Source organism: Mastigoproctus giganteus, chromosome 12 (assembly GCF_048544385.1).
Source record: "Mastigoproctus giganteus isolate SK-2022 chromosome 12, ASM4854438v1, whole genome shotgun sequence".
Taxonomy (NCBI): Eukaryota; Metazoa; Arthropoda; class Arachnida; order Uropygi; family Thelyphonidae; genus Mastigoproctus; species Mastigoproctus giganteus.
The window spans coordinates 135,295,279-135,574,522 of NC_143586.1; the positions used below are offsets into that span (position 1 = coordinate 135,295,279).

Below are 279,244 nucleotides of genomic sequence, written 5' to 3' on the forward strand. Positions count from 1 at the left end.
TTCTAAACTTAATAGGAAGGATTCGCGATGTAATAAAACCCTTTTGCCAACCCCTAACTTTAGTAAAGTTAGTAAGCCAGAAGTCAGAGACATCAGAACACAACATGGCATTTACATTCTGGAGGATAATACTAAACTACCTGTGGTATTGGGTTCTGTACAAAACATTAAAACTAGATTTCTTTTAGACACAGGTGCTGGCGTTTCTTTAATGAGTGCAGATTTATTTAATAAAATTAAAAATGATACATCGTTAGATTTCAGACCTCCAGAATTAACTGTAACCGGAGTTTTGGGAAATATTGTGCCAATACACACTACAGTAACTGCTAATATTAAATTAGATAAGGCAACTTTTAGGGAGAAAATTCTGGTTACTTCAAAAAATTTTAGTGGCAAATATGATATCATCCTCGGCTTGAACATATTAAGGAAGTTTTCATTCAGCCTAGACTTAGGTAAAGGGATCATACGATCAGTTCCATTAGGGATTTGCCTGAGGGAAGAGGATATTCGGCAACAATTGGTGGATTCCACACCCACAGTTGCTAAGCTTACATGTAAACATGTGCTCCCAGCAAGCACAGAACAGGTGGTAACAGTATCTTGTGACCAGCTTGCTGCTCCTCCCAAACAACTAGTATTAGCAGGGCCAAATTCAAACTTAAGCCGGGATGATTTAGCAGTGAAATATTCGGTAGACCAGGTAGACGAAAGTGGGAAAATATCTGTGCTCGTCGCCAGTTTAACAGCGGAACCGCTGCATCTTCCAAAAGGCATGGGTATTGCGTGTCTGGAGAACCTGAATCCTCAATCAATTAACCCTAAGAGCCAGGAAAGAGGCAAAAGGGAAGTTTCTCCAGTGACCATAGAGGACTTTAAGCTTGATCACCTGACTGCCGATCAAAGACACCAATTATCAGACCTGTTACGCAAATACTGGGATGTGTTTGCCAAATCACCAGCCCAACTAGGCAACTCAAAAGTTATCCAACACAGAATTAAATTGACAGACAACATTCCTGTTAGACAGAATGCTTACAGAACCCCCTTTTTACTAAAGGATGAGATTCGCAACCAGGTCCAAGAACTCCTAGATTCAAACATCATTGAACCCAGCTGTTCTCCGTATGCCGCGCCCATTGTTCTGGTGAAGAAGCGAGGTGGGGGATACAGGTTATGTATTGATTTTAGGAAACTTAACGCCAAGACGATCTCCGACGCATACCCGATCCCTTCCATGAGTGAGATACTTGAACTTCTGGGAGGCGCGCGCTACTTCAGCTCTTTGGACCTCGAAGCCGGATTCCACCAGATTGAAGTGCACCCCGCGGACCGCCACAAGACAGCTTTTACTACAGGGGAATCGCTGCTACAATACCGGCGCATGCCTTTTGGGTTAAAAAACGCGCCATCTAGTTTTGTGAGAGCAATGGGGCTTGTCTTGGATAATTTACAACGAGATTCCATTTTCGCTTACTTAGATGACATAATCATAGTGTCGAAATCTTGGTCCTCACACCTTTCGAAGCTTGAGAAAGTTTTCCAGCGCCTGAGAAAGTACGATCTGAAGCTGAAACCAAAGAAGTGTGAGTTCCTAAAAGAGCAAATAAAATACTTAGATCATCTCATTGATAAGGACGGTGTCCGTCCCGATCCAGCGAACGTGAAGGCCGTTCGAGAGTGTCGAGAGCCAAGAACAATGAAGCAAGTGCGATCGTTTCTTGGGATGACAGGATTTTACAGAAAGTTTGTCCCAGAATACGCAGAGATAGTCAGGCCGCTAACCCAACTTACAAAAAAGAACACCCCCTTTTTATGGAACAGTGCCGCCCAAGAGGCATTCGACAAGCTGAAGGTCGCTTTGACCACACCACCCCTATTGATTTACCCTGACTTTTCTAAACCATTTTTTGTGTCCTCTGACGCATCTAATTATGCAATCTCGGCTGTGCTAGAGCAACAAGTTGACGAAAATCAAAGACAGCCAATCGCTTACGCCTCCAGACTACTAAAGAAAGCAGAGACTATGTATAGTACCACAGAAAAGGAAACTTTGGCAATAGTCTTTGCGGTATCACAGTTCAGACCATTCTTAATAGCCTCCAGTTTCACACTAATAACAGACCACCAACCATTAAGCTATCTTCTTCACTTAAAGAATCCATCCCCCAGATTAGCTCGCTGGAGTATGCTTCTACAAGAATACAATTTCAAAATCATATACAGGCCGGGTCGACTTCACTCAAATGCCGATTTCCTTTCAAGGCCAGTGTTAGAGGAAGAGGAAAGACAAAAGGGGCTTAAGAAATCCAAAACTGCTGAATTAGTTGCTCCTATAGCAGCAAATCCCACCAGAGAGTCACTGATCATGCCGCAACAACAAACCAGAACTTTGATTAGGAATCTCCAAAGGGAGGACCCTAATTTGCAGGAGTTAATTGAGCAATTAGAAGGAACACTACAGGCAACAAGCAAAGTCCCAGATTCCTTCTATCTGAGTGAGGACAGGATACTGTATCACTACACTTTACCTGACCATGGAGCTACTCGCTCAGAGCCCTGTGAACAGTTAGTAGTTCCAACCAGCTTGAAAGCAGAAGTGTTGAAGTCCTGTCACGACGGTTTTCTCAGCGGGGGCCACCTGGCCCTACACAAGACGTTAGAGAAGGTTAGAAAACACTTTTTCTGGCTAGGCCTTTTTGGCGACGTCAAGAATTATGTGGAGACTTGTCCATCGTGTTTGGAGCGTAGAGGGTATAACCCTAAGGCAAAAGCAGCCCTGATGAGAGTTCCTAATGAGAACTCACCTTGGGTCCGAGTGTCCTTGGACATTTTGGGACCCCTTCCAATGACTTTGAAAGGGCACAAATATTTACTGATGGCAATAGACAATTTTACCCGTTACGCAGAAGTAAGCCCGCTTTATACCCAGAAGGCTGAGGAAGTGGCCACAGCTTTCATAAACAATGTGATCTCGAGACATGGGATTCCTAAATACATCCTAACAGATCAGGGCACTAACTTCATGTCATCACTGTTACGACAGGTGTGTAAAAAGCTAGATATTCATCAGCTTCATACGAGTTCCTTCCACCCCCAAGCCAATGCAAAGGTCGAACGTCTAAACCGCACCTTGGCAAACATCCTGTCTCATGTAGTGAACGAGTCTCAAACGGACTGGGATGTCATGGCCCCACTAGCAATCGCTGCGTACCACGCGGCAACTCATAGTTCCACACAGGAATCGCCAAACTTTTTAATGTATGGCAGAGATTTGGTGTTGCCATCTGACTTATGGCATTCCAAAGAGAGACATTCATATGCGTCTTTGGAAAACTATGCAGAACTATTGTGTGCACGCCTTCGCAGATCCTATGAAATCGTCTCCCAACACTTGGAAGAGGCAGTGCAGAGGCAAGAGGATCGTAGAGCATCTGTTGCAGTAGACAAAAACATCCGTGTAGGAAGCCTTGTTTATCTTTTTACCCCTAAAATAAAACCGGGCCCTACAAAGAAATTGGCTCGTTTGAGCACAGGTCCCTACCGTGTGATCAGTCAGCCATCATTAGTGAATTATGAAATACAGCACCTGTATAACCTTAAAGATAAACAAATTGTGCACGTGGACAGATTGACAAAGGTTATTGACAGGAAAGTGTTTCCCGAATTGAGAGTAGAGGAATCAGAGGAATCAGAAGATAGCAATTCACCAGACCAAACAAGCACTGCATCAGTGCCCAAAGAGACATGGATCTTTGATGAACCTTTAGTGGAGGATTGTGATCTTATCCCACCTATAATTCCCCGACCAACAAGGATCAATCCGACAAGCTTACCCATATCAATCCCATTGTCATCCCTCCCACAAAGAAATCAGGAGGGCCAACCAAGGACAGAGCATTCAGTGAGACCTGAGGGAGCTGAGCAAGTACCTACTCAGACCCATGGATATAATTTACGTAGTCGCGACCGAGTAATTCATGCCCCACCAAAGGAAATTGTGGTGTCCCAGTCACAAACTGAGGAATTAGTACCAGAGACAGCTTCAGTGGAAAGAGCAGATACAGTGGTTGACACTCCCAGCAATGTAGCTGAAGCAGAAAGAGGTGTCACCCCAGATCAGAGTAACAACACTCAAGCAAACACAAGCCAAAGCGAGCCACCAGATAGGATAGAAAGAGCAGTTCAGTGGATATTGGGTCCACATCTTGCTGAGAGATACCTTCGACCAAGCGATGGCAGTAGTTCTGATCTGGCAGGTATTCTGAGAGATGCCTGGAGAGACTAAAGTGAGGATAGTGATGTGTATCGATTTCAAGGAGAAACAAGCCATAATTACAGTTACTAGCAAAGTGAATGCTTTGGCAAGACAGTTGTGTACACCGAACGACCAGTTTCAGAACCAGCACCAGTAAAATTTAAAAAATAATAATAAATAATAAGATTGGTGACAGAAAGTGGAAGCGGGAAAAAGGATTGAGAAGTATAAATGGCACAGGTGGAAACACAGAAGAGAGAAGAGATGAAAAAAAAAGGAGAGAAAAAAAAAAAAAAAATCTTTTTAGCATTCTTGTAAGGCATTCAATGTACAAAAGGTTCGATTCCGAATCTGTATCTAATAGCTAAATCGGGGAAGGAGGAAGGGATATACACCTGTATACACATCCCCTGCATAATAATGCATGAGATGAAAGGGACAGAGAATACTGAGAACTATAGGAGCAGATGTGAAGAGCAAGTACAAGTCTTTTTTTTTTTAAGGAGAGAATGAGGAATGATTGGGAATTTAATTTGCATTTCTGCTTAAACTGTGGTAGGACCATTGAGAAAAGGTTTCTTTTTAATTTACATATCACTTTACCAGTACAAAAAAAAAAAAAATTTTATGACATCAGGAGATCAAGATTTTAGATAAGTAGATCATCTTCCTGTACTAATGTGAAAAAAAAACACTTGTGTTATTTCAAGAGAAAGAGAGAGGGGATAAGCGAAGTTATGATAAGAAAAGGATCAAAGTACATAACTGACCACAGAGGTGAAGAAATTGATCAGTTTTGTTGGATTCTGGCAGTGTGTTTTATCAGCAGCCAGATAAATGGATGGCAAATTGAATGACATGGCACAAGTAGGAAAATAGAATTAATTTATCTTTATAAATCTCACGCAGAAGCACGAACCACTCCAATGAACCTTGAAAAAAAAAAAACCAGAGATTTTGTATCCGAATTCTATTCAAATATGACCATTGGGCTAATACTATTAAAGCAAACACCTTTCTCCACCAAATATATCTAGACTTTATGAAATTATGCGGTATAAAAATGGAGAGAGGAAGGATACAGGTGGCTGAGGGAATGTCCGGAAATCCCCTAGTCACTTTTTGTTTTCCCTCTCTCTCATTGCACATCGAAATCCAAAAGTCAAGAGAGAGGATCCTAAGGAGATAATATTTGGTTTCTTTTGGAGAGAGGATAGGGCAATTGGCCTGGGGACGGCTGGTTCCTCCCAGTCACTAGTTGTTTTTATCACTTTCCAGAGAAAAAAAAAATTTAAGTGAATAGGAGGTAACTTCTGAACTTCAAGATCTAGACTTGGGATCCATCTTCTTGTACTACATATATATAAATAATATATATTAAAAAAAAAAAAAAAAAAACTTTACTGTGGAAAGAAATCCTCAAAACAATATTAATCAGAATTCTAATTCCGTCAATAATTTCTTTTTGAATAAAGTTTACCTACTAATGAGAACTTCATCATGTATGACAGTAGGGAGTAAGTGATAGTGCATTAATGTAAGAAGGTCAATATAGAACAAAACATATAGGTAATATTGACTATAAAAAAAAAAAAAAAAAAAAAAAACAGAAACAAGATTGCTGAAGTAGTGTACTCATGTTTGTGCCTTCAAAAATCCAGACTGCTGATAAACAAAACTTTGTGCTAATTAGGAGAATCAAGGGCTATTTTAAAATAAGAGAATGATTTCTAAAGTTTTTGTTTTCTGATGGGGATATTATTTTTTTTTTCCATGCATGGCATGTTTGATTTCGCAAATGAATTGAGTAATTCGTCTTCGGAGAGGTATGCAAGGAAATCAAGAAAGTGACATTTGAGGTTGTGAGTGAGAGCAGGAAGAATGAATGAAAGGTAAATGTGGAGTATGTATGGTACCAAATACTCCCTCACCCGGGATTCGAAAGTATAAGGAGGAAAAGATGTGTAAGTGGGGCAAATCTTTAGTATGGAAGAGAGGATGGATGGAATGCATAAACAGAAGTATTTTCTTCACTAACTAGTCGTGTTTATCCGTCCTTGTTTAGTCGCGATGGTGGAGTTTCACAGGTCTGTACGATGCCTCATCGCTAGAATGCTGACCTTCCTCCTAGCACCTTTACGTTGGATACAGAGGGTGACCACCACAGAAAGGGAGATCCCAGCGCCTAATCAATCCATAAGCCTTGTCAGGAGTCTTCTGGAGCTGAGCTGATTCTAACCCCGCAGCAGCTTTCCCAGCAAGAGCGGAAACAAAAGGAAGTAAGGCGGTCTCAACCCATGAGGAGGAAACTTAAGGCAGCCCTGGAAATGCGTTTTCCCTGCCACTATGAGAACCATGGCACGAGAAGTTTCCTAAATTGGAAAGGTGAGGTGCAGGTTTCAAAACATAGACTTGGGATGGTGAATCGCTTTGTCCGCCCAACCTGGTGCACACCTGCCCTTCCCCGGTCACCAACGACACACCCCCTTGGATCACTTCCTCCTTTCTCGAAGTGGATCGTCATTGATTTTCTATTTGCCAGTAACCAAGAAAGTGCACTCAAAGTAGAGGAGATTGCCCTAGTAAGTTGGGACCATCAGTATATTGCATCAACCCCAAAGGCAGGAGCGTTTGCATCTCAGCATTTCGGATCATGGTTAAGCATCCTTACGAAGCCATACCAAACGATCATAGCTATAGGAGAAAGAAAGGCACGAAGCCTGGAAAAAGTCCTTCCCTTCCGGACTGTGATGGATGCTAAAGTCTTCTCCTGTCCCGATCCAGAATTCTTGCCTGATGCAAGAAACAATCCCTTTCATTGTCCCTGGAACCACCCGGCGGACCACTGTGCAGTCCGCACAGTGAACCTTTGCACCCAGTGGCTGGAATTCATCGGTCTAGTGAAGGCAAGAAAAGCTCTTCCTGAGAACTGAATAGTGAAAGTGGTTTACCACAAGGCCATGTGTTAACAGCCAAGAAAGACAAGGCCAAACGTGGAGACAGAAGAGATTGTAATTCCATTCATTTCTGTGTAAGGAGATTGCTAAGGTCTACAATATTCAAAAGAAAAATTATATATATACATATATATATTTTATAGACCTAACTTTAATATTTTTATCAGCTTTACATATATGATATTTCTTTTATGTATGTTGCAGTGTTCCATTTTAGTTATTAGTTCATGTCTATGTTATTGTGATGTTTAGTTACATGTATACAATTATAATGTACTTGCTTAATTAACTTCAGATGCTTTGTGTCCATGACCTAAGGACAGTTACTAATTGTGTGATTGTTTATGTTTTATGTCGTGCCTGAGAGCCAAGTAAGGACTATGAACAAAAGCAGTGCCCAGAACATTCCTTGGAGGGATAAGCTCCTTTTGTGTGTCTCCAGCCTGCTGAAGAATAACCTCACCGAATCATGGACTACAGAAGAACTTTTCTTTTACTGCCTGACAACCTCAGCCTGGAAGTCCAGATCTGTTTTCTGTTGTGCTTCAAAATGCTCACTTATTTAAACCAGGGAAACTGTTAACTGAAGCACGGACTTTAGTGGTGAGAAAAAAAAAAAAAAAAAAAAACAATTTCTCAACAGATGGGTGCAGACAATGGCCTCCATGTGGAGAGCGAACAGCATTGAGAAGTGTGAATACATTAAGTCCACACAGTGAACTAAGTGCTATACGCTTTGTTTTGTTTGTCTTGTATTTTATTTGATTATATCCATATAATATGTTAGTAATTAAGTTTCTTTTACATACTGTAAGAGGAGGAATGTTTATGTTGTCCCCCCCTGACAAAAGTCAAAGCCCCAGTAGGGACGTCGAGAATTTCAGTCTTAGTTGTGTACCCCGACTGAAATCCTCAGCGGTAGTGGCGAGGAGTGTAAAATGCCCACATTTTTCATATTAATTTACAGATATTTCCCATGCATTTACCTCCCCCCCCTTTGCTGTGCCCCTTCTTGCTAAAGAGTTATTTTGGCTGTTTCAGCAGAAAATATAAATACTAGTCTACCATGACTAACCGCTATCAGTTTCTTGTCAAATATAGGATGGTTAAATTCGCTAGTGAGACTCTATCCGACCCAGTTGCTTTCTCAGTTATAAATTCCCTTTGCCATTATTTTCTTAACTCAAGATAACAGTCGCTACACGCAGAAGTAAGTTCACAAGTCCAGGAAAATACGAACTTTCGCTCTCTGACAAACACTGTTCAGCTGTCCGATGTCAACCGCGTGAGTAAAGTGTCCCACCCGTGACCAAGCTCTGAGGAGGAGGAGGTGAAAGTTCACGCGATAAGCAGGATATACCCGGCGGACGACAGAGCGAGAGAGACGACAGTGGTTTTGTGGTGGCTTTTGGTAGAAGCAGTCGGTTAGTTAGTCTGTATGAGAGAGAGTGAAAAAATACAGTAAGTTTTTGGAAACGGGAATTACGTTACAGAATGACTGTACAGAGAAAAGCTTGAAGAACAGCGCAAGAAGATACAGAATGAGCGAGCGAAGATAGCAGAACCCGAAGGAAGGCTGCGAAAGCACGGAATCCCCTCACCGAGTTCCGCCCCCCGTAGAATGAGTCATCCTTACTTAGGTAAGTTATCCCACAGCTATGCATAAACCTTACTCCTCAATAATATAATTAATTATGTTAGCATTGATAAATTGTAAAATGTCTTAATACTGCTATCTTAAATAGCGCATCACTTAGATTGTCAGTTTCACAAATTAACAATAGGTAAATGATGTATTTTAAGCATGCTATCCTAAATAGTGCAGTATTTTTAGTATTGACCCCATCATGTTTGTACAACCATTATGTCATATGCTAGTCCTTGCCTGAGATGAAGTATCCACACGAAGAACACCTATGTGAAGAACCCATTAATTTCCAAAACATCAATAAATGCTAAGAACTCTTAAATACTTCCATAAAGTCAGTTTATATTATTGTAACCAAATGATTTAGGATTTGCTTGTCACTGCCGCTAGGGCAGTAGTTTTCATACATGTATCAATTCTATAGTGGAGTATATTAAACTATATTTTGTTTTAAACATATGCCTCAGGCCTATCCTCTATTCACACGAATGAGTAAGCAAAGAATTATATAATAGAACTGATACCGCGGGTACTCGAATTTCTACCTATAACTGGACAGAGTTTGAGTATTTTCACAACGCCTGATCGAAGCTGCAGTTCCTATTCCCTTGAATAGTTTACCGAGGGCCGAGATCATTGTCCTAATATGAAAAACCACTAGACAATCACATGAGTATACTGGGGTTATCATTGAACAAATGATTAAGGAAGGAAAGTGTCCCGCCATACAGATGTGTTGTCCAGAGAAGTCCGAACGAACGAAAGTAAGTAATTAATAAGCAAGCAAGAAGCATAATAAATAGTAAGAAGTATATAACCCCCCCCCCCCAGTATAACATGAAAAAGGGTGGTAACTTTTTCAATGTTGACGTATTTAGGATTGTACACTCTCCTGTTTGTAGCTTGTACTGGCGAATGTTCCTCCTTAGGTGCCTGCAGTGATATTCTTCCTCCCTTCTGATCACGATCAGACGGGAGGAAGTTATCAATTATAGTCAGGGTTACTTTTACGGAACAGTGAGAAGATGCGCTGAAGGGTGGCATCGCCATGTGAGGGAGGAATATCAATAAGACCGATGCCAATTTCCGACATGTTCAATGACAGTGTATCTAGAAGCTTTGTGGATGGCAGTGGTAGGTTAAAGTCTCCGAGGATGATGAGCTTTTGACAATGATTGATTGTGGACAACAGTCATATGGTCAGATTGAGGAAACAATCCTCAGAAAAAATGGAAATTCCAGACACACTGTAAATTCCCAGAACTTCTACGTCTCCTCCTGGGTAATTGCATGCCTTATTTAGAGGGAGTGTGCTCCTTTGACAAATTGCTACACCGCCACCTTGTCTCTCTATTCTGTTAGCAGCCAGAGTGTGATAACCAAGGTTTGATGTGAAGGCAGCAATTTCCATCTCATCTCTGAGCCAAGTTTCGATCAGAATTATGAAATCGTACGCCGTGCAGGAAAGTAAATAGAGTAGGCCACCTAGTTTATTTTTGACACTCCTTATGTTTGTAGGAAGAATCTGATATTTACCTCTGCAGAGGGTTGTACCAGGATGACATTTCTATCTGAACAGTATCTGCTGGTCCTATAATGATCTGAAGTGTCGTCTGGGTGGTGTCGCATTCGATTGGCCCTGTTGCGGGATATTCTTGTTGGAATTAGATCAATTAGACCAGTGTGATGTTCGGTTGTAATCACCCTGTCAGACGTCCATGAATTGCATCCATTCCCAGATAAATTTTGAGAGACTGCTAGAGAAGTCAGGTAGCTATGCTGTTGCAATTGTGCATTGTTGTGGAATGGGGTTCGGGCTTGCTGAGTTCTGAGCTTTTAGTCTTCCATAGTATGGCATCACCAACAGGCCTTTGGGCCAGTAATCTGCATTGAAATATTGTTGGTAATTGGGCCCATCCATTTGAATCCTGGAGGCATATGAAGGATGCTTGGTATTGATTTTAAAAGGCTTACCACTTATGTTTAGTTCCTTCAATAGTGCCTCAATTTGCTCAACTTTTGTCAACGGATCCAGCCTGCTAATGAAAATATTCAAGCGAGTATTGCTGGATACTTGCCAATTTTTCATTCTGAGGCTCGTTAACACGGACCTCAGAATGCTCGTTAACATGAGAGTGCTAATTAGCATTAGCATTAGCATTAGCATTAGTAGAGGCATTTGATGCAAGAAAGCAAGCTTATGCAGCATCAGCCAAAAAAAAAAAAAAAAAAAAAAAAAAAAGTAACATAAATAAATAAAAATAACCACTTCCACTTCACCCCTCTGTTCGTTCGAAATACCTGTCCAGCTGAGCCTTAAACTTATTTAGGCTATCAACTTCCACGACAAGGGATGGAAGTCTGTTCCACCCACCAACCACCCGCTGGCTAAAGGCAAATTTCCGCACATCTATCCTACATCTGTCTTTCCTCAATTTGAATTTATGCCCTCTCAGGTGATTTTTCTGAGCTAGAGGAAGAATCCCATCAGCATTGAGCATGCTCAAACCATTCAAGGCTTTGTACACCTCTATCAGATCACCCCGCTGGTGCCTAGTTTCCAGACACTGTAATTTGCAAAACTTAAGCCTTTCTTCGTAAGAGAACCCCTTTGTCCCATTCACCAATCTAGTTGCCCTTCTCTGTACTCGTTCCAGCAGCTCTACATCCTTCCTGAAATGAGGCCTCCAGGCCTGTATACAGTACTCTAGGTGTGGCCTGACCATTGCCTTATACAAGGGAATAATCACCTCCTTATCCCTGCTAGAAAAATTTCTATATATCATTGACAATACACCATGAGCTACTCTTGCAGCTCGTCTGCACTGCTCAGAGAACTTCATATCTGCCTGCACCACCACCCCCAGGTCCCTTTCATTCTCTACCACTGTCAGTGTAGTACCACAGAGTTGATACGTTGCTCTGGGGTTGCTGTTTCCCATATGTAGTACTTTACATTTGTCAATGTTAAACTTCATTTGCCACCTCGAAGCCCATCTGCTCAACCTTTCCAAATCCTGTTGCAGCAGCATAGTGTCAGTAGTGTCCTTGACAACCCTGCCAACCTTTGTATCGTCTGCAAACTTGGACATTAAGCCTGATATACCATCATCAATATCATTTATAAATACAGAAAACAATAAAGGCCCCAATACTGAACCCTGAGGGACTCCACTAATAACATTAGTCCACGATGAGCAGTGTCCATTGATTACCACTCTCTGTCTTCTCCCCCTCAACCACCCCTTTATCCATAGCAGCAACTTGCCTCCAATGCCACACTGCTCCAATTTGTGCAGCAGTCTTCCATGTGCAACAGTATCAAAAGCCTTTCTAAGATCCAAGTATATAATATCAAAGTTATTCCCTGCATCCAGTTCTTTTGTGACTGCATCATAGTATCCAATCAAATTGGTCAGGCAAGACTTCCCCTTAACAAAACCATGCTGTGTCCTAGCTATAACTGAAGTCTTGTCTAGATGATCCTGCAGTGCTTCTTTCACCAGTGCCTCCATTAATTTTCCGGGAACAGAAGTTAAACTCACAGGTCTATAATTACTTGTGTCAGCCTTTGATCCCCCTTTGTGAATTGGGGTCACATTTGCACATCTCCAGTCAATGGGTACCTCCCCTGAGTCCAAGGAAGCTCTCATAATTATGGCTAAGGGTTTGCTTACCTCCTTTGCTGCCTCCTTTAATATAACTGGATAGATCCCATCCACCCCAGGTGCCTTTCTTGTGTTTATCTTCAACAATTTCTCCTCCACTTTGCTCTCAGTTATTACAAGATTCTCTAGCTTACTGCTAGAGTTGAATACACCTCTGGCATTCCCCTCGCTGAATAACTCCTCATGTGTGAATGTCGATGCAAAATATTCATTTAGTTTGTTAGCTACCCGAGCAGGGTCATCAACAGTTGACCCATCGATCTCAAGTGGACCAATCTGATTCATCCCCTTCCTTCTAGAGTTTACATAAGTAAAGAACTCTTTGCTGTTTTTCTTCGCATCCCTTGCCAAGGATCTCTCGTAATCTGCCTTCGCCTGCCTAACCTCCTTTGTAACTTGGTTACAGATCAACTTGTATCTATCATAGGCATCCGTGTCACGTGTTAATTTGTATGTATCCCATGCATTTTTCTTCTCTGCCATATGCCTCATTAGTTCATCTGACAACCATTTAGGCCTAAACCTTGAACAATATTTCTTAGTTGGTATGTAAAGCCTAGTAGCTTCCACGATAAGTTCTTTGAATGCTTCCCATTTTGAATTTGCTGTTGGCAATATCATCAGTTGATCCCACTGTATAGAATTTAAATACTGTCTCAGTCCATTGTAGTCGCCTTTACGAAAGCAATACCCCTTCCCTTTACCCCTAATGGTAGTTACCTCTTTGAGTAACTCCCACTTCAGCACACTGTGATCACTGCCACCAAGTGGTTCATTTATCTGCAGATTCTGAATGCATGAAGAATCACTACTGATAATCAAATCAAGAGTATTACTCCCTCTAGTTGCCTCCCGAACATGCTGATGTAGAAAACAATCATCCAATAAATCCACAAAAGCCTTGCTACTGTGTGAGTGACCAGCCCCCAAATTCCAGTCAATATCTGGGAAATTAAAATCCCCCATTATAAGACTCTCTGATTTACTGGCCCACTCTATTTCTCCGAACAGTTTCTTATTATACTCATCAGAGTCATTAGGCCTATAGCACACTCCTACTCTCAATTTTGATCTCCCAATGCTTATGTCACACCAAACTGACTCGACACTGCACTGTCCAGCGATGTCGACTGGCTTCACTTCCTTGGATTTTATGTGTTTCTTAATTAATAGCATAACCCCTCCTCCCTTCCTATCCTGTCTATCCTTTCTGTACACATTGTACTCCCCAAATTCCAGTTCTGCATTTCTTATATCTGTGTGACACCACGTCTCTGAAATCCCCACAATATCTGCCTTTGATGTTTTGAGCAATACCTCAAATTCATCAAATTTATTTACTAAACTCCTAGCATTGGTGTACACACAAGTATACATGCACCTGTTCTTTTTCTTAGCTACCCTAACACAACCCATGCTAGGGTTGTGTTAGGGTAGCTAAGAAAAATGGATGGAGGACTAAGAAAGTCTAATTTTTGGAGGAAGGGCTGATAAAATTTAAAATGCAATAGCAGAGATTAATTGCACGAGAGACCGATCAAGCACAAGAGTGCTTGATCGGTCTCTCGTGCCGATCAAGGTAGTCTTGCTGTTTCTGTAATGCAGTTGACGTGAGGATGCTTGCATCGGAGCAGGTCCTGGAGTCTGGTGTGGCTGGGCTTCATTCGTGTCAGCAGTCTTTGATCCCCGTTTTGCTAATATCAGCCTGTCGCTATAGGTGTTGTCTAAAGAGTTGCACCGCTGGTTGCACTTATGGGCGTAGGGATGACTCAGGTACCAAGGATTGACGTTCTTATGAGACATGACTCGGGGGACTGATGTTCAAGGGTAAGAGACCTTGTAGTAGGCTCCAGGATCTTCAGTGGTAATCTTCAAGCTGGCTCACATGTTCTCTTAGAGAGCTATTTTCCAAGTACAGCTTTCTTAGAATTTCTTCAATGGTTTCCAGTTTGTTACAACCGCAAAAAGAGCAGGTGGCTGGAGCTTGTGATTCCATTTGAGTACGGTTATCGGTAACCTGAGGCAAAAGCTTGCTGTTCTTAGCCGGTTCACTAAGAGTGAAATCATTATGTGCGTTGCCATTTACCTCTTTCAGAATGCCAGGGAGAGAGAGGTTGTGGGGGAGGGAGGAAAATTAGACAATATATCTGACGAATCACTTTTGCTTGTAGCAAAGTGCACATTTCCATTTTGATTTCCTAATTTGTGCAGCCCGTTTTAAAATCTATGCCACTACAAAAATTGTAAAAAAGAAGCTGGCATGATGCTGTACATTTAATCAGGCAGTCGGAAAGTTTTTCACAGGTCCAGCAGGATTGCATATTTTTCGACAGCATTGTATCAAAACTGCACTATACAACCATGATAGAATTCTGGCAAGTTGAGGGCAAAGCAAAAACAAAAGAGTATTTACTCACCAAGGAAAGATCCTACAGGCTAGGATTGAGTCAGGTGCCTAGAGGCTGACCATGCACTTAACACAGTAGATGGGCTTCAACTACTAGAAGAGTGTGGCTGTAGTCTAATACTGTGCTCACAATGGCGAACTACTGTTATATAAATATTTCACTATTCTGCCTCTTTCATAGTGTCTTTTTTGTACAGAAATAATTAATTATGAATATCCCATACTAATAATCGGTGAATCGATATAGTATCCATCACAACTACAAAACTAGAAAATTCTCCAGGAACTCTTCTGGCCTGTTTCCATGTTCATACAATGATGGCTCCACTTTCTATGTGTTTTAACATGTAAAAGGAATTAACATTATCTCCTATAAGTGTGTCCACTCTTACTACTCTGTGCCTCCGGAGTAGGGTGGAAAATTTTTAGATCGGAGGGAGGATTCCAAATCCTCCTAAAAATATATTAATGAAAAATAGATTCATTACACTAATTTATCCACGCCTCTACCTGACAAGGGAGAGGGAAGAATTTTGAGCAATGGATTCATTGCATATAATGGCTTTCCATCTACTTTTTGGATGGAGGACTAAGAAAGTCTAATTTTTGGAGGAAGGGCTGATAAAATTTAAAATGCAATAGCAGAGATTAATTGCACGGATGAAATATTTCAAGTCATTGCTACGAAACATGCAATCCAACTTCATTCAAAAACAAAGTTCCGCTCTGACTTGCCAGATTTTCTTGTGATTACAAGGCGAAAAAAAAATGCAATTAGTTCACCAGTACCAAGTGTATGTAGATTTTGTGGCAATCGTCAACTTTCTTCCGGACTTGGAAGCAGAAATAAATTGCAAAAACTATTTTTGCAGTTTGTTTAATGTCATTCTTAAGCCCAGTAAGAAATTGTAACAATAGGGTGTTCTAAGTGTCAATGCAATTAGTGTTCAGACTTAGAACGACTCTATCTGCAATAGGGCCTCTAAGGTTGGGATTATTCATACCATAAATTTAAACAGATACACCAACCGTTTAAAACTGATTTAATAGTTAAATAAAATAAAATGATACAAAAGACTGTAAAATAATATTTATAAATTTGATTATTTACAAAAAACTAGTTTACAACAAAAATAAGTAAATAAGTTAAAATGCATTAAAATATAAATTTAAAAGCGATAAAAACACTATTGAAGCTTTAGGAGGTGTCTGAAAGCTTCAATAGTGTTTTTATCGCTTTTAAGTTTATATTTTAATGCATTTCAACTTATTTACTTTATTTTTGTTGTAAACTAGTTTTTTGTAAATAATCAAATTTTTGTAAATATTATTTTAGTCTTTTGTATCATTTTATTTTTCTATTAAACCAGTTTTAAACAGTTGGTGTATCTGTTTAAATTTGTGGTTAGAACGACTCGATTTGATTTTATAGTGAGCTCAGTGAACACAACTTGTTCCAACAACCTTGGTTCACTGAGCTGGCTGCAACTTAAAGCGAGTAAAAGGTAACGGCGTCAGCTTTTTACTTCCAGACAGCTGGTTGGTTTAGTGGAAGACTGGCAGTGAATGCTCCTTGCCCACATACACTGGTGTTCAAAGAAAGTGCATCACCCCTTAAAATTGTTGTCCGAATAACATAGGTATAGGGAAACATTTCTTACAGATTGCATCAGATAAGATTGACATGCATAGGTGATGACGTTATATTGCATCAGCTGTTATGTTACTTTCAGCCCTATAAGCATGTTCTGCAAAAGTCATTCCTTGCTTGTGTCAGGATGGAGAGTTACATGCAGTTGATGCCACGAAGAGAGCTTTACGTGATGAAGGATGTTCTTCCTGTCATATTGCTTATAGTGTCCAGTATATCCAATAATAAATTTAATAAATCCAGTCAGTCATTAAATTTATTACTGGATATATACAGTATCATTTATCTCCTTACACAATGGAATCCAGTACAACAGGCCCATTTGTATTTAGTGTGATAGTAGTTTCGACAAGATTCAGTTCCAAAGTCAGCTCTGGGAACTAGTTCCAGGAATGCACTGGGAACTAGTTCCAGGAAAGTAATCACGTTTACGTTTGTAAACGTGATTACTTTGTCTTTTGCCTCACAACAGATTAAAATTTGAGTTTGAAGATTGTTTGGAACACCAAATAAATTTTTCTGTATTGTATTGTTCACGAGGTTTATGTGCAAAAGGCAAGCAGATGATAATGTACATTTGAAAATAGACACACGTGCTGTACTTTTTTCCCGTGACAATGATATGGTTTTAATTCGGGCTTTGAAAATACAGACAGCGATGTGGATTTTTAGATTTTCAAAAAAAAAAAAAAAAGACTACAGATACAAAAGAAAAAAAATTTGTCTATAGTTTTTCCAGTGGGAAAATAGCTATTTAATATCCATATATCCATTAAATTCCAAAAGAAGCACGTTTTATCGCTTTCACATGTATGTCCATGTTAATGCAATGCAGTTATAAGGCGCCACTAATAATAAGTTTTTTCCACTAATATCTGCTTGTGTGTGTTGAACCCATACGATGAACCCTTCGAAATCACAAAGCTATCCCTTGGATAGCTTTGTGATTTCGAATTTAACCTGTCAAAATAAATAGAAGAAAAAAATATCATTGTAAATTCAAAATAAACACAACACATGCATCTGTTTTCCCCGTGCAAATAACAAGAGCAAAGCTAACTGATGATATTAGATTTTCAAAAAGGTAGCTACAGACAATGGGGAAAAAAATATACATATAAATTTCATTCCGAAGAAGGGAAATAAATATCAGGTTATATTTTCAACCAATCAGAAATCATTTGCAGGTACAGTGGAATCAGACATTAAAATGTTTTCACACACATACACAAAGGCTTTGTACTTTTAAAGCTTTTACCCAATTTGGATCCATCATTAATCGTATTCACGTCTTGAACATAAAATGTGTTTATGTTCACTTCAAACAGGAAATGTCCCCTCGCCGAATGGATTGGTACCTCCCAAAACCGATGTTCAGTACTTCTTTTTCCAAGCAGAAATGATCAGCTTAGTTAACTGAGTTAGTCGGCTGTTAGTTGGCATGTTTTGTGAAATTTAAACCTGATATTCAAAAATAACCAGTGAAAATTAACAAGAAAAAGGAATTTGTATTATATCATTTCAATATGTAAACAGCTTGCTTCACAAAAATTTTCTGCTCTGCTAACTGCAATTATTTCTTGTGATCTAAATTCATATTCTGTTAAAATGAAAATAATTTTTTGTGTGGTTCTTTCTGGAAAAAGTGCAAAACCCACTTTCATTACACCTGAGTTCATTTCCACTCAACAATGAGAATAGGACAAAAATCTTGGAATGTTGTTGCTGTTCTTTTCAACTCAGTTTGAATCAAAAGGGGGCCAATTCGTACTTGTCGGCTGAAGTTTTTGAACACAAGCAAAAGTGTATCTCCAGGCAGATTGAATTTGTTCTGCTGTTAATATGTAAGTAAACTCATTTACATTCAATCAACTGAAAAGGGACTAAAATCTAGCCATTAAGGAGAATAATTCGCCATGTGATTTTCGTGTGTGGTTAGGGTCGAGAATTTCGACTGTATTTTTCAAATTTCCCCATCAGGTAAGCGCAAAAAAAAGGGCTGAATGTGGTAAAGTTAACTTTGCTTTTGAAATTTTATCAATCCTTGTGATTCCTAAACATAATTACTGTTTTACACCTATATATAGATGTAAAAATAAACTATTGACGACAGAAATATATCTGTATATATTTCAAGGGGAAAATATCCATTTTAATTCCAAAGAGCAATATAGCCAGAATAAAATCGAATTGTGTAGTTCTTGATACTTGCAAATTACAGTTTTTGAGAAAATAACATAATTATTGCAGATAAACTCCAAGGAAACACATAGGTTTAATTTTTCAGCTTTTCAAGAACAGGTGGAACTTTGGAAGAAAAACTAAGAATACAGATAATTTTATTTTCAGGTCTCAACAACAGACGAAAACACCAAGGAATTTTTTATCTTTCAAGAAAAAAGTATTTCATCCTGCACACAAACAAGGTTCTGCATTTGCAATGCGGCAGTCCACAACATAACCACCCCCAAAATAAACTTCCCAGAAGACTACCCTCCCCCACAGCATAAATGGCGCCTCCGTAGCCAGGTGGGAAGGAGCAGCAGTGCGTAGAACATGCTTCTTGATTAGACTGGGGTTTGAGCCCGTCACCACCAAATATGGAGGACGCAAAAAGGTCAGGGAATGACCACCGCATATTCCCGGAGCAATACGGCCTTAGTTGCTAATGCTCCTAAAAACCAAATAACAATAACCACCACAGCATAACCATCCAGAAAATAGACCTTCCCAATTAAGACCCACAATTCAAAGCGCAAACCTTACACATTCACAAGCTTTTTGATGTCACCTTCAACTACCACCTTTATTCTCAATCTCCCAACAAGCAACACAGACAGATGCCCCAAAAAATAAATTGAAAATTAAATTCTGAAATTACAACTAACACCATCTACCGAGAGAAAAACAAGACTATTTCCAAACACCAGTTCCTGCCAAATTGGGACCAGCCTCCATCCCCACAAAATCGGTTCACATTGTCAGGACCCACCTCCTTCTGGGACGTCCCCGCAAAATCGGTTACTTTACTATACTCCTCCAATACTACTAGCCTTCTATCAGTAAAATCATGGCAAGTGTTTTGGGACAAAGATGGAGTCTTCCTTGGTATTTCCATCTGTTGTTGGAGTGAGGCACCACAATCAACTCAGATCGATGTGGAAACATTGAAAAAGTTTAAAGCCCACATTCATAGTTTAATTGGGCCAAAACCTTAAAGAGCTTCTCCATGACAATGCATGACCCCACACCAGCCTGGGCATGATGCAAAACTGGGGTGCACCATTCTTCCTCACCCCTCTCATAGTTCAGACCTTGCACCTTCTATCCTCTTTGGCCTACTGAAAGATGCACTCCATGGAACCCATTTTGTGGATGATGACCAGCTCAAACAGTGTTTGCAAACCCATCAGGAGCAAGAGTAAGCACCTTTACAGGATTGGAATACAGCGTCTGACCCAGAGATGGCAGAAGTGCAAAGAAAATGGTGCCTTGAAAAATAAGTGTTTAATTAATGATTGAGGATTAATTTATGTAAAAGGCATTGTTGTAGGAAAAATAGGAGGAATCACTTTTTTTAATGCTCATCAGGCCTGACGAGAGTGGGGAAGCCTGGACAAATCCCTGGGGCCCGTGTCTGGATTCTTTTTTTACAAATCACTGTCCAATTTTATTATTTGTGATTTTGTTGCATAATTTCCTTAATCTCTTTGTTGGTAATCATAATACACAGTAATACTTGTAATAACAGTGTTTATAGGTCTGGGCCCCAAACCCAATTTGACTGTGCATTTTGTTTATATATTTTAAGTCAGTCTTGTCTTATATATCTCACAAAAAGGATTCTTCTGCTATGCTTATCTTTAGTAACACTCCGATTTCTAGGCAAAATGATATATCTCTTTTGGGGATTATCTTGACTTCTAATCTCTCTTGGCACAAGCACATTACAAATATTGCTTCCTCTGCATCTAAAAAACTTGGTTTTCTCTTTCGCTCTCGGCATTACTTTTCTTCCAAACAGCTGCTCACTCTGTGTAAATCTGAAATCCGCCCAGCCATAGAATATTGTTTCTACATCTGGGGTGGTGTCCTCAAAACCTCTCTCTCAGGCTTCTTGATTCCACTCAGAAGAGGGCAGTTAGGTTAATTAATGATTCATCTCTAACAGTCTCTCCACTCGCTGTCTCATAGACGTACTGTTTCTGCTGCATGCCTCTTCTACAGATACTTCCACGGGCACTGTTCTTCTGAATTGGCTCTCTCTCAAAACAGTCTGAACATGTGTAGCCAACATCCATTTACTGTCCAACTTCAAACTCACAGAACCAACTTTTCATGTTCCTCATTTATTCATTCAACTGCCGTTTTCTGGAACAACCTTCCTTCATACGTATTTCCTGAAAATTACAGTCTACAGAAGTTCAAGTCCAATGTCAACAAATATCTCCTTTTGTCTGCTCAACTCCCAACCCAAGCACGGTACTAAGTACGATAGGTTTTAATACCTCTCATGTTTAGGGTTTCCATAAAAAAATTTTTTTAGCCGTTATCAGTATTTTCGGTCCCTTTGTGGTGTTTGTTGGTATCTTGCGCATGGACAGCGGGCACGTCATGTGGACATATCATACTCTTTGCTGCATACACAGATTGCACAAGCCAACCATTACGTTGAATTTGTGCGTGTTAGTTGAGTCAGTTACTTAACTAACAACTAATGAATCATTAGTTGTTATGCAATTTTAGCAGTGCAATTTTGTTTTATTTTATGTCAGTGAATGCATATCCTTGTTACTCTTGTTGTGAAGTTGAAAGTATATTTTCTTTCTCTGATTTTCATATTTTTGTAAAAGGTAAACTTATAAATATGTGATATTATAATTATTATTAAAATAAATTTCATAATGTGTTTTAAACCTTCGGTTGTGTTTGTTGTCGTTCAACCCTTCATTATGAATTACCTTCATAAATCCGAAGCACAAAAAAGAAGAGAATGAGATGCAAAAGAGAAAGCTGTTAAAGGTTGAAGAACTCTTCAAAGCCTTGGGGTTACTATTTCTTGTTTGCCTGAAAATATGTCAATCGAAGAAGAAAACAATAATAATGTAAGTGGGTCTTGTGCATCAATTAAATTTGAGTATGAAATTGAACAATCTGCTGAATCTAAATCACCAAGACCAAGCTCATCTGCAGCTGCAGGAGGAAGTAAATCTGATGCAACTGAACTGTGTTCTGCTTCTTGCTTAACAGAAATAACATTGCTGACATCCAAAAATAAACAAAATAACGAGAAATTTTGATATCAGTCTTCTAAAATCATATTTCACCACCAACAAAATAGAATACTCTGTTTGACGGGGACCAGAACCATACCCAACAAATTTTCCTCCTGACCACGATGGAAATAAAATTTCCGTGTATGTGCTGAATTGTCGTTTAAGGAATAATGAAGTAGTTCCTCGAGACTGGCTAGCCTGGAGTAAAACCAAACAAGCTTTATTCTGCTTTCCGTGTCTATTTAGCAAATTACCTGAACTACAGTGATCTATTTTTATAACAGAAATTGGCTGGGGACCTTCCAAAAGCTATAAAAAGCTCTATGATAGAATACCTGATCATGAAAACAGTAACAATCACAGAGCGTGTTATGTAGAGTGGCAAAATTTACAAAAAAATCTGAATAAAAACACAACAGTGAATTGTTTGTTATTGCACAAAATAAAATGTTAAATGCAAGTATGGAAAGACTTACTACGGCGATATCTGGATGTAGTTTTGTTTCTTTCCAAATGTGGATTAGCTTTTAGGAGGAGCAGCAACTTGATTGGTGATTCAAGAAATGGAAATTTCTTAGGAATGCTAGAGTTGTTATGATCCTCTCCTTGAAGAGCATTTGAAAAAAGTGAAAGAATAACAAATTGAAAAGAAAAGATTGAAGGTTCATTATTCGTCAGTTGAAATTCAAAACAAATTTATTCTGTGCTGTGCTGTGCTGAAAATGTTCTTAGCTGCATTTTAAAGGAAAGAGAAGTTGCAAAATACTTTTCTATAATTGTAGATGCAACACCAGATTCTGCCTATAAGGATATTCATTTTGCATTATGTTCTTGCAAACAAAGAAACAAATGAATATGAAATCTTTGAAAGATTCATGGAATTTGTAGATTGCAGTAAGAAAACAGGAGACAGCATTACAAATTTAATTCTTGAAACACTTAAAAAATGTAATATCCCAAAAAGTGAGTGCCACGCACAAGGATACAATGATGGCTCTAATATGAGTGGAGCATACAAGGGCATTCAAGCTCAAATTTTGGAAATTAATCCCATGACCATTTTTTCTCCTTGTGCTTGTCACAGTTTGAATCTCTGTGGCGTTCATGTGACAGAATGTTGTCCTGAAGTAATAACGTTTTTTGGTGTTGTACAGAAGCTGTATAATATATTTAGTGGTAGTCCTCAGAGGTGGTTAATTTTGGGGAAAAAAAAAAAAAAAAATGCCAACCAGGAAAATTTGAAAACAATGAATGAAGGAAGCATATTTTTACTTTTTCACTGGTAAGGGAGAAAGACAGACCGAGGATGGTGGGATATAAACATGTATATAAATTTACTTATTTAAGCAGGAAAGATATTTTTTAATTTAAAAACAAACATTATTTATTGTGTAAACATCACAAAGATTGTACTTCAAAAGAAGCAACAATTGCATTTAATTTGTCAGTGGTTGCACCCCCAAAAAGTTTCAATGGGGTCATGTGATACCTAACAGGTGCCCAATTTTGTTTATTATTTATGGAGAAAAGTTTTTAATTTTTTTTGAATTCTGCTTGCTGCATACCAATATTTCATCTTTTCTTCATTATACACTACAGAACTTTTGTACACTACTATTTTACCTGTTTATACACTAGTGTAACTTTTTAATTTTTAATTAAAACTTTAAATATTTAAAAAGTGCTGTCTTCTTTACATTTTAAAAAAACCAAAAAAAAAAAAAAAATGTTTAGAAAAAAAAAAGAAGTCATTTTAAAAATAAAACCATGAAACATACTCTTCCCTTTTTAAGTTTAGAAAACTATTAAGTGTGAAATTTTAAAACTACATTTGTGTATATATTTCTGAGCATATATTATGTAAGCCGAAATTTGCAGCCAATTTTGTTAACTGGAGGATTATGAATAATGAAGTTGTAAAAAGTTCATGGAATGATTATGAAAGAGATTGGGGGAAAGAAATCACAAGGAAAGTCATAAAATATTCCTCCTAAAGCCAAGACGATGCTATATTTAGCAAGTGAGAGGATGGAACTAGTGCATAATGCTGAACTTAATGACATTCATTCGACCTAATTGAAATACCTGAGCAGGATCTGTGAGGTATTATGCACCTCAGGCCAAAAAAAGTTACATAAAGGGTCACAAAGGTGCTTTCACCTAATTAATCTGTGAAAATCATGAAATATCACCTACAAAAACAACTCAAATAAAACAAAGTCTAAATTTAGGAAGGTAGAAAAAGTTTGTCATTAAGCTTGAATCAAAAAAAAAAAAAAAAAAATGTTTTGGACATGACAGGTCCCCAATGACCACTGCCAGGTTAAATATAACAAACCTCTGGAGATCCATTGTGCGGTAAAGTTGACCATTAAAATCCTTGTAGGGAAAAAACTACAGTTTGACTTTTCATGCATTAAAAAATATCAGCAATGAAACTGTGATTGTCCTTCCTTGTCTATTTTTCCCAAAATTAAAAAGGCAAACAGTCTTCCTTGATGAAGGAACAGTTACTGAATGACCACAGTATTGATATTGACACCTGGCTCAATGATGCAATAAGATTTTATCTTTAATTTTGTTTGTTTATCTATTTGTAAATCCTCTAGTACTGTGGGGTGGTAATGCCTATTGTTACTTATCGATTTTATTGCAATAAATGAGTGTGTGTGTGTGTGTGTAAATGGATATCATTAGGGAAGTTTCTTCATTACTTTCCACTGGTTTCCATTTATCTTTATATGTATAATTAAATAAATTGCAATTGTAAAGGTAAAATGAACTACAAACGTATTAAAAAAAAAAAAAAAAAACACAAGACTTTTGCCAGTATTTATTTACAACTGCAATATTTCAAGTTAAACACAATACAAGACAATGGGAGAATGGCGACTATTCCATCACCAATATCTGTATGGAAAAAAAAATTATATATATATATATATATATATACATATATATATATATATATATACACACACATATATATACACACACACACACACACACACATACATACATTGATATATATATATATATATATATATATATATCAATCAGTATCCACACTTGGCATTTGTCACTCAATAAACAGAGATACAGCTCCAGAAATTAATGAAAAACAAAATGTACAAGTTTATAAAAAAATACAGCAAGACTGCCTTTATATATATATATATATATACAGACAAGAGATGTGGCTAATCTGACATGACATTTTAACAAATTTCGCTGAGTGACAAATCCTGTTTTATTTATTTATTTTTTTTTATCAAAGCTAAATTTTTAAATATTCAGAGGGAAGAATACAGTTTAGACAACAATGTAAAAATCTAGTAAAAAGCAATCCATTATTTTCATGTAACAATAATTTGGGATGCTGAACTATCAGTCAACACAGATGCAACTGCAAGGAATGTTTATTACAGGTGAATATATTTTCCTTCATATTAATTAACTTTATTTCAGACAAACAGAAATTTTAACAACCACTACAACATATGCAAATATATTTAAAAAAAATAAACCTTATGCACAGATTTCAAAAGTAAAATAATGGAATGAAATTTAGGTATTACTGAGTTAATCAAGTTGGTATACAACTTCTTAAAACACATAAAATTTTTTTTTTTGTTGTTTTTTTAAGAAGTTATCTGAAGTGGAAAGGAAATCTGCTTTCAACAAGGGAAGCTTTTTGAAATTTTATGAAATATAACACCAATATTGTTTAACAACCAGTGCACTCTCATTATAACATGCATGTTATGCATTAAGCCTCTAGTGAATTACATTTATTTTGTTTTTATATCTAATGAAATGGCTCAAAAACAACACTTCCTAAGAGTTTGTAGATTCAAATTTCAAGTAATATCAAAATATACATTACAATGCCAATAAGAGATTAAAATCAACCAGTATTTATTTATAATACAATAACTGCCACTATTTGTTGAGCCTGTCAAGATTATTTATCAAATAAACTTTTAAATTTTAATAAAAATATAAACATTTTTGAATAGTTTTTCACTTAAGCCAGACCTATTATTTACAAAACTGTTGTGTCTCCACTTTAATAGTGCTATTAGTTTAAAGAACATTGATTCAGAAGTAATAACACCCACAGTACTATAGTAGTGCAGACATTAAGGCTTTTTCTATACTTTTTTTAAAAAAATATAGAAAAAACCTAATCGGGTCAGATTTGACTGCAGCAGTAATTTTATTTTATTTGTCTAGCATTAAATTTATATTCCTTTTTCCTCACATAGTTAGAAAAAGAATTAATTAAAATTAATCTTGATATGCTTTTTTGCGCATTTAATCCCATGCTTTGAAACTGTATATGACAGGCATAACTATCAAACTTTGAAAAGAAACTAAAAGAAACTAACTAAAAGTAAAATATGAAACTCTAAAAATTTAAAAACGCTGACTCTCAAGGATGCAAAACATTCTAAATAAATGTCAGAAGGAACGAGGTTCCGAAGTAAAGTTTGAAAAACGATAGATGTGAAAAAACAATAAACATAAAGGGGAAACCTTGTTTAACTAATTTGATTAGCTATTTTGAGTTATTCATGAGGTGGATGTTGGAAATAACTTTTTAGATTGTTTATTTTAACTTTAGCTAACAAGAAATTTGACTTTTTGCATACAGGAGGTTGCTTTACATACATACATATATATATATATTTTTTATATTTTGTATACATATTGTGTATTATGGTTATAAGTCATTGTCTGGCTCTCCTAATGGGAGGCAGTGGTGGAAAGTAATTAGGATATAAATAGGCAATCCTGCCCTCGTATTACACTAATAACTCAGAGTGTGGAAAATTGTAGGAAAGTAAACAGTATATGATTGAAGAATATAAAGTTGATGCTCGGGTTATCCAGGAGTGCAATTTCCCATCCATGTTAGTGTCCATGTCCAGGGCCATTACTAACACAGACAGGAAATTGTGCTCCTAGATAACCCGAGCACCAGGGGCAGATTTAGGCATGGTCTTCATGGGCTGCAACCCAGGGCCCCGTTCAATCAAAGGGCCCCCTTCACGGTCAAAAAAATAAAAATAAAAACAATTTAAATTAAAATTTAAGAAAAAATAAATTATACAAAATTTTTTCGTACCTAGATAAAGTTTAAATCGTTGGTTTGCAACACTATTGGATTTGAATAAAAATCAAATATCAATGTTTTAAATGACAGTAAATAGTAAACACGGCTCTGTCTTCTATCGCCTCTGTTGGTAGTCGGTAAAATCAAAATATACTTTGTCATTCGTCAATTATGCAAATAATGTGGCAATGTTGGAATGGGAGTGCAAGTCTAGCCCCTCTAAAGCGTGTTAGCTTAGTGTAGCTCTCACCGTCTGACATTTGAGGTTATGTATAGTACAGTATAGCTGAATATTAAATAGTCATTTGTTCGGTGAAGTGTTCAGGTGCTTCGTTTCTTAACTGGTAAGTATCGGCAAAGTTTACTAAATACTAAATAAATATAAGTTAAATCATTCTATGGAAATCTTTTGTCGGCACGTAAATTCAATCGTTTTTTGCATTTCCTCGAAATGAGCCATAATAAAAATAACTGGACACCATTTATTTGAAGTAAGCGGTAGGCACTAGTAAGCAGCGTAAGCTATAAGCTTGCCTACTTGACAATGACAACTAACCTAATATGGTGGGGGATTGTTTTTTTTTTAGGTTTTTTTTTATTTCTTTTCAGATTAAATAAATACCTAAAAAAATGTCTGGTAGGAAATATAAAAGAGGAGCTGAAAAACGAAAAATACAATTAAATAGAGAAAAAGAAAGAAGCAAATGTTCCAAAATTTCAAATATTTTTGTATTGGAAAATAAAAATGAGAATCTAAACGATATAGGTGCAGTAATAAGCGAAAGAGAGAATAACTTAACCGAAGAGAAAGAGAAAAAACAATAAAATGTATATAACAATAACGAAGAATTACTAGAACTAGAATCACATCCGAGAACCTCTAAAAACAATGTTGACATTGACGGATATTCAGTACCAGACAAAAATATACAAGACCTAGACGACGACCAGTTCTCTGAAGTCTCTGTTGCTGTTTTGCAAGAAGATAGTGATAAAATGGCAGAAGAGGCTTTAGAAAATGCAGAGTTGCTTGCTAAATATGTTGACGTAGGTTTGTGGCCTACACAGTTAAATGATAGTTTTATTAATCACTAAATATGTCTCTCACATGAAATGACTTATTTCCAAAATAAAGATCCAAAAAATATATATCCAGTTTCAATAAGAAGTTACAAAGAACAAAACAGATCGTTTTCAAATAAGTACTTTATGAAAAAAATTAAAAATGGTCAATTACTGGAAAGATCTTGGTTGTGCTATTCTACCAGTATGGGAAGTGTTTTTTGTCTAGTCTGCAAACTTTTCTCTAAAATCCCTTCTCAATACACAACTGGATTCTCTGACTGGAAACATATAGGACCTTGTTTAGAAAGTCACGAAAATTCTAATGAACATAAGAAATCATTGTTAGTATGGTTAACATGTAAAGAAAATAAGTCTATTATTGACAAGCAGTTGCAGGAGCAACTAAGAAAAGATATGGAATATTACCACAATGTCCTAAAACGTGTTATTGCAGTGGTGAAATATTTAAGTGTAAGGGGCTTAGCATTCAGAGGTCACGATGAAATATTTGGCTCTCTGCACAATGGTAATTTTATGGGGGCTTTGGAATTACTAGCAGAGTTCAATCCATTCATGCGCGAACATATCCAACAACGAGAACTGCAACAAAAAGCCTTTCACTTCATACTTATCAAAAACAGTTTATGAACAAATAATAGAGATTATGGGAAAACAAGTAATAAAAAGAATTACAGCTGAAATAAACAGTGACGATGCAAAGTACTACTAAATTGTGATGGACTCGACACCAGATTTGTCCCACAATGACCAACTAGCTATTATAGTATGATATTGTTTTGAGGGAAAAGTGTATGAAAAGATGTGTATCTTTCATCAAAATTAGTAGTCACAGTGGCTTATCTTTATTCAATTCCTTACAAGAATTTCTAGAAAAAAATGGACTGCCACTGGATAATTGTAGAGGACAGTCTTTTGACAACGCTGCAAATATGTCTGGCCGATACAATGGCTTACAAGCACATCTCAAACAAAAAAATAAATGCGCTGATGCCGTATGCTGCACATTCCCTAAATCTAGTTGGTGGGAAAGCAGTTAAAGTTGCAACTCAAATTGTGAACTTTTTTGGAGTAGTGCAACAAATACAAGTTTTCTTTTCTGCAACTACCCATAGGTGGGAGCTTCTAAATCGTGAAACAAAACTAAAATTTTCAATAAAAAGTTTAAGCCAGACTAGATGGTTTTGTCACTATGATGCTGTTAGAGCTTTAAAAAATAGTTACGTGATATCATTAACATATTAAAAACATTTAGTGGCAATACGGGCGAGAGGCACAGAATTTATATAATAATTTGGCGAAACTTGAAACTGCAATTTTAACTGTTTTTGGGAAGAAATTTTAGAGATTCAATTTAGTTAACAAAACAGTGCAGACCCCAGGCTTAGTATGTGAAGGTGAGAAATTAATTACATCATTAGAAGTGTTTGTGAGCAACACACGAGAACAATCAGATCAGAAACTAAACGAATATGAGGAGACAGCCAAAAAATTAAGTACTAGTGTGGAAAAAGAATACAGTGATTTAAAAAAAGAGACGTATTACTTCAAAATCTACACAGAAAGTTTCACTAAATGGAGCAGAAAAATTTAAATGGGATACGCTAAACGTTGCATTAGATAAGTTGATTATGGATTTATACAGAAGAGGCCATGTCTATGGGGAATTTAGCAAAAGATTCAAATTTTTAATGGATTTGCAAGACATTAATATCGAAAATATTGACTTGGAAAGTGCACGTAATGTTGTTGTTTATTATTCGGATGACATAGACGAACATTTAGTCAATGAATGCATTCAGTTAAAATCCTATTTACAGACTAAGTTAAATCACATAAACTGTGATTTAACCAAAGAATTACAATGTGATGATCAAATAAAAGAATTTGCAGCGCAAAAATGCAGAAGAGTTACTCTTTAAATGTCTTTAATGTATTAAAAATACTTACATTATATAACTCCTAGAATGTTTTATTTAATTTATTTTTAAGAATAAGTATTATTTTTGTTTTTTTTTTTCTTAGTCTTTATTCTTGACCTGAGAATTTGTTTCGTCTTTTTGTTTGTTATTAAAAGTAATATTTAATACATTTTATTTTTTATTTATTTGATGTTTGTTATGTATACAAAACCTTTTTTCATTATAACTGTATATAAAATTTATATATCCAAGTGCATCAAATAGAATAAAAAAGTTCTTCAATGTCTGTTGCCTATAATTTTTCCTATTTAAAAAAGGGTAAAAAAAAAAAGTTTTCGACAAAATGGCGAATGAGTCGCCACAACTAACCCAAACTTGGGTTAATTGGGTAGACCCCCAAACAGTGTTAGTCCAGGACCTCCAAAGTTAACGGTCCACCCCTGCCGAGCACCAACTTTATATTCTTCAATCATACACTGTTTACTTTCCTACAACTAAAATTTTCCACACTCTGGGCTGTTAGTGTAACATGAGGGCAGGAGTATATTTCTATCCTAATTTTGCCTCCCATTATGAAACATAATTATAACTTTCAATATGTATACAAAATACAAAAAGTATATATATATTCTTATTAGCTTCTCTATTTATGCAGCCAAGATGAATTAACATCCCCCCCCCCCACACACACAGGCAGTTCTCACTTTTTTTCCAAGTATCAACAAAATCAAAAATATGAACATTAATTGCAAAACATGAATGTTAAACATTCATAAATACCATATTCCAAACCACGTGCGTAGCAGCTATACAATACAGTGTACCCCACTTTACGATATTAATCAGTTCCAGAGACACCATCGTATGATTAAAATATCGTAATGTGAACCCAATAACACATTGTTTTTTGGCAATTCGTTTCAAGATCTCAGAAATTGAAATTTTCGCTGTATAACTAAGCTATTTATCTCTCTAAAATGTCATTTTTAAGGTCATGAGTGTGGCCTTAAGGCCATATAAAAGGTTGTGAGCATAGTTTGTAAATTGTATTAGTTACCAATTCAAATCATTAAAATGCACTACGCTTTCATCTTTATCATTATGTTCCGTTATAAGAACCAATTTTAAACGCCTTTGTGATATTTTTCTAAAGCACATTTCTGGAGGTCGCAACCATAAAACAATTTGCACTTTCTGGTTTATTGGGCTTTTCTGTTACTGCAGTGAATTATAAACTGGTAGTAAACTCGATCTTCTTGCATTTGCAAAAATACCGATTGCTGGAATTGTGTGGTTTTTTATGTTATTATGGCGAAATGTTTCCCCTTTACTGAAATCTTCGATCATATAAAAAACATAAATAAATTTTCAGAATCTTCTCTTCATTCCTTTTTTTTAAAGCTTTGTAAACTTGTTACTCCACGCAAATCATGTTAGTTGTAATTTGTGTGTGCCGTTAAAAAATGCTTATGCATGCAATCGTGAAATTTATAATTAAAAGAGAAGATTATCTTGGAAACAAACACCTCTTGAAACATTTCTGAAGATGACGACTCCTTGTGCAACAAACCAACGAGTGATCAACGAGTATGGATTTAGTCGATGATGATGAAGAATTCTTTAATAATAAAAATAAACATTTTTTAAGTCGTAAAGAATTTCTCAATTATTATAATTTGCTTGATTTTACAGGCTACATTTTCATTTATTTTGATAAATCAATCATTGTTTAAACAAACTAATTAGCTTACTAAGTTCATTGTTGAGAACGTAACCCCTATTTTAAACCTTATGTATATGGGAAATAAATTCCCACTTTACAAGCGCATACTAGGAATGAATTAACTCCAAGTCGAGAACTACCTGTATATGTGGGATGACTAAAAACAGGCAGTGGAGGCTATGATTAATGGACACTCTTCATACCGGTCTAGCGTTAGTAGTGGGATCCCTCAGGAATTGTTTCCGATTTTCTTAGAGAACACTGATGAAAGGATACAGGATGAGCTGTCAAAATTTGCAGATGTTATCAAAATGAAGAGGGTGGTTAATGATCGGTAACAAGCAGTGCTCCTTCAGGATGACTTGGATAGGCTTCAGGCATGGCTAGAAAAGTGGAAACCATGATCTAATGATACAAAATGCAAGATTTTAGACTTAATTAGGTAATAACGTACACTAGGAGCAGCTGAATTAAAGACAGTAGAGGAGAAGGACAGAGGTTTGGCAATTACAATTCAGGCAGACATGAAGTTCTCCATGCAGTGTAGACAGGCAGAAGTGCCCTGATGATTTTAACAAGCATTTTAAGCATTTGCTTGTAAGAATAGGGAGGCCATAACCCTACTGTATAAGATAATGACGAGACTGCATTTGGAATGCTGTGTTCAAGAATGGAGACCACACAACTCCCTGTGAAGATTTTTTCGTTGTTGTATGGTTTCAGGTGTGCCAGCAAAAAAAGGCCATACTGTATATATATATATATATATTGTGTGTGTTCTGTGGTCGATTTTCTGTTTGCTGCACAAAAAACCCAAGTTTTATAATGATAAGGGAGGGAAAAAACCATGCTAACCTTGCTTGAGACAGACTAACTTGGTCATTTTGTGAAAAAAAATCCATTCAACAAGATTCAAACTCGGGCCTTTTCCACCTGGTGTGGAGAGGACTGTGATTCTACCAACTGTGCTATCCACAAAAGCACCTGTGAAGGTTCAAAAACTAGGGAGATTGTTAAAAATGTACCATATGAGGTTGCTTTGAATATGTAGGCTAGAGATATCTTAGTGGTGATAGTAAAATTAATGAGAGAGAAATTTTAAAGGTATAGAGGGATTGTAGAAATTTTCTTTCAGCCAGCAAGTTATTAATTACCAGAATAAGCCAACTCCATGAGTTGCTGAGTTTGATAGGTTGGGGAAATTTAAAGGTCATTCGAGGAGAAAACATGTAGGGAGTATATATATATATTTTTTTTTTTCCCCCGTTGTTCCAGCAGAAAAAGTGTGTACTCCCATGCATCATATGGCTGATACTAATATAGCAATATTTATTTTATCATCTGATAAAGATCCTAGTTTTCTTTGTGAATTAACATAAGAATTCTGTTAAGATATTGCCAGTAAGGATAGAAATTCATGATACTTTATTCGCAACACACTACTTGTAATGGATTGTGCAAATGGCTTTCATGCTGGGTTGCACACAATGTGTAGAATAAGGAAATCTCCATTTTTAAGAATTTATCAATTGATGGCTGGTAATTTCTTAACACAATTGAATGTAAACTGAATATTATTCTCATGTGGTGCATAATTAGCAGTACTTTCTTTGCTAAATATCATGAACCATTGTCGGTCATCTGTATTCTGCACTGATTCCAAATTAGTGGTAGCTGTGAATAGTTTATACTAAGTGATTGTTCCTAAAAATTTGTCAGCATGATGGAGGGAAGCATAAAATAGGCAGTAGACAGAAAATAAAGAGTGAATAACATACACTAAGGATAGCCATTTATATATTTGTTTCAATGTTATTCATTAATATATTTTTTCTCATTAAAATGCTATATAAGCTTGCTTTCTTGCATCATGGGCCTTTGCTAATGCTAAAATATATTATTTAATTTTACTTGGTTGGCAAAAATTAAAAATTATTTATTTTTACTCAAAAACTACTGTTATCAGACTAAACTGTCCCCCTTACAGGAATATACAACATTTCAAATTAAAACTTTTTATACGATGTGAGAATCTGGATAATTATCTATATATAATGATAAGAGGTTTAGTTTACTGGTATACTAACAGAAAATAAAGAAAGATAAAATTTCCAACTTAGAAAATTCCAATTACTAAACCCATCAGCAATATTTATGAATTTACTAATGTATTCTAGCATAAAGTCGACCTTTAAAACACTACAAAATCACCAAAATTTTAAGATCAACTTATACATTGTGTATAAAATCTTAAACGTGGAGTAAAGGCACATGCATAAGGTTAGAATAACACGAATAAATACCAATATATTTATGACTTATTACACATATTTTTAGATGAACATAGATGGTTGCTCACCTTTTAAAACCCAACAATTTGTTTAATTTTCTTCATCAGACAAGAACAGCTCATGGAATTTGTTGAGAGATATTTTTGGAATTCTCAAAAAATAAACTTATACAGGCATAAACCTGTATAAACAGGTATTATACAGGCGGTAAGGAATGACCCAGTCACATAGTCAAAGCCTCCCATGTACACACACACACACACACAGCATCAATAAAAGTGATGTCAAATTGTCACCTATGCCTGTGGGTTTTGGGTTTGTGACATTCAACATTAGTACAGTGCTATGCTTACCATTCTGTTTAGTTTACTGCGCAACATAAGAAAATGTCACAATGTAAACTAAAAAAAAAAAACAAAGAGCAGAAATAAGAAAAGTAGACACTGATTCTTATTGCAGATTTTATACCATCATGCAAAATGTTGGATTAATCTAAACAATAATTAATTGATTAAATGTATGGGTCAAAAGTTATATATGGGGTTAATTTTTGAGTAGGCACTAAAGAACAAACAGCTAAAATGGATGTTAAAGTAAGACACATTATATCTATTTATGGAGATAATTTGTTATAGAATAAGCAGATATAATGTGATCAGGGCAGAGAACTAAAAATTTATGAAGCTTATAGTGAATTATAAACCATATAAACCATGCAGAGAGTTGGTTGTTTATAATAAGTGCTGAGATAGCAAAGGCCATGTGGCATTAGTATATCGTGTGCAAATTGTATAATTTTTTCCAATTTGTTTGTTCTGTGGAATGAAAAAAAAAAAAAAAAAAAAAAAAAGGCTGAGTGGTCAAGCAGAAGGATATGTAAGTATACATGCTTTGGGTAACCATGGTTCAAGCCTGCATGACTACTAAATACAGTATGCTCTTATATCTATCTTGTGGACTCAACTAGCCTTACATGGTTGTCCCAGAGTATAAGCACAAAACAACTGGAACACAAAAACTTGAGGCTTTGGTAAGAAAAAATAATAATAATAATAATGCCCTCTAGTATGCTGGAAATAGAAAGTCACTACAATAACTGAATGAACCAATTTTCTCTTCCATCTCATTTGTTCTTCAGTCAAACAAATTTACACTCACTCAGTGTTGTCATGGATATAATATGTTGGAGACATGTTACAAGCAATCATCACTATAAAAGATGGATGAACATATGGAATTTCACCTTGTTTATTTTAAAGTCAGCCTCAACTGGTGTGTAAAATTTAGTTTAAGAAAGTTTAATCAATTTTCTGAAAATGGATGAAGAATTCTGACTGATTTGACATCCAAACAACTGAAGAGCAACTTGTCACATAATTGCTTGAGCAATGCTTGTTCTTTATTTATTTTTACTTTTATTTTCTCTAAATTATTATTTTTAATTGTCATTTGTGTAATACTGTAGTAGTAGGCTTAGATGTTAAACACACTCATGCTGTCATCTATATAAGTTTTATATTGGCATTATCTTTGTTTTTTGTTAGCAGAGATTGGCTGCATTGTGAAGGATCTCAGCTACTATCAGTTACTATGGTTTTTTCACCACTAAGGGCCAATGCAATATAATCTTGAATTGGCAGAACTGATAGAATGATTGTCAGTTGCCATCTAATGCACTGATTTGTTTACTGATGCAAATCGTAAGTTGACAATAGACATCATTAACTATTGACTATCCTGTGGCCTTCTGACAAGATGGTACTCAGTGTTCATTAATGTGGTCATGTTCCCGAAGTTGGTTAGCTAGTGATATGTTACATCATTTGGTTTCAGCATATAAAGGGGCACCAGTCTAAATTTGATTATAATTGGCTTGAGAATTTGCCATATTGGCTATTAATTATTCTAAATTGTTTGGTACTTATTCCTTCTGCAACACCCTTATTCTTAATTTAGTCCCCTCCTCCCAATTTAGTTTTTTCATTGTGTCTGATGTATTGAACTAGCTTGTGTTATATTTGCATCTTGTGAGGCTTGTCCATTCTGCTAACTTACTTTTAATTTAATTTGCATTTGTAATTTAACTTATGTCATGTTTGTCCTTTCTGTTTTATTTTCTCTTCATTTTTTCTTATTTTTTATTGTCACATATATTCAGGAGGAATAGTAAATATTTTGGGAGGTTATAGTATCGATTATTCCGAGTAAAAAAAGTTCATATAAACATGTGTTCAATTCTCAATGGATACGCAAAGACAGCTTCCTGAATCAGATGTGACTAATAAGCAGTTATAACCTGATGCTGTTTGGTGTTAGAAGTGTTGTTAAGAATGCTGCACATCTTCACACATGCTGAATATGCTGATATAGTGTTTGTCTATGGTTTTTGTGATGGAAGTGCTACTGCTGCTTGTCGAGAATAACGGATTCAAGAGCGTATACACCAAACTGCACGAGACTGGTACAGTTCCCATATTTCTTCTGAATGTGCAAATGAACAAAATGTGGATGAAACAGAACACATTCTTCAGTCAGTAGAACGTAGTCCTACTATTAGCACATGAAGAATTTCTACGTGTATCAGTGTTCCACCGACAAGAGTATGGAGAACATTATGTGAGCATGGCTTGTATCCATTTCACATACAATGGGTGCAACACCTTCAACCAGGAGATGATGCTGAGCGATTGGAATTTTGTCAGTGGGTAAATGCTAACTGCCGATTTAATTCCATTAATATTGTTCAGCAGTGAAGCTACTTTCATTCATGACAGTATCAACAACACCCATAACTCTCATAGGTGGCCAGACAAAAAATCAAAAGGCCACTGCAGAAACAAATTTTCATCATCGCTTCTCTGTAAATGTGTGGTGCGGTATCATCAAAATAAGTTGATTGGGCCTGTTGTGTTACAGAATCATCTTACAGGGCCCATTTACCTAGAATTTCTGCAAAACTAACTTCCACTACTATTGGAGGATGTTCCCTTGGCTACAAGGATTGCTATGTATTTTCAGCATGACGGAGCTCCTGCACATTATACCTGTCTGGTGATACAATATCTAAATCGAACTTTCCCTGAACGATGGACTGGCAACAGTGGTCACATTCATTGGCCACCAAAGTCTCCAAGACTTCACTCCGTTAGATTTTTGTTTGTGGGCATGGATGAAATGTGCAGTATACAAAGAAAAGGTGAAGACAAGAGACGTATTGCTCGCTTGCATTTTGGATACTGCTGCCCTCGTAAAGGAACACCAAGACGACCTCAGAAGAACAACACGCCATATTATCACAAGAGTTGCAAAGTGCATTGAGGTTGGTGATGGTATTTTCGAACATTTATTGTGAACTGTAAAAAATTTGTCAATTATTTGTGTTTTGTGTCATTCAAAAAGTCAATACATAAAAATAATAAGTCATTTATCGTTCTTTAATACCTCTCATAATGGCTTTGTGCACACCAGTTTCAAACAGCTGTATCTCTGTATCCATTGCGAATTGGGCACGTTTATATGAACTTTTTTACTCAGAATAATAGATACTATAACCTCCCAAAATATTTACTATTCCTCCTGATCACCCTGTATATACATACAGTGGATTCTAGTTATTTGGGCCACCGGTTAATCAGAGTAGCCGCTTATTTGGGGAAAATCTTAAAAAAACAGAACCCAATCGAGAAAATAGCCAGGGTTTACTTCGCTTAATTGGGACAACATGCTGTTTAATCGGGGTGGAAGATCGTAGCACTGGAGATTACCCTACGATTGTCTCTGACCGTACCATGTGGTTCGGTTGGATTTCTGGAGGTCACAACCATAAAACAATTAGCAGTCACCTATTTATTTGGCTTTTCTGTTGGTCCAATCTATCATAAACGGATAGTAAACTCGATCTTATTGAATTTGTGATAATACCGAAAGCTGGAATTCTGTGGGTTATTATGGTGAAATGTGTTTACACTTCTACTCTGTTCTCACTTGCGCATATCGTGTTACTTGAAATTTATGTGTGTGTGTTCTTTGTTATTGATTGCTTATCTTTTTACTGTTTTAAATTTTAACCCTCACCCACAAATGTCAGTCAACAGAAATGTAAATTAGTATGTGCATATTACAGTATGTATTAATTATTCCGATTATCACGTATCATTCGATTTTTTAATTGGTAAGGTAATAAAGGGTAAATTTGTGCTTAATATTTCTTTACTTTTATAGCCTGTGGATAATATTCCTCCTATTTTTGCTAATTAGAATTGCCGTTCAATAGAATTAAAATTCTATTTTAATAATAGAATTTTAGTTCTATTTTTAATTCTAATGACAAATTTTTTACAGTTCACAATAAATGTTCAAAAATACACTGTTTAATAGAATTAGAATTCAATTCACATACGTGATCACAATGACCGGCTCTTACTACACATCGTATAGTGAACGGTACTTTACTATGGTGACTCCATCGTAATGTGATTTGATTGTGTAGTAAACCAACTGTAAAGCGGGGGTCCATTGTATTTTTAACTTTTTTAAAAACTTCGGATAAATTTCATGAAACTTCGGATAATTGGGGCAGCTGCTTAATTGGGCCAAAATGCACTAGTCCTGATGTGTCCCAAATAACCGGAATCGACTGTGTGTATATATATATTTATTTATTTATTATTATTTTTTTTATTTTTGCCTTGCATACGCATGAATTCTTTAATTATGCTACTCTTTGCTTCAAAAAAGTGTGTAGTAGATCTGATAAGTAAATTCCTGGAAAACTAGTTTCTGAAATCTCAGGGTCTTGGCTTTATTCACCTTTTCATTCAAATTTAATTTGCTGGTCTCAGGTAGATGTGCAGCATATTTCTCATGAAGTGTTCTGTGTTTTCATTTTGCATTTGTAACAGGCTTATTATAAAAGCTTTGCAAGGACAGCCCTCCAGTATATGTTTAGTAATGTAGAAGAACACATCTTTAATGTGTAGCAGAGAGAGAGAGACCTTTTAATCTGTGTAATAATATTACAAGAGCTGTTCAATAAAGAATGATAAATTTTTCATGAACTGTATGGATTGCTCTTTCTAGCTGAGCTGCAGAATTTAAGACCAAACCAAGTTGCATCGCATAGCAACTACGCAGTTAACTCGTGCACACAGTGTGACCTTGGTGGTCAGCCAAGTTTATGCCCATTCAGTTTCACATGTGTAACAATGGATGTGACATGCGAGGAACAGTATGCTGCTCTCAAATTTCATTTCTTTCTCAAGAAAAGACCCAGCGAAGCATATGAAATGTTAAGAGGCGTATGGTGAATCTACGCTTCCATATGATACAGCTCACAGGTGGTTTTGAATGTTTAAAGATGGATGTGATCCCATCATAACAATCGGTGGTGTTGGAGCTCCAACCACTGCTGCTACCACAGAAACCATAAAAATTGCTTCTGTAATCGTGGAAGAAGCTTGTCATATAACAGAAGCCAATTGACAAAGATGGTGAGAATATCAGTGGGAAGCATGCATGGTATTCTCCATGCCATTTGCATATGACATGTATTATTTGTGCATGCTGGGTTTCAAGACTACTCACACCTGAGCAACAGCAAGTTTAAATGTTGATCTGCTGGGAGCTTCAATGGATGGTTACTAAAGATGGCAAGGGTTCTGTACAAGGTGATAATGGTTAATGAGACATGGTTTCATCATTTTGACTCAGAGAGTAAGCAACAAAGTTCTGTTGGGAAGTCTACATCATCAACACCAAAAAAAGAAAAAAAAAAAGAAGAAAAAGCAAAAGTTGACCTCTGCAGGAAAGGTTTACCAGCATGTTGTGATACATATCATATGACTGTTACAGGACCTTACTACAGAACAGCACTGCACACTTTGCAGGATGACATTCATCACAAACAACCACAACTGGATGCTGCATAATGACAATGCAAGGCCTCACATTGCTAATACTCTGAGTATTTAGCCAGCATTAATGTCAAATGTGTTCCTCATCTTCCCCACAGCCCTGACCTTGCACCATGCCTTTTTTTAATTTTATTTTATTATTATTATTTTTTTATTTCCAAAGTTAAAGGAGGAAAAGGTTTCTAGATGTCAGAAGGTTTTTGTTTCTAGATGTCAGAAGGGTTTGTGAGGAAAAGGTTTCTAGATGTCAGAAGTTGTAAGGACATCGGAGGCAATTCTCAAATGCATGTAAAAAAAAATGGCTTCCGCCATGTTTTTGAAGAATGGCAGAAATGTTGGAATAAGCACCTTTCATAAAATGGGACTACTCTGAAATGCAATGCACCATCAAAATATAGACGATTAATGAAGGTATATTATAAAGAAAAATTATGGTCATTCTTTATTGAACAGCCCTCATAGCAAGCTCAGTATGTATACTACTCAGCACAGTATATAACAGCAATGAGGGACCATTTGGATTTTAGTAATATTTTGTAATAGAACACAGGAAGTATTTTAAGAAGTCATTTTGCTAATTCTAAAATCATAAGCAGCATATATATTCAATTTCTATCTCTGGGGAATGCTTTGGTTCCTGTAGTAACCATAGCTGAAAATTAGGTATCACAGTCTGGACTTATTCTCACATTAGATACAACACAGTTATCCAAGAGTCAACCTGCATTGCATCTTTTAAATAAATAGTATCACCAAAAGGCAAATCTGCCATCTGTTTGAAACCTGAAGCATGGCAGAACAGCTGTTTCAGAACTATGGTTGCTCATTAGGTGATGGTTGGCCTCAATTAGTGAATGTATACCGACTTTTAAATAATATATATATAGTATTATTTGTTAGAATATACATACTGTACTAGTATGTGGCAAAGAGTAGTGAAAAAAGGAAGACACCTAGATAAATTTATGGAAAACACATAGGCAAAAAAAATGTTAGATTGTTGAAGAATACATACAAATATACAAAAAAAAAAAAAAATATCCATCGCTGTAAATCAATAATTTTGGGTGGTGCAAAATGTTTTGTTCAACACATTGGTTAATTTCATTATTTCTTTACAAAAGTTGGTTAGATTACATCAACTAACAGTATTTTACTAGAAAACACAATTTAGTGCCTCTGAGGTCAACCACTCAAGCGATAAGGGGTTCTATGTTTCTGCGAAGATCAATATGCAGTACAGCAATACCAATTTTAATAGGGGCTTAGAGTTATATAAAATGGTCTAATAGATGCAAAAAAATTATAACAGATGCAAAAAAATTATAAAATCTATTCATAGCGTACTGATCATTGTTGACATGATAGAGAATGAAAGACATAAAACTAACTAAAATCTAAATTAAGAGGCATAAGCATACTCTTGCCTTTGCTATCGCTAAGTTTCATTATGCCTGAACTTAATAATTCACATATTGGCTGATTTTATGCACATTAATACAAATTTTACCATGTTAACACACAGGGATTGCCACTTTCCATGCTTTCAATCCTCCCTAGAGTTTTGCACTTTATTTACTCCTCCATTTCTTTTTCGGCTATATTAATGTCCACACATGGTTATTTGTCTTGGACATGGTAAGTTCGTTTATATCTCTTAATTTTGGATTTTAGTTTTATCTTTTGTTCTCTGTCAGGTCAACAATGATCATTGCACGCTATTCATCCTTTTTATAATTTTTTTAAATCTATTATAATACCATTAGACCATTTCATATAACTCTAAGACCCTATTAAAGCTGATATTGCCATACTGCATCTTCAGAGAAACAGAGAATCCCTCTTATCGTTGTTTTTTCCTTCAATTTGGGTGGTTCACCCTGGATGAAGTTACCCAAATCGAAGATTTACAATGATAAGTTTTTTGTACATTACCATATGTATTTGTATTCTTTAACAATTCAACGTTTTTTGCCTATGTGTTCTCCATAGATTTATCTAGGCATGTCTTCCTTTTTTCACTACTCTTCACCAAATACTAATACACATATTCTAACAAATAATACTACTGTATATACTACATTAGTCGTAGTGTATATACTGCCACTGCAATGGCACTAGCCCACAAATACTGTATACTAATAATAACTAACACCATAATTGTGTGTGGGTATATATATTTATATATATATATATATTATATGAGGAGCTAACAGCTCAATAAAAGATTAATGACTGACATAGAAATAACATCAAAAGACAAAGAAGATAGCAGATGCAAAAAAGATAGATGAATCAACCAATTTATATTAATAAGCTCTGTTAGCAATACACATTGTAAGTGTTGTGCATCATTCTCAGAATTAAACGGATGACAATTACATCAGGTTTCAAATATTTACCAATATTCTGGTTTGTCAAAAGAAAGTGTGCTTTATTTCTTATTTTGTAACTATTAATCTGCCATTTGTGGGTTTCTACAACTTGTATTAGCAAATATTCAACATCCAGTCATGGCAATTATAATTAAACTATAATAACTAATCATCTTTACTGTATAATTTTTATACTGAATACTAAGAATCCCTTAACTTTTATATAGTTTAACTCTGCCACGTGATCTGAATAACTCTTACCCTCTGTTAGGAACAAGCCCAATAGTAAAACATATTTTGCTAGAAAGAAATCCTTCCATGCCAAAGTAAAAGATAAAAAGTAAACACAGTTTTGTAAAATAAAGGAAGAGCATTTTACTGTCTCATGTGAAGCATAACATGTTATAAAACATTTTATTTTTTTAGGTTTTCTTTTCATGAAAGAGCTTTATACTCTTGCTCTCCATCTAATACATATGTTACTCTTTCGCTATTTTGCTTAGTTTTAATTTTGGATCTAAATTAGCTTAATACCATTTATGATATACTATGAAGTTAAATGAATCTAGAAATTCATACTTTTTTACTTCTTATTTGTATTTACCAGTGAAAAAAGTATGGTCTTTATTTTTATTTCATTTTTTTGTAAGAATTAATTCATAGGAAAAATTTCACAAATCAACAGTTTATTATGGTAAACAAGATGACCAGCTGTTATAATAATGAAGTGCACTGCTTTTATAATAATAATCAAATTTAAAATTAAAAAACAATACTAAAATGCAAATTCTGTATTAAAAAAGAGCAGTGTTATAAACAAACAGGGCTTCATAATTATCTTGATTTACAATTTCTATCATTGATTAAATAATATGAGCTGAATACTAGGATTTGCCATAATTTATACTAATTAAATAACTAAACAAATCAATTTATGTATTTTCATTTAACATTGTATTTTCACAAAAAGAATACTTGTGTACTTCAGAGTAATATAAATACAGTGAAATTTTTAGTTTTTGAAGGAACCAAGGAAACTGAGAATGACATTCAGGAAATGATAAATTCTGTTCTAAAAATAAATATTGGTCAACTACTGAGTGCCAGTCACTCAGGATGAAGGGGTCTGTAGTCACAAATGGAAGTTAGTGTAGTATCTCAAAAAGAGAGCTTTATGGTAACTGAAAAAAGTTTCTAGTACCCCAGTTTGGCCTAAAACTGAGGAACTAACGATTCTATTTGAGCCTTTCCAGTTGTTGTGAATGACAAGGGTGGAAGAAGCGACTCAGACTTCTTCTTGGAGAAGCAATTAAAGTCTTGGGGGAAAAGTGACTGGCAAGTGAGGGCCGTGCAAGACTCCGTGCAGGCGCCTCCCCACCACCACCGCTGCCGCTTCAACACTGGCTCTCTGAGTACCTCCTTGCCGGGACAACTCCAGCTTTGAAAATTGTTAAAAAATACTTCTTGTCGCAAAATTTATGACCTTTATAGAATTATTAACTAACTATCTAGCAACCTTTTTGTCACCAAAAGGAGAGTTACTTAGTACACAGAAGTGCACTACCGAAGCGCAATAAACAGTTTTTTTTAAATTTTAACACAAAAAGTAAATGATAGATTTCAACCGGAATAGTTTTCCCTTGATAAACATCGAATAACGCATTGCTAATGTGATTTTTAAATTTTTAGTTCCATTAGCGATGGAAATAGAAGGGGGGGCACAAAAATGACTCACATTTTCCTGTCTGGCACCACCATTTTTAATTTAAAAAAATCTTAAAATTATATTTTAAAGCTCTTTCCAATGGTGTATAATAAGCTATAGGTTGCCGACAACATTTACGTCTTCCCCCATTTCTCAGACAAATTTTTGTCAACCACAATCAATATGCCATTATGTTGGCGCATTTGATGTACAAACCCATGCAAAATTTAGGGTCAAAAGGTTGAGCGGTTCCAGAGATACAATGCTGTGACAGACGGACGGACAGGCAGACAACCAAGTGGCATTATAAGGGCCCTTCTTTAGACTATGGACCCTAAAAAGTAAAATATACTAAAAAGATTTATTTTAAAATTTTACAGTATGCTCTTTAAAATTTGTATAATTCAAAATGACAATGAAGAGAGAGGAATCCACTTAAAGTTCAGATTATTGGTATGACCATAAAATTTGTTTTATTGGTATAAAACAAATTCTGTAAAATGGATCACAATAAGTATGTGAACTAGTGTTATAGTCACACTCGAATTTAATAAAATTCTTGAATGAAAAATGTAAGTTAAATCATGGACACAAGTTGTTTGCTCTCTTATAGATAGGCTACAATTGCTATCATAAGTGGATCTTCATGAGAGTTTCAGACATTATGTATGCAACCTGGAATAAGATTTTTCAATGAATTTGGAAGATTGCAAAAATTTAAAAACTGGGTACACAAATGTTTTGAAATATTTTCATCAATTTCTGGATCCAAATTACAAAAGAATTTCTTCAGTTTTGGCTTGTGTAAGTTTGCACTGTCTTTAATTTTGTTGAAAGGATATTTTTGAAACTACTGTAAATGCATAAATTTTTTTTTTTTTTATTGTAAATGTATAATGTTCAAATTTCTAGATATTTTATCAGAAATTAAATATCTAGAAATTCATTTTTTTTTTTACTTCTTATTTCTATTTAAAATAAGGCTACTATTACTCGGAAACACAATCTACACATATATAGATATAACCAATTGTTCATACTCTATTGAAAGAACCTTTTAAAATGAATATACTGATATGAATTAGCCCCCACCCTCTCTTTGCACATTACAAGCCTGATTTATGTTCCAGGGAAAATAATGGAATCAGTGATTAAAAATGTAATATAGTTATACAGAAATCACAGCATGAATTTGTTAAAGGAAGATCTTCTCAGACCAATATGATTAGCTACTATAGTGAGGTAACAAAGGACCTTGGATGCAAAAAATAATTATAACATCATATACTCAGATTTCAGTAAAGCTTTCCCGAATTCAGACGTTTTGCATGCTACTATAGAATCTGTATGGTGTGAAACAGTTGGAAGCAAAGGTATAATGAGAGTGGGAGTAATCTACATGACCTGTGTGTGTGTCTTGCATGTCTTATCTGTCTTGGACTCAAAATAAACAAATAAATAAGTAAAGCTTTTGACATTGTTCCACATGAAAGATTGCTGTATAAATTGGAGCAGTGTAGCTTTAACAGCAAGTTATGGATAAAGGGGTGGTTGACTGGCAGAAGACCGAGGTTTAAATTTACAGATTATAGGAAGGCTGGCAGTTGATTAATGACAGAAATCTAGGCATACTATTGCAATCTAAAAAAATTAGGCAGATGGACTAAGAAGGAGCAATTGATGAACACTGATAAATTCAAGGTAATACTTATTAGTAGCAGTAATCCCAGAACAACATACCATTTGGGTGCTACCACAGCTAAGGTGGTAAAGAACACAAAGAGACCAGGGGTAAATGTATATCCAACATTTGAACAGTGCAGAGACTGCCAGCACAGCTCACAGGGTTGTGTCAATTATATATTTTGAGTACTGCATATATGTTTGGAAGCCTCATTTCAAGATAGAAGTGGACCTTTGGAATGAGTGTAGAGAAGGGCAACAAGAGTAGTCAAGGACAAAAGGGAACTCTTACCATAAAAGACTTCAGTTTTGCAAACTGTAGTGGATGGAAACTATGCACTAGTGAGGAGGCTTCATTGAAGTAATTAAGGCTTTAAATGGATTGAGGAAAGTAAATGCTGATGGCATCTTTTACTCTTTCTTGGACAACATGCCTAAGGGGACATAAATTTAAACTGAAACTGAAAAAGGATGACTGCAGGATAGATGTAAGAAATTTTGCTTTCAGCCAAACAGTAACTGATTGTTAGAATAAACTTCCATCTGGCTTTGTGGAAGTATCAGCCAAATTAATAGAGGGAAGAGACAGGAGATAGTATTTTTTTTTTGCTGATGCCATATAAGTTTGCTCCCTTGCATCATTTACAAGGAATCAAGCTTAGGTATATTATTGCAGCAGCTATGCTGCTGCAATAATATACAATTCACAGGCTGGGAACTGTGAATTGTATATTATTAATACACATTCCCAGCACATCACTAGAATTGCCACCTTTTCAGAATCTCTGATCCAAAGTTCATTGGGGTGGGGTAATGAAATCAATCCTGAAAGTTTTTCATGAAAAATATGTATTTTTTTGTAAAGAGAAATTGCAAATAGATTACATGCTAACTAAAAAAATGAATTTGTTAACATTACTTATTGGGGGGGAAAAATTAACAAAAGGATTCATAACAGTTATTTACCTGTATAGATTTATAATTTCCAGTTAAGGACCATACGAATGCCATAGTTTAGAAAATAGATTGTCAAATAGATTGTAAAGAAAAACAGAAAAGAGTTCTTTACCTATTTAAACTCAAGAAGGAAAGGGATGAATCAGATTGGTCCACTGGATATTGATGGTTCAACAGTTGAGGATCCTGCTCAGGTGGCTAACAAACTAAACGAGTATTTTGCATCTACATTCACATGAGGAGTTATTCAGGAAGGAGAATGATGTAGGTAAAGTAAACATTGGCAGTGAGCTGGATGATTTTGTAATAACTGAGAGGAAAGTGGAGGAGAGATTGTTGAGGATAAACATAAAAAAAGCACCTGGGGTGGATGGGATCTATCCAGTTATATTAAAGGAGGCAGCAAAGGAAGTAAGCAAACCCCTAGCCATAATTATGAGAGCTTCTTTGGACTCAGGGGAGGTACCCATAGACTGGAGATGTGCAAATGTAACCCCAATTCACAAAGGAGGATCAAAGGCTGACACAAGTAATTATAGACCTGTTAGTTTAACTTCTGTTCCAGGTAAATTAATGGAGGCACTGGTTAAAGAAGCACTGCAGGATCATCTAGACAAGAATTCAGTTATAGCTCAGACACAGCATGGTTTTGTTAAGGGCAGGTCTTGCCTGACCAATTTGATTGGATACTATGATGTAGTCACAAAAGAACTGGATGCAGGGAATAACTTTGATATTATATATTTGGATCTTAGAAAGGCTTTTGATACTGTTGCACATGGAAGACTGCTGCACAAATTGGAGTAGTGTGGCATTGGAGGCAAATTGCTGCTATGGATAAGGGGATGGTTGAGTGGCAGAAGACAGAGAGTGGTAATCAATGGACACTGCTCAACGTGGATTAATGTTATTAGTGGAGTTCCTCAGGGTTCAGTGTTGGGTCCGTTGTTGTTTTCGGTGTTTATGAATGATATTGATGATGGGATATCAAGTTTAATGTCCAAGTTTGCAGATGATACAAAGGTTGGCAGGGTTGTTAAGGACACTACTGATGCTATGCTGCTGCAACAGGATCTGGAAAGGTTGAACAGATGGGCTGAGAGGTGGCAAATGAAGTTTAACATTGACAAATGTAAAGTACTACATATGGGAAACAGTAACCCCAGAGCAACATATCAACTCTGCGGTACTACACTGACAGTGGTGGAGAATGAAAAGGACCTGGGGGTAATTGTGCAGCCAGATATGAAGTTCTCTGAGCAGTGCAGACGAGCTGCAAGAGTAGCTCATGGTGTCTTGTCAATGATATACAGGAATTTTTCTAGCAGGGATAAGGAGGTGATTATTCCCTTGTATAAGGCAATGGTTATACCACATCTTGAGTACTGTATACAGGTCTGGAGGCCTCATTTCAAGAAGGATGTAGAGCTGCTGGAACAGGTACAGAGAAGAGCAACAAGATTAGTGAATGGAACAAAGGGTTGCTCTTACGAAGAAAGGCTTAAGTTTTGCAAATTACAGAGTCTGGAGACTAGGCACCAGCGAGGTGATCTGATAGAGGTGTATAAGGCTTTGAATGGTTTGAGCATGCTCAATGCCAATGGGATTCTTCATCTTGCTCAAAATAATCACCTCAGAGGGCATAAATTCAAATTGAGGAAGGACAGATGTCGGATAGATGTGCGGAAATTTGCCTTTGGCCAGCGGGTGGTTGGTTGGTGGAACCGACTTCCGTCACTTGTTGTTGAAGTTGATAGCCTAAACAAATTTAAGGCTCAACTGGACAGGTATTTCGAACGAACGGAGGGGTGACATGGGAGTGGTGTGTGTGTTTTTTTTTTTTTTTTTGGCTGATGCTGAATAAGCTTGCTTTCTTGCATCATATGCCTCTACTAATGCTAATGCTAAATTGTTGACTGCAGAATTTGAAAATAAAAATACAATATAATTTTGTGGAGAATACAAATGCCAAAAATCTCATTCATTACTTGCTTGATTTAGTTTAAGTTACCAATATTTTTTATGGTTATCATTTAATTAAACAGAACATCTCAAATAATGCACAAATTCTTTTGGAAAAATCTTTTCAGTCTGATTCTAATTGTGTCACCTATTTATATGTTTTTGTAAACAAATTCATCAATACACCATTAAAGTATGAGCACTGTAAAGAACTGAGATTATTCTGTTCTTAATTACTTTTTAAGTTTACTAATATTTTTAGGCACCTAATTTTTTATAATGAAAAATTATAACCCTAAAACTGCATACTTTTTTTAAAAATAGAAATAAACTTGACATCTGGTTATTTTTAAAGTAGCTCATATAACATGAAAAGCATCTGATCCGTGGTTTAAAGCTTTGTGGTACATAATACAAGTATTAAATAGTTTCATAAGTTACACACATTCTAAAAAAATCTATAATGTTATATAATAATAATAATATCACATTTATCTCGACAGAATGGAAATTTAATTTTTTTTCTCTACCACTGACTGAGGGAAATCGCAAAAAAACAAACAAACAAACAAACATGGACTGGACCGAACATGGCAAGCTTAAAACCTAATACTCCAGGTTAAACTCTAGCAAACACATGAAAATGCATATACAGTACTGTAAACTCAAATTTGGCAACCTCTGTGATTGAGAGTTGCTGGACTTGAGAAGTAACCTGGTATTTAAGCAAACTGAGAGGAGCCACAAACAACTGAACTTATTTATATGAGTAAACATTTGTAATTAGTTTTGTCCACCAGCAGAATTTAAACTGCATAGATAAAGCAATGGTCTTAATTCTTGCGGCTGAACAAACTTGCCTTTGTATTGAGTTGCCCTGGTGTTGCATTATTTTCAACACATAGCTTTAGCTATACAGCTAGGCCTCGCATAATGTGAGTTCGATTAACGCGATATTCAGTTAACGCTATTTGAAAAATGATACCACTTTTCACTTTACACGATGCAAATTTCCAATTAACGTAATTTTTTTTTATGCGATAGTTAAAAAAAGATTTGAATCGCGCGTTAAGCTTACCGCGAGTCGTACGGTCAATAAACAAACGTTTACCTGCTGCCCGCCTCGGTGTGTTCCATCAACTATCGGAAGAAGACGTGTTTGTCTCCTGCTAATAAAGTCAATGCAGACTTGCATTTAAAAATTCAAATTTTTAAATGAGCCAGATGAAAATGTTACCGCGGAGATAATGGTAAAAGAATTAGATGAAATCTTTCGTATCGCATAGAACCTCAAAAAAAAGGTTTGATGTTCTCTGCGATATTTATTTCGCCAGGGCCCAGAGAAGATTGTTGTCGGCTATCGGAAATTGATTGATGAAAAGAGAAAGTCAACACTGTTCAAATATTTCCGCAACAGTCATTTCTTCATTGTGTATTTTACGTCAGAGGTTCCCAATGTTTCTCGGTTCACGGCGCCTTTAATGTCTCAGTAATTTTTTCAAGGTGCACCCAGACCAAAAGAAATACCTAACAGTTTCGTTTAGTAGTCAGGTCCAAACAACTTAATAAGATATGCTGAAACTGTGAACTACCTCGAGCTAGTAGTTTGCACGGTGTCCGACAGATGTCGAGTATCGCTGTGTTTCCCTCGAAAATTTAAAATATTCCATGGCGCACAGTTTAAGAACTGGTGTTTTATGCAATAAACATTTAATTCTATAATTATTTTCATTATCTTTTACATTATATAGTTAAAAAGTTATATAGTTAAACAGTTAAAAAGTTATTTAAAAGGTATTTTTAAAATTCTTTATGGACATTCCAGAAGGACCAATTATAATTTTTCCTATTGGTTATTATATTCGATTAACATGTTTCCGTTTTGCGCTCGCAAGATGAATTAATCGAGGCCCGCCTGTATTACAACTTTGAAAACAGATTTCCTACATGACATCTCACATCAAAAACTTCTTTACAGCTGTTTTGCCTGTATTGTCACTACAGATCACATGCTATTTAATGAGAGGCCAGTTAGTCTTGAAATAGGATGTCATAGCAGTCCCATCCTTTTAACAAATGGCCAATTAACCTTTTGGAGAGGCCATATATTTGGAAGTAGCATAACCACGACAACTCATTGCATTTATTAGTGCTGTTTAATCTGTTTTTGCGGCCAGCAAGATTTAAAGGACAAGATAGTCTACAAACATCTTATAAGGAAGATATGTAATCCCCTTTTTCATGGATTTTTGAAGGCAGATGTGATCACTGACATGAGTGCTGGATTGCATTCTTAATATTTCTTAAATTTAAAATTTTGATTTTTTTTTTTGAAAAAGCTTAAATATAATGCTTCTCCATATTAATTTTTGCAGTCAACTGTCAGGGGAAACTGTGGTCTCTCCAGTGACGGTAGTGCTTGGGCAAGTGCTCTTTAGGAACAATTACAACCGTCCATTTATTTGGTTAATGGATTTGCCTAATGGGTGATGATATCTTATTAAAAACAATATTAGTTACTTAAAGTTGACTACGTGGATAGTTGTAGTCATTTCTAAAAGAATATGCCTGAGCACTGTCGGCTGCAGAGACCACATCTCCTGACAGTTCACTGCAAAAGTTAACGTAGAGAAGCATTATATTTAAGCTGTTTCAAATATTGCAATAAATAATCTATATTTGAAATGGATCCCTTTTTATTAAATATATTATAATGTTGATATTTTTGCAAAATTTTCTGGATTTAAAGAATTTCACATTGTAAAGTGCTGGATTTTACTGAGTTTACTGTGTGTGTGTGTGTGTGTGTGTGTGTGTGTGTGTACACTTGCAAAAAAGTTAATTTCTGATTAAGCTTATTTTATTTTATTGATTTTTTTTTTTTTATTTTAAAACAGAACCAGAAGTTCTTTGGGTACTTGCAGCTTCTGATGTGATATATCAACATGATATAACAGAACAAGTCGATATTGGAATGACAGCATTCAAGGTACATTATCATATACCAAGCAGAATACCACAGTTATCCTTGACAAAAAATGTATAGTTATTAAGCTGTGTGCATGGCTTTATGGTGCTGAAAATAAAAGTGCTTTGTCATTGCCAATTCTATATCAGTAATGATAAAACACTGCAAATGAACACAAAACTGATGATAAAGAAAATAATTAGAAATATTAACTTTCAGGAAAAATTTAAATATTCTTTGAGAAACTTCCACTAAAAATATACATAAAATTTTGAAAAATACAAAAACCAGGAATTGTAAAATCATAGTTGTACAGAATGTTGGTCTGGTGAGTACTCACAGAATTTCTATAGTGATGAATTTTTCAACACATGCACATAAGCACACAAAGTTCGGTAAATATATAAACAACACAAATACACAATATAATCCCATAATTAGGATATTTAATTCATTTACTTATGGTTTCAGAAATACATCATGTTTAGTGCTAATAAATAACTAATGCATCCCTCCCAAAAGTGAGGTAAAAATTTGTTTTATCAACAAAGACATGTGAACACAATAAACAATGTTACTCTTTCAGAAATATTATGGATTTCAAGATACATTTCAAGAACAATAGTTTACCAAAAGCAAGAACAAGTAAACTTCTGAATGATGCAAACTTTGAACTGGTTGTGGACATCTCAACTCAGGCATATATTTATGTAATGGATTATTAATCACATTAAATAGTAATTACAGACTTAATATTTCAATAATTATTCCAATTATTTATTTTATTTTGTATTTTAACAAAATATACAGATGAAAGCAATATAGCAAATTCTCATTTTTATTTTCCTTGCAACCCAATGTTAAGCTTTTTGATTGGTGTTTTAAATACTGATTTTTGTGTGCACAGAAATAAGTATTAAAAACACCATTAAATATTATTTCATTAAATCAGCTGCAACATTTTATTTATTATTTTTTTTTTGACAGTATTGTCATTGTAAAAACATAGCTGATTATAGCCCACATAAGATCCTCTGTACTACAATTGCTAATATTTAATATTAAGTTGGCTGCTCACTGGATTCATATAATGGAGGTGCACAAGGTGTGAGAGTTCTTTGGATTGCCTTTTACAGTGACAAAATTAAAAACCTGAGGGTTTTATTTTTTTTTAACAAACAAGGAAGAATGCAATGAAAAATATTCCACTGTATGTATGAAACAATTGTTATCCAGATGCTAATTAGAAAAAGGAGCCCTTCAGCTAAAGTGAACAAGAAGAAGACCAGAGCAAAACTGTGGAGCCATATGCACATTTGCTACCAGACTGCATTCTCCATAATAAATAGCAGTGTTTTAAAGTGCTTCTATTTTCCCTTTTCTTATTTTATATATATATGGCTTATCTTCATTTAAAAAAGATTTTCTGTAATATTTCTGATTCACAAAAATGAATGGAACCTATCCATAGGCTATATGAAATCAAGCAGTGAAGTGCATAAGAAGTATGAAAATGCAACTTTAACAATCTGTTTTAAGAGATTTCATGAATAAAGTGATGAAACTAAATTTAGAACAAACCAAAAGAATGTTCTAAATTTGTGGTTATTCTCCTCCTTATTTTACATATGCCTTTTTTTAAATTTAAAATATATTCTCTACAGTAATATATTTGTTATAAGTTCAAAAATGATTTAAACAGTTTTAACAATTTTACTCCCTACATGGTTGACAGTTTTATTAACCAATGCCAGTTTCTTGTTTATTTATTCTATAATTATGCTATTAATCAACAGCATTATTAATAAATAGATGTTTTATCTATTTACTGAAAAAAGTTATTTCTCAATGTCCATAATTATATTAAATTTAAATCATGGCCACACGCACACTGTTTCATACAAGTATAGTAGACAAAAAATGGGAATCTCCAAATGGAACAGAAATAAAAAGAGAATTTTACTTTATTAACACATTTTCAGTTATCTGAGAATAACAACCCCCACTCTCTCTTTTTTTGATATTTCTGCCTTTTATGCTAAGGTATCTCTCACAGTGCTTAATTTGAAAGTCTCCAAGTCACTTGGTGTTGGGGCACTAAGGTTCTTTCTAGACACAATAAGACAACATTGTTCCTAGACATCTGCTTGGTTTGAGGTGATTCACACAATCTCTGCTAACTTACACAGGGCAAAGCAGTGTCACAGTCTTTCCTGATCACCCACTAAGCAATGATATCTACTGAAAGCTCCATATTACCAGAGATACTACCACCATCCTTCTCCTCCTCCTTAGTTAGCTTAGATAATATTTCTGATGTGATGAGAGTGACACCAGCTGAATCAGCACATATATATCTGACTTTAATTCATAGCAACTGGTAAGCATAAACACACCAAAACAATGCTCATAATATTATCTTAATCTCTGTTGTGTGTTCTTTTCACCTTTATTCTCCAAAATTACAGCCTAACCCAATACCCTATTCCCTCTCCATATAGTCAGCAGAATTAAGTGTATGCTGTATTAGATATGTATGGATTTATAATTACAGTAGGATTTTTATTCGAGCAATAAAACTTGTATATAAAAATTAAATCTTAATAACGCTATACTTAAGTTTCTTTACTTTCTTTTTCTTAAAATTAGTTTAGAAAGAATGCATGATGATTTTGGTTAAAACACCATTTGACTTCTATGCACCATCTGAACACTTTTGAATGCAGATTTTTCTTTGGGCCTTGCCTCATCTTGATCTTTCTGGTAGAAGGTATTCAAAACAGCTTCCTCAGAAAGTATACCCTCCTTTCTTATTATTTTTTCCTACTTTTATTTTAAATATCTTGATTTTGTAACTTTAACACTTTCATGCATGTAGCTTGTACCAGTACTGGAAAACATTCTGCAAATTATTTTTGATGTAATGAAATTGTAGAATAATTCCTGTTTTCAGAACACCACTGAGAGGGTATTGTTTAAAGTGCACTAAATGCACTTTAGGTTTGACCCGAAACTTATTCTTTCACCCATGTGGCTCATCCTGGCAATGTATGTTAAAATCTTGTTTCCTTTTTCCTTACTATTTTTTTATGAAATAACAAAATTACTGCTTTACTAATCTGTATTTTCTTGTTATTATGATAATAATTGTTACAACTCCTAATTTGGTAATTTTTGGCACTGGATTTTGATCAGGTGATTAACTATAAGAAATATGTTTTGCTTCCATAAGCCATGGCATTTAGTAGCCTGTTGATAAGATAGGGTAGTCACTGCTTATGTTTATGTATACTTCCTTTTTATATTCTTCCCCTTTTTTTTTTTTCCTGTTCCACCATGCTAGTTTACAGCCCCATGTTTCAAAAATTTTTTCCTCACATACTTGTGTCTAAATATACACCCATCGGGTATCTCTCTCTCTCTCTCCCCTTCACACATGAATGGGGGGGGGGGAGAGAAATTCAAGACTTGCAACTTCAGTGGTCAAAAGTTATACAGCTATGTTTTACAGCACAAGTTTCATTACAACAAAGGTGTCTGTAATGCATGTTTTATTCCTGTCCCACGAGAAGCCATAATTTCAAGGCTGCTTGTAAGTAGTTTTTATTACAATAATACACAATATCTAAAAATTGCTAATTTCTAAGTATTCATTTGCATTCTGAATGAACGCAAATAAAACAAAATTTTGAAAATGTTATTAGAAATCACTGAAAGTTGGTGGTGATAAGGCCTGAATCTATATTTTTCCTTTCCTTTAACTGGTATTCGCTGTAGAAACAAACAGGAAAGAATGTCTGAAATGGACAGAACCTAAGCAACAATAAGAAGCTCAAAAGAAACCTTGCAGGCATTTATTTTATGAAAACATGTCTGCTGTCATGCATAATTAGGTTTTTTAGCAAATGAAAAAAATTTCTGTGGCATTCCCAATGATAAAAGAATCCATTCCTGAAACAAGCCATGTGAAGCAATTTGACTTCTATAAATAGAAGACAGAAGGGCAACTAAACCAAGTAAAATAAGGAATTATTAATGACGTGGACAATTATAGATTGAAGAATGTTAATAGTAGAATGATAAAACATAATGCAACTGTGGGGAACAAAGGATGCTTCATAAGTTGAAATGGTCAGACTGAAAGTAATGGCTAGCATGTAGTGATACATGAAATAGTTTTTGTAATATTGATGTTAATTCTCTATAGAAGTTCTCAACCATTACAATTCACTTAAATGACCCCCCCCCCCACCTTTTTTGTAAGTATGCTAAATGATATTCCAACAGCCAGAAAAACAGCTATTAAGCCAACAAAATAAAAGAGCACGGCTCCTCAAGTAACTTGTTGTATTATTGTTGATAACTAAGACAGTTTGACTACTTGAAAATAATTTATTCAGTATGACAATTGTGAACAAGGAGATGCCACACTGGAATTTTAGAGGTATTCTGTAGCAGTGGCAGAATTGTTTGCATATTTATGTATGGAATACAAACTGAAATTGAACAAATATTCCCACTCTGCTTATTCATAACATGCCTACTTAGATGATTCCTTCATGTACACCTGACTTCTTTTTTAAGCAGTTAAATACACGTTTGTCAAAAAAGTTAATCTGCTTCAGGGAAGGTGTTTTAGAATTTCTCTCTCTCTCTCTCTCTCTTGCACAAATGCTTTAAATAGTCTGTTAATTGCAATGTCCAGTGTGTGCAGCTGGGCAAGGTTTGCTGGAATTGTAGCTAATTCCATGATATATGCATCAAATTAAAATACCCCTGACCATCAAATGTTATCCAAATTAAACCTCAGATTACAATACTTCAGGCATATAGTCATGATACGTGAACTAGTCTCATCTTAATTTGATGGTCAGGGGTATTACAGAGGAAAACGTTAGTAAACTAATTTTGCATTAAGAGTATTTCAGGAAATTTGTAGATAGAGTTTTTAAAAGAAGGAAGTCTAATTGATGATAGTAAGGGGCAGTGTATGCAGGAAGGATCGAGCTTTGTATAGTTATACAAATTTTATATAGTCTGATATATTACTATATAATGTAAATAGTATAAAGTGTATAGTAACATGTATTGTAAATGGAATACACATGATACACATTTTATGTATCTTTAAGTTTGTTTTAAGCAATATATCAGTGAGCTCTGAATAATGCTCAAATCTAGTAGATTGTATTGAAATTCCCTTGACTGTCAAAGTATATGCAGCTAAAATTGTATAATGTGATGCAAAAGAATAATAACAATGATGTAAGTATGTATGGGCCTACACAGTACTGTATTGTAAAGTTATATAAATGGTGGATAAAAAAAAATAATCTTTTATCTCAATGTACTCAATACTGTAGGAATGAATGATAAGACACTCCTATGTTTCAGAAGTCAAATTTTGTGCACAATGAAGTTTTTATTCATTATAGAATTCCATGACCTTATCATTACTGATATTTTTGTTTAAACTTTTACTTTCTTCAAAGAATACATCAGCTTTATTTCCATCAAGTGCTTTGCTGGTTCTACATTTCATGAACAACTTGGCAACTATGCCACAAATTTTTAACCCATTTGCACCCTTGTGAAATTGTTGGTCACTCGACTAAACCTGTTGATGTAAAATTGTGGTTTAGTAGTCCCCCCACCCCCATCCATTTGATCCACCCTTCATGCACAAATGCTTTAAATACTCTGTTCATTGCAATGTCCAGTGTGTGCAGCTGGGCAAGGTTTGCTGGAATTGTAGCTAATTCCATGATTAATTCATTAACTATTCTTTTTGTTGTCTCCATTTTTGCAATCTGAAGCGGTTAAACACTAAAAGAGCTAGTTTTTTTTTCAGAACACTACCTGCACATTTTGATCATACTTTCTCTAGCACAGCTAGAGATAAAAAACACTACTGTGTGTAACTAGTATAAGTCCAGACCATAAGATATAAACGAGTTTTAGGCAATGTTTTCCATAAGTGTGCCACTTTCTTTTCTAGGGAAAACTATCCACTTGTTCAGGGCCAAACTGGTCATATTACATCTGTATAATGTGAATTCAGAACTGTGGACTTCATTTTCATCATTTTTTTTTTTTTAAATTAACATTCCTTAACAACTGGTTTGGCCAACAATCCCTTATAACCTTAAAAATGTGTGAAATACATTAGGGGAGTCTGTTTTTTGTGAATTAAAATTAACATTATACTGCTTTTGATTGACTGAAAGTTTAGAAGTCAGAATTTCAACAATATGCCAATATCCTAGTTTTTATATATACAGAAACTCCCCGACTTACATAATACTTGACTTACACAAATTCGACTTTACGTAAGTTTTTGCCGGCCGGTGCAGACTGAAAAAAATATGGAAACTTATTTTGCATCTGTAGGGATAAATGGAAGTATTGTGAAAATATCGTAATGTGAACCCAATAAACTCTTTTTTTGTAATTCGTTCCAAGTCTTTGGAAGCTGAAAATTTCGCTATATTACTAAGCTATTTATCTCTCTAAAAGGTCATATTTATAATGGAAATCGCACTACACTTTCATCATTATATGTTCCCATTATAAGAATCGATTTTGAATGCCTTTGTCAAATTTTTCTAAAGCATGTTTCTGGAGGTCATGACCAAAAAACAATAAAAACAATTTGCACTTTCCGGTTTATTGGGCCTTTCTGTTAGTGTAATCTATTATAAATGGGTAGTAAACTTGATCTTATTGCATTTGTGATAATACCAATAACTGGAATTCTGTGGGTTTTTATGTTACGGTATTATGGTGAAATGTGTTCCCCTTCACTGAAATCTTCAATCACATAAAAAACAAATTTTCAGAAACTTCTCTTCATTCCTATTTACGTATGATGAATGATGAAGGGAAGGGGACCAATGGAAAGTGAAAGTGCTGGCAGTGCCAGGAAACGGAACAAAATTGATTTAGAAATGAAGATGAAAATGATTAAGAAGTACAAAGCAGGACAAAGTTTGTCATCTGTTGCAAGGGAACTAAGTCTCACTGCTTCAACAGTGAATACTATTTTAAAGGACAGTGCGCATATAAAAGAACATTTCAAAGGATCAATGCACTTAAGATCAACTGATCATGAAACAGTATTCAGGTGCTATATCGAAGAAGGAACAGCTATTAATAATATGTATGGAAAATCAGATTCAGAAGTAAGTGTCCCTGAGTCCAATGGCCATTCAAGCAAAAACAAGAAGTATTTAGGAAGATATTAAGGATAAGTACGGTAAACCCCAAGCCAAGTTCGTGGAAAGCAACGGATAGTTTAATAGATTCAAGGATTGCACTGGTTTCCAAAACATTAAGGTATGCAGTGAAGTCGGCAGTGCCGATTCTGCAGCCACAGAGAAATTGTGTGTTGGAAAAAATTATTGATGAAGGCATTCACAACGCAGCAAATTTTTAACGTTGACGAGACTGCTCTGTATTGGAAAAAAATGCCGGATCAAACATACACGGCCAAAGAGGAAAAGACAATGCCAGGTTTCAAGGCTTGAAAAGATAGGGTCATGCTCTTGCTTTGAGATAATGCAGCGGGAGATTACAGATTAATACCACTGATTGTGTACCATTCTGGAAATCCTTGTGCATTTTAAGGGCATCAATAAAGCCACCCTGCCCGTGAATAGTGAATTTCCTATTGAACCAGAGAACATGGATAACAATATCTCTCTTAGAGGATTGGTTTAAATGCTGCTTCATTCCCGAGGTTGAAAAATATTGTAAAGACAATGACATTCCTTTCAAGATTTTGCTTCTATTAGATAATGCTCCTAGACATCCTACGCATCTAGATGATTGCAATTTGAATGTGAGTTATATTTCTACCACCAAACATGACTTCACTCATCCAACCTATGGATCAGGGTGTTATTTCGAATTTAAAAGCATACTATTTATGCAAAACATTTGCTTAGGCATTGTCTGCAGCAGACAGTGAGAAAAATTTTACATTAAGAGACCTTTAGAAATCTTACAATATTTGCCACACCATCTTTAACATTAATAAGGCCTGGGTGGAAATTACTAAAAGTTGTTTAAATGGCGCATGGAAGAAAATATGTCCACGTAAAAAGAAGAAAATATGGCATGTAAAAGGCTTTGAAAAAGATGAATCATATGAAGGAAGGGGTTACGGATAAGATTGTAAGGGTTGCAGAGCTACTTCAGTTGGAGGTTGCCACCAAAGACGTGGAGGAGTTAGAGGAAGAAAAGAAGGAATTATCTAGTGAAGAACTTATTGACTTGCATGCAGCAATAGTGAAAGAAGAAAATGCTGATGAAGCTCAAGATGAACCAAATGAGGAACCGAGAAGATTCATCACCAGAGAGATGGCAATGGTGAGGTTTGAGAAGACGGATCCTGACAGCAAACGATTTTTAAAAGTTAACAGAGGAGTGAATGATATGCTTGTTTGCTACAAAGAAATCTGTGATGAAGAGAAAAAAGCCACTATCCAATCATCCATTAATATGTTCTTTCGTAAGGTTGAGCAGCCTGCCCCATCTAAATCTCCACAACCCTCAACTTCTGCAGCAGTGAAATTATCAGCTGAAGACGTCAATTCTGGCAACGAAGCTGGAGAGATAAAACTTACTGACATTATGCCTGTCTCCTCTCTTTTTTTGAAATTTTTCTTGCGCATGAGATATAAATTGAATAAATACAATAAATAATTCTATTCCACATGTTTGTTGAACATTTCTTTTTTGATTCAATCAATTCAGTGAGCACAGTTGCAAGTGCTGCACAAGCCTTGGGGGAAATTCCCACTTACGTAGAGTTTCGTGGAACGCAACCCTTATGTTAATCTGGGAGTGGCTGTATTTAATTAATACGGTGATGATTCTCAAACACGTGTGCATGCGTGAGTGCACACATTCACAGCCTCTCCTGAAACAGGACATGCAATACAATTTGACTTCTGTTATAAATGGAATTGGACTGAAGAAATTTCTTATATCTTCATTCATATACAATAAAATCTCACTAATTTTGATTGTCATCCTTTTCACATTATTTATTCAGATTGGAGATTTTTCCTAAATGAAAATTTAACAATACAATTGCAGTTGAGAATATACTTTATGCACACTGTGCATATAATACTCTACTATTTGCGTATCATTTTATGTATATGCTGCCACACAAAAACACGAATCCCAACTAAATTAGTAGCACAATACAGTAAACCCCCGCTATTCGCGGTATCTGTATTCGCGGTCGCTGATTTAAACCTAAAAAAATGTGAATTTTAAAGCGCCGGAACATTTTCCGCCATGAAAAAAACATGGGTGTGGCTAAAATCATTTTGCCCAGTCCACAGAGTAGTACAGTCAGTCGTCTTATAACACGTGTTTACACTACACTAATTCAATCTTACACAATTTAGGGGAATGATATTGTATATAACACGAACTGAATTCGCATATGCACGATTCGCCTTTGTGTTGACAAGAAATGGCAGTCGAACGCGGAATCACCCCAACTGAACGCAACACGATAGAAATGAAGAGAAGATTCTGAAAATGTATTTATTTTTTTATAGCAGTGAAGGGGAAACACATTTCACCATAATAACTTAAAAACCAACACAATTACAGCTATCGGTATTATCGCAAATGCAATTAGATAGAGTTCACTACCAGTTTATAACAGATTCCACTAGCAGGAACGCAACTGGAAATTGTTTTTATTGTTTTATGGTAGTAACCCCCAGAAATGTAAAATGTGAGCTAGTGAGGTGTTAATAGAGTTGTCTCTGCCTTTATGGTGTTGTTTATTCGTTTTGCTACACGCTCACAGCTTTATGTGTATCAAGTGTGCCTCCTCATTTTGTAATTGTGCTTTATTCTCTAAAAATGAGTAAAAATAACTTAAAAGGTGTAAAAAGGAAGTGTCCTGCGCTCAATGGGTGGGGGGGTGACAAAATCGCGAGCGCGGATGTTTCAAGCTAATCCTTGTTCAGTATGTGTAATGCGCTTGTCATAGAAGGTTTCATCTCTTGCTTTTAATTGATACGTTTACAAAAGTGAAAAATCTACCATTTTGCAGTGTGTTGATGTAAACAGACTTTTTCGAGCGTGTTAAAGTTAAAAGAAAGTGATTTTATTGTGGACAAGTTCTTTTCTAATCCTACAAAAATATGGCCGCGAATAAAAAGGGAACTGTGAAAAGATCAAAGAAGGTGATGACATTAGCGAGTAAAATTGAATTGTTAGACAAAATTTCTAATGGTGAAAGTGTCTCCTCAGTGGCAAAACATTATAAAATCAATGAGTCAACGGTACGATCAATCAAGAAATCGGAAGAAAAAATCCGCCGTAGTGTCCGTGAAAACGCGCTAATTGCATCAAAAATTTGCTCTATAACTCGTGATGTGAAATTAGAAAAAATGGAAAAGGCTTTAAATCTGCGGATAGAAGACCGAACTCAAAATAAAATTCCGTTAAGTTCACTTATCATTCGTGAAAAGGCAAAACACCTTTATCAACACTACACTTTAGTGAAACTGGTGATAGCACTCGCGGGATAAGTTTTTTAGCCAGCAAAGGCTGGTTTGAAAGATTTAAAAATCGATATGGTTATTTTTCGCCCAGCAACCCATGTTCTTGATATGTTTTTGAAAGGTTTCTTTAAAATGTCTAATAAATATGTACAGTATTACATTTAATAAATTGTTTCTTATTTTCATTTCGATGCCTTATGCTTTTTTTTTTTTTTTATGTACTTACTCTCTACGTTTGTCTATGTACATAGTCATATTATGTAGGTAAATACACATAATACGTACAGACAAAATTTTAGACTAATTTTTGTTATATATTTCATACTTTGGAACGGAACCCTTTTATTACCATGGGCGCCATAACTCAGTATTCGCGTTTTCAGTATTCGCGGAATTTCTCAGGAACGTAACCCCCGCGAATAGCGGGGTTTTACTGTATATAGAATTCGCAACATTTCTATGATAGTGTAGATGAAAAGTTTGATAAACTTTTCATCTACACGTTACAGCATCAACTAATCTCTTAACACACAGTACTTTCTCTTATACACAGTACAGTATTAACCTTGTATTACAATGAAAAAACACTCAAAGACATGGAAATTGCAAAATGCAGGAGGTCACAGATTAAGTTGAAAACTGGAGTAAATACAGCTAGATATGGGAAAAGAAAATGATACGAGTTGTAGAGAAAAAGAAAATGATACGAGTTGTAGAGCAAAAGAATACATTCTCTCAGTAAACAGTACAATATGGCCATCTTCAGTATTTATTGAAATTACATGCTGAGGCAAAGAGTCATACAGCTATAGTTAGTGCTGACTGCTGCTGAATTGGGAGAGGATGGCATAGCATGTCCCAAATATTTTTGATTAGAGACAAATCTGGGATTGTGGCTGGATATGGCACTATGTTCATGTGATGTAGGCATTATTTTATTGAAAGATGCTACCCAGCACACATGTTAAAAAAGGGCAGTGTAACAGGCCACAGGATGTTGACACCCCCCCACCATGTTAGGTTTCCTGAAACAGTTACCAGAGGGTAATTTAACTTATGGTTTTTTTTTTTTTTTTTTTTTGGTTAGTTGTTAGCACATCGGCTTCTGTGGCCATAATGCACTCCCAAATTTTTGCATTTTACTCTGATCCGAGCCCGAGGCGTGATTTGAACCCGTGACCTTTGGGTTGCCAGGCAGGCACTTTACCCGCCTGGCTAGCCGTCGACTTAACTTATGGTGCCTGATACAATACACTTGTTGCCTATGTGCTGTGTAGCATTTATGAAAAATGGACAATTTGGAACTACTGACCATGTCTACCACACATGAATGAAAGTATTATCTACACTTAATGCAAAATGACACTCATCACTGAAGACAATGAAATACTACTTACGTCTCTGGGCTGCTCTACCCTAGCACCACTCTTGCTGATGCTGGGCAAACAATCACAAGCACCACAATGCATGGCATACATACAACGAATTTCTGCAACATAGTGGCAGTATGAGCTACACTTCGATGAGATGACACTTGCTAAGACCAATTATCCCAGAGATAAACTTATTTATTTGGATGTAGCATCATGAAGTGTAATACTGCCACTGTAATTCTACCCACTCATGGGTATTGTAATTTCCATGCCTTAGACTGTATAGAAGAGGTTCCCAACCACCGGTACCGGTACACGAGCTGTGCATGAAACCACCTGCAATTTCCCCTCATGGGAGAGTAAACTTTTTAAATTTTAATATCTTACTAAAGCCAAAACTTTATTTTTCACAGTTCATATCTTTGCGAGTATTTCAGTCTTCTTGGAAAATATTTACTCTTTTCTTTCTTGTACTTCCTAATTCATAGAACTTTATCTCTTTACTTCCCCTCTTTTTTCTTCTTATTTTCTATGGTCAGTCTTCCTTCTGAGGTTGGTTATTGAACATTAAAATTCCCATCTATCCACAAAGGATATCCCCTAATTTCTGAGCAAGCATTGAAAGTTTTAATGCCATTTAATTTGACTTACTTGTATGAGGCTGGATTTCCAGTGATGACTGCAATAAAAAATAAATATAGAACTTCGATGAATATTAAATCAGATCTTCGATTGAAATCGACACTAATCAATCCAGATATCCATTTGCTAGTAAAAGCAAAACATTAAAAATTCAAAACAGAAACAAAAAAATTCAAGTAAAGAGGAAAATGTTAAACTACATGTTATGTGAAAATATAAAAACCTCATTTACAAATTGTATTTTCTATGTATATAAAGTGCTTAGCATCATAATACACAGCCATTTCTGAATAAACAGAAAATTTTTAAGGTGGCATCGTTTTAGGTTATATCTCATATTGTGAATACCTTCACAACGAGTTGCCATGATATTGCACTACTTCGAATAAGTAACGCTTCACCTAAGGAGAAGACTAGTGTTACTTATTCTCAGATAGGTACCACCACCCAGACAGCACTGTTTCAGGGCTATTTGGCCCTTCGTCAGTGAGTGGGTAGGTACCCAAGTGATGCAATGATGGCAAAAACAGTTATGAAGTATAACTCCACAATATGAGAGATGCCTGATGGTGTATGATGTATTTAGACTAAGGCGCATTTAGGGCTAGAGCCTCAAGCTGCGTGGCTCTAGCCCTAAATGCGCCTTAGTCTAAATACATCATACACCATCAGGCATCTCTCATATTGTGGAGTTATACTTCATAACTGTTTTTGCCATCATTGCATCACTTGGGTACCTACCCACTCACTGACGAAGGGCCAAATAGCCCTGAAACAGTGCTGTCTGGGTGGTGGTACCTATCTGAGAATAAGTAACACTAGTCTTCTCCTTAGGTGAAGCGTTACTTATTCGAAGTAGTGCAATATCATGGCAACTCGTTGTGAAGGTATTCACAATATGAGATATAACCTAAAACGATGCCACCTTAAAAATTTTCTGTTTATTCAGAAATGGCTGTGTATTATGATGCTAAGCACTTTATATACATAGTCTAAATTTGTTCGCAGCTTGAGGCTCTAGCCCTAAATGCGCCTTAGTCTAAATTGTATTTTCTTAATTAATAAATATGTATTTCTGTTTTTAGTGGAATAGCTTGGTTTTGCTTACCTAATTATTTATGTGACTTTTCAAAACAGACTTATGTACTCATTAATTAACACACTTGTTGTTTTTGTTTTTAGGAGCATTAGCAACTAAGGCCATACTGCTCCGGGATATGCGGTGGTCATTCCCTGTCCTTTCCACATCCTCCGTATTTGGTGGTGACGGGCTCGAATCCCGGTCTAATCAAGAAGCGTGTTACGCACTGCTGCTCCTTCCCACCTGGCTACGGAGGCGCCTAATTAACACACTGCTACATCATAAGATACCAATGTGTTTCACTGTTATGTGTGCTTATAAAACTTTGGGAACCTCTGCTGTATAGTATATCACACATATGAGTAAATAAGTAACTAAATTTATTATAAAGAAATGTTTTAAATGTAATACAGAGTCAGTAAACCAGCATAAAAACTTATAATCAAAACAAAGCACAAAAATTAAGTTTCTGAGATAGGATATTACAAATACCACTGATAATCCTATGAATATCCTATTCAGTTTCATATTTGCTTCAATTTCTCAATCAGAAGAGTTGATGTCTAATTTGGATTTTGTTTGTTATGTTTTCTTATTTAATTACAGAGAGCAGTGGTCATAGCACACTTCACGAGTTTAGTTAGTTAATTATTTCTATTTGTGTTCAGTCTCGCATGGACAACCACTGATAGTTGGCTATGATAGCGATCAATGATTGAAATATGTTTTTTGAGTTCACAAATGCTGGTGTTTCTTGGAAGAGGCAGTGTTTGTGAGATCTTTTCTATTTTGTGGTATTTTAGGTTATATGTGATGCATATTCTTTGGTGATATGGGCATATGTCTTTTTGGGCAAGAAGCTGCACATTCACTCCTCCAGAGATGGGTGGTGTTTTGGTCTTTTCTTTTCTTTCCTTTCTTTTTTATATTTTATGTTTATAATTTTTATTCGGAAATAGGAATGGTTAGATTCACAGGAGCAAAATTGCACCATGCCCTATATATAACCCAATTAACAGCATTAAGTTACTGTATTTATTTCATGGTGTAAGTGTTCTCTATAACTTTTTTAATAGTTTAAATTTACATGACAAAATACCCATTGAAGGCTCAATTTTCATAAAAAAAAATAATAATAATAAATAAAAAAACAGTATTTCTTTTGACAGGAGACATTAGAGAACTGATGAAAAGACTTTCTTTCTTTCTTTACAGCCTAATAACTTCAAATAAAGTCACTTTTTTTTATATTTATTTTTTTTACGAAAAATATCAATTATGGAATAATTGATATTTTTAACATTTCATTTCAGTTGACATTTCATAACATTTCAGTTGTTCCCCACATTATGTAATTTGTAAATGATTCTCTACCAGCAATTCAATTATGACCAACACCATATTAACCAACTTAAGTTTTAAATATTAAGCACTTTTTTATTTTAAAGATTAAACTAACTAATCACCAATCGATCATAGTTCCTTTTATATTCTGTCTTGTGTGACATTTATTTATTTGTTATTTGGTTTGTTTTTTAGGAGCATTAGCAACTAAGGCCATGTTGCTCCGGGGATATGCTGTGGTTATTCCCTGACCTTTCCGCATCCTCCATATTTGATGGGCACGGGCTCGAACCCCGGTCTAATCAAGAAGAGTGTGCTACACACTGCTGCCCACCTGGCTACAGAGGTGCACTTGTGTGATAAAAATTAATATAAGGTGCATGGCACTTATATTTCTTTACATTTTGAAATATTATTACTGGGTTAATATATCTATCTGTTGAGTCAATTTCACCAAGATGCTTGAATAATAACAGAATATAACATACTGGTTATATACAAGAGTAGTGGAAAATAAAGTATAGAAATAATGCCCGACAACAGAACAAAGCACCTAGTAACATATATATATTTTATTGATTTTATTATACAGAGCTTTGCGCATTGTTTTGACTCATAGCACACATAGTTCAATTGAAGAGTTAACTGCATATTCATTACTTACTGAAGAGCTTATTTCTCTCACTCTCTCTCTCTCTCTCTCTACATATTACATATGTAATATGCTCATTACATATATTATTACTCTAATAGCTACAAAGCATCCCTATATATATATAGGGACGGTTTGGGGGGATACGTGCATGTGCATACATATATATATGCGCATGTACACACTCACGTACACAAGCACACACAAAAACTAATAAGTGGTTACCAAATATGAATAAATTTAAAGTGATACAAAAGCTTGGGATAGGACTGTTTTTCTGGACTATGGCTGAATAAATATGAACGAATTATTAATATGAATAATGTGGGGAAATAGAGATAAAACCACGAAAAATTAAGTGATTTTCATTCTTAATCACATTATATATTCATATAAACAGCATGTTAGATTCCCTAAGCAAACACAAAAATCTGTTTACTGATGTGAGACTGTTCCATCTTAGTTTAACTTTGATAGTACAGTTAGAAAATAAAGTGCATTAATTCACAAAACTTATGTTTTGATATATTTTATATATTTTTATGGCAAATCCTAGTAATTAGACTACATAAAGGTATAATGAACTAGCCATACAAATTAAATTAATCAGTTATTCTTGTAACTTTTTGTACTTCAAGATAATTTCAAAATACGTATGCATTTCATTATTTTGATGAATATATATCAAAGGTAATAATATAAAATAACAAAAACAAACAAAAGGGATTATTATAATAGAGACAATATATCAATATTAAAACAGAAAGTCGTAAATATTTAAAATGCTGATTTTGTGATGAGAAAATTTTGTAATTAATCAAAGTAATTCAAATAACAATTTACACTCTAGCACAATTTAAAAACCTTCCTTTCAGGTAGAACAACATTTGAAGACTAGAAAAAAAGAATACGAGTATGAAAATTGCATTGTTAATAATAGCCAAAGAACATTGGACTATTACCAATATTTAAAAAAAAAAAAAAAAAAAAAAAAAATGTTTTAATGCTCATATTCTTGGTATTTAAAATAATAGAACACTTCAATATTAAATCAACAGAATAACAAACTAATAAATATTCAGAAGCAGAGATAAAATGCCTCAAGTTGCGTAGCGAGTTAACATACTTACAAGTTAGTGCAAATGCATCAGATCTGCTCGCAGCTAACTACTAAATAATTATAAGATTGGCATCATTATGTATATCTCATATTGTGAATACCTTCACAACGAGTTGCCATGATATTGCACTACATTGAATAAGTAACTCTTCACGAAAGGAGAAGACTATTGTTATTCTCAGCAGATGCCACCACCCAGACGTGCTGGCACCGTTTCGGAGCTGTTAGCTCCTCTTTGGTGGGTGGGCAGGCACCCTGGTGTTGCAATGATGGCAAGGCAGTTGCAAAATATAACCCCACAATATGAGAGATGCCTGATAGTGTGTAGTAATTCAAATTTTGCAACTGCCTTGCCATCCTTGCAACACCAGGGTGCCTGCCCACCCACCAAAGAGGAGCAAACAGCTCCAGAACGGTGCCGTCTGGGTGATGGCATCTGCTGAGAATAAGTAACAATAGTCTTCTCCTTTGGTAAAGCGTTACTTATTCGAGGTAGTGCAATATAATGGCAACTCGTGAAGGTATTCACAATATGATATATATACACAATGATGCCAATCTTATAACTATTTAGTAGTTGGCTGCGAGCAGGTCTGATGCATTTGCACTAACTTGTAAAATACTTGATTCATTAAACAAAAATTCACTTTTGCAGAATCAATAATGTTTAAACTATATAAAAAAAAAACAGTTATATAAAGAAAAAGTACAACTCAAAACCAACGTGCATTATGATCAGTATCAATTATATACTTTTAAGCACCTATTTAGATATACAGGGGACGCCACTTTACATGATTCCAATTACATTTTTCAAATTAGTAGTTTTATTCAAATTATACATGCAAACTTCATATGCCACCTCGCGCTAGCTTCCATGGCAACAGAACGATTGAACGCTGCCTTCTGTAAGTGTTGATCCACCACTGCTTAGTGAGCCACCCCTGTATATCATATGTTAATTCTGTTCTGTATTATTATTGCAAGCATTTTTATATTAAAAATTAATTATTCATAACCCTTAGCTATGGATAAAAAGAAAAAAGAAATAGAAAATAGAGTGCCTGTACTAAAAAGAAGCGAAAGGTTTTAACTTGAGAACAAAAAATTGAAATAATTAAAAGATTCCAAAGTGGTGATAAGAAGGGAAAAATTGGCCACACTTTTAGAATGATCAACAGTGCAAACAATTTTGAAACAAGCTAATGAATATAAGAACAAAGGTAAATTGGTATCACCTTCAATGGCTATGGAGTCCACTAGAAATCGAAATGATAAAATGATTGAAATGGAGCAACTCTTGCCAATTTGGATAGAAGACTGCAATCAAAAACAATCCCACTTAGCAATTATGTTATTAAAATGAAAGCTTTAAGTCTATTTTCCATGTTGAGAGAAGACAATAAATCAGAAGGTGAGAAAGGTTTTGTTGGTAGTTCAGGCTGGTTTGATTGTTTTAAAAAGAGTAGGAGACTGGCGGAATTACTTAAGTAGAGGTCACTGTTGAAAAAAAGCCATGAATTAGGGCTGAATTTGAAAATGTCTGCAATTCTGCCCAGACACGACAGGAGGGAGTATATGATGAGAGCCTTGTTGATCAATTTGGCCCTGGAAAGATTGTGCAAGGCTCAAGGGGTAGAATTTTTTTCAGCCTGGTCTGTACTTGTTAACAGGAGAGACTGCTTCTACAGGGACGGGATACACTTAAATAGAAAAGTTGCAAGAATATTTGCTGATGCTTCGAGGCAGTGTTAGGTGGGTCGAAAAACTGCTAGATTGGGGGGGATACACAGACTAATACATTAACAGTAGCCACTGGCAGAGGTGAACGTGACTCTTACACTGCTTCTATAGCAATGAGCAGCAGCCGCCTAGAAAACAAGATGCAAGGTACTTTAGAGACTGCTGGGAGTCATTGCAGTACAAGTAAACACATCGGTTGTGTTAGGGTAGCTAGGAATAGGAACAGGTGCATGCAATACTTGTATGTACACCAATGCTAGGAGTTAGGTAAATAAATTTGATGAATTTGAGGTATTGCTCAAAACATCAAAGGCAGATATTATTGGGATATCAGAGACATGGTGTCACACAGATATAAGGAAGGCAGAACTGGAATTTGGGGAGTACAATGTGTGCAGAAAGGATAGGAAGGGAGGAGGGTTATGCTATTAGTTAAGAAACACAAAAAATCCAAGGAAGTGAAGCCAGTTGACATTGCTGGGCAGTGCAAAGTCAGTTTGGTGTGATGTAAGCACTGAGGAGATCAAAATTGAGAGTAGGAGTGAGCTATAGGCCTAATGACTCTGATGAGTATAATAAGAAACTGTACAAGGAAATAGAGTGGGCCAGTAAATCAGAGAGTCTTATAATGGTGAATTTTAATTTCCCAGATATTGACTGGAATTTGTGGGTTGGTCACTCACACACCAGCAAGGCTTTTGTGGATTTATTGGATGATTGTTTCCTATATCAGCATGTTCATTAGGCAACTAGAGGGAGTAATACTCTTGATCTGATTATCAGTAGTGATTCTTCATGCATTAAGAATCTGCAGATAAAGGAACCACTAGGTGGCAGTGATCACAGTGTGCTGAAGTGGGATTTACTCAAAGAGATAACTACCATCAGGGGTAAAGGGAAGGGTTTTTGCTTTCATAAGGGCGACTACGATGGTCTGAGACAGTATTTAAATTCTATACAGTGGGACCAACTGATGATGTTACCAACAGCAAATTCAAAATGGGAAGCATTCGAAGAATTTATCTTGGACGCTACTAGGCTTTGCATACCAACTAAGAAATATTGTTCAAGGTTTAGGCCTAAATGGATGTCAGATGAACTAATGAGACATATAGCAGAGAAGAAAAATGCATGGGATACATATAAATTAATGGGTGACATGGAAGCCTATGATAGATATAAGCTGGTCTGTAACCAAGTCACAAAGGAGATTAGGCAGGCAAAGGCAGATTATGACAAATCCTTGGCAAAGGATGCAAAGAAAAACAGAAAAGAGTTCTTTACCTATTTAAATTCTAGAAGGAAAGGGATGAATCAGATTGGTCCACTGGATATTGATGGTTCAACTGTTGATGATCCTGCTCAGGTGGCTAACAAACTAAACGAGTATTTTGCATCTACATTCACATGAGGAGTTATTCAGGAAGGGGAATGCCAGAGGTGAAGTAAACTCTCGCAGTGAGCTAGATGATTTTGTAATAACTGAGAGGAAAGTGGAGGAGAATTTCTCGAGGATAAACATAAAAAAAGGCACCCGGGGTGGATGGGATCTATCCAGTTATATTAAAGGAGGCAGCAAAGGAAGTAAGCAAACCCTTAGGCATAATTATGAGAACTTCTTCGGACTCAGGGGAGGTACTCGTAAACTGGAGATTGCAAATGTTACCCCAATTCACAAAGGAGGATCAAAGGCTAACACAAGTAATTATAGACCTGTGAGGTTTAACTTCTGTTCCAGGAAAAGTAATGGAGGCACTGGTTAAAGAAGCAATGCAGGATCATCTAGACAAGACTTCAGTTATAGCTCGGACACAGCATGGTTTTGTTAAGGGAAAGTCTTGTCTGACCAATTTGATTGGATACTATGATGCAGTTACAAAAGAACTGGATGCAGGGAATAACTTTGATATTATATATTTGGATCTTAGAAAGGCTTTTGATACTGTTGCACATGGAAGACTCCTGCACAAATTGGAGCAGTGTGGTATTGGAGACAAATTGCTGCTATGTATAAAGGGATGGTTGATTGGGAAAAGACAGCGAGTGGTAATCAATGGACACTGCTCATTGTGGACTAATGTTATTAGTGGAGTCCCTCAGGGTTCGGAGTTGGGTCCATTGTTGTTTTCTGTATTTATAAATGATATTGATGATGATATATCAAGCTTAATGTCCATGTTTGCAGACGATACAAAGGTTGGCAGGGTTGTTAAGGACACTACTACTACAGTATGCTGCTGCAACAGGATCTGGAAAGGTTGAGCAGATGGGCTGAGAGGTGGAAAATGAAGTTTAACATTGACAAATGTAAAGTACTGCATATAGAAAGCAGTGATCCCAAAGTAATGCATCAACTGTGTGGTACTACACTGACAGTGGTAGAGAGTGAAAAGGACCTGGGGGTAATTGTGCAGACAGATATGAAGTTTTCTGAACAGTGCAGACAGTCTGCAAGAGTAACTCATGGTGTCTTGTAAATGATATACAGGAATTTTTCTAGCAGGGATAAGGAGGTGATTATCCCCTTGTATAAGGCAATGGTCAGGCTACACCTTGAGTACTGTATACAGGTCTGGAGGCCTCATTTAAAGAAGGAAGTAGAGCTGTTGGAACAAGTGCGGAGAAGGGCAACAAGATTAGTGAATGGAACAAAGGGTTGCTCTTACGAAGAAAGGCTTAAGTTTTGCAAATTAGTGTGTGGAGACTAGGCACCTGCGAGGTGATCTGATTGAAGTGAAAGCCTTGAATGGTTTGAGAATGCTTAATGCTGATGGGATTCTTCCTCTTGCTCAGAATAATCGCCTGAGAGGGCATAAATTAAAATTGAGGAAAGTTGTAGGATAGATGTGCCGAAGTTTGCCTTTAGCCAGCGGGTAGTTGATTGCTGGAACAGACTTCCATCCCTTGTTGTGGAAGTTGATAGCCTAAATAAATTTAAGGCTTAGATGGACATGTTTTTTGAATGAACGGAGGGGTGAAATGGGAATGTTTTTTTTTTTTTGGCTGATGCTACATAAGCTTGCTTTCTTGCATCATATGCCTCTATTAATGCTAATGCTTAAAAAAAAGAACTGGATTGCATAATGTTAAAATTCAAGTTGAGTCTGCAAGTGCACTTGCAGACAGAAATTTTCAGAAGTCTTTCATAAAAATTATATTAAACAGCAGCTATGACAACAAGCAAGATTTTAATGTAGACGAAACAGTGTTATTCTGGAAATGAATGCCTTCCAAAACTTTTCTTGCCAAAGAAGAAAAATCTGTACCTGTTTATAAATCATCAAAAGATCGAATAAAAATTTTAATGGGTGGTAATGCTGAAGGAGATTTCAAACTAAAACCCATGGTGAAAAACCGCACTCAAAATCCTAGGGTACTCAGAGGGTTGTTATTTAGTTTTTTAGGAGCATTAGCAACTAAGGCCATATTGCTCCGGGGATATGCGGTGGTCATTCCCTGACCTTTCCGCATCCTCCGTATTTGGTACTCAGAGGGTAACAAATACGGCACCCAGCCAGCAAGTACTGCCAGTCATTTGGCATGCCAATAAGAAAGCATGGGTGAATAACCTTCTTTTTGAAGACTGGTTCAAACACTTGTTTCTGTCCATCAGTCAAGAAGCATTGTGAAGAAAATAATCTTAGTTTTAAAGCTTTGTTGCTTTTGCATAATGCCCCAGGCCATCCCACTGCAGTAGGTGACTTATATGAAAATGTGAAGGTAATATTTTTTAAGACAGAATACAATGCCAATTTTACAGTGATGTTGTTTTACATTATATTACTTATGGATCAAGGGATCATTGAAACTTTTAAGGCCTATTACCTAAAAAGAACTTCTGATGTTTATTTGTTTGGGGATTTATTAGGTGCATCGGCATCAATGGCCACAGTGCACCTAAGAACGTTTGAACAGTCAATTCAAGCCACTACAGGTAACAAGCCATAGTGTGCCTAAATTACGCTGGTGGAGTTCTGGAAAAATTATAGCATTAAAAATGTGATTGAAAATATTCATGAGCCATGGCATCAAGTGACATCAAGCAACTCAAGAGCAGTGCAGAAAAATCTGCCTCACTGTGCAAACGATTTCGTAGACTTTAGGTGGCAATTAACTTCTGTTGCTGAAGAAATAGTGAACATTGGGTAACAACTAGGTTTTAATGAAGTAGACACCGTGAATGTTCGGGAGTTATTTGACTCACATTCCGAAGAATTGAGCAATAATGACCACCTTAATATCGATCAGCAAACATGTGTATGAAGACGATGACTGCAACAAGGCCGAAAATGCACCAAAACAGGAATTCCAAGAATTGTTTCACACTGCTGAAATTTTATAACAACAACTTATGGATTCCGACCCTAACCTCAATCGCAGCATGCAAGTTTGCCGGAACATAGACAATGATTTGGGCTGCTATAGTGAGATGAATGCAGAGAAAAGGAAACAAAAGAGTATGCAAGCAAGCTACGTTGGACAAATATTTATTACGGAAGGAAATTACGTATATGAACTACATAATAAACTGAATTGTCTCAAACATCTTTGTTCTCCTTTATAGTTATATTGGCAGTAGAAACTAAATCTAAAAACTAAGTCTAAATCTTAGTAAATTTTAAAAAAAATTTACAAAGATTTAGAAAGCTTGTTGCATGAATTAGAGTATTTTTCATTGGTCATTATATTCGATTAACATGTTTTCACTTAACACAGCATCTTCACAGGATACATTAACTGTGTAAAGTGGGATCTCCTGTACAATTGATTAGATTTTATTTTTGTTATGACTATATGAAAATGCCTAACATAAAAAAAATCCAATTTTGTTTTGTTTATTTATTTTTTTGGGAAGGGGTAAGAAAAATGTTGATTAACAAAAGTATTAATAATCATACAAAAATGAACTTTGAATATAAAAGCGTAAAAAGTTTCTTTACTAACAAAATTAAAATATCATTGATACATGCACACTATTTGTACAAATAGTATACAACAGTCACTTTCTCAATTTTTTTCTTCATAACATAAGTTGTGAAGGTGCATTGGGAATGATAAACCTATTTCTATATTTGTTAAGTGAAATGAGATAGGCAGTAAAATGCAACTGTTTCTATGAATTTTTTTCCTTCACGGTAAACGCTTATGTTGATTAAGTTGTACATTTCAAGTTTGGAGAAACAGCAATTTCATTTTCCAGACTGGTGTTAAAAACACTGTATTGAGAACTTAAAAATTATTTACCTATGTTCCATGCTTTTACTTACTCAAAGCAACTTTCTAATTAGTCTGTAGCTATGTATAATAGCTAAATCAAATGTGAATATTAGGTTTTGTTTAATTTTAACATACAATCCCTACTAAAAAAAAACCCACCCCTACCTACTACAGTGAAACATTCTAAATTAACACTTTAACAGCTTTATTATGATAAAGAGAAACATAATTGGTGTGATGCTACATTCAAGAAAAAGTTATTAAAAAGAATATCCCCTACCCATTCTGGGCTCTTATAGTATACTATTTCTATATACATATGGTAATTAAACAATTAGAAAGCCAGTTTATGTATGCCGTGTCAAGATATATTTTATATGATTCTGATGGCTTAAATACTATTCTTGTCCATATTTTTATGGAGTGGAAATAATACAAAGTTCTATTAGCAAGTTCCCCATTCACAATTAGTGAAAGAGAATATTAAAGGGTGTATATGTCAAAAACTTAGACAATAAAAAAAAGAAAAAAAAAAGGATAAGATGCAGAAAAATACATATATAGAAAAGAGTAGAAGCAAAAGTTATAATGAATAAAATATCCAATTATGTAACTTTTTTTTTATTATTTGCACATTCCAGGTTTAAGAAGGCCGATTTTTGCAAAGGTGGTGTGCATGTATATGTAGGCATAATGATCATACCTCCCCCCCCACCTTCCCACACAGAATACGTAGAGATTGATGCATGATAAAAATTTCTGAATGGGGAAAATAAGTTTTCAATTTAAATAAATCTACGTATTTTAAAACACCCATTTATTTACATATGAATAACCAGTGTTATCTAGTAATAATATAAATATGCAAGTTTTTAAAGCAAACGGTTTTCATTACTGCATATGCAAATCTTGATACAAATTTATCCATCCATGATATATAGCTATAATATTTATTGGAAATATACCAGATTTATAGTTTATTTTTTAAACTGAATTCTTCCCTTATACAAATAATTCTGTTAATTTAAACATAAATATACAGAAGAATTTAGTTACCTTTACTTTCATTCTCCAAATTCTATTCAATGGCACATAGCAGTATCTTTAGTGGCCTTCATAAAGCCATTTCTTCAATGATTCAGCTTCCTCACTCATTTACACAACTAAAGTTTGACATTTAACTTTCATTAAAAAAATAATAACAAAGTAAAACTGGCTATCACGACAACCATACCTGAGAGAGAACACACAGACAAGGAATTACTGGCACCTTTAAACACTAATGCCATAGTCACAACAACCAATGATAGGTGTGTGATGATAAAAACTCTGAAGTGAACAACAGCTGCAAAAAAAGTAACCATCTCTATAAAATATTGAAAGTTCACAACAGGAAGTTTGTGTCTGGAGTTCTTTTCATGTGATGTAAAAAACTGTGAACATGACAACTGTTGTACTGCATGCAAGAAAAATGCCGGCTGAACACTAACTCTGCAACAGTGGCAAACAGGCAAACTTTTAGTGAGTGTGGCAGCAATAATCACAGGAGTTGATTGCATTCTTTCCAGATCTTTTCCATTTCTTGAAATACCTGTATGGGGGGAAAATGCTTATATGAATATTTAAACTTAGTAAAAACCCTTAGTAAAATAATATCAATATTAAATTAATAATATAAGTCTAAGAAAACAGATTAATTTCCACTGATATTTAGAATCACATATCACACAAATGGACTTCAATCAACATAAATTGCTACATTTATTCAAACCTAAGAGTAGAAATAAATCCAGGTAGTAGTCATTTAACATAATCATTTTTAATTAGTAGAAATTTGTGAAATGCCATGCTTCATTGGAAATGCTTACTCTATAGGAGTGTAGACATTTTTAGTGCGGTAAAGTACACAAGAATGACCATGCTCATTATGTAAATCGCCACAATTACTAATAGTAGTAATAATTTGAGTAGAGTAAAAAAAAAAATATGTTCAAAAATATGTACAAATAGTGTAAAAACATTACTTTGAGGAATATACACCTTTGCAAGTTAAACCAAAAGTAACGGCTATTGTATCCTGTAAAATGCAGGCATATATCCAAATACGTATTTTACTGTTCTTCTTTTATCTTTATTCTCTTTGCCTAACCTCATTTGAAATTTAATAAAACTGAAAAAAAAAAAAAAAAAGAAAGAAAAAAAAAAAAAAACTAATACACAGGAAACTTGTTTACACGTAACAATATGAGATCAATGTACTAAGTAGTAAACACAGTTCGCTGGTAGCTATGTACAGAAAGAAGCTATGTCCAACATGTATAATGACTTTACATTTAACTTAATTGTTTCCCAGCTTTGTTGGCAAACTGTTTTATTGATGGTCTCATGGTCACTTTAACATGATTTGCCAGTCAATAACTTTGATGTGTGATTTTATTTGTTGAAGGCACAACTAGAACTGCTTGGGAATATCTTAACATAATCTGATATCAAAAATAAAAAAAAAAACACCTGTTTCGTCAACATGACATATAAATTGTGAATGAATTCAGTAAATTTCCTTATCCTATGCTAAAATTTTATTTTAATTTCTGAATCTGTCCCAATATTTGGACAGATTATGAAGATAAAAGAAAAAACAAAAGTAAAATAAAAACTACCAAAAAGAAATAAAATACATTGAGGTAATACAATCAGTTTCTATCTTCATGTTTAGCTACAATCAATAGCTGCAGATGGATTTTATGCATATAAAGAGACAAGCAAGCACAGTTCACTGTTGACTTCAAATTTACATATACATGTTACAGATAAAAATCAAAATCTGGCTAATGTCAATAATAACTGATTATCCTTGACATTATTCAAATAGTATGGCATTACTCAGATATCAACCAATATTAAAAGAGTGTGTTTTTTCATTATATGGCTAATATTATTATTGTTTGGTAATGTACAACTAATATCATGTGCGGGCTTTCATTTATAGGACCTGTGTGAGCAGCACAATAGTTATCACTGAGCTCTTATACTAGGTGGAAAAGGTCTGGGTTCAAATCCCATCAGTGATGTAAGGATTCACCCTTACAATGTGGCTAAGTCAATTTGCTCTCACGTGAAAACTGCATGGTTTTATTCCCCAAAAACTCAGGTTTTTCTTTCCGCAATTAAACAAATCTACCAAAGAATGGTTGGTTTGGCCGGCCTCTCTTACAGACATGACATACGTAAATCTCATAGACTTAATTGCTTTGGTGCTTTTTATGCTTCACATCACTTAATTATGTTGCATGTCCATCTGCTACAGTTGAAAGAAAGCTTCATTCAGAAGAACAGACATATGGACAAGTACCACCTTTGAGGCGAAAGGAATCATACAGCGAATAATTTGGGCATCTGAGATGAGCAGTAGTTGAATCAACCGATAACTGAGATTCTGTCAGGAAAAAGCACATGGGGTTCTGCAGACTGCAAGTGGAAATGGACATCGTTGAGATTAGAACTGATACCACGTATATTTGTGAAATGAATTGGGAAGTGTTTGGGAGGTTTGGATCTTTTCGCAGATAAGCTTGCTCTATTAGTTTGACAATTCATAGTGTATTGAATAGTAAGAAAAAGTGGGTGGGACATGCTGTATGAATATACCCAGATCCTTGACATAACTTGGCCTCGACAATGTCCCCTGCATACACACTACTCGGACTCCCTCTAGTCACTATCTGGCAGAGCAGAGGTAGCAAGATTATATCTCAATCACTATAAAACAACATTCATGTTGTTTTATAGTGATTGAGAAAACCCCATTTATAGACATGTTTTTTGTCGAACCTGTATTTAATCACTTGCCTCGTGGCATCTATAGTCATTTGCTGATTTAGCAGGCCAGTGACAGGAAATTTAAGTGCAGGGGAATTTTTACATGACCAATGCCATTGTGATGAAGTGATTGCTGTGTTGCCACTAATTTTTTTTTCCTTTTGTGTTATTTAAGGCAGCAGTTGCATCACATACTGCAGGGTTCTGTGAATCTGCAGTTTCCAGGTGAGTGCAGGCTCTTGCTTGTCAAGTTGCTTCAAATAGTCTTATAAACTTGGAAAAAAAATCCAGTTTATCTATAATTAATATTTTGATATCATATACTTGGATTTTAGGAAAGCTTTCGATACTGTTGCGCATGGAAGAATAACGTACAAATTGGAGCAGTATGGCATTAATGGAAAATTGCTATGGATAAGGGGTGGTTGAGTGGGAGAAGACAGAGTGGTAATTAATGTACACTGCTCTTTGTGGACTAATGTTATTAGTGGAGTCCCCTAGGGTTCGGTGGTGGGCCCATTTTTTGTGTATTTTTCAATGATATTGATGAAGGTATATCAGGCTTAATGTCCAAGTTTGTAGATGATACAAAGGTTGGCAGGGTTGTAAATGACATTAAAGACAGTATGCTACTGTAACAGGATCTAGAAAAGTTAGCCAAATGGGCTGAGAAGTGAAAACTGAAGTTTACCATTGACAAATGCAAAGTACAAATGCATGTGGGTAGCAGTAACCCCAAAGTAACATATCTACTGTGTGGAAATATACTCAGCATAATGGAGAATGAAAAAGACCTGGGGGTTGGTTGGTTGGTTGATTTAGTGATTTCTTAGGTGCATCGGCAACTATGGCCATAGTGCACCAGATTGGGGGTAACTGTGTAGTCAGTTAGGCCTGACGTAGCCCAGTGGTCAGGAGCGAGAGTGCATAACACGCGTTCCTTGAGTGGACCGGGGTTCAAGCCCGTGACTACTAAATACGATAAATATTTGTATTGACGATTTATTGTACACTCTACTGACTTGGTTGTCGTGCCGGAGTATAAACAGAAAATTTATATGAAGTTTTCTGAGCAGTGCAGACAGTCTCTGCAAGAGTAGCTCATGGTATCTTGTCAATGATATACAGGGATTTTTCTAGCAGGGATAAGGTGATTATCCCTTTGTATAAGGCAATGGTCAGGCCATACCTTGAGTACTGCATAGAGGTCTAAAGGCCTCATTTTAGGAAGGATGTAGAACTGCTGGAATGAGGACAGAGAAGGGCAATGATTTTGTGTAAGTGGAACCAAGGGTTACTCTTACCAAAAAAGGCTTCAGTTCTGAAAATTGCAGCATCTGGAGACTAGGCACCTGCAAGGTGATCTGATTGAGGTGTATAAAGACCTTGAATAGTTTGAGCAAGCTCAATGCTGATGGGATTCTTCACCTTGCCCAGATTAATCACCTGAGGGTACACAAATTCAAATTAGGAAAGACAGTTGTAGAATAGATTTGCAGAAATCTGCCTTTAACCAGCGGTTGGTTGATTGCTGGAACAAACTTCCATCTGTCGTGGAAGTTAACAGCTTAAGTAAATTCAAAGCAGAACTAGACAAACATTAAACATTTGGAGTGAATGGATGAGTGAAATAGGAAGGTTTTTCTTTTTTTGCTGATGCTATATAACCTTGCTTTCTTGCACATCATATGCCTTTACTAATGCTAAAGTTTAGTATTTTAATACTTTTTCATATTTCGTAGTTTTATTTATTTAGTTTTTTGTGCTTGTATACAGGCTCCAATCCAATTAGCATTATTTGCTGCACTTTGCAGCGATTCTTATAGTTGACATAACAGTGCTTAATTTTGTAACACCACAATGCAAATTTAGCCTAAGGTTGTGAAAGTAGTTAAGTTTAGTATAAGTTAGTGTAATTACATCATTTTTGCATGCAGCAAACTAACAAGTAGTTAAAAATTGCCATCATTTAAGTATATCTCATATTGTGAATACCTTCACAAAGAGTTACCAGGATATTGTGAAGGAATATCCTGGATACATGGAATAAATAACGCTTCAGCACAGGAGAAGCATTACTTATTCGAGATAATGCAATATCCTGTTAACTCGTTATGAAGGTATTCACAATATGAGATATACTTAAATGATGGCAATTTTTAACTACTTGTTAGTTGGCTGCATGCAGAAATGATGTAACTACACTAGCCTGTACATTTTGTAATATCATTAAATGTTACAAATATTCTTACAAACTTGGAAAAAAAAATCCAGTTTATCTATAATTAATAAATAGCTTATTCTGTCTCTTGACATATTGCACTGTTATTCTTTTGTAATTGGAACAGTGTTTGAAATCAAATCGAACCAAGATGCCTGAGATATAGTAAACAAAGCAGAAGATCCATTGCAAATGAAAACTGTTCAATTCGCCTGGTGAAGTCAAACATTATCCTCACTGAATGTAGGGCGTATAACTGGAATGAACTCTGCTCAGAAGCATTAAAAGAGGTGGTCAATGTACTTCATAACAAATTGACGCATATCCTCTCATCAGTGCATCTAAAACCATTAAAAATGTTTTCAAAAACAAATGGTGGCATAATTCGGAAGCAGTCATGTCATTCAAGACCATAACCCTTACAAGAAACAGAGCAAACTTCCATAAAATTTCATTATGTATAAAGAAGAAAGCCCATCGTGAATTCATTCATAAAAGATTCAGGCAGTCCAAATGTATCATCACTAAAGGTAATTGTCCAGTAGAAATGGAAAGCCTTCCTACAGCAGGAACAGATCATTTTTAACCACACTCCTATATGGAACGTGTGACAGTCCTCAACCAAACCGATCAATATAGTGGTGTTGGGTTTTGTTGTTTGTGTCGAGTAACTGGTCTGTTAGCCTGGTGTGATGTAGGATATGTACCTCACCAGTTTCCATCCCTGCCCCATGGTGGCAGGCCATCTAGTAAAATATTTCTTAGGAATTTAGTGCCGATAAAAACTACTCACCTGTGTTCCACGGTGACAGAGTCAGCAAAAAAAAAAAAAAAGTGATATTGGTATTAACAGTGGCAAATGATGTGAGAAAACAAGCTTATAGAGCAGGGGTGGCCAACTTAATTTGTGATGCAATCTACTTTTTTTCTTCAAAATCTACCATCTCTAGAATTTCAATGCACATGGTTAAAAAAGTTAATCAACACATATTAAAAAATTTTGTTTATACATTTTAATATTAAATATAATTCAGAAAGCTTATTTTAAATTCATACGTATTTAAATTTTTAATTTATGTGAAGTTCGTGTCTTCATGTCATCTGCCAAGCTTTCAAAATCGGGGATATACTGTAATAAGGCCAACTGTAAAGAATCTTCTGTATGCAAGTCTATAAGAGTAGAGCAATTCTTTGTCTTTGTTTGTTTCAAATACGAAAAGGCCGAGTCACATAGATATGTGGAATTAAAAACAGGAATTAAAAGTTCACTGCATTGTTTTTACATTTGGGTACTTTTCTTGGCAAACATATTTCCAAAAGTCTTTTTCTAATGATCTGGCTTTTAGGAAGGTATCGTTTTGTAACGAATAATTTCATTTTCAAGTAATATTTTCTCCATGCGAAAAATCTGAGCGATTTTTTCTGCAATTTGTTTTGTATCTAAGTCGACATTAAATGGATAAGAAATATATTGAAAAATGTCTTCAATTGTTTTAAAATCACTGAATCTGGTTTCAAAATCTTCCACAACTTTCTCAATTTCATAAACATATTTCTCACTATTAAATTCAAAAACAGGATATTTTTGCAAATGATCTTGCATATTTGCAAAATGATCGAATTTTTTTTCTTTGAGATCCTTAGCCATTGCCAAAAATTGATATTTATATGCAGAAATACTACTAATCATGTCACCCACATTTTTATTTTTTTCCCTTGCAGTTCCAAATTCAGATCACTTAATTTACTGGTAAAATCTTCCAAAAAAGCCAGATCACACAACCACTCCGTATCTTGTAGCTACTGATAACCATCACACCTTTGATCAACAAATTTTTTAATTTGATTCAGCAAATTTCGAAATCCCTGTAGAAACTTACTCCGACTCAGCCACCTCACATGTGTGTGTAATATCATATCTTATTCATTTTCATCGAGATGGATTTTGAAAAGTCTCCTTTGAAGAGATTGTTTTCTCTGATCGAATTCATGATTTTGAAAGCTATGTCCATAACACTTTTAGCATTTAATCTTTTTCTGGCTAACACTTGTTGGTGGATGGTACTGTGGTAACTCAAAACATCTGGGAAATCATCATCCTTTTGGCACAATGCAATGAATCCATTAAGATGTCCTGTCATAGCTTTAGCTCCATCTGTTGTTACTGATACGAGCTTAAATATTGGTAATTTAATTTTTTCAATAAAATTTTTTAATGTGTTAAATATATCAAAACCTCTAATTTTGTTTTAATGAAACCATAAAAATCATCAAAAACCATATGAACAAAAACGAGTAATTGAGCTGTATCACTGACTCTGTAGATTGATCTAGCTGTAAAGAAAAGGGCACACAATTAACAATATGAGCATGTAATTGTTCGCTCACATATTTACTCATTTTTTCGATGCGTTGCATCACAGTATTTCGAGATAATTGTAGATCTTGAAGAGCACTTAATTTCATTTTTGTTCTTAGAATTTTCAAAAAGAGAATCTATTATTTCTAAAAATGTGATGATTTGACTATCAGAAAATAGTTTGCATTTTTTTGCAAGAAGAGGACACTTTAAATGATGTTACAGTTATTGTTGTAGATTGTAAGTTAGGTGTCATGAAGAAATTTTGTTATGCGAATAATCTGGATTTAAGTTCTTTTAATTTATTTTTTTTAAGGTCAACTATTTGGCAGAAAATCCGATTGGTATTATCATGGAGTGCATTCAGGTGCCTTTCTAAATTTCCTTTTTCAGGTATAGACATGGAAGCATTGAAAATCAAACAACATGTTTATTTTATCATTACAAAAAAGAATTCTAGTTCCCACACTTGATGAAAATGATGTTTTACTCTTTTTTGTAGTATTCATTTTAAATCAAAGGGTATTAAATTAACGTATAGCACTGTCCAGTTATTAATATTAAATAAGCTAAATAAGAATTCAACACACACACTATGCTCTCCACAATGTAACTGCACGAGTTTTCACTAGACAAGCCTAGTGGCTGCGCAGCGGCGAGTACTCACGCGGTTCAACAGATTTGTAATAAGCGTATTCAGTGGGGCACATAATAATAATAATGACATTTAGAGTTTGACTTAATCTATTTTTTATATACAGTGTGTCTCAAAAATATTGGTACAAATGTTTAGGGGAGGTAGGTAACATCTAAAGGAATGTGAATCGCATAGGAACCTATAACCGGAAATGTCACAGGAAAGTAGTGCAGAGGCACAAGAAGCAGAAATGACACAAGACAGTAATAAGTGGCAAACATTTATTTGAAATAATATTAACAATGGAGTACGAGATGGATGCATTTCATGATGCTACAACAGATGCTCCAAGGTTCCACCATGAGACGTGATGCATTGTTGAAACTGACACAGCATGGATTGGTAGACAAGGTCAAACACACCTGGAGTTTCATAGGAACCTATAACCGGAAACGTCACGGGAAAGTAGTGCAGAGGCACAAGAAGCAGAAATGACACAAGACAGTAATTAGTGGCAAACATTTATTTGAAATAATATTAACTATGGAGTACGAGATGGATGCATTTTATGATGTTACAACAGATGCTTGAAGGTTCCACCATGAGACGCGATGCACTGTTGACACTGATGCAGCATGGATTGGTGGACACGGTTGAACACACTTGGAGTTTCTTTGACAGTAGCAGCAGCACAGACGAGTCTCGCCACAAGATCCATTTCTGTCTCCACAGGCGATTCATACACGATAAATTTGAGGGCCCCCCCACAGAAAGAAATCAAGGCTCGATAAATCAGGTGGGCGTGGGGGCCAGCCAACGGGTCCACCACGGCCAATCCATCGATGCCCAAAATGCCTGTTCAAACGGTCACAAACACACCTTACATAATGGGCAGGCACCCCGTCATATTGAAACCAAATGTTGCGTCTCACATTTGCTGGAACATCGTCAAGTAACCCTGGTAGAACTTGTTCAAGAAAGATCCGATATTTAGTGGAGTTCATGCGGGATGGTAACAGGTATGGGCCGAGTAATCAGTCACTGACCATGCCTACCCACACATTTATTGCGAAGCGATGTTGTACCGCATGGGGGCGCACACCGCCTGGGTTGTCATGAGCCCACACATGAGCATTGTGCTGATTGAATAAGCCTTCCCGAGTGAAATAAGCCTCATCCGTGAACAAAACATAGGCTGAAAAATTCAAGTCTTGAACACTTTCTTGGAGAAACCACTGCACAAAAGCCACATGTGCAGGATGATCTTGGGGGAGCAGTAACTCAACCCTTTGGAGATGAAAGGGGTGTAAGGAATCATCATGCCAGACACGCTGTACACTACAACGAGAACTCTTAAGGCAGAGGCAACGGCACATGTGCTGGTAGTAGGATTATTCTGGATGGCATTCAACACACTTTCTTCCATGGCGGGAGTTCGTGTCGAACGCAGTCTGCCCGCACTACTCCTGTTACTTCTAAATGACCCATAATCGCGCAAATTTTGATGTGCATGCAAACAAACGGTGGTCCGGTACATGTCTGTCTGTCTGGGAAGCGTTCTCCATAAATTCGTTGAGTGGCTCGTCCATTGCCCTCTGCTAATCCATACACTAGGTGCATGTCTGCCAGCTCACAGTTCATATATCAATGCATGCTCTTCGTTTGGCGACTACTGCTTCAAAGAGTAAACCAGAAATTTTCCCTCTCGTGAACTGATGAACAGCACCGTGTACCGACTTACGGTGACGGGTTCCTATGCAATTCACATTCCTTTAGATGTTACCTACCTCCCCTAAACGTTTGTACCAATATTTTTGAGACACCCTATATATTTAAAATTCATCGTGATCGACCGAAATTAAAGCTGCAATCGACTTTTTGGCCAACCCTGTTATAGAGCATCTGCCAAAAAAAAAAAAAAGTAAGGGCATCCTTTTGTTCCCCTCACTAATCTTGTTACTCTTCCCTACACTCATTCCAACAGTATTACGTTCTTAGCGTTTTTTCACCAACCTTTCATGGAATAAAATAGAATTAAAATAAAATAAAACAAAACAAATCTTGATAACTATATTTACAATAACCTGTATTTACAAAATTAATATACGTATTACAATATTAAAAGTATTAAAACACAAGATTACTTAGTATATTTTAATGCATTTTAATCTTGTGTTTTAATACTTTTAATATTGTAATACGTATATTAATTTTGTAAATACAGGTTATTGTAAATATAGTTATCAAGATTTGTTTTGTTTTATTTTATTTTAATTTTATTTTATTCCATGAAAGGTTGGTGAAAAAACGCTAAGAACATAATATGAATATACCCAACCTCAGAGGATTATTTGAGGACTCATTCCAACAGATCCACATCCTTCCTAAAATGAGGCCTCCATATGTGTATGCAGTATTCAAGATGTTGCCTAACCATTGCCTTATACAACAGGATAATTACCTCCTTATCCCTGCTGGCAAAATTTCTGTATATTATCATCGACAAAATGTCACAAGCTACCCTAGCAGCCCATCTGCACTGCTCAGAGAACTTCATGTCTGACTGCACACGCCGACCGGGCTAGCCACCTGGCTGGCAACCCAAAGGTCACGGGTTCGAATCCCGCCTCAGGCTTGGATCAGAGTAAAATGCAAAAACTTTGGGAAGTGCATTATGGCCACAGAAGCCGATGCGCCAACAACTAACAAAAAAAAAAAAAAAAAAAGACTGCACACCCACAGGTCTTTTTCATTCTCCACTACCTTGAGTGTGGTACCACACAAATATGCTCCTGCTTATCAATTCATGGTCCTTTCCAAACACTTTCAAACTCATGCAGCACTAGGATCCATGCAGGGCAGCAATCGGTCATGCAGTACTTTCAACCACACAGGACAATCAAGAGACACTAACTTCTAACAAAATGACAGAACTATCCCAAGGTAAGACTGGTTCCTGAACTGTGGGCATTTTATCCAGCACAGGAAAGTGAAATGTGCAAATCAGTCTTACTAAAATTTCTGCTGCAGTCTATTCAGCTTGAGAGAAATTATCCCATCTCTGTTCCCTATAGCTCTAACTTCTGAAATCACTCTTACCTATAAGGCCTGGGCCTTATAGGTAAGAAGGACCTTCACTAAATTATAAACAGTGAACTATCCATAAAACAGGAATCTTCCATTCAACTTATCACAGCTCTAAAAGGTGCCTCAGTATCTGTCATTAATCTGTGTATATGATTTACCATACTCAATAGCCTTCAAACAGGACAAGAGGTACTTCAAATAGAATGTCAAGAATGCCACATTTCACTTTTACAATTTGTTCAAACCGGTGTCCAATCTTTGGTTACATTCATGATATGAAGAACTTTATCAGCAAAGCATGAACATATGATCTTTACTGTACATTATTACAGAGTGGGACCCCCGAAACCCCAGGTATCAGTAACAGCTCGTAACCAAATAATATCTTTTTAATTTATACACTCGTCAACACTTATAAAAACAAGATCTGATTTTTCTAATGACTCCTAATGTTCATAAAAATTTCTCATGTTCAATTAAGGCCAGATCCATGCTTATTCAATCTTGAAAAGTGCACACAGCAGTCATCATAAAGTTCATCCTTGCTAAACCAATAACTAGATATGTTCCAAGTAAAGAGATCTGTAAATAATTACTCTTTTATATTTTGATTAACATCAAATAAGACAATACACAGATTCATCCATGAAGGTTTTAATTGTATGGCCATGTTCTTGTAAGGCACACTATCTTCAACTAGCTCAACATCCCAGTTGATATTAACTTTTAAACAAGTGCCTTATTTTTTTTGCTTCCCCCATATGTCTTACTTTCAGATAATTCAATGCAGATTTCATTTCACAGAAGAACACTTTTTTTTGGCATCTCTGGTGGAAGAATTGGGAGAATTTTCTCCCACCTTGTTGCAAAGATGTTTTGGTTTAAAATGTTTGTCATTGTTCACAGGAGTTTTCATACATAGATCAATACAGTGAGGATTATCCTCAGCAGAACAATAACTACAATCTGGTCCTTGAGGTTGTCACAGACATTCTCTCAGATATGCCAGACAAGCTGTACTTGCTACATGGGAGTCTAAAACGCTGATGGAACTGATATTCGTATGACACTCAAGTCAAGTGGACCCAATTTCGGAGAAGTCCGGATGGTCTGTGACAGCCGAATCCTCTGCTTGCACCTTCATGATGGTGGGACTATTAGTAATCCTGGGTATAACCTCCATGCACAAGCACACAGTGGGTGACCACCGAGGTGTGAACCAATGTAAGCAGGGGTTGAGGTGTGGCACCCACACCACATGGAGGAATGCTGCCCCTCTGTGTTACCAGGCGGTACTAGGTGGTAGATGACTCAGCAACCAGTGCAATACCACCACTTTGCTTATTGGAGGCTTGAAGTGGTGGAACCCATGTTTAGTCTCCAGAGCAAAGTTCCAGTCAACCCTTCCCCATCTCTTCCATCATGCAGTATGATTAATGACTTTTGAGGTTATGATGAACATCGTGGCGAGATCCAATCTTCTTTACATTTTGAGGGTACAGCTCTAAAACGGTGTTCGCAGACTGGCCACTAGTTAGTACACCGGACCAAACCTATTGGTAACTCTCTAGGAGGCTTCCGGATCAGCTAGTGTATAATCTTGCAACCTCTACTCTGCAAGATAGTGACTGGAGGGAGTTCGAGTAGTGTGTATGCGGGAGGCATTGTCGAGGCCATGTTATGTCAAGGATCTGGATATATTCTTACCATGTGTACGCCAAATCCAAAAATTTCATTACTTCATACAGCATGTCCCACCCACTTTTTCTTACTATTGAATACACCACGAATTGTCAAACTAATAGAGTAAGCTTATCTGTGAAAAGATCTAAACCTCCCAAACACATCCTAATTCATTTCACATATATACGTGGTCTCAATTCTAATCTCAAAGATGTCCATTTCCACTTGCAGTCTGCCAAACCCCATGTACTTTTTTGGACAGAATCTCAGTTATCGGTTGATTCAACTACTACTCATCTCAGTTGCCCAAATGATTCGCTGTATGATTCCTTTCGCCTCAAAGGTGGTACTCGTGCACATGTCCATTCCGATATTCTCTGTCAGAGATTTGGTAATTTGGAATCTCCTCATTTCGCTCTTCTCTGGCTTAAAATCTCCCTCTATCTCATTTTGTCAAATTCATCTGTTGTCTCTACCATTCTCCCAACATCACTAATCACTTGGAGCTCTTTGACTTCCTCTCTTTGCAACTTAACTTTCTTCAGTCCAACTTTCCTAACAGTGAGGTAATTTTCCTTGGTGATATTAATGTTCACAACTGCAGTTGGTTTCCGTTTTCTAGTCACCCCAACTCAGCTGGTCGAGATGCTGAGGCTTTGCAATTACTAATGAACTTGCACAGATTGTTCATTTACCTACAAAAATACCAGACAATCCAAACCATACAGCCACCACGCTTGATCTTTTTCTCATAAACAACCCTTCTAAGTACATGGTCAAAGTGAGAGGTCCTTCAGGCACCTCAGACCAAAACTTGGTGATTGTCTCTTCTTCAATGGAACCTTTATCTCATAGCTATTCCCAACCTTGTATTATTTGGCATTACAAGAATGCAAAATGGGATGACCTGAGAGATTCCTTTTCTTCTTTTCCTTGGTCGGATTACTGTTTCAAAAGTTCTGACGTCACCGTTTACTCAGATCGTGTCAGTGAAATTATTCTTGCAGGAATGGAATTCTTTATCCCACACACTCCACTTTAAAATCTCATCCTTTATCTAAATCTTGGTTTTTCAATAAATGTGCTAAGGCTGTTCAGGAGAAGAACATTGCATATCGTAATTGGCTTGTTTCTAATCCTTCAGTTTCATTTTCTACCTACACCAAAGCTCGCAACAATTGTAAAGCAGTTATTAATCAGTCCAAACTAGAGTTTGAACAGGCTAAGAATAAAAAACTTGCTTCTTGCGCTAATGGTAGCCGAGCATTCTGGTCTCTTCCCAAAGCTATTAGCCGCAACTTTTGCCCATCTCTGCTCCCACCTCTGTCCAAACCCGATGGTTCTGTTGTCACTTCAGCCAAGGATAAAGCTGACCTGTTAACATCCCATTTTACTTCCAACTCATGTATTAATGATCTTGGTAAAATACCTCCCAACACGCTCCATTCAATGCCTCCTGTGGTCTTCTGTCAAAAGGATGTCAGAAGGATTTTGACGAATCTTGATGCTAAGAAAACTAAAGTTCCCGATGGTATTTCTCCACTTGTTCTCAAAACCTGTGCTCCTGAACTTACTCCTGTTCTTTGCCCCCCTTTTTGACTTTCTTATTCCAAAGGTGTTTTTCCTTCTTCTTGGAAATTTGCTCATATCCAGCCAATTCCTAAAAAGGTGGACAAATCCCTCCCATCCAATTATCGTCCCATTGCATTTACTTCTGCTCTTTCTAAAGTAATGGAGAAATCAATTAACCGCCAACTCTTAAACTACCTAGAAACCTTCCGTCTGACCAACGATCGCCAGTATGGATTCTGTCAGTGTCGATCCACTGGTGATATTCTGGCTTATGTTACCCATTTATGGACTAATTCAATGGAAAAGTTCGGTGAAACACAAGCAGTTGCTCTTGACATCTCAAAGGCTTTCGATTGTGTTTGGCAAAAAGGCCTTCTAAACAAGTGTCCATCTTATGGTTTGCCAACTGTTTTTTGTAATTGGTTATCCAGTATTCTCTCTGATCGCTCACTGCGGGTGATGGTAGATGGCTTCTAACTTCTACACTAATGCCAGTGTCTCCCGAGGTTCAGTTCTTTCCACCACTCTTTTCTTCTTGTATATTAATGATCTTCTTCCATTGAATGGAAATCCTATCAATAGTTTTGCCGATGATAGCACATTGCATTGCACTTTCCATTTTGATAAACCTTGCTCTGTTCAAAATCAGCTTCAACTTCTTGAAAATCTGCTACCAATTCCTTAAATTCCAATCTCCAGTGGGGCAAAGACAACTTTGATTTCAGTCCTTCTAAAACTCAGTCTTGTCTTATATCTTGCAAAAAGGATTCTTCTGCTCCAATGCTTATCTTTGGTGGCACTCCGATTTCCAGGCAAAATGATATATCTCTTTTGGGGATTACCCTGACTTCTAACCTCTCTTCGCACAAACACATTACAAATATTGCTTCCTCTGTTTCTAAAAAACTTGGTTTTCTCTTTAGCTCTTGGTGTTACTTTTCTTCCAAACAGCTGTTCACTCTGTACAAATCGCAAATCCACCCTACTATTTAACATTGCTCCCACATCTGGGGTGGTGTCCCCAAAACCTCTCTCAAGCTTCTTGATTCCATTCAGAAGAAGGCAGTTAGGTTAATTAATGATTCGTCTCTAACAGAGTCTCTCCCCTCGCCGTCTCATAGACGTACTGTTTCTGCTGCATGCCTTTTTTACAGATACTTCCATGGGCACTGTTCTTCTGAATTGGTATCTATAATTCCCACTCTCTCTTTCAAAACAGTCTGCCACCAGCCCACATCCATTTACTGTCCAAATTCAAACTCACAGAACCAATTTTTCATCCTCCTCGTTTATTCATTCAACTGTGTTTTTTTGGAACACCCTTCCTTCGTAAGTATTTCCTGAAAATGACAGTCTGCAGAAGTTCAAGTCCAAAGTCAACAAATATCTTCTTTCGTCTTCTCAACCTCCAATCCAAGCTCGATACTAAGTACTATAGGTTCTAATAACTCTCATGTTTTCGGTTTACATAAAAAAAAAAAAAAAATTAACACTAATCAGTAATTAATGTCTTGGATCTTCCCCTTCTCTTGACTAGACCAACACTCAACCTGTATACCAATGATAACACTTTCATCAACTTTATTCTTCTTGATATCCTGTGAAGGTATGTTATCACTTTCCCATATTTGGGAATTAACCCAAATGTTTCTCAAAGAGCATTTTCCTGAATTTGTGAGTCAGGTGCGCAGCTAGAATCAGCTGGATTCTTCCACAACTTTATGCATGCTGTCAAGTTTTGGTTTGGTGTTCTCAAAATAGCAGGCTATCTGAGATTCCAGCTGGTGAAGCATCTCCTCAAATGTAAATTCATCTAAGTCTTCTGATATAACAAATACCAAATACTAGAATCAACTGATATTAAAGTTTCACTACCCATTTAATAATAGATCTGAAGATGTTGTGTAATGCTTCAGCTGGCTCTCAAGAGGTTTTCTGTATATTCCTTTTATTAAGCCAACCATAAACATATGTGCCCAAAAAATCACTGAAATTGTTCCCTGAATCATCATTGTTAATTTGAGATGACATATTAGCACATATCTGTTTACTATTATTATTATCCTGTGATTTACGTCTCTGAAAACACACGTGAATTTTAAAGTGCCGTGAACATTTTATGCCATAAAAAAAAAACACCGGCTTGGCATCTTTCCTGGTCAAAACAGAACTCAGTGGGTGGGGGAGACAAGGATTTGCGGTTTCGCTAATCCTTGTTCAGTATGTGCTATGCGCTTGTCATGGAAGGTTTCGTCGTTTGCTTTTAATTTATATGCTTATAAATTGAATAAATTTATCAATTTATAAATTGATATGCTTACAAAAGTGAAAAATCTAATGTTTTCTAGTGTGTTAGTGAAAACAGACTTTTTTGTGTGTGTTAATGGAAAAAAGTGACTTTATTGCAGACAAGCTCTTTTCTAACCCCTACAAAAATATGGCTACAAATAACAAGGGAATTGTGAAAAGATCAAAGGTGATGACATTAGCGAGTAAAATTCAGTTATTAGACAAAATTTCTAATGGTGAAAGTGTCTTGTCAGTCGGAAAATATTATAAAATCAATAAGTCAACGGTACGATCAATCAAGAAATCGGAATAAAAAGTCCGCCGTAGTGTCCATGAAAACGCACTAATTGCTTCAAAAATTTGCTCTGTAACTCGTGATGTTAAATTAGAAAAAATGGAAAAAGCTTTAAATCTGTGGATAGAAGACCGAACTCAAAATAAAATTCCGTCAAGTTCACTCATCATTCGTGAAAAGGCAAAACACCTTTATCAACACTTTAGCGAAACTGGTGATAGCTCTGGCGGGATAAGTTTTTTAGCTATAGCAAAGGTGCTGGATTGAAAAGTTTGTGTGAAATTTCTAATAAATATTACATTTAATATTAAATTGTTTCTTATTTTCATTTCAATGCCTTATGCTTGCATTTCACTATGTACTGTCTATGTACATAGTCATATTATGAAGGTACATATAATATATACATAGACAAAATTTTAGACTAGTTTTTCTTATATATTTCATACTTTGGAACGGAACCTCTTTATTACTATGGGAGCCATAACTCAGTATTCGCGTTTTTGGTATTCGCGGCATTTCTCAGGAACGTAACCCCCACGAATAGCGGGGGTTGTCTGTACAGTGTATCTGCATATCTATTGCACATGGTTTGCTTCTTGTGTTTTGCTTAGCATTGTATTGTTTAAATATTTAAGCAGAAGCAAAAGAAATGTATGAATCACTCTGAAAATTTCTGCTATGTATGTGTGTGTGGATGGTTTACTAGTTTACAACAAAAACCTAGAGGAAGAAAATAGAAAATCTATAGTATCACTAAACGTGCATATTCTTTGTACTTTGGAAGCAACATTGATCATCAAGATAACTTGGGCTGTATTACCTGCACAACAAATCTGAGGCTGTATCAACAAATCTGTGTGTGCTGTATTACCTGCACAACAAATCTGAGGATGTGATTAACTGGAAAAATTAAAAGTATGTTTTTCTGATGTTCCTATGGTGTGGCAAAAACCATGCGACCACATTGGTGATTGCTATTTCTGCTAGTCAAAAATATCACGGATGAACAGAAAAGCAAGTACAGCATCAAATATTCTGATATAAGACTTGTTCCACAATGAAGATTCCCAAAACTCATGGGATAAAGAAAGCAGTGATGAACATGGGAAGAATTCTTGTATTTCAGAATTTGCTGGACCATCCACTTCAACAGATTTGTATTAACAAACAGATAATTATAATGTAATATACAAATTAAGCAAGAAGAGTTGAATGACAGTTTAAGTTCTCTGTGGAACACTCTCCAATAGTTTTTTTGTAAATGTCCTTTGATATTTTCTGCCATTCATCCTTCAACGTGGCAAACAATTCAGCTCTCTCTATTTTTTTTTTTTGGGGGCAGTCTCCTCACTAGCACCTGATGATCCAATTCATCCCACAGGTTCTCTATTATGATTGAGGTCAGGGCTCTAGGCCAGCCAGTGCAATTTTTTGACTCATGTCCTCAAACCAGTCTGCAAGCAGTATGACATGGTGCATTACCCTGCTAATACAGGTATAGGCCTTCCCCATGTGCTCCACAACACGACTTTTATGTGTACATATATAAAATAATTGTCCAGCTTTCTCCAAGCATCTGCAACACACGAGCATGCCTGTCAGACCAGGTACTGTAACTCATTACTCCAAAGCGCAGCTTTCCTTTGATCTATGAGCCAAGAACAGCGGAATTTACACCGAGCTAGATGGTGTCTGGTATTAGTTAGTGTGATTAATGCTTGTGAACAGTGCACAGGACACTGCATCATGCAGTGTCCTGTGCAATGTTCTTGTCCAATTATCTCATTGAGGGCCTGTATTTGTGCTATAGCAATTTCACCTTGCAGTCTGAGCAGATAACTCTTTGTTCCCCTGTCATTTCACCATTGGATATTTTCTGGGGATGGTTTCGTGACAGTTTCAGTATCAGTCCCCATCCATATGCAGATCACACTGCCAATCACTGACCTAGGTGTCTTCATTGCTGTTTAAATGTCATGTACAGACTGATTTCTTAAGTGGCACCCTATTCTGTGCTGAAATTGTGTTAACTTCATTGATTACAGCATCTTGCATTTGTACTACTATCTCCACAAAGGCCTATGAGCATATTTACAGTTGTGTCTGAAATGTGATGCTTGGGTAGGATGTCACCAACCAACAAACAACAGAAGGGAGTCTGGCTATTAATGGTAGGACAGTGTATTTATCGATGCCTCAAAATTAAGTTTAAAAGCAGTTTTGTTAAACGCAATTCCTCTATTTCATGCTGTTGGCTTGAAAGAAACATATGAAGTATATCAAGTTCCAGAGGGCAATAAAGTATTATGACTTTGCTTGGAATATCTGTAGTGGTGAATCTTAAGGTAATTTGATCATTCACTGGTTTCACAATATACTCTGTTACTTTCAATGTTTGTGGTACAGTCAAGCAACAAAAAAATGTGCAGAAGTGGAAAAGAGGTGTGGGGGGGGGATTTTTATCATTTTGACATGTAATACATGTCAGAGAAATCTAGCAACTGTGGGATTGTCAGTTTTTATTAAGGGAGAATGCATCAGCAGTGCAGCCATCTAATTTTTGATAATTTTTCTACATGATCATTTTATTTTTATTCTGTTATTCCTTAGGACATTTATCAAAATTTGGAAACGAGAAACTTGGCAATATGAAGTTACTGAAACAGTGTCACTTACAAAATTGCTCGGGTATAATACTCCATTAAGAAAAATAAAATAATAAGTATTTAAATAATAGAGATACAAAATAATACACAATTTTTTAACTGGAAAAAAATTTTCTTTTATGCTTTCTTATAAAAGTAAAGGGTTTCAGATCCTCCACCTCTCAAGTGACATACTAAATTTTTTTCTATTGCTTTGGTGGCAATGTCAGAACATTTTCAAATGCCTTGAAATTAATGATGCAAGACAGATACAAAGCCCATGCCAATGCTCATCACATTGTGAGATTTCAGACTACATAATGGGACCAGCTGTAGAAATATGAATTGTTTCAAGGCAACAAAACATGGTCAGAAGTCATGTGACCATGAATAATGTAAAAATTCCATCAGGGGTGGGACTGCATTGTTCACAATTTGCTGTACAAATAGCCTCCTCTTGCTCTGAGATACCATCCAACAGCCTTCTAGCTGTATGGCTAATGTATTAGATGTATTAAAACACTAGATTAGAAGAAGGGCACAACTCTGGAGTAAGGTATTAAACGACAGAGCACCATAGCAGGGAATAAATATACTTTAATTTAAAGCTTGTGCAACTGAGGAGTGAGGCTCATAAGTAAATCATTTTTAAATCTGAATTTTAAAGAAATAGAATTACACAAGTTTTAGAACAAAAATACTAGCACATTCTTGCCCCTTAAAAAGGAATAATACACCAGGAAATCAAAATTGTATACAAATTGACTGCTGGTAAATATATTATTAATGCAACCATTCACTAGCATTTACACAAATTGTTGTCTGAGAATATACAACTGAACGAAACATATCTTTCTTTTCCCGTAAAATGGAAGACTCCTCCCCTCCAAACAGCAGAGCCTGTTATCTGAAACAGGAGGGAGAAAAATTCACTGGGGAAGGATGAGGGGCAATACTTAAGAAAGCTGCATGTTTTTAGAAACAAAAATATTTTTAACTGCAATTAATTAGAAAAACCTGTTAACACCATTACTATTCAAGACCATTGAAAACTTCTATTAAGGGCAATATATATCCTACTAACTAAGCATGAGTGGAGCAGACTAATGGAAACTTTAAAGTTCAGGTTGATAAAAAAAAAATATATGACATATATGCATATTTGGAAGGGGCAGGATGAGAATAAGAAGAAAATGACTAAAATTTGTAAGAAAAATAAACTTGCCAGAATATCATAAAAGGAACATGAATACCTGAAAAGCAGGTGGCTTGAATTTTTAAATCTGTATTATTTTTCCAATTTCTGTCCCTCCTGTATCCTGCTTTTTAATCACATGATTTTTAAGGTAAGGTAAGAATATTGAATTCCAAATTCTCTTAAAATCGGATTTTGATTACTTTTTTTTAGCATTAGCATTAGTAGAGGCATATGATGCAAGAAAGCAAGCTTATGCAGCATCAGCCAAAAAAAAAACTTCCACTTTACCCCTCCGTTTGTTCGAAATACCTGTCCAGCTGAGCCTTAAATTTATTTAGGCTATCAACTTTCAAAACAAGGGATGGAAGTCTGTTCCACCAACCAACTACCCGCTGTCTAAAGGCAAATTTCCACACATCTATCCTACATCTGTCATTTCTCAATTTGAATTTATGCCCTCTCAGGTGATTATTCTGAGCAAGAGGCAGAATCCTATCAGCATTGAGCATGCTCAAATCATTCAAGGCTTTATACACCTCTATCAGATCACTTCGCCAGTGCCTAGTCACCAGACACTGTAATTTGCAAAAATTAAGCCTTTCTTCGTAAGAGCAACCCTTTGTTCCATTCACTAATCTTGTTGCCTTTCTCTGTACTCGTTCCAGCAGCTTTACATCCTTGATATGAGGCCTCCAGACCTGTATACAGTACTCAACGTGTGGCTTGATGCCTTATAAAAGGGAATAATCACCTCCTTATCCCTGCTAGAAAAATTCCTGTATATCATTGATAAGACAACATGAGCTACTCTTGCTGCCCGTCTGCAGTGCTCAGAGAACTTCATATCTGCCTGTACAATTACTCCCAGGTCCTTTTCATTCTCTACCACTGCCAGTGTAGTACCACAGAGTTGATACGTTGCTGTGGGGTTGCTGTTTCCCATATGTAGTACTTTACATTTGTCAATGTTAAACTTCATTTGCCACCTCTCAGCCCATCTGCTCAAACTTTCCATATCCTGTTGCAGCAGCATAGCGTCAGTAGTGTCCTTAACAACCCTGCCAACTTTTGTATCGTCTGCAAACTTGGACATTAAGCTTGATATACCATCATCAATATTATTTATAAATACACAAAACAATAATGGACTCAACACTGAACCCTGAGGGACTCCACTGATAACATTAGTCCACGTTGAGCAGTGTCCATTGATTACCACTCTCTGTCTTATCCCCTTCAACCACCACTTTTTTCATAGCAGCAATTTGCCTCCAATGCCACACTGGTCCAATTTGTGCAGGTCTTCCATGTGCAACAGTATCAAAAGCCTTTCTAAGATCCAAGTATATAATATCAAAGTTATTCCCTGCATCCAGTTCTTTTGTGACTGCATCATAGTATCCAATCAAATTTGGCTCTTCCGTAGCCAGGTGGGAAAGAGCAGCAGTGCGTAGCACACGCTTCTTGATTAGACCAAGGTTCGAGCCTGTCACCATCAAATACGGAGAATGCAGAAAGGTCAGGGAATGACCACCGCATATTCCTGGAGCAATATAGCCTTAGTTGCTAATGCTCCTAAAAACCTAACAACAACAACAACATCCAATCAAATTGGTCAGGCAAGACTTCCCCTTAACAAAACCATGCTGTGTTCGAGCTAAGTCTTGTCTAGATGATCCTGCAGTGCTTCTTTAACCAGTGCCTCCATTAATTTTCCTGGAACAGAAGTTAAACTCGCAGGTCTATAATTACTTGTGTCAGCCTTTGATCTTCCTTTGTGAATTGGGGTCACATTTGCACATTTCCAGTCTATGGGTACCTCCCCTGAGTCCAAAGAAGCTGTCTTAATTATGGCTAAGGGCTTGCTTACTTCCTTTGCCGCCTCCTTTAATATAACTGGATAGATCCCATCCACCCCAGGTGCCTTTCTTGTGTTAATTAAACAAGTTTTCAAACAAAAAACAAGTTTTCTTATGATAAAAGCATTAGCAATATTTTATTATTACGTAATAGTCGTAATAAAATACGTATTTTATTACAATTATTTATTGTGTTTGGTAATGTTTTGGTTACAAATGTGTGTTCAATCTTGGGTAGTCGGCACCTAACCCTATTTTTCCCATAGGGCTTGTTGTTTATATTGCATGAGGGTTTCTAGGGACACAACTAACGTGCTATACGAGGACTGACTGTACTTCAAATTCATCAAATTTATTTACCAAACTTCTAGCATTGGTGTACACGCAAGTATACATGCACCTGTTCTTTTTCTTAGCCACCCTAACACAACTCATGTGTTTACTTGTACCGCAATGACTTCCAGCAGTCTCTGAAATATCCTGCATCTTGTTTTCCAGGCTTCTGCTCATTCCAACAGAAGCAGTGCAAGAATCACTTTCACCTCTGCCAGTGGCTACTATCAATCTATTAGTCCTTGTATCCCCCGAAGCTATCAGTTTTCCGACCCACCTAACACTGCCTCGATAGCATCAGCAAATATTCTTGCACCCTTTCTATTTAAGTGTATCCCATCCCTGTAGAAGCAGTCCCTTCTGTTAACAAGTACAGACCAGGCTGAAAAAAATTCTACCCCTTGAGCCTTGCACAATCGTTCCAGGGCCAAATTATCCTTATCAATGAAAAAGTAATTAAGGATATTCATAATAATGCCTGATGTTTGAACAGCTTTGGGATGTTCTAATTGTATATCGTTGCAGTTATGAGATTAGTATCGATGTAGCAAATGACGCAAGCAAATAACCCTATACAGCATTCATCAAGAAGAGAGAAAAAAAAAAAAAAAGAAAAAAAGAAAAAAAGAAATTTCCATATCATCAATCCATCCCCTCTAACAGTTTGTCTAGGGTTTTTTTTTTTTTAAACAGTGAGAATAAGCGGTATTAGAACCTATAGTACTTAGTGCCATGCATGGGTTGAAAGAAGAAATCTGTTGCAAATTTGATTTGAATATCTGTAGATTATAATTTTCAGCAAATATGTATGAAGGGAGGCTGTTCCAGAAAACGAAAATTGAAGGAATAATTGAGGAAGAAGAAAAACTGGTTCTGTGAGTTTGAAGTTGGACAGTAAAAGGATGCTGACTGGTTGCAGCACATGTTCGGACTGGTTTGGAAGAGAGAGTGGGAATTACAGAAGCTAATTCAGAAGAACAGTGGCTATGGAAGTAGGCACTGTTCTACAGAAAAAGTATACAGAAACAGAACGTCTATGAGACAGAGAGTGGAGAGACTCTGTTAGAGATGAGTCATTAATTGACCTAACTGTCCTCTTTTGAATGGAATCTAGAAACCTAAGAGAGGTTCTGGGAGCACCACCCCAGAAGTTGGAACAATATTCCATGGTAGGGTGGATTTGAGTTTTGTACAGATTGAGTATACAAATTTTTAATTGAGTATTTAAGTTATTTAGAAGAAAAGAAACACTGGGAGTGAAAGAGAAAACAGTTTTTTAGATGCAGCGGAAACAGTATTTGTGATGTGATTATGCCAAGAGAAATCAGAAGTTGGGATAGTTTGTTTGTTATTTGGTTTTTAGGAGCATTAGCAACTAAGGCCATATTGCTCCGGGATATGTGGTGGTCATTCCCTGACCATTCCGCATCCTCCGTATTTGGTGGTGGCGGGCTCGAACCCCGGTCTAATCAAGAAGCATGTGCTACGCACCACTGGTCCTTCCCACCTGGCTACGGAGGCGCCTCAGAAGTTGGGATAATTCCCAACAGAGATTTGTTATCTAGCCTACAAATCTGAGTATCATTGAAGATAAGCAAAGGAGCAGAAGAATCCTTTTTACGAGATATAAGACAGGACTGAGTTTTAGAAGGATTGAAATAAACTATCTTTACAGTACTGTAGAATTACTTGGAGATCAGCATTTAAAGAATTGGTAGTGGATATTCGAGAAGTTGAAGCTGTTTGTGCAGAGCAAGGTTTCTCAAACTGGAAGATGGAATGCAATGTGCTATTATCAGCAAAACTATGGATACAATTTCTAGTCAATGGAAGAAATTATTAATATATCAGAGAAAAAAAGTGGGAGAAAGAACTGAACCTTGGGGAACACTTACATTAGTGGAGAAGTTAGAAGACAGAGAGCCATGTGCTGTCACCTGCAGCAAGTGGTAAGAGATAAATCTGAATATTCAATTACAAAAAACAGTTCGGAAACAAACTATAAGATGGAAGCTATTTAGAAGACTTATGCTGATCAAAAGCCTTTGAAATGTCAAGCAACTGCTTGAGTTTCATGAAACGTTTCCATTGAATTTGCCCACAGATGGGTAACATAAGTCAGTATATCACCAGTGGATCAACACGGATGGAATCTGTAGTGATGATCATTGATCAGTAGGAAGATTTCTAGATAGTTTAGAAGTCAGCAGTTAATGGATTTCCTCAGTATTTTAGAAAGAATAGAAGTAAGTCAATGGGATGATAATTGGATAGTAGGGATTTGTCACTCTTTTTAAGAACTAGCTGGATATGAGCAAATTTCCAAGAGGAGGAAGAGTAATACCTGTGGAATAAGAAAGTGAAAAAAGGCAACACAGAAAAGGAGTAAGCTTGGGAGCAAAGGTTTTGAGAACAAGTGGAGACATAACATCAGGACCAGGTGCTTTCTTGGCATCAAGACTGTTCAAAATTTTTCTGACGTCCTTTTGTTGGAAGACCACAGGAGGCATTGAATGGAGTGTACTGGGAATGGTAGGAAGTGGTTTGGCAAGATCATCAATATATGAGTTAGAAGAAAAGGAGGACGCTGGCAAGTGAGCTTCATCTTTTGCTGAAGTGGCAACAGAACCATCTGGTTTTGACAGAGGTGGAAATAGAGATGAGCAAAAATTGCAGCCAATAGCTTTGGCACGATACCAGAATGCTCAACTACTATTTGGACAAGAAGCAAGTTTTCTATTCTTAGCCTGTTCAAAATCTAGTTTACTAACTTTGGTGTAGGCAGAAAATGAATCTGGAGATTTGAATATAAGCCAATTGTGATATGCAACATTCTTATCTTGAACAGCCTTAGCACATTTATTGCAAAACCACGGTTTAGATAAAAGACATGATTTTAAGGTGGGGTGTGGAACAAAGGATTTCATCCCTACATGAATAATTTCACTGACATGATCTGAGCAAATGATGACACCAGAAGATTTATTTGAAACAGTAATCTGACTAAGGAAGAAGAAAAGAAATCTTGCAGATCATCCCATTTTGCATTCTTGTAATGCCAAACAAAAAGAGGTTGGGAATGGCCAGGAGAGAAAGGCTCCATTGGAGATGAGACCATCACCAAGCTGTGACCTGAGGTGCCTACCTATAGGACCACTCACTAAGAAGGGTTGTTTGTGAGAAAAAGATCAAGCTTGTTGGCTGTGTAGTTAGGATTGTCTGGTATTCAGGTAGGTAAGCTGAACAATCTGTGTGAGGTCATTAGTAATTGCAAAGTCTCAGCATCTCAACCAGATGGAGCTGTGAACATTAAAATCACCAAGGAAAATTACCTCACTGTTAGGAGAGCTGGACAAGAGAAAGTTAAGTTTCAAAGAGAGGAAGGCAAAGAGTTAAGTGATTAGCAGAGTTGGGAGAAAAATAGAAGCAAGAGATGAATTTGAAAGAATGTGGTAGGGAGATTTTAAGCCAGAGAAGATCGAAAAGAGGAGACTTCAAATTACTAAGTCTCTGACAGAGAATACCAGCGGGGACATATGCACAAATACCACCCTTGAAGCGAAAGGAATCATACAGCGAATAATTAGGACAACTGAGATGAACAGTGGTTGAATCAACAGATAACTGGGTTTCTTTCAGGTTTGTGAGACTAAGTGGAAGTAGACATCATTGAGATCAGAACCAAGACCACGTATACTACAGAAATGAACGAGGAAGTGTATAAGAGGTTTAGATCTCTTCATAGATAAGTTTGGCTATTCATGATGTATTCAGTAATAAGAAAAGGTGGGGAGGATGTGTTGTATAAAGTAATGAAATTTTTGAATGTGGTGTACACAGCAAGAATATATGCAGCTCCTTGGTATAACATGGCCTTGAAAATGTACGCACGCACACACACCCCCACCCACCCCTCAGACTTCCTCTGGTCACTATCTAGTAGAATAGAAGCAGTGGTTTCATCAGCGGTCAGATGAAGTGGGAACAAGTAGCATTAAAATATCTTAAATAGTGTACATTTAGGTGATTAATAGAACGTCTTAGAGTACCGTATATGAATTAGACTAAATGGGGATGATAGCATAAAGGCTTAAGTTTGATACTCACCTCAACTGATCTGCTCTGTTACATGATGTTAAGGTGGAATAGGATTAAAACGAATTTAGAATATTGATTAAAAATAATAAAGGCAGAAATTATCAAAAGATCTGTGGTTAAGATTTGACCAGGGAAGAAGAAGTGCACAATCTTATTCCAGGTTGTCATATATGTGAAATGTTAACATGAAAGCTAGGTGAAGCCAATAGTTGTAACGAGAGACTGTCGTATAAACGTCTTCAGTTGGCAATGATAGGTAAAAGGAGAACTATGTATTTAAAGAGTCCTGATTTCCCTTGATGCACTCTGAAACATGTGGAAACCTCATGTGTGTCAGGTTCCAGACCGGTGAAAGAATTGTCGGGAGTTTTGTATTCAAAACATTAAAATTAGTGTTATGGCGACACCATTCTATAACGAGTGCCTCGTATTGAAAAATTTGTAACTGGATTTTAAATTAATAATAGGAACAGCTGAATCAATTTGGGGGTTATGATTATGGGAGTGAATGTGCTGAGTGAGTTCGGTGCTGGCATGATCAGTTTTGAAACTATTAAAATGGTAATAAGCACGTGTGTTGGAGGTTTTTATTGTACCATATTTTGCAGTGGTGCTTCCGATATAGCATGTGTTTCATCCTGGTTGACACTTAATTAAATAAACTATATTATTGATATCGCATATAGGTTAACTGTGTGTTTCTTTGTAAGCATTGAACATAGACCTTAATTTATTATATGAAGAAAACGTTAAGGTTATATCAGTTGAACTATCGATATCATGTGGACCAATCTGATTCATCCCCTACTTTATGTAAACTCTAGAAGGAAGGGGATGAATCAGATTGGTCCACTTGATATCGATGGTTGAACTGTTGATGATCCTGCTCAGGTAGCTAACAAACTAAATGAATATTTTGCATCGACATTCGCACATGAGGAGTTATTCAGTGAGGGGAATGCCAGAAGTGTATTCAACTCTGGCAGTAAGCTAGATAATCTTTTAATAACTGAGAGTAAAGTGGAGGAGAAATTGTTGACGATAAACACAAGAAAGCACCTGGGGTGGATGGGATCTATCCAGTTATATTAAAGGAGGCAGCAAAGGAAGTAAGCAAACCATTAGCCATAATTATCAAAAGATCTGTGGTTAAGATTTGACCAGGGAAGAAGAAGTGCACAATCTTATTCCAGGTTGTTTCTGGACAAAAATGTGACCCCAATTCACAAAGGAGGATCAAAGGCTGACACAAGTAATTATAGACCTGTGAGTTTAACTTCTGTTCCAGGAAAATTAATGGAGGCACTGGTTAAAGAAGCACTGCAGGATCATCTAGACAAGACTTCAGTTATAGCTCGGACACAGCATGGTTTTGTTGAGGGGAAGTCTTGCCTGACCAATTTGATTGGATACTATGATGCAGTCACAAAAGAACTGGATGCAGGGAATAACTTTGATATTATATACTTGGATCTTAGAAAGGCTTTTGATACTGTTGCACATGGAAGACTGCTGCACAAATTGGAGCAGTGTGGCATTGGAGGCAAATTGCTGCTATGGATAAAGGGGTGGTTGAGGGGGGAGAAGACAGAGAGTGGTAATCAATGGACACTGCTCATCTTGGACTAATGTTATCAGTGGAGTCCCTCAGGGTTCAGTGTTAGGTCCATTATTGTTTTGTGTATTTATAAATAATATTGATGATGGTATATCAAGCTTAATGTCCAAGTTTGCAGACGATACAAAAGTTGGCAGGGTTGTTAAGGACACTATTGACATTATGCTGCTGCAACAGGATATGGAAAGGTTGAGCAGATGGGCCGAGAGGTGGCAAATGAAGTTTAACATTGACAAATGTAAAGTACTACATATGGGAAACAGCAACGTATCAACTATGTGGTACTACACTGGCAGTGGTAGAGAATGAAAAGGACCTGGGGGTAATTGTGCAGGCAGATACGAAGTTCTCTGAGCAGTGCAGACGGGCAGCAAGAGTAGCTCATGGTGTCTTATCAATGATATACAGGAATTTTTCTAGCAGGGATAAGGAGGTGATTATTCCCTTTTATAAGGCATCAAGCCACACCTTGTGTACTGTATACAGGTCTGGAGGCCTCATTTCAAGAAGGATGTAGAGCTGCTGGAACGAGTACAGAGAAGGGCAACAAGATTAGTGAATGGAACAAAGGGTTGCTCTTACGAAGAAAGGCTTAAGTTTTGCAAATTACAGTGTCTGGAAACTAGGCACTGGCGAGGTGATCTGATAGAGGTGTATAAAGCCTTGAATGGTTTGAGCATGCTCAATGCTGATAGGATTCTGCCTCTTGCTCAGAATAATCACCTGAGAGGGCATAAATTCAGATTGAGGAAAGACAGAGGTAGGATAGATGTGTGGAAATTTGCCTTTAGACAGCGTGTAGCTGGTTGGTGGAACAGACTTCCATCCCTTGTTGTGAAAGTTGATAGCCTAAATAAATTTAAGGCTCAGCTGGACAGGTATTTCGAACGAAAGGAGGGGTGAAGTGGAAGTTTTTTTTTTTTTTTTTGCCTGATGCCGCATAAGCTTGCATCATATGCCTCTACTAATGCTAATCAATGTTGGCAAATACTTTACAAAGTTGCCGAGCAAGTCTACAATGGTAAGGGAGGATGATACGTGTATTTTGTTTATTATCCCGGTTGGTGTTTTGGTCGTGCAGATTGTTTATTCTGTATTCGGCAATGAAAATTGTGATGAATTAGTCATAAGGGATGTTGTCTAGCAGTAAACATCTTTATAAGATACTGAGGTTCTGTGACTAAATCGTCATGTGAAGAACTGTATTTAATGGTGTTATGAATCTGATTGTACAGGATAGATTTTTTTATAGTAAGTGGATGGTGTGATCGGAAATGTTTACTGGTGTTCGTATCTTTTCTATAAAATTTTTGTTACTAATTTTATACCTGTTTTATATATTGTAAGGTTAAGGAAGTTGATTTTGTCTTTTTCTATTTCGAGGGTGTATTTTAGTCTATTGCATATGGTATTGAACTCAAAATAAAGATATTGTCAATGGGAGGTTTGTCTCCGATTAACAATACATCATCAGCATAATGCACGTAGAGCTTAATACCTGTGGGAAACGGTTGAAGTACTTGGTTCTTGATAGTGGCTAAATAGATTTCGGATAAAGGGGCTGAAATTCTTAGTCCCATAAGGAAATAAATATTTGTTCGAATATTTGGTCCTGAAACCGGAAATATCTGGCATCAAGCAGGGTTGAGGTAAGTTCCATAATGCTGTTTATACTTAGGGAAGTACATTTAATTAAAGTATCATCTGCTGTTAGGAGTTCTCGTAAGGATTGTAATGTAAAATCTAATCGTTGTAACTGGATTTTAATATAAAATCCAGTTACAAAATTTTTCAATACGAGCCACTCGTTATAGAATGGTGTTGCCATAACACTAATTTTAATGTTTTGAATACAAAACTCCTGACAAATCTTTCACTGGTCTGGAACCCGACACACGTGAGGTTCCCACATGTTTCAGAGTGCATCACGGGAAATCGGGACTCTTTAAATACATAGTTTTCCTTTTACCTATCATTGCCAACCGAAGACGTTTATACGAAAGTCTCTCGTTACGACTATTGGCTTCATCCAGATTTCATGTTAATATTTCACGTATATGACAACCTGGAATAAGATGCCACACTTCTTCCCTGGGCAAATCTTTTAATATATTTGTCCTTATTTATTATTTTTAAAAGAATTTTTAATTTTTAATAAATATTCTAAATTAGTTTAATCCTATTCCAGCTTAACATCATGTAACAGAGCAGATCAGTTGAGGTGAGTATTGAAAATTAAGCCTTTATGCTATCATTCCTAAATTCGCTTGCGTTTGCACCAAGAATACTTGTAAAAAACATCCACGCATCAGACATCAATCACCGTCATTCGCGAATGAATGTATTTATATTAAATACATTCATTATCTGAAATTTAGACTTAAAAGGAACATGCCACCCCAGACATGGTCTGAATTTGTTTGATCTTAATTAAATTATGCAGCACTTGACATCATGACAGAAAGACATTTAAAAAAAATTGAACACACTTACACAAATAACACACCCCTAAGCAATAATCCATCGTCAATATTTCATCACAACCAATTTCCACAGCTGAATTATCCGGATTAGAATTCGGGTTCAATTTTGCAATAAATGACCTACATTATCCCATAAAAGATTGCATAGTTAAGTTGCAAACAAAATTAGAAAACCACCCAGACAAATGGTAAATCATACACGAGACCAACAACATTATCAATTCTCGACTAGTTCTACAATCTAACACGAATAAGTAGCAATTATCAAATAAACATAAATTGCGGAAAAACTCCAATATCATTATACAGAAAGCCGATAAAGGCGACACTTGCCATTCTAGACAAAAACACATACATTAACAAAATGCCACTTATCCTTTTTGACACAGACACTTACAAAACTGACAGCACATATAACATTTCTGGACAAAAAAAACAAACTGGACCTTATTTTGAGGAGACTAAGATCAAACAAGGAAATTAACCTCTACATGCTACAATTAATAAGCTTCTGCAGCAATGTCCTTCCACATGTTTGGTATTATTAAATTACATAAACTCAACCACCCCTTATGATCAATAGTTTCCTTCAGCAAATCTGCCTTCGCCAATCTTTCCACCTTCTTGGTAAAAATCATATCACCCCTCATAAGATTCTTAAAATTTAGAGGTTGCAACACCAACCAGGCCTTCAAATACATAAACACCACCACAATTTCTGTAGAACATATATTGGCCTCCAATATCGTTTCCCTATACACTAACATACAATTAGATTTTACATTACAATCCTTATGATAACTCCTAACAGCAGTTTGATACTTTAATTAAACATACTTCCCTAAGTATAAACAGCATTATGGAACTTACCCCAACCCTACTTGATGCCAGATATTTCCGGTTTCAGGACCAAATATTTGGTCTCCCTATGAGCCTAGGAATTTCAGCCCCCATATCCGAAATCTATTTAGCCACTATCGAGAACCAAATACTTCAACCGTTTCCCACAGGTATTAAGCTCTACATGATGTATTGTTAATCGGAGACAAACCTTCCATTGACAATCTCTTTATTAAGTTCAATACCATACATGATAGACTAAAATACACTTTCGAAATAGAAAAAGATAATAAAATCAACTTCCTTTACCTAACAATACATAAAACAGGTACAAAAATTTATAGAAAGGATATGAACACAGGTAAATAACAGGTAACATTTCCGATCACACCATCCACTTAGTATAAAAAAATTGGTTCTGTACAATCAGATTCATAATGCCATAAAATACAGTTCTTTACACTAGTCCAAGAAGAGCAGTGACCTTTGATAACTAACCTCTGTATTATCCCAATTAAAATCCCTTAACCACAGCAGTAACTTGACCTTCATGCTACACTGCTCCAATTTTTATAGTAGTCGTATGTGTAACAGTAGCAAAAGCTTTTCTGAAATCTCAGTATATGATGTCAAAATTATTTTTTGCATCCAGTTCCATCATAGTATTGAATTATATTGGTCAGACAACACTGCACATGTCTGGTTTCTTTGGTTTCTTGGCAGCTAGTTTTGGGATAGATACTATGGACATATTCATACATCATAACATTTATACATATTTAAAAAAAACATGCACACATGCACACACACACACACACAGTTGTCAAAAGATATAAAAAATAAATGTCTTAATATTAAAAATGATTTAATACACAGCTCTAAGTCATGGTTCCACATTTTGGGCACTTTCCAAACATAAAAATATTACCTGATTCACCCACATTGTATCTTGCAAACAGTGCTCAAGGATGAAATGGGACTCCTTTTCATCATCTCCACCTTTCACTTGATTAACCTATTGACATGAACATATATTTTTCATTACAACAAAATTTCAGCAATTCAAAATTATTACAGCACACAGTATTTATATATGAAAACAGCATCCAATATAAAAAATCAAGTACAACTCATCCTAACATTTGTGAGGCTGATGATGGTTTGGAACCTTAGTATTGTAAAATGTTCAACTAAAAAATTTCATGGCAGAAACCTGATTTATTTACAATACTCACCACCATCGATACATTCAGTGTGGAATGTAACAATTAAAAATTTTAAAAGGGATAAAATTAATGCAAAGGGCATTTACATGACTGGTTCATGAAAACTAAAACAAACAGTGTGCAAATGGGAGCTGTAACCATAAAACATGAGGGTGTTCATTTGCAGCCAGTGTGAAAAACGGAGAAAATTAATAATAATAATTAAAAAAAAAATATATATATATATATACACACAGGTGATCCCTGGCTGAGCGTGGCTTCACCGTGAATGGATTTGCACATGAACGGTAGAAGTCCGTGCGACATAGATTGTGCCGTACACGGCCCAAGGTTCGCAGTAGTGTGCTGTATCTGACTCAGCCATGCTACCTTATTACACAGTACAGTCAGTTCTGCTATAACACGGTACAACGAAGAGAAGATTGTGCAAATTTTATTTGTGTTTTATATGATTGAATATTTCATGGAAGGGAAAAACACATTTCAACCATGATAATGTAAAAACTCACACAATTCCAGTTATCGGTATTATCGCAAATCCAATAAGATCAAGTTTACTACCCATTTATAATTAGATTGCACTAACAGAAAAGCACAATAAACCGGGACCTGCAAATTGTTTTTACTGTTTTGATGGTGGCGATCTCCAGAAATTTCTCTTTGAAAAGAAAAATGTGAGCTCCTGTAAACGTAAGTCAGCCTACAATATCACCTGTTAGTTGCATTAGTTGCGATTGAATTTATAGTGTCATCAGTTTCATTCCAAGTGACTGTTAATTAGAGATAGCTGTTTTGTGGCACTTTTGCAGTTTTGCAATCAGTCAAAATTTAGCCTCTCTACATTGTACCTACTTTTTCATTACTACAATATATTTTTCGTTATGTATCATTCAACTCAGCAGTTCTCAAAAACAGTGTGACGTAATTCTTGAACGACCCCTTAGTCAGCTTGGGTCTTTGCTGGTGACAATGTCAGTGACAGTTGCCAAGTTGAGTGAAAAGTGACTTCACTGTGTGTGTTTTGTCATTGAGTGAATTTATATTTTAATTCAATAGTAACCCTAACATAATCGCTTCAAAGTGTGCCTCTACATCCAAAAGTGATTCCGGGAAAAACTATAAGGACATTCCATTAAGTTCCCGTTTTCAGACGACCATTCCCTGGACCGAAGTCCATCCATGGTTAATGTCCTGAAAATGGTAATTTTTGCTAGTCTAATTTAAAATATTTTATTATTCAAAATAATATAACACAACTCAACACAAATTAATTAAACTTTAAATCGGCCACTTGGCCTCCCATAAGAAAGATTAATCTTGATTAATCCATTTATCTTAATTATGGGAGTTCCCGTCCCTGCCGCGAGGAGGCGGGCCTCTACTATCTTCCCGTATCCTTTTCCTTCGAGTAAATACCATAACTACAAATTTATTAAAATACGAGAAGAGACACTTATTCGTAAACATGATCCACAGACCACCTCTCTCCAGACTTCCAAGAGACATCTCTAATTCATGCCTCAAATCAGCATATATTATGCATTCAAACATAATATGCAATGATGTCTCTGGACTACCACAATGACAAAGTCCACTGTCCACCAGTCCCAACTGATTTAGCCTCAAGGCGAGTCCATGTCCAGTCAATAGAAACATCGAGTTCAATCCAAACTGTAGCCATGGTTTCTTCTTCATATCCACAATTTCTACACTCGGAAAGAACTCATAGGTCTGTCGTCCTTTATCGGACATATCCCAATTTTCCTGCCATTTAATTAAAATTTCTTTCATAATCCTTTTCTTTTCCAATTTTACATCTAATTTTGAATAAGTCCTTGTATTATCAGGACAAGATGTTATACCTAAGTATGTTCTATTTATATTTCTTTTTGTTAGAAACAGCAGACCCGCCAGCAAAACCATTGACTGAACAGGGACCCTGCCCGAGACCACCTGCAAGGCCTCTGAGGAGACAGTTCGACACGCTCGAGTTATTCCTAATAATGCGAATCTTTGAGCTTGGATCAAATGTTTTTGAATGATTACGATTGGTATCCTGTGCACCCAAGCCCCAGAGGCGTACGTTAAGATTGGAAGGAACAAACATTCATATAATAGATTTATGGCTCTACCCTTTATCCCCCATTCAGTACGCACCAACCTCCGGAGCTTAACATACAATGTCCGAATTTTTCCTTTTAAATACTTAACATGTTCGGTAAAATACAACCGTTCTTCTATTTTGAGTCCAAGATATTTAGTTACTCTCACGTAACGAACTGCATCACCCAGAAGCCTCACAGTAGGAGCCCGATTCATACTCAGTTTTCCTTTTAATAACATTTGGACAGTCTTTTCATTAGATATTAACAACTTATGTTTTTTGGACCAGTCTGCTAACTTACTTAAAGCCTCATCAGCCTTACTTTCAACTTGTGATCTGGCATTTCCAGAGACAATCATAGCCAAATCATCTGCATAGGCAATACTTTCCACATCTGATATTTCCTCATTCAAAAATTCATCGAATACCATGTTCCAAGCAAAAGGGCATATCACCGAGCCCTGAGGACAACCTCGATATATTTTCCTGCTCACTTCACTAAATCTTGTTTTAACAACAACTTGTCGTTCACTAAAATAATTCATAAACACAGAATATATTTTATTGGAACAATCTGTTCTACTAATCCTATTAAGGACGCTCCCCCACCATAACCTGTCGAAGGCACCTTTAAAATCAACAAAAATACCCAGCGCATATCTCTTCCCACAGCTCTCCACAATCTGGACCAATTTATAGGCCGCATCTTCAGTCGAAAGACCTTTCTTGAAACCATATTGTTTAGTAGATGCTAGGCCTTTATTATTATAATTAATCATCAATCGGTTTACACATAACCGTTCATAGATTTTTGCCATGACTGAAAGGAGAGCAATGGGATGATATGAACTGGTCTCATTTAACATTTTATCCATATTTTTGATTAATAATGTAACTTGTGCCCTTCTCCAGCACGACGGGAAAGCTTCCTCATCTAAACATTTATTATACATTACTCTATAAACTTCAGGAAATTTTTCATAAGTTCTTTTTATTACAACAACTTCAATTTTATCCAGGCCCGGCGATTTGCCATCCCTTGCAAGGGACACGGCATTCCCAACCTCCTCATTTGTAAAAGGTTCTTCTAATGTAAGGGAATTATACCTTCTATTTGCTTCAGCAATCTGCCTATGCAAATCATTTTCTTCTTCTAAGTCATCCGGAAAGAGGTCATCCAGGATCCGGTCTACAGACCTTTCCCATGTCAAAGTCTCATCTTCCGCTACTCCTATAGAACAAGAAACGTCTAAATTTTGCCGTTTATTATTAATTAATTTAAAAATAGAATTCCACGGATCCTTAGATCCTTGCTCACATACATATTTTCCGTGATTCCGGGAAGAAAAAATGCAGAAAAATTCTGTCATTGTATGAGAAAATTATTATTTTTGGGAAAATAGAGCAAGGAAGAACGCATGCATCTTTAGCCAAAGAATGAGTGCAATGAATCATTGACACGAACAATTAAAAAGTGTGAGGACAAAATTAAAGCAAGTATTAGGTTGGCAATAAACACTGCAAGTGTTTGTTGCCAACAATCCACTTTTGTTAGTCGACGTGATACGCATATTGAAACAAATGGAACAGTTACTGAATGTCTGGATCGAAGACCAAAGGAACAGAAATGTGCCTCTTAGTTCTAACATGACCAGATACAAGACTCAAAGTATTTTTCATCACAAAGTCTCACGCTGCTAGTGCAAATGGTGAATCAAGTTTCAGTGCATCCAGGGGACGGTTTGATCGGTTTAAAAAAAAATATATATGCATAATATTAAAGTTGCTGGTGAGATTGCTTCTGCTGATGCGGAGGCAGTGGAAAATTTTTTTATCGGAATTGAAAAATGTAATAGAAGAGGGAGGGGGGATACATGGCAGATCAGATTTTTAACTGTGATGAAATTGGACTCTATTGGGGGGGGGAATGCCTGACAAGTCATGTTTATCCCAAGAAGAACGAGTTTCACCTGGATTTAAAGCATTAAATGACAGAGTCACTCTCCTATTTTGTAGCAATGTTTCGGGTAATTATAATCGCAAGCCTTTACTAGTGCATCACTCAGAAAACCCAGGGGCTTTGAAAGGCAAAAATAAATCATCTCTTCCCGTTTACTGGCCTGGCGATCGAATAGAAAAGCATGGATGAGCGGCTCACTGTTTAGTAACTGGTTAGAGCATTGTTTCATACCTGAAATTGAAGAATACCTGAAAAATAAGAATTTACCATTCAAGGTTTTACCATTCATCTTAGACAATGCTCCAAGTCACCCAGTGTCACTTCTTGATTGCAATCCAAATGTAAAACTAGTGTTTATTCCTCTGAACACAACATAAATTTTACAGGCCGTGGATCAAGGGATCATTTTGACTTTTAAATCTTATTATCTGAGGAGAAGCTTGACAAATGAAAGAAGCTTGATATTATATACTTGGATCTTAGAAAGGCTTTTGATACTGTTGCACATGGAAGACTGCTGCACAAATTGGAGCAGTGTGGCATTGGAGGCAAGTTGCTGCTATGGATAAAGGGGTGGTTGAGGGGGAGAAGACAGAGAGTGGTAATCAATGGACACTGCTCATCGTGGACTAATGTTATTAGTGGAGTCCCTCAGGGTTCAGTATTGGGGCCTTTATTGTTTTCTGTATTTATAAATGATATTGATGATGGTATATCAGGCTTAATGTCCAAGTTTGCAGACGATACGAAGGTTGGCAGGGTTGTCAAGGACACTACTGACACTATGCTGCTGCAACAGGATTTGGAAAGGTTGAGCAGATGGGCTTCGAGGTGGCAAATGAAGTTTAACATTGACAAATGTAAAGTACTACATATGGGAAACAGCAACCCCAGAGCAACGTATCAACTCTGTGGTACTACACTGACAGTGGTAGAGAATGAAAGGGACCTGGGGGTGGTGGTGCAGGCAGATATGAAGTTCTCTGAGCAGTGCAGACGAGCTGCAAGAGTAGCTCATGGTGTATTGTCAATGATATATAGGAATTTTTCTAGCAGGGATAAGGAGGTGATTATTCCCTTGTATAAGGCAATGGTCAGGCCACACCTAGAGTACTGTATACAGGCCTGGAGGCCTCATTTCAGGAAGGATGTAGAGCTGCTGGAACGAGTACAGAGAAGGGCAACTAGATTGGTGAATGGGACAAAGGGGTTCTCTTACGAAGAAAGGCTTAAGTTTTGCAAATTACAGTGTCTGGAAACTAGGCACCAGCGGGGTGATCTGATAGAGGTGTACAAAGCCTTGAATGGTTTGAGCATGCTCAATGCTGATGGGATTCTTCCTCTAGCTCAGAAAAATCACCTGAGAGGGCATAAATTCAAATTGAGGAAAGACAGATGTAGGATAGATGTGCGGAAATTTGCCTTTAGCCAGCGGGTGGTTGGTGGGTGGAACAGACTTCCATCCCTTGTCGTGGAAGTTGATAGCCTAAATAAGTTTAAGGCTCAGCTGGACAGGTATTTCGAACGAACAGAGGGGTGAAGTGGAAGTGGTTATTTTTATTTATTTATGTTACTTTTTTTTTTTTTTTTTTTTTTGGCTGATGCTGCATAAGCTTGCTTTCTTGCATCAAATGCCTCTACTAATGCTAATGCTAAATCTTGTTGATAAAATTGAAAAATTTTTGGATAAAAATGTAAGCCGATGTTCGGCTGAATTCACAATACTAATAGGTATTGAAATAATTGAACAGTCATGGACTGAGATGAAGAAGTTAACTTTGAAGAAGCTACTCCCAGAAACAGGAAGTGACCCACAAGACTTCAACATTATTATGACAGAAGTTGAGAAAATTATTAAACTTTCAAACATTATAGGAGGCAAGGGATTTATTGATACAGGACAGGAAGAAATTTTAGAACATATTTATTCCCATCAAGAGGAATTAAAAAATGAGGAGTTAGAAGAACTACCGGACTCCAATAAAGATGTTTGTGAAGAAGAAAATGAAGAGCAGAAGAAACCTGAACTACCAAAAAAGAGTATATCAGAGATTCAAAAAGCAGCCAAGTTCCTGAAGGAGAAGATTATGCAGGAAGATCCCAACTTTCTCAGTAATATGAAAATTAAGGGAGGCATTGATGATATTATGGTTTCTTACGTTGACATTAGAAAGATCATGATAAAACAGCAACAAACAAAAATTACAGATTTTTTAAGTCAAATTCGAAAGCATGTCCAAATTCTACTAGCAGTTTCATCAATTGAATGTTTCTTCATAGGTGTTGGTAAGTCATGGTCAATTAAGTTTTATTTCATTGTTTTACTTTTTTAGATGGCATGCAGTTTTATTTTAAATTTAGGTAGTATTCATTTCGATTCCATAATGGAAGCATATACCTGATTAAGTTTCTGTTGTTTCCATAATTCAGTTTTGATTTTTTGGGGGTTTATTTTACTTTCATCGTGTTTTCTTATAACATAGGGGCCCTTTGCATTTACGTTAAGGGCACGAACTCACTGTCATTCAACTGGATCAATGGAACAAGAGATGAGAAATTATGGAGGAAGTCAGTCTCAACCAATCAATTTTGAAACCTCCATTCCAGCAAAAATAGCATAGAAAATATTACCATACTTCCATATATTTTATAATGTTTTTAGTTGGAATACATTTTAAATTATAAAGTGAAATTGTTAATTTCTTTTAAAAATAAATTGTACCATTTGTAACACAGATTATGGTTTTAATTTCCTTCACAAAAAGTTTCAGAACCTAATCCCCATTTTTCCATAACAGTACCCTGCCAAACGTGGAATTGCCATACACAGAAGTTGGTCGGAATGCAGGGAATGCTTCGCTTTATATACAGGTGACTCCGCTTTGCAAGGGGTCACCTGTATATAAAATGAAGTTAATGTAATTCATTTAATTTTTATATTGCATGTAATTGCAGGAGTAGTTCAATCATATTCTAATCTAGTCTATTAATATTTATTTATGATGCTTAGGGTCATTCAGTATGAAATTTAGGATTGATCTGTTTCATAAGGCAAAGTTTTTGCAAACTTTAGGTAGGAATGTAAATAGCCAAATACCAAATACGGAGGAGAAATTCTAGCAATACATAAGTTACACATATAAATAAAAACTAAACCTAATCAAATTTGATTACAACTTGGTTTTAATCATGATAATAGCTCATGAATTTTTTTTTTTACATCAAGTACAAAAAGAGTACAAGATCTGAGTACACACTTAAATATAGAGCGTTGTTCACAAAATACTTGCAAGTTAACATTAAATTTGAAAGTGTCTGCAATTCTGCCCAGACACAAAAGGAGGTAGCACCTGAGAGCCTTGTTGGTCAGTCAGTTCAGACACTGTGCAAGGCTCGTGGGGTAAAATATTTCTCAGTGTAGTCTGTGCTTGGTAACAGGAAAGGCTGCTTTTACAGGGATGGGATACATTAAAATAGAAAGGGTGCAAAAATATTTGCTGATGTTATCAAAACAGTGTTAGGTGGCTAAGAAAACTGCTAGCTTGGGGATGGACACAGACTAACAGATTAACAGCCTCAGGAAGAAGGTGCCTCCGTAGCCATGTGGGCAGGAGCAGCAATGCGTAACACACACTTCTTGATTAGACCGGGGTTCGAGCCTGTGATCACCAAATACGGAGGATGCAGAAAGGTCAGGGAATGACCACTGCATATCCCCGGAGCAATATGGTCTTAGTTGCTAATGCTCCTAAAAACCAAATAATAACAACAACAATTCAGGCAGAAGTGATTCTTGCACCATATGTATTCAACATGCAACAGTTCAGAAAGCAAGGTACTGGGAATTTCAAGGCCTGCTGTGGATCACCATAAAACAAGGAAATAAGTAGGCTATGTTAGGGTAACTAAGAGCAAGAACATGTGCATATATATTTAAATGCGTACCAATGCCAGAACCATAGTAAATAAATCTGATGAATTTAAAGTGCTAGTCAAGTCATCAAATGCAGACACTGCAGAGATATCAGAGATGTAGCATCACTCTAAGTTTGCAGACGATACAAAGGTTGGCAGGGTAGCTAATGACAGTCACCAAAGTGAGCTATTACATCAAGATCTAGGAAAATTGGGTTGATGGGCTGAGAAATGGCAGTTAAAGTTTAACATTGACAAATGCAAGGTACTGCACATGGGTAGCTGCACAAGAGTAATGTACCAACTCTGTGGTACTACACTCAGAGTAGTGGAGAATGAAAAAGACCTGGGGGTAATTGTCCAGTCAGACATGAAATTCTCTGAGCAGTGCAGGCATGCGGCCAGGTCAGCTCATGGGGTTTTGTCAGTGATATACAGAAACTTTGCTAACAGGGATAAGGAGGTGATTATCCCTTTGTATAAGGCCATGGCTGGGCTGCATCTTGAGTACTATATACAGGGCTAGAGGTGTCATATTAGGATGGATGTAGATCTGCTGGAACGGGTGCAGAGAAGGACAACCAGATTGATGAAGGGAACAAAAGGGTGTACTTACCTAGAAAGGCTTTAGTTCTGCAAACTGCAATTTCTGGAGACTAAGCACCTGTGAGATAAACTGATTGAGGTGTTTAAGGCCTTGAATGAATGATGTAAGCTGAATGTGAATGGCATGCTACCTCTTGCTGAGACCATACACATAGATGGGGGCATAAATTTAAGTTGAGGAAGGATGGTTGTAGGATAGATGTGCAGAAGTTTGCCTTCAGCAAGCAGGTGGTTGTTGGAAGAGGCTTCCATCTGTTTTTGTGGAAGTGGATGATCTGAATAAATACAAGGAAGAACTAGACAAATTCTTTGAGGGTATGGATGGGCAAAATGAGTAGTGTTTTTTGTTTGCTGTTGCTATATTAGCTGGCTTTCTTGCAACATTTACCACTACTAGTCACACATACATATATGCAAATACACAATTTTTTTTTTTTTTTTTTTTTTAATTTTTATATTAACTTATTTAGGGGCAAACTGAATAGTAGGACATAGGACAACTCTCTCACACACATCTGTCATTTTGCATTCATCATCATTGAGCCAGACAGGCTGCAGGTGCCACCTGAGCATGGCAACTCTCAGACAATTTATTTTTTTATGTACCCATTAATGGAACAACGATATACATATACAGTGAAACTTCCCTTTAACGGACAGCCATGGGGAACGAAAATGTGTCCGTTAGAGAAAAGTGTCCGCTAACAAGAAGTCTGAGGGAGAAAAAAAAAAGAAAGAAAGAAAAATCGTTAAACGTTTAATGTAAAATTAAATTAAAATATATACAGATTTTGAACAATATTTTTGTAAATAATATACAATTACATACACAAGAGATAAAGAAAAATCTTTAAACGTTTAATGTAAAATTAAATTAAATTATATACAGATTTTGCACAATATTTTTGTAAATAATATACATACAATTGTGCTATGCACATTATGACTTTATCTTAAGAAAAATACATACAGTAATCACTTATTTTCTTCTGCACCTTCTTCCAGCTGATAATTTTGTTTTCAACATTCGTTTGGAGTGAAGAAACCATCGAAAGTCCTTCAGTATCTTCTTCAGCGGCGAAAAACATTTTTAAACGATTGATTTGTATGAGCGCTTCTTCTATTTTCATCGGTGGTTCATCGTTAATATGTTCTTCGACAGAATGACCTCCTTCCATTTCTTCATCCTCATGAGGAACTTCTTGAAAAATATCGATGATAATGTCGTTGATATCTAGAGCACCATCTTCTGCAGTGAGGTTTGAGTCTATATCTTTGTAGCCAGGATCACTTGTAGCGGAAGTATCGTACATTATCAACAGATGTTGAAGTTCTTGTTCTTCTTGGTGCTCCACATTGCTGTTCACAACTTCAATTTTTGCGTTTGAGAAGCCAGACTTTACAAAACAGTTCACGACAGTTCGTTTTCTAATTGCGTTTACTGAAGAGGAAATCCATTGAATCGCATCTAGGATGCTGATTTTCTTTGCAAGGTCACTCGCACATGTTACATCGTTCATGTTTGCAATGAGATGTCTTAAAACACGTTTTCTGTAGTGAAGTTTAATTTTTTTTTTATCCCTTGATCCAAGGGCTGACACTCTGCAGATGTGTTTGGTGGCAGAAAAACGATTTGAATGTTGGACAATTCAATGTGCGGGTGAGATCCAGCATTATCCATGAAAAGAATAATTTTTCTGTTTGGACTTATCCATTCGCTCATGATATCTCGTGTCATCCACGCTTTTTTATTAGACTTCCAGTCAACATCCAAAAGATTCAACTTTATGCCCTTGAAACAACGAGGATTTTGTGGGTTTCCTATAACAAGAGGTTGTTCAAAGTCTCCCAGCATATTTGTACACAATAGTACAGTCAAGCGTTCCTTAGAAATTTTTCCGCCCTGGCACTTTTCGGTTTTTAGACTCATTGTTTTTTCAGGAAGAGCTTTAAAAAACAACCTTGTTTTGTCACAGTTGTAAATATCCTTAGCTTCAAAATCACGACATAAATCTTCCAATTTGTTCTTCTTGGTGCTCCACATTGCTGTTCACAACTTCAATTTTTGCGTTTGAGAAGCCAGACTTTACAAAACAGTTCACGACAGTTTGTTTTCTAATTGCGTTTACTGTAGAAGAAATCCATTGAATCGCATCTAGGATGCTGATTTTCTTTGCAAGGTCACTCGCACATGTTACATCGTTCATGTTTGCAATGAGATGTCTTAAAACACGTTTTCTGTAGTGAAGTTTAATTTTTTTTTTATCCCTTGATCCAAGGGCTGACACTCTGCAGATGTGTTTGGTGGCAGAAAAACGATTTGAATGTTGGACAATTCAATGTGCGGGTGAGATCCAGCATTATCCATGAAAAGAATAATTTTTCTGTTTTGACGAATCATGTTTTGGTTAAAGTGACTTATCCATTCGCTCATGATATCTCGTGTCATCCACGCTTTTTTATTAGACTTCCAGTCAACATCCAAAAGATTCAACTTTATGCCCTTGAAACAATGAGGATTTTGTGGGTTTCCTATAACAAGAGGTTGTTCAAAGTCTCCCAGCATATTTGTACACAATAGTACAGTCAAGCATTCCTTAGAAATTTTTCCGCCCTGGCACTTTTCGGTTTTTAGACTCATTGTTTTTTCAGGAAGAGCTTTAAAAAACAACCTTGTTTTGTCACAGTTGTAAATATCCTTAGCTTCAAAATCACGACATAAATCTTCCAATTTGATGGTCCACTCTGTTACAACCCCAGTATCAACAGATCCACCTTCACCACTTACGGTTTTCCAAGAAATTTTATGCCGAGTTTTGAACTTGTCTAGCCATCCCACAGAAGCTTTGAACTCATTTACTCCCATAGATTTCGCAACCTCCAAAGCCTTTTCCCTAATAATAGGCCCATTAATGGGAATTTTTTTAGCACGTGCGCGACGAATTTGAAGTCCAACAGTTTTCGGGAATGATTTTTGAACCTGATCATTTCCGTGTTGCCAAAATTGTTTGAGCAGTTCATTTTTTTTTCTTTAGGATGTCGCTTACCTGCGTCTTTCCGATTTTGAATTTTACAGCGAGATTGCGAACACTATTTTTTTGCCGATCATACGCATTAATGAGTTCGGCTATCTTTTAAAGTTAAATGTTTACGAGAAGACATTGTGCACTTCACATGACACTGAACAAAACTGAAACTGAAAAGACGAAAGGCCGACCATATTCCCCCACTCCCTGCACACACCGAATTCATCAGAAGTTTTACACGTGCCTTAAAATTCTTGAAAAAGGGTTTAGAACCGCGACGTAAACCTTGATAAAATTCAGAGAATCGGAAATAGAAAATAAACACACGATTGAGGCAATACGTGGAAGAAAAGTTCCTAGAAAAAGGGCCGTGAGCTCGCATGCTGTCCATTAAGGGGAGATCAAATTAAGTGCTAATCTAAACGAAACAGTGCAGATTGCCTGTCCGCGTCCGTTACAGAGAATGTCCGCTAGACAGAAGCTGCAAACACGTTAAACCCAATGGAGGTGAGTTGGGGAATTTGAAAATGTCCGTTGTAGAGAGATGTCCGTTAACGAGGTGTCCGTTAGGAGAAGTTTCACTGTATAGGATTCACATTCAATCATCCTTTTCACGTACTTTTCCCACCCAGTACAGTACCCTTAATAAGACTACACATACACTTTTTTTTGAAGGTTACGCAGACACATTTTGGACTTGGCATTTGAATCAACTACCATGCATACAATACATGTATACTTATCACAGATATTACTTTGTTTACACAGTTTATTTTTACATTTATTTTCATGATCAGTGAAGTAAATGTGTTTTTTTTTCTCGCATTTTTAAAAAATTTATTATAAAAAAAAACATTCATAGGGTTTATACATATTTTTGCCATAACAAAAATGGCTATTACATGTTTGTTCTTATTAATCATGAGCATTTGCTTTCTTTAAGAATGGTCCATGGTCCATTTAGCTCTCCATTTTCTGTAAGCCTTTAACATTAATATTTGTTGTGATTTTCAGGACTTATCCCAGGAATACTGAGGGTTTATCGTATTAATATTTCATATTTAACATCTAAGCAGGCAGTGAGAGTAATCGGGCATACTGCTTCAAGAAAAGCTGGATAAGTTATTTAGATGGGCTGAGGAGGTGCATCTCAGTAGCCATAATTATAAAGCAACATACCACTTTATTAGTACCACAATGAAGACTGTTTTTAATGAAAACAACTTGAGAGAACTTCTTATCAATCCGTTTAATTATACAGTTTGACATGAAATTCGTCAAACTAGGATTTGTGGAGTTTTGTCAATATACAGAAACTATGCTAGTAGAAACAAGATTATTATTCCATTATAAAGAGAAATAATTAGGCTACATAATGGATGCTGAAACAAACTTTGAAACCTGCTATTCGAAAGATATGGATCTGTTTTCCTGGAAATAGTGCAGAAAAGAATGACAAGATTGGTGAAAAGCAGAAAATGCATATGCATGGGGTATTGTGTGTGTGTGTGTGCGCGCGAGAGAGAGAGAGAGAGAGAGAGAGAGAGAGAGAGAGAGAGAGAGAGAGAGAGAGAGAGAGAGAGAGAGATTTGCAATTTGAGTTCTAAGCTACAATGTTCAGAAGCATTAGTGGGGGGAATAACCTGATCTAGGTGTTTAAGACTTAAAAAAGGGTTGATTACACTAAATGTTGAGGGCTATTTTACACCATGTCACAACAAACACAAGGGGACAAAAATTTAAACCAAGAGGGGATAACAGTAGAATGGATGTCTTAAAACAAAGAGAGAGAAAATTTTTAATTCCACAATCTGTAAGTGAATCTGAGACACTGGCCAAGTTTCTGACCATACATTTCACTGCACACTGTTCATTGTAGCTTGAGTGTCTTCATCCTACAATGTTGCAATTTTGTTTATGGACTTCTTAATATATTATGCCCTCCCAGAACTCCCAAACTGATGGCTGGTTCTGGCTGTCTTGGTGATTATATTAAGACAGATGGGGTATTATTATTCCTTGCAGACAATGTGCCAACATTATCACATGTTGTCACATTACTGCAAGGAATAATAGGCTCTGAATGACACTATTACCCCTTTGCCCTATAGGCTGCATTTTGTCAGAATGAGAGCAACCTGTATGTTGCATGAAACAAGGGCACCTCCATAGCCAGGTGGGCAGGAACAGCAGTGCATAGCACACGCTTCTTGATTAGACCGGGGTTTGAGGCCATAACCACCAAATACGGAAGATGCGAAAAGGCCAGGGAATGACCACCGCATATTCCTGGAGCAATATGGCCTTAGTTGCTAATGCTCCTAAAAACCAAATAACAACAACAGCAGCAGCAGCATGAAACAAGCAAGGTGCTATTGTTGAGCTTGAATTTCTAATAATACTCCTTGACAAAGAGAAAGAAATAAAAGTTTTAAATTCAGAATAACGAAAAAAAAAATGTCAGAAATTATAACAATTTCTGACATTAAAATATTTTTGATTTCGGTTGGCTTTGGATACATAATAGCGTGCCAGTTTATACTGTTTATCACGTATTATATCTGTACAAGTGTGCAGATATACACAATATTGTATACACAAAATATTATGCAGATATATGTAATATTGTAATATTACAATTACAATATTATGATTACAATTACCAATATTTTGATTATCATTATAATTTTGCTAATAAACAATCTGTAATGGTAATTGTAATATTGGCAATTGTAATCATAATATTGTAATTTTAACATTCGTAATTATATTTTCAATATATTCAAATTTGTTCCCCTTTCTATTATTTGTTCCCCTAACAGCATGGTTTGCTGATGGGTATTGGTAAGATACTCAAAACATCACCTTAATGTATAGTAGTTAGGCAAATAGCTTAATAAACTATTATTAATTTCATGTAGTATAAGAGTGGTATTAAACATCGTAATAATATTAATGGAAAACAACCACGTAACATCCTTCCCTATATTAGATCTTTTAAATGAGTTAAATGTGGCAAACTCATTATATGTCACTCAGGGCCCTGACTACAGGGTCTCTCAAAATTATTGGTACAAACATTTAGGGGAGGTAGGTAACATCTAAAGGAATGTGAATCGCATAGGAACCCATAACCGGAAACGTCACGGGAAAGTAGTAGCAGAGGCACAAGAAGCAGAAATGACACAGGACAGTAATTAGTGGCAAACATTTATTTGACATAATATTAACAATGGAGTAAGAGATGGATGCATTTCATGATGTTACAACAGATGCTTGAAGGTTCCACCATGAGATGCGATGCAGCATGGATCGGCAGACATGATGATCGAACACACCTGGAGTTTCTTTAACAGTAGCAGCAAGCGAGTCTCGCCATGAGATCCATTTCCACTGGCGATTCATTCATACACAATAGATTTGAGCCCCCCCCCCCACAGAAAGAAATCAAGGCTCGATAAATCAGGTGAGCATGGGGGCCAGGCAACTGGTCCACCACGGCCAATCCATCGACACCCAAAACGCCTGTGTCACGAACACACCTTCCATAATGGGCAGGTGTCCCGTAATATTAAAACCAAATGTTGCGTCTCACATTTGCTGGAACATAGTCAAGTAACTCTGGTAGAACTTGTTCAAGAAAGGTACGATATTTAGCAGAGTTCATGCGGGATGATAACAGGTATGGGCCGACTAAGCAGTCACCGACCATACCTGCCCACACATTTATTGCGAAGCGATGTTGTGCCGCATGGGCCCTATGCTAATCCACACACTAGGTGCATGTCTGCCAGCTCACAGTTCATATATCGATGCATGCTCTTGATGCGTGCGGCGACTTCTACTTGAATGAGTAAACCAGAAATTTCCCCTACCGCGAACTGATGAACAGCGCCACGAACCGACTTACGGTGACATTTCCGGTTATGGGTTCCTATGCGATTCACATTCCTTTAGATGTTACCTACCCCCCCTAAACATTTGTACCAATATTTTTGAGATACCCTGTATAACTAGGCACCTATGTAGCCAGGTGGACAGGAGCAGCAGTGCGTAGCACACGCTTCTTGATTAGACTGGGGTTCGAGCCCGTGACCATCAAACACGGAGGATGCGGAAAGGTCAGGGAATGACCACTGCATATCCTTGGAGAAATATGGCCTTAGTTGCTAATGCTCCTAACAACCAAATAACAACAACAACAACCCTGCATAACTATAGTAACCTGCTAAGTCAAGACAAATTTCATTAATTCATTTAACATTCAATCTATTTAATTAATTCATTTGACATTCAATCTATACTGGAGTTTTAATTTTCACTGTGAAACTGCTACAGCAGTGTTTCTAATAACAATTAACTTTTCCACAACCATACCCAGAAGTTATATTCCATAGTAAGGATCAAATAAACTAGACTCACTTAAATCAAAGTTTAATTTTTTTTTGGCCCAGAGCTTTGGAATTAACAATATTTTATCGTAAAAGAGCAGGTCAATAATTAACACACTGTAAGCTGTAACATTTTTATTATCTGAGATATCGTAACCACACTTCTCACATACATAAAATATAATCTTTCACCTTTGTGAAAATATCACTGTGTGAAAACCACCACATTCGCTTCATTTTCTTCAGCACTTTTATCAAAGTGCAGTCACTGCCAAAGGGCAGTGAATGCACTTTGATAAAAACCAGGAGGCTGACATTTACACCAATGTTTAATGCGAGAAATGAGTTCCATATCATTCTCAAACACCTTACCATGCAGGTATACCCTTCAGTCTACCGAACAAATAAAAAAAAAAAAAAATTAATGGGGTAAGGTCATGACTAAAGAGCTAGTGAGACATTATGTCTCCACCCCCAGCTGGGCAATTTTTGGCAGTATCATCTGTGTTGTATGTGATCTTGTGCTATCCTGATGAAACTTGATGTCCTACCGATCAGTTCAAGTCTTTTGGTTTTCAGAGCTCAATTAAGCTCATCAAGGGTCAAGCAGTAGTCTTTCTTTGTTGATAATTGTTCCACTTTTCAAGAAATTGATAAAAAGGATGCCATTTTGATCCCAGAAGAAGGCAACCACAAGATCTGGAAAGTTTTGGGTTTTTGGATGTTGGGTGTGCCCATTCCATGGATTGTTGTTTGGTTTGTAGGTCATAACGGAAGAGCCACATTTCATCACATGACAACCTCTCTAAAAGCACTCAAGGCAACCAGCCTCTCCAGAAGATCATAACATATCTCTTTCCTTGTAGCCATCACCTCTTGGGTGAGCAGCTTAGGCACCCACCAAGAACAGAGTTTTCTGTACCCAATTCTGTTGGGTACAGAAAACAATTTTCCTGTATCCAACAGAATTGGTCAAAACATTTTCCTTTGATGTGTGTGTTGTAAAAATAAGGATATTTTTGTTTATACTCTGGCAGGATGGTCATATACAGGACCAAAAGAGTTCAAAACTACAGCAATTTACATGCGAGTTGTTTTTCATTTTCACTGTTTGTGCCAAATGTTATTCTGTCTCTTGGTTTGTCCTTGATGTCAGAATCACCTTCCCAAAACCATTAGCGCTACCTCTGGACATGACTTTCATCAATAGTGTGGTCTCCTACAGTCTATCAGAGGTTTTCGATGGATAGATATATAATCGACTGATCACCCAATTTGCACAGAAACTCCATCACACACAGTTGCTGGAAACTGCTGTCACTTTGTCTATCCATAAACACACCAGAAAAATTATATTAAGTGTGTTAATAGGTAATTGGTAGTACAACAAATGTACATCATAAATTCCCCCCTTCCTTATGAATGCACATGTGTATGTAATTGTTCTTTATTTATTGACATGCCCTTGTACAATTATTACTAAATGTTACTAAAACACAAAGTTAAGAAAATTACCTTTGTGCGGCACTTTATGAAAAAGTTGTATTTATAGTGATGCAAACAACTGTACAATGAAACAGTGTCAGCACATCTGCTGCACACTGTAAACTGAGTGTTTAGGGACTGAGGACTGCCTCCTGGTCCAAGAGTAGTGGTGTCATATGGCTGCCCATAAAACTGGACTAATCGATTTCCACTTATCTGGGTACATAACTACAAATAAAAATTGCACAATAAATATAACGAAACATTATTTATAAATGCATTTATTGTTTAAATAAATTATTCTTTTTTGTTATATTTGTAAAAATATATCACTTAATCCTATTTATCAAATTTCATCGCTGCCTGTTTCAAAACTACTGGCACTAATAATTTAACAATGTAATTAAGTCTAGCTTATAACTCAACATTTCAATATCCAAAAGTTGAGATATAAGCTAAAGCCATCCCAAAGCTAAGATTTAAGAAGTGAATAACTATTAATATATTAAATTTAATTAACTGTTCATAGCAAGTTAGGTAGATGTCACTTTATGCCCTTCATATGTGTGTATGGTGTAAAAATAGGCACATTTTTTGTTTATACTCTAGCAGGATGGTCATACACAAGGCCAATAGAGTTTGCAACTACAGTGATTTACAAGAATTTTTCCGCATAGCTCCAAGTGAATTTGAACACAGCAAGTGGACCACTGGGCTACAGCTGTACTATGCAGGGCATTCTACGAACTTCAGGAGGTTATTAATTAACTGATTTTGGGTATAAAAAGTTATATGTGCATGTTATTATATATATGGTTGGTGCTGAAACGTAGACAAATGGAAAGAAAACAAGAATTCATAAGAATTTATTTTGACAGTCTACACCTGGTGAGAGAAATTTTTATTAGACATCACCAGTGTTTGTTTTACAGTGCATTCCCAGTTTTGTAAAAAAATTTGTAAAGCATTAATAAAAAGATATAGGTTGCTACGATTATCTCATCTTCTTTCTTAATTAAGTACATTTAACAAGTGTAAACATTTTCAAAATAAAAAATGTTCATATGGCTACTGATGACATGGGGGTCCCCATTTCATGCTTTCCAAGATTCAATTTCCAAAACTAAGAATGCAGTATATAAAAACATACATCTGTACCTCCTGCATTTGTAACCTGATTAGAGTAATTTTTAGCTAAGCGCCACCAAGATTCCACATTTTAATTGTGATAAATACTGTTCAAATTGGTTGTCACCATTCTGATGCGGTTGTAACCAAACTTGATTGCTTTTCAAATAATTTTGGCATCTCCTGACATGTATCAATGCACAGAATCAAAGCTTATGTAGTGATGAAAGTCTCCATGACTTCAATGTTTTATCTACTTCCCCCAACTCTACAGAAGTTTTCCAACTTTACAATGATAGGTGGCAACTTGCTTCAATAGTTAACTTTTTGACCAAAAGCAAATTTTTTAAATTTCAAACTTATGTCCCTTTACATCATCCTAGAAGGAAACCCATTCCCCTCCAAGCAATAAGTTACCTAAATCCCTTTCAACGCCTTTAAAAACCCCTATCATAGATCTCAGCTGATGCCTTGTTTCTAGGTTTTGAAACTTACAGTACTGGATCTATTCTTGTAGAAATATCCCTCTGCATCTACAGCTAATCTTGTTGTCTTAATTTCAACCCATGTGAGTCTATATACTTATTGAAATGCTAATTCATATTCACACAGATTTGTAGAACGAAAAATGACCTTTTAATGAGGATTTTAAATTCCCAGATGTTGGCTGAAACTTGTGAGTTGGTCACTTACACACTAGCAAGCCTTTTGTAGAAATACTGGATGATTGTTTTCTAAAGCAACACGTTAGAGGGGCAACCAAAGAGAGAGAGTAATATTCGTGATATGTTTATCAGCAGTGATTATTCGTGCATTAAGAATTTGCAGATAAAGGAACCACTGGGTGGCAGTAATCACAGTGTACTGATGTGGGATTTACTTAAAGATTTAACTACCATCAGGGTAAAAGGAAGGGTTTTTGCTTCCGTTAAAGTAACTCCAGTGGTCTCAGACAGTTTTTAAACTGTATACAGTGGGACCAACTAATGATGATACCAGCAGCAAATTCTAAATGGGAAGCATTCAAGGAAGTAATCGTGGAAATTACTAGGTTTTTCGTACTGATTAAGAAATACTGTTCAAGGTTTAGGCCTAAACAGATGAACTGAGACTCGTGGCTGAGAAGCAAAATTCACTGGATGCATATAAATTATGAGGCAACACAGAAGCCTATGATAGACATAAGCCAGTCAGTAATCAAGTCACTAAAGAAGTTAGGCAAGCGAAGGCAGATTACAAGAAATCTTCGGCCAAGGATGCTAAGAAAAACAGCAAGGACTTTAGTTATATAAACTCTAGAAGGAAGGAGATGGATCAGATTGGCCCACTTGATATCGATGGTTTAACTGTTGATGATCCTGCTCAGATAGCTGATAATCTGAATGAGTATTCTGCATCACCATTCACACGAGGAGTTATTAAGGGAAGAAAATGGCAGAAGTTTATCAAACTGTAACAGGGTGCTTAATTATTTTGTAATAACTGAGAGCAAAGTGCAGGAGAAATTGCTGAAGTTAAACATAAGAAAAGAAAGGCACCTGGGGGTGGATGAGATCTATACAGTTATATTAAAGGAGACAGCAAAGGAAGTAAGCAAACCCTTAGCCATAACTATGAGAGCATCCTTAGAGTCACTGGTTAAAGATGCATTGCAAGATCTAGACAAGACCGCAGTAATAATTCAGACAGCATGGGTTTGTTAAGGGAAGTCTTGTCTAACAAATCTGATTGGATACTATGATGTGGCTACAAAGGACTGGATGCAAAAAATAATTGTAATATCATATACTTGGATTTCAAGAAAACTTTGACACTGTTAGACATGGAAGACTACTGTACAAATTGGGGCAGTGTGGTACTAAGGATAAGTTGCTACAATGGATAAAAGGGTGGTTGAGTGGGAGAAGATGCTGCTCTTCATGGACTAATTTCAAAGCCGAGAATTAGGGTTGAATTTGAAAGTGTCTGCAATTCTGCCCAGACACGATAGGAGGGAGTATATGATGAGAGCCTTGTCGATCAATTCGGCCCTGGAAAGATTGTGCAAGGCTCAAGGGGTAGAATTTTTTTCAGCCTGGACTGTACTTGTTAACAGGAGAGATTGCTTCTACAGGGATGGGATACACTTAAATAGAAAGGGTGCAAGAATATTTGCTGATGCTATCGAGGCAGTGTTAGGTGGGTCGGAAAACTGCTAGCTTGGGGGGAGACAAAGACCAATAGATTGACAGTAGCCACTGGCAGAGGTGAAAGAGATTCTTGCACTGCTTCTATTAGAATGAGCAGAAGCCTGAAAAACAAGATGCATGGTATTTCAGAGACTGCTGGGAGCCATTGCGGTACAAGTAAACACATGGGTTGTGTTAGGGTAGCTAAGAATAGAAACAGGTGCAGGTATACTTGCGTGTACACCAATGCTAGGAGTTTAGTAAATAAATTTGATGAATTTGAGGTATTGCTCAAAACATCGAAGACAGATATTGTTGCGATATCAGAGACGTGGTGTCACACAGATATAAGGGATGCAGAACTGCAATTTGGGGAGTACAACGTCTACAGAAAGGATAGACAGGATAGGAAGGGAGGAGGGGTTATGTTATTAGTTAAGAAACACATAAAAACCAAGGAAGTGAAGCCAGTCGACATCACTGGACAGTGCAGTGTGGAGTCAGTTTGGTGTGACATAAACATTGGGAGATCAAAATTGAGAGTAGGAGTGTGCTATAGGCCTAATGACTCTGATGAGTATAATAAGGAACTGTACAGGGAAATAGAGTGGGCCAGTAAATCAGAGTGTCTTATAATGGGAGATTTTAATTTCCCAGATATTGACTGGAATTTGGGGGCTGGTTACTCACACACTAGCAAGACTTTTGTGGATTTATTGGATGATTGTTTTCTACATCAGCATGTTCGGGAGGCAACTAGAGGGAGTAATACTCTTGATTTGATTATCAGCAGTGATTCTTCATGCATTAAGAATCTGCAGATAAATGAACCACTAGGTGGCAGTGATCACAGTGTGCTGAAGTGGGATTTACTCAAAGAGGTAACTACCATTAGGGGTAAAGGGAAGGGTTATTGCTTCCGTAAAGGCGACTACGATGGACTGAGACAGTATTTAAATTCTATACAGTGGGACCAACTGATGATGTTACCAACAGCAAATTCAAAATGGGAAGCATTCAAAGAACTTATCTTGGAAGCTACTAGGCTTTACATACCAACTAAGAAATATTGTTCAAGGTTTAGGCCAAAATGGATGTCGGATGAACTAATGAGGCATATGGCAGAGAAGAAAAATGCATGGGATACATACAAATTAACACATGACACAGAAGCCTATGATAGATACAAGTTGATATGCAACCAAGTTACAAAGGAGGTTAGGCAGGCGAAGGCAGATTACGAGAAATCCTTGGCAAGGGATGCAAAGAAAAACAGCAAAGAGTTCTTTACTTATGTAAACTCTAGAAGGAAGGGGGTGAATCAGATTGGTCCACTTGATATTGATGGGTCAAGTGTTGATGATCCTGCTCAGGTAGCTAACAAACTAAATGAATATTTTGCATCGACATTCACACATGAGGAGTTATTCAGCGAGGGGAATGCCAGAGGTGTATTCAACTCTAGCAGTAAGCTACAGAATCTTGAAATAACTGGGAGTAAAGTGGAGGAGAAACTGTTGAAGATAAACACAAGAAAGGCACCCGGGGTGGATGGGATCTATCCAGTTATATTAAAGGAGGCAGCAAAGGAAGTAAGCAAATCCTTAGCCATAATTATGAGAGCTTCCTTGGACTCAGGGGAGGTACCCATAGACTGGAAATGTGCAAATGTGACCCCAATTCACAAAGGAGGATCAAAGGCTGACACAAGTAATTATAGACTTGTGAGCTTAACTTCTGTTCCAGGAAAATTAATGGAGGCACTGGTTAAAGAAGCACTGCAGGATCATTTAGACAAGACTTCAGTTATAGCTCAGACACAGCATGGTTTTGTTAAGGGGAAGTCTTGCCTGACCAACTTGATTGGATACTATGATGCAGTCACAAAAGAACTGGATGCAGGGAATAACTTTGATATTATATACTTGGATCTTAGAAAGGCTTTTGATACTGTTGCACATGGAAGACTGCTACACAAATTGGAGCAGTGTGACATTGGAGGCAAATTGCTGCTATGGATAAAGGGGTGGTTGAGGGGAAGAAGACAGAGAGTGGTAATCAATGGACACTGCTCATCGTGGACTGATGTTATTAGTGGAGTCCCTCAGGGCTCAGTGTTGGGTCCATTATTGTTTTCTGTATTTATAAATGATATTGATGATGGTATATCGGGCTTAATGTCCAAGTTTGCAGACGATACAAAGGTTGGCAGGGTTGTCAAGGACACTACTGACACTATGCTGCTGCAACAGGATCTGGAAAGGTTGAGCAGATGGGCTGAGAGGTGGCAAATGAAGTTTAACATTGATAAATGTAAAGTACTACACATGGGAAACAGCAACCCCAGAGCAACGTATCAACTCTGTGGTACTACACTGACAGTGGTAGAGAATGAAAGGGACTTGGGGGTGGTTGTGCAGGCAGATATGAAGTTCTCTGAGCAGTGCAGAAGGGCTGCAAGAGTAGCTCATGGAGTATTGTCAATGATATACAGGAATTTTTCCAGCAGGGATAAGGAGGTGATTATTCCATTGTATAAGGCGATGGTCAGGCCACACCTAGAGTACTGTATACAGGTCTGGAGGCCTCATTTCAAGAAGGATGTAGAGCTGCTGGAACGAGTACAGAGAAGGGCAACAAGATTAGTGAATGGAACAAAGGGGTGCTCTTACGAAGAAAGGCTTAAGTTTTGCAAATTACAGTGTCTGGAGACTAGGCACCAGCGAGGTGATCTGATAGAGGTGTATAAAGCCTTGAATGGTTTAAGCATGCTCAATGCTGATGGGATTCTTCCTCTAGCTCAGAAAAATCACCTGAGAGGGCATAAATTCAAATTGAGGAAAGACAGATGTAGGATAGACGTACGGAAATTTGCCTTTAGCCAGCGGGTGGTTGGTTGATGGAACAGACTTCCATCCCTTGTGGTGGAGGTTGATAGCCTAAATAAGTTTAAGGCTCAGCTGGACAGGTATTTTGAACGAACAGAGGGGTGAAGTGGAAGTGGGTTTTTTTTTTTTTTTTTTTTTTGGCTGATGCTGCATAAGCTTGCTTTCTTGCATCAAATGCCTCTACTAATGCTAATGCTAATGCTAATGTTATTAGTGGAGTCCCCCAGGGGTTCGGTGTTGGGCCCACTGTTGTTTTGTATATTTATCAATGATATTGATGAAGGTATATCAGGCTTAATGTCGAAGTTTGCAGATGATACAAAGGTTGGCAGGGTTGTTAATGACAGTAATGCAGTGTGCTACTGCAACAGGATCTAGAAATGGGCAGATGGGCTGAGAAGTGGCAACTGAAGTTTAACATTGACAAATGCAAAGTACTGTACATGGGTAGAAGTAACCCCAGAGAAACGCACCAACTTTGTGGTACTACACTTATGGTGGTAGAAAATGAAAAAGACCTGGGAGTAATTGTGCAGTCAGATATGAAATTTTCTGAGCAGTGCAGATAGGTTGCCAGAGCAGGTCAAGGTAGCATTTAGGGAAGTAATCGTGGAAGCTCAAACCGATTAAGAAATACTGTTCAAGGTAGAGGTCTAAACAGATGCCAAATGAACTGAGACTCGCGGCAGAGAAGAAAAACATCAATGATACATTGGCAATCTGCCTTATAGTGACCCTCTGCCTTATACAAATGGAAAAGGAGGTGATTATCCGGTTGTATAAGGCAATGGTGATGCCATGCCTTGAGTACCGCGTACAGGTCTGCAAGCCTCATTTTAGGAAGGATGTAGAGTTGCTTGAGCGAGTATAGAAAAGGGCTAAAAGACTAGTGAGGGAAATGAAGGGGTCCTCTTACCAAGACTTCAGTTCTGCAAATTGCAGCAGCTGGAAACCAGGCACCTGCAAGTTGAACTGATTGAGGTGTGTGTAAGGCCTTGAATGGGTTGAGCACACTGAATTCTGATGGGATTCTTCTGCTTGCTCCATTACGGATACAAGGGAGTATAAATTCAAATTGAGGAAAGATAGTTGTAGAATAGATGTGTGGAAATATGCCTTTAGTCAGTGGGCAGTTAATTGCTGGAACAAACTTTTAGAGGGAATGGATGGTTAAATTTTTTTTTTTTTTTTTTTTTTTTTGGCTGTTGCTACATAAGCTGATACGCTTGCTTTCTTGCACCACATGCCTCTATTATTACTATTATTTTTTTTTCTATACTATAAAACTTCTGTACTCTTAATGCACTACTGAGAACTTAATATTTGATTGTATTACTAGCCCTAGATCTTTCATCTCTTCAAACTTGTTGCACAAGTTACTCACTAGTTGCTAAGTTAAACTTGGGATCACTATTGTCTAGATCACTGGTTCCCAACTCGTGTTCCGTGGAACCCTAGGGTTCTGCCGATAACATTTGGGGTTTCACAATAAAATTAGTTTTTGAGCTCTAATTAATAGTTTAAAATATGTAGGAAATCAATGGCTGTTTCTGGTCAAGTTTGTATAGAATTTAAAATAAATCATAAAAATTTCCTATCATGTCTCTGCTTTAAGATATATATAGATAACTGGATTCTTTACAAAGATATCATTATTGTTTGAAGTTGCAATTGTTAAATTATTAACTTTTGGTTGGTTTTGTTTATTGAGCTAAAAGTTAAACAAGTACATCATTACTGTTCTTGCAATATAGTATGTTTTGATTCTGATGCACTTTTCCAGTAAAGTCAGTATTTTTATTAATTTTATTACACCATTCAACTGTTCAATATATAGTGTATGATAAACTACGCTACAAGAATTCACCTTCTGTTCAAATTTACCAATTGCTTTTACTGTTTTTAGGTTATTGCATTGTTAAAATGAAGAAGACAAACCAAAGAACTTGCATCAATCACCAAGACAACTTCTGCTGTTCGTGGACACTTAACCCAAAAATGATATTGATGATGGTATATCAGGCTTAATGCCCAAGTTTGCAGACGATATGAAGGTTGGCAGGATTGTTAATGACAGTACGCTGCTGCAACAGAATCTTCATTCTGTTGCAGCATGAAGCAATTCTCAGCCCATCTGCAACAGGTGAGCAGTTGGGCTGAGAGGTGGCAAATGAAGTTTAACATTGACAAATGTAAGGTACTACATATGGGAAGCAGTAACCCCAGAGTAACGTATCATACCTGTGGTACAACACTGACAGTGGTAGAGAATGAAAAGGATTTTGGGGTAATTGTGCAGGCAGATATGAAGTTTTCTGAGCAGTGCAAATGGTCTTGCAAGAGTCTTGTCAATAATACACAGGAATTTTTATAGCAGGGATAAGGAGGTGATTATACCCTTGTATAAGGCAATAGTCAGGCCACACCTTGGGTACTGTATATAGGTCTTGGCCTCATTTTAAGAAGGATGTAGAGGTGTTGGAACGAGTACACAGAGGGGCAACAAGATTAGTGAATGGAACAAAGGGTTGCTCTTACGAAGAAAGGCTTAAGTTTTGCAGATCACAGGCAACTGCGAGGCAATCTGATTGAGGTGTATAAAGCCTTGAATGGTTTGAGCATGCTCAACACTGATGGGATTCTTCCTCTTGCTCAGAATAATCACCTGAGAGGGCATAAATTCAAATAGAGGAAAGACAGTTGTAGGATAGATGTGTGTGAGTTTGCCTTTAGCTAGGGGGTAGTAGATTGGTGGAACAGACTGCCATCTTTTGTTGTGGAAGCTGATAGATAGCCTAAATAAATTTAAGGCTGAGTTGGACAGGTATCTGGAACAAATGGAGGGGTGAAATTGGAGCCTTTTTTTTTGCTGCATAAGCTTGCTTTCTTGCATTGTATGCTTCTACTAATGCTAATGCTAGCCCCAAAAACTCAGAGAAAGAAAATATACATCACAAAAGTTGCATATTCATTGTACTTCGGCTGCAAGATCGGCGACCAAGAAAAAAATTTGGGCTCCACATATCTGCGGTTATATGGCAAGCTGAGAGCATTACCTTTTGCCGTCCCTATGGTGTGTGTGGCGCGAGCCCAAGAATCATTTCGACGACTGCTATTTCTGCATGACAAAAATAAAAGGTATTTCCAAAAAGAGTCAGGGTTAAATGTGAAAGTATCTGCAATTCTGCACAGACAAGATAGGAGAGAATACATGATGAGAGCCTTGTCAATCAATTTGGCCCTGGAAAGATTGTGCAAGGTTCAAGGGGTAGAATTTTTTTCAGTGTAGTCTGTGCTTGTTAACAGGAGAGACTGCCTCTACAGGGATGGGATACACTTAAATAGAAAGGGTGCAAGAATATTTGCTGATGCTATCGAGGCAGTGTTAGGTGGGTCGGAAAACTGCTAGCTTGGGGGAGATTCACAGACTAAAGGGTTAAAAGAAGCTGCAGGCAGAGGTGAAGGTGATTCTTGCACAACTTTTATTAGAATAAGTAGCGATCTGGAGCGAGGGGTGGTGCTGGGGGTTTCAGCGACTGATGGCAGTCATCGAGAAACAGTTGTTGTTATTTGGTTTTTAGGAGCATTAGCAACTAAGGCCATATTGCTCCGGGATATGCGGCGGTCATTCCCTGACCTTTCCGCATCCTCCGTATTTGGTGGTGACGGGCTCGAACCCCGATCTAATCAAGAAGTGTGTGCTATGCACTGCTGCTCCTTTCCACCTGGCTACGGAGGCGCCTTCGTGAAACAGGTGGGTATATGGGATGTGTTAGGGTGACTAATAATAAGGATAGGTACATGTATACTTGCATGTATACCAATACTAGAAGTATAGTAAATAAATTTGATGTTGTTGTTGTTATTTGGTTTTTAGGAGCATTAACAACTAAGGCCATATTGCTCCTGGGATATGCGGTGGTCATGGGCTAGAACCCCCGTCTAATCAAGAAGCATGTGCTATGCACTGCTGCTCCTGCCCACCTGGCTACGGAGGCACCTAAATTTGAAGAATTTGAAGTGTTGGTCAAGACATCAAAGGTGGATATTGTTGGGATAGCAGAGACGTGGTGTCACACAGATATAAGGAAGGCAGAACTGGAATTTGGGGAGTACAATGTGTACAGAAAGGATAGACAGGATAGGAAGAAAGGAGGTGTTCTGCTGTTAATTAAGAATAACATAAAATCAAAAGAAGTGCATCCAGTTGATATAGATGAACAGTGCACTGTTGAGTCAGTTTGGTGTGACATAAGCACTGCAAAATTAAATTAAACAGTTAAACTAACTGCACCAGTTAGTTTAACTTCTGTTCCGGGTAAAATAATGGAGTCACTGGTTAAAGATGCATTGCAGGATCATCTAGACAAGACTGCAGCAATAACTCAGACACAGCATGGGTTTGTTAAGGGAGAGTCTTGTCTGACAAATCTGATAGGATATTATGATGTGTTTACAAAGGAACTGGATGCAAAAAATAATTTTGATATCATATATTTGGATTTCAGGAAAGCTTTTGACACTGTTATGCATGGAAGACTACTGTACAAATCTCAGATAGTACTCAAACTGACTTCTGAGATATTCCCCCCCCCCAAATTATTTGAGAGTTCCATAACCTTTAATCAGATTCTCTCTAGGTACCCTTGAGTGGGATCTGACTACAAGCTATGAAGGAACAGTAAAATGTATGAAGGAAAAATTTGCACAGAGAATTTCACCTTCATTTTTTTTTTTAACCAATGAGTTTTTAATCACTGGAATAAATTATCTCAATGGGTAGTTCAAACTGACATTGTGAGAAATTCAAAGATCAGTGGATTGGCACCTATATGAGGAGTGAAACATATAAGGTGGTGCTTTTGCTTTTGTCATTAATTAAGAGGTGGATGCCAACTTGCAACACATGGCATGCCCTCAATATCCCAAAATTTGCTTAGTCATGTTTTGGGATATTGAGGGCAAAATTTGCTTAGTCATGTTTGTTTTATGTTAATCCATAATTTAATATAGTTCTTTAACTGGAGAAAAGGGTTCTGTGCTATGCCCTTTCTATTGGAAAGTGGTCATGGATGAGTTTCTGGTGAAGCAACTTGATCTTAACCAAACTGGTTAATATCAATTAAGATCAAGCTCCTTAACGAAATTGTCGGATTTTCTTATGACCTGTTTCTTTTGGTGGGAGCAGACTCTCGCTGACAAATAGAAACAAAAGCACATGCAGTCTTAAACCAATTATTGCAATGGGCCACAATACATAAGCAAAAAAAAAAATCTCATCTAGTGAAACAAAAGCTATATTAATGAGAGGGAAGCTGAGTGATAGTAAACCTCCAAATATCAAAATAAAAAACAAACCATTTTCCCATGCAAAGCAATGGAAGTATCTTGGCACAAAAGTAACATTTGTACAGCACATATTATACACTAAAATTAAAGTATAGAAGTCTGTTGGTATGATAAAGAGGGTCACCCACTCAGACTGGGAGCTAAGGGAGAAGGCTGTGACATCACTTTATAAAAGTATAGTATTGCCTCTGGTGAACTATGGGGCAGGTGTATGGTACTGTATAACAGACAAAATTATGACGAGGAGAGAATTAGAGTCCTTGCAGAGGACAATATTGTTGGCCATAACTTGGGCATGTAGGACCACATCCACCTGAACTCTGAAAGGGGCAACAGGAAATATTCCACTTCACCTGGAAGTATACTACGGAAGGTTAATGTATAATCTAAGAAAACAGATATTGGCTACAATAATGAATGTGACAATAAATCTGTCAAATAGCATAAAAGAAGAAAAGAAACAAATCCTGCAAAAACTCAACAAAGAATGGCAGAACAGATGGGATGCTTCCACACTTGGTAGAGCAACCCATAGATTCATTGCTCACATTAATATCTCAGACCTAAGAAAATCCCTCTGGTTTGAACCTGGGTTAAATGTTACCTACATGATCACTGGTCATGGACCCTTCAATCAGAAGCCACATTCATTGGGAATTTCCTGATATTAAAGGTAGGGCCATTACCAAGAAGAGAAAAATACCAGCTACTGATAGATAGTGACAAACAAACAGCTATCAGCTTATGCACAGAAAAATCTTCACTATAAAAAATAACAGCTTAAGACAGGATGTAAGTGCTCAGCACATTCCAGACACCCAAAAACCTAGGTGGCTGGAATGTGAATCAATCACCCAGTAGAACAGACAAACAACTTCACCTAATCCAGTGATGAACACTTATCCAGCAAATTGGATTCTGTCAATAGCCCAGCAGAAAAGAACATGCCAAATGACCCAACAATAATTAGCTACAAAGAAATTCAGTATGAATACAGCACAGAAGACTCAGCAGTAAAGAAAACCATAGCCTCATACCTTCACAAAACTCCCCAATGGAATAAGGAGCCAATCCAATACATTGGTAAGACATGTTAACACTAGGGCAGTGTCCTAGTGTGGGATATTTGGAGGCAGCTGGCTTCCTGCTGTGGGATATTTCAGACCCACTCCCACAGTCTATAATAAAGTGCACTGCTCCCCCCCCCAATGAAGTTCTCTTGCCCTGGTACTATGGGTACTATGTTTTCTCGCCATCCTGATAGTTGTAGGAGCCCCATTATAAGGAGCACACAACTCCACTTCCTTGCCTTGCATACTAGTAGTAGTAGTGGCACGTGATACAAGAAAGCAAGTGTATCAGCTTAAGCAGCATCAACCAAAAAAAAAAAAAAACAAAACACACCATTCCCTACAAATGCCTGTCCAGTTCCTCCTTAAATTTATTTAACCTATCAACTTCCACGACAGATGGAAGTTTGTTCCAGAAATTAACCACCCGCTGGCTAAAGGCAAATTTCCGCACATCTATTCTACATCTGTCTTTTCTTAAGGGGGCCATGAATTTATGCCCCCTTAGGTTCGTAACCTGAACAAGTGGAAGGATCCCATCAGAATTCAGCGTGCTCAATCCATTCAAGGCCTTATACACCTCAATCAGATCACTGCGCAGGTGCCTAGTCTCCAGCCACAGCAATTTGCAGATTTTAAGCCTCTCTTGGTAAGAGAATCCCATCATTCCCCTCACCAATCTTGTTGCCCTTCTCTGTACACGCTCAAGAAAATCTACGTCCTTCCTAATATGAGGTCTCCAGACCTGTACGCAGTATTCAAGGCATGGCCTGACCATTGCCTTATACAGAGGGACAATCACCTCCTTTTCCCTGCTAGCAAAATTCCTATGTATCATTGACAAAACCCCATGACCAGCCCTGACAGCCTGTCTGCATTGCTCAGAAAACTTCATATCCGACTGCACAATTACTCCCAGGTCTTTTTCATTTTTTACCACCTTAAGTGTAGAATCAAACAGATGGTACGTTTCTCTGGGGTTACTTCTACCCATATGCAGTACTTTGCATTTGTCAAGGTTAAACTTCAGTTGCCACTTCTTAGCCCATCTGCCCAAATTATCTAGATCCTGTTGCAGTAGCACACTACCGTTACTGTCATTAACAACCCTGCCAACCTTTATATCATCTGCAAACTTCAACACTAAGCCTGATATACCTTCATCAATATCATTGATAAATATACAAAACAACAGAGGACCCAACACCGAACCCTGTGGGACTCCACTAATAACATTAGTCCACGAAGAGCAGCACCCATTAATTACCACCCTCTGTCTTCACCCACTCAACCATCCTTTTATCCATTGTAGCAACTTACCCTTAATACCATTCTGCTCCAATTTGTACAATAGTCTTCCGTGCACAACAGTGTCAAAAGTTTTACTGAAATTCAAATATATGGTATCAAAATTATTTTTTGCATCAAGTTCCTTTGTAACCACATCATAATATCCTATCAAATTTGTCAGACAAGACTGTCCCTTAACAAACCCATGCTGTGTCTGAATTATTGCTGCAGTCTTGTCTAGATGATCGTGCAATGTATCTTTAACCAGTGACTCCATTATTTTACCCGGAACAGAAGTTAAACTAACTGGTCTGTAATTACTCGTGTCACCCTTTGATCTCCCTTTGTGAATTGGGGATACATTTGCACATCTCCAGTCTGTGGGGACCTCCCCTGAGTCCAAGGATGCTTTCATAATTGCGGCTAAGGGTTTGCTCAGTTGCTTTGCCGCCTCCTTTAATATAACTGGATAGTTCCCATCCACACCAGGTGCCTTTCTTATGTTTAACTTCAACAATTTCTCCTCCACTTTGCTCTCAGTTATTACAAACTCATTAAGCACCCTGCTACAATTTGATAACCTTCTGCTATTTTCAAACCTTAATGAACTCCTCATGTGTGAATGTAGATGCAAAATACTCATTCAGTTTGTTTGCTGTCTGAGCAGGATCATCAACAGTGGAACCATCGATATCAAGTGGACCAATCAGATTCATCCCCTTCCTTTTAGAGTTTATATAAGTAAAGAAATCGTTGCTGTTTTTCTTAGCATCTTTTGCCAAAGATTTCTCGTAATCTGCCTTCATCTGTCTAACCTCCTTTGTGACCGGATTACAGACTAGCTTATATCTGCTATAGGCTTCTGAGTTGCTTGATAATTTATATGCATCCCATGCATTTTTCTTCTCTGTCACAAGTCTCATTAGTTCATTTGATAACCATTTAGGCCTAAACCTTGAACAGTATTTCTTAATAGGAATGAAACTTTTAGTAGCATCCACGATTAATTCCTTGAATGCTTCCCACTTAGAATTTACTGTTGGTACATCACCAAGGGTGTCAAGACTAATACTCAAGATTTCTAAAAGGTACGAGCTAAAGATTATAATGATTTATGCACCAACATCGAGGCATGATGATGAAGAGGGTGAAGAAATGTACACTGAATTGAGTCTTCTAGATGAGCAGAAAACGCACTACACTATTATTATGGGGGACTTCAATGCTAAGGTTGGAAAAAGGCAAAACAGCGCAGAAAGAGGAACTATAGGAAATTTTGGAATTGGTGAAAGAAATAAGAGGTGAAAGACTTGTGGAATTTGCAGAATCTCAAGGACTGTCAGTAATGAACACTTTTTTCAAGAAAAGGGTGAACAGAAAGAGAGTCCAAATGGATTAACAACTAATGAAATTGACTTCATCCTCACTAACAGAAGATATATTGTGAATGATGTTACCGTCCTGAATAAGGTAAATGTTGGAAGTGATCACAGAATGGTAAGATGTACACTTGATATAGATGTAGGAAAGGAAAGGAAAAAACTGACTCGAGTAAATAATACAAAGGTCTTTGAGATAACAGAGGAGGAGAAAAAGCAGTATGTACTGGAACTTAAGAACAAGTTTGAGCTTCTGCAGACTGCTCAGGACCAAGATATCGACGAGGAATATTACAACTTTCTGAAAGTGATAAAGCCCAAGAAACCTATAGGGAAACAGAAACCAAAGAAGAAAAAATTAGTCAAGAAACACTTGTCATGATGAACCGAAGACGACAAATGAAGAGCAAGAAAAACACTGACAGGGAGAAAATTGAGTATACTGAGTTATGCAAAGCCATTCGAAAGAGACTCAGAGAGGACATAAGATTTAACACAAGAAAAGTAGAACAAGCATTAAGGGAAAACAAAGGATTTAAATCAGCAGCCATGAACAGTAATACAGAAAGACAAATGATACTGAAACTGAAGAACAGCGATGGTGTACTTATAAACAGCAGAAAAGGCATAATTCAAATAGCAGAAGACTACTATAGAGAATTATACAAGGAGCGAGGGAATGATGCCAGCAGTGGGGAAGATGGATCGCAAATTAGTAACACATACAACATACCCGATATTCTTCCTGATGAGGTAGAACATGCATTGAAGAAAATGAAGAATCGGAAAGCCCCGAGGGAAGATGAAGTTACTGTAGAGTTGTTAAAATTGGGAGGAAGAGACATAACACAAAAACTGGCAAGGCTCTTCACAAAGTGCATTAGAAAAGGTGTGACGCCTAAGCAGTGGAATAATGCAATCATAGTTTTGCTGCATAAGAAAGGAGATAAATCAGAAATTGGAAATTATAGAGTAATTAGCTTGTTATCCCACATCTACAAGTTGTTCACAAGGGTCATTACTAACAGATTAGAAAGAATACTTGATGAGAATCAACCGAAAGAGCAAGCTGGCTTTAGGACAGGATTCTCAACTATGGATCACCTTCACGTAATATCACAGCTAATGGAGAAAGCAAATGAATATAAAACACCATTATGCCTGGCATTTGTGGATTATGAAAAGGCATTTGACTCCATACAGCATAAGGCAATGTTTCAGGCACTGGAAAGACAAGGCATAGATGCCCCATATATTATGATTCTGAAGAAAATATATGAGAGTGCTACCTCCTTTATTAGACTAGACAAAGACAGTAGCAAATTTAAAATCGAGAAAGGAGTTCGACAAGGAGACACAATATCTCCAAAGCTGTTTACTGCTGCCCTTGAGGAAGCTTTCAGAAGATTAGACTGGACGCAGAAAGGAGTCAATGTGAACGGAGAGTACCTAAACCATTTACGATTTGCAGATGACATTGTGGTCATAAGCCACGATCCCAAAGAATTAGAGGAAAATCTTAATCAGTTATGCACAGTTAGTAAGGATTTTGGACTAAAGATGAATATGGCTAAAACAAAAGTAATGATGAACAAGTATGCCACAGAAAGGGAAATAATGATTGAAGGAGCAGTAATTGAAAAGGTGGAGTCATATACTTATCTGGGACAAGTTATTAGCTGTAATAATGATAAATGGCTGGAAGTCAAGAGAAGAATAAATTTTGGATGGATAGCATTCATGAAATATAGTCACATACTGAAGAGCAATATCCCAGTTTGTCTGAAACGTAAAATAATGAATCAATGTATACTCCCCACCATGACTTATGGAAGTGAAACTTGGGCACTCACCAAAAGAATGGAAGAGAAGCTGAGAACTACACAGCGAAGAATGGAACGAATTAATGAAAATTAATTCAGACTGGAATTAATCAGTCTGAATTAATTTTCAGACTGCTAGATGAGAAGAGAAACACATGGATTAGGCAGCAAACTCAAGTAAAGGACATTCTTATCAAAACTAAAGAACTAAAATGGTCTTGGGCAGGACACATAGCTCGAAGACATGATCACAGATGGACTAAGAAAATAACAGAATGGTACCCAAGAGGAGCTAGAAGAAAACCTGGAAGACAAAGGCGGAGATGGAGAGATGAAATTCATGAGTTTTTGGGTAGTAAATGGATGGCCAGTGCTCAAAACAGAAGGAACTGGAAAGTTGCTGGAGAGGCCTTCATCCTGCAGTGGATTGAAAATGGCTGCTGATGATGATGAACATCGTCAGTTGAGACCACTGTACTCACCTTTACGGAAGCAAAAACCCTTTCCTTTACCCCTGATGGTAATTATATCTTTAAGTAAATCCCACATCAGTACACTGTGATCACTGCCACCTAGTGGCTCCTTTATCTGCAAATTCTTAATACACGAATGATCACTGCTGTTAAGATCAAGAGTATTACCCTTTCTGGTTGCCTCTCGAACATACTGCTGCAGAAAACAATCATCCAATAAATCCAAAAAAGTCTTACTAGTGTGTGAGTGACCAACCCTCAAGTTCCAGTCAATATTTGGGAAGTTAAAATCTCCCATTATAAGACATTCTGATTTACTAGCCCACTCTATTTCTCTATACAATTGTTCGATGTACTCATTCGAGTCATTAGGCCTATAACACACTCCTACTCTTATTTTTGATTTCGCAGTGCTTGTTTCACACTAAACTGACTCAACAGTGCACTGTTCATCTCTTTCAACTGGATGCACTTCTTTTGATTTTATGATTTCCTTAATTAACAGCATAACACCTCCTCCCTTACTATCCTGTCTATCCTTTCTGTACACAGTGTACTCCCCAAATTCCAGTTATGCATTCCTTACATCTGTGTGACACCACATCTCTGCTATCCCAACAATATCCACCTTTGAAGTCTTGACCAACATTTCAAATTCATCAAATTTATTTACTATACTTCTAGCATTGGTATACATGCAAGTATACATGCACCTATTCTTATTCTTAGTTACCCTAACACATCTCATATACCCACCTGTTTCACGATGACTGCCATCAGTCCCTGAAACCCCCAGCACCCCCTCCCTCGCTCCAGGTCGCTACTTATTCTAATAGAAGTTCTGCAAGAATCACCTTCACCTCTGCCTGCGGCTACTTTTAACCTTTTAGTCTGTGAATCCCCCCAAAGCTAGCAGTTTTCCGACCCACTTAACACTACTTCGATAGCATCAGCAAATATTCTTGCACCCTTTCTATTTAAGTGTATCCCAACCCTGTAGAAGCAGTCTCTCTTGTTAACAAGCACAGACCAGGCTGAAAAAAAATTCTACCCCTTGAGCCTTGCGCAATCTTTCCAGGGGCAAATTGATTGACAAGGCTCTCATCATGTATTCCCTCCTATCGTGTCTGGGCAGAACTGCAGACACTTTCAAATTTAACCCTGACTCATGACTTTTTTTGCAACATTGACCTGTACTTGTTAAGTAAATCTGCAGATCTCCTACTCTTAATGTCATTGGTGCCAACGTGTACAACAATATCACCTTTTGTGCCCTTAAAAGATGATATATGCTTTACAATGTCATCAACTTTTGCCCCCGGCAGACATACCCTGGTCCTGTTCCATCTATCCTTTTTACACAATATATTCCCCGTCTCCCTGACAACAGAGTCACCAACAATAACTAGTTCATTTGGGACCAGCGCATTCTGCCTTGGAGATTGCTGCTGTGTTGCCTGATGCCCAGGAGTGAGCTCTGGCGTTGAGTTGGGCAGCTGAGATATTGGCGGGCCCCTCATATTAATTTCTTCGAGGCCATCTACCCTACACCTCAAGCTCTCATAGACGCCCAGCAGAATGCACAGTTGATGCCTAATTTCTAGACACTCTCCATACCTGGCACACACACAAAGACATCCTCCTTGGCTAGATCATGTTCTGTTCCAGAGAGTTCGGCAAACATTTCACAAGTAGCATGGGTGGTGGTATCTCCTGAAAATAAATAACAGTAGTCTTCTCTACTAGAGAAGCATTGTTTATTTGAAGTAGTGCAATACCAGCTATCGCTGGTATTGCACTACTTCAAATTTTGTGAAGGCACCCACAATATGAGATACAATTAAAACAATGCCTTTCACACTACATATGTAGTTCAAATTTATGGGTAAACTATGGTGTATCTACACCGATATTATATAGTGAAGTATATATATATATATATATATATTCATAACAAATCTGTTTATTTTGGAAGTTGAAGGGGCATGAAATTTATTAAAAATTTAAAGGGGTTCAAGGTATAAAAGTTTGGTAACCTCTGAGTTAGGTCATACTAGAAGATGCCACCTAAGTTTTTACCTTTAAACAGGTTGCTGTTGTTGTTGTTTTGGTTTTTAGGAGCATTAGCAACTAAGGCCATATTGCTCTGCGATATGCGGTGGTCATTCCCTGACCTTTCCGCATTCTCCATATTTGGTGGTGACGGGCTCGAACCCCGGTCTAATGAAGAAGTGTGTGCTATGCACTGCTGCTCCTTCCCACCTGGCTATGGAGGTGCCTAAACAAGTTGTTGAATGATGAGTGATATTGTCCAGTAACCTATGTCTTACATCAAAGTGTGACAAGTGTAGTAATAGAAGAAACAAATCACTTATGAATTACATTATGAATAGTAATAGTAGCACTATTACTATTACATCATAATAATAATTCAACCCGTATTTTACAAGACCATCAAGTCTGCCATGAAGACTGACAGACACTTGGAAGAAGAAAAGATGGATAAAGTCATGACTGGAACAACTGTATCAAAATTTCATGTAGTTTTGACAGATAATGCTGCAGTAATCGTAAAAGTAATGCCCATACTTGAAGATAAATATCAGCATCTAAATTTAAACTACTGTTACCATAGAAGAGAGTAGGGGAGGGGAACTAACAAACCAACTAAAATAAATAAAAACTTAAATTAAACAATGAAGGCCTACTCCTACCATGGGAAAGCCCCTCAGTCTTCCACAAATTTGTTGCAAAACTGCTGCCTATGGTTAAGCAAGAAGACTACAGAATTCTGCCCTGAAAACAAATGAAGACTTCCAAATGAGAAAAATAATGAAACTCCAAAGAAACAGGAAAGAGCTGAAAGAATAAGGGAATCACAATTTCTTCATGGGAGTACCCATACCGTTATAGGTCATATAGCAGCAACAATGATTGTCTTGCTGCTTTTCACCACTTCACTGTGGAAATACAACCTTCCATAGGTCAATAGGCATGGGTGTTCCCTTGAAGAAATTGCTGACATGATTTCTTCAATAGATTTGGCAAATTATAGCCTTGAGGTGGATGGATGCAAACCTCATCCTCAGATGAGGTTTGTATCCACAAGGAAGAGCATTGCTCAACTGGAGTTCAAAGGTGAATTGAATGAAGGGTGACAGAGAGTTGAGGTGATGCAAAAGTTGGTGTCCTGACTTGCGGGGAATGATCAAAAACATGTTGTCCATATAGCGACACTAAAAGGATATAGGATCCGGCAGACCCACAAATGTATGACTCTCCAGTTCCTCCACTACGATATTTGCCGTGACTGAGCTAACGAGTGCACCCATAGCTGTACTATGAATTTACAGGTAAAGGGATTCACAGTACATGTCACATGTGCCAAATAACTACTAGACAATGACCAAACCCTCAGTAGCAGAAATCCTTTAACTGCAAACGACATTTGCACTGCCCCCAGATTATTCCTGACTGGTGGTGCTGTTATGTGCTGTGAATCCCTTTACTGGAAAATTCACAGTACAACTATGGATGCACCCATTAGCTCAGCATGGCAAACATCGCAATGGAGGAAATGGAGAGTCGTGTGTTTGTGGGTCTGCCGGATCCTATAGCCTTTTCATATCGCTACGTGGATGATGTGTTTGTGATCATTCCCGGACACCATCTTTTGAGTCACCTCAACTCTGCCGCCCTTTATTCAATTCACCTTTGAACTGGAGTTGAGCAATGCTCTTCCTTTCTTGGATACCCTTGTTCAGTGCGAGGGCATGCATTTAAAGATGTCAGTCTATCGCAAGCCGATGTGTGCTGGCCAATTCACCAACTACCGGTCAGCACATGCTCACAGCCAACTTCTTGACACTGCACGAGCCCTACTAGCCTGCGACTGGATCCACCCCAGTTCTGTGGATGAGAGGCACACTGAGATTGCTAAGGTAAAAGTAGATCTGGCAAAGTGTGGTACCCTACCAGTGCCTTAGATAGGTGTGACCTACAAGCCAGTGATCGTGTTGTCAATCCATGGCCACACACAGAAATGACCCCCCCACCTTGGCCGCCTTTATCTCCAACTACCTGAACCTGTTGCAACAACTTTCTAGGGTCTTACAAGCTCATGGGATATAGTGCTTGCAGCTTCTGGGCAGAAGATTGCGGTTCCTCATTTCGAGGGTTAAGACACCGATTCCTCCCCCTCCTACAGATCGCTTGGTGTATTGCATTTCCTGCCGTGACTGCACTGGCTGCTACGTTGGTGAAACTGGTAGAAGACTCAAAAATTGAGTCTCTGAGCACGAGAAAGCAATCCATTCTGCGGACGTGGAACACTCATCAATTGCTGAGCACTTCTGGTCTACCCAGCACGACATCAAGATCACTGACTGATCCCGCCACTACCGTCGTCATGTCTGGTTGGAATCGCTCCCCATCTCGTGTTGTAGCGATTCCTTTAACAACAGGAGAGGAACAGAAGGGGTCGTATTTATCCCATCACTGAGGCAACCGCCCTCCTAAATGACAAACAGTGGCACACCCAGCATACCCAAGCATTGCGGCTATAACTGCAATTCTATACTTCTAACAGCTAATTGTTGCCTGCACCTGTATCAAATGGTTTTCACCTCGCATGACCTCCACAGCTGAGTACGACATTCTGTACTTTTGTAATAACATTTACAACTAAAGAATCCTCCATCAAAAAGCTTTTGTAATTTAGTTACTTTTATTTTAACTTGTTCCCAAGCTTTAAAGAAAATTTTTACTTCAAACCTGTTTTATTTTATCAGTTTTTCTCAGCAATACTGTATTATTATATGTTTAAAAGAAAGTGTCTCTCGAATCGCAAAGAAGTCAAAATTATCTGTGAGTTAGAACGTGGTGCAAAAAATGTTGAAGTGTGTAAAAAGTTTTCTTTATCCTCTCCAACAGTATCGACATTGTGGAAGAATAAACAAGTTTACATATCGGCACTGTAAAAGAATATGACCAGAAAAAAAAAAAAAAAAAAAAAAAAAAATTAGAAAGTGCTTGGTTACAAACCAATTAGTGAACCAATGAAGCATTGTTTCAATGGCTCACTACACAAAGAAATGCTGGTTTTTTAATAGATAGTCCGATCTTGATGGCTCATGCGCCAAACAATTTAGACGCAATGATTTTGTATGTAACAATGCGTATTCCCATACATTCATTGATTGGCTGGATCGATTTAAAAACCCGAATACAAGAATATTAATACAAATATTATGTAGGTATATATTAATATTATTTTTTTTTCTCTCTAATATTTCTTTTATTCTTTGAATCTATCTTTTTATCAAGTTATTGATAATTAAAAAAATAGGACGTAGATGTAACTCATCACTGATATAGTGAGTAATGGTTATAACGAGGAAATTTTGTTGGTCCCTTGATGCTCGTTATAACCAAGTTCGACTGTATAACAAAAAAGTACATAAGATCAGAAAAAACACATTTTTTTATATCAGCTGAATTTTGACAATTTAAAATTATAGGAAATGAATAAAAATATTCACCTGACATTTGATGTCTTCAGGCCCTGAATAATTTAAGATGTTAACACAAGGATAAGTCTCAGCACACTTCTGAAATTCAGGGTCCCATTTATTACGATGCAACAGGCGGTCTTTCTTTTCAGAGGAAACCTTATCGATCTCTTGTATGTGAGTAAGAAAGTACTCATCTGAAACAAATTGAATGCATTACTGTGAATATTGAAAATCATAAATCATAAGTGTTTTCTGCATCACATTAATATAAGGTATGCATTTCTTTATGTAGTGGTACTGAATTTAAATAAAGCTGAGGTTTCAACAACAACAAAAAAAAAAAAAAAAAAAAAAAAAATGCAAACAGATTTTGTCTTCGGTTCCTGTTTATAAGAAGTAATTGAGAGAAATCAAAACAAATTTTATATTTGTTTGCTAATGTTCACATGTGTTAGATATGGCACTGAAGTAAACAATATATACATGTACACTTATAAGCTGTATACAGTCTGCACACTACCTCAAATTTCGATATAAAAAGGTGAGACTACTATTATAAATAACGATTTAACAAAATAAACCAATGCATGGAACAAAATATATAATGGCAGTCTCCTAAAACATGAGAAACTTTGAAAAAAAAAAAACCCCACTCAAGGACTCCCACTTAAGGAGGACAGTTTAATAATAGTTCTGAGTGGTTTCTATTGGTAAGTCTGCTGATTGGAGTCACTTGACCATTCTGGGTGATTCTGCTGCATGTTCAAACATCCTCTGGGTGGTGAAAGGAGAAAGCTTGCTTGCAGGTTGAGTTGACAAGAAATGTAGTATCAGGAATGCTGGACAATTCCAACTGAGATGGCACAGCAGCAATTTCTCATGAAACTGAGTCAGTATGTTGAGAGCTCAATGGCTCTAGTGGAAGAAATGTTTCAACACTATGTTTGCTCCTTTTAGCCCTTGGCAGAAAAGAACCAAGTGAAGGTTAGTAAGGGTTAGTACTTGAGAAGGTAACTTTACTTCCTCTTTCTTCAAATACTTTTTGAAAGAAAATCTAGTATTAAAAAATAACGAGTTTTAATAAAATTAGCAACTTAAAAGAACTAGTATTCACTTTTGAGAAACCTCACACAAAGCACATAGAAATGGCTCGCAGTAGATCACTTGCAGCTGAAAGAGTGGGAGAGTTAAAATTCATGCAATATTAGGCCAAAAGCTTCAATTAGGACTCATGAAGAGATTCACAGCTGCAAAATCCATACAATTATATGCAAAAGATGCTATCACACTGGGGTATAACAGTTGAATACAGTTCCACACTATTCAACTATCATACTCCATTTATGCTGTAATACTGTAATGAATTTAACTCTGCAAATCTTTTGGTATACCTCACACAGGTGAATCAAAAAACAACTATGTTGTTAAAACTTAACAACACATGCTCAGCTCAGTGTTATTTGGATGGCAGCAATCAACTAAGAATAAATAACTACACATTTTTTTTCAGGGAAGCATGACTTAGTCTAAAGGCATGAGTGAGAGAAACTCATTGTGAAAAGATCCACAATATGAGAATAATATTATACATATATAACAATATAAATAATAATGCCTTTTATGTAAACTTTATTTGATTTCAATTATACAGTTATGTACAAAATTATGCTATTGGACTACCAGTATAAAAGTTGTGTGTGCATATTTCATATATCATAAACTTTTTTTTTAACGAAAACTCCAAGCACGCAAGGTATTAGAATCCGTAGTACTTAGTAACATAGGTTCTAATATGTGCATGAGTTGAAGGTTGAAATGACAGATATTTGTTGACACTGGATTTTAATTTCTGTAGACTGTAATTTTCAGGAAATGCATATGAGGCAGGTTGTTCCAGGAAGCAGAAGTTGAAACGATAATTGAGGAAGAATATTGGTTCTGTGAGTTTGAAGATAGAAAATAAATGGATTCTGACTGATTGCAGCACACATGTTCGGACTGGTTTAAAAGAGTGTCCACAGAAGTATCTACAGAAAAGCTAGACAGCAGAAACAGAACATCTATGAGACAGACTGTGCACGACTTTGTAAGAGACAGGTCATTAATTAACCTCGCTGCCCTCTTTTGAATGAAAAGGCACCTCCGTAGCCAGGTGGGAAGGAGCAGCAGTGCGTAGCACACGCATCTTGATTAGACCGGGGTTCGCGCCTGTCACCACCAAATACGGAAAGGTCAGGGAATGACCACCGCATATTCCCGGAGCAATATGGCCTTAGTTGCTAATGCTCCCAAATAACAACAACAACATCTTTTGAATGAAGTCTAGAAACCTGAAAGGGGTTTTGGGGACACCTCCCCAGATGCAGAACAAAATTCCATGGGAGAGTGAATCTGAGATTTGCAGAGAGAGAGAGAGAGATTAGAAGTCAGGCTAATCCCTAATAGGGATATATGATCTTGCCTAGAAATCAAAGTGTCACTGAAGATAAGCACAACTGCAGCAGATTCTTTTCGGAGATATAAGACAGGACTGACTGAAATTAACTAAGTTATCTTTGTCACACCAGAGAATTACTGAAATAAGCAATTAAGGAATTAGCGATGGATATTTGAAAAGTTGAAACTGTTTGTGCAGGGCAAAACTGGAAGGCATAATGCAGTGTGCTGTCATCAATAAAACTATGGAGAGGACTCTAGTCAGTGAAAGAAGGTCATTAATATATAAGAGGAAAAGAATGGGAGGAAGAATATATGGAAACACCAGCATTAGTAGAGAAGGTAGACGAGAGCCATCTACTATGACCCACAGAGAGGGGTCAGTAAAAAAAAAACTGGATACTCAATTGCAAAAAACAGTTGGCAATCCACAAGGTGGTAATTTGCTTAGAAGACCTTTATGCTAAATATGATCAAAAACCTTAGAAATGTCAAGAGCAACTGCTTGAGATTCACCAAACTTTACCATTAAATTTGCCACAGATGGGAAATATAAGCCAATACACAGGGTGTCTCAAAAATACACAGAATAACTTCAGGAACGAGTTCCTCATATATAGACAATAAAAATATTTTATATCAACATAGTTCCGGAAATGCTTGGTTTCCGAATTTTGGAGGTCTGCCTATGACACTTACTGTTCACATCACCTCATAGTAATTGTTCAAAATGTTCATCTTCTGAGTGAATACAGGCCTCACATCGACACCTCGTGGACTTGCGAAGACGATGCCAAATTCCTGGCATGTTTCATTTTGTCTCACAACTGTCACAATTCAATTGCGGTGAGCTTCCACATCAGCTACCAGAGCCAAATACACCAATGACTTTAAAAATCCCCACAAGAAGAAATCTAATGGGTTTAAATCAGATGAGCGTGGAGGCCATCCTCCATCGGCAGACGGAGGATGGCCTTGTGCTGCCGACGGAGAATGACCTCCATCGGCAGCACAAGGTGTTTGTTTGTTATTTGGTTTTTAGGAGCATTAGCAACTAAGGCCATATTGCTCCGGAATATGCGGTGGTCAATCCCTGACCTTTCTGCATCCTCCATATTTGGTGGTGACGGGCTCGAAACCTGGTCTAATCAAGAAGCGTGTGCTATGCACTGCTGCTCTTTCCCACCTGGCTACGGAGCGCCTAGCACAAGGTGTAAAGGTCCCATGTTCACAAAAGCAGCAATCGATACCTTCAAACGTTTTCCTGTCTGGACATCTTCGTTTTGGGAACCTTTCATGGTACAAACGACGAGCCTCCAGAGCATTGCCGTCCGATAAATTGCATGTCCGCTTGCTCCTGATTTGAGTACATGGTCGGAATGGAAAACCACCAGATTCTGTTAGTATCTTGTGATGAAGGAAATCACCTGTGGGAGATAAGACATTCTGGTTAATAACTCGGGAACCAAGCATTTCCGGAACTATGTTGATATAAAATATTTTTATCGTCTACATAAGAGGAACTCATTCCTGAAGTTATGCCATGTATTTTTGAGACACCCTGTATAATCAGTGAATGGTTTTGACATGGTTTAGGGAATGCAGTTAATGGTTTTTTCGGTAACTTTGAAAGGAGTAGAGGTAAGAGCAATGGAATAATAACTGGATAGGAGAGATTTGTTACCTTTTTTAACTTGTTGGATATGAGCAAATTTCCAAGCAAAAGGAAAAACACCACTGGATAAGAAAATGCAAAAAGGTGACACAAAACAGGAGTAAGCTCAGGACCTATCGCTTTCTTGGCATCAAGACTGTTCAAAATTCCTCTGACATCCTTCTGACAGAAGGCCACAGGAGGCAGTGAGTGGAGTGTACTGGAAATGGTAGGAGGTGATTTACCAAGATCGTCAATACAAGAGTTAGAAGAAAAGCAGGATGCTAATAATCAGCTTTATCTTTAACTGAAGAAGCAATATATACGTCAGGTTTTAAAAGAGGTGGGAGTATAGATGGGCAAAAGTTGCAGCCAACAGTTTTAGCAAGAGACCAGAATGTTTGACTACTACCTAGAGTATAAAGTAAGAGCAGAGGGGGAGGGGAATGTTGTATGAAGTAATGAAATTTTTAGATATGGCATACACAGCAAGAATAGACGCAGCTTCTTGACATGACAAGGCCCTAATAATGCTCCTGCATACGCACTACTCGGACTCCCTCCAGTCACTAGCTGGCAGATTAGAGGCAGCAAGATAATACACTAGATGATCTAGATGCCTCCTTGAGTTACCAACAAGTTCGGTATTGTGGACTATCTAGCGGCTGGCTGGAAAAACACATTTTAGAGTTACACCATCAAAATGTAAGAAAGACTGGATTTTGCCATGATGCCCATCATAACCTCAAAAGCTATCAATCTTACTGCATGATGAAAGGGATGGGAGTTGCCAGAGCTTTGCTATGGAGACTAAATTTGGGATCACCACTTCAAGCCTCCAATAAGCAAAGTGGTGGTATTGCACCAGTTAATTAGAGTTATCTACCACTGAGTGTTGCTTGGTGAAACAGAGGGACAGCACTGATCTGTGTGGCGTGGATGCTACATAGTGACCCACAGTTATGTTGATTCACATCTGGATGGTCACCGTCAGTATATCAAGTGCAGTGTTTTAGAACTTTAGGGATGGAAGTATCCCATGGTTACTAATCCCAGTTAAGGTGCAAGCAGAGGATTTGGTTTTCACAAAACGACTGGACCTCTTCGAAATTTGGTCCACTTGACTCACAAGTGTCATCAATATCAGTTTCATTAGCTTTTTACACTTCCAGGTAGTAAGTCCTGGCTTATCATATCAGAGAATGTCTGTGACTGGCCCCAAGGACTATAAGGACTTTAAAATTGCATGAATAATAATGAAGCCAATGCTTCTGGAAACTCAACTAGAAGCTTCCTCTCTTTCTACCACACCCAACATCTGGATGGCGGGGGAGAAAAAAAAAAGGCAAGAAACCTATAGCACTTTAGTGAAGTGTATGTGTTGAAGTTAAAGAACACAAGATATTTCTTGACACCGAATTTCAATTTCTGGACTAATTTTCAGGAAGTACAGGAACTCCCCGACTTACGTAAGGGTTGTGTTCTGCAGAACTCTACATAACTCGGAATTTCCCCCATGCTTGTGCAGCACTTGCAACTGTGCTCGCTGAATTGATTGAATCAAAAATGTACAATGAACATGTAAATAGAATTATTTACATGTTTATTTACATGTATTTATTCAATTTTTTATCTCATGAGCAGGAAAAATTACGAAAGAGTGCAATTAAAAAATTTTCAAAATTATAAAATTACAAAAAAAGAGAGAGGAGACAGGCATAACGTCGATGCGGAGGTTGAGGGCTATGGAGATTTAGAAGGGGTCAGCCGCTCAACTTTACGAAAGAACATATAATGGATGACTGGACGGTGGCTTTTTTCTTTTCCTCATACATTTCTTTGCAGCAAGCAAGCATATCATTCACCCTTCTGTTAACTTCTAAGAATTGTTTGCTGTCAGGATCCATCTTCTCAAACCTTGACACTGCCGATGCAATTTCGCGAAATGCCATTTCCATCTCTCTGGTGTTGAAGCACACCGGCTCCTCATTTGGTTCACCTTGAGCTTCATCAGCATTTTCTTCTTTCACTATCACTGCCTGCAATTCAATAAGTTTCTTCGTAAGATAATTCCTTCTCTTCTTCCTCTATTAACTCCTCCACGCCCTTGGCAACAACCTCCAACTGAAGTAGCCCTGCAACCTTTACACAATCTTATCCATAACCCCTTTCTTCATATGATTCATCTTTTTCAAACCCTTCAAAGCCTTTTATGTGCCATATTTTCTTCCTTTTACGTGGACATATTTTCTTCAATGCGCCATTTAAACAACTTTTAATAATTTCTGCCCAGGCCTTATTAATGTTAAAGATGTTGTGGTAAATATTGTAAGATTTCCAAAAGTCTCTTAATGTAAAATTTTTCTCACCGTCTACTGCAGACAATGCCTGAGTAAATGTTGTGCATAAATAGTATGCTTTGAAATTTGAAATAACACCCTAATCCATAGGTTGGATGAGTGAAGTCATGTTTGGCAGTAGAAATATGACTCTCATGTTCGAATTGAAATCATCTGGATGCATAGGATGTCCAGGAGCATTATCTAATAGAAGCATAATTTTGAAAGCAACATTGTTGTCTTTACAACATTTTTTGACCGCGGGAATGAAGCTGTATTTAAATCAATCCTCAAAGAGAGATACTGTTACCCATGCTCTTTGGTTCGATCAGAAATGCACGGGTAGGGTGGCTTCATTGATGCCCTTAAATGCAAGAGGATTTCTAGAATGGTACACAATCAGTGGTTTTAATCTGTAATTTCCCACTGCATTAGCCGCAAACAAGAGCGTGGCCCTATCTTTTGAAACCCTGAAACCTGGCATTGTCTTTTTCTCTATGGCAATATATGTTCGATCCAGCATTTTTTTCCAATACAGAGCAGTCTCATAAACATTAAAAATTTGCTGCATTTAATAGCCTTTTCCAATTTTCTTGAATAATTTTTTCCAACACATCACAAAATTTCTCTGTGGCTGCAGAATAAGCACTGGCGACTTAACCGCATACTTTAATGTTTTGGAAACCAGCACGATGCTTGAACCTATTAAACCACCCGTTGCTTGCCACGAACTAGGCTTGGGGTTCACCATAAATAAATACCTCTTGTTTTTGCTTGAATGGCCATTGTACTCAGGGGCACTCGCTCTGAATCTGATTTTCCATCCATATTATTAATAGCCATTCCATCTTCGATACAGCCCTTGAACACTGTTTTGTGATCACTGTTGACCTTAAGTGCAGTGATCCTTTGATATGTTCTTTTATACGAGCACTGCCCTTTAAAATAGTATTCACTGTTGAAGCATCAAGACCTAATTCCCTTGCAATAGATGGCAAACTTTGTCCTGCTTCATACTTCTTAATCATTTTCATTTCTAAATCAATTTTGTTCTGTTTCTTATCATTGCCAGCACTTGCACTTTCCGTTGGTCCCTTTCCCTTCATCATTGTAATATGTAAATAGGAATAAAGAGAAATTCTGAAAATTTGTTTTTTATATGATCGAAGATTTCAGTGAAGGGGAACACATTTCACCATAATAACTAATAAACCAACACAACAGCAGTTATTGGGATTATCGCAAATGCAATAAGATCGAGTTTATACCTGTTTGTAATGAATTGCACTAACAGAAAAGCCCTATAAACCGGAAAGTGAAAATTGTTTTTATTGTTTTATGGTAGGGATCTCCAGAAACGTGTTTAGAAAAATATCACAAAGGCATTCAAAATTGATTCTTATAACGGGAACATATGATAACGATGAAAGTGTAGTGCAATTTCCATTATATGACCTTTTAGAGAGATAAATAGCTTAGTAATATAACAAAATTTACAACTTCTAGAGACTAAGCAGCAGGCTGGAGCAAGGGTTGCTGGGGGTTTCAGGGATTGATGGCAGTCATCGCAAAACAGGTGGGGTATATGAGATGTGTTAGGGTAACTAAGAGTAAGAATAGGTGCATGTACACTTATATGTATACCAATGCTAGAAATATAGTAAATAAATTTGATGAATTTGAAGTGTTGGTCAACACATCACAGGCAGATATTGTTGAGATATCAGAGGCGTGGTGTCACACAGATATTAGGAATGCAGAATTGGAATTTGGGGAGTACAATGTGTACAGAAAGGAAAAGAAGGGAGGAGGTGTTATGCTGTTAATTAAAAAAAACATAAAATCAAAAGAAGTGCATCCAGTTGATATAGATGAACAGTGCACTGTTCAGTCAGTTTGGTGTGACACAAGCACTGTGAAATCAAAAATAAGAGTAGGAGTGTGTCATAGGCCTAATGACTCGAATGAGTACAATGAACAATTGTACAGAGAAATAGAGTGGGCTAGTAAATCAGAATGTCTTATAATGGGGGATTTTAACTTCCCAGATATTGACTGGAACTTGTGGATTGGTTACTCGCACGCTAGTAGGACTTTTGTGGATTTATTGGATGATTGTTTTCTGCAGCAGCATGTTCGAGAGGCAACCAGAGAGGGTAATACTTTTGATCTGGTTATCAGCAGTGATCATTTGTGTATTAAGAATTTTCAGATAAAGGAACCACTAGGTGGCAGTCATTACAGTGTACTGATGTGGGATTTACTTATAATTACCATCAGGGATAAAGGAAAGGGTTTTTGCTTCAGTAAAGGTGAGTACAGTGGTCTCAGACAGTTTTTAAATTCTGTACAGTGGGATCAACTGATGATGTTACCAACAGCAACTTCTAAGTACATTCAAGGAATTAATCGTGGAAGCTACTAAACGTTTCATACCTATTAAGAAATAAGTGTTCAAGGTTCAGACATAAATGGTTGTCAAATAAACTAATGAGACATTTGGCAGAGAAGAAAAATGCATGGGATGCATATAAATTATGAGGTGACATAGAAGCCTATGGCATATATAAGTTAGTCTGTGATCCGGTCACAAAGGAGGTTAGGCAGGCGAAGGCAGGTTACGAGAAATCTTTGGCAAAAGATGCTAAGAAAAACAGCAAGGATTTCTTTACTTATATAAACTCTAAAGGAAGGGAATGAATCTGATTGGTCCACTTGATATCGATGGTTCCACTGTTGACGATTCTGCTCAGATAGCAAACAAACTGAAGGAATATTTTGCATATACATTCACACATGAGGAGTTATTAAGGTTTGAAAATAGCAGAAGGTTATCAAATTGTAGCAGGGTGCTTAATGATTTTGTAATAACTGAGAACAAAGTGGAGGAGAAATTGTTGAAGTTAAACATAAGAAAGGCACCTGGGGTGGATGAGATCTATCCAGTTATATTAAAGGAGGCGGCAAAGCAACTAAGCAAACCCTTAGCCGCAATTATGAGAGCATCCTTGGACTCAGGGGAGGTCCCCGCGGACTGGAGATGTGCAAATGTATCCCCAATTCACAAAGACTGACCGAAGGGTGACACGAGTAATTACAAACCAGTTAGTTTAACATCTGTTCGGGATAAAACAATGGAGTCACTGGTTAAAGATGCATTGCAGGATCATCTAGACAAGACTATAGCAAAAATTCAGACACAGCATGGGTTTGTTAAGGGAAAGTCTTGTCTGACAAATTTGATTGGTTATTATGATGTGGTTACAAAGGAACTGGATGCAAAAAATAATTTTGATATCATTTACTTGGATTTCAGAAAGCTTTTGACACTGTTGAGCATGGAAGGTAAAAAAAAAAAAAGAAAAAAAAAAGTGCAGCCATTATCAACCCACTGCAGGATGGAAGCCTCCTCAACAATTCATGCTGAGGGAGCATGGAAGACTACTGTACAAATTGGAGCAGAATAGTATTAAGAGTAAATTGCTACAATGGATAAAAGGATGGTTGAGTGGGAGAAGACAGGGTGGTAATCAATGGGTGCTGCTCTTCGTGGACTACTGTTATTAGCGGAGTCCCACAGGGTTCGGTGTTGGGTCCACTGTTGTTTTGTATATTTATCAATGATATTGATGAAGGTATATCAGGCTTAGTGTCGAAGTTTGCAGATGATACAAAGGTTGCCAAGGTTGTTAATGGCAGTAATGGCAGTGTGCTACTGCAACACGATCTAAAAAATTTGGGCAGATAATTTGAGAAGCAGCAACTGAAGTTTAACCTTGACAAATGCACAAGTACTGCATATGGGTAGAAGTAACCCCAGAGAAACATACCAACCGTGTGCTACTACACTTAAGGTCGTAGAAAATGAATAAGATCTGGGAGTAATTGTGCAGTCAGATATGAAGTTTTCTGAGAATGCAGACAGGCTGCCAGGGCAAGTCATGGGGTTTTGGCAATGATATATAGGAATTTTGCTAGCAGGGGAAAAGGAGGTGACTGTCCCTCTGTATAAGGCAATGGTCAGGCCACGCCTTGAGTACTGCGTACAGGTCTGGAGGCCTCATTTTTAGGAAGGATATAGATTTGCTTAAGTGTGTACAGAGAAGGGCAACAAGATTGGTGATGGGAATGATGGAAGAAAGGCTCCTTTCTTCCATCATTCCCATCATTCCCAGTGGCTGGAGCCTTACCAAGAAAGGCTCCAGCCACTGCATGGTGATCTGATTGAGGTGTATAAGGCCTTGAATGGGTTGAGCACGCTGAATTCTGATGGGATCCTTCCACTTGTTCAGATTACGAACCTACGGGGGCATAAATTCAAATTAAGGAAAGGCAGATGTAGAATAGATGTGTGGAAATTTGCCTTTAGCCAGTGGGCGGTTAACTGTGGAACAAACGTCCATCTGCCGTTGTGAAAGTGGATAGGTTAAATAAATTTAAGGAAGAACTGGACAAACATTTAGAGGGAATGGTTGTGTGAATTTTTTTTTTTTTTTTTTGGTTGATGCTGCAAAAGCTCATACACTTCCTTTCTTGCAACACATGCCACTACCACTACTATTTGGAACAAATTACAAAAAAAAAAAAGTGTTATTGGGTTCACATAACGATATTTTCACGATACCTCCATTTATTTCTATGGGATGCAAAATATGTTTCCATATTTTTTTTTCAGTTTGCACCGCACAGCAAAAACTTAAAGCCGAATTTGCATAAGTTGCGGAGTTCCTGTACATGTGAAGGAAGGCTGTTCTGAAGAACAGAAGTAGAAGAGATGGAAAAGGAAAAGTTAATTTTGCTAGTTTGGAGCTAGAGAGTAAATGGATGCTAACTAGTCAACTAGTGGGAGAATTACAGATACCAATTCAGAAGAACAATGCCCATGAAAAAAAAAACGCGTGCGCGCGCACACACACACACATATATATATAGAGGGTATGCAGCAGAAGCTAAACATCTGTGTAACAGAGAGTGGAGGGAATTTTTAAGATATGGATTATCAATTAACCACACTATTCTTTTTGGGGGCACTACTATGGACATGGGTAAAATATTTCAAGATAGGGTGTATTTCAAATTTGTACAGTCAGAAGCTGTTTAGAAGCAAGGTAGTGGTGTGAGCAATACAGTAAACATAGTTTTTTTGAAGAACGAGAGGAGGAAGCAGTATTTGTGAAGAGCTTATACCAAAAGAGATTGAAAGACAGTGCAATTCTCAATAAAGATATGTAATCTTGTAAAGATATCCGAATGCAATGAAGACGAGCACTGAGAGCAGTGCTGTTTTCATAAGAAAATGGTCATAATTTAGTAGGTTGTAATTCCTAAAATTTACAACCTACAGAAATTGAAATATAATTTCAACACATCAGGTTTTTCAACCATCAACTCAAATACTGTATTACAGGTAGTAATACCTGTTGTGTTTGGGGTTTTCATGGAAAAAAATAATAATAAATAAAAAAATAATAAGGAAATGAAATAAATCAGCATACACTAAAATCGACTTCCATTTATAAACAGGTTATCATAGTCTAAAAAGGAAATAACAATAAGAGAAAAGAGTAAATAATTTAAAGTTGCAAATATTTCCCATCTATTCAATTTAGTAAGCAGCAAAAGATGAGAAATGCGGCTACCTTCTCCATTTGAGGGTGGGAGAAATTTTAATTTAAAATAATTGGATAATAATTTTAAAAATGAGATCAGTTTATCACTAAATACTCATACAATATCTCAGGTTCAATGGTGAGGAGGGGGGGAATCTGATTCATTATACAAGATTAAGCCACTACAGCTGTTCAGTTTACCATTTTCTTTAGTTATTTCTGATATGAAATTTGGATCCAAAGCTTGACTGATGAGAGTTTGAAGGAAGACTTCAAAGTTTTCTCTAAGTGGATTAGGATCACTTGGATTTGTTGATGATGATGATGACAAAGTTGACGACGGAGTCAGCGGTGGTGTTCCATTTCTACAACACAAATTACAACAATATCTAAAACTACATCAATGAAACCATTTCTATTTCCAAAAAAATAATTTTACACACACACACTTTTTTTGGTTTAAGAACATGAAGAAAAGTTGACATAGTACTAAATGTAACTATACTGCATAAAATAAAATAAAAGCATTATTTTTTTTTATATTGTAACAATGAAATATAAAACTGCTTTACTAGCTGAGTTTTAACTTAGGTTAAACAAAGAAAAATATAAAAGAAAGATAAAAGTACAAAATAATTCTTATCTGCTACTAGGAAGTTCTATACTATAACTTTATTCATTACTGATTAACATGCATTTAAAAATACTTTCCATAACAAAAGACATGTGTTTACCCTGTATGCACAAAAGATGTTTTATTTTGTGAAAACATCTTTGACAAAAATCAAAGCTGTTTAAATTTTTAAAATCAAACAGCTAGAACCAAATTTATGAACGATGTAATGTTTAATGCTCGTGCACACTACTTACTCTACCGAATCAACATTAGTGACTGAGTTAGCATCATTAAAGATGCGACATCATTTCCGGCTCACATTTTCGCTATAAATTGGGTTTACTTCAGTCCGAAAAATTTAGTAGGTGCCGCCAAAGATGTTTTCACATAAAAAAATTTCCGGGACTGAACTTCAATATTATGAATTAATGTCTACTATTTTCTATCATTTATGAGTTCAATTCTATGCTTCAACTTGGTGCTTGAATGCACTCCACAACTATTTTTTCTTACGAAAACTGGCTCTTAATTATGCATTTTTAAATTGTGGCACTTTTCAGAAACACATCTACCACAAACCGAGAAATGCCTATATTTGTACTTATACACAATCGATAACATATAAACTTCTTTGAGAGGATAAAATAAAATGAAAACAAGAAGAAAACAGTCAGTAACTTTTGGTAGACCAAAGGATGTCTTTGTCAATGTTAAGGTGAATAGCAATGACATGATAAAAGGAAAGAGAAAACGATGCAGTACCAGTGCACAATGGAAAGATCATATAAATGGATTACTAATTGCAAAACATCCTATTACACCATCTGTTACACCCTTTTACATAGTAAGAAAATAGGCTGATTGTTGGTACAACCTTCCATCTGGCATTGTGGAAGTGGGAAGTTTGAATAAATTTAAGTAAGAATTAGACATAGTATTATAGAAGAGAGGACAGATGAGGTGGGATAGATTTTTTTTGGCTGATGCTTCATAATCTTTGTTCCTTGCATCATTTTCCACTACTATTACTAAGGCCTTGAATTGCAAATAAATCAAGTGGAGGATGGAGTGATATAAATGACCAATCAATAGCAATGGCATTACAGGTGGGAATGTTTGATCATGTAAACTTGATTAGCCTCAAGTGCATGTCCTGTATTCCAGAAAAAAAAAAAAAAAAAAAAAAAAAAGCCAACTGGTGACCCCAGCCGAGCGCAGGTGTTACGCTCTGACCAATTTCCGTGCACTGCGATTCCGCATTCAGTGGGGTACGGTTGTTATGAAAAACGGGGGTTAGGTTCTGAAACTTTTTATGACGGAAATTAAAACCATAATCTGTGTTACAATTGGTACAATTTATTTTTAAAAGAAATTAACAATTTCACTTAATAATTCAAAATGTATTCCAACTAAAAACATCATAAAATATATGGAAGTACAGTAGACTCTCAATTTTCCAGGATAGATGGTAAAAAAACAAATCCCGGATAATCGATTTCCCGGTTAATCCAAAAATACAGAAGTCCCCAACATACGTAAGTGATATGTTCCAGGACTTCTTACTTCGTTGAGTTTAATGCAACTCGGGAATGCCTAATAACATTTTGCTACTATATTATTATTGACAAATCTGAATTCAGTGCGATACTTGTTAATGTGGTCATAAGCCACGATCCCAAAGAATTAGAGATAAATCTTAATCAGTTATGCACAGTTAGTAAGGATTTTGGACTAAAGATGAATATGGCTAAAACAAAAGTAATGATGAACAAGTATGCCACGGAAAGGGAAATAATGATTGAAGGAGCAGTAATTGAAAAGGTGGAGTCATATACTTATCTGGGACAAGTTATTAGCTGTAATAATGATAAATGGCTGGAAGTCAAGAGAAGAATAAATTTTGGATGGATAGCATTCAGGAAATATAGTCACATACTGAAGAGCAATATCCCAGTTTGTCTGAAACGTAAAATAATGAATCAATGTATACTCCCCACCATGACTTATGGAAGTGAAACTTGGGCACTCACCAAAAGAATGGAAGAGAAGCTAAGAACTACACAGCGAAGAATGGAACGAATTATATTGGGAATCAGACTGTTAGATAAGAATAGAAACACATGGATTAGGCAGCAAACTCAAGTAAAGGACATTCTTATCAAAACTAAAGAACTAAAATGGTCTTGGGCAGGACACATAGCTCGAAGACATGATGACAGATGGACTAAGAAAATAACAGAATGGTACCCAAGAGGAGCTAGAAGAAAACCTGGAAGACAAAGGCGGAGATGGATAGATGAAATTCATGAGTTTTTGAGTAGTAAATGGATGGCCAGTGCTCAAAACAGAAGGAACTAGAAAGTTGCTGGAGAGGCCTTCATCCTGCAGTGGATTGAAAATGGCTGATGATGATGATGACTTGTTAATGTTTGACCATTTTCATACATCCTTATTAGTTTAATTTTCTGATCCAAATCGACTATTATCACCCCGCGCTAGCTCACATTTTGCTAAAGCACAGAAACATTTCTGGAGGTCACCACCATAAAACAATAAAAACAATTTGCACTTTCCGTATTATTGGGCTTTTCTGTTCGTGTATCTAATTATAAACGGGTAGTAAACTTGATGTTAAAAAAATATGGCGATACATAAAAAAACTTACCGCCCACTCCTCGCGTGTCCAATACGATGTTTCTCTTTATTATTTGCAATGTCGATTTTAAGTCTATAGCTTTCCTATATTTTTAACAATGTTGCGTATGGTTTGGTCACCAACATTATAATGGTTCATTAGAGATTTAATGGATGCACTGTTTTCAAACTTTTGAATAATTTCAAGTTTATTTATTTATTTTTTAACTGAAAGAGCAACTCTTTTGCATTTACCCATCATTTTTGTGATTTCTTAAAAAAAAAAAAAAAAAAAAAAATTTGACATTCCTGACATAAATAACAAAACAAAATTCCTTTCTGCGGTGCAACGGAACACTACAATCGACGCAACGCACTAAAACAAACTAAACATTTCTTCTCTTTTTTTTTTGAGTGGCAGGTGTGAAAGACAGCGGGGGCTGCAAGATAATAGGCACATTAATCTCCCAATGACAACTTATAATGCCACTTGTCGCTTATTCACGACATGCAAAACATCTGCTTATACCTATTCTATTTATTACTTGAATTTTATGATTTCCGGTCGTTTGTTTTTGTTTTTTTTTTAATTGGTAATCCCGAAGTGTCCCCGTTAATCTGATCCTGGTAAATCGAGAGTTTGCTGTACAATAATATTTTGCTATGCTAATTTTTGTCAGAACGGGGGTTTCAAAAATGAAGGGCGAGACTGACATCCTCCATAATTTCTCATCTCTTGAAATGAGAAATCATCATTTCTCATTTTCCATAATTTCTCAAACTTATTAGTGAACTGTTGAGCAATAACACCTTTTAAAACAGCCTTGTCAGTAGAACAACCCAGCAAATGATCTGACATATTCGGGTTATTTAAAGAACTATTCTTTTTGTTACTGCATACTTTGCATGGGATATAACTGTGCCAACATACTCTCATTTAAAATTGTTTGAGGTTTCTGCTGCTCACTTATCCTTTTAAGCTGCTCTGTAAAATCTGTTAATTGTACTGAAACAAATGTTTAAACTGCCTCCGAAATGTAAAAATATAAAATAAAACTATTAAAACATAGTAAAATAAGAAGTACAATATAACAGCTTCAGCATGCTTAATCCCGATTCACAAGACCTTTTTTTTTGCTAATCTGCTAACTGCTTTGTTACCATACTGTCAGCAAAATTGAAATTTTGCTCTTATTTGAAAATTTTTCCTTGCATCATTTGCCACTACTAATACTAAGGCCTTGAATTGCAAATAAATCAATTGGAGAATGGAGTGATATAAAATGACCAATCAACAGCGATTGTATGACAGGTGGAAATATTTGATCAAGTAAATTTGATTAGCCGCAAGTGCATGTCCTGTATTCCAGAAATGCTCACAGAAAAAAAAGCCTATTTCTTCAATCTATTTTGTCTTAAGGAGAGTGAGATCTATAGTCATATTATTTGAGTAACACAGAATAAAACAAGTAAAATTCCAGTCTTTCCAGGAATAGTACATCAATATCCTCCACAACTAGTCCAATATATTTAACCTCCTCCTCCTAAGAGGTCTTTTTTAGAACTGAGTAAAGCCTTCTCTGGGTACTTGCTGCAAACTAAAGGCTGCGGGCAACAGTAGTCATCATTCATTCCTGTAGCCTGGAATAAACGATGCTGGCATTAGCAGTCAAAGACAGCAGACGTGTTTAAATTTGGCTCCAGCAGATTAACCGAAGAGGATAAACATCAGGTGTCTGGTAGACAAAATTTTTGTTTAAAATTTGTTTAAATTTAATTTCTGTAATTTTTAAATCTTATTTCAGTTCGGAAGGTCAGTAATTTTTTATATTTTTTTTCAATAATTTTGTGAAATTAATTTCTACAATATTTTGTAACTTTTAATCATTAATTTTTCTAAAGTATTTTTGCAAGGTTAAATTCTTTCCAGTAACTTCAAGTAGCTTAATTTTAACTTCACTGGTGGATAAAGTTTTGTTAACAGTTTACTGTAAGACTAATTTAAATTCTGCAATATATTGTAAATCAAAATTTTGTAATTTTTCTTAAGTTCAAATTTTACCTAAATAATGGTTACAAGATCCACTTTCAACAAAGTCCAACACCATGGCAACACCATGGTCCAAAAAAAAAATGCCTGTGGGGCATTACCAGTTTTGGGTCATGAGTTCGTTGCTTGTATAGCCTGTGGCAGGTATTTATGAAACAAATGTAACTGGAAGCTTGTCAGGTATCTTGTGATTTGGGTTCCGAGAACATAACAGTCAAATGCATACTGCTCTGGTTGAATGAGATTTAGTTTTATTGGAAGATTCTACTGTCATGGAAACAGATAACACTTTTCTGTAATAAAGATAGGTGGACAAGAATCTCAGTGTGTTTGCAGGGAGAAACAATTGATGATGTTACCAACAGCTTGGTGGATTTTAAGGAGAGGTAAAGAGAGCATTATTATTTATATGGGGACTAACAAATTATAGTAAACGAACACAACCTCATGATGACAGGGATAAATACAGGATCATGCATGTGTCTGCAATTCTGCCGAGACACAATATGAGGGATTATATGCTTGTGGATTAAATCTACACTTTAGGGGGTCTGCAAGGGTGTGGGGTGAGGGAAATTTTTATAAGCATGGCCCACACTTGTAGGTAGAAGGAATTTATTTTGCAGAGATGGTAGTCATTTGAACAAAGGTGGAGCAAAGGATTTTGCTAGAGGAGGGAGGGGGGGGGGTTAAATAGACATGCATTTATATGATGACATGGACCAAAATAATGCTAGCACATATCTCAAGAATTCTTGTTTGTTGCCACAACAACAGATTTTGGCAAGGTGTTGGCAGCATTTCAAATGAGTAGGAAGATAAAGCTAGGTAAACAAGCCTAAATAACTCCAAGGGGTGTTTCATGGTAGTAAACTATAGAAGAATACATAGTTTTAAAAAGATATTTCTTGGCTAAATGCCTAAGAGTATGAAGGAGTTTACTTATGAATGGGTAATGCACACACAATTTTTACTACCAAGGTAGTTTTAGCGCATCGTTTTAATTATATCTCATATTGTGAATACCTTCACAAGTTGCCATGGTATTGCACTACTTCGAATAAGTAGCACTTCACCTATGGAGAAGACTATTGTTACTTATTCTCGGAGGTATCCAACAAGAACAAGTAACAATCATCATCCATTTTCAATCCACTGCAGGATGAAGGTCTCTCCAGCAACTTTTCAGTTTCTTCTGTTTTGTGCAATGGCCATCCATTTACTACCCACAATCTCACAAATTTCATCTGTCCATCTCCATTGTTGTCTTCCAGGTTTTCTACCTTCTCTTGGGTACCATTCTGCTATTTTCTTAGTCCATCTGTCATCATGTCTTCGAGCTATCTGTCCAGCCCATGACCATTTTAGTTCTTTAGTTTTGATAAGAATGTCCTTTACTTGAGTATGCTGCCTAATCCACGTGTTTCTCTTATTATCTAAGTCTGATTCCCAATATAACTTGTTCCATTCTTCGCTGTGTAGTTCTCAGCTTCTCTTCCATTCTTTTTGCGAGTGGCCAAGTTTCACTTCCATAAGTCATGGTGGGGAGCATACATTGGTTCATTATTTTACACTTCAGACAAATTTGGATATTGCTCCTCAGTATGTGACTATATTTCCAGAATACTATCCATCCAAAATTTATTCTTCTCTTGACTTCCAGCCATTTATCATTATTACAGCTAATGACTTGTCCCAGATAAGTATATGACTCCACCTTTTCAATTACTGCTCCTTCAATCATTATATCCCTTTCTGTGGCATACTTGTTCATTATTACTTTTGTTTTAGCCTTATTCATCTTTAGTCCAAAATCCTTACTAACTCTGCATAACTAACTATGAAACTATGATTGCATTATTCCTATCCTTAGGCATCACACCTTTTCTAATGCATTTTGTGAAGTCTTGCCAATTTTTGTGTCATGTCTCCCAATTTTAATAACTCTACAGTAACTTCATCTTCCTCCCGGGGTTTTTTGAGTCTTCATTTTCTTCAACGCTTGTTCTACCTCATCAGGATTGTTTGTTTGTTTGATTTGGATTTTATTGGCGCATTAGCATCTAAGGCTATAATGCGCCAAGACCAGGTAATATATAAAAATTTATTCTCTCAGTGACCTAAGTAGTTACCATGTCCAGATATATAATAAAAAGTATATCAATAAAAGAAATAACAATAACATATAAATTTTAAATACGAGTAAAAACCTTTATTGATTTAAAAAAGCTAAAAACAGCAGACACATTGTCATTGTCGCATAAAATCTGACTGAGTGTATACGGCTCAGTCAGATGATTAAAAGTGGTAAAACGGATATTGCTAAAATCTGGACAGTCAACTAAAATGTGTCTTATTGTTAAAATTGTGCCACAGGACTCACACATAGGAGGGTCATCAGCCCTCAGCAAAAATGAATGAGTCAAATGACTATGTCCTATGCGGGTCCGGGCAAGAACAACTTCCTCCTTACGATTCCTGTGCCCTCATCAGGAAGAATATCAGGTATGTTGTATGTGTTACTAATTTGCGATCCATCTTCCCCACTGCTGGTATCATTCCCTCGCTCCTTGTATAATTCTCTATAGTAGTCTTCTGCTATGTGAATTATGCCTTCTCTGCTATTTATAAGTACACCATCGCTATTCTTCAGTTTCAGTATCATTTGTCTTTTTGTATTACTCCTCATGGCTGCTGATTTAAATCCTTTGTTTTCCCTTAATGCTTGTTCTACTTTTCTTGTGTTAAATTTTCTTATGTCCTCTCTGAGTTTCTTTCTAATGGCTTTGCATAACTCAGTATACTCAATTTTCTCCTTGTCAGTGTTTTTCTTGCTCTTCATTTGTCGTCTTCAGTTCATCACGACAAGTGTTTCTTGACTAATTTTTTCTTCTTTGAATTTCTTTTTACCTATAGGTTTCTTGGGCTTTATCACTTTCAGAAAGTTGTAATGTTCCTTGTCAATATCTTGGTCCTGAGCAGTCTACAGAAGCTCAAACTTTTTCTTAAGTACATACTGCTTTTTCTACTCTTCTGTTATCTCAAAAACTTTTGTATTATTTACTAGAGTCAGTTTTTTCCTTTCTTTTCTTACATCTATATCAAGTGTGCATCTTACCATTCTGTGATCACTTCCAATATTTACCTTGTTCAGAACAGTAACATCATTCACGATATATCTTCTGTTAGTGAGGATGAAGTCGATTTCATTAGTTGTTAATCCATTTGGACTCTTCCATGTCCACTTTCTGTTCACCCTTTTCTTGAAAAAAGTTCATTACTGACAGTCCTTGAGATTCTGCAAATTCCACAAGTCTTTCACCAATTCCAAAATTTCCTATAGTTCTCCTTTCTGCGCTGTTTTGTCTCTTAGCATTGAAGTCCCCCATAGTGATAGTGTAGTGAGTTTTCTGTTCATCTAGAAGACTCAATTTCGGTGTACATTTCTTCAACCTCTCCATCATCATCATGGCTCGATGTTGGTGCATAAATCATTATAACCTTTAGCTTATACCTCTTAGAAATCCTGAGTAGTAGTTTTGACACCCTTGATGATATACTTTTGAATTGCAAAATGTTGTTTTTTTATACCTTTATGGACCAAAAGCCAACTCCACCTTCGCTCCTTTCACTGTTTCCATTGGTGTACAGCACATTTACACTTGATAAACTTATAAGTGATTCATTTCTTCTTCTTGTTTCAGCCAAACCAATGATATTCCAATTCACATTTTCTAATTCCTTTTCCAGCTCTAATATCCTGTCTTCACTGATGGGCGATATGTTGTAACAGGCCAAGCTCAGTTTCTGTGCATGGCAGCCGGTCGTACCCAGAGATTCTTGGCACCCTCTGCTTCCACTCTGATCCTCTTGCTGCTGTAAGAGGGGGAGTGAAAGCCGCTGGGGACTGAGGGCCATATGTTCCGTCTTGCTGTCATGTGCTCGAGGGTTTGGTCTTTTCCTCTTCACGCTGACCAGGTGTCTTAAAGAGAACTACTCTACATGTTAATTGCCACCTAAGTGATGTAACAGGGCTTACTATCGAGAAGGTGTGCATGAGTGGATTTTAGGGGGGCAGGCCAACTGGACTTCTCCTAAATCTTCTGAAATAGAAAGATATTGGATCCATCAGTGCTTTAGACTAAGTGTCTGATAAAAGACAGAATGCCTGTTCCCCCTCTAAGCCTCCATAACAATACGTAGTCTTAATTGTGTCTACAGTAATGTCTGGAGTGTTGTGAATAAAATGGGTGAATCTGAACTCCTGGTTAGGACAACTAAAGCTGACATGATAGGGCTAAGAGAAACATGGTGCCACTTGGAAATTGGGGATAACAAGAGCCACAGTGTGCATGATGTATTTAGTAAGGATAGGGAAAATAGAAGGGATGGTGTGGTCATGCTTCTTTTTGCCTTAGTGCAAAAAAGAGCTTTTGTTGAATTGCAAATTACTTTTTTTTTTTTTTTTTTTTGGTAGTTGTTGGCGCATAGGCTTCTGTGGCCATAATGCACTTCCCAAGGTTTTTGCAGTACTTTGATCCAAGCCCGAGGCGGGAATCGAACCCACAACCTTTGGGTTGCCAGGCAGGCACTTTACCCACCCGTCTAGCTCAGTCGGCTGCAAATTACTTCTGCCAGCATAAAATCTGTGGTGCGAGTTAGCTGAAAGCAGCAAAGGTATGAGAGTGGGAGTATTCTACAGACCAGAAGATTGTGAACAGTGTGATGAGTCTCTACATGCAGATGGAATGGGCAAGCAAGTATGAATGTCTTATTATAGGTGAATTCAATCTGTCTCTAACTGGATGGAATAAGTGGAAGTGAAGCTCATCATGAGGAATAAAATGTTTATTATTTGTACCAGCATGTTAGAGAAAATACTAGTAGTAAGAATATTTTTGACCTCATCATTACTCACTAATCAGATGATATCACAGGGCTTAAATTACAAGAACCACTGGCAAGTAGTGATCATGCAACAGTTAGTTGAAAGATGAAGAAATACGCTGCAGTAAAGATAAAGGCAGTGATTTTAATTTCAGAAAAGAGGACTATGGCAGTTTAATGTGCTACATGGCATCTAATAATTGGGCAGACTGCTGAAGGAGGGTAAATACATTAGAATCGTGGAATACCTTTAAAGCAATAATCACGGAAGCCACGAATACATATATACCATTAAGAAAATAAAGCATGAGGAGAATGTCGAGATGGATGAATATGAGATAAACAGTCTAAAAAGACCACAAAAAGACAGCATGGGAAAGTTACAGAGTGATGAAAAGTACCTGAGCCAATAACAGCTACAAGCTGATCTGCAATAGTACCATACCACAGATAAGGGAAACCAAGGCTTCCCTAACACAGGCTAAGAGAGAAGAATGGGGATAAGGAGTTTTTCATGTATGTGACAAAGAAGAAGAAAACAAATCAAATCACACCCTTGTGTACTGGGTGTATGAAAGTCTTAGATAACCTAGCTGATGTTCATACACCCAGTACACAAGGGTGTGATTTGATTTGCTTTCTTCTTCTTTGTCACATTTGTTTTCTTCAACTTCACTCTTAGAACCATCTTTATATGTTGGCACTTCTCCAATCCAAAGGAATCTCTCCCGAGTCTAAATATTCCCTTATAATTAACCTCAATGGTTCTATACACCCACTGGCAACTACTGACCAGTCTTGATGTCAGTAGTAAGGAAAATCTGAGCTATATGTAAGGAACAATTTCAACGTAGTTTATTTGGATTTTGGCAAGGCATTTGAATGAGTCCTTCGTGAGAGGTTAGTGTATAAGCTGGAACATGTGGCAATTACTGAAATGATTCTAACATGGGCTGTAGGGCAAAATGGCAGAAGATTGTGATTAATGGAGATTCTTCAGATTGGTGTAATGTCGGAAGTGGGGTTCCTCAAGGATCAGTTCTTCAACCATTGTTTCTGATTTTCATAAATGACATCGACAGAGGAATAAAGGGCATGATGTCAAAATTTGCAGATAACGTAAAGATTTGGAGAGCTGTTAAAGGTCAGTGACAAGAAGTGCTCCTTCAAATGACTTGAGCAGGCTTCAAGAATGGTCAGAAAAGTGGCACTATGTTTTAATGCAGCAAAATGCAATCGCTTACACTTGGCAAATAGCAACCCTAAATTACCTATACACTTGGTGGGGGTTGAATTAAAAACAGAGGAAGAAAGGGATCTGAGAGTTGCAATACAGACAGATATGAAGTTTCCTGAGCAGTGTAAATAGACAGTCAGGAAAGCCTAAACAAAACAAAATTGAAAACTGGCTATTACCAACTTAACCAAACAAATTCAGCAAACAGGATTAATACACATAGATACTGGAGTAAACTGTGTCATATAATTGTATGTGGAATATTGCGATTGTCAAGTGTAAGGCTTTGGTTTCTGCCTCAAAGACAAGTTCTGTTTCTTCAATTCTATTATTCAACATGTGAAAAACAACAATCTTGGAAATAAGTAATCATATAAACAAATTCAATTGAGAGAGTGGGGGGGGGGAAAGTATTATCACTGACTCAAAACGGCAAACATAAGAAAAACATAGTAGAGGGTTGCAAGATGGTTTCAGTTTCACGCACGGAACATACTTTATTTCCTGTACGAACAAAATTGAATTTATCCATTACTTCAGTGATATAAGATTTCATTGCAATTATAAATTCAATAATGTGTTTTCTATTATTGTAAATAGTAGATTTATTAAGGCATTTTTCTGCAATGTTCCATTTATGTGATTGCATATTTCTTTTTTATAACATGCTTGGCCTTTTTAAAGTTATTGTTCTCTTCACAATATGGCAACAAAGTTCCAGAGTGGTGCAATAAAAAAGTGAAGATGCTCAAAAACGGTTTAATTTTTTTTAAAGTAGTCCCCACCTACCTGATTGAATTACTTATTACACCAGTATAAAGGTTTCTGAAAACAGTCAGAAGCTGTCCAAAGAGAATGTTCACTTCAATAGCTATGTTTTCGTTTTTATTTATGTCCTCAACATCCCGAAATCTCTTTCCTCTGAGGGGCGGTATCATCTTGGGAAAGAGGAAGATGTCCAACTGGAGTTATATTGGGGAGTAAGGTGGATTGGTTAATTTGAACAATGCCATGTTTTGTCAGAGACATCTTTACAAGTGTAGAGACATTGTCTTGCATCAAGAACCAGCTACCTTTCTCTTAAAATTGTGCTTCAGAGTTTTTAAAGTACCTGAATGTAGAACGCAGTACCTTTACAGTGGAAAGGGACATTGTCGTGCAACAAGAACCAGCTGTTTTTCTCTCAAAATTAGGCTTTAGTAGTCTTTAAAGAACCTGCATGTAGAATTTGGTATCTTTAGAAGTGAAAATGGACATTGTTGTGCAACAAGAATTAGCTGTGTTTTTTCTCAAAATTGTGCTTCAGTAGTCTTTAAAGCACCTGCATGTAGAACACAGTATTGACTCTCTCCACTTGATGAAAATCTACCCTATTTGTTGAAACATTTAGGGCTTTAGTAATGATTCTGATGTCAACTGAAGCTGTGACACTTTGTCTTTGGGTCATACTGAAACATCCAAAACTCATCTTCAGTAACAATGCAGTTGAGGAAATTAGAATTTTCTTGACAAGCCTGGATGAAGTCTTCACATGATCACACTCTTCATTGCTTCTGCTCATCTGTGAGGCTGCATGGCACATACTTTGCACAGACCTTCCTTTTTCCTAAATCTCCATGTAGAATTTGATGAATTGCTTCCCTATTCATATCCAACCCATCAGCCATCATTCTAAGGGTCAAACGACAACCTCTTGCCACAATTTCCTGAACTTTTGCAACTCTGCCCTCATTTCAAGCGGTTGATGGACGCCCCCTTCCCGGGTCATCACAAACATCCATCTTTGAACTGTTTATAGCATTCAAGCACACATGGTACAACTTAATGTTTAAATACTATAAACAGTTTTTAACATTTCATATGTTTGTGTTGTAGATTTTCTCAGTTTAAGGCAAATTTTAATATTCGTTTGTTGTTCCTGTAGAGCAGTGGTTCCCAACCTTTGACTCACGAATCCCTTCCAATGTAATATTTTTTATCATGAAGCCCTTTCAACATAATATTTTTAATGCAAATCACTAAGCCTATATTCACTGAAATCGTAAAATATTTCTGAATTTTTATTATAAAATATTTCCAGTAACACGTTTTTATAAGCAACATTGCATAATAATAAAAATTGTTATTAAGTATTATTTATACTTTGTAAAGCAGTTATTAATCAGTCCAAACCAGATTTCTAACAGGCTAAGAGTAAAAAACTTGCTTCTTGTCCAAATTGTAGCCAAGCATTCTGGTCTCTTGTCAAAGCTATTGGCCGCAATTTTTGCCCATCTCTGTTCCCACCTCTGTCAAACCCAGATGGTTCTGTTGTCACATCAGCCAAAGATAAAGCTGATCTGCTAGCATCCTGTTTTTCTTTCAACACTGGTATTGATGATCTTGATAAATCACCTCAAACCATTCCCAGTACACTCCAATGTCTCCTGTGATCTTTCGTCAAAAGGACGTCAGAAGGATTTTGATGAATCTGATACTAAGAAAGCTCCAGGTCCTGATGGAATTTCTCCACTTGTTCTCAAAACCTGTGCCCCTGAACTTACTCCTGCTTTGTATCGTCGTGTTTCACTTTCGTATTCCAAAGGTGTTTTTTCCTTCTGCTTGGAAATTTGCTCATATCCAGCTAGTTCCTAAAAAGGGGTGACAAATCCCTTCTAACCGATTATCGTCCCATTGCGATCACTTCTACTCTTTCTAAGGTAATGGAGAAATTAATTAACCGCCAACTCTTAAACTACCTGGAAATCTTTCATCTGATCAACGATTGCCAGTATGAATTCCGATAGTTTCGATCCACTGGTGATATTCTGGCTTATATTACCCATCTATGGACAAATTCAGCGGAAAATTTTGGTGAAACTCAAGCCACTGGCTCTTGATATTTCAAAGGCTTTCGATTGTGTTTGGCATAAAGGTCTTCTAAATAAGCTTCCATCCTATGGTTTGCCAGCTGTTCTTTGTAATTGAGTATCCAGTTTTCTCTCTGTCTTCTAACTTTTCCAGTAACACTGATATTCCACAAGATCCAGTTGCACTCTTTTCCTATTGTATATTAGTGACCTTTTTCCATTGATTGAAAATCTTATCCAAGTTTTTCTGACATTAGCACATTGCATTCCGCCTTCCAGTTTTGAGAAACCTTGCCCTGCTCAAAGAGCTTCAACTTCTCAAGTATCCACTGCCAAATCCTTAAATGCTGATCCCCAGGTAATTCTCCAGTGGGGCAAAGACAACTTAATTTCAATCCTTCTAAAACTCAGTCCTGTCCTATATTTCACAAAAAGAATTCTTCTGCTGCTTATCTTCAATGATGATTTCTATGCAAGATCTTGGGATTACCCAGACTTCTAATCTCTATTGGCATAAAGCACATTACAAATACTGTTTCCTCTGCATCTAAAAAACTGAGTTTTCTCTTTCGCTCTCGGCGTTACTTTTCTTCCAAACAGTTGTTAACTCTGTAAAAATCGCAAATCCGGCCTACCATGGAATATTGTTCCCACATCTGGGGGTGGCTCCCCTCAAAACCTTTCTCAGGCTTTTAGATTCCATTCAAAAGAGGGCAGTTAGGTTTATTAATGTCTCATCTCTAACAGAGTCTCTCCACTCTCTGTCTCATAGACTGAGTTTGTTAGTTAGTTAGTTATTTGGTTTTTTTTTTTTAAGGAGCATTAGCAACTAAGGCCATATTGCTCCGGGATATGCGGTAGTCATTCCCTGACCTTTCCACATCCTCCGTATTTGGTGGTGACGGGCTCGAACCTCGGTCTAATCAAGGAGCGTGTGCTAGGCACTGCTGCTCCTTCCCACCTGGCTACGGAGGTGCCGAATAAGTTTGTGCTGCATGCCTTTTCTATAGATACTTGCATAGGCACTGTTCTTCTGAATTGGCTTCTATAACTCCCACTCTCTCTTTCAGAGCAGTCCGAACATGTGCCACAACCAGTCAACATCCTTTTACTGTCCAAGTTCAAACTCACAGAATCAACTTTTCTTCTTCATTTAACTTCTGTTTTCTGGAACAACCTTCCTTCATGTGTATTTCCTGAAAATTACAATCTACAGAAGTTCAAGTTTAATGTCAACAAGTATCTTCCTTTATCTTTTCAACCTTCAAACCATGCACATTACTAAGTACTATAGGTTCTAAAAGAAAAGAAGAAAAAAAAAAAAAAAAGGTACCTGTACATAACAATGATCCTTGAGAATGGGAAGAAAAAAAAAAAAAAAAAAAAAAATTATTTATTTATTCATATACTATAGGATAGTAAGGAATTATAATTAATTGTGGGAGAAGTGGTTTCTTTCTTTGCCAATTCTCTACTTTTAATTTAATTTAATTTTACTTTATTGTTTATTATTAGTTATATTTTGCAGTTTACAATAATTTACCTATGCAAATCTAAGCAGCCGCCATTACAGAATTTTTAGTGCGAAGCCCCTGGAACACTTTCGCGAATCACTGGTTGGGAATTGCTGCTGTAGAGGAAGTTTGAACTACAATATACCACTTCTGCTTATTTTCAAACACATGACTGCAACAGCACCAGTTCAAGTACTTTATTGCCACATCTTGTGTACAGCATTCTCACTGCTACTAGAAGAGGGTTATTACTACTACTACTACTAACAAAAAAAAAAAAAAAAAAAACCAACAATTATCACTCTTCTCTCTTTTTTTTTTTTTCTTCTTTCAAATCTATCTCATATTATGTCAGTTAGTGCATGACATGCAATTGTCTTTCTTAAATATCACACTAAATGTTATTGCATGCTAACAAAAAATTAGAGAGAGAGAGAAATGTTACTTACAACAGATGATACACAAAATTTTGATATACTACAAGTGCTTTTAGCAAAAAGGACCATATTTTTAACAACGCTTAACTTTTATAACTTTCCTAAATCAATTGATGCACACACGCAAAGAAATAACTTTACAATGTCTTAAAAATACAAACATACGAAATGCTGAAAGCAGTCAAAATACAAAACAAAATTTTAGTTCGCAGCAAGTTCTCAAATAAGTAGAAACTACAAATATTAAACTCTTACGTGTCTTTTGTTTTTTCGATGGAAGACAGACCAGCATATTCCACAACTGTAAGGCTTCTTGACCTGGCTATTACTCGAATTTTCACATCCATATATTCATGTTTTGTCATTTCATTCCAAGCAGCATACTAAGATTTAAAGAAATGCTAGAATTAAAAAAATGTCAGTGCATTCTATTCAAAATTTTATTATATGAAACAGATGTCTCCATTAATTTATAAAGTATACACATTATTCCTGAACTATGAATTTGTTTTCTTTGGAAAACTTAACAACTAGTTCGGACTTTTAGAATTAGAGCTGCTGCCCCTTCCCATGTCCAGTGGCATTCTTGCCAGTTTATCTGAAAATTGTTGCTGAGGGAAGGAATGTAAAAATTGCACTGTGAAGAATGTATGCTAAAGCTTATTAGAAAATAAGCATGTGAAATATGGCTGAAAAACTACAGCACTTATTTTGCACATAGCTGTTACCATTTAAATATATATATATATATAAACAGTTATACAAAAGTTTCCAGTAACCTATTTAAAGACAAACTTAAAATTATATTAAATGAAATAACCAGTACCAAAATAATCACCAGCAACAAAACATATCTAGACTACATCCAAAACAAAAGCAATAAGATAAGTAGCCTATACACCTACGACTTCCAAAACCTATTCACCAGCATATCACATGACAATTTAATCAAAGTCCTTTCAGTCTATTTTCAAAACCACCAAATTAGTTTAAACTGTAAAAAACAATACTGGAACGATTTAGTCAATCTCAACGTCAAAAATAACTACGTAATGATGGGAAACAGAATCTATTTACAGACCAGAGGAATAGCCATGGGATCTTGCTGCTCCAGTGCGATTGCCAACCTATATTTACATCACTTCGAAAATAACATAACAGAAGAAATTAACATGTTCAGATATATTGATGACGTCCTAATCATCAACCACGACGGTTTTGAAACACTAGCCCAAGCAATATATCCTACCGACCTCAGCATAGAACGCACCAACCAAAACAGCAAATTACAAGCATATTACCTAGACAGCCAGATTACTATCAAAAATAACAAAATCGAAACTAAACATTATGACAAAAGAGACCACTTCAAATTCCCAGCTATAAAACTCATCCACTGGGATAGCAACATTGCAAAACACATATACGGAAACACAATTAGGAACCAAACGACCAGAATAATAAAAATATGCAGTAATGCAGAAAACATAACAAAAGCAATTAACAAACTGATAAAAACACTCACAAAAAACAATATACCCTACAATTACAGCAAACACCACATAAAAGCGGCCACACTTATTAATAACAAAAATCTAATATCTAAATCACAAAGCAATACCAAAACCTAAATTAAGGTCCGGATCTCTTACGCTCAGAGGAGGCTCGTCCTCTGACCGCACTATAATCCGGTTTCCTATATTAACCCACCCTTCAAAATCAGAATAAAAAATAAAAATAAAAAATTAATCTATGGGTAACCATTCGCAAGGTAAAATTCACTTTACAGGAGGCTGTAAATATGTAAATAGCTATCCCCGAGGACAAAACGGGCTGTTATGCCTTAGAAAAGCTATACCGGCCCAGTCCAAAGGGATAGCAAACCAACTTATGTAAATAACAATAAATAACGCTTGTAAATATAATACAAACATATCACATTTTATTCAAATTAATGTTCACCACGGAGTTTAAAAACGGAAACAAAAAACCCCCCCACCCAGGCCGCACCCCGGCTGACGTAGGAACCAACCCACTTATCGGAAGACTTGCTAAAATATCACCTTACAACAATATCAAGCAACAATAGACGTGACTGCGCAATAAAAACCAAACCAAGAATGAAACAAACAGTGAACAAGAGCTAACCCCTCTTTTACTGAAGGACCACCACCACCACCGGACAGATAAGTATAGCTCCACTCTCTTATTCCGATAATTACCCGTTGGGCTTTGTTTCTCCTATACCAGTTTGCTGAATTCCTAAATTAAGTATTAAAAATATTCAAAAATTTAAAGACAAATTAGCATAAAAATATCATTATCTAATAAATTAAATAATCTAAAGGAGATAAAAAATCTCACTAAAAAGGCAAAACTGATAAGGAGTTAACAGAAACGGGTAATTATGAGACATTCCTTTAAAACTGGCTATCGATCCGCTCAAAGCCCCTGAAGAAGTAGCGGATAGATGACCAGATAAGGGAATGTTATTTAGTATTGTTTAGTATTGATTAATAACATTAATTAAAATTAAATAATTAGTATTAGAACTAACTTTTTATTATTGTTTATTATATAATTTGAAAGCCACCACAGACCCCTAGGAATATGTTAGACTTGAAATGCTAACAAAATCTCCTGTTCAGGATACACCCTAATACCCAATGGAAAATAGACACTAAAGTTTAATTCATCTAAGCAATTAAAATATATATATATATATATATATTTGTTTTTAGGGGCATTAGCAACTAAAGCCATATTGCCCCGGGGATTTGTGGTGGTCATTTCCTGACCTTTCTGCATCCTCCATATTTGGTGGTAACAGGCTCGAACCCCGGTCTAATCAAGAAGCGTGTGCTACGCACTGCTGCTCCTGCCCACCTGGCTACGGACGTGCCGGTTGTAGTAGTAGTTCACCTGCTTGCTGTCAAATACGCACCCATCCATTGGCATGATGAAACTGGAACCTTGATCCATCAGACAAGGCCATTCTTTTCCAGTCATTTAATGTCGAGGAATTATGAGTAGTCTGTTGTTCTGGACAGCACATACCAACCAATCACCATTCACCTAAACTGTCAACTAGTGGTGGTCAACCCAATCTTGGTCCATTGGCTGGTTATGAGGTTTTTTTTTTTTTTTTTTATGAAAACCCCAAACATGAGAGGTATTATAACCTATAGTATTTAGTACTATGCTTGGGTTGGAGGTTGAGAAGACAATAGAAGATATTTGTTGACATTAGACTTGAACTTCTGTAGACTGTAATTTTCAGGAAATATGTACGAAGGAAGGTTGTTCCAGAAAACTGCAGTTGAATGAATAAACAAGGAAGATGAAAAGTTGGTTCTGTGAGTTTGAAGTTGGACAGTAAATGCTGGTGGCAGCATGTGTTCGGATTGTTTTGAAAGAGAGTTGTTGTTGTTATTTGGTTTTTTTTAGGAGCATTAGCAACTAAGGCCATATTGCTCCGGGATATGCAGTGGTCATTCCCTGACCTTTCCGCATCCTCCATATTTGGTGGGGACGGGCTCGAACCCCGGTCTAATCAAGAAGCGTGCGCTACGCACTGCTGCTCCTTCCCACCCGGCTACGGAGGCGCCTTTTGAAAGAGAGAGCAGGAATTATAGATGCCAATTCAGAAGAACAGAGCCCATGGAAGTATCTGTAGAAAAGGCATGCAGCAGAAACTACGTCTATGAGACAGTGAGTGGAGAGACAGTGTTAGAGATGAGTCATTAATTAACCTAATTGCCCTCTTCTGAAAGGAATCTAGAAGCCAGAGAGAGGTTCTGGGGGCACTGCCCCAGATGTGGGAACAATATTCCATGGTAGGGCGGATTTGCAATTTGTACAGAGTGAACAGCTGTTTGGAAAAAAAGTAATGTGAGCGAAAGAAAAAATCAAGTTTTTTATATGCAGAGGAAACAGTATTTGTAATGTGCTTGTGCCAAGAGAGATTAGAAGTCATGGTAATCCCCAAAAGAGATATATCATTTCTTAATTTGATGTTATATAATTGTACAATTTAATAAAAATTTAGTATTAAACACAGCTAGTCACAGTCCTGTTCTAATTTTCTACTTTCTATTTCCCGAGAATCTTTTAATTTGGTTGATAACATAACATTATGACATTGGTTGTTTTATTATTTAATTAGTTATTATTTCTCTTTAGTAGTTTGGTTTTCTAATTTTATTTTGCATATTTATATTAGATTAGTTTAGTTGATTTGCTATCGTTGAGCATGAAAAATTCACATTTTGTATACTTTGTTTTCTTATGCTAGACTAAAGAAGGCCTTGCCATATGTGTTTTCCTTAATTTGCTCCTTTAAGTTTGTTCTTTGGCTTGCTCTGTTATAGATCATATATAGGAGACCTAATGAAAATTTGCCTGCTTTTCAGCACTTCACTATGGAAATACAACCCTCTGGATATCTAGAGGTGTGGGTGCTCCCCTGAAAAGATCATGCTTATAGTCTCTTGGTCTTTCAATCTTCCTTTTTTTTCTTCCAGTTTATTACTTTCTTATTTGAAGGCCTCTTTTTCTCTCTCTCTCTCTCTCTCTCTAGGAAGCATACCATTAGTCTCCTTGCATAACATAGGAAACATTGTGCCAACTTATTGGTTTGTTAATTACTCACTTTTTTTTTATGGTAACAGTAGTAGTTACTTGCAAAATATATGCTGCAGTTTTTCAAGGTTGGCAATAAATAGTTAGTTACTGATTATTCTTGCTTAATCATGAAAAGAGAACCTTCTCTTTCTGGTCAAAAAGAATCAAAATTTCAAAATGCATAAGATAGTATTAGTACAAAAGTGGACAGCAGACTACAGGTGACCCCCGCTTAACGCTGATCATTCGTTCCGGAAAAACAGAGCGCTAAGTGAATCCGCGCTAAGCGAGCGCCGCTTTCCCATAAGGTAACATATGTATTTGTGAGCTGCGGTCGGTGCCATAGGATATTTCCTAATCAATAATAAACGGTAATGAAAAGATGCACAAATGTCGGTCAAAATATTTAATATTCAAATATTTGCACATATAAAATATTCTGCATTACATACGTATAATTATGTGGTAACTACTTGCGTATCAAAAGTAAACTTAAAATTCCAATTAAAATCATGAATTTAATTGATTTAATTTAATGGATGAATTTAATCATGAAAAATGTGTGGATTTTGAGTTGAACTTTGGCCCTCTTCCAAATAAACTAAAAGGGGTATTAATTTTAAATCCCCCGCAGCGTTACCACCCAACAATAACGTCAACTGATCCTTCGCCGCTTTGAAACTTGGCATGTTTTTTCTTCTTTCAATATGAAACTTCTTTTAGGCATTCGTTTCCACAAAAGTCCTGCTTCAGCTATGTTAAAAACTTGTTGAGAAGTATAACACATAATATACCTCTTCAATAATTTTAACAAGTTCTTTTTTGAAAGTTTCGGCTCCTTGATCTGCACTCCCTGGATTCTAAATCTATTCTACCAGCCCTTAGCAGTTTTAAATGGTTCCACATTTTTTTTTTTTTTAGGCGAGTTTTCTTCAGATCATCATATTGGCTAATCTCTCTCTCTCTCTTTTTTGTTAATATTTAACTTAACTGAATTCTGCATTGGACATTATCTTCAATAAAATTAAAGTCTTTCCATTTCAATCCTAATAGCTGGCCTAGTCCTAGTTGCTTGCAGTGGAACAGCTACCTTTCCCGCTGCAAAAATTAATTCTTTATTTTTTTATAACTGTTCTTACAGTTAAAGTTGCAAGTCCTAAATTATGGCACACATCCGCTTGTCGTTGACCGGAATCGATTCGCTTCAAAACGTCTAATTTTCAAATTCAGTCTTTTTCTTACATTTATAGTCTTCGTACTGTGCTCAGAAGTTGTTGATTTTTCATTCTTCGAAAATGTAACTGCGTTGGTTGCATTAATTATGGTACAATGTTCAAGTAAACTGTCCGTTTCGCACGTTGTCTAATACGGTACTGGGTGATGAGTAGACTTTGGATAAATGCATATAACGCAAATATTACAAGCAATATACTTCGTCATTTTTTAAAATATTGATCTAGGAACTACGTAACAAGTCACTGTACTGCAATTAAATTAGCGTGCGAGAAAATTTCACTGAGCGTGGGAAAATTTCTCAAGTCGGCGTGGGAAACGTTTTAACGTTTCCCACGTTATAGCGAATCAGCGTATAGCGAACCACGTTATAACGGGGGCCTGCTGTACTGGAGAAAGAAATTATCTACTGTTTTAGTTCATACAGACCAATTCAAGCAAAACCACATTTTATTTCTGTATTTGTGAGCTTGGCAGTCCAGTATGGCAACAAGAGGCTGAATAAATAAAACTGACACATTTTGCTACTTTTGGTTGCTCTGGTGTAAAAAGCAAAGGGGAAATCATTAAGGAATTTGTTCTCTGAAGAAGCTCTGCTTGGCGGTAATCATTAACTACTCTACCAATCTTTATATCATCTGCAAATTTAGACATCATGCCCTCTATCCTTTCATCAATGCCATTTAAGAAAATAAAAACAAACAGTGGTCCCAATACTGATCCCTGGTAAACCCCACTTCTTACATTAACCCAATCTGAGGAATAACGATTTATCACAATCCTCTACCTCCTGCCCTGAAGCCATCCTGCTATCCATCTAAACATTTTCCCTGTGATTCCAACTTGTTCCAGCTTATAAAGTAACTGCTCATGTGGGACTGAGTCAAATGCTTTGCTGAAATCTAAATAAACAATGTCGAAATTATTCCCTAAGTCCATCTCTTGAGTGACCCTGTAAAAATAGCTAGCCAGATTAGTTAAATATGATTTTTCCTTTACAAAATGATGCTGATTATTCTTCAGCATTTCATTTCCATCTAAATGATCCCCAAATTCCACACTCGATCATTGTCTCCATGATTTTCCCTACTACTGAAGTTAGACTAACCGGTCGGTAATTTCCCACTTCACTCTTAGAACCGCCCTTATGTATTGGAGATACATTGGCACTTTTCCAATCCAACGGAATCATTCCCGAGTCCAGTGATGCTCTCATAATTAGCCTCAATGGGGCAATGCACTCACATGCTGCCTCCCTTAAAATTATAGGGAATATGCCATAAACTCCAGGAGTCTTATTGGCCTGTAGGCTTGAAAGTTTTTCCATTAAATAATCATGTGAAATTTAAACCCTTTATATCAAAGAGAAATTATGTGAGTGAAGTCAAAAAATATGTAATTAATGATATTGAAATTCGATGCAAAGTAACTGTTGAGTTCATCTGCAACTTCAGCTAGGGTATCTAATACTATCCCATGTCCATTACATAAGGATCCGATCTGGTTTGTCCTTCTCTTTTTTGCATTTATATATGTTTATTTATATATGAACATTTGTGTTCGCAAGGAATCCAAAATGTTGATCTTCAGTGAATAAAAAGATGTTTCAATTGATGCAAAATTGGAGCAATGCTTGCATCTTGTTTTAACGGGTTTCAGCTATATGAAGTTTTCTGAACAGTATAAACAGGCAGACAGGAAAGCCCATGGTGTCGTATCGATTTATGTAATGTTACCCTGCAGAGATATGAAAGTCATAATCTCAGTGTGTAAGGCAACTGTAAGACTGCATCTGGAATACTGTGTTCAGGTGTTGAGACCTCATCTGATAAAAAGATTCCAATTATGTGGGCTACAGAGCTTGGCAACCAGGCACCTCAGAGGTGACCTGACTGGGGTGTATAAGGCTCTGAGAGGGATTAGTAAAATGAATGAAGGTGGAATACTAACTGTTATAAAGAATTCCAGAACTAGTGTCATAAATTCAAATTACAGGGGTTGAGGTTCAGATTACATTGTAGGAATGTTTTCTTTTAGCCAGTGAGTCATTGATTGCTGGAACAAGTTGCCCTTGCAGGTAGTTGAGGCTGACAGGATGAATAAATTCAGAGTTCAACTGGATAGTCACCTGTAAGAGGAGGGAAGCATATCACATCAAGAAATTTAGCCAGGTTGCTTTAAACAGAAATAAAGGGAGAAAAATGGGGAAACTATGAAATGGACATTTCAAAAATAAAATTAAGTGGGTATTACTGAAGCATGGGGAGTGGTGGAAAACAACATGCTGTGAGAATTCTAGATTACAAATGCCTCTTATAGCACGATGTCAGCAGTTTGAGGAAGACAAATTTATAATCCTTGTTCTTATTTAATGTGCACGTGAACCTACTTGGTAAAGATTTTGTAACATGATGCTCATTTTTGAAAATTATTTATCATGGTGTAATAAAGTGATAGATTAGTTTCTTTCTTAAAGAGAAGACTTTTTTTGGAAAGAACATTTTTTAATGGCCACACTGCGCTATAAAACAAATTTTACCGACAACATACATATTGTAAATTAAAATGAAACTACATTATTGTTTACCAATACAGTATGCTTCAAAGCCTACCTAGGATTTTTCTGTCTGTGAATTTCTTTTCAGATTGTCTGTTAGACATCAACTGGTTATGACTGTTTCAAGAGAAATACTGTTACAGACTTGGCCATCTTTACAGTGCTGAATCAAAGTTTACTTTATAACAATGGCACTAGTGTTTGGACTAAGCTGTCAAGAGCATTTCCAACACTTCACCAGAAACAGATGTGAATTCAGTTTTCATCCTACCCCAACTTCATCTGGTTGAATAATCTCTAAAATGAGTTGAAAATGCTGTGATGTCAGCAACTCATTTATCTTTGATGGGGGTAAATAACACTCCCAAACCTGCTGGGGAAACAACAATGATATCCTGCTGTTTGGGCTCCAATCACATTTTAGTGACATGAAGAACACCAATATTTCCAGGGAAGGATTTGTTTGACCATTTCAGCTTATTCCTGACAGTTCATGAATTTTGATACTGCTTGATAGGATTCCATCTTTGTTGAGCAGTGGTTTTGCAAGAGCCGTTCTGAGCATGTGCGTACTAGATTCTGGAATGCAGCTGAACATAGCCGCACTCAGGTCCAAGCCCACAAAGTTCAGCTGCATTCCTTCTCATGAAGGTTCACATGTTTCTATTACTGGAATACAAATTAAGCCTTATATCTATTAGGATTCATATATGCAGGAAAACTTGCAAGAACCACAAAGCATACAATTCAAAGAAATTATATTTTTTGGGGAAAATTACCACCTAACCTTCACAGATGAATGAAATTTGACACACAGATGAATGCAATCGTCTTGCTGTCATCAGTGAAAGTGAAAGTCCAGTCACAAGTCACTTGACACCTGGGGCCGACAATTTAATGATATTGTAATTCAGTTGTAATTGTAATTAAGTCTTCAATTTAACAGACTTCAATATTCTATCACAGTAGCAATGATTTCTTGATTTCATTATCTCCAGGAGTTTCCTCAGTATTTCATTAAAGTAAACAGCTTTCATAATAAGAAGAATTTCCATCTCATCACAGAGTGGGAAGACAGTTATTGCAATGACAGCAAGAGGTAAGTTTTGGTCTACTATGCTGTCAAAATGAAGTTTAGTAACAGAGCAGTAATAAGAAGGCACCTCACTATTAAGGTGAAAAATATATTGAATCAATGAAAAGGTCATAAAGGAGATCATTATGGGAAAAAAAATTTTTTTTTTTGAATGCAAAGTTTAATTTGTAAGCTTAGTATTCACATTTTTCCTGGTCATAAAATTTTTCAAGATCTTTTACCTTAACAGCATTAGGCTCAACTCATCCCAACAGAGTATATCAAACTTGCTCACAGGGAAAGGGATAATTTTCTGCATCCCTCCTCCTTTAAGAATAAATATGAATAATGTGAGTGGGAGCAGAATGATTTCAAAATAATAATGAACAAGGCAGACAGTGTCAGCACATTTCCAATTCTTTCCATTTAGGGAACTTTACACCCTACAAGGCAAAATAAATTGATATATTAGTTAACTGCTTAATGCTGTCATTATACTATGACAGATCAGGGTAAAAAAAAAAAAAAAAAAAAATCAGAACTCATTTATTTAACAAAATACTTACCGATGTGCCATTTTTATATAGTAGCCGTCCATCTTGATCAAAAGGTTCAAATCTCTGCAACAACAAGAGTTCCTTTTCTAGCCGCCAAATTGGAGGCTTATCTTTCTCAACATCTCCACGAGCAATGACATATTTTTCTGCCTACAATTATCGAGGATTAACAATATATACACGTGCATATACACACACACACACACACACACATATATATATATATATATACACACATACATACATGCATAAAATGCGTGGCAATAAAGTTTATGGACTGATGCTATTGCGGTCAAGTTTTATGAGTTTGCAAATAAACAAAAGTTGCATGTTGTAGTTCAAATTTCCTCCAACAGATGGTGGTACAGAGATTATCCAGTAGGCTGACAGGTTGGAAGTAACAATGAATAAATATCAAATTTTGCCTTTAAGTGGGAAGATCAGCAACAGAAATATATGAAATGTTAAAAACTGTTCATAGTGATAAAATGTTAAGTTCTACATGAATGGTATAAACAGTTCAAACGTGGACATGTGAATGTTTGTGATGACCCAAGAAATGAATGTTCATCAACCTCTGGAAATGAGGACACAGTTGCAAAAGTTTGGGAAATTGTGGAAAGAGATCACTGTTCAATCTTCAGAATGTTGGCTGATAAACTGGATATGAATAAGGAGTTGATTGGAAAAATTCAGCATGAAGATTTAGGGAAAAGAAGGTCTGTAAAATATTTGTGCCACATAGCCTCAGAGATGATCAAAAGAAACAAAAGTGTGATCACACAAAGATTTCATTCATCCAGGCTTGTCGAGACAATCCTAATTTCCTCGACTGTATTGGCATCGGAGATGAAGCATCATGGCATGCGGTGGACTTCAAAATCATTACCGAGGTCCAAAATGTATCATTTATAGAAGTCCAGCATCAAAACAATGCTGATTATGCAACTGAAAAGCATAAAAAACATTTTTCAACGAACAACTGGTGTAACTCAAACATTAGTTCAAAAGGGGAGAGAGTCAATGCTGCATTTTATGTCATGTGCTTCAGAGCTATTGAAGCACACTTCCCTGGTGAGGCTGCAATTTTGAAAGAAAGGCAGCTGGTACTTGTTGCACGACAATGTTCCTGCCCATTCTGCACTTGTGAAGACTTTTCTGACAAAACATTGCAATGCACAGATCAACCATCCACCCCACTCTCTTGATCTAGTACCAGTGGACTTCTTCTTCCCCTTTCCCAAGGTGAATGACGTGTGTAACTTGTGTTGTGTGTTACATAGGGCAGCCCCAAACATTAGTTCAACTCTGCCTTGTTAATTTATTGATATACAAAACTCTGCAAAATGGCCAGAAAAGAATTTAGTGCTATGTTCATTTCTGGTCATTTTACAGAGTTCTGCATATCACCACAGAGTAACAAGGCAGAGTTGAACTAATTTAGGAGCCACTGCATAAAACATAACACACATCACACAGGTTTCCACAAGGTGAAAACAGCATTCAAAGGAAAGAGATTTTAGGAGTTTGAGGACACAAAGAAAAATATAACTGCAGAAATGAACATCATCATCTCTTTGGCGACTATTTTCAGTAACGTTTAGAATAGTGTAATAAGGGCATTCAGTCCAGTGGTGATTACTTTGAATAAAAAAACCCCATTTTTGAGTTTCTTCAAATTGTGTTCTTTTTATTGCACCAGGCTGGGAACTTTATTGTCACACCTCATAGATAGATATGGATGAATATGTGCGTGAACATGCACACAAAGTATATTTTTAAAAGGTATATAATATATAGTTCTGCTTTAATCTGAGAAAAGCATAAAAAACATATTCAGTTTATTATGTGAATTAACAATAAATTTAGCTTTTATAAACTTTTCTGCTGAATCAATAAAAATGCTATTTCACAACAGATTTTATTTTCATAGCCTATTATTCTATTTCTACAGAAAGATTAACTTTATTTTAAACATTCAGATTCAACAAACAATAATGAAAAATTCTATATTACGATTAAGGCTACAAATTTCTAGTGATAATTAAAACCAGGTCTAATATTATCAGAAAAAATGTCACTGAAACTTGTGGAAATATTAGCACAATGAGACAATACACAGTCTGATCAACTAATGATTGATCATATTAAATGAACACTGTTTTCACCACATTGGCCTGCGAACGGTGTTCGCAGGCCAGCCGCTAGTTAGTACACCAGACCGAACCTATTGGTAACTCTCTAGGAGGCTTCCGGATCAGCTAGTGTATAATCTTCCTACCTCTAATCTGCCAGATAGTGACTGGAGGGAGTCCGAGTAGTGTGTATGCGGGGAGCATTGTCGAGGCCACGTTATGTCAAGGATCTGGGTATATTCTTACCACGTGTACGCCATATCCAAAAATTTCATTACTTCATACAGCATGTCCCATCCACTTTTTCTTACTATTGAATACACCATGAATTGTCAAACTAATAGAGCAAGCTTATCTGCGAAAAGATCTAAACCTCCCAAGCACTTCATAATTCATTTCACAAATATACGTGATCTCAATTCTAATTTCAACGATGTCCATTTACACTTGCAGTCTCCCAAACCCCATGTACTTTTTCTGACAGAATTTCAGTTATCGGTTGATTCAACTACTGCTCATCTCAGATGCCCAAATTATTCGATGTATGATTCCTTTCGTCTCAAAGGTGGTACTTGTGCATATGTCCGTTCTGATATTCCCTGTCTGAGACTTGGCAATTTGGAATCTCCTCTCTTTGATCTTCTGTGGCTCAAAATCTCTCTACCTCACTGTGTCAAATTCATCTGTTGTCTCTACCGTTCTCCCAACTCCACTAATCACTTGAAGCTCTTTGACTTCCTCTCTTTGCAACTTTACTTTCTCCAGTCCAACTTTCCTAACAGTGAGGTAATTTTCCTTGGTGATTTTAATGTTCACAACTCCAGCTGGCTTCTGTTTTCTAGTCACACCGACCCAGCAGGTCGAGATGCTGAGGCTTTTGCAATTACTAATGACCTAGCACAGATTGTTTATTTACCTACAAGAATACCGGACAATCCTAATCATACAGCCAATACGCTTGATCTTTTTCTCACAAACAACCCTTCTAAGTATACGGTCGAAGTGACAGGTCCTTTTGGCACTTCAGATCACAACTTGGTGAGTGTCTCTTCTCCAATGGAACCTTTATCACATGGCTATTCCCAACCTCATATTGTTTGGCATTACAAGAATGCAAAATGGGATGACCTGCGAGACTTCTTTTCTTCCTTCCCTTGGTTGGATTACTGTTTCAAAACTTCTGATGTCAACGTTTGCCCAGATCGTGTCAGTGAAATTATTCTTGCAGGAATGGAATCCTTTATCCCACACTCCACTTTAAAATCTCATCCTTTATCTAAACCTGGTTTTCCAATAAATGTGCAATGGCTGTTCAAGAGAAGAATGTTGCATATCGTAATTGGCTTGTTTCTAACTCTTCAGTTTCATTTTCTGCTTACACCAAAGCTCGCAACAATTGTAAAGGAGATACTAATCAGCCCAAACTAGAGTTTGAACAGGCTAAGAGTAGAAAACGTGATTCTTGCCCTAATGGTAGCCGAGCATTCTGGTCTCTTGCCAAAGCTATTGGCCACAACTTTTGCCCATCTCTGCTCCCACCTCTGTCCAAACCAGATGGTTCTGTTGTCACTTCAGCCAAGGATAAAGCTGACCTGCTAGCATCCCATTTTTCTTCCAGCTCATGTATTAATGATCTTGGTAAAACACCTCCCACCATTCCCAACACGCTGCATTCAAAGCCTCCTGTGGTCTTCCGTCAAAAGGATGTCCGAAGAATTTTGATGAATCTTGATGCTAAGAAAGCTCCAGGTCCTGATGGTATTTCTCCTCTTGTTCTCAAAACCTGTACTCCTGAACTTACTCCTATTCTTTGCCGCCTTTTTTCACTTTCTTATTCCAAAGGTGTTTTTCCTTCTGCTTGGAAATTTGCTCATATCCAGCCAGTTCCTAAAAAGGGTGACAAATCCCTCCCATCCAATTATCGTCCCATTGCAATTACTTCTACTCTTTCTAAAGTAATGGAGAAATCAATTAACCAACAACTCTTAAACTACCTAGAAACCTTCCGTTTGATCAACGATCGCCAGTATGGATTCCGTCAGTGTCGATCCACTGGTGATATTCTGGCTCATGTTACCCATTTATGGACTAATTCAATGGAAAGGTTCGGTGAAACACAAGTAGTTGCTCTTGACATTACAAAGGCTTTTGATCGTGTTTGGCATACAGGTCTTCTAAACATGCTTCCATCTTATGGTTTGTCAACTGTTTTTAGTAATTGGTTATCCAGTTTTCTCTCTGATCGCTCACTGAGGGTGATAGTAGATGGCTCTCTGTCTTTTAACTTCTCCACTAATGCCGGTGTCCCCCAAGGTTCAGTTCTTTCCCCCATTCTTTTCCTCTTGTATATTAATGACCTTCTTCCATTGACTGGAAACCCTATCCATAGTTTTGCCGATGATAGCACATTACATTCTACTTTCCATTTTGAGAAACCTTGTCCTGCTCAATCAGCTTCAACGTCTCGAAAATCTGCTACCAATTCCTTAAATGCCGATCTTCAGGTAATTCTCCAGTGGGGCAAAGACAACTTAGTTGATTTCAACCCTTCGAAAACTCAGTCTTGTCTTATATCTCGCAAAAAGGATTCTTCTGCTCCTATGCTTATCTTTAGTGACACTCCGATTTCTAGGCAAAATAATATATCTCTTTTGGGGATTACCCTGACTTCTAATCTCTCTTGGCACAAGCACATAACAAATATTGCTTCCTCTGCATCTAAAAAACTTGGATTTCTCTTTTGCTCTCGCGTTACTTTTCTTCCAAACAGCTGCTCACTCTGTATAAATCGCAAATCCGCCCTGCCATGGAATATTGTGGGAACAATATTCCATGTGGGATGGGGCCCCCAAAACCTCTCTCAGGCTTCTTTATTCCATTCAGAAGAGGGCAGTTAGGTTAATTAATGATTCATCTCTAACAGAGTCTCTCCACTCACTTTCTCATAGATGTACTGTTTCTGCTGCATGCCTCTTCTACAGATATTTCCATGGGCACTGTTCTTCTGAATTGGCTTCTATAATTCCCACTCTCTCTTTCAAAACAGTCCGAACACGTGCCGCCACCAGCCAACATCCATTTACTGTCCAACTTCAAACCCACAGAACCAACTTTTCATCTTCCTCATTTATTCATTCAACTGCCGTTTTCTGGAACAACCTTCCTTCATACGTATTTCCTGAAAATTACAATCTACAGAAGTTCAAGTCCAATGTCAACAAATATCTTCTTTCGTCTTCTCAACCTCCAATCCAAGCACGGTACTAAGTACTATAGGTTCTAATACCTCTCGTGTTTGGGGTTCACATAAAAAAAAAAAAAAACAGAAATTTTCTGCTACCACAACAATTATGCTTGTAAGGCATTTCATACCAACAGTTATGCTTGTGAAACATTTCTAACTACAAGCAAGATTAATTAAATAAACTTTGTTTAAACGTTAATTTAATTTGGTTAATCATCTGTAGTGAAACAGCAGTAGATGGAGCCAAATGATGACATCCTGCTATGAAATCTTTCTTTCCAACGAATGTGTTTAGGTGTGGGGATAGCCCAGAGTATATCATGTCAGAGTATATTGTCTTGACCACTTAAGTCTGGTGGAGGCAATCTGGTTTGGTCGTGTTTCAGTTGGTCTGCACTTGGTCTATTGGGTGATTGCTCTGGTGGTTTAAGGCGCCACCGTAGCCAGGAGCTAGATCGGGTTTCGAGCCCGTGACCAACAAATACGGAGGATGTGGAAAGGCAAAGGAATGACCACCGCATACCCCCGGAGCAATATGGCCTTAGTTGCTAATGCTCCTAAAATAATAATAACCAAATAATAACATAACCTGGTGGTTTAATCTTTATTGGTTGACCCTAAATTCTGTATGGTTATACTCAATATAGCTTATGAGGTGAGTTATTTCAAGTCTTTGTAATAAGTTCTCCACTTGTCTTGATAACTGTCATAAATATCATGTTTAGCCTTCCCATCAATAACTTCAATTACTCATTGCAGTATCTGGACATGCTTTCTAATGTTACTGGAAGTTAGCAGTTAGGCTACAGTTGTGGCAGCTGAAACTGAATTCTTGAAAGCAGATAAGTTTTGGAAAATAGCTCTTTCTTTTTTTTTTTTTTTACTTAACATATTAAATGAATATGTTTTAAATGCCCTAGTATTTTTTAATTAAAGTTAGACTAGACCCATGCACTAAACAAGAACAGCAAAGGAAAAAGCTAAAAGTAGTGAGAATGTAACCTTTTTTGTAGAGTTATCTGTAGAAGGGCATGATCTGACCAAAAAGGGGACGTCCTTGTGTGATTTCTTTCCAGAGAGTGTGAAGAGATTAAGTGCCTCAGGTTACGTGAGGACACTCGAGGACTTCAAGTGCCCTCAAAGAAATTAAAAAGAGGGACTAATTAAACACTCAGCCACCAAGCCAAATGCTGGAGACTACATTCACACATCACACAATACAAACACTGGTCCCACAGGAAGTAGCTGCTGCCAGTGCCTGTACTATCAGGGAAATTATTTTGAAAAAAAGATAGGTACAATAGGACCCATGTATGTCTGCTAGGGGCCAAAAGTTGATGTAAGAGTACCTATCATCTTCTAAGGGCAAAAAAAGGTAATACTGTTGTACTAATGATACATATTGTACTAACGATATTAAGAGTGACAGATCTGAGGATTTACTTAACAAGTACAGGGCAATGTTGGAAAAAAAGCGATGAGTTGGATTTAATTTTAAAGTGCTTGCAATTCTGCTCAGACACAATAGGAGGGAATATGATGAGAGCTTTCTCAATGAATTTGGTCCTGAAGGGACTGTGAAAAGCACATTAGATAGAATTCGTCTCAGTATGGAGTGTGCTTGTTAACAGGAGACTTTATGAGGATGGGATACACTTAAATAGAAGGAGTCGTTTGTCAAACCCTGAGCAAAAAGGGCCTTCTGGGCTTCTGCCCATATTGCCCCTAATTCTATGTTGTGAGGTTCTCTTAATCTTATCCTGGTTAGTAGTCACAACAACATTAGTACACCTTGCCTAATAAAAACAAAAGAGGGACGGCTCTCCGCCCCCACCACAAGGAGGTAGGTAGCCCTATTTAGAAACCACTTCTGATGTCTCGCCAGAAATAAATAAAAACAAAAGTGACTTATTCTATAACATCTATCCTGTAACTAACAAGAGGGGAATTCATCCCTCATACATTTATGGTCGCTCTTGCAATCACATTTATAACTCCTTATATCATTCCTGTAATATCTGCAGGAGGGAATACTCATCCCATAAGTCAATAACTAAAGTGACTAAATTTAAAATTATTCCTAATTCGGGACCGGTCGATCCCCATCGACCCGACCCACCAAAACAATAACAGAATCATTCTGCAGCCATTCATGGATGTGCCCTTTTTCATACATCTGGTCAATCGCTTTCTACTAATGAAGGTCATCTCAACCCAACACAGTAAGAGCCTTTATTAGTCCATAATCTGTCCTTTTTAGGATATCAACAGGTCTGGCATACTCAGGACAAATCTTGTCCGTTGCTGTGTGGGCCGAAGGAGACTTCCTCCACCAGCAGTTGGCACACTTTGGTGCATCAGCTAGTTTGTGCAGTCTTTATATGAGTGGCCACGCCCAGCACAATGGCCACAAAAGACCTTCGCTTAACAGTATTTGGCCACATGGCCAAAAGCCATGCATTTGTAACATTGGGTCGGCATCAACAGGTCTTGAACCCGCTGCAAACTCCAATTCACAAAAATTCTTGATTGGCCACAAGAATCTCCTTGTCTCCAGATACTTCCAATAACAAAATTCACTCCAGAGGTCCCTCTGACCTTATTCTTGGTTACAACTGTCATGTTAGATAATCTACTATCTCTAGGTATTCCCTGTCTTTGAGATTTCTCTGCCACAGTTCCCTGAGAAAGTGGTCCTTTGTCACAACTAGATCCACCATCAGCTTGGGGTGTCATCTGAGGGTCCTCTCCACTGTCAAGCCCAGTTCTTGAACTTAAGTGTATCTTGAAATCTTGACAATACCACCTTCAGAAGTGGCCCCAACAGCTACTGTTTTGTCTCTAATTGGTCTGACAGCTACAATTTTTAAGTCTAGGAGAACAGGGCCAATGTTTACTAGCTCAGTTTTCACCTGATCACTGCTGGCGAATCTTTCAGATACTGGGATGACTGTGAAAAGCTCATTAGGTAGAATTTTTCTTGGTATGGTCTATGCTTGTTAACAGGAGACTTTTTATGGGGATGGGATGGAAAACTGCTAGCTTTGGGGGGGGGGATACAGAGACTAACAGCAGCCACAGGCAAAGGTGAAAGTGATTCTTGCACATCTTTTACTGGGACATGCAAAAGCCTTGAAAGCAAAGTGCTGAGAATTACATAGCCTGCTGGAGGTTTGAAAGGGGAAAGAAATACATACTCTGTATTAGGGTCACTAAGAGTAAAAAACAGGTGCATTTATACTTGCATATACATTAGTAAAATAATAAGAGGAGTTTACCTCAATATACAATACTGGTAGGACTTTCACATACAATAATAGTAGGGGTACAGTAAACACATTGCATAAATTTGAAGCACTGAATGAAATGCTGAACTCACGAAATGCTGACATTATAGGGATATCAAAGACATGAAGCTACTCAGGCATAAGAGATAGAGAATTTCAATATGGTGAGCATAATGTATATAGAAAGGTAAATGCATGTATTTAGGGTAGAGCAGCTCCTATACATTAGTTCAACCCTGTCATGGCAGTGTGAAGGGTTATTTCGAAAATGTATCTGGTCACTTAGAACACCAGGAAAAAAAGCGATCATTTGGTTAGCTGCTTCTTGGCACCCTTCCCTGCCACGAGGCGGCAGGCCTCTGTATGGTTGCATACTACTTCATAAGAATGACGCAAAATCTGCATCCACCAGAGAAATCTCATATTAGCCAAAGAGGGGAGGGGGGAGATGCCATTCCAAAAAAAGTCAGGACTAGAAGGTATATAGCTGATGGACATCATTATAGGCTGATGAAGGCAGCAAGACACCTATACCAGTAACTGCAGAATTATTGGTGCAAAATTGGTGGTGAAGGTGTAGAAGCAATGGCAAGTGGCATTGTAAGTAGCAGAACAATTCATATGGAAACAAGAAGGCAAGAACGTTAAGAGAAAAGGTTGTAGGCAAATCCTGAAGTTTGTGAAACTCTTTGGTGCTCAGTAAGATAATTTCACTACCATGGTTAAGACAGTAATGGAGAAGAGTTGTTCACACAAGTCACAGTAAAGATGGCAGTGATAAAGCACATGTACCTAGTCCTCACGACTACCACAGGAATGTAGAAGAGAGCTTCTGTGAATTATATGACTATGACCAGTTAAAAGAAACATTTGGTACAGATTGCACAGCTGCCAACTTTTGACTGAAAAAAACTGGAGAACAGGCATTTCTAAGCAAGAGGAAAACAAGTTTTAAACAGGTGTTTTGGAAAAAAAAAGAATGCATCTAAAAAAAAAAAAAAAACTTGGAGGAAAACAGGAGAATTTTGGAAAAGCAAGTCTCTTTAAACTCCACACTGCACTAGAAATTAATCATCATTTAAAAAAAAACCCTGCACATTTTATAAATTATTTACCAGTACAGTATATGCTTTGAAACATTAGCCAACTTAATACTTTTATGTCAATGGATTTCTATATGGATATTCTATTAGACATGAACTAATTTTGACTGCATAAGAAACAGTTTGCCCTGTTCAGAAATGCTGTTCAAAACAACGGCCCTGAGATCAGAACTTATGTTTTTGTTTTTCTCACCTGATTGAATATTCTATCATAGTGAGAACTGCTATAAGAAAAGGTTAAAATACCAAGCTTGACCTGGGATAATTTGATATATTTTAAGCTTCCTTGTGCGCTTTTCAGTTTCCAAACCAAGAACCACTGTACATCAATTATTAATTCTTTCACAACTGCATTCGATAGATTCTCATACTAAAACTGACAGAATTGATGATGAAAAACATTTTTTGGTTTATTTAATGAACCAATTCTTTATATTTAATGACCTCAAGAATTACTGGAAACTTGTCTGCAAAATATCTCAAATTTGAAAATGATATACTGTCAATTGATGAGATTTATACTATCTCAGCATTTATAAGAACATCACTTTTTAATGTAAATTTGTGTATCATGTAGTCACATGCAGACAAAGTACTTCCTTACCGAGGAAAAGAACAGAATCTTTTCTTTGTTTTAGGCTCTCCATGACCTAGGCAGTAGAAATAGTAGTAGTAGTAGTAGTAGTAGTGGCATGTGATGCAAGAAAGCAACTGTATGAGCTTATGCAGCATCAGCCAAAAAAAAATAAATAAAAAAAAAAAAAAAAAAAATCATGCCATTCCCTCTAAACGCCTGTCCAGTTACTCCTTAAATTTATTTAACCTGTCAACTTCCAAGACAGATGGAAGTTTGTTTCAGCAATTAACCACCCGCTGGCTAAAGGCAAATTTCCGCACGTCTATTCTACATCTGTCTTTTCTTAATTTGAATTTATGCACCCTTAGGTTAGTAATCTGAACAAGAGGAAGGATCCCATCAGAATTCAGCGTGCTCAACCCATTCAAGGCCTCATATACGTCAATCAGATCACTGCGCAGGTGCCTAGACTCCAGCCACTGCAATTTGCAGAATTTAAGCCTCTCTTGATAAGAGGATCCCTTCATTTCAATCACCAATCTTGTTGCCCTTCTCTATACACTCTCAAGTAAATCTGCATCCTTCCTAAAATGAGGCCTCCAGACCTGTACGCATTACTCAAGGCGTGGCCTGACCATTGCCTTATACAGAGGAACAATCACCTTCTTCTCCCTGCTAGCAAAATTCCTATATATCATTGACAAAACCCCATGACCTGCCCTGGCAGCCTGTCTGCATTGCTCAGAAGACTTCATATCTGACTGCACAATTACTCCCAGGTCTTTTTCATTTTCTACCACCTTAAGTGTAGTACCACACAGTTGGTACATTTCTCTGGGGTTACTTCTACCCATATGCAGTACTTTGCATTTGTCAAGGTTAAACTTCAGTTGCCACTTCTTAGACCATCTGCCCAAATTATCTAGATCCTGTTGCAGTAGCACACTGCCATTACTGTCATTAACCTTTGTATCATCTGCAAACTTCGACATTAAGCCTGATATACCTTCATCAATATCATTGATAAATATACAAAACAACAGTGGACCTAACACCGAACCCTGTGGGACTCCACTAATAACATTAGCCCAAGAAGAGCAGCACTCATTGATTACCACCCTCTGTCTTCTCCCACTTAACCATCCTTTTATCCATTGTAGCAACTTACCCTTAATACCATTCTGCTCCAATTTGTACAATAGTCTTCCATGCACAATAGTGTCAAAAGCTTTCCTAAAATCCAAATACATGATATCAAAATTATTTTTTGCATCCAGTTCCTTTATAACCACATCATAATATCCTATCAAATTTGTCAGACAAGACTTTCCCTTAACAAACCCATGCTGTGTCTGAATTATTGCTGCAGTCTTGTCTAGTTAAAGATGGATCCTGCAATGCAACTTTAACCAGTGACTCCATTATTTTACCCGGAACAGAAGTTAAACTAACTGATCTGTAATTACTCCTGTCACCCTTCGATCCCCCTTTGTGAATTGGGGATACATTTGCACATCTCCAGTCCGTGGGGACCTCCTCTGAATCCAAGGATGCTTTCATAATTATGGCTAAGGGTTTGCTTAGTTGCTTTACAGCCTCCTTTAATATAACTGGATAGATCCCATCCACCCCAGGTGCTTTTCTTATGTTTAACTTCAACAATTTCTCCTCCACTTTGCTTTCAGTTATTACAAAATCATTAAGTATCCTACTACAATTTGATAACCTTCTGCCATTTTCAAACCTTAATAATTCCTTAGCCATCAGATAGAGGTTCCATTGGAGAAGAGACAATCACCAAGTTGTGATCTGAAGTGCCTAAAGGACCTCTCACTTTGACTGTGTACTTAGAAGGGTTGTGTGTGAGAAAAAGATCAATTGTATTGGCTGTATGATTAGGATTGTTTGGTATTCTTGTAGGTAAATGAACAATCTGTGCTAGGTCATTAGTAATTGCAAAAGCCTCAGCATCTCGACCTGCTGTGTCTGTGTGACTAGAAAATGGAAGCCAGCTGGAGTTGTGAACATTAAAATCATCAAGGAAAATTACCTCACTGTTAGGAAAGTTGGACTGGAGAAAGTCAAGTTGCAAAGAGAGGAAGTCAAAGAGCTCCAAGTGATTAGTGAAGTTGGGAGAACGGTAGATACAATAGATGAATTTGACACAATGAGGTAAAGAGATTTTAAGCCAGAGAAGATCAAAGAGAGGAGATTCCAAATTGCCAAGTCTCAGAGACAGTGAATATCAGAACGGACATATGCACAAGTACCACCTTTGAGGCGAAAGGAATCATACAGCGAATAATTTGGGCATCTGAGATGAGCAGTAGTTGAATCAACCGATAACTGAGATTCTGTCAGAAAAAGTACATGGGGTTTGGCAGACTGCAAGTAGAAATGGACATTGTTGAGATTAGAAATGAGACCACGTATATTTGTGAAATGAATTAGGGAGTGCTTGGGATGTTTAGATCTTTTCGCAGAAAAGCTTGCTCTATGGAATACAGAATGAGAAATTTAAGGAACAGATACAATGTATACATGAATCCATTCAGATTTGGCAAGATATGGATAACCAACAAAATCTGAAACTTTATAGTGATGTAGTTAAGAGTTACATAACTTCTGTTGCAAACGACGTGGGCTTGAAAGTGAGTTCTTCAGATGATGAAGTGGCTAAATCATATGATGATGAGCATGTTTTATTAATTCAAGCTAAGGATGACTCTATACTTAAAATAGTAAAGATGTCCAAATTGCTGTGGATAAGGAAATGAGAAAATCGTTGAGGGGGGTCAGGATACGGAAGGTAAGAAAAGTATTTAATCGTAGCATTGTTTTAGAGATTCAAACTAAAAAAGACATAAAAGAAATAAAAAAGTGCAAACAATTGACATGTCTTGGATTAGCTTTTGGATTTCCTAAAAGACCTGGAATGAAGGTAATCGTGTATGATGTTAGTAAGGAAGTTCAGAGCGATGATCTTCTATGTGACATGTATGAGAAAAATCTTTTGCATTTGGGATTGACGAAAGAGGAGATGGTGGCTGAGGTCATTGTTCGCTTCATAAGTAGAAACAGGCGTGATTCTGGGAATAACTGGATTTTGGAGGTTTCACAAAGAATTAGAATGTTTCTAATGCAACAGCAGCAGCACTTGTTTGGTGGACTGATGTCATACAGGTTAAACGATTTCTATCTTGTGACTGTATGTTACATTGTCAGGGTTTTGGGTATACTACCAAAACATGTAGACAAAGAGATCCTATATGCAGCCATCGTTCTGAGAAAGGCCATACATATAAAAATTGCAAAGACATTAATAACAAAGAGGCTGCATGTTTGAACTGTATTGCTAGAAGTCATGAGAGAGACTATTCTGTTCATGACAAAAAGTGTCCAGAATATCAAAGAGTACTGAAATTAATTAAACTAAGTATGGCTGATTCCTTTCGTAACTATGGCCAACAGTCCAAATTACTGTTAATTCAAATCAGTACACTCACAATATAAGTTCGTTTAAAGGTTTGAAAATAATGCAGCTGAATGCACACCATTCTCGATCTGTTGTGGATAAAATAAAAATTGTAGGTCAACTAGAAAATATCGATGTTGCTTGCATCTGGGAACCTTATTATGTGAATAAGATAGTTGGTTATCCCCGTTCCTGTAATAAGAGGGTCATATATAATTCTTGTCCAGAAGTGAGAGCTGCAATAATTGTTTTTTAAATTCTGATTTAGTGCCCATGACTGAGTGAGAACCATCCTTCTGATTTAGTCTGTTATGGTAATTAATTTCTAAAACAAAAGTGGGTAATATGAAAAGTGTTTGTAAAATACATTTGCACATTAGCATTAGTAGAGGCATTTGATGCAAGAAAGCAAACTTATGCAGCATCAGCCAAAAAAAAAAATAAAGAAATAAAAAGAAACCACTTCCACTTCACCCCTCTGTTCGTTCAAAATACTTGTCCAGCTGAGCCTTAAACTTATTTAGGCTATCAACTTCCACGACAAGGGATGGAAGTCTGTTCCACCAACCAACCACCCACTGGCTAAAGGCAAATTTCCGCACGTCTATCCTACATCTGTCTTTCCTCAATTTGAATTTATGCCCTCTCAGTTGATTATTCTGAGCAAGAGAAAGAATCCCATCAGCATTGAGCATGCTCAAACCATTCAAGGCTTTATACACTTCTATCAGATCACCTCGCTGGTGCCTAGTCTCCAGACACTGTAATTTGCAAAACTTAAGCCTTTCTTTGTAAGAGCACCCCCTTTGTTCCATTCACTAATCTTGTTGCCCTTCTCTGTACTCGTTCCAGCAGCTCTACATCCTTCTTGAAATGAGGCCTCCAGACCTGTATACAGTACTCTAGGTGTGGCCTGACCATTGCCTTATACAAGGGAATAATCACCTCCTTATCCCTGCTAGAAAAATTCCTATATATCATTGACAATACACCATGAGCTACTCTTGCAGCCCGTCTGCACTGCTCAGAGAACTTCATATCTGCCTGCACAACTACCCCCAGGTCCCTTTCATTCTCTAACACTGTCAGTGTAGTACCACAGAGTTGATACGTTGCTCTGGGGTTGCGGTTTCCCATGTGTAGTACTTTACATTTGTCAATGTTAAACTTCATTTGCCACCTCTCAGCCCATCTGCTCAACCTTTCCAGATCCTGTTGCAGCAGCACAGTGTCAGTAGTGTCCTTGACAACCCTGCCTACCTTTGTATCGTCTGCAAACTTTGACATTAAGCTTGATATACCATCAATATCATTTATGAATACAGAAAACAATAATGGACCCAACACTGAGCCCTGAGGGACTCCACTAATAACATTAGTCCACGACGAGCAGTGTCCATTGATTACCACTCTGTCTTCTTCCCCCTCAGCCACCCCTTTATCCACAGCAGCAATTTGCCTCCAGTGTCACACTGCTCCAATTTGTGCAGCAGTCTTCCATGTGCAACAGTATCAAAAGCCTTTCTAAGATCCAAGTATATAATATCAAAGTTATTCCCTGCATCCAGTTCCTTTGTGATTACATCATAGTATCCAATCAAATTGGTCACGCAAGACTTCCTCTCAACAAAACCATGCTGTGTCCGAGCTATAACTGAAGTCTTGTCTAAATGATCCTGCAGTGCTTTTTTAACTAGTGCCTCCATTAATTTTCCTGGAACAGAAGTTAAACTCACAGGTATATAATTACTTGTGTCAGCCTTTGATCCTCCTTTGTGAATTGGGGTCACATTTGCACATCTCCAGTCTGTGGGAACCTCCCCTGAGTCCAAGGAAGCTCTCATAATTATGGCTAAGGGTTTGCTTACTTCCTCTGCTGCCTCCTTTAATATAACTGGATAGATCCCATCCACCCCGGTTGCCTTTCTTGTGTTTATCTTCAACAATTTCTCCTCCACTTTACTCTCAGTTATTACTGGATTCTCTAGCTTACTGCTAGAGTTGAATGCACCTCTGGCTTTCCCCTCGCTAAATAACTCCTCATGTGTGAATGTCGATGCAAAATATTCATTTAGTTTGTTAGCTACCTGAGCAGGATCATCAACAGTTGACCCATCGATATCAAGTTGTCCAATCTGATTCATCCCCTTCCTTCTAGAGTTTACATAAGTAAAGAACTCTTTGCTGTTTTTCTTTGCATCTCTTGCCAAAGATTTCTCGTAATCTGCCTTTGCCTGCCTAACCTCCTTTGTAACTTGGTTACAGATCAACTTGTATCTATCATAGGCTTCTGTGTCATGTGTTAATTTGTAAGTATCCCATGCATGTTTCTTCTCTGCCATATGCTTCATCAGTTCATCTGACATCCATTTAGGCCTCAACTTTGAACAATATTTCTTGGTTGGTATGTAAAGCCTTGTAGCTTCCAAGGTAAGTTCTTTGAATGCTTCCCATTTTGCATTTGCTGTTGGTAACATCAGTTGGTCCCACTGTATAGAATTTAAATACTGTCTCAGTCCATCATAGTCGCCTTTACGAAAGCAATAACCCTTCCTTTTATCCTAATGGTAGTTACCTCTTTGAGTAAATCCCACTTCAGCACACTGTGATCACTGCCACCTAGTGGTTCATTTATCTGCAGATTCTTAATGCATGAAGAATCACTACTGATAATCAGATCAAGAGTATTCCTCCCTCTAGTTGCCTCCCGAACATGCTGATGTAGAAAACAATCATCCAATAAATCCACAAAAGCCTTGCTAGTGTGTGAGTGACCAGCCCCCAAATTCCAGTCAATATCTGGGGAATTAAAATCTCCCATTATAAGACTCTCTGATTTACTAGCCCACTCTATTTCCCTGTACAGTTTCTTATTATACTCATCAGAGTCATTAGGCCTATAGCACACTCCTACTCTCAATTTTGATCTCCCAATGCTTATGTCACACCAAACTGACTCGACACTTCACTGTCCAGCGATGTCCACTGGCTTCACTTCCTTGGATTTTATGTATTTCTTAACTAACAGCATAACCTCTCCTCCCTTCCTATCCAGTCTATCCTTTCTGTAGACATTGAACTCCCCAAATTCCAGTTCTGCATTCCTTATATCTGTGTGACACCAAGTCTCTGATATCCCAACAATATCTGCCTTTGATGTTTTGAGCAATACCTCAAATTCATCAAATTTATTTACTAAACTCCTAGCATTGGTGTACACGCAAGTATACATGCACCTATTTCTATTCTTAGCTACCCTAACACAACCCATGTGTTTACTTGTACCGCAATGACTCCCAGCAGTCTCTGAAATATCCTGCATCTTGTTTTTCAGGCTTCTGCTCATTCCAATAGAAGCAGTGCAAGAATCTCTTTCACCTCTGCCAGTGGCTACTGTTAATCTATTAGTCTTTCTCTCCCCCCAAGCTAGCAGTTTTCCGACCCACCTAACACTGCCTCGATAGCATCAGCAAATATTCTTGCACCCTTTCTATTTAAGTGTATCCCATCCCTATAGAAGCAATCTCTCCTGTTAACAAGTACAGTTCAGGCTGAAAAAAATTCTACCCCTTGAGCCTTGCACAATCTTTCCAGGGCCGAATTGATCGACAAGACTCTCATGAGATAGTATGAAACAGAGCTGTACTACTCAACATGTTCTATGTTGATAATAATATTAGTAAAATAATAAGAGGAGTTTACCTCAATATACTGCGTAGAACACTTCCGTATGATACCCTCCAGAAATTAAAACGGAAAAAACGAAAAAAATCGACAACTTACCGGTACATTAGAGTAAAATATAAATAATTAAATAAACAATTTAACACAATTCAAATCAATATAAAACAATTAAAAATCAAATTAACGCAATTAAAAGAATCAAACAAAAATATTCAAAACGATTTTCCTTCCTTCTCTTATTATTTTACTAATAAGACTCATCATATACTCTCTCCTATCGTGTCTGGGCAGAATTGCAGACACTTTCAAATTCAACCCTATTTCCCGGCTTTTTTTTCAACAGTGACCTGTACTTGTTAAGCAATTCTGCCGGTCTCCTACTTTTGATATCATTCTCCAGCATAACATTCTTCAACACAGCTAGGAGTAATGACCTCGATATATGGACATCAGGTTTGATGAACTGAAGAACTATATTTGGATTCTTCAAATAATGGCATAACACTTGAAAGAAGCACACATTGCTTTATTTAAGCAAGAAGAGAGATATATGAACATATGTTCTGTACAAGTTTACTAAGCCTGTTTAGGTTTACATTTACCAAGTTTGCAATTCAGAAGTCTTTTCCTTAAATTCACAATTTTATCTTCTTTTAAAACTTATGGATTATGAAGTAGATTTGAACATAAGTCAGTGCCATCTACTAGTGATCACTTGCATTTTTCCATTTGTTGACTATGAAAAATGCTCATATTACTTTTCTTACCTCTTTAAACCTCTCCTTTAAAGAAAAGGTCACCACTGTCAAAGACTGCCACCATTTCACCAGTCTAGTTACACATTTAACCAAAGGCAGCCAATGTGTACACACATGCTTCATTAGAAGAAATTAGAAGCAGCATGTGTGTACACACATGCTTCTTTTGTTTTTAGCAACTAGATAGTCATAAATTTCCACCAAGTATTCATCCACTTTCACATAAATGCATGCCGATCCCTTTTCAACACACAAATTAGTAAGATGACAAGGACAGCCTATTATCACAAATTGTTCAATCTCCTCTTTTAATATCCTTGCTACTCCAGGTTTTAGTAATATATAATAGGTGCATTATATAAACCAAGTGACAGAGTTTTTTTGAAGGAATCAGACATGTTTTGAGGTTGTTCAGAAGATGTCAATGTTGTACCCCAGAGAGACATCTTTCAGTACTACCACTGAGGGCAAGCTTCTTTTGATTTGATATACATATATTTGTATATATATATATTTTTTTTATAACAAAATGAGAAGGGATATAGCTTGCAATCACTTAAACTACTGCCATCGGAATTATTAAAAAATTGCCCACTTTCCAGAGCCATCACTACCTCTTCTTTCCCCAAATTGCAATTTATCTAACAATTCCTGCTGCTTCTGTTCTTCCACAACATAACTATATCTTAACTGCAACACAACACAACACTATCATTTTTGCTATTGGGAAATGTATATATGAACAATGTGCCTGCATGATCAGCATAATTCAGAGGAAGATCATGTTCTATGACAAATGGTGAAAATAAACATTCAACAATCAATTTCATCAATATGAAATGCTACATCTATTTTTGAATTTCTCTCTATGCACTGTACACTGCCCTTATGCCTATTTGTTTGTTTGCAAATATCAAATTATGCTGTATTTCCTCCTACTTTAAATTGAGAAATCATGTTTATATACAGTACACAAGGCAACTGTGTTACCATTTTCAAAATTCACAATACACAGAAAATTTTGCATATATGTCTTCTGAAATTTTAGGTTTTAATTCTTTGGAATTGTACTGAATTAAAACCTAAAATTTCAGAAGAAACATTTCATTACCTGTGTGGAGTGAAACTAATTAACAGTGTTAATTAGCTTCATTCTACACTTATTTCTCACGTATCCTGGACAGGTTGGACTTCCCAAGGTTGGCAACAGAGTGAGGAAGTGGCATGTACTGGAAACAGCTGTGTTCCACTGCATCCCACAAATGTTCAATGGGATTGATGTCAGGGGAATTTGGCAATCAGGGAAGTACAGGAAATTCTTGGATAAGATCCTCAACCCATTCCTGCATGATGCAGGCTTTGTGACACAGGGTGTTGTCTCGTTGAATAGTCCACTGCCATATGAATACACGGTGATGATGTAGGCCAAAACAATGCCAAGTTAGGATCTAGCAGTGAGGGCATGTTCAATGGGGATGAGGGGACACAATGATGTCCATGAAAACATCCCTAAACTTTAATTCACACCAGGAGACCTTTCCAGTTGTCCAATGTCCACGAACCATGTTTCCTGTGCCCACTGCCGGCAGATGTATTGATGGTGGTTTGTCAAAATGGATACACAAAGAGGTTGCCCATTCCATAAGGCTACCTGCAAAAGTATCTGCTGGATGGTGAGCTCAAAAACATTTCTCTGCATGCCCTGGTTGTAATCTACTGTTAACTGAAGGATCATGAGCTATCTGTTTTCCTGGACAGCACATGCCAGCTAACCGCTGTTTACCTTGGCTGTCAACAAGCAGAAGTAGTGGCTTCCTCATCCCATCACGCCTTCACTATGGTGGCCCTTGAACAACTGACAACATTGCTGAGATGCTGGCCCCAGCTTCCTAGTGCCACAAATCATTCCCTGTTCAAATTCTGCCAGGTCCTTCTCTTTCCCCATTGTACAGGCTTTGTACTGACAGGAACTACCATGCAGTGGCTATATGTGCTGTGCCATCACCCCCTAGGTGTTGTCAAAACATATGACCACCTCTGTCTCCACTCATGGAGACAGAGGCGATCATATGTTTTGGCTCATTAGTGTATATGCTTATGTGCCTATTGTCTTCACCATGTCTGTCTGTTTATCCACTTGTAAGAGGACTCTGAACACACAGATTTTCATGCAATTCTATATTTAAGCCTTTTATAAATATTTGTCACTGAAATCTGAAAAACAAAAATTCATAGTTTAAATAGTTTTAATGCAGTAGTGTTAGCTTTAATCAATCTGTGCATGCCCCACATGCATTGTTACGTAAGACTCGTGAATGTGGTGTTGCTTGTGAAGAGATACACATGTATAAAGATAAAGAGAGTTAAAAGTACATGGGAGAAACTAATGAATATTATACAGTTGAAATTAAACTGAATGTCTAAGTTTCGAGAGCATAAAACTATCGAGTTTTATTGAGTGATCTATAAAGTTATAATATTAATAATTAACTGATGAGATGGCGGTGTTTTCTTTTCACATCTATTAATCACAAAAAAAAAAAAATAATAAAATAACATACTTGAAGCATATGTTAATTTTTTAATCAACTCACTGTGTACATTGGCTAACTATTATATATTTTTAAAATATTTTTTAATATTTTATATATTAATATACAGTAACCCCCTGCTATTCGTGGTACCTGTATTCCCGGTTTCGCGGTCGCTGATTTAATATAAAATGAAACCTAAAAAAATGTAACTTTTGAAGCGCTGTGAACATTTTCCGCCATAAAAAAACATGGGCGTGGCTAAAATTATCTTTCCCGGTCAAAACAGCGCTCAGTGGGTGGGGGGAGAGGGGTGACAAAATCGCGAGCATGAATGTTTCTTGCTAATTCTTGTTCGGTATGTGTCATGTGCTTGTCATGGAAGGTTTTGTCGTTTGCTTTTAATTTATATGCTTATAAATTGAATAAATTTATCAATTTATAATTTGATATACTTACAAAAGTGATAAATCTACCGTTTTGCAGTGTAAAACAGACTTTTTTGAGTGTGTTAACGGAAGAAAGTGACTTTATTGTGGTCAAGTTCTTTCTAACCCATACAAAAATATGGCTATGAATAACAAGGGAAATGTGAAAAGATCAAAGAAGGTGATGACATTAGCGAATAAAATTGAGTTATTAAATAAAATTTCTAATGGTGAAAGTGTCTCCTCAGTGGCAAAACATTATAAAATCAATGAGTCAATGGTACGATCAATCAAGAAATCGGAAGAAAAAATCCGCCGTAGTGTCCGTGAAAACGCGCTAATTGCTTCAAAAATTTGCTCTGTAACTCATGAAGTTAAATTAGAAAAAATGGAAAAGGCTTTAAACCTGTGGATAGAAGACCGAACTCAAAATAAAATTCCATTAAGTTCACTCATCATTCGTGAAAAGGCAAAACTCCTTTATCAACACTTTAGCGAAACTGGTGATAGCATTGGCGGGATAAGCTAGCAAAGGCACTGGTTTGAAATTTCTAATAAATATTGTTTCTTATTTTCATTTCGATGCCATATGCTTGCATTTCACTATGTACTGTCTATGTATATAGTCATATTATGAAGGTACATATAATACATACATAGACAAAATTTTAGACTAGTTTTTCTTATATATTTCATACTTTGGAACGGAACCCCTTTATTACTATGGGAGCCATAACTCAGTATTCGCATTTTCGGCATTTCTCAGGAAACGTAAACCCCGCGAACAGCGGGGGTTTACTGTATATTAATTTATATTTTATATTATATTACATATTTTATTATTATTTTTTTTGTAGAAGTATAAATTTTTATTGTATTAAAGTGATATTTTTGCTACAATGACATTTATTAAAACGAAACATGGTTACATAAAGATGCACAGTGAACTGGTAGGAGATGGGAGTTGATTTTTTCATACTGAATATTTCATTACCCTTGCATTTGTTCTGATGAAACCATTTTTGACTGAGTTGTTTTCATGAAACTTCATTATTTACATCAGGTATTCTTACTTAACCAGGCAGAATTGCTTACCCAGTGGAAGTGAGGCCTCCCTAAATTGAATTCACTGATGATATATTTCATTTAAAAATTTTGAAATTACAATAAAGGAGGTAGGGTGGCAGGACAAAATTGGAAGACAGCTCACTACAAATAATTTGTTTTCAGAATTTTCAAAAATACACGAATTTTTTATAACTTGTATAACTGTTTCTGACAAACGGGCGATATCACAAACATTAATATTTCTAAAAACTAATTAAAAAAAAAAAAAATCTCTTCAAATTGCACTTAGCATTGCCTCACATTATTTCCTTAAATTATGCAGTGGAAAACCTTATCTGTATATATAAACAATCAATATTTCTTAACCCTTACCATGCATTCTCTACTAATAACATTATATTGTGATGCTTTAAAGCGGGTTCTCCTGGCTGGGGAGGCTTCCCTCTGAAAATTATCCATATCAGAATCAGCAGTAGTAGCTGCTGATCCTGCTGCAGATGTCACAGCTTCTGTTGTCCTTGATACTACTGCTGCTGCTGGTGCTGTAGCCATTACTTTTTCTTGATTATTACTTCTCCTAGGTCTTCCTCGTCTTGATGTACCATGGGAACTTTGAAAACGCCTACGACAAGCTCTTTTCCTACCAGCCTTTTTTAAAGCACTGTCTGGTGAAGTATGGGAAGACTTAGTTGACTCTGTAATCTGCAATTAAAAAAGAAAGAAAAATGTAGTGCCAGAATATCAAAATTAATGAGCTGTCAAAAAATCAAAAAATGCTTTTCTGGTTATTCATTTCAGATTACTCATTATAAAGAAACTACATAATAATACAGTATGTTGAAAAATGTATTATTGGCTAAGTATGCCAACTGATAAGAAGTGGATATTATCATTCCTAATTCTCAGCTCATATCAATATCAAATTGTTTTACTGATTGAAGGATAATTAAGTAAATAACAATGATAAGCTATGCTTAATAATGTTGCACAGTTTACATTGCATAAACATACAAGGTGACTGTGAAAGAATTTCACAGTCACCTTGCATGTGCTATCACCTTGCACTTTTTCTCAGGAGCAATGTCATTGCAATTTTTTTTTTTTTTTTTTTTTACTTAATATACAGAGTGGCTACTCAGTAGATATTAAGTAAAAAAAAATAAAAAAAGTTCTCCATAAAATGGAGTACTCTTTCAATAACAGCATTACATACTTGTACCAAGCTATATAAAGCAAGTGGGCAGTTATGTAGGAATGCTATAGATGTAGAATTCCGAATGAGAATGGGAAAGTTGAAATATTGAAGTGACCACAAACATAACATGGTTCAAACAAGATATGACTGTGTCTCAGATGTATCAATATTCGTCCAATAACGAAATAATATCCAAGCCAATGGTAATCCTGTGATCAAAAACAGTTTGCTGATCTGAGAGGCCAATGGAGGCATTAGAGACTTATGTAGTAACAGGACTACAATCAATCAGATAATAACCCAGTACAACAATGGTAATGAAAGAGGAATTGCAGAATGCACAGCTTGTCTTAACCTGCCATGGATGGATTAGCTCAGTCAACGACCAAACCAGATTCTGCTCCTGTCAGCAAAAAAAAAAAAAAAAGATTATGTGGTTACAGTACACCATTCCTCCAGTATTGGCTCAGGAACACCAAAACTGGAGGAACGGAGGGGGGGGGGGAGAAGAAAAAAGCCTGGTCTGACGAATCCTAGCTTCTGATGTTTCACACTGATGAGTGCACTAGAATACAGCAAAAACAGAATGAGCCCATGTACCCACCCTGCTGGTGTCAACAATGGAAGCGAGTGGTGTGTGTGTGCCCCAAGTAAATGTGGTCTCCTTGATACCAGTAGAGTAATTTGGTTGATACAGGTTATCTGGAAATTGTTTCCAACAGGATGTATCTCTCCATGTCTGCACTGTATCCATCCGAGAACGGTTTCTTACAACAGGATAATGTGCATGTCACACTACTGGAATTAGTTCCAGGAAGATCAGTGAATTCAGCCAAAGGTGGTGGCCTCCCTGGTCATTAGATCATAATCCAATTGAGTGGCTATGGGATGAGGTAGAATAAGCTTTTTGGCAGAGATCCGAAACCATCTAATTTGCAACAAATATGGGAGGCTGGTCCATGTTGAGTTTGGTACTTAAGGTTGTTACAGACATTCTCTCAGATATCCCAGACAAGCTGTACTTGCTACCTGGGAGTCTAAAACACTGATGAAACTGATATTCGGGTGACACTCAAGTCAAGTGGACCCAATTTTAGCAAAGTCCGGACGGTCTGTGACAGCCAAATCCTCTGCTTACACCTTCACAATGGTTGGACTGTTAGTAATCCTGGGTATAACCTCCATGCACAAGTACATGGTGGGTGACCACCCAGGTGTGAACCAACGTAAGCAGGGGTCGAGGTGTGGCACCCACACCACATGGAGGTGGTTGTTGTTATTTGGTTTTTAGGAGCATTAACAACTAAGGCCATATTGCTCCGAGATATGCGGTGGTCATTCCCTGACCTTTCCGCATCCTCCGTATTTGGTGGTGACGGGCTCGAACCCCGGTCTAATCAAGAAGCATGTGCTACGCACTGCTGCTCCTTCCCACCTGGCTACGGAGGCACCCCCACATGGAGGAATGCCGTCCATCTGTGACCAGGCAGTACTAGGTAATAGATGACTCTCATCAACTGGTGCAATAACACCACTTTGCTTATTGGAGGCTTGAAGTGGCAGAACCTATGTTTAGTCTTCAGTACTAAGTTCCGGTCAACCCTTCCCCATCTCTTCCATCATGCAGTATCATTGATGACTTTTGAGGTTATGATAAACATCGTGGCGAGATTGAATCTTCCATACACTTCGAGAGTAAAGCTCTAAAACGGTGTTCGCAGGCCGGCCGCTAGTTAGTACAACTGACCGAACCTATTGGTAACTCTCTAGGAGGCTTCCGGATCAGCTAATTGAAATATAATTAAATATAATCTTGCTACCTCTACTCTGCCAGATAGTGACTGGAGGGAGTCCGAGTAGTGTGTATGCGGGGAGCATTGTCGAGGCCACGTTATGTCAATGATCTGGGTATATTCTTACCATGTGTACGCCATATCCAAAAATTTCATTAATTCATACAGCATGACCCCCCCCCACCTTTTCTTACTCTTGAATACACCATGAATTGTCAAACTAATAGAGTAAGCTTATCTGCGAAAAGATCTAAACCTCCCAAACACTTCCTAATTCATTTCACAAATATAGGTGGTCTCAATTCTAATCTCAACGATGTCCATTTACACTTGCAGTCTGCCAAACCCCATGTATTTTTTCTGACAGAATCTCAGTTATTGGTTGATTCATCTACTGCTCATCTCAGTTGCCCAAATTATTTGCTGTATGATTCCTTTTGCCTCAAAGGTGGTACTTGTGCATATGTCCGTTCCAATATTCCCTGTCAAAGACTTGGTAATTTGAAATCTCCTCTTTTTGATATTCTCTGGCTTAAAATCTCTCAACCTCACTATGTCAAATTCACCTGTTGTCTCCACCATTCTCCCAACTCCACTAATCACTTGGAGCTCTTTGACTTCCTCTCTTTGCAACTGGACTTTCTCCAGTCCAACTTTCCTAACAGTGAGGTAATTTTCTTTGGTGATTTTAATGTTCACAACTCCAGCTGGCTTCCGTTTTCTAGTCGCACCGACCCAGCTGGTTGAGATGCTGAGGCTTTTGCAATTACTTAAGACCTTTCACAGATTGTTCATTTATCTACAAGAGTACCGGACAATTCTAACCATACAGCCAACACGATTGATCTTCTTCTCAAAACAATCCTTCTAAGTACATGGTCGAAGTGAGTAGTCCTTTAGGCACCTCAGATCGCAACTAGGCGATTGTCTTTTCTCCAATGGAGCCTTTATCTCATGGCTATTCCCAACCTCGTGTTGTTTGGCATTACAAGAATGCACAATGGGATGACATGCATTAGGGCACATTTCCTGAAAATTACAGTCTGCAGAAGTTTAAGTCCAATGTCAACAAATATCTTCTTTCGTCTTCTCAACCTCCAACCCAAGCATGGTACTAAGTACTATAAGGTTCTAATACCTCTTGTGTTTGGGGTTTACATAAAGAAAAAAAAAAAAAAAAAAAAAAAAGGACTAGAATGTATTCTGTGTGGAATACATTCAACACCATGCTGAGTCCATGTCACAGCAAACTCAGGGTGTCGGCAAGATCTTACTTGCTCTTAGGCAGGTGTACATAAAAGTAGTCACTAAAACATCGGAAGAAAGACATAAGTGGGAATTAACTAATGCTGCACCACATGTAAATTTTAAAGGCAAAAAAAAAAAAAAAAAAAAAAAAAAAAAACAAACTAGAAAGAAAACTTTACAGAAAAATTTCCAATAATCTGACCATTTAGACAACAATTTTGGCAACATTTTGATAGCCTAAAACTAGGGTGTCAAACTGGCGGCCCGCAACAAAATTTTTGTGGCCTGTGATGCCCAAAAATATAATGTTAAAGTAAACAATTAAAAAGTACCTATTTATAATTCTAGGATATAAGGATTAAAAAACCTCTGTAATAAATATAAAAATAATCATTTTAATTGATAATAATTAAAAAAAAAAAAAGACTGGATAGGTGGAGCCTTGATTAGAAAGAACTAAAAATATAAATAGTAATTTCAAATGAATGAAAATTGAAATTATTATCTTTAAATAACATTGTAACTTTTTAGTTTATTTCTTTAAAAATAAAAGAGTTACATTTTATTTTTTAAATAGAGAAATCTTAAATCTAAATTTCTTTTACATTTAAACTAATATCACAATATTGCAAATGCAGCGTTTTTTATAATTTTATCGAAAAGATACTTCATTCTTACTAGTTTCTTTGTCTGGATCTGTTGTGTTGTGTGCATTGTGTTTGCTATCTATAATTTAACAAATACCTATGTAATCGTTTTTTTAATTTTATCATTTTAATTTCAACTATAGAATTTATATTGAAAATGTCGCTTTCAACACAGTCAAGAAAAGAAAAATTGATAATGAGGGAAGAAAATTCCAAGAAAAGTGGGAGCTGAACTATTTTTGTAAGGAAGTGAACAGTAAAATTACATGCTTAATTTGTAAGGAAAATATTAGTGTTGCTAAAGAATACAACATTAAGCGGCATTATAACTGTAATCATAAGGAACAATATTCGGGCTTCAAAGGAAAAATAAGAGAAGAAAAATTAAAAACAATGAAGAAAACACTTCATAGTCAACAACAAGTATTTACAAAATTCATGAAAACTAATGAATCAGTAGTAAGAGCAAGTTACGAAATAAGCTATTTGTTAGCAAGATGTTCAAAATCGTTAATGGGTGGTTCGTTAATTAAAGAACGTATGATAAAAGCAGCTGAAATTGTCTGTCCTGTAAAACTGCAATCATTTCGCGATATTTTATTATCAGGAAATACAGTGGTAGAGAGAATTAGCGCAATGGCAGATAACATCAACTACAGGATATATCTACAGATGTCTTGTTCTTTTCAACTGCAATTGATGAAAGTACAGATATACGAGATGTTGCTCAAGTTGCTGTATTTTTTCGTGGTTGTGATAATAACATGAGGATCACCAAAGAATTGTTGGAAGTTATCCCTCTTCTTGGAACTATGACTGGTGAAGATATTTTTGCTGCTGTGTGGAGCAATCTAAAAATTCTGGAGCAATCTAAAAATTTTAGAAAAGTGTAAGCTACCACTTGACAGACTTGTGTCTGTAACAACCGATGGTGCTAAATCAATGACAGGTGAAAATCGAGGATTTGTGTAAAAACTGATTAGAAAATTACAAGCTGAGTACCCAGATAAACCGAAAACCGTGGCTGTCCACTGCCTTATTCATCAACAAGTTCTGTGTTTAAAAATATTAAAAATGGACGATGTATTGAAAACAGTAACAAAAACAATCAACTTTATTCGAGTAAGAGCACTCAACCATGGGCAATTTACTTCTCTTCTTGAAGATTTAGAATCTGAGTTCGACAATCTTCCTTATTATACAGAAGTTCGATGGTTATCATGCCACAAAATTTTAAAGAGATTTTATATGCTTTTGGAGGAAATAAGTTTTTCTTGAAATGAAAAATTAAAATGTATCAGTTATAAAAAATCCTTTGATATTACAAGCCACCTCAATAATTTTAACATTTCACTGCAAGGTAAAAATAAGTTAATAACGAACATGTACGAAGCAATAGCAAGTTTTGTACAAAAACTAACGTTTAAAAATCATTTAAAAAAAGAAGTTTTGACCCATTTTCCTACTTGTGAGCAGTTAAAAACACAAAATCAAAATTGCACTTTCTCACAATATTGTGACAAAATTGAGGAAATCAAAAACGAATTCGATAAGGGTTTTAATGATTTTAAAGAGTTAGAAGATATGTTTTCTCTTTTTGTTGGACCTTTTTCATTTGAAATCGAAAAAGCTCCCACTTTGATTTAACTGGAATTAATTGATTTCCAAAATGATTCATTTTTGAAAGACAAATGTCGAGAAGTAGGAATTCCAAAAATATATTCTTACATAGGTGAAAAATACCCGGAAATTAAAAGTTTGCTGCGCAAATTATGTGCTACTTTGGGAGTACATACTTATGCGAGCAATTATTTTCATGTATGAAATTAAATAAAACGGCGTATAGATCGAGATTGACAGATAAACATCTTTCCGATATACTGAAAATTGTATGTTCACAGTCTGACTCCTGATGTCGAAAAACTAGTAGGGGGTAAACGCTGGCAGGTTTCTGGGAAAACAAATTAATTATTTTCATAAATATATTGAATATTTAATTTTTAAATAAAAATAATAATATAATAATTATATATACTAAAACCAAAGGAGCGCAAGACAGCCAAAGTAACACACCTCTATTAGTTACAATTTATTAGGAAACATTTTGGAAATTGTTATTGTTACAAAATCCATCTTCAGTCTTTGTAGAAATTTCCGAAACATTTCCTAATAAATTGTAACTAATAGAGGTGTGTTACTTTGGCTGCCTTGCGCTCCTTTGGTTACCAGTTCATCAACAGCCACTTTACTCCCATTTCTTCACTATACATACTAAATTCTAAATTACTTGTATTCTGTAGATCTGAATAAAAATTTAAATGTTAATTACATATGAGTTTTAATTATCCTGATTATGCTACTGAATCCTGAATCAATATATAATATTTAAGAAAATTTTATGCGGCCCGCGAAAATCACACCATCACACAAAATGGCCCATGACAGAAATGAGTTTGACACACCTGGTCTAAAATATAGAGCTGACCATCCATGTTGTATTTAGATTCTAAATGGTTCGGTTATTGGAATGTTTTCTGTAAAGTTTTCTTCAATAAACTCGATCATTTTTTGTCCTTAAAATTTATGTGAAGTGCAGTGTTAGTTAATCTCTTATTGAAATCATGAAGTTATTTCAGCCATGGAGAATGCTGGCACATGTTTGTGACATCAATATTCAAGCAGCAAGGTACAGAGAAACTCTTTTATAATGATATCTACAGAACCAACTTATGAATATTAAATCTAAGGAATGTTATATCCAGCAGCGTGTGTGTGTGTGTGTGTGTAGGGGGGTCACATGTGTGAATGCATAAATAATTTCTGCATTCTAACAATATTTCTATAATTCTATTACAATAAATACCACATACAATAATTCTTTTTCACAACTACATTCACACACAATGAATTTTTAGGGACAGGGATGCCAAAAGTGTGGCAAATTCTAATGGGGAGACGAATGATTTTTTGATAACTGAGAGGAAAGTGGAAGAGAAATTGTTGAAGCTAAATGTAAAAAAGGCAATTGTGTGAAAAGGGAAAGGGATGATATGTGGTTTATACCATGTGGTAGGGCTTTAAACTGTTATTGAAGTCTAAAGCATTTAGGGCATAAGCCTCAAGCTATGGGAGAGTCTAGACTATGCATAAATATAGTGCAAATGCATCAGAAATACATAGCTATATCTGAATAAATCAGAATATTAGTAAAACAGCATCGTTTTAAGTTATATCTCCTATTGTGAATACCTTCACAACGAGTTGCCATGATATTGAACTACTTCGAATAAGTAACGCTTCACCTAAGGAGAAGACTAATGTTACTTATTCTCAGATGGATACCACCACCCAGACAGCACTGGCCCCTCTTCGGTCGGTGGGTAGGTAGCCGAGTGATGCAATGATGGCAAAACAGTTATGAAGTATAACTCCACAATATGAGAGATGCCTAATGGTGTATCACTGCATCACTCGGGTACCTACCCACCCACCGAAGAAAGGCCAAATAGCCCTGAAACAGTGCTGTCTGGGTGGTGGTATAAGTAACATTAATCTTCTCCTTAGGTGAAGTGTTACTTACTCGAAGTAGTGCAATATCATGGCAACTCGTTGTGAAGGTATTCACAATATGAGATATAACTTAAAACGATGCTGTTTTACTAATATTCTGATTTATTCAGATATAGCTATATATTTCTGATGCATTTGCACTATATTTATACATAGTCTAGACTCTCCCATAGCTTGAAGCTTATGCCCTAAATGCTTTAGAGTCTAAATACATGATACACCATCAGGGATCTCTCATATTGTGGAGTTATACTTCATAACTGTTTTTCCATCATTGCATCACTTGGGTACCTACCCACTCACTGAAGAAGGGCCAAATAGCCCTGAAACTGTGCCGCTAGGGGGAGCTTGATGATGTCCGGAGTTTCCAAGAATAGGTAACAACAGCCTTCTCCACTGGGGAAGCGTTGCCTATTCGAGGAGTTTATGAGTTTTTGAGTGGTGTGAGTTGAAGGAGTTACTGTCCCTTTCATTCTTCTACACCGTTTCTTTTCCTCTTCCACTCCTACTATAACTTTCCCTCTACCTTTTTTGCTTTTCTAAGTCTAATAGGGACAAGTGGATATTCGAGTAGATATTCACATACATACATAAATAGCCCTGAAACAGTGCCGTCTAGAGACTGTTTTGTGAATTATTTCGTTCATTAGTGTTCTTCTCGTTCTGAAGGTTGAAGAAAGTGTCCGATCGCATCAAGAGGTTAGCGGCGGTCCTTTCAGCTGAGGTTTCCCCGTTGTGGGGAACCTCCTTTAGGAGGGTAGTAAGTGATTGATTTTCTTTTGTTTTACGTTTCTTTGAAATTTATTTCTGCCAAGTTAGATATTTTCTTTTTTCATTTTGCTGGTGTCAGGCAGGACACGGGATTTTTTAACTATTCATTTTCCTTAAGGAACCGAGATTAATTATGGCACACTTCTTCTTTAGAGAAAGAACAGTGGAGTTTCAGACTACAGAGGTTTGTCCAATTAGAGAGGTAATGCGGGGAGTGACTCAGGTTGTTTTGGTTTACGAGATAAAAGGATTAACTCCATTACCGAGGCAGAAATATCAGTTGGTCTTGAAAACAATAGAGGCAAGAGAAAAGGTCTTGAAAGGGTTTTCTATTAGAAACATAATGATCAAACCTGTGCAAATTGGTAACATACGCAAAGTGGTTACTATTGATAGATTTCCGGTAGAAATGTCTAATAGTCCTGTCGAGAGTTTTTTTAACAAGTTTGGTAAGGTTGTTAAGATTCATAGAAAAGAATATGAGGAATGGCCAGGCGTGGAAACAGGTACGGTGCAAATACATATTGACATGAAAACGCCTGTGCCAAACATCATCGATTTGATGGGTCATAGGTTATTAATAAATTACCCAGGAGTTCTAAAAGTTTGTTTGAGGTGTGGAGGTAAAGACCATTTGGGAGCAGAATGCCAAAAATCACGTTGTTTTAATTGTAATGGCACCGGTCACATTACTGCCAACTGCCTTAATAACTGTAAAAAATGCGGAGCTTCCACGCATAAATTCATTCAATGCCCGGAACGCACGTTTGCCGAAAGAGTTGCTGGTGGGGGAGGATAGCAGAAAGTGAGCAAGCCACCAAAAGATATGCCTAACGCTGAGAGCGCGGAAACTATAGGAGCGCAGAGGGGTGAGATGCAGATTAAAGAAATCACACCAACGTTTACAATAGCGTACGATATGTCGGCAACACAATCGGAATACGCAGAACTAACCGAGGATATGGAAGCGGAAAATACAGTACGAAATGTACGTAAACGGGGGGGAGAAGGAAGAAATAAGCGGTAAAACTAAAAGAGCAAAAGGGGGAACAGAGGAAATTCAAGAAGAGACCGAAATAAAACAAATAGAGGGGGAGGAGTTATCAATTTTGTCAGGCGGTAAGAAAGATTGCAAAACACTTTCGGGGTCTGATTCGGATTCAGATGGCATACAAACGAGGGAATATGAAGGGATAGAATGGTTAAATGTAGTAGGAAACACAAAAGAATACAGGGAATATAGGCGAAGCTTGGCGGAAATTGTTAAAACTCGAGGAGAACCGAATTTTCTTTGGAATGAAAACGAGGAGGGTCAGGTAGTTAATATTCAGTTCACCTGGGGTGATTTCGTTATTTCTAATATTAAAAACAAGAATGTTGGAGATCTCACTGTGTTACTCACCAGTAACAAATTAAAGTTAAATGCCGAACATAGGAATACCTTAGCAGAAGTTTTAGTAAAGTTCTGCTCATAATGTCGGGAATAACATTTATGTCGTTAAACATACAGGGTCTGAGAGCGATTAACAAACAAAGGATGATATGGCAAATTATGATGAACATGGGGGGGTGAAGATTTGGTTTTTACAAGAAACTCACTTCGCCAGCTTTAGCAGACATCCAGCAGTTTCAAAACAGATACCGGTTGTTAGGATTTTGGAGTTTTGGGACAAATCGATCCACAGGGGTGGGAATAGTAGTGGTTCCTCCAATTTTAGGGACTGTACAACTGGCAGGTAGGGATACAGAAGGTCGGGTTGTGGCAGTGGATTGGAGCTATGGGGGGGCGTACAATTAGACTAATCTGTGTCTATAGTCCAAATTCCACTTTAGAAAGGAAAACTCTGTTTCAGGGGCTGGGCAACTATATGAGGGGGGGGGTGCAGTGGATTATAATGGCAGGGGACTGGAACTGCGTTCCTGACCCCATTATGGACAAAATTCTGGCGGGTAACCCGCATCATGGTACTGGGGGGGGGTTCGTGAATTAATCGAGGTTTGTACTAAATTAGACTTGGTAGACGTCTGGAGGGAAAAAAATCCGGGGAAACGAGCGGCCACGAGAATAGCCAATAATATAGGAACTAGGATAGATCGCATTTACGCAACAAGTCAGTTGAAGGATAAGATAACAATGATACGGCATGTGAAATTTGCGGGAGGTCGACAAGTTTCAGATCACTTGGCAGTAATGTGGAAAGGAGATTTATTCACGAACGTTAGTCTGGGTAATGGCTATTGGAAGCTCAACCCAGCAGTTCTGGAGAGAGAGGACTGGGACTTTACAACAGTTATTAAACAGATAGTAGAGTCAGGTAGAAATGAGTGGGAAATGTTGGCGAAAATTAAAGAAATTGCTAAATCATTTTATTACTCCAAAATTAAGGAAAGAAATGAACAACGCAGAAATAGACTGAAAGATCTCCTACAAGAAAAAAGAATTTACCACCGGTGCGGGGATGAAAGTGCAACAGAGGAAGTACAAGCGATTATTGACGGTATGATATTGGAAGAAGAGAAAGAAAAGGCGCGAAAAATACAGCTGAAATTTAGGGAGGCTGATAGTCCTTCAGCTGCATTTTACCAAAGAAGACTAAGGTTAAATAATTTAGCCAAAACTGTTCAGGAAATTACAGACGATGACAACACACATTCAACAACGCCAACTATTATGAATAGTTTTGTAAACTACTATGAAAAAGAGCTTGCTTTGCAAAAAAAAGAGAGAGACAACTCCATTTGGACGATTGGACAATTCACACCCGAGCAAAAAGCATTACAGGACAGGGAAATAATTATGGGGGATCTAACCATGGCTCTAAAATCATGTAAATTACGACGCATGCCGGGACCGGATGGTTTTGGGTTTGAATTTTATAAGAAATTTTGGAACTTGTTAGTGCCTATTCTTCTGGCCATCTTTAACAAATTTTTTCAGGAAGGGGTTGTACCCGAAGGCTTCTTAAATGCCTATACTACTTTCATTCCGAAGCATGGACGGGATTTAACGAAAATTGCTAACTGGAGACCTATAACGTTGGCTAATTGTGACTATAAAATATTTGCAAAGATTTTGACAACTAAATTAAAACGCGACGTAACCCGGGTAGTTAGAAGCACACAGTGCTACGGTATACCGGGGAGGCGGATAGAATATAACCTTTGGCTATTAAAAGATATATTAGAATATCGGAAACGAAAGAGTTACAATTTAGCGTTAGTGGCAATCGACTTAGAAAAGGCTTTTGATAGAATCGACCAAGACTACCTTTTCTCTATAATTAAAGATACAAACGTAGGATCTCAGTTGTTTACAGTCCTGAGAAATCTATACACACACATAGTAGCACGCGACTTTTGGTAAATGGAGAAATTTCGAAAAACATTAAAATTGATAGGGGAGTAAAACAAGGATGTCCGCTTAGTCCTTTGTTATTTACGTTAGCACTAGAACCACTGTTGGGAAGAATAGACAGAACTGAGGCCATTCAGGGGATACCGTTGCCAAAGCCGGCAGATCAGTGTAAATGTAGAGTGTATGCGGATGATGTTACCGCCACTCTCACTACGAGTTATGCGGTGGAAGAATTTATGTCACTTGTTACTACTTTTGGTAAAAAGTCGGGGTTAAACATAAACGAAGATAAAACCAGGATAAAATTGTTAGGGGAATGGGTACATCGGCCTTTACCACAACGAGAAGTGGAGTCGAATAAATCGATTCAAATATTGGGAGTTCCGTTTAGAGAGAGTCCCATGCTACCTGTAGGAGGGCTCACCACTAAAATACGGGAAAGTTTAAAAGAGTGGGAAGTGGGACAATTTTCTTTTGAGAACAAATCCATTATTGTTAGAACCGTAATTCTTCCTAAAATCTTATACATGGTGTTTATAACAGGAATCACAGCTAGGACAATGAGACGATTTTACGTTCCAACATTTCAGTTTTTATGGGGAGGAAAATGTCAAGAAATAGCACAGAAATTTTTATTTTTACCGTGGGAAGATGGGGGAATAAGTATTCCAAAAATTAATTTGAGGTGTAGCTGTAAGAGGCTGCTGGATGTGGCTAATATGGTGCAATCTAACCATTTAGTAGCGGTACTGATAAAGTATTTTATGGGATTTAATACAGCCTTAATTAAAGGCGGCAATTATCTAGGGCCAAAAGCAGAGACAATTCCTATATATTACAAAAAAATTCGGGATATGTGCACGCAGTTAAGGGAGAAAGATATAGATCCTTTTAAGGGGGGTTTAAAACGACTCTACTGGACACTGTTTAACTCAGAAAATCCAGAAAAGCCAAATTTAGGAAATAATACCCAGTTGTTTTTTAAAAATTTAAAAATTGGAGGAAACTATCCGTCGCGTATTGACTTTTCGTGGAGGGTTGGTTACGGAAACATACCAGTGAACGATATCACGTATAGATTTAGTCAGACTGGCAACAGATTATGCCAATTTTGTACCGAAATTGAAACAGTGTACCATTTATTTTATTACTGTCGATTCGCGCAGGAAGTTTGGAAAAGAATTTGTAGATTTTTGAGGATAAGACAGTTCACACTAGAGGAGGTAATTTACTTGCAATTCGATCATCCCTTGGGCAAGAAAAAAATGTTCACTATATTTTTAATTACAGAGGCAAAATATCATGTGTGGAAGCTTCGAAAACGGCAAGGTTTGGGACCTTTAGGGGATCTCTTTGGGACTTGAAACAAACAATGTCTGCTTCCATGCAAAGGTTTTTACAGTTGGAAAAATGGCGTTTAGGGTCTGATAAGTTTCTGAAAAGGTGGGGAGAGCCACCTCTTCTGTGCAGTTTGGTTGGAGATGAGGTTCATCTAAAGTACTGGTTTTAGTTATTTTAGAGAGGGGAAAAAAAAAAAAAAAAAAAGCAGGGTTTTTTTTCGTCTATTACAAAATTCAGTTTTCTTGATAAAAAATCTAGATGTCTTAGGTTCTCATTAAAACCAGTTCCATGATATAGGTTTCAATTTTATAACTCAAAATTTGTTTGGTTAAATAGATCTGGTCCATTGGATTTTTTTTTCACATTTAATTCATAATATCTGTGAAATGATCGTCTAAATTTAGATTTTTTATGATTCAGATTTGAATTTTATAATTCATTTGTTTGGTTTAATAGATTTGGTCCAATGGGTTTTTTTTCACATTAAATTCACAAATAGCCCTGAAACGGCATCACTTCGGTACCTACCCACCCACCGAAGAAGGGCCAAATAGCCCTGAAACGGTGCCGCTAGGGGGAGCTTGATGATGTCCGGAGTTTCCAAGAATAGGTAACAACAGCCTTCTCCACTGGGGAAGCATTGCCTATTCGAGGAGTTTGAGTTTTTGAGTGGTGTGAGTTGAAGGAGTTATTGCCCCTTTCATTCTTCTACACCGTTTCTTTTCCTCTTCCACTCCTACTATAACTTTCCCTCTATGTTTTGCTTTTCTAAGTCTAATAGGGACAAGTGGATATTCGAGTAGATATTACTCGAATTACATACATAAGTAGCCCTGAAACGGCACCAGGGGGAGCCTGATGATGTCTGGAGTTTCCAAGAATAGGTAACAACAGCCTTCTCCACTGGGGAAGCGTTGCCTATTTGAGGAGTTTATGAGTTTTTAAGTGGTGTGAGTTGAAGGAGTTACTGTCCCTTTCATTCTTCTACACCGTTTCTTTTCCTCTTCCACTCCTACTATTACTTTCCCTCTACCTTTTTGCTTTTCTAAGTCTAATTGGGACAAGCGGATAGTTGAGTTATTATCCCACACATATACAAAATAGCCCTGAAACCCATCAACCACCGAATTAAGGGCCAATAGCCCTGAAACGGCACCGGGGTAAGCCTGATGATGTCCGGAGTTTCCAAGAATAGGTAACAACAGCTTTCTCCACTGGAGAAGTGTTGCCCATTCGAGGAGTTTATGAGTGGTGTGAGTTGAAGAAGTTACTGTCCCTTTTATTCTTCTACACCGTTTCTTTTCCTCTTCCCCTCCAACTATTACTTTCCCTCTACCTTTTTGCTTTTCTAAGTCTAATAGGGACAAGTGGACAGTCGACTTATTATCCAATACAAAATAGCCCTGAAGTGGCACCAGGGTGAGCCTGATGATATCCGGAGTTTCCAAGAATAGGTAACAACAGCCTTCTCCACTGGGGAAGCGTTGCCTATTCGAGGAGTTTTTGAGTGGTGTGAGTTGAAGGAGTTACTATCCCTTTCATTCTTCTATGCCGTTTCTTTTCCTCTTCCACTCCTACTATTACTTTCCCTCTACCTTTTTTGCTTTTCTAAGTCTAATAGGGACTAGTGGATAGTCGAGTTATCATCCCACACATATACAAAATATCCCTGAAAGGGCTATTTGGCATTTCAGGGCTATTTGGCCCTTCTTCGGTGGGTGGGTAGGTACCAGGGGGAGCCTGATGATGTCCGGAGTTTCCAAGAATAGGTAACAACAGCCTTCTCCACTGGGGAAGCGTTGCTTATTCGAGGAGTTTATGAGTTTTTGAGTGGTCTGAGTTGAAGGAGTTACCGTCCCTTTCATTCTTCTACACCGTTTCTTTTCCTCTTCTACTCCTACTATTACTTTCCCCTCTACCTTTTTGCTTTTCTAAGTCTAATAGGGGCAAGTGGATAGTCGAGTTATTATCCTACACATACACAAATAGCCCTGAAACGGTGGAGCAAAAAGCATTACAGGCAAGGGAAATAATTATGGGGGAATCTAACTGTGGCTCTAAAATCATGTAAATTGCGACGCGTGCCGGTTTGGGGGTTGAACTTCACAAGAAATTTTGGAACTTGTTAGCGCCTATTCTTTTGGCAGTCTTTAACAAATTTTTTCAGGAAGGGGTTGTACCCGAAGGCTTTTTAAATGCCTATACTACTTTCATTCCAAAGCATGGATGGGATTTAACGAAATTTGTTAACTGGAGACCTATAATGTTGGCTAATTGTGACTACAAAATATTTGCAAAGATTCTGACCACTAAGTTAAAACGCGATGTAACCCAGGTAGTTAGAAGCACACAGTGCTACGGCATACCGGGGAGGCAGATAGAATATAACCTTCGGCTATTGAAAGATATATTAGAATATCGGAAACAAAAGAGTTACAATTTAGTGTTAGTAGCAATCGACCTAGAAAAGGCTTTCGATAGAATCGACCACGACTACCTTTTCTCTATAATTAAAGATACGAACATAGGATCTCAGTTGTTTACAGTCCTGATAAATCTATATACACTTAGTAGCACACGACTTTTGATAAATGGAGAAATTTTGTAAAACATTAAAATTGATAGGGGAGTAAAACAAGGATATCCGCTTAGTCCTTTGTTATTTACGTTAGCACTAGAACCACTACTGGGAAGAATAGACAGAACTGAGGCCATTCAGGGGATACCATTGCCAAAGCCGGCAGAGCAGTGTAAATGTATAGTGTATGCGGATGATGTTATCGCCACTCTCGCTACGAGTTATGCGGTTGAAGAATTTATGTCACTCGTTAGTTCTTTTGGCAAAAAGTCGGGGTTAAACATAAACGAAGATAAAACTAGGATAAAATTGTTAGGGGAATGGGTACATCGGCCTTTACAACAACGAGAAGTGGAGTCGGATAAATCGATTCAAATATTGGGAGTTCTGTTTAGAGAGAGTCCCATGCTACCTGTAGGAAGGCTCACCACTAAAATACGGGAAAGTTTAAAAGAGTGGAAAGTGGGACAATTTTCTTTTGAGAACAAATCCATTATTGTTAGAACCGTAATTCTTCCTATAATCTTATACACGGTGTTTATAACAGGAATCACAGCCAGGACAATGAGACGATTTTACGTTCCAACATTTCAGTTTCTATAGGGAGGAAAACGGCAAGAGATAGCACAGATATTTTTATTTTTACCGTGGGAAGATGGGGGAATAAGTATTCCAAAAATTAATTTGAGGTGTAGCTGTAAGAGACTGCTGGACGTGGCTAATATGGTGCAATCTAACCATTTAGTAGCGGTACTGATAAAATATTCTATGGGATTTAATATAGCCTTAATTAAAGGCGGCAATTATCTAGGATCAAAAGCAGAGAGAATTCCTATCTATTACAAAAAAATTCAGAATATGTGCATGCAGTTAAGGGAGAAAGATATAGATCCTTTTAAGAGTTGTTTAAAATGACTCTACTGGACACTGTTTAACTCAGAAAATCCAAATTTAGGAAACCATAACGCGCAGTTGTTTTTTAAAAATCTAAAAATTGGCAGAAACTACCCATCACATATTGATTTTTCATGAATGGTTGGTTATGGAAACATACCAGTGAACAATATCACGTATAAATTTAGTCAGACAGGCAACAGATTATGCCAATTTTGTACCGAAATTGAAACAGTGTACCATTTATTTTATTACTGTCGATTCACGCAGGAAGTTTGGAAGAGAATTTGTAGATATTTGAGGATAAGACAGTTCACACTGGAGGAGGTAATTTACTTGCAATTCAATCATCCCTTGGGCAAGAAAAAAATGTTCACGGAATTTTTAATTACAGAGGCAAAATATCGTGTGGAAGCTTCGAAAACGGAAAAGGTTTGGGACCTTTAGGGGATCTCTTTAAAGTGGCAACTTAAGTTTAACATTGACAAATGCAAAGTACTGCATATGGGTAGAAGTAACCCCAGAGAAACATACCAACTTTGTTGTACTACACTTAGGGTGGTAGAAAATGAAAAAGACCTGGGCGTAATTGTGCAGTCAGAAATGAAATTTTCGAAGCAGTGCAGACAGGCTGCCAAAGAAAGTCATGGGGTATTGTCAATGATATACAGGAATTCTGCTAGAAAAAGGAGGTGTTATCCCTTTGTATAAGGCAATGGTCAGGCCACATTTTAGGAAGAGTGTAAAGTTGCTTGGGTGTGTTCAGAGAAGGGCAACAAGAGTTGTGAGGGGAACAAGGGGGTCCTCTAACCAAGAAAGGCTTTAAGTTCTGCAAATTGTGGTGGCTGGAGACTAGGCATCTGCAAGGTGATCTGACTGAGAGGTGTATAAGGCCTTGAATGGGTTGAGCACACTGAATTCTGATGGAATTCTTCTTGTTCCAATTACGAACCTGAGGGGGCATAAATTCCAATTGAGGAAAGACAGTTGTAGAACAGATGTGCGGAAATTTGCCTTTAGCCAGCAGGTGGTTAATTGCTGGAACAAACTTCCATCTGTCGTGGAAGGTTGGTAGCTTAAATAAATTCATGGAGAAACTGGATGTGTGGATTTTTTTTTTTGGCTGATGCTACATAAGCTTGCTTTCTTGCATCACATGCCTCTATTATTACTATTACTAAATAGCCTATTAGACTTGGATGGCTGAACTGGAGGAATACAACTGCTTTTACAGTTCAACAGAAGGCTGTGATCAATCAGGATTAAGAATTATGGACTACCCTCTAATATGGTTGACTTTAACCAAAGGGTAAAGGGATTTGATAAACGAAACAAGCAAGGCTAAGGAGGGTAACCCACTTGATAAATAGTATGGGAATGAAAAAAGTGTTTTGGTGTCAAGATTATGTGGAGGTGTAGCCTAATAATTAGGGTACAAACCAAATTTCACAAAAATTTAAAAAAATTAAAAATAACAGAAAAACCTGTGAACTTAAAAATTACAGAAGAATTAAGATAGGTAATAAAGGAATAAGCAGGTTATTTATTATATTAGCATTAGCATTAGTAGAGGCATATGATGCAAGAAAGCAAGCTTATTCAGCATCAGCCAAAAAAAAAAAAAAAAAAAAACCCTCTCCCATTTCACCCCTCCGTTCGTTCGAAATACCTGTCCAGTTGAGCTTTAAATTTGTTTAGGCTATCAACTTCAACAACAAGTGATGGAAGTCGGTTCCACCAACCAACCACCCGCTGGCCAAAGGCAAATTTCCGCACATCTATCCGACATCCGTCCTTCCTCAATTTGAATTTATGCCCTCTGAGGTGATTATTCTGAGAAAGATGAAGAATCCCATTGGCATTGAGCATGCTCAAACCATTCAAAGCCTTATACACCTCTATCAGATCACCTCGCCGGTGCCTAGTCTCCAGACTCTGTAATTTGCAAAACTTAAGCCTTTCTTCGTAAGAGCAACCCTTTGTTCCATTTACTAATCTTGTTGCCCTTCTCTGTACCCGTTCCAGCAGCTCTACATCCTTCTTGAAATGAGGCCTCCAGACCTGTATACAGTACTCAAGATGTGGCCTAACCATTGCCTTATACAAGGGAATAATCACCTCCTTATCCCTGCTAGAAAAATTCCTGTATATCATTGACAAGACACCGAGCTACTCTTGCAGCTCGTCTGCACTGCTCAGAGAACTTCATATCTGCCTGCACAATTACCCCCAGGTCCTTTTCATTCTCCACCACTGTCAGTGTAGTACCGCAGAGTTGATACATTGCTCTGGGGTTACTGTTACCCATATGTAGTACTTTACATTTGTCAATGTTAAACTTCATTTGCCACCTCTCAGCCCATCTGTTCAACCTTTCCAGATCCTGTTGCAGCAGCATAGCGTCAGTAGTGTCCTTAACGACCCTGCCAACCTTTGTATCATCTGCAAACTTAGACATTAAACTTGATATCCCATCATCAATATCATTCATAAACACCGAAAACAACAATGGACCCAACACTGAACCTTGAGGAACTCCACTAATAACATTAGTCCACGTTGAGCAGTGTCCATTGAGTACCACTCTCTGTCTTCTGCCACTCAACCATCCCCTTATCCATAGCAGCAATTTGCCTCCAATGCCACACTGCTCCAATTTGTGCAGCAGTCTTCCATGTGCAACAGTATCAAAAGCCTTTCTAAGATCCAAATATATAATATCAAAGTTATTCCCTGCATCCAGTTCTTTTGTGACTACATCATAGTATCCAATCAAATTGGTCAGGCAAGACCTGCCCTTAACAAAACCATGCTGCGTCTGAGCTATAACTGAATTCTTGTCTAGATGATCCTGCAGTGCTTCTTTAACCAGTGCCTCCATTAATTTACCTGGAACAGAAGTTAAACTAACAGGTCTATAATTACTTGTGTCAGCCTTTGATCCTCCTTTGTGAATTGGGGTTACATTTGCACATCTCCAGTCTATGGGTACCTCCCCTGAGTCCAAAGAAGCTCTCATAATTATGGCTAGGGGTTTGCATACTTCCTTTGCTGCCTCCTTTAATATAACTGGATAGATCCCATCCACCCCAGGTGCCTTTTTTATGTTTATCCTCAACAATCTCTCCTCCACTTTCCTCTCAGTTATTACAAAATCATCCAGCTCACTGCCAATGTTTACTTTACCTAAATCATTATCCTTCCTGAATAACTCCTCATGCGTGAATGTAGATGCAAAATACTCGTTTAGATTGTTAGCCACCTGAGCAGGATCCTCAACTGTTGAACCATCAATATCCAGTGGACCAATCTGATTCATCCCTTTCCTTCTACAGTTTACATAGGTAAAGAACTCTTTTCTGTTTTTCTTTGCATCCTTTGCCAAGGATTTCTCATAATCTGCCTTTGCCTGCCTAATCTCCTTTGTGACTTGGTTACAGACCAACTTATATCTATCATAGGCTTCCATGTCACCCATTAATTTGTATGTATCCCATGCATTTTTCTTCTCTGCCACATGTCTCATTAGTCCATCTGACAACCATTTAGGCCTAAACCTTGAACAATATTTCTTAGTTGGTATGTAAAGCCTGGTAGCCACCAAGGTTAGTTCCTTGAATGCTTCCCATTTTGAGTTTGCTGTTGGTAACATCATCAGTTGGTCCCACTGTATAGAATTTAAATACTGTCTCAGACCATCATAGTCGCCTTTACGAAAACAAAAACCCTTCCCTTTACCTCTGATGGTAGTTACCTCCTTGAGTAAATCCCACTTCAACACACTGTGATCACTGCCACCTAGTGGTTCATTTATCTGCAGGTTCTTAATGCATGAAGAATCACTACTGATAATCAGATCAAGAGTATTGCTCCCTCTTGTTGCCTCACGAACATGCTGATGTAGAAAACAATCATCCAATAAATCCACAAAAGCCTTGCTAGTGTGCGAGTGACCAACCCACAATTTCCAGTCAATATCTGGGAAATTCAAATCCCCCATTATAAGACTCTCTGATTTACTGGCCCACTCTATTTCCCTGTACAATATATTATTATACTCATCAGAGTCATTAGGCCTATAGCACACTCCTACTCTCAATTTTGATTTCCCTATGCTTATGTCACACCATATTATTGTAACTGCAGTTGTTTCTTCACTTTTTCCGCTATTACTTTTTGGAACATGTAGTACGATGTGTTGAAATAGACTCCTTTTTTGTCAATAGTTGATACTCAAAAACTGTGGCTAAAAGAGGCTTCTTTGAAGGTTCTCTTTGAGTATGATTGTCTGTGGAAAGAATTAAAAGGTTTTGGTACTCCCACATACCTCTACAGAGAGAGAGAGAGAGAAAGAGAGTTGCTGTTTCAGATTTGTTGACTCATTTGTGAAATATAACTTTTAATTATTAATTTTTTTTTAATAACAGCTGTGTTGTGAACTTTTTGAACTTGCATCACTTCTCATTAACTTAAATTCAGTAATTTACACAAAAGTGAAATGGATAACAGCCATTGAAATAAAAATTACAAAATGCATTTTGCATGAAATTGAATTGATATCAAATATCTTCAAGGCAAAGGAAGAATCGTATCACATAGTGATAACAGCTGCTGTTTGAGAGTGAATTTGTATTACAGTATATAACAATTTCAATCAAACAGTCATTTTATTGAAGTTCTGATCAGCGTGATTTCAGATCCTTTGTCTTAGTGCTTTTTTTGTGCAAATCCCTTTTATTAAAGCTGAAATTGGTCAAAGTGAGCGCCTCTTCCTTTATTACATATATAGATTCCAAAACTATGGTGCATTTTCTTAATAAATTAAGTTTAAGTAATACATATAACTGTTCTCCCTTCATTCAGGAATAAAAAGTGACTTTCTAAAAAAAAATTACAAGAAATAAAATTCATGAATTCAGGAGCCAGTTTCACAAAATAAAAATCAAACTTGCATTAAGTAAGTTTTAAGAACTCACACAAATACTGTTTTATTTATTTATTTATTGGTAGGAAAATACAAAAAAAAATTATTAAAACCAGACTTTGATCAGTACCAATATCCATATTAAAAAGCAGCAACATTTCTGAATTAAACATCAAGTTCTGTTCTAGAGTCCTTGACTAATCTGGTTGCAATTCGCCACACCAAGAAGTCCTTAAATGAAGCTTTTAGATGTCTATGCAGTAGTCAAGATGTGGCCTAACATAACGTAACCTAACCAAACCATTGCCTTATAGAATGGGATAATCACTTTGCATATGGCCTTAATTAAACTTGTGCTTAGTACTACACAAACTCTCCTATCTCTTACTCTTGTTTACTGGTTTTGGCCCTAAACAAAGGAGATTACATACCATTGCATTCACCATCAACTTAAAGATAATGAACGAAAAGAGTGATGGGTCAAATTATTTTTGGCAGGTATAGTGTGTGTGTGCGTGCGTGTGCACATCAAAACAGTTTGCAAAACACTGATCTAATGATATCCAGATTTGTGAGCCACTGATTTAAATCATCTATGTCTGATGAATGAGGATGATTATTACATAATTCATTAACCTTGTGCTCCCAGATGTGCTTCATGATCTTCATGTCATGACTGAAAGACTTGGGGGAAAGAGATGAAGGAAAGAGATGATCATTTTCCTGTTTCTGCTTGCTCATTACAGAGTAATTGCTTCCGGCAGCCAACACTTACTAAATGTGAGTTGGACTTGTTAAAATAATGGTATAAGGACTACTGTAGATTGCAAACTATGTGTTTAATGTTTGGCAAGTAGGCAAATTCTATTATTGTTAACCAAAGACTGGAATTTTTAGAAACTAGTTACTAATAAAAATTACTCTTCAAGGTCTTTAGAATGTTTAATCATCTACTCAGTTGTTTATTTGTTAGAATTTTTCCTTTGTGTCAGCAACTACAGCTACAGTGCACCACTCAGTCCATGCTTTGCAATAATTAATATTTTCTGAAATTCATAATGCATTATGAGGTGCAGTTCATTTTCTGTAGCCTGAGTTTGTTTATCATCAGTGCAGAGTGGTCATTCTCAATGATGTAATGTGCTGCAAGCATAACAAATTAAAAAAAAAAAAACAAAGAAATAAACTTATTACGGTAAATAAGGAAGGCTGTGGAATGGAAAATGAATTGGATTTGCTTAAAAAAAAATTATTCTAGGAAAAGGAATTCTAGTCACCTAGAAATGAAAGGATTGAGAAACACTGATGTAGAACTTTTTTTTGTTGTTGTTGTTCATTCCCGCAGAGCTAGAATTAGTTGCAAGCTTTTGTGCACTGATGGCCTGCACTTTTTTTCATGTGATGATATAAACAAAAAGTTTAGATTAATGTAAAACGAATGTTTTACATTAACCTAAACTACATCTTTAAGTTGTAAGTGATTTGCACCCTGCTCCGAAAGCACCAAAACTGGTCAGCTGCTTCCCCAAGTCAAGTATCTTTGGTTATAAGGACTTTATATTTTAGTTGGCTTTCAACATTCCAGGGGTTCATATCAGTTTAACTGAAATTAGCTCCACCCATATGTTAATTTCAATTAACAAAACTACATTATAAAAAAAAATCCTCTAGCTTATTTTACTCTCCACAATAGTTTTAACACCTTCATTACTTGGCCTCGCCAAACTCTGTTTTTATAAAAGCAAGTGAGTATACAGGCAAGAAGCTAAACTTAACAAACATTTTCTCTTTCTTTAACATAATTTTTATTTCCTTTAATGTGCTAATCCTACTTAAAAATTTCAAGGATACCAGTCTTTGGGATTACATTACATACCCTTATGAATCATGCCAAGCATTATACTGAATGGAAATATCAACACAAATAGAGGAAGTAATCAGTCTCTAGAAAATACTATGCTAACATGAATGTTTCCTGATGAAGGACAGGACCTCCTGAAATTGGCAATCTCTTGACTAAAATTATTCTTTAAAGGTAAAAAAAAAAAAAAAAAAAAAAAAAAAAAAATTGATGAAATTAAAATTGAAAAAATTTGTTTTCAGAATGTTAATAATGAATGTAATTTTTATCTATTGTACTTCTAGCAATAACTGCAGATAAGTTATATACTTACGTGTTTCTATTAGTAGCGTTTTTACATGTATGCATAACTAGCTGTAATAATGCATGTTGCACTACAGTAAACACCAATGTGATTATATAAAGAGTCGTCCCATTGTACTGCATTATTGGACAATTAATGTTTTTGGAAAGTTAATAATGAATGTAATTTTTGCTATTGTACTTCTATGAACAACTGTCGATAAGTTTTAGTCTTACCTGTTTCTATTAGTATTTTTTTTTAGATACATCTAGCTATGTGGTTATTAAATATAGTAACAGTCATATAGTGAGGCCACAGGCTTTTGCTGCACTGGCTGGGGAAAGAGTAGATAAGAAAATAGAAATTATTTACTTCCTTCCTTACATAGGTGACTATCCAGTTGACTTTTGAATTTATTCAAACTGTGAGTCTTATGAGGAACATGTTGGAGATTTGTTCAGTGATGTGGGTAGATTGGACACAATAGGAGATGGAACAACCAGAAATATTACAATCAGAGGTGTGCTATGCCATTCAGCAGGCATCAACTGGGAAAGCTCCTGGTCCAGATGAAGTTGCAACTTGAGATGCTGAAACTTATTGATGATAACATATGAAAGCTTATTGACATATTCAATAAGGTGTACCAAACAGGACATATTCCAGCTTAAATCTAAATTCATGATACTTCCTAAGAAAAGTAATCCAAAGTCTTGTGGAGACTTGCAGCTTATCAGTCTTACGGGTCATATGCTGAAAATATTACTAAAGGTGATTTGAAACCACATATTCGTGAAATGTGAATACATAATTGGTGACACCCAATTTGGCTTCCACAACCGCCTTGGAACAAGAGATGCACAGACTTAGGACAAGATGTGTATATATGTTTCACTGATTTTGAAAAAGCTTTTGATTGTGTACAACATGACAGTTTCATCAATATACTACAACAGATTGGACTTGATGGTAAAGACGTACACATTATCAAGAAACTCTATTGGAAACAGAGGGCAGTAGTCAGAGTGGGGGACACTGAGATGCAGAAGACTGAGGTCAGTAGAGGGGTTAGACAAGGCTGTATATTCTCACCACTACTGTTTAAGATATATTCCGATCCGAATATATTTTCAGTGAAGCTATGGGAGCTGTGGAAAAAGGTATAAAAGTAAACGCCACATAATAAATAACATTCGGTATGCTGACGACATAGCATTAATAGCAGGCAACAACAAAGAACTGCAAGAAATATTAGAACAAGTAAATAAAGCAAGTGAAGATTAGGGCTTGCAATCAACGTACAAAAAACAAAATTAATGATAGTCACGTAAGACTGAAGTTGATGGGATAAATCTTGTTTTAAATGGCAAGAATACTGAAAGAGTAAAAAGATTCAAATACCTCGGCTGCTGGCTGAATGAAAATTTAGACCCTGATGAAGAGATTAAGCCCAGAATTGAGATTGCGAGATCTCGATTCATGAAATATAGATCACTGGTTTCAGAAAAAACCTTGCACTGGCAACACGCATGAAGTTTGTAAGGCTATGTGTGGCCACTACTTCTATATGGAGTTGAAACTTGGCCACTCAGGGCTTCAGCAGTGAAGAGAGTGGAGTCCTTCGAGATGTGGGTATATAGAAGAATGCTGAGGATCCCCTGGACTAAGTGGATTACAAATGATGAACATTGTGAAAAGAAGGAAGGTAAAATACTTGGGACACATCACAAGAGGAAGAGAAGAGGAGCTGGCCGACGAAAAACCTCATGGATGGATAACATCAAGAGATGGGTGGGATTCGAAGAACTTGTCAGACAGGCTGAAGATAGAAAAGAGTTCAAAAAAGTGATCGCCGACCTCTGAACTCAGCGATGGCACTGAAAGAAGAAGCGAGTCTTGACTACCTGTTCCAGCAATCGATGACTCAATGGCTAAAAGAAAATTTCTAGTGTAAACCTCTTACCCTGTAATTTGAATTTTTGCCCTGGAATTCTCTATAACAGTGAAAATCACATATTAGTTCATTTTACTAATCCCTCTCAGAGTCTTATAAACCTCATTCAGGTCACCTCTGAAGTGCCCTTTCCAAGCACTGTAGCCCACATAATCGGAGTCTTTCCTCATATAGTTGACAATTTTCCAATCTCAACCACATGAGTTGCCCATCTTTGAACCCTTTCAAGAAGCTCAATGTCTTTTTTCAGGTGAGGTCTCCATACTTGAACACAGTATTCCAAATGTGGTCTTAAAATTTCCTTGTACAGTGGGACTATGACCTCCATATTTCTACAGGATAATGTTCGATAAATAATCGATGGGACACCATAGGCTTTTCTGGCTGCTGTTTACATTGCTCAAAAAACTTCATATCTGTCTGTATTATAACTCCCAGATCTCTTTCTTCCTCTATAATTTTTAATTCATCCCCACCAAGTGTATAATTTATTTTGGGGTTGCTATTCTCCAAGTGTAAGACATTGCATTTTGCTGCATTAAAATATAGCTGCTACTTCTCTGATCATTCTGCAGCTGTTCAAGTCATCTTGAAGGAGCGCTGCTTGGCACTGATCATTAACTACTCTACCAATCTTTACACAATCTTCAAATTTTGACATCAAGCCTGCTATCCCATCGTCAATATTGTTTATGAAAATCAGAAACAACAGTGGTCCAAGAAATGAACTTTGAGGGACCCCACTCCTGACTTTACACCAGTCTGAAGAATATTCATTAATCAGAACCCTCTGCTTCTGCCCTACAGCCACCAAGCAATAGCTCTTGGAGACTTTTCAGTTATACCAAGCCATTAAAGTTTATATAGTAACCTCTCACGAGGGACTGAGCCAAATACCTTGCCAAAATCCAAATAAACTATGTCAAAATTGTTTCCTACATCCATTTCATGAGTAACTGTATCAAAACAGCCTACTAAGTTAGTTAAACATTATTTTTCCTTAACAAAACCATGTTGTGTGTTATTCAGAATGCTGTATCTATCTAAATGTCCCTGGATTGTCCTCTTAATAAATGCCTCTAAGATTTACCCTACCCTGTCAGACTAACTAGTCTGTAGTTACCAACTACACTGTTAGAACCACCTTTATGTATTAGTGATATGCTGGCAGTTTTCAAAACCAATGGAATCTCTCTTGAGTCTAAAAATGCTCTCATTAACTTCCATGGTTCAATAAACTCCTTGGCAGCTTCCCTTAAAATTAATAGGTAAATGCCATCAACTCCAGGGGCCTTACTTGCCTTTATGCTCAAAATTTTTCTAATACAGAGTCATTCGTAATTACGAATTTACTAATTTCATATGACTATAACTAGGCCTATAACATACTCCTACTCTCAATTTTGCTTTCCCAGTGCTCATGTCACACCAAACTGACTCAAGATTGTACTGTCCACCCATGTCAGCTTGATGCACTTCCTTAGATTTCATGTTTCTTAACTAACAGTATTACTCCTCATCCCTTTCTATTATTTCTGTACACATTGATACTCCCCAAATTCTGATTCTGCATTCCTTAGCTCTGTGTGACACCGCATCTCTGATATCCCAACAATATCCACCTTCAATGTCTTCACCAGCACCTCAAATTCATCAAATTTATTCACTATACTCCTAGCATTGGTGTACATTCAAGTATACATGCATCTATTCTTATTTTAGTTTTCCTAACACAGCCCATGTATTTACTTGTTCCATGATAACTTCCAGCAGTCCTGGAAATCCCCAGCACCTTGCTTTCCAGGCTGCTGCTCATTCCAACAGAAGCAGTGCAAGAATCACTTTCATTGATGCCTGTGGCTACTGTTAATCTATTAGTCCTTGTACCCCCCCCCAAGCTAGCAGTTTTCTGACCAACCTAACTGTGCCTCAATAGCATCAGCAAATATTCTTGCACCCTTCTATTTAAGTGTATCCCATCCCTGTAGAATCAATCTCTTCTGTTAACAAGCACAGATCAGGCTGAAAAAAATTCTACCCTGTGAGCCTTGCACAATCTCACCAGGACTGAATAGATTGACAAGGCTCGCATCATATACTCCCTCCTATCATGTCTAGGCAGAATTGCAGACACTTTCAAATTCAATCCTAACTCAACTTTTTTTAATGGAATGGTATCCAAAACAATGATGGAAATGATGATAAAATAGAAGAACAAGTGCCAAAAACAGATAATTTCAAGGGATGATGAATGGAATAAAATTTTTAAATCATAATTAATAAAATATAGTTTTAAATTTAACAAAGAAAAGTGAAACCCTATATTTTGTGATACAAATCAATGAACTAACAGATGGCATGCAATCAAAGTGTCCTGATTTTTGGCATGACCACAGTAGGGTTAAATATGATACCCAAAAGAAAACCAAGTGACTTAGAGGTCTGTGGTGATAGCACTAAAAAAAAATAAATAAATAAAAATGTCATTTTCTATCTGTATAATGCTACATTGCTAAAATAATTCAGTACCAAAACTTCGAAGAAGCACCTGTATGAAATTGCCGGCAATGATTTATCAAAATAAATGGAAGAGCAGAGTGAAGCTGCTTAAGTTTTTCACAGACAGTGACACAAATAAAGGAATTCAAAACACACTACAGTACTGCAGAAGATAAAAGGTTGGCAGTATAGTTAATGACAGTAACCAAAGTACTGCAACAAGATATAGAAAAATTAGGCAGATGGCTGTGAAATGGCAGTTGAAGTTTCACATTGACAAATGTGAGATACAACACAAGGGATTAGCAGTAATCCAAGATTAATGTACCTACCATGTGATACCACACTCAGGGTAGTGAAGAATGAAAAATACAGAGATAATTGTAAAGTCAGATATGAAGTTCTTCGAGCAGTGCAGAGAGACAGCCAGGAATATAATAATAACTTTTCTAGCAGGGATAAGGAGGTGATTAGCCCAATGTACATCAGTATTAGTAGTAACAAACAATTCAAGAAACCAAGCTTACGAAGCATTAGCCACATACACACACTAATAATAATAATAATTAATAATACTTCTGCAAACTGCAACATCTGGAAACTAGGCACCTGCAAGGTGATTTGATTGAGGCATTTAAGGCTTTGAATGGATTGAACAAAATCAATGTTGATGGAATTCTTCCTATTGCTCAGACTGTTTGAATTTATACTCCCACAAGAGGGGTCAAATTCAAACCAAGGAAGGATGGTTGCAGGATAGATGCACGGAAGTCTGCCTTCAGCTGGCTGATGGTGACTGTTCGATCAAACTTCCATCTGTTGTGGAAGTGGGCAGTTTGAAGAAGGGTTTCTAAATTCCGACATTTTTTAATCTTCAGGAACTGGGAAACTGCAGTTCCTGAGAATTCCTCAAAATTTAATTTTATTGATTAAATATTTGCTATCTTTTTGATAAGAATTTTTGTCCTTATTCCAGTCATAAAACACTATAATAATGAACTGTACATTGTGGTGTACAGTGAAACTTCTCCTAACGGAGACCTCTCGTTAACGGACATCTCTCTACAACGGACATTTTCAAATTCCCCAACTCACCCCTATTGGTTTTAACGTGTTTGCAGCTTCTGTCTAGCGGACATTCTCTGTAACGGACACAGAGAGGCAATCTGCACTGTTTCGTTTAGATTAGCACTTAATTTGATCTCCCCATAACGGACAGCGGGCGAGCTCACGGCCCTTTTTCTAGGAACTTTTCTTCCACATATTGCCTCAATCGTGTGTTTATTTTCTATTTCCGATTTTCTGAATTTTATCAAGGTTTATATCACGGTTCTAAACCCTTTTTCAAGAATTTTAAGGCACGTATAAAACTTCTGATGAATTCAGTGTGTGCAAGGGGGGGGAATATGGTCGGCCTTTCGTCTTTTCAGTTTCAGTTTTCAGTTTTGTTCAGTGTCGTGTGAAGTGCACAATGTCTTCTTGTAAACATTTAACTTTAAAAGATAAAGTCGAACTCATTAATGCGTATGATCGGCAAAAAAATAGTGTTTGCACTTTCGCTGCAAAATTCAAAATTGGGAAGACGCAGGTAAGCGACATCCTAAAGAAAAAAAATGAACTGCTCAAACGATTTTGGCAACACGGAAATGATCAGGTTCAAAAATCATTCCCGAAAACTGTTGGACTTCAAATTGACAATGTTACGTATGAGTGGTTTTGTCGCGAACGTGCTAAAAAAATTCCCATTAACGGGCCTATTATTAGGGAAAAGGCTTTGGAGGTTGCGAAATCTATGGGAGTAAATGAGTTCAAAGCTTCTGTGGGATGGCTAGACAAGTTCAAAACTCGGCATAAAATTTCTTGGAAAACCGTGGTGAAGGCGGATCTGTTGATACTGGAGTTGTAACAGAGTGGACCGTCAAGTTGGAAGATTTATGTCGTGATTTTGAAGCTAAGGATATTTACAACTGTGACGAAACAGGGTTGTTTTTTAAAGTTCTTCCTGAAAAAACAATGAGTCCAAAAAAACGAAAAGTGCCAGGGCGGAAATATTTCTAAGGAACGCTTGACTGTACTATTGTGTACAAATATGCTGGGAGACTTTGAACAACCTCTTGTTATAGGAAAACCACAAAATCCTCGTTGTTTCAAGGGCATAAAGTTGAATCTTTTGAATGTTAACTGGAAGTCTAATAAAAAAGTGTGGATGACACGAGATATCATGAGCGAATGGATAAGTCACTTTAACCAAAACATGATTCATCAAAACAGAAAAATTATTCTTTTCATGGATAATGCTGCATCTCACCCGCACACTGAATTGTCCAACATTCAAATCATCTTTCTGCCACCAAACACATCTGCAGAGTGTCAGCCCTTGGATCAAGGGATAATAAAAAAATTTAAACTTCACTACAGAAAACGTGTTTTAAGACATCTCATTGCAAACATGAACGATGTAACATGTGCGAGTGACCTTGCAAAGAAAATTAGCATCCTAGATGCGATTCAATGGATTTCCTCTTCAGTAAACAAAATTAGAAAACAAACTGTCGTGAACTGTTTTGTAAAGTCTGGCTTCTCAAACGCAAAAATTGAAGTTGTGAACAGCAATGTGGAGAACCAAGAAGAACAAGAACTTCATCTATTGATAATGTACGATACTTCTACACGATAGCTACAAGTGACCCTGGCTACAAAGATATAGACTCGAACCTCACTACAGAAGATGGTGCTCTAGATATCAACGACATTATCATCGATATTTTTCAAGAAGTTCCTCATGAGGATGAAGAAATGGAAGGAGGTCATTATGTCGAAGAACATATTAACGACGAACCACCGATGATAATAGAAGAAGCGCTCATACAAATCAATCGTTTAAAAATGTTTTTCGCCGCTGAAGTATCTTACTGAAGGACTTTCGATGGTTTCTTCACTCCAAACAAATGTTGAAAACAAAATTATCAGCCGGAAGAAGGTGCAGAAGAAAATAAGTGATTACTGTATGTATTTTTCATACGATAAAGTCATAATATGCATAGCACAATTGTATGTATATTATTTACAAAAATATTGTGAAAAATCTGTATATAATTTAATTTTACATTAAACGTTTAACGATTTTTCTTTATCTCTTGTGTATGTAATTGTATATTATTTACAAAAATATTGTTCAAAATCTGTATATATTTTAATTTGATTTTACATTAAACGTTTAACGATTTTTCTTTCTTTCTTTTTTTTTTTCTCCCTCGGACTTCTTTTTAGCGGACAGTTCTCTCTAACGGACACATTTTCGTTCCCCATGGCTGTCCGTTAAAGGGAAGTTTCACTGTATAAGTAAAAAACTTAAAATTTAAGGAGAATTAGATATTAAAAAATTCGACTATTGTTTGAAGAATGTAAACAGAAACTTTTATTACATTGATAAAGCATACAAATAGGCAACATTATTTTATACATTTATTCTAAAACACTTAAGTTTAAGATTAGCATAAAAGAAATCCTAAGTAAACACTAATAATGAAGCAAAACAAATAATAAGAAACTAATAATAGCATTTAACATTTACAATTTTTAAAATGAAATTTTAAAAAACACAGTGCATTAACTACTTGGTCAGAAAGCTTGGATCTTTGCTTAGTTATTAATAAGCCTGAAGTAGAAAAATTTCTTTCATTTTGGGTTTAAGCAGGTCTAATCGTTAGAAGTGCACCTAATAAAATTTTTAGATTCGGTGTTAGTGTACATATTGCTTCATATAAATTCATCACACTTCTTAACGATGAAAATACCTTATTTGATTGGATTGGCTCTGCTTTTGCCGTTGAAATGGATATATCTCTCGCTAACTCTGTTTTTAGATCTGCTTTTAATTCTCCAGGTTCTGAATTTTCCATTTCTTTGTTTGTATTATTTTCTCTTTCAACTCTTCTATTGAAGCACACTTTTCTTTGAAAATTCGTTCCATTATCAATTTCACAGATTGCATAATTTCATTTTCATTTGCCATAGCAAAAAAAAAAAAAAAATTATTAACCTCTTTTCAACTATTTGGGGCTGAACTCTAGATTATGGGTACACCTGGTCACTGCGTTGCAGGCATGGCCAAATTTGGGACAGATTCAAGCAAAAGAAGTGTGGGTTTTTTTAATTGACTTTCACTTTTGGCTAGTGAAAACATGTTGGGATAGTTTATGCCAGTAATTCGGGATGGATTCAAGCAAAAGAAACCACTTCCTCCGGAGGTGTACGCATAATCTGGAGTATAACCCTATTTGGATTGCTTAAATATCTGATAAAGGACACTTAAAGACTATCTCTACATTTCAAAAGCTGCTGTTTAATCCTTTAATTGGATTAGCTTTTAAAAGCCAATCCTTTAAAAGCTTATTACTTAAAATAGAATTTTGATTTTCCATATTATGAAAGAGGAATCTAAAATTTCCTTCGCTTGTTAGTAGATTTGCATTATGATTACTTAGTGCTTCAACTGCGAGTGGCACTGGTGGTTTTAAGCAGTTTAATATATCTTTGGCGATTTTTGGATATCTGTCCTACCATAGATAAGAGAGCTTTAATTCATGTGAAGGAATTTTTTTATCGGTGTTAAAAATCTCTCACTTTCTAATGAAGTGGTTATTTGCAACTATATTTAAATAAAAATTAAGCATTTTAAAATAAACTACATAGCAGTCTGTGTATTACAAAAAAAAAAAAAAGAAAAAAAAAATAATAATAATATATATCTCAATTTCTCGGGAAATGTTTTTGCTTTTCCCAGGAATCGAGAATTTTAAGGTTAGGATTTTTTCTCAGGAAGAAACCCTAGTTTGAAGATTATTTGAAGGGATGGATAGATGATGTGGGAAGTTATGTTTTTTTGGCTGATGCTTCATAAGCTTAGGTTTGTTGCACTGCTTACTACTACTAATACTATAGGTGTAGCTACACCATAGTTTACTCATAAACCAATATTATATAGTTAATTAACTAAACCCATAAGAAATTATGCCTTGTGCATTTCATCTTCTAATATTTAGTACTATGTACAATACATTACACTTTTTTAAGATCCAGACAAATTCATGTTGCCATATTTTAATGGTCTGGCTATATTTTCAGACAGAAAGTACAATCAGAGCCATGTGGCTGTATATGCAAATATCTAGAGGTGTCACACAGTTTTGGCTCTTAACCCAGCAATAGTGGCAAGTAATCTGACAGGCAACCCTTAAAAATAACATTCCCACATTAACAGTTAATCAATGATTAATAAATCAGTCAACTACTGAGTGCCAGGCACTCAGGATGAAGGGTCTGTAGTCACGAATGGTTGTTAATGTAGTATCTCAAATAGAGAGCTTTATGGTAACTGAAAAAAAGTTTCTAGTACCCCGGCTTGGCCTAAATTGAGGAACTAACAAAAACGTTTGTCTATTCTTTGAGTCTTTCCAGTTGTTGTGAATGACAATGGTGGGAGAAGTGACTCAGACTTCTTCCTGGAGAAGCGACTAGCAGGTGAGGGCCGTACAAGGTTCCATACAGGCGCATCCCCACTGCCGCCTCAACACTGGTTCTCTGAGTACCTCCTTGTTGGGACAACTCCAGTTTTGAAAACTGTTAAAAAATACTTCTAGTCGCAAAATTTACAAATGACCTTTACAGAATTATTACCCGTGTATTTTTATTCTTTGTATTAGTCTTTGTATTCCTTTTTAAATTAAATGAGTGGTCCCATTCCATTTCATCCAAGTAAGCACTGTTTATCTTAAATTTTCAATTTTGGTAACATTATTATACTTCCAAATGTAGATATATTTTCTAGCTGTTATAAAATGAAAAGAGAAAAAACTATTACAGATAATGTTATAGAAAATAGACTAAATTAGAAATTATTTACCCTAGGTGTCCATGCTGGATCTGAATCTGAATCATCCACTTGATCACCATCTGAACTGAAAGAAAGATCTGGATCTTCTCTTCTTAAAAAATCTGCTTTTTAATGATAAAGAAACATATAAGAAATGCATAAAAGCTAGTTTAGCATTCAACACCATTCTGTACATGGAAAGTAACAGGGGGGAACAACTGTTTATGCAATGCTTAAACAGCCTATACACTTATTGGCTGCTTTATTAGGTATACCTACCTTTTTCATGAAATGGAGCATGCCTCTGGTAAAAGCATCACATGTTCGTACCATGCAATATAAAGTAGATGAGCAGATAAAGGGATGTCATATGTGCAAATGACTGTGAGAATGGGCAAGTCAAAAGAGTTAAGTGAGTATAAACATGGTATAGTAACTGATGTCATCATGAATATCTCAGGAACTACATGCTGTTGTTTCACATACAACTGCCTCAGATGTATCAAGACAGACCCAATATTAATATCAGAAATTTAAGTCTAATGTTAACAAATATCTTCTTTCATCGTCTCAATCCCCAAAGTACTATAGGTTCTAATACCTTTTGCACTTGGATTTTCAAAATAATAATAATCAAATAACATCTAGCCAAGAGTCATTCCAGTAGCCAGAAATCTTGTCAGCCTCCACTGGTCTCTCACTGACGTGAGAGACCAGTGGAGGCTGACAAGAACTGTGCACGGGAACAGAAAGGCTACAGTCAATCAAATAACAACCCAGTACAACCGTGGTAATCAAAGAGACATTTCATAATGCACCACCTTGCCATGGGATATCACAGTCAATGACTGAACTACTACTGTCAAGTAGTGGTTCAGTTGTTGGAATCAGGAATACTAGCATCAGGCAGTGGAGGATTAGAAAAACATGACCTGGTCTGATCAACCTCAGTTTATGCTATTTCACACTGATGGCAGGATCAGAATATGTCAAATACAGCAAGTCCAAGGACCCATCCTGCTATGGCTCAAAAATGGAAGCTGGTGGCAGAAGTGCAAAATCAAATATGGAAAGTTTTTCATGGTGCACATCATTTCCTTTGATACCAAAGGAGCAACAACCAGATCTCACAAGTTATCTGAAAATAGTTTCTGATAACTATTTTTTTCCACTATTTGTTTCAGAAAATAGTGGAAAGCAACCAAATTAACATGGACTTCATGTCAACAAAACAAGGCTGATCTGAGGGCTCAAGAGGATCCTACTCATTAATAGGTAGATTTATCTAATAAAGCAACCACTGTTTATCAAAAAAGCCAAATAAAATTATTACAGTAACTATAACTCTAAGTTATTTAATATGGCACTGCATATATGCTGTCACTCAATTTATAGTAATGAAGTATACTGCAAAATTAAATCAAGTGAATTAATTAAATAGATGCTATGTAAAAAAAAAAGTTTATATTTAACTGTTTTCTTATATGTATTCTGTGTGCTGAATCCAATTGTGTCAGTTTTTCTCTATCAATATTTTGGCAGCAATTGAAGCTTTCGGGTTTTAGGAATATATATATATATTAAATAAACTAGAGGTTCCCAAAATATAGGATGTGCCCCCCCCCCAAGGGGCACACTTGTTTCTTTTGGGAAGGGGGAAAATTACATACTGTTTTTTGAAGCACTTTTTAACAAAATATGGACAAACCATATTTAATTAATACAAGTACAAAGGGTATTTTATTTCAGTCTGAGATCAAATGTATTCAAGCATATATTAATTTATAAAATCATGCATACTTGTGGCTAAATTTTTATGTCAAAGCTATTTATTTGCACTTGTTCTGGAAGGGAATGGGTGAAATTTATGAATTATTTTAAGGAGGGGGGGGGGCACAAGGTATAAAAGTCTGGGAACCTGGGACATAAATATATACCAATCCTGTGATATATAAAAGCCTGTAATACTTTTTTTAGCAGTTTGCTAAGGCTGCCAAACAAAGGTGACAAGTTATCTCCAGATTAGTTCTGCTATGCATGTGAAAGTCCAAAACAGGCAAAGTATAAAATTAATGGTGGTACCTAGTTTTGAAGTTCATGTGAAGCCTATGAAATAACCCATAGCTTTTTAGAAAGCCTATGGGGGATTAAGCCAAGTTTTGGCTATTTAACTTCTGTGTGTAGTTGTAGGTCAACACTACAGGGATGGTTTTATGGAAGTCATAAGTGTATATTTTTTTCTCTACCTCAAATATGGAGAGATCTTACAAACCATTGCAATATCTGCTACTACTATATGAGGATTATATAAAAGTTTAAATAGTCTGAGGATCAAGCTGTTGTGTACTCCAACATACTATCCTCTATTGTTCCAGAGCTACACAAACAAAAATGTGCTGATTTCCAATCTACCATCCATGGAAGAGTCATCAGAACTGGATGATAAATCTGATGAACAAGATAAATGAGATTACACCTGAGAAACCTATTCAAGTAAATCACAACATTTCCCTAATCAGAAAGAATTGTATGACTCAATGAAGGACTAAGGTCTAATCAAATCTAATGAGTGCTTCTGACACCTTGTTTAAAAGAGTGGAAGCTACTGAAAACTTCCACATACAGAAAAAAAAAGACATGTCACTTATGCACATTTTTACAGAATCCCTGTGCTACAGTTAGGCTTCGACTGATACCTATGGTATTAGTTATAATCTAGAGTAGCAGCAACATTTCACAGCATTCATGAAGAGGTTTGAAAGCTGTGTTGCTCCATAATGGAAATACACCCACTGCTTCCTACTGAACCTCTATTCACATTAAAGAACACTACAAATATGTGAAGCATGTGTAAGAGAAGATCAAGTATGGCCAGTGTAAGCAGGATGTCTGTGAGGACGTCAAGATCGTGGAGTTTCCAAGGTGATTTTACTAATATCCCTTACTATGCCTCTGGAAATTCAGGGCGGTACATTGGCACTATAAGGAGAAGGGAATTCTCTCACAGAATTTTCGGTTGTAGCTCAGTGTACACAAATGAAGTATACAATCCCTTAATTGTAAGAAAGGAATTCTAGCCTCCTCTATTCTATAAATCTGGGATTGGTCAAACAATTTGTTAAGAGTATTTGATGATCCTCAATGTGACACCTTCACGCATACTGAAAATGTCATATTCAATTCATTCTTTCAAAACTGTGTGATGTATAGTGAATGGATTTCTTTACAACATTAACAGTGAGAATTATGGAAAACATGGAATGCAGAATGTCTATCAAACATGTTCTATTAAAGCTAGTCCCCTTAAAGCACGAGGTGTTTACTATGTAAACGCCTCGTGCTTTAAGGGGACTAGCTTTAATAGAACACTATAAACAGGACAGCCTTTTTGGAAGCTATTAATAATATTTTGTCAATATTTTAGTAGATATTAGTGGATTTGGTCCTTGGGGTTGTCGCAAACATTCTCTCAGATATGCCATACAAGCTGTACTTGCTACCTGGGAGTCTAAAACGCTGATGGAACTGATATTCGGGTAACACTCAAGTCAAGTGGATCCAATTTCAGCGAAGTCTGGACGGTCTGTGACGGCCAAATCCTCTGCTTACACCTTCACAATGGTGGGTGACCACCCAGGTGTGAACCAACATAAGCAGGGATCAAGGTGTGGCGGCCACACCACATGGAGGAATGCTGCCTCTCTGTGTCACCAGGCAATACAAGGTAGTAGATGACTCTCATCAACCGGTGCAATACCACCACTGACCTGAAAATCCTATCCATAGCTTTGCCAAAGATAGCACATTACATTCCACTTTCCAGTTTGAGAAACTTTGCCCTACTCAATCAGCTTCAACTTCTCGAATATCCAATAGCAATTCTTTAAATGCCGATCTCCAGGTAATTCTCCAGTGGGGCAAAAACCGCTTAGTTCATTTCAACCCTTCTAAAACTCGGTCTTGTCTTATATCTCGCAAAAAGAATTCTTCTGCTCCTATGCTTATCTTTGGTGACACTCCAATTTTTAGGCAAAATGATATATTTTGCCTAAATGATATATGATATATGACAAAATGATATATTTTGCCTGATATAAATAAATAATAAAAAATATTTATTTTTTATTATTTTTATTTAAATAATAAAGATTTATTAATAAAATAGTACAAAAATTATTATATTAAATAAAATAGTCGTAATAAAATGCTTACGTATTTTATTACGACTATTACGTAATAAAATATTGCTAATGCTTTTGCTTCTATCGTAAGCAAACTTGTTTTTTGTTTGATTTTCTATCCAAACAATGACAGCCGTTCCATCTCTTCCAATTCTTTGTGTCTTAATCTAATGGATTTTAATTACACTTTGTGTTGTTCCTGCTATGAAAGTTGTTTTTATTTTCTCTGCATTCTTTCTAATTCTCGGCGTTGCCTCATTTCGGTCTGTAGCACGTGCAATATCACATGGTCTTTCATTTTGCTCAAAGCGTTTCACAATTTCATATTTTTTTCTCTATCGACAGAGGCGGACTGGCCATAAGCCTTACCCGGGAAATCCCGGTGGGCCGGAGGCCGGTGTGATTCTGGCCATAAACCGTAGTATGAGGCTACTATAAATTTTCCCGGGTAAGAATTTTTGACCCAGTCCGCCTCTGTTTATCGATATTGCTTTTTTTTTTTTTTTTTTTCTCTCTGAATCTGCAGTGTCTTCGCCAGGACGCTTCCTTTTCACACCTTTTAAGTATTTTACTAATTTTTAGGGAATAAAGCACAATTACAAAACGAGGAGGCACGCTTGATACACATAAACAAAGCTGCGCCCGTGTAGCAACTGAATAAACAACACCGTAAAGGCCGAGATACACTATTAACACCCCACATTTTACTAAAGCACATTTCTGGGGGTTACTACCATAAAACAATTTCCAGTTGCGTTTCTGCTAGTGGAATATGTTATAAACTGGTAGTAAACTCGATCTAATTGCATTTGCGCTTATACCGATAGCTGGAATTGTGTTGGTTTTTACGTTATTATGGTGAAATGTGTTTCCCCTTCACTGATATAAAAAACATAAATACATTTTCAGAATCTTCTCTTCATTCCTATCGTGTTGCGTTCGGTTGGGGTGATTGCCATTTCTTGTAAACACAAAGGCGAATCGTGCATAAGCGAATTCAGTTCGTGTTATATAAGATATCGTTCCCCTATTTATAAATCGTGTATGATCGAATTCGTGTAATGTAAATACGTGTTATACGAGGACCGACTGTATCTCTTTTGGGGATTACCCTGACTTCTAATCTCTCTTGGCACAAGCACATTACAAATATTGCTTCTTCTGCATCTAAAAAACTTGGTTTTCTCTTTCGCTCTCAGCATTACTTTTCTTCCAAACAGCTGTTCACTCTGTACAAACTGCAAATCCGCCCTACCATGGAATATTGTTCCCGCATCTGGGGCGGTACCCCAAAACCTCTCTCAGGCTTCTAGATTCCTTTCAGAAGAGGTCAATTAGGTTAATTAATGACATCTGTAACAGTCTCTCCACTCACTGTCTCATAGACAGTACTGTTTCTGCTGCATGCCTTTTCTACAGATACTTCCATGGGCACTTTTCTTCTGAATTGGCTTCTATAATTCCCGATCTCTCTCTCTCTCTCTCTCTCTTTCAAAACAGTCTGAATACGTGCTGCCACCAGCCAACATCCATTTACTGTCCAACTTCAAACTCACAGAACCAACTTTTCATCTTCTTCATTTATTCATTCAACTGCCACTTTCTGGAACAACCTTCCTTCATACGTATTTCCTGAAAATTACAGTCAACAGAAGTTCAAGTATAATGTCAACAAATATCTTCTTTCCTCTTCTCAACTTCCAACCCAAGCACAATACTAAGTACTACAGGTTCTAATACCTGTCGTGTTTCAGGTTTTCATAAACTAAAAATAAAGATAATATTAATTTTTCACTTTTTTTTTATGAAGCAATGGTTAATATTAAAGTTGAACAGCTGCACACTTGATGTACTATGCTTGCCTTTTTGGCACTTTTAAAATGTTTTTTTTTTGCATTCTATTAAAAAAAGAATAAAAACAACAAAAAAAAAAACAACGAAATTTAAAAACTGGCCTTTTTTTTTTATCTTCATAGCTTCTTTAATTTAATGAAATAAATAAACTGCAGCATAAATGAATTCTAGAATTTATTCTCTGCAATCCCTTTATCAGGACGAAAAATTTATTCTTCTACTTTATTCCTCCTTCGGACCTTTAAAAAACTGATGTGGGAAAACATTTTAAGAGGGAACAGTATAGAACAGAGTGTAGAGCGTGTTTAGTGTCAAATGGCACCAGGAGGTTTCCCTCATCTCCACAACACTATAGAATAGTGGTGGGCAAGCTTTTCCTGCAATGTACCACATGTTATGTTGGAAATTCATCACTTGACACCAGTGGATCCAGTAGCTACTCAAGCCAAAGTGAATATGAGGGGAAGACAGTGCAGACTACATTTAAGAATCTGGTAGCTACCTTTCTGTAAATAATAATAATAATAATAAAAAAAAAAACTAAAACAACTTTGTTCATAAGATTAATTTAATATGGGCTAATAAACAAATGTTTGTCCATTTAGAATTTATGCCAGGGATCAATCACTAGCACTTTGTGACATCCATTCTATAATGACAAAAGGAGCTCATTATCACCCCTACTTACCTGCATTAAAGTAATACTAACGGGTGGTAAATAGGAACCATAGGTTTCCCACCTTGAAACCAGATTGTAATTTTTAACAATAAAAGTGGAATTAAAACTGTATATGTTTATTTTCATTTTTGATATTTTTTAAATCAATCAATATAATTTTCATGTTATTTTTCCCAAATCAGGAGGCCTGACCTGAGCCATGCTATGAGTATACCACCCCTACTACATATGTTAAAAATGCATAGCACTTTGTAAGAGTGACCATGGAGCCATTATAACACATATGCATTAAAAGCAGGGGTGTTATAATGGGAGTTTACAGTACAAAATGGGTTCTTTTCAAGATAGTTGGAGAGCCGACAATTTAGCCAATTTTTGTTCTGGATGTCTTTTGCTGCTTGCTATTGGTCTGATGGGCAAGCCTCATTTGTGTGTTTAAATAGTGCAAAAAACAATGGTAAATTCCATATATTCATGTAGACTATATTTGATGTATATGTCAGTTAAGTCATCACGTGCAGATATACTAGAGACATAGTACACTCACACAAAGAATACAGAATTTGAATATGCTGCATACAAGATGAATATGTATGTATAGGGTAAGGCACTCTGGAACATATGTTCTACTCCACCATGCAACCTGTGTTGCATACAGATCTCTGTAAAGCCATTCATGTGAGTAAAGTTTTGTCTATGAAATGTACAAATTACAGGAAGGACAGTAGGAGGATGGGATAATGCTCTTGGTTAAGAAGCACATAATACTGAAGGCAGTGCACACAGATGATATGGGTGGACAGCACAATGTTGAGTAATTTTTTATTTTCTGAAGCAGAATGTCATATAATGTGGGGTTTTAACTTTCCAGATATTGACTGGAATTTGAGAGTGTCATTCACACAGTGGCAGAAATTTTCCAGATGTACTAGACAACTGTTTCCTATGGCAGCAGCATGTTATAGAGGCAACAAGAGAAAGTAATACTCTTAATCTGATTATCAGCACTGACTCAACATGCATTAAGAATATTTAGATAAAGGAACTGCTAGATAGCAGTTATCATAATATTACGATGTGGGATATATACAGTCTCAGACAGTTTTTAAATTCTATGCAACGGGACCAACTGATGATGTTACCAACAGCAAATTCTAAATGGGAAGCTTTCAGGTAAGTAATAATATACGCAAATAGGCTCTTCAAGGCTCAGACCAAAATGGATGTCAGATGAATTAACGAGACTCACAACAAACAAGAAAAATGCATGGGTTATGTATACATTATCAGGTGATACAGGCACCTATGGTACATAGAAACTAATCTGCAATCCAGTAAAAAAAGGTTAGGCATGCTAAAGCAGGTTACGAGAGGCCTTTGGCAAAAGATGAATCACACTGGTCCACTTTATATGGTTTAACAGTTGATAATCCAGCTCAGGTCACTAAGAAATTGTATAAGGAGAGGTGGCAGAAGTTTGAACTTCTGCCATCCCCTTCTTGAACAGGGAGCTAAATGATTTTGTGATAACTTAGAGAAAAGTGGAGGAAAAATTGCAAGCAAAACATAAAACATGAACTGGGGAGCCTTTTTTTTTTATGTGTAGATTATGTTCATACCCGGTGCAAAAAAGCCAATTTAAAATGCACTAAGTACTAAACTGTTTCAGGATTTAAAGTAAAAATCTCCAGCTGTTTATAATGCAACAATTTATAAGATTCTAAAACTTTTTTTTTTTTTTTTAATTTTGTGAATGCAAATTGCAAAATTTAGTTATCACACAGTGATACATATATAAATTTCAGCATTTTTCTGAAGCACTTCATTTTTTATAAAAATCATGATTTAGTGACAAAGTAACAAATATTACAGACTAAGTCATTTTCCATATGTTCACAACAGCCACATACTACTACATTCATGACTGCCATTTATGAAATATATATTTTTAAAATTCTCCCCTTTATCTGTAATTAAGAGAAGTCAAAAGTAAATATAGCTATATCCTTATCAATTTAGAGTTGCAAGAGTAAGGTAGATGCCATCAAGAAATTAAAATGGCAGCCCCATCAAGCTCTCAGCTGTCCAACTCAATGCCAGAGCTCACTCCTGTGCATCAGGCAACACAGCTGCAAATCTTCAGGGCAGATTTCACTGGTCCCACAGGAGCTAGTTATTGTCAGTGACTATTGACAGGAAATGGGAAATATATTATGCAAAAGGTACAGGTGGAATAGAACCAGGGTATGTCTTCCAGTGGCAAAAGTTGACGTTCTAGAGCAGATGTCATCTTTTAAGAGCACAAAGGATGATATTGTTGTACACATTGGCACTAATAACATTACAAGTAGGAGATCTGCAAACTTACTTAGCAAGTACAGGTCAATGCTGAGAAAAAGTTGCGAGTGAGGGTTAAATCTGAAAGTGTCTGCCCAGACATGATGGGAGGGAGTATATGATGAGAGCTTTATCAATCAATTTGGCACTGGAGAGATTGTGCAAGACAAATGGGGTACAATTTTTTTCAGCATGGTCTGTGCTTGTTATCAGGAAACACTGCTTCTACAGAGATGAGATACACATAAATAGAAAGGGTGCAAGAATATTTTCTGATGCTATCGAGGCAGTGTTAGGTGGATCGGAAAACTGTTAGCTTTTTTTGGGGGGGGGGATTCACAAACTAAAAGATTAATAGTAGCTGCAGGCATCAGTGAAAGTGATTCTTACACTGCTTCTAATGGAATGAGCAGCAGCCTGGAAAGCAAGGTGCTGGGGGTTTACAGGACAACTGGGAGTTATGAAACAAGTAAATACATGGGCTGTGTTAGGATAAATAAGAGTAAGAACAAGTGCATGTATACTTGCATGCACACAAATGCTAAGAATTTAGTAAATAAATATGATGAATTTGAGGCACTGATCAAAACATCAAAGGCATATATCATTGGGATATCAGTGACGTGGTGTCGCACAGATATAAGGAATGCAAAATTGGAATTCGGGGAATACGGTGTGTACACAAAGGACAGACAAGATAGGAAGGGAGGTGTTATGCTGTTAGTTAAGAAACTCATAAAAACTAAGGAAATGCATCCAGCTGACACGGGTGGACATTGTAACGTTGAGTCAGTTTGGCGTGACATAAGCACTGGAAAGCAAAATTGAGAGTAGGGGTGTGTTATAGGCCTAATGCATCTGATGAGTATAATTAACAACTGTACAGTGAAACAGAGTGGTCCAGTAAATGAGATTGTCTTATAATGGGGGATTTTAATTTCCCAGACATTGACTGGAACTTGTGGATTGGTCACTCTCACACTAGAAAGGCTTTTGTGGATTTATTGGATGACTGTTTTCTACAGCAGCATGTTCAAGAGGCAACTAGAGGGAGTAATACTCTTGATCTGATTATCAGCAGTGATCACAGTGTGCTCATGTGGGATTTACTTAAAGATGTAACTACCATCGGGGGTAAAGGGAAGGGTTTTGTTTTCGCAAAGGTGACTACAGTGGTCTGAGACAGTATTTAAATTCTATACGGTAGGACCAACTGATGATGTTACCAACAGCAAATTCAAAATGAGAAGCATCCTTGGAAGTAATCTTGAAAGCTACTAGGCTATTCATATCAACTAAGAAATGCTGTACAAGATTTAGGACTAAATGGATGGCAGATGAACTAATGAGACTTGTGGCAGAGAAGAAAAATGAAAGGGATGCATAAAAATTATCAGGTGAGACAGAAGAATATGGTAGACATAAGCTAGAATGTAATCAAGTCACGAAAGAGGTTAGCCAAGTGAAAGCAGATTATGAGAAATCTTTGGCAAAGGACGCAAAGAAAAACAGCAAAGACTTCTTTAATTATGTAAATCTAGAATGAAGGTGATGAATCAGATGGGTCCACTTGATGTTGAAGGTTCAATTGTTGATGAACTTGCTGAAGTAGCTGACAAAGTGAATGAGTATTTTGCATCTACATTCACACATGAGGAAGTCTGTAGTGAAGTGTAGTCCAGAAGCTTATCAAACTCTAGCAGGGAACTAAATGATTTTTTAATAACTGAGAGCAAAATGGAGGAGAAATTGTTGAAATTGAACATGAGGCACCTGGTGTAGATGGGATCTATACAGTTATATTAAAGGAGGCAGCAAAGCAAGTAACCAAACCCTCAGCCATAATTCTGAAAGCTTCCTTGGACTCAGGGGAGGACCCCATATACTGGAGATGTGTAAATGTGTTCCCTATTCACAAAGGGGGATCAAAGAGTAATTACAGACCAGTTAGTTTAACTTCTTTTCCGAGTAAAATAATGGAGTCACTGGTTAAAGAATCGATGCAGGATCATCTAGATAAGACTGCAGTTATAGTTCTGACACAGCATGGGTTTGTTAAGGAGAAGTCTTGTCCTGAAAAATTTGATTGGATACTATGACATGGTCACAAAGGAACTGGATGTAAAAAAATTATGATATCATATACTTGGATTTTAGGAAAGATTTTGATACATGGAAGACTACTGTACAAATTGGAGCAGTATGGCATTAAGGCAGTGGTTTTCAAACTTTTTTTAATAACAGCACCCCTATATAATTTATTATATATTGCCGCACCCATACTCAATTTTCTGCCTGTAAGATCTGACTCTGTGTACACACACACACACACTATTAAGAAAATAAATGTTATGCGATATTTATTATGTTGTTGTTTGGTTTTTAGGAGCATTAGCAACTAAGGCCATACTGCTCCAGGATATGTGGTGGTCATTCCCTGACCTTTCCACATGCTCCATATTTGGTGGTGACGGGCTCGAACCCCGGTCTAATCAAGAAGCGTGTGCTACGCACTGTTGCTCCTTCCCACCTGGCTACGGAGGCGGCCATATTTATTATAACAATATAATTATAAAAATTACATTTCATAATACAAATTATATATATACAGTACATAATTTTATTCTTTATATAGAGGGACTAAGTAAACATCAATTATAGATCACCACAAAATTAAAAAGATACTGTACACCTTTTTATAATGAAATAAACATATAAATTAAAAAAAATAAATAAATAAGTTTAAGTAACTTAAACTCAAATTACGTGACACCCCGTTGAAAACCACTGCATTAAGGGCAAGTTGCTACAATGGATAAAAGGATATTTGAGTGGGAGAAGACGGAGAGTGGTAATTAATGGACACTGCTCTTCGAGGACTACTGTTATTAGTGAAGTCGCTCGCGGTTCAGTGTTGGGTCCATTGTTGTTTTCTGTATTTAGAAATGATACTGAAAATGGTATATCAGGCTTAATGTCCAAGTTTGCAGACGACACAAAGGTTGGCAGAGTTGTTAATGACAATAATGACAGTATGCTACTGCAACAAGAATCTAGAAAAGTTGAGCAGATGGTCTAAGAGGTGGTGACTGAAGTTTTACATTGACAAATGCAAAGTACTGCATATGGTTAGCAGTAAGCCCAGAGAAATGTACCAACTGGGTGGTAAAACACTCAGGGTAGTGGAGAATGAAAAGGATCTGAGGGGGAAGAAGTAATTTTGCAGTGAGGTATGAAGTTTTCGTGCAGCAGTGCAGACGGGCTGCAAGAGTAGTTCATGGTGTCTTGTCAATGATAAACAGGAATTTTGCTAGCAGGGAAAAGGAGGTGACTGTTCCCATTGTACAGGGTAATGGTCAGGCCACACCTTGAGTACTGCATACAGGTCTGGATGGCTCATTTTAGGAAGGATGTAGAGCTGCTGGAATGAGTATGGAGAAGGGCAACAAGATTGGTGAGTGGAACAAAGGGTTGCTGTTTCTAAGAAAGGCTTATGTTCTGCAAATTGCAGACCTGGAGACTAGGCACCTGTGAGGTGATCTAATTGAGATGTATAATGCCTGGAATCGTTTGAGCAAGCTCAATGCTGATGGGATTCTTCCTCTTGCTTAGATTATTCACCTGAGGGGATATAAATTGAAATTGAGGAAAGACAATTGTAGAATAGATGTGTGGAAATTTGCCTTTAGCTGGCGGGTAGTTGATTGCTGGAACAAACTTCCATCTGTTGTTGCGGAAGTTGATAGCTTAAATAAATTCAAAGCAGAACTAGACAAACATTTGGAACAAATGGATCAGTGAAATGGGAAGTTTTTTTTTGGCTGATGAACCTATATATGGTTTCTTTCTTGCATTATATGCCAATGCTAATGCTAATTAATTATTAAGATTATATTCTCATAGAACAGTTAATAAAACTACAGTTTTATGTTTTCTCAACTTATTCATTCAGTTTAATTACAACTGTATAATATTTATTACTCTTTTCCCATACATCTCTTTTCTTCTATACACATATATATCTTCACAAGCAACATGTTCACGAGTCTTACATAACAATACATGCGAAGTGTGGGCCAACAGTCTAATGCTAATGATACTTCATTAAAACTAAATTTAATCTATGAATTTCTTTGTTCCATAAAAAAGAAAAAATATATTAATTGCTGGATTTCAACTAATGTGATTTTAATGAAATTTGGAATTTTTCAACAAATATTTTTAAAATGCCCAAATATATTCAAGGAAATCTGTCAACTGGGAGTCCCTCTGTTACATGCAGATGGACAAACATAAAGACATGTGGCATGTTATCCTATAGGCAAAAAAGACATCTGCCTAGGGACCTGAAATCACTGTTTCAAAAATTTGCTGTTTTTTTATTAATATTTTATGTGATTTTTTTTTTTTTTTTTTTATCAGAAACCGAACTTTCTACTTGCCAAGGTCAATGAACTTTACTTGAAAATTATGTTTTTTCTAAAACGGTTTTACCGATTTTGATGAAATTTTATATTTAGTTATCATGTCATATAATTTGTTTTGTTGTCAAATAAAAAGAAATCAAAAATGTTCTTTATTAGTTTTTTTCTTTAGATGGGGCACCCCAAATTTCATTTTGCCTTGGGCCCCCACGAAGGTATAATGCACCACTGAATAGGTGCATACACCATACATATGCAATTACAGCTGGTGCCTCCATAGCCAGGTGGGCAGGAGCAGCAGTGCGTAGCACACACTTCTTGATTAGACTGGGGTTCAAGCCCATGACCACTGCATATCCCCGGAGCAATATGGCCTTAGTTGCTAATGCTCCTAAAAACCAAATAACAAACAAACAAACAAGCAAGCAATTACAGCTAAAAATTGTATGACATGTGGTGATGAATGTGGATATTGATATGAAACTCTCTCTCTCTCTCTCTTTAAACAAAAAAAAAATCAAATCAAAGAAAACATACAAAAAACAGGTATGGATAGGTACAATAAAGAAAGGGGGCCTAATTTTTTCATTATTTCGAGTATTTTGTTCTTGACACATTTCAGTAAGTGGCTACTCAATCAGTAAAAAAAAAGTTTTAAAATGAGTAATTGAATTCAGCTTAATGTACTTGAACATACATATTTTTAATTGCACTAAAGCTGAATTTTTGTATTTAAACATTAAAAACAAAAGTTGTGCATTAATACATGAAAAGCAGAGATAAACTGTATCTATTTCACAGTATTTCTTATAAATAAAATATACTTCAAAAATGATACTCTGAATAAGATATTTTTATTTTTATAGAATAGGTATTTCATCAATTTGCCTATTAAGTATTCATTTTACATTTAGGTAAAATAAAGTGAAATAATGATTTCTATATATTAAAATCTATTTTATGCTGAATCAAAATAATAGTACAACGAAATTTGTGCATTCCATGTAATTTGTTGTAATAGGATTTTAGAGTACTATATAGGAGCTGTTTAATCTATAAACAACAAATTCAAATACAATTATAATCAAAGAAAAAAAAAAAAAAAAAACTCTACAGATATCCCTCACTTGCATGTTTTGTGTGTGACCCAAAAACTTGAAATTTAACTCACTTCGCTTTTATTACGAATGTGTTGCCTCCTGAAGTACAGGGATGTGCATAGTGCACAGAAATAATTCCTATCTTTCTTGTATTACTTTGTTTTTGTATGTAAGTTCAGTGAATAGTTCTGTGCCATTTATGCATATAAATTATCAGGGAATCAGAACCCTATGGTATATATAAATTAGTCACAAAAGAGATTAAGCAAGCTAAGGCAAATTATGAGGTGTCTCTAGAAAAGAATGCAAAGATTAGCAGCAGAGACTTCTATACTTATATAAACAGCAGAAGGAAGGATCACATTGGGCAACTTGATGTCAATGAGTTAACCGTTGATAGCCCACTCAGGTTGGTGAAAAATTGAATAGGTATTTTGCATTTACATTTGCACATGAGGAATTCTTTAGGGAAGGGGACACCATAAGTTTTACACTCTTGTGGGAGAGCTAAATGATTTTATGATAGCTGAAAGGAGAAGAAAAAAAAAGAAAAAAAAGAAAGTGGCATGTGTGCCAAGCACGCACAGTAGATGGTTTTATGTGAAACATCCTTCACGTTTCTTTTAAGTATTTTGATTCATACATATTGATTAAGAAATAAAAGAGCTTTTGTATTGTAAATATCTTATTGATCATTCACAAATTTGGATAATTTCTGGAAGAAAAGATACAATGGATTTATGATAACTAAAGTAAGAGACATATACTTGCGATTGCAACATATCTAAATGTCTCTGAAAAACAGTGTTGACTGATGGCACTTAACAATGAAATGTAACAAAAATGCAAGACAAAAAAAGAAATTGTTGTAGTCACAAGACAAATTGTTGTATTGTTGCAATCATACTTCCTACAGTATGCAACTGCAGGTAGTATGATTGTGATATCATACCATTCAAAATTCTAAAAAGTTAGAACTTGATATAACATACTGGTCACGAAAAATGCATCACATACTCTAATCACACTACTAGCGAGTTCTTGGCACAGACTAGTGGTAGAGTACTATATAGGAACTGTTTATCTATAAACAACAAATTCAAATACAATTATAATGAAAGAAAAAACACTCTACAGACATCCCTTACTTGCATGTTTGGGAAGCACCTGGTGGAAGCTGCAGAACACGTCACTTCTGTGACCGATCAGATTTACTCGGTAGGTAACTCTAAGGGTGTTTCACACCATAAAAAAAAAAAAAAAAAAAAAAAGAGAGAAATTATTGAAGATAAAGAAAAAAGGCACTTGGGGTGGATCGAATCTAGTGCTTTTTTTTGAGACGGTATGCAACGGTACTGCGTACTGGCCCCTTTATTAACAGTGACGTGACATTTGAATGCAGTGCACTTCGAAATTTGCAATATTCCGTAAATTTTTTTCACATGAGCTTAAAATTATTTAACTAAATTAGCATTTTTTACTTTTTTTTTTTTCCCCTTGTTAGTTGTTGGCGCATCAGCTTCTATGGCCATAATGCACCTCCCAAAGTTTTTGCATTTTACTGTGATCCAAGCCCGAGGCGGGAATCGAACCCGCAACCTTTGGGTTACCAGGCAGGCACTTTACCTACCTGGCTAGCCCGGTCGGCTACATTTTTTACTGTCTATCGTTAAGATATTTCTATATAAAACTGTATAACCATTTTTATAATTCTAAATTACTCAGTCGGACCTCTGTTTAACGAAGTCCTTTTATAGCTAATTATTTTGACTTCCCCTTGGAAGTTACATTTAAAATACTTTCCATTGAGTGAAGAAAATTTTCATATAGTGAACGGATTAGGAGAGAATTAACTCTGTGCACACTTTTTGCATTTCTGGCCTTCAGGCAATTAGTCCTGCTGCGCGAATTAAGAGAGCTAAAGCATTCTACAACTTAGTGGTACCTGGTAAAACCTATCTGACTTATCCCACATGCGGAGGAGTCGTGCTAGTCAAGAGTGAGCAGATCAAGGTGTATTCCCAATGGGCTCTGGCCCATCTTCTACTGCAATGGTGTCCAACCTTTTCCCGTACAGTGGCCATATTCAAAAAAATTCAAAGAAAATATTCGAAAATTTTATTAAATACAATACACAATTACATTTACTGAACAAAACATTTAATGAGAATTTTTTTCATAAATAGCAAATTTTAAAATGCTGTTTTAGTTCACTTTCCTCGCGGTTGGACCCCTCTGTGAATCAACTGCAAGTGCCCCATTCGAGAATGTTACATGATGACCCATAGCAGGGCCGGAAATCCTCAACACCATGCTTTACAGGCTGCCGAATGTTACAATAGAACCAGTGCAAGAATCATTTTCACCTCTGCCTGCAGCTTTAGTTAATCTATTAGTCTGTTTATCCTCCAAGCTGGCAGTTTTCAAATCCACCTAACACTGCTTCCATAGTATCAGTGAATATTCTTGCATTCCTTCTATTTAAGTGTTTCCCATCACTGTAGAAACAGTCTCTCCTGTTAACAAGCACAGACCATGCTGAGAAAAATTCTACCCCACGAGCCTTCAATAGTCTCTCCAGTGCCCAATTGATTGATTGACAATATTCTCAAACACGTAATTCCTCCTATTATGACTGGGCAGAATTCCAGACACTTTCAAATTTAATCCTAACCTGCGGTTTTTTCCCAACGTTGCCCTGTACTTGTTAAGAAAGTCCTCAGCCCTACTCTTAATATCATTAGTTTGCAACATGCATAATATTCCAAATCTGCATGTTTCACAGCATACCAAATTTGAAAAAAAATATTTAAAATTTGGATATTTATTAGTGATATATTCCTATTTTTAAAATTTTTAAAACAATTTATACACGTAATAAGCAGATATATTCATGCACACATTAGCGTCATCTATACATTTTACAAGGATAACATTTTGTTTATTTTCAACAGAATCAATAATTTTTAAAATTAAAATAGCATAAATTCTAGGTTAAAAAGGCCTCGGAATTTAGTATTCATGATAAAGTTAAAAATTACCGTTTACTCTGGACAAAAGGAAAACAAATAGGTTGTAATAAGGTAAACTAAAGCAAAAACATACAAATTAAAACAAATCAAAACAGAAGTTTCAAGTCAAGGAGACCCTTCATCAGCTGAATATACATTAGTACGAAAACAAAATGCCCAGTCGTGGTCATGTGAGGCAAACAAAGCATGGCCATGGGGTGTGTCAACGTTCATCACACTGGCAGATAACTACCTCCATAATAGGATGGATACATGCTCCTTTAATGCAGTTAAAAGCACCATGGCAACCTGATATGTGGAGTGATTCTAGCCACAATCGCTGGTGGTAATTTCACGAGTTGTCGATGACTCTGATGTCCCAGCATGAGTCGAGATTGTGCTGGGATGACCAGTAATGCTCTGCGACTTCTGAGTGCTCCAAATCAGCAGACCAGATTGCCACTCATGCTCTGAGATTCGGTCTCAGAGTCTTCTGCTAGATTCCCCAATGTAATAACCACTGCAGTCACGGCAGGAAACCAAGCCGTTCTGTAAAGGGTGGGTGTGGGGGGGGGTAATCGGCATTTTCACTCTCGAGAGGAGGGATCGCAGTTTCCTGACAGGTAGCTGTAAACGTTTTACCCAGTGGGTGCATAGGATTTTAGACAGGCATTGCAATATGCCAGGGTAATAGTGGATAAAGGAGGTTGAGATCGTGTTATCACTGTGGGATACAAGAGATACAAGCTAAAGATTATAATGATTTATGCACCAACATCGAGCCATGATGATGAAGAGGTTGACGAAATGTATACAGAAATGGAGAGTCTTCTAGATGAGCAGAAAACCCACTACACTATTATTATGGGAGACTTCAATGCTAAGGTTGGAAAAAGACAAAACAGCGCAGAAAGGGGAACAATAGGAAATTTCGGAATTGGTGAAAGAAATGAAAGAGGTGAAAGACTTGTGGAATTTGCAGAATCTCAAGGATTGTCAGTAATGAACACTTTTTTCAAGAAAAGGGTGAACAGAAAGTGGACATGGAAGAGTCCAAATGGATTAACTACTAATGAAATCGACTTCATCCTCACTAACAGAAGATATATTGTGAATGATGTTACTGTCCTGAATAAGGTAAATGTTGGAAGTGATCACAGAATGGTAAGATGTACACTTGATATAGATGTAGGAAAGGAAAGGAAAAAACTGACCCGAGTAAATAATACAAAGGTCTTTGAGATAACAGAAGAGGAGAAAAAGCAGTATGTACTGGAACTTAAGAACAAGTATGAGCTTCTGCAGACTGCTGAGGACCAAGATATCGACGAGGAATATTACAACTTTTTGAAAGTGATAAAGCCCAAGAAACCTATAGGGAAAAAGAAATCCAAAGAAGAAAAAATTAGTCAAGAAACACTTGTCATGATGAACCGAAGACGACAAATGAAAAGCAAGAAAAACACTGACAGGGAGAAAATTGAGTATACTGAGTTATGCAAAGCCATTAGAAAGAGACTCAGAGAGGACATAAGAAGATTTAACGCAAGAAAAGTAGAACAAGCATTAAGGGAAAACAAAGGAATTAAATCAGCAGCCATGAGCAGTAATACAGAAAGACAAATGATACTGAAACTGAAGAATAGCGAGGGTGTACTTATAAACAGCAGAGAAGGCATAATTCAAATAGCAGAAGACTACTATAGAGAATTATACAAGGAGCAGGGGAATGATGCCAGCAGTGGGGAAGATGGATTGCAAAGTAGCAACACATACGACATACCCAATATTCTTCCTGATGAGGTAGAACATGCATTGAAGAAAATGAAGAATCAGAAAGCCCCGGGGGAAGATGAAGTTACTGTAGAGTTGTTAAAATTGGGAGGAAGAGACATAACACAAAAACTGGCAAGGCTCTTCACAAAGTGCATTAGAAAAGGTGTGACACCTAAGCAGTGGAATAATGCAATCATAGTTTTGCTGCATAAGAAAGGAGATAAATCAGAAATTGGAAATTATAGACCAATTAGCTTGCTATCCCACATCTACAAGTTGTTCACAAGGGTCATTACTAACAGATTAGACAGAATACTTGATGAGAATCAACCGAAAGAGCAAGCTGGCTTTAGGACAGGATTCTCAACTATGGATCACCTTCATGTAATATCACAGCTAATGGAGAAAGCAAATGAATATAAAACACCATTATGCCTGGCATTTGTGGATTATGAAAAGGCATTTGACTCCATACAGCATAAGGCAATGTTTCGGGCACTGGAAAGACAAGGCATTGATACCCCATATATTATGATTCTGAAGAAAATATATGAGAGTGCTACCTCCTTTATTAGACTAGATAAAGACAGCAGGAAATTTAAAATTGAGAAAGGAGTTCGACAAGGAGACACAATATCTCCGAAGCTGTTTACTGCTGCCCTTGAGGAAGCTTTCAGAAGATTAGACTGGTCGCAGAAAGGAGTCAATGTGAACGGAGAGTACCTAAACCATTTACGATTTGCAGATGACATTGTGGTCATTAGCCACGATCCCAACGAATTAGAGGAAAATCTTAATCAGTTATGCACAGCTAGTAAGGATTTTGGACTAAAGATGAATATGGCTAAAACAAAAGTAATGATGAACAAGTATGCCACAGAAAGGGAAATAATGATTGAAGGAGCAGTAATTGAAAAGGTGGAGTCATATACTTATCTGGGACAAGTTATTAGTTGTAATAATGATAAATGGCTGGAAGTCAAGAGAAGAATAAATTTTGGATGGATAGCATTCAGGAAATATAGTTACATACTGAAGAGCAATATCCCAGTTTGTCTGAAACGTAAAATAATGAACCAATGTATACTCCCCACCATGACTTATGGAAGTGAAACTTGGGCACTCACCAAAAGAATGGAAGAGAAGCTGAGAACTACACAGCGAAGAATGGAACGAATCATATTGGGAATCAGACTGTTAGATAAGAAGAGAAACACATGGATTAGGCAACAAACTCAAGTAAAGGACATTCTTATCAAAACTAAAGAACTAAAATGGGCCTGGGCAGGACACATAGCTCGAAGACATGATGACAGATGGACTAAGAAAATAACAGAATGGCATCCAAGAGGAGCTAGAAGAAAACCTGGAAGACAAAGGCGGAGATGGATAGATGAAATTCATGAGTTTGTGGGTAGTAAATGGATGGCCAGTGCTCAAAACAGAAGGAACTGGAAAGTGGCTGGAGAGGCCTTCATCCTGCAGTGGATTGAAAATGGCTGATGATGATGATGATATCACTGTGGGAGGCCCTAGGGTGTGCTGTGAGCTTGCTGTCCTGCAGATCACATTTGTCTAGGGCACAGGTAGGGTAGCCACATTTGGACAGATCCGTCTTTACTTTGATAACCTCATAATGTCTTTCATCCATGAAACTGGAATGGGTCCAGGCACAGGCGAAAAGGGTGCGTGCAGTACTGAGAAGCTGGCTGTGTACATGTGCCAAACTACAGTTGGTGAATTGGAGGGCACACATTTGTAGACCAAGGTTCTTATATGAGTGCCTTCGCGTCAAACTAGAACATCCAGAAAGGAGAGGGCATTGCCCAACTCCAGTTCAATGGTGAACTGGATAAAGGGCGACAGAGAGTATTGAGGTGTTGTAGAAGTCGGTCTTCCGAGGGATAATTGTGAACACATCGACTTAATGACACTAGAAGGTGATTGGATCTGGTAAGTTTAAGAATGTGTGGCCCTCCAACTCTTCGATGCCAATATTTGCAGTGACAGAGCTGATGGGAGCACCTATGGCCGTGCCGTGGATTTGCCTAAACAGCGAGTCACCAAACATGGCCACACCACGTTCAAACAAGCTGAGACCAGCACAAATGTTTTCAGCAGATAGTGAGGTTCTATTGGGCAGGGTGGGGTCGCTGTCCAATAGTTGTCTGGTGCATGTGATGGCTTGTTGAATTGGGATGGAAGAATCATTCCATATGAAATGGGACTTGTTGACTGCAGTAGTTGTTACATTGGGGAATCTAGCAGAAGATTCCAAGACTGGATCTCAGAGCATGAGAGGGCAATCAGGTCTGCTGATTCGGAGCACTCGGCGGTCACAGAACATTATTGGTCATCCCAGCACAATCTTGGCCCATGCAGAGATATCAAAGTCATCGACCACTCGCAAAATTACAATGATTGTGGCTAGAATCACTCCACATATCAGGTTGCTATGGTGCTTTTAACTGCAATAAAAGAGCACGTCTTCATCCTATTATGGAGGCGGTTATCCTCCAGTGTGATGAACGTTGGCATGCATCATATGTACGTGCTTTGCAATCACAGCTACAAACTTCTAGCCCCAACCAGTAATTATTGCTTGCACCCATGCAATGCTTTGTTTGCCACACATGACCAAGACCAGGCAGTCTTTGTTTTCGTGCTAACGTATATACAGCATATGAAGAATCTCCTTAACTTGAAAGCTTCTGTTTTGATTTTTTTGTTTTTGCTTTATTTTATCTTATTAAAGGGTTCTACCTACAACATATTTGTTTTCCGTTTATCCAGAAGAAACAAAAATTAACTTTAGTATAAATTCTATTGAACAAAAAATTTTTTTATTGTCATTTTGTACTGAAAGTAAAAAAAAAAAAAAAAAAATGCATACAATAAGCAAACTATTAAGAAAAAATAAAATACAAGTATACCCAAAAGCCTAGAAAGCAAGTTGCTGGGGACTTCAAGAGCTACTGGAAGTCATCCTGAAACAAGTAAATACATGGGCTGTGCTAGGGTAACAAGTGCATGTATACTAACATGTACACTTAATGCTAGAAATATAATAAATAAAATTGATGAATTTGAAGTGCCGATAAAAACATCAAAGGCAAATATTGTTGGGATATCAGAGACATGGTGTCACACAGATATAAGCAGTGCAGAATTAGACTTTTTGGGGAAGTACAAATGTGTACAGAAAGGACAGACAGGGTAGGAAGGGAGGAGGGGTTATGCTGTTAGTTAAGAAACACAAAATCTAAGGAAGTGCATCCAGTTGACACGGGTGGACAGTGCAATGTTGAGTCTGTTTGGTGTGACAAACACTGGAAAAGGGAAAATGAGAGTAGGAGTATGTTATAGGCCTAATGATTCTGATGAGTACAATGAACAATTATACAGAGAAATAGAGTAGGCAAGTAAATCAGAGTCAATCAGGGAAAATAATGGAGTCAATGGTTAAAGAAGCATTGCAGAATCATCTAGACAAGACTGCAGTAATAGTTAAGACACAGCATGGGTTTGTTAAAGGGAGGTCTTGTCTGACCAATTTGATTGGATACTATAATGTGGTCACAAAGGAACTGAATGCCAAAAATAATTTGGATATCATATACTTGGATTTCAGGAGAGCTTTTGATACTTTTGCACATTGGTTATTACAAGATCTGCCTTGAACACTTCGCCAGAGGATACCATGACTCATATGGAAATAGTTGATGGTGATTTCCGGGTGAGTCGTGATTTTATGCTTTGCAGAACCTGTGGCATGTATTCCAAGGTCAACCTAGATAATCATAGTTCACCTGGAGATTATTTTCTGTCACCACTGTAAGGTGTGCACCAATCTTAAGTTAAAATTTGGTGCATTGCTAGAACAATGTGTCACTGAAAAAATGGGTGCATGCCCTCGAGAATAATGTAATTGGGAGCTCGTCAGGGATTCAAGACACTAGTTATCAACCAAGTGATGCACTCCTGATTCGGGCCCCAAAACAGAATAACCAAGTGCAAACTACTCTGGTTCAAAAGGACTTAGTTTTATTAGGAGACTCCATTGTCAGGGAAACAGAAAATAATTTTTGTAATAAGGATAGGTGGACTAGAACCAAGGTATGTCTGCCAGGAGAAACTATTAATGATGTCACCAACAGACTGTCTGATTTTAAGGGGGTAAAAAGAATATTATTATTATTATTTAGACAAATATAGGACCGTGCTAAAGAAATGCCACAAGTTAGGTCACAATGTCTACGTGGCTGCAATTCTGCTCAGGCATGGTAGGAGGGATTATGTGCTGAAAGTTTTGTGGATTAACTCAAGACTTGAAGGACTCTGCAAGGCTTTTGGGGGGAAATTTCTATCAGCTTGGCCCACACTAGTAGGTAGAAGGACTCTGTTTTGTAGAGACAGGATACATTTAAACAAAGGTGGTGCAAGAGTTTTTGCCAGTATTACTGAGGATACCTTAAAAGTTCAGGGAAACTGTTAGTTTGGGGGGAACAAGGATAATATAGATACACATTTATCTGATAATATTGGTTGAAGTAACACTTGTGCATACCTCAATTTCTTGTTTGTTACCACAACAGATCATATTAGCAAGATGTTCTGGGGGCAGAAACGTTTCAAATGAGCAGGTAGCTAATACCCAGGAAGCGAGTTTAAATAACTTTAAGGGGTGTGTCAAGGAAGTTCACTATACAAGAACATTAAGTCTTAATTGTTTATACAGTAATGCCAGAAGGGTCGTCAATAAAATAAGTGAATTCGAACTGCTGATTAGGACAAGTAATGCTGACATAATAGGACTTATGGAAACATGGTGCCACCCAGAGATAGAGGTTGATGAGTTTCAGTACGGTATGTGTAATGTATTTAGGAAGGACAGGGAAGATAGAAGGGGTGGTGGGATTATGCTTCTTATCAAAAGCAGCCGGAGCGCGATGAAAGCTTTCCTGGATTAAGACATTTCACATGCTAATACAGAATCTGTATGGTGTGAGATAGTTGGAAGCAAAGGTATAACGAGAGTGTGAGTAATCTACATGCAAATGGAATTGGGCAAGTAAGTGTGAATGTCTTATCATGGGTGATTTTAATATGCCTTTAATTGATTGGCGCAAATGGGAAGGAAACTCTACATGGGCAACAATTTTTAAATCAACTAAATGACTGCTATTTGTATCAACATGTCAGGGAAAGTACTAGGGAAAAGAATACTCTAGACCTCATCATCACCCATGAACCAGATGACATAATAGGGCATTTCTAATATTAATACTGCTGGGATATGATGCAAGAAAGTAAGACTTAAAAACATTATCCAAAAAAAAAAAAAAAAAGCACCCCTTCCTCACCTATCTATCTCCCTCAAACAAATAGTCCTTCCTTGAATTTATTCAAATTACCATTCCCACAACAAAAAATAGAAGTTTGTTTTTGTTCCAACAATCAATCACCTGCTGGCTGAAGGCAAACCTCCAACATCTATCTTGCAACCATCCTTCCTCATTTTGAATTTATGTTCTCTCAACTGCATGGTCTGAGCAAAAGAGGAAGAATGCTATCACCACTGATTTTGGTTGGTTGGTTTGGATTTTATTGGTACATTAGCAACTAAGGCTATAATGCACCAAAACCAGGTCAGCCATCAGCACTGAGCTTGCTCAATCCATTCAAAGCCTTCAACACCTCAATCAGATTACCTCACATGTGCTTAATTTCTAGATGCTACAATTTGCAGAACTGTAGCCTTTCTTGGCAAGATCACCCTTTCATTACCCTCACTAATCTCGTTGCACTTCTCTGTATCCATTCCAGCAGATTTACATTTCTCCTAAAATGATGTATTTTGGAAGTATGCAGTAATCAAGATATGGTCTAAATAGTGCCTTGTACAACTGGATAATCACCTCCTTATTCCTCCTTAGCAAAGTTCCTGTATAACACTGACAAAATCCCATGAATCCTAGCAGCCTGTCTGCACAATTACCCACAGCTTTTTTTTTTTTTTTTTTCATTTTCCACTACCCTGAGTGTCATACCACATGGTTGGTACACTAATCTGGGATCACTGCTACTCATATGCAGTACCTTGCATTTGTCAATGTTAAATTTCAACTGTCATTTCCAGCCCATCTGCCTAATTTTTCTAGATCTTGTTGCAGTAGCTTACCCTGATTACTATCATTAACAACCCTGCCAACTTTTGTATTATCTACAAACTTAGACATTAAGCCTGATATACCTTTATTTTCTATATTTATCATTAATAAATATAGAAAATAACAATGGGCCCAGCACTAAATCCTGGCGGACTCCACTAATAACATTTAGTCCATGAAGAGCAATGCATTAATAACTACTCTCAATCTTCTTCCACCCAACCATCCCATTATGTAGAGCAGCAACTTGCTCTTAATGCCACACTGCTCCAATTTGTATAACAGTCTTTTATAAATTACAAATTACAGTGTCTGGAGACTAGGTGCCTGCAAGGCGATCTGATGAGATGTTTAAGGATTTAAACGGAATGAGCAAGCTGAATGCTGATGGCATTCTTCCTCTCACTCAGATTATGCCCGAGGGAGCACAAATCCAAACTGAGGAAGGATAGTTGCAGGACAGATGTGCAGACGCTTGCCTCCAACCAGTGGGTAGTCTGAATAAATTCAAGGAAGAACTACACAAACTACTGAAAGGAATGGACAGGTGACGTGTGATTTTTTTTTTGGTCGATGCTTTATAACGTTTCTTATTGGTCCATCTATATCATTTACCACTACTAATACATATAAAGTTACTAGAATAGCCAACATCTGGTAATCACTTGCAGTTTTACCCAACATTTGGGAAAGTTACAAATAATGAAACTTATAGATGTGGTCATTAAAAGTGTTCTTAGAGATTAAGTTAAATCATCATGTATATTATTCTTGCAACATAATAAACTGATTATATATTTGAATTCCTTTCCTTCTATTTTTCCATTAGGGTGGGCCATGCATAAAGACTGCAACTTTTGCACTCTCAAAATATATGTTTTGAATATGTGGTGATGATTTTTTTTTTTTTTTGTATCTTTTTCCTGCATTAGCATTATCTAGAAACAAAACTCTTGCATATTTCTTCCTACAAAAAAAGGTTGCATTTTAAAGGATAAGAATTCAGAGTAGAATACAAGGATGAAACTTTTATTCTTAAAAGATATACTAGATAAAGTTTTGCAAAAGTAAAATTAAATTTAACCAGTCATCAGTTTCATTAAATAAAGTTATTTAAAAGTCACTTACCATGGTCATTCTGCGAACTGTCTTTTGTTTGCAAAACAAGTTCTTTCCGCACTCTGAGGGAAGTTCTCCTCGAAGTCGGACTGGAATCTTGAATAAGAGTAGCACTATTCTCAATATTAACTGGATCACTAGGAAACCCTACTGAGTCAACGGCAGATCCTTTAGTTACTCTTAGAGATGTTCGGCGTGTCCAATTAGGTTGATCGCTAAGATGACCTGTGGCGGACTTAGGCTTTCTTCCTCTTTTCTTTGGTAGATTAATATTTTCTGATGCCATCTCTGCTGAGGGGTGTTCCAGCTGACTGTCATCTCCCTTGTTTTTCTCTTTGCCTGCCGAAAGAGTTCCAAAGTTAGTCATACTGTGGGCATTCTCGAGGATGACACTGTGATTATTGCCTCTATAAATCCCACCTGCTATCTTGTTATTCCTCTCTTCCTTATTTCCAGGAACTTTCCAGTTCCTTAATACTGGTGTTTCTTCACTTGAATCTACTGAATCCTCTTCTAATGAGGAAGTATCCGAATTTTCACTTTTCAAATTAGAATGACTAGAGTTATCCGATGAAGTGGATTCAAAGTCTTCTATATTTTCATTGTCTCTGTTAACATCTTTACTTGAATATGATTTTTTGTGATAACTTAAATCCTCATGCTTTAGTGTAAGGGTCCACCTTTTATGGTTCATTCTTACCATCCTAACAATAACCTTATTAAAAACTTTCTTTGACTTTTTTTTCCTTCTCCTTCTGTGTTTTAGAACCTCATATTTTTCATTCTTTTCATTGTTTATTTCTAATGATGGTTCTGGACGATGCTGGAGGAAACTTACAAAACTTTGGAAAAACCCATCTGGGTCTCTGTTTCGTGTCTTCATACAAGTGTACCTAGTAGAAGTTTCATCACAGTCTTCAATTATTGGAAGTTCAGCCAAAAACTGCAAGTCATCTTCAATACTAGGATAAAGTATAGGCTTTGGCCCTGGAACTGTTTCTGTTGTAGTGCTATAAATTCTTCCATATTCTGAATTTACAATGTAATTGCCATTAAATTTATCTAAATTTTGATAAAAATTATCACTCATATTTCGCTTACAGCTATTTCCTAGATTCACACAATGTCCATTTTTCACTGTATTGTTTACTGGAGAACTGATCCTTTTTATGGACGAATTATTAATGGTAGTCATTAATCTATCCCTATTAAGCTCATATCCTGGAATGGAAGAAAAATTTTTATTATATTCTGATTTTTTCCTCCTTCCTCTTCTGCCCTTTCTTTTTACATTTTGATTTTGAGTGAAACCTTGTTGAACAGAAACATAATTTGATTCAGAATCTTGTTGAATTGATACATAGTTTGATATATGAAAGGTATGCTCACTCATATCACCATTTTTTAAATTAGACTGGAGAATATTTCTAGTATCAGAATAATATACACTTCTATGTGAATTGCAAGACATTACACCTTTACCTTTCAAAGAGTTCTCCACATTTGGAATTGCTTCAAAATTGGTAGGATATCTGTTACCAGGTGGTCTTGAATTACTATTGTTCATTTCCTGAAGTAACCTGGAGCCCATTGAAGGTAAGGTATCAGTATTTAGTGGTGTATGAGCAATACTTTCAACATTTGAATTATATGGGGCATTCATCATGTCAAAAGCACCATTTGAACCAGAATAATGTGAGGAATGACAATTTTGAACTTGTGAATTATTCATCTGCAAATGAGTGTCTTGTACTGAAGGATAAAATGCTTCATTCTGATGAGTTAAATCTTTCATTGCAGGAGAAGGAGGAATAACTGGATAACCAGAAGTAGTATGGGATAGATGTGGTTTATTCTGACAAACTCCACCAGTAGGATAGGAGCTATACCTTGGATGGTGATTTGGAGGTTGAGAATGTGGGTAAAAATTCTGTACTGACATTGGTGCATCACTATGAGAAGTGGATAATGGAGGACAAACAGGTGGATAGTATGACTGATTACCTGATGAAGGACTAGGATGGTGACCCATATCTAATGAATGGGGGGAAAGTAAATGGTTATCACTAGGTGATGGAAGAAGATGGGGTGACATCTGTGGCACTGGTGTATTTGAATAAGAATTAGGTAGCATATTTTGCCCATCACCATAAAATGGATAGTCCTGTTGGCCAACTTCAGCATTTTTAAGCGAATTCTCCTGAATATCATGATTTCTTTGAGGATTGCAATGAATCACACTATGACTACTAGAAACCAAGTTATGCTGTACATGTCCATTTTGCAGTTGTTTATGTTGAACAATAACACTAGTACTTGGCACACTTTTCCCGGATGAGCTAGTTAAACCAAATGTTTGATCGGTATGATCAACATTAAAGTGAGATGACTCAATTGTTCGTTGAGCAGTGGAAGGAAGATTCTGAGATTTCACTAAGCTGGTATTATGCATTTCAAAATCAGGTTTTGCGTATAATGAATAGTTATCAGTAGAACCTATCATGGAGGAATTTGGTGAATTTCTGATATCTCTAAAACTTGAGGGTGACTGAACAGAGGCTTGTTGTGAATAATATCCATGATTTAAGTTCTCAACAATAACAGATCTGGAGCACGACTGCACAGTTTTACATGACTGTGGACTTCCTTTCTGAGACTTGTGTAACTGGAATCTGACAGCTTCATGAGGTAAAATACCAAATGGTCCGACCGAAGGAGGAGAAAGGGTTGGACTGGATAGGGAACTATGTGATGTAAAAAATTCTGTAGAACTTGCTGTGTGACCAACAGAGTCAGGTTCCGCAGAACTTGCTCTAGCATTCTGTCCAAAACCAGTGTACAGGCCTAAATCCCCTTCTCTATTTAGTGACTTAAAGAATGGGTCATCTTCAGGAATTCCTACTAGATGTCCCTTATATGCTGTTTGAGGAGAAGGTGTAAAATTACTTCCAAAGTTGGAATCAGCAACTGACACAGAGTTGAAGGATGTTGAAACAGAACTGGCTCCTTCTGAAGGATCCAAACTGTGATTGGGTGAGAGTAATACAGAGTGAGAATCAGTACCATTATCTGGGTTCACCACAGCAGGTGGCAGAGACAAGGTATCCGAGTGGCCTGGAGAGGGTACCCTTGAGAGTCGAGAGTAATGGCCATAAGGTGACCACAGACTTGGGTCCATGGTTACAGATGTGAGGAGGCCTCTCACTGATGCCAGCCTGAAATATGGGATTGTTTGTCACCAGGAACTGCATGCACATGCTAATCTTGTTACATACATATATATATATAAATATATATATACACACACACACTAAATATATAAAGTATACTAAATACCAATTTTGAACAAAGATCTTTATTTTTAAAGGATAAAACATTTATACCAGACATGTAAAGAGAAATAATATAGCAGCACTATTCAAAATATCCTTTTCCTTTGTAATATTAAAGTAACTTCTGTTAAAAATAATAATAATTTCTGGGTAAAAAAAAAAAAATTTTTTTTTTTTTTTTTTTTTTTGTATATAACAAAATCTAATACATGAAATGAACAGTAAAATTCAAATTATAAAAGTAAAGAATAAAAGTGGAAGTTTGGCATTTGTTTAAAAAATATAACTGTAATCTAGAAAATTGTAGGTGATGTAATTATAAAATAATTTAAAATGAGAGGCCTATATCATTAGTATTGACTAATTAAAAACTTATTAAATGACTGTAAAAATGAAATGAGATCAGAAACAGTACAGAAAGTGACTAATTATATTTCGAAATTGTAAAATAATAAAAAACCTTTTTAAAAATATACTGATGTCTATCTGAAAATATATTATACTTCCAATTTCTCTCAACTCTGAAACCAATCCACTGAACAACTATTTTAAGCCTATATATATATATATAGCCTACGAGCAACTTTGTTGCTTTCACAATGTCAAATTATTATGCTTGGTTTCAACTGGTTTCAGTTACTTTTAGAGTAATTAATGACCAATTAAAGAGAAAAATACAGTGAAGATAAAACTAAAAAAATACTGGAGCAATGAAAATCTTTCTTTTCCAATTCGTTAGTATAAAAATCAAAGCTGAAGTGACTGTCATTATTTAAAAAGCCCTTTAAATATTAGTTAGTTAATCCATCAAAAGAAAAGTTATGAATTTTTTTATGCAAAAATTTTATAATTTCCCTATTGCAAACATTATATTTAACATGTAATAATCATTTTTCATTATACACAAAATCATTTTTTATATGAATCTCACAATAATATGGAAACATATATTAACACTGCTTTGTTGGCATGTCCGTCTATATAATCATATAAGAGCTCCCTTTTGGTGGAATGAGTTTTGTGATATATCATATATAATTAAAGTTTTGTTTATAACCTTTTCCCAATTAAATAAAGGCATTTCAATGATGCTTTCCAGTATAGATATTTTAAAGTGAAATGAATCTCTGATACAGTTTGGTTTTATAACTTTGTTTATAAGTTGCAAGAAGCATTAAGTTTTCTAGTACAGAAATATGAAGTGACACGAATTGCTGATATAGTTTGCTTTTAGTAATATGGTATGAGTTGCAAGCAGAATAAAATTATGATCTACTGAGAAACACTCAACTATTTTTCTCAAATGTAATATTTGAGATAAACAGCATTCCAACTGCATTGTAATTAAAGCTTCCATAATAACTCAATCATCTGGCTTTAAATTTAACTAGTGGAGATTTAAATTTAGACTTGGTATTAGCAATAGTAGAGGCATATGATGCAAGAAAGCAAGCTTATACAGCATCAGCCAAAAAAAAAAAAAAAAAACCCCTCCCCATTTCACTCCAAACGTTTGTCTAGTTCTTCCTTGAATTCATTTAACCTATCGACTTCCACAATGACCGATGTGTCGTTGTTCCAGCAATCAACCACCTGCTGGCTAAAGACAAATTTCCACACAGCTGTTGTACAACTGTCTTTCCTCAATTTGAATTTATGCCCCCTCAGGTGTGTAATCTGAGCAAGAGGAAGAATCCCATCAGCATTGAGCTTGTGCAAACCATTCAAGGACTTATATACTTCAATCTGGTTATCACGCAGGTGCCTAGTCCCCACTAGCTGCAATTTGCAGAACTTAAACCTTTCGTGGTAAAAGCAACCCTTTGTTTCCCTCACCAATCTCACTGCCCTTCTCTGTACCCATTCCAGTAACTCTACATCCTTCCTAAAATGAGACCCCAGACCTGTATGCAGTACTCAAGGTGTGGCCTGACCACTGCCTTATACAAGGGGATAATCACCTCCTTATCCCTGCTAGCAACTAAAAGACTTTGTAACAATTAAAATTTAAAGCTCAGGCTTGGAGCTTCAATTACCACAGCTGAAGTGCTGTGGTAATTTACACCACGTTTTTAAGACCCATATTCAACTACCAACATGCTTTTCAGTTCTATTCATGATTGGTATCTCATTTTCTTGACATTTTTCTTTAATAGTAAATAGGAATAAATTCCCATATTCTATACTGGAATTTGGTCACCCATAAATTATATAATTACAAGTCAAATAAAATTATCTACTCTAAACTACACTTGCTCTCGAAAGTTAACCTTAAATTTCGAAATTAAATCAGTCAGCAGAATGTTTTTTTTCCCCTACACATTGAAATCCACACATTCATTACCCGCTCACTTTTTAACCCACTTGGTTTTATCTGTTCCAACCTTTGAAACATGACTCAAATTTTGTTCTATGTCAGTTGTTGGTAACATTTCTAACACACACAAAAATACAAGGACAAACTGACCATTTATTTTCTTTTAGTTGCTTTGATAAAAGCTAGATGAAAAACTACAGATATCTGCTTTTAGACCAACCACATTATATATGGAATTAATCATATTTTGAAAGCCTCAAAGCAAAAAAAAAAAAAAAAAAAAAAAAAAAAACTGGCCAGGAAAAGTTGTCTAGTTTTCAAAGCTGACTTTTATATTCTGGAACAATTACCAAACAAGAGGTTGGTTGTTTAACTATCCCAGAACCACAACAGCACCTTGCTGATTGATAATTATGTTCCTGCCCATCACCACAACCACCAAGGTTAAAGCCTATGGTATTAAAGGTAGGTATCCTGGCTTACAAGACATTTTTGCTCAAAACTTCAAGAAGTTTAAATTAAATCCAAGTGACAGATTTTTTGTTTAAGAAAATTCATGTTAAACATGAATTAGTATAAAATTAAATAACAAAATTCATTATACTAATAAAAATAATGCAACAAAAGAATATACATGCTACTCCTCTGTTTCAAGTGTCAAATATTTAATAGCACATTCAAAATAATTTAAATATAGTTTTAAATAAATGAAGAAATCTAATCATGTAATGAAACTTAACCCAGTGACTGTGAAGGGCTGTCACTGGGTACACAAAATGCTAAAAAAGAAAAATTTGAAAATTTAAATTACCATCAAAATGATCTAAGAGTGCATTTAACATTCTTTTAGTACAGTTTTGATTTTCAATCTTGTTTCCTGATTTTGTTGGAATTTGAATTTGAGAAGTATGTCCTTAAATAAAACAGATCTGAACTTCAGGTATTCAGTATCCAATGTGCCAGTTCACGCAATAACGGGCTTAAGAATTTGTTGAGAATGCCAGATGTTTGTAGGAAAAATGAACATCACGGATTGGAAAAATTACTTTCAGAGGGATGCAATGTCTTATCTCACGTCATTGTTACAGTTTAAAGTGTGTTAATTGGATTTAAATTTTTAGGTGGATAATGTATTTCAGATTACAAGTTTTTGGTCAAATGTTGTTAGTGAACGTTACATTTTGTGCAGCTGACTGTGTAAGTGGAATTCTTATTTAAAATTTTATAAGTCTTCCTGCCACTTTTTTTTTAGTGCTGGTGTTCAGTTAGCACAGTTTGGCATGCCAAATATCATTAATGAGCTACTGATATGACAGGAAATTTCTGAATGCATTGGAACATCAATTCTGTATGCAGCGTTGTTATTGTCCACAATACTAAAAAATAAAATAGTAAACATTATTACATTGGCATACAATATTATCAATTTCATTAGCAGATTTGTCATT

The 279,244-nt window shown here is 36.8% G+C and overlaps 1 protein-coding gene across 1 annotated transcript; it reads right to left on the reverse strand.

The window, feature by feature from the left end:
- Positions 1-76,805: 76,805 nt before the first annotated feature.
- On the reverse strand, positions 76,806-243,523 carry LOC150077444 (glutamine and serine-rich protein 1-like). Its single transcript, XM_090385906.1, has 9 exons — positions 243,419-243,523; positions 211,081-211,410; positions 188,428-188,568; positions 178,629-178,756; positions 162,351-162,514; positions 150,139-150,305; positions 127,061-127,258; positions 109,246-109,332; positions 76,806-76,869 (listed from the first exon to the last, which is right to left on the reverse strand). Exons 1-9 carry the CDS (start codon positions 243,521-243,523, stop codon positions 76,819-76,821), a joined length of 1,371 nt encoding a protein of 456 aa, XP_090242032.1. The 3' UTR covers positions 76,806-76,818.
- Between the last annotated feature and the right edge of the window lie 35,721 nt (positions 243,524-279,244).

Excerpts from the sequence above, each read along its gene's own strand:
- LOC150077444 (XM_090385906.1), bottom strand. The coding sequence starts at position 243,523 with ATGGAAAATTCAGAACCTGGAGAATTAAAAGCAGATCTAAAAACAGAG. Across the intron at positions 211,411-243,418 it reads AGCCAATCCAATCAAATAAG|ATTACAGAGTCAACTAAGTC; the intron begins GTATTTTCATCG and ends TTTTAATTGCAG. Across the intron at positions 188,569-211,080 it reads TTATTAGTAGAGAATGCATG|GCAGAAAAATATGTCATTGC; the intron begins GTAAGGGTTAAG and ends CGATAATTGTAG.